Source organism: Channa argus, chromosome 10, assembly GCF_033026475.1.
Source record: "Channa argus isolate prfri chromosome 10, Channa argus male v1.0, whole genome shotgun sequence".
Classification (NCBI taxonomy): Eukaryota; Metazoa; Chordata; class Actinopteri; order Anabantiformes; family Channidae; genus Channa; species Channa argus.
The window spans coordinates 21,585,428-21,792,791 of NC_090206.1; the positions used below are offsets into that span (position 1 = coordinate 21,585,428).

Below are 207,364 nucleotides of genomic sequence, written 5' to 3' on the forward strand. Positions count from 1 at the left end.
AAGAACTCCTCCGTGCTTTGATGAATAACACTTAGCATGAGTGCGGGAAAGCTGATCGCAACCCAGTTCTGATTTAAAAAATGAAACTGTCAGTTGTTCAGCCCAAAAACTAAAGTCTTTGGAGATTATAATGCTGCGCATATTATAGTCGTCGGCACCTGTTTACATTTCCAGGTAGTTTATGCTTCATATTTTTTTAACTACAGTTTGCACAGTTTAGCTTCAAGTAGCTGACTTTAAAGTGATGCTGCATTTGTCTTCTTTGGCTTTGAAGTTTACAAGTTGTTTTTTGGGTTTTTCTTTTGGTAAATTTTGGATTTTTGCCACATATATAACTATGTGGACAGACTTCAGCATCAGTGAGGTGTAATTGTCTGAGCAACCCACCACTTATTGAAACGGTAACTTTTCATTAATATCCTTTTTATTAAGAAATATAATATTTAATGTGGGGGGGGGGCTGTGAAATCCTCTGGTGACTCATCAAACAGCAGAGGTAGCAGTGCAAAGATATCAGCTAATAAATTTTTTTTGAGTAAGGCTCACTTTTCTAACCAATCAGACATTTTGAATAATTTCAGCTTGATTAGTACATTTTGGAGTGAACTCATTGTAATTTTATAACATCGACTACCTGAAGTCCAGAAGAGAATATGGTGTAACGCAGCAGAGCAAAGCACAGCAGGGAGAAGCAGAGTGGATTGATCTCAAATCCCATGCGATATGCTAATTTAAGCTGCATATAGTTGCTTTTCTCAATTTTTATAATTATTTTCAAACCAACTAATGATTTCTGGAAGAAAAAAACTACAACTAAACAACTGTTCAATTCTTAAAAAAACAACACACCAAAAAGAACCTAGCATCATTTTTAATCCATGAGTGCATTTAACATTCAAAAAAAAAAAAAAAAGAAACAAAAAGTATACCTACCGAGAACATGGTTGTGATCTATATTTGGATCCACTGTAACCCTGTTTATGTGAGACAGGTTCATGAAATATTTGTGTTGATGAAATATTCATTGGACAGGAAGCCAGGTCAAAAGGCATTATGCCCAATAAACATTAAATTTAGTGGAAATAATAGTTGACTGCATGTTATAGATACATCACCACTTGTCACTACATGCACAGGTTTCTGTTAATTACTAAAACAGCATTGTGAAGTAGCCCCACATTAGCCATAGTAGGTGGAACATAACTTTAAAGAAGCAAAATCAGCTGGGCTTTATTTGTTATGTATAAACACAACATAAATTACTGTTAATGACTAGTACGGACATTTATTCAGTTTCTTTAAAAAAACGGCAAAAAACTCTTGCATAATTTACAAAACATGGTGTCCCGGTGCTATCCAAGACACAATTGTGTCCTTTTCTCCCCCGGCAGTCCTTAAAACCTTCGCTGTCCTTTTCTTCACAATGAATGTTGGATATTTAAACATGGAAACAGTTTTTTTTTTTCTGTTTAAAAGCATCTCGAAGAGAATAAGACATTTTGATGTTATTCATGTTTACAGTGCTAACTCTGGTATACATAGTGGTTGTTTGGTGCGGGTATCTCTTAGCATCAGAAGTCTCTGATTTAAAAAAAAAAAAAAAACCTGAACAAAAATGCTCAAGGACACCGTTTGCTCCAGGCGTGTGAACTCAAGAGCCCCGTACTTCAAGAGAAGTACAGATATGCATAATGTAAACATTTACTTTGCTCTCACAATACTTTGTTGAGCCAGACTTTTCTCGATGAAAACCAAAAAAACAAACATGAAAGACCTAAATTACCTCACTGTTTCCTCGAATACACCACTGTTCCTCTGTTGAGTCCAAAAGGTTTGTGCTACAGAGGAACTGACCTGTAATTGCCATGTTAAGGCTTGGTGTAGTTGTACATTTACTCTGTAGTCCCTAGGTCACAATGCACAGCATTGCTTTTGACGGCTTGTATTTTTATTTTTTATTACAAAAACACATGGACACTCAGGGTACATATCAGCAACCTTTGATTGTTGCTTGTCATTTTGTCCACTAGGATGCATCTACCAAAAGGTCTCTTTGGTAGAACATGGCCCTCGTATTGTTACCTTTTCCCAATTTCACTTTGCCGAAGAAAGTGGATATTATTAGCACTGTCAGCTAATTCTGGGTACTGCTCGATGGAAAGCACATAGTACCCATCATACCCCAAAACTTTTCCACTACTCAGAAGCTGCCTCTTCTCCCCCTCTGTCCATGGGCGGACCCCCTCCTCCCCATCTCGCACTCGCTGCTGTTCTCTCGCCCAAGCACCTGCCAGGGCGCGCTGACGGGCGAGCTCAACAACCCGTGCTTTCTCCTCATCCACAGTGGATCCATAGCGAATATGGAGAGCTAGAGCACCAGCACGTATCTCCACATCGGCGAAACGGCGAGTCCGACTATCCATGACCGTAGTGGACTGGGAAACGGTCACATTGACGCCATTCTCCAGAGTCTTGTGTCCACTAGTGAGGTGCAGTGCAGCGAGGTCAGCATCCGGCAGGCCTGGCTTAACAAAATAGTGCGTGTCGCGCCCTTCTATAGTAAAGTGAAGGTCTTCCAGATAGAAGGCATTGTTGAGGATTGTTGCAATCTTGATACAGTCCTCACTGGCCACGTTGAGTGTGTGAGTGTGGACGCTGCCCTTGTAGATGGCAAACATAACGGCTCTTCCGATGGGAGACATCGCTGCTGAGAACCACAGCCAAGTCTTTTCACCTCTGCGACCTCGACTGAGGTGGACCTGTGGCAGCCGCTCGAATGACAAGAGGGAGTGCGCTTGTCTAGTTACTTCCTGCTGGACCCCAGAGATAGACTGTAGGAAAAGTGCAGTGAAACGTTAATACCTGAACATGGCAGAACCTGACTCTTTAGGCCATTTAGAACCAGCTACTGCTCTGCTTCAGAGAGTTTTTCATCGCCGTCTAAGATAATGGTGTTTTCAAGCTGTGTTCTCAAGCCAAAAGTAGATAAATCCCCCGTGACAATTTTACAGCAACACTCTTTGTGTAAAGGCATTAGAGCAAAGAAGCCTAGCATAAATAGCTTCAAAAGAATTTTTTTTTTTAACAGTAGCAACACCAAAATATTACATATAAAGTTGAGCAGTGTAAAAATGTGCTCAGCTGGTAACTAAAGACAGAGGGAAACACACTTTGCTTATTATGTGTGTTAATATGCAAATATGTCCCAATTAAAAATGATTTTCTATGTTATACACAGCAGTCCAATTAGAAGATGGCAGGTTGAAAATACTAATGTAAAAAGAAAACATTAGGTTTATTTATTAATTTATTTTTGCTTCGTCTGAACTCTATGGGATGTTGGCCACGTTATAATAGCTGTTCTTTGGTAATAATTTCTTTGCATAGGAAATAGTCATTTCACTCACCGGCAGATCGTCCCAGAGCTGACTCTTGGTCAGCTCATAAGATGGCATGCTTAAGTCAAACTTTGGCACTGGAAACCCAGGAATTGTGTTGTGAAGATGAAAGCCAAAGGTTACGAGCCAGCTGTTCACATCTGTGTACAAAAATAAAATTTAAGGCCGAGAATTAGAGCTGCGATGGGGATACATTTGTGGCTTACGTTGATAAGTTTGATAAAAATGTTTACATTAGGCCAAAAACACAATTGAACACAAATGTTTTACATGGAAAAGCTTTCAAAGTTGACAATTAACTGCTTCAGAAACTAGAAATAAACTAAATTAAATTTACAAGGTGGGCAACTCACAAGTATAGCTGTTAATGTAAAAACTGAGAAAATAGCGGCACTTTTAACCACAATATCTTACCTGCAACATATTCTCTTACTTCGTGGACTTTACTGATGGGGTTGTTATTTCTGAACATGTATAAATTGAAAGGGGCGGGCTCTTTTCCAACTTTTTTCCAAGTGGAAATATCTGGAACAGTCCACCTTCCAGACATTATATCATAATCTTGCTCTCCGAAGTGCAGCAGTTTCGTCAGGGGGTCATACAGTCCTCCATGAAACCCGAGCACAAGCTGGAAATCTGGGTTGGAGTCGAAGTAGACCTCACCATATGCCGTGTACTGGAGCTGTTTGACCAAGAGTCCATTGCTGGTGAAGACAGCCAGAGGTGTGCCAGTGTTATCACAAGCAATGTAGAACTCTTCCCCACTGCTGATCTCCATAGCAAACACGTGGCCTTGGAGGTCATAGTAGAGAGAAGTGATCTCTGAACTGGAGTGGTTGTATAAATGTGTAATTCTGGCCGGGTAGCTCAGGTCTGCATAGAAGTACTGCAGGTGTTGACCCAAGCTGGTCTTGGTGGATACTCTGCGGCCGAGTCCATCATAGCGGTACTGAATTGTCCAGCCACTGCTCTTGCTATAAACCCGCACCAAGAGTCCTTTGGAGTTGTACTCAAAGATTTCTGCTCCCCTCTGACGAAGGAAGCCGTCTTCATCCATTCTGTATTGGATATCTCCGAGGCGGGTGATGCGGTCTCTCAAGTCATAGCGCAGAGGCAGAAGCCGTGCACTGTTTCCAGCGTTCAGCAGGTGCAAATTTCCATTCAGGTCATATGTGTAGCGCCACATCACTTTTTCATTCAAGTACACAGTCTGGAGCTGACCGTCCACATCATACTCATAGATGTACTTTGTGGTGTTGGCAAAGGGGCCAATCTTTATCTCCCGCTTGGTGACTCTGCCCACATCATCGTACTGGAAAGTGATCCAGTACATCAGTGATCGAAATATCTCATACTGGATCTCCTTGATGCGTCCGTGTGCATCGAAGTGCTTAGTGTAGGTCATGACTGCTGTGGAGATTATCTGATTTATATCGTAGTAGATGACCCCAAACTTTCCAAACTGCTCAACTTTTCCTGAGATGTCATCAAACTGGTATAAATCAATGGGTAGCGGCGTTTCATTGATGACACCTTGCACGCTGGTGACACGCAGACTGCTGTCATAGGTGTAATCAAAGCGTGCATTGACCATGCCATCCTCGCTGAAGCGGAAAATCTGCCGGTCTACAAGTGGCCCCACTTGGCGGTAACGAATTGAGCAGATGAAACCTTCATTCTGCAGGTTTACGGTCTTCAGCACACCTGCCGTCTCATCATAAGTGAAACTGACCCTTGTGCTGTCATACAGGATCTCCGACAGTTTATTCTGCCGCCGATACCTGTACAGGACTCTACGGCCTGTACCCAGGTGAGCGATTCTCAATAGGAGGCCGTCTTCGCTGTAGTCTACAGCTACTGAGGCGTTGCTCTCTGGAGGGTGATACAGGTTCCTGTAGTAACCCACTGAACGGATGGTCTGCATGGTGTACCGCGCCACACTTGGCATGGTGACAGCAGACAGCCGGTCCAGAGAGTCGAAATCAAATATGTACTGGCGTTGACTGTGGAGCAGGAGGACCATGGACTGGGGGGAAAAGATTAAAATAGCAAGTGTTTTCTTGAGTTCCATAATATTTATACATAATATATGTGTAATGTCAGGCTGGGTGAGCTGAAATTTGTTTGTGAAACGGGAGAAAGAAGATGCAAAATGCACTAGGTGGTATTAACTACCATGGTTGTCAGGCGTTAACTGCCAATTATGCTGCCCCTTGTCTGGTGTGTAATTGTTTCTCAGAACTTATTACCCCTAGAGACTAGTGTAATTAATTTACAGTATATGCAGTTTGAAGTGCGGTCTGTCTTCTAAGGGTTTGCCGCCCTTTCTGTTAAAATGTCAGGCCCAGTCATCCGTTATTACACTGAAGGTTCCCTGTGCTCCCTGAGCTTTCTGTGTTCCTTATGTCAGAGTGTTGACATGGCCCCTCCAGGTCACGCAATGAAAGGATGCAGACAGAAGTGCCTGAGAAAATCTCTGCAAGTTTTTCTTATGCTTTAGATGGTGTCTAAGGTTTATTTCTTTGAAGAAAGCGATACTGCAGAAGAGCAGCCTTCCACCGTTTAACATACAGAAAGAGAATCCGGTAATTTCCCATATTGTACCTTAAACCTTAAGACAGACCTGAAGACTGTCAGAAAGCTACAAAGACTGGACAAATCACACATCTGCTTCTCCCGAGCAGACAGGAGCACATATGTGTTTAACAAATGAATAAATATAGAGACAACACAATTGCCAATGGGCTATGATTAAAGTCGTGTCACTAGGCAACCAGTGAAATCCCAGAACCACAGTACCAATTTTGGTGTGATTTATACAGTAATGTAATAAGGTAGAGGGCGAGCTCTATCTCATGGATAGTGCAGTAGCTGCATCCATGTCTAAATTCAGCTCTATTCAACATTTTTCTATCTAAAGCTTGTAAATGATACTTTAATGTAAAACAATCACTAGCCAACATCTCCCATAATTATATGCATGGAGGTGGTAGTTCCTGGTAAATAAGCATCCTCAGGGTGATATGTCAAGGTCTGGATTCATGAAAATAACTAGCCTGGTCTACAAAATCTCTTACATATTGCTTTCTCTGGTCACGCTATTTTCTCACCTGCTCTAGGTAGGTATAACTCCATATCTTCCCATCTGCAAACACCCTGGACACCAGGCGGCCTTGGCCATCATACTCGAGTCTCTCAGTAGTGGGGCCTCTCTGCAGGGCACTGATCTGCCCGCTGCTTGTGCGGCTCACATTAACTGGCAGTAGCTTACTGCTGGGCACCCAGAGCACTGGGTGACCCGCTGTATCATATATAATCTTTAAGAGGAACTTCCTGTGGTCATCATAAATCTTCTCGGTCCTCAGGGTGCGATCATAATCGACAGAAAGAATGTTCCTTCCATTCACCTGTGGGAAGGATTTGATTTAAGATGGTATTAAGACAAAAAAAAACAGCAACCACCCCTGTTACTCCTACTACTACAGATTACATGTTTCTGTTAGGTAACATTTAAAAATAATCAACACAGCCCACGTACATCGCCTGCACAATAGTACAATAAGAAGAAATTCTTGGTTTTGATACCACTGTTATTTGCCTGGCAGGCTCTGCATACTGTATTCACACATTTTCACTACAGTTGTCGCAGAGATTAACACCCCTTTCACGAGGCCCATTAAACTGAGAGACACTCTGGCGATTGTTCAGGTACACTTATATCACAACTTCCTAAATTTAGTGAAGATATAAATTAACGTTAGGCAAAGTAAGAACACGTTAAGTTCACGGAGTACTGTAAATCATAAATCTGGATGTTAAGATGCTAAGAGGGGAAAATTCTGCTGGAAGAGGTGAACTTAAGCATAGTACTGCAATATCAAAGATCCATATCAGCAAGTAAATGTTAAACTGAGAATTTTCAATGGAAATGTTCCCAGATTTTAATAAAGACAATCACAGTAATCAAGTAAGATCTGTTATTTTTTTGACCACTCAGACTGATTGTCAACTAAACTGGATTGATTGTTAATTCTTCGGCTGAATCACTGTCATGCTCCATCTACCACTGAGCTAAACGAGGCCACAGGAAGTAACTCATTTTGTGTACGCACATCACTGATCATTCGCACGTGCATCAAAGTACAAGCAACAAATCAAATGTACCCTAAGTTTGCGTCCAAACACGATAACTTTCCCTCTGGCTTGTTCTTTGCGAAAGCGCCACTCAACCAAGTTTTGCCCACTCTCCCCTGGCAAGCTCATGTTGCGTCTGGCTACAGTTGGGTTGGCAGCACCTGCCAGGATGTGGGGCTCTGTCTGGTAGTGGGTGTCCATCCCGTTGGCATAGGTAATCCTCAGCGAGTTGTCAAAGCCCACTTGATAGCTACTTCTACATTGGTCTGTTGATAGGAAAGAAAAAACGTACAGAAAGTGCAATTTATAGTTAAAGTTACTAACTGTGTACTCATGCTTTAAGTCCTTATTTTATTTCAAATTAGACAAACTTCAGGGAAAAAGAATGATCATAAACAATGTGCTGAAAAAAACAAAGACCCATCTGGCTCCGGCATAGAGTAAAAATTATTTAGATACAAGGTTGATGTGTGTCCCTGACACCTAAACCCACACACTAGGAGAGAGTAATCATTTACACTGTTGTCTGTCGGACCATCTGAGCTGTAATGATACGCAACTTGAGCTTAGTCAACATTGCCACAATGACCCTTGAAACAATGACAAATAACCACTTACGAAATAGCTTCTCGACTTGCAGTGGCCTTACCCTGAGCCAGAGTGTAGAAGGCACGAATGGTTGAGGTATTCGTAGTGATGCTGATTTCCTCCTCTGTCATGGAGCTTTCGATGTCCACCGTCAAAGCGCTGTAGATGTCTGTGTACAAGTTATTCACCATTCCAGTTGGGAATGTCACATTCATTAGCCGTCCTTCACTGTCATAGCTGTTTGACAAAAAGAACATGAGATGACAAAGCATGAATACGAATGAGTTCTCTTGGTACCACGGTTCTTTGTATTGTAAGTTCAATTTTTTTTTTTTTTTACTTTGTTAAGTAAGGCCGTCAAGTTTATTGTAATTAAAATGTCACTTTTTTTTAGATGTTCAATTTCCAAAGTATAAATGAAGGGGCGTCAGTATCCACCCAAGGCACAAATCCAAATATTAGATATGGGAGAATGACACATCTCATCAGCTATCAGTTTTATGTATATATATAAAAATAAAATCCAGACTTGTAATGAATTCAACAATTTGAATGATGTGTCATTATAATCTCAAGTGAATGCTTTACTTTTTTAGTAATACTGGGGATATCATTCATGGCATAATGTGACATGACAGCAAATTACACAAGGGAGCAAAATTCAATCACGGAGAAACCATGCTAAAAAAAAAACAAAGGGTCATTGTGATATAGTCCAGGTGGCTTATTATAATAAAATTGAATCACGAGTTGGTCATTTTGTCCAGTTTTCCTTTTTGAAATGTGTGTACGTACACATTCTAACAAACACCTATCTTGCTCTTTTGTTACTCCAAATGGCAGCAGCAAAATAAGTACAGTAGCATACTTTATAAAGAAGTCTAACTGGGTTATTTTACAGATTTAAGGCACATTTTATAATTAGCTTCCAATTAAATGTGCACCCTTAAGCAGTTTGCAGGTAAGTACAGTTACCAATTATAAAGTAAATTCAACTGAGGTGTGAGGCTACGAAGGCGACATGCAGGGTTACACACATGCATGTACACAAATATTTATCACACGATTTGAGGGTTAGTTTAAACTTTTAAAAAACTCAACTCATAGATTTCTAATATTGCTTGTTCAATAGTAATAAGCAGTTTTTTTTCCTTATTATTCCTAAACTTTACATTGCCAGAATGCAAAGCCCATTTACTTATATAATTTGTATCAGTATGCAGAAAGTGGAAGTTGTTTAATTTGTACCATGGGCGGGTTCCAGGTGCCTAAATCAATTGAAACTCAGGCCAGGCGGATGTGATAAAAATGTGATAGACAAACAGAATGACCTTGCCAGTTTCTATTATACATACTCATAGAAAGTTGTCCACCCAATCTCGGATGTCTTTGTAGCCAGCAGACCGTTGTTACCATGGTAAGTCAGAAGCACCAGCTCCTGGCCCTGCGCCGTAAGAGTTTTCAGTCCACCATTGGTGCTCATGGTCAGCCAGATCACTTGGTTGTCGGGGGCGACGATACGCACCGGCATACGGTTAGGATCTCTACGGATTCTCAGGGTGTTACCACTGCTGTCAGTGACAGCTGTGATGTCATTCTCTGTGCTATAGCTGAAAGTATACTTCAAGTCACCAGTAAGCAGGCTCGCAGTGTGTTGATGAGTGCCGTTGCTGTCGAACACATACAGCTCCTGGACATCAGGGGAAGCCACCTCATATGTACTGGCACTGGAAGTCAAAGTTGGCCCATTGCGAGAAATGGCCCGGATACGGATGTTGCCCAAGTCTGCCACGTAGAGTGTTCCATCTGGAGCTGCCACTAAAGAAGATGGAGCATTGAGCCTTGCGTCTTTGGCATAGCCGTCCCCTGTCTGGTAACAGTCACAGTTGGCATCGTTCTTGCAATCACAATCAGAGGGAGCCCCGGCCAAATGCGTTATCTCGCCATCCACAGAAACCTTCCGGATCCTGCTCATCTTCCTCTCATCTGTCTCTGCTATGTAGATAGAACCGTGGTATGAAATGGCAATGGAAACGGCAGATTCTAGAGGGGTTAGTTGTGCCCTTTGACCACCAGCCACACCACGTTCCAGGCCAGCCAATGGGCAATGAATAGGTCGGCCAGCTGCAATGCTCACTTGACCGTTCTTTGTGATGCGCAACACGACATTGTTGTCCAGGACATACAGTGAGTTGTCCATCGGGCTCACTGCTAGGTCTGTGGGCCACTCCAGAATAACCTAAAATAGGGGACATTTTTAAATTCTTTTTTTTTTCTACATGACATTATGACATCGTTAGAAACTTGACATAAAATAATAGGAAAGCAGCTGCTTTAAATACAGTTTCCATATAAAATCAGCATTCGCTTTTTTTTTTGTACAACTTGCCTTAGATAATTTTTGTTCTCAAAGGTTACTTTTATCCATATTTCCTAATTTGAAAATATATCCAGTTGATGGTTACATTAAGACACTGGCATATGCGGGAATCAAACATGACATTTTAGTTGCTTGGGCAGTCTCTCTTTCCATTAGGGCAGTAAAACTTAGAATTTATCATTTCTATGGGCCAGGAGGGGAAAAATGTTATGATGGAACCTTTGGGTTATACGATTAGCATTTATCTCTGCAATTATATCCTTATATTTGTTTAACTTAATGTTAGTGCTGGTATTGTACATGAAATTAAAGGATAACTTTACCTCAGTGGCCCTTTTTCACGTTGGAAAGCTATGTTTGACTGTACTATTAGTGAGACTTCCAGTACTATAGTACAACTACAAAATAACTTTGTGCATGTATTTCGCACCTTCCTGCTCCATTTGTGCTTTACTAACTGCTGCAGCAATGTGATATTAAAAATTTATGTGGGGGTGTCCAGAACATAGCACCTTTTGATCAGCCGAATTTTAAGTACTGTAAGTGAGGAATGGTTTTAAAGTAAATACAAAATCTTAATTAATACTTGGTAACGTAATTAATAATTAATACTTGGCTTTACTGAAACCTCTTTCAGTAATTAGTTTTTAAATCTGCTGACAAATGTTTCTGTACACCTCTGAATTCATCCCGATGCCAACGTCAAGAGTTGTGAGACTGTTCCAGAAGGTTTGTTTTTCTTGGTCTCATCAGTCTGTAACACTTTGTTGCAGAAACTTTCTTTTCATATTTATTTTTTTTAAGCCAAATGTCTACAGTGTACAAAAAACACAAATGAATTGGCCTCGTCATTGGGGGGCTTTGTAGATATTACAATCCAATCCAAAGTCATAACCCTGGCTAACCATTACAGTCTGTCGCAAACGTGTTAGTGAATAACATGTTTATTTGTAAAAGCATAAATGACTGGTATGGCCTTCAAATCCAGTGCACATCTGTTATTAAAGCTGTCAAAACACTCCTGAATGGTGCTTTTCCATGGTGCCATTAATAAAAGAAACGCATTACTTAGAACGCTGCCACTAGTTCAGCTGCACTGGGCCAATTCTCCACAGTGGCTTCGATGCTGGAAGATCACACGGTCTCGCCAAAACCTTGTGTTTATTGGCTCAAACCAAATTGGTTGGTTAATTAGCAAAAAGCGACAAGTCTAATCCTTTGTCTTAATGTTCTCCTATGTTCTTCCCCCTTCATGTCCACCACCCACTCATGAATACACGCAGACACAAATCTCTTTGTCTTCTGTTTACATTGAAATGCTCCCACATTACCAGAATGTCCTCTAATTTTCTCTCTAGCTTTTATTTATGTGAAGGCACTTATCTAATTTCTCATTAATGTACTGTTAAGGGTATTTAGTTTTGACAGTTGTTCTGCTCTTATATGTATATGTCTTTTTTGTAAGCTGAGCTGTTTTATGACACAACAAATGTACTTAATGGTTACGATACAGGAGAATCCGATGCACTGGCAATTCTCAGCCATCCATGTAGATTATCTGGAAGTTGAGTTTTTTTTGTTATATTAAAGTGATTAATTATTCATCCAAGCAGCTTTGTCAATCTGAGGAAAGTTGGTTATGAAACCCCAAATTTATCGTTTTAGTTAGTTCTCACATGGCCACAAAAAGCTTGTCTTGTAGAAAGGTGTAAATCAGGGATGTTTTGTACAACCTCTCTTACCCATAGTGGTGTTAATCTTCTTTACAATGGATGAAAGAGCAGCACTGAAAATAAGAGACAGATTGTGTCTCAGACCCCCACTTCTGTTGAGAACAGGACTTTCCACTTGAACATTGATGGCTTCATTCACTCTTCTCTCAAGCCATCTTCTCTGTGCACATTATTTCCCTATGTACAATATTATACTGCACAAGGCCATCGCAGCCCAATGTGGGAAGTGTGTTCAGAGCTCTACATTGCAGAGACCAGCTGCCCTTTTATCCATCCCCAGGAAGATTAAGACAATTGCATAAATCCACTAGTGATGCCACACCTAACAACTCCGTTTTGGGGTTATGAGGGATTGTAGGAGTTCGCCGTTTGATCCCAACAACTCTCCCATACCCTGTCTTTCGATTGTTCACCTAACAAGGCCATTGCATCAGAGGATGAACAAAACCACCCTGGAGGATATATATGGGAAGACCTATGAAGTTTCCTCAGAGTGAAAAAAAAAAACTACGTGGACATGTAGTGAAATGTTTGAAAGAAACCCAGTTGCTATGACTCACTTTACTTTAACTTTTTACAGAAACCGAATATAGAGGATGCCGAGCAAACATTTGTATTTATATGGTAAAAGACTTTTTTCCATCTCAAATCAAATCTCAAAACACTAAACAGGTGAGATACAGAGAAATATTAACATCTGAGTGCAGGTCTAGACTCACCTATTTACCAAAAAAGTATTAAATTGTGTTGCTAATGCCAGCCATTGTCAGGTGCTGCAGAACAGTTTTCATTGTATTATATATAGTCCAAGTGTCCTCAATCCTTAGAATTTCTAGTTGAAGACAAAACCTCTTATAATTCAGCTGCAGTCACATCAAAACAACCCCACAAATGCAGTAATTATTCTTCCTTCCATATCATCTGCCAAAACCTGAAAACTCATCTCTTCAATGAACACTTCATGTCTAAATCACATTCTCCTCCTAGCACATATTTTCCCCCTTTCAGGGAAAATGCTCTGCTCGTCGAGAGCTAAAAAAAAAACAATAAAAGCAAAACCTTTCTGTTGTTCCCCTTGATAAGATCTCAGTCAGTAAAATGCTTGTTTTTTATTTAGCACTTATTTAACCAGGAGATCCTCATTGAGATAAAAAAAAAGTCTTCTTGGCTTGACCAAGAATGGTAGCAATAAGAACATCAAGCAGATAACCGAACACATCAGATTTAAAAGAAAAATTCCAATAAAATTAATGAGAAAGCCACTGAAGGTCCATTCAAAACTATACACGTGTGTGTGTGTGTGTGTGTGTGTGTGTGTGTGTGTGTGTGTGTGTGTATATATATATATATATATATATATATATATATATATAAATAAAATATATACACACACATATGTATGTGTGTGCGCGTGCCATCTTCTAAGCTGTGTATCAGATCCACATGTAAATACCTGCAAATAAAAGCTGAAATGTAGATCTCTTGTCTCAGTCATCTTTTGACGTCAAACCCAATTATTTTCAGTCTACAGCAAAAAATAAAGGAATTGGCCCCACTATTTCAATACTTTTGGAGGGGAGTGTACATATATGCCAACACACACACACACACTTATATATATATATATATATATATATATATATATATATACACACATATATATATATATATATATATATACATATACACATATTCCCCTGCATGTTTCGCTCTCTCTCAAATACCAGATGCCCTCTTATCATTCATGAAAAGATGGATACTGCATATGTAATTTATACACAGTTATATAACACTGCATATCAATGATGAGTCATGGGCGAGCCAACTGTAATAGGGTTACAGGGGTGGGAGCATGAGGTGTCTCTGTGACATGCTCCATATGAGCACACAGGGAGGGTTAGCAAAATGTGTGGAACTTGTGTGTACAAGTCACCTGATTAATGTCCATGCTGTTGTCACAGGTCAGAGGGCGAGCCGATGTCAAGTCATTAGAACCAAGGAAAGTGGAGATGATCCCGTTCTGGTCCACCTTTCGGATTGTGGTGCCATCAACAAAGTAAATCAGGCCATTCTTGTCTACAGCAATGCCTGTTGAAATCAGGTAAAAAGAGAAGGAAAAAAACAAGGAGACAGGATGGGAAAAGGGGGGAAAAATTGTGATAACAGGAAAACATGGTAGATATGCAGCATCTCTGCTTGCATGAGTCAGTGGACAGAACACGATGGATACATGTGTCAAGCTTGCCTTCCCATTATTCAGGTCACTGCAAAAAGCACATCCATCAATAATTCACAGGCTGCTTTTCTGGTATTAAATAATTTCTCAGGCAGGAGTGGGAAAGGTTGTATTCATACGGTATATATGCACTTGCCATTTGTTGTAACCCCCCCCTCTAAAAAAGAACCTCGCGAGGTGGGGGTGTCAATGAGAAGTGCGTTTGGAGATTTTTTTTGACATCGGCAATCATCAACAATCTGCACGCCATTTGAGAAATGAATGAGCGAGGGAGTGGAAATGACAGCTTCGGCCAATTTTAGATGAAAGGGGTGAAAGACAGGCAGTTGCCATGGTGACAACTGTGGACTAAACTGTCTCACTGATTGAGTGTCAGCTCAGAGTTGTAAGTTGCGGCCGAGCCAGCGTGGAGTTGCAATAACCATTTGTCCCAAACTGGGGAAATACATTAACAGGCCACACCAGCCTCCACATCAGTCTCCGTGTCACATTGCTACTTAATAGAGACCAGCACCTGTGGGAATTCAATCATACCTCACACACAGGGGGACTATTTTTCATTCTTCACATTGGTGTTAACACGTCGCTTTGGGTTTAATTCTACCGACTGAGCAGCTGACGTCAGGAACATGTATGTGTAGTGGAAGGTTGTTTGGTTTTGGGAGGGTTTCAAATGTTCTGAATCAGCTTTATCTTCAGTTTACCTCCACAGTATGATTTCTTTTTCAATGAAGTCTTTAAAAGCTTATATGGAAGGTGAGTGGTTTGGTTTGACCTGTGGCTAGGTCTGCACAAGATTGCTTTCTGCTGAAACATTGATGAGCCAAGGGAGCCAACGGTGAATCCTTGGGAGCTGGCTATTTGACAGTCTGAGATTCTCAGACAGATGAAAAGTGTCACATTTGAGCAGAGTTCACCAAATGTCTGAGAGAAGAAAAAAAGAGGGAGCCATCTGCTGTTTCTTCTCTGGTCTCGGCTTCCACCCACTCCATCATTAGAGTCACTCCCTCAGATTGCCTTCACTCAAGCCTTTATCACCCAGCCGAAGCTGAGCTATTGCAGTTGGCATTCAGAGCGGGTAACAACTAGCCCAAAACAATTCATCTTAGCCTTTTCATCCAGAAGAATTTATGAAAAATGAGCAATCCAAGAACAAATGGCACAAATGGCCATGTGTTATTTGAATGTGGACAACAGGTTGTGCAGAGTGGGTACTGACTTCTGGATAGCGAATGCTTTCAGCTTTAAAAGGAGTCTCTCAGGAGTGGTGCAATGAAAAGATGTCCTAACAATAATAATAATAATAATAATAATAATATCCTTAATATCCTCCCATAATAACCAAAATTCATCTAGGAGAATCAATAGGCCCGAGCAGTGTACACATAAATTTAAATCTAGCCAATGACATTTTCACCCCTCCATTTGAGTAGAACATCTTCATTAGGTTTAAACGATACCTTTGGGTCCGGTGAGAGAGGCCTCCGGTGCTTTGCCTCCATCACCACAGTGGTTCTCATCAAAGGGCAGACAGTGTTCTCCGGTTCCTGCCACCACCTCCATGTTTGACTGCAGGTCCTTTGTCCCAGTTAAGGTTTTTGGCCTGTAGATCCTCCGGGAGTTCGTGTCTGACACGTACAGCTGGCCAGTTACTGGGTCAGTTGCCAGGTAATACCGGTGTGCCGGGTTGTTACTGCATTTCAAGACAATTGCTCAGTTACAGACTGCAATTGTAGACACTGCATAGTTTGTCATTTAATGTCATTTTCTTAGATTTAAGCCAAATACTCATATTTTTAAACCATAAAATGTGAGCTAATGCAGTAATGTATCTAATAACAACATGACCAACTGAGCCCTTATGAAAATCACACATTTTCTCTACTGAATAGACCATTTGTCTAATCTCATCATGAGTAAAGTTTATTACATCTACCCACAGAGCAGACATTGTTTTCAATGTGCATTTAATAAAAAAAAAAAAGTATACACTGAAAATTCTCAGAACAAGAGAATATTTAAAGTGTAATTGCTAGTCCTGTGTACCATCGTAGATTACTTTGAGTGTACCAGAATTAAAGAATCCTTCTCCTACTTGACTCGGGTGAGTTGATGGTTATTTTCATACCATTTAAGATGTTATTCAGAATGCCACTTTTAAAACACACAAAAAACTTTAAAGCTTAAAATAACACTGTTATCAACTTAACATTAGTAGTTGTATCATCATGTACATGGACAGTGAAGTGAAGATGGAAATAAGGCCTATTTTTAACTCTGAATAATTTCGACAGCAGAAAAAAAAAAAAGGGCAGAACCTTTGAGATTGATAAAGTGGAAAACTCGAGGCTGAAATGATGGAAGTCAAACAGAATTTAACAGGATAACACTGCAGTGGGGGTTCAGTTTACAAAGCCGAAATGACAACTTGTGCGCCACATCATTTCATTTGTTATCATTACCCTGTGGGGAGAAGCCTTTGGAAATTTCAGAAATGACTCGCTTATGTTAACAAAGTGCAACAGCTAATGACACAAAATCTGTTCCTGGCATTTTGACGTTCTCATAATGAATCAAACCCCCTTTTGAGTTAGAGTGCAAATGCGTCCAGAATTAGGAATCAAAAGATTTTGCAAAACATGATGGACTGATTCGAAGAAAGCCAATTAAATCATCACTTTCTGGGATGGTCTCTTTAAATCAAAACACTTACAAACTATTGAATTAACCTTTTCTATTAAGAAGAGTTGATACATAGCAGGTGTTTAAGTGTCATTAAACAGCTAAAACAGAGGCAGTTAACATGAAAAATAGCTTGCTTTACAGTGCAGTCATAAACACGGCTTCTCTGGTTGTATTCACGCTTAATGGTACCTCAGTCGATATGGGCTGGCTGTGGAAGTGGGATGATGTGACGGCAAAATAAATGTGGCAATGAAACATCTTTGTAAAATGATGAAGATGGAGTCATAAAACTTGACAGCTATTATGAGTCAAAGTAAATGCCCCAAATAGGCGGCTGCTATCAAGTTCCTATAAAGTATTCAGCAAGCCGTACGTTAGTATCCCTTTCTTTTACAGTCAACCTGCAGGGGGCGGACACAATGAATGACACACCTGTATAACATTAGACAGTGCCAATAAAAAAGCCCTGCAAAAAAATAATGCCTCTGTGACGCTTCCAATCTCAGGACAGATGTAAGACCACAAGTTTTAAAGCATTTTTATGTATTTATTTTTTTTGAATACCCCTTAGGCTGACTATAGATGCTAGTCATTTCCATCACCCTGTCCTGGTTGCTGACCCTCCTCTGCAGACAATCAAACCCTCCAAGTTATCCACAATTCAACAGCCCTCATTTCAATCGGCTTAAGCTTTCACGTCACTGAAAGTATGTCACGCTCTCTTCGCTGGGTTCCTGTACTAGCTCACAATAGATTCTTGTTTTTAACCTACACGGCTAAGAGTGGATTATCAATGGACTCCAAGCAGCCCGCAGCTAAATCGAGCTCTGTAGCAACTTCTCTGCAGCTGGTTAACATTTCTGCAAAGACATACTTGGATATCATAAATGTCTCTAAGAACCCAGACAGAGGCAAATCACAGCCAGAGAATGAGCAAATCAAACAGGCAGAGACATTTCTTTTTTTGACATCTGTCTGCATGCTGCTGGGAGAAACACGTTTCGGCCTTCACAGGGTTTCTTCTGAAAATGCAGAGCCAAAAGGAATTTCACTTCCTGTTTTCTAAATTTCTAAAGTTCTGTTCATGTCTGCACTTTCTCTTTGTTCTATTTAGGGTTCACAAATACAAACTTAAAATGAACACAGAGCTATTGTGAGAACTTTAGATGAAGATCAAAACCGTTTATTAAGGCGACTGATAACCAGTCATGCTGCACTTCCCTCCACTGCTTTAGCTTTATTTATCCTCTCTGGTGGTCATGGAAAGATTGATCCAAACTACATTCCACCTGCGGCTTGAATTAGATGAATGGATTCTGTAGTAAAACTTAAGATGAATCAGGCAAATTATTGACGATATCATATGTATACTGCACATATCCATATCACATAATCCTGAAGCTTCACTGGAGGCATTACCTAGACAGTCAGCTTAAAACCATACCAGTTTACTCCATGTAGCACCTCTGGCAATTATGTTGCCCCAGTAATTAACGTGACCATAATTGGCACCAGTCTGTATCTTTAAATGATCTGTTGCTGAGTTGATGCTGTTGTCTCAATCATGAATACAAAACAGTTGTGTAATCCCCTGCGGATAAGAACATCTGCCCACAACACCGCTTGAAAATGTAATTATAAGCTTCACAGTGGTAATGTGTATTGCAGCATAGTTTTATTGGCTGGTGTTAAACTATATACGTAGGTGTTGATTGTATATATTTACATTATTTTTTCCTAATATTTTCAGTGTAGCCATGTAATCAGACGATAATCCAGACGATACACAGTTATTCTTGTTTAGATGTAATCAGGCTATAATTGGTTGTTCTAATTGCACATGGTAATCACTGGTGTTAAAGGCGACTGTAAAAGGAAGAGATACTCATACATTTATAGAGGGGATGATAAAGATGATGTGTAGATAATATGAAAACATCATGCACTAAGATAATACACCTACCTGTGTCTAAAGTCTTTATTTCTATGACAGGTAAGAGGAAGCAGGAAAAGAGGAAGAAAAGTCAAGACAGTGAAATTAGTAAATCTTAAAGAGATACTTTTTACTTATTATTTTCTAGGTTACTTGCCCATTCAGTTTTTTGTCACAGGAATGACATAAAAGCTTGACTTGATTTTTTAAAAAAAATGTGTGTTATTCTTCACTGAAGCCGTGAGAAATAAGCAAAACTAAGATTCTAAGTTTAGCTCAGACACAAAGTCTTTTTTTTTTTTTTGAATAAGCAGCTCAAAATCAGAAAGTCAAAGTATCCCCCTCAAGAATCAACACAGCCATTAGAGAAAGTCGCAGGCAATGACAGTTCATTTGGCAGAAAGTGGAGAGGTGAGATTGTGGCTGAGAGTTACAACCCACAGAGAGGAAAATATGTTCTCCTATCTCCATGCAGCCCCATCCTGCATTACCACGGCTTTTCTCAATTTGACCACTGCTATTGAAATATTGATTCTGCCACTTGTTACATTGGCCACTCTAGCCAGAGTCTAAATACAGACTTTACACTAACAGCAGTTGAAAAAAGGTTAAGGGAATCCCATATGGGGTATTTGGACTCATGCGGCAAGCATGCATCATGCATACCAAAGATTGAAACCACATTGGCCTAAATGTTTGGACAACATGAATACAAATACAAAATAAGTAAATATTATGCAAGCAGTGAGGATATGGTACATAACAGTATGTAAACAAACCTGCTTTTTAAAAAAAAAAATCTAGAGTGTATAAATGCCCCCTACTGTGAAGTAAAGTTTTCCTCGGTGTGTATTTTATGTTATACTAAATTTAATTTGGCAAACATAACAAGTCTTCATAGCAGTGTTGTGTGTTTCTCCCCTTTTAATGAGAGTAAAACAGCAGCTTGGGGACACAAATCTTTTCTTAAACCACTGTTTATCTATGAAAGTGTTGCTGAGCATGCATGCTACTTACTTTACAGCAGCACACTGCTTCCGATCCATACTACTACACACATTCCCACTTGGGAACTACCCTATAGTGGCTGATGACAACTGCTTTTTTCTGTTTTCCGTCCTAAACATCAACCACTGCAATCTTAACACTTACTTAAAAACCACATCATGTACAATTCTCCACCAATAGCGTGGTGACCTTTGTCCTTTTAAAGCAGTTTCCATATGTTTGTCATGTATGTAGCTAATGTAGGATGGTGGCCAAATGTACGTTTAATCAACATCTGCCACTTTGAAATAAGCCAAATGGCTGAATCAGAGTCATTGCTGAGAGAAGCCAACTTGGCATGAGGGAGTAAATCATCCCAATTACACACTGAAGACAGGATGTCTTTCCTAATTATAGAGATGGATAGGAAAAAGATTTCAAATTTCTGTGGGTAGAATAAGGATGTATATGACTGATGGTCTGTCTAACTTGCCATTTTGTCCACTCAAAACTAGGCCTAAATATAGAAAAATAAATATTATTTCATTATTAGGTAAATTGTTTCTTAGCATCCTTTGAAAGTTAGGGTACAATTATAACACTACACTTGTAGTAATTTAAAATTGTTATAAAGCTAAAATTTCTTCTTCACATGCAAACTTATACAACTTATACAGTACTTCAATTAAAACTAAGGATGGAAATGGCAATGGATTGAAGAACAGCTGAAGAACAAGTCAACAGGTGCCCCCCAAACATATTTGTAACTTTTTCCCCCAAAGCGTAACATACACACACACCTGAGCTCCATGATACTTGTCACATTGCCAGATGGGTAAATGCGGCGGATGTAGTTGAAATCTCCGACGTACAGGCTTCCATCAGTGCCCCATGCCAGAGCCACCGGTGCCAACAGCTTGTTGCCTTGGGCCTGTCCGTTACAGCTGGGGCAGGAAATGCTTCTGCGGCGCCCATTCCCCATGACGGTGGAGATCACTGGGGGCTGGAGAGAGATGAACTGGTTCTCCCCGCTGCCTTTGTAAAGAATGCCTGGGAAACAAAACAGCAGTTGCTTGCTGTTGTGGAAACATGACTAATGTTTGTAGCTAGTACCAGATAAATGGGCTCGTGATTTATCCTTTATCTTGCCAGGAAGTCACTTAAGATACATCTCTTATTAGAAAGGCCCAGCTAAAGTGGTAACAAAAAAAATGCAAATCCACACATTTAAATGAATAACAATGTACTGTACTGTAGAACATTAAATTAATGTATGCTGTATGCTTGATTAATTCCTTGCTGAGAGTTAGAAAAACCACTTGCATGCCTGTTGCGGTTAATAGAGCTGAGAGGTGATGAGCTTAGCTTTAAATAGAGACGGGAAGCAAGAGGAAACGGCTTCAAGCAAACGTTCAAGTCTCTTGCCAGTGTCTTGCTTGTTTAAGCTGCACACAAGATTAGAAAAATGACAAGTATAAGTTTTAGATTTATATGTTTTATTTTCTGCTTCTAGTGTTCATAATAGACCAACCACCTTCTGGCTCTAGCTCTGTACTTAACACACAGACATCACCGAGGTACTGACCTCATGTAACTCTTGGCAAAAAAAAAAGCAATTGGACATATTTTTCTAAAGTGTCAAAATAGTCCCTCAATAAAAAGACAAAGCGCAAAAAGACAAGAAGAAAATAATTCCCTCTCCTATTTGTGATTAATTATTCTATGAGAACATAACTAAAAAAAGCACCTCAATTTGGTTTATCATAAAAAAGAAATGTACAGTTTGTTTATTTCACAACTTGAGAGTTTAACTGTGCTCTTCCACAACTTTTACTGAAAATTACTAAAACGTACTGTAAATCCTTTTGTCCATCAAGCTATCAGTTGTGAAAGGCCTTTAAAAAAATGCCCCATGGAGACACCATTAATATTTTTTAAATTAAAAGGTATGAAATTATGGTTTTTGTGTTTTGAATAAAGATGGAACAATAATAAGATTTAAACAGTGCAGTGAATGGTTGACAGCACACAGGCAAGATATAACTGATACACTCCAATAATTCAGTCCCATGCATTATTATAGGATCGTTTCAGTGGGTTGTTGGAATCCCTCCACGAAGCTGAAGCGTATTTTAAGTAAAATAATATTCATCTTGGTTGACAGGGAGCTTATTTTCCCAGATAGGTGGTGAACATAAACATGGTGCAGTGTACCTTCTCTTAATGCCAGTGCATAGATTTCACTGAGCAATTACAGAATTTGGTGAGTCACTATAGATGAATATTTTAACAAGAAGTGGGGGGGGGCACTGATATAGTAGGACTCTCTTCAAAGAGGGGAAAAAACCACATCAAAGGAAAGAAGTACACGCTGGAAGCACTTAATTATTCCCATCAAGCAACTTGTTGGAATTCACACTGCCTCTGTCCTAATTACTGAATCTATGACACTGCTGAATCGCCACATAATGCTGTTCACCCACAGCATTACCCCGTAAGCTGTCGTAACCCTCAATGTATGTGAAATGAAGCGTGTGGTCGTGCTGCTTGTCCCTTCTCTGATTAGTTCCTTTCATTGATTTAATTGATTGAAGGGCAAATTCAAATGAAGGCACGGTCTGGTGAGACTCTTGACAGGACGATCTGACCAATCCGTCTTTTGTATCTGAGAGCATTATACATGAGCCTCTAACAAAGACAAATAGGACCGGGGGACGGCTTTATGTGTGACGCCATCAAACGCACGACCTTGGGACTCTAATTGAACTGTGATCCATGCGTCTGCTCACGGAATGAAACACAGTGCAATGAAAACACTCAGCGAGCCGAAAGGTTGACAACACCCAGAAACATAGTTACAAATAACAAATAAGCTATGTAATGTGACTAGAATTTTAATGTCTGTTTGTCTAATAGCTCCTTAACATTCTCTGGAATGACAAAGGCATTTCTAATATCCAGGAGTCTAATGCAGTGTGTAGGACATGGATCAGTTGCAGCCGTCGAGCAGTTTGGCTCATGATCAGCTCTAAAACAAGAGAGAGAGAGAGAAAAAAGACTCTTAATGCAAGGGTCATTTTGGCAAGCTGCCGTAGCCCTCTCTATTTACACTTCCATCACCATTTACTGTACACACACACACTTATGTCTTACCGTAGGCTATCTGATGGAATGGATTAAAAACACTAATCTATCATCAGCTACCCCCCCACAATCTGTCCACATTGATGCGCTATATATATATATATATATATATATATATATATATATATATATATATATATATATATATATATACATACATACACACACACACACACACACACACACACACACACACACACACACACAGACAAAACTATGGACAGTCTTATGTGCTTGAGCTTTAAGTGAGTGAGCAGATAAAGGTTCAGTTTTCTTCCCTCAAGGACACTTGGACATGACACATTACTGCTGATGACTGTTGCAAGGATCAAGCTTGTGACGTCTCAGCTGGAGAGCTGAACTGATGGGAATTTTTCTTCCGACTGTCTAGTGCCCCAGGCTGAAGATGGCAACTCAGTAACAGTATCCAGACTAAAATGACTACGCAGTCCCTAAACATGTATTTATAAATATTTTATACTTTTACTTCACCCCTCTCTGGGTTTGGATGTATTCTATAACACTGCAAACAAAACTTTCTCAAAAACAAGATGCAGCCACCGTTGTTATGCAAGACAAGCTGAATACAATTTATACACTTTGGCAAAGTTGTTTTCCTGCACAGACTGAAAGAAACTAGTTCTTCCTCAACAGATTTTGCAGAGGAGACTTCAAGTCAAAGTATAAGTATGGCAGCTGAATGGATCAACCATTAGGCATGTGTCTGCTCATTGATTAGTAAATGTATGTGTGGAGGCGTGTTTGAGTTTTGGATAGAAGTTGGTGAAAGAAAAAGCCGTTTCTCTTGGCATAGTGAGAAAAAGCCTTTTAGAAAGTCGGAGAATCTGTTCTCTCGTTCTCTATGATACTGCTCCATCTAACAATCACACAGCTCATAATGTAATGTAACTGCATGTCACGCAGCATTTACCACAATATTAAGCACTCAGACACAGTTAGACCCTGAAAGAAGAGTGGAATTTGCCAAATAATAACTGAAAGATATTGAAAACAATTCAAGTTATAACTGTGTATTAAAAATAAATGCCAGTGAATGTGACGATAAAAAACAAGGAGCAAACATGAAGGTCGTTTTCTATCATAGAAAATAGAGCGGAAAATAGAAAAGTAGGAGAGTAGTCCTTGCAGAAATATTTGAGCAAGGAGTGGAAATTGCTGTTACTCTGCCTTATTCACATACTCTGTCTACCTCCTGTTTTTGGAGGTGGTAATTCCTTATTACACTGTCCCAATCTACAAAGCCACCTTTCCACCTTCTCTGAATACGCGTATTCACTCATTGATGACCGTTTGTTGAATTGATTCCTTTCTTAGAATCATGACAGTAGGTAATAATTTCTTTGATAAAAGGCTAATTTGAGTCGTGTAGTGAAAAAAAAAAAATGTTTTAATGCCGACATCACAGCTCCCGAGATGATTAATGGGGCAAATTCAAGGCAGAGCTCTATACCTGATATAAAAAAAATAAAAAAAAAACTAGAGCGCCCTGAGCAATGTCACCTTGGTGACACAGAGTACAGAGATTGGTAGGGGAGGAGCGGGACTGTGTCTTAATTGCACCCTGTCCTTTTTTGCTCTCCTTTGCACTGTGTCATTCCCTAAGATACCACCCAGGCTCCCAATGATGCACTGTGATAGAGGCTAAAAGTGGGCAGGAAACCTCTCAATGCTTCAAATGCAGTGTGTGCGTGAGCTGTACAGTAAGTGCACTCTAACATACTGAGTTTCCGAGCTCGGGATGTGGCCAGTAAGAAATAGCTTTGTTACCCTAGATAGACACATGCTGCAGATTGAGGGGAAGGCATATCCACTTGCAAAGAAGAAAGGAGGACTAGAACAACATGATTAGAGCACAGACACCAGCAGTTTGCCTTATCTAGTTTGACAGGCTCTGGAGTGCAAGTAGGGAAAAGGAAGACTGCATTTGCTTGGGTCCTTTGCCATAAACGACGACAGGAACGGTCCTCAGATGTTTGAAGTGGTGCAAAAAATGAATGAAGGGTGCACAACAAAGAGTGATAAAGGTCTGGGGCTAAAACGCTTTTCAGCTGCAGAGGACCACCGTCTGCTAACATGTTGGGTGAGGACATTAGTCAAGGTTTACAGCATCGAAGAATCAATAGTGGAGCAGCAATGAAGGCAAACAGTGATATTTGGATTCATCTTCGTGCCGACCGAGGATATCGAACTGCATTTCTTGCCCAAAAACCCACGTGGCCCATAAATCTCAAATGTCAAAAAGTGGCTGAATGCAAGACTGAATAATTCAGTTTGGATTGAGAAAATTCAACAGCATAAATCTAGGAATCTACACCCAACCTCTGTAATAAAAATGAATATATATGTGAGGGCAAAGACAGATGGAATCATGATACTTTGATGTGAATGCTGTATAAACTAGCATAGCACAGTCTCTAACAAAAACATTTCAGAGTCTTACAGCGCTCTCTGTTTTGTCGGGTTGAGCTACTGTAAAAGGATTTATAGCATGAAACCCTTTTGGCCAATTGATTAAGCTCTTGTGAGACAGGAGTAAATGAGACAGAGCAACGCAAGTTTGCTAAACTATTTTTGAGTCTTAAATATAGTCAAGTGTCGTAATAGAACAAGTGAAAAGTGTGAAAAACCCTTGGGGAGGCTGCAGCATTTACTGCATGAAAAAAAACCCCGACACCATCTGGTTGTTGTTTTATTTCTGTCATCACCGTTTCCTTGTACAAGTGAAACCCCTCACATAATGATTTTTCATGCACAGTAACATTCAATTTTCTGATAAATTCAGATACACTGCACAGCTCAATCTAATAAAGGATGCAGCATGCATTAGCATATCACACATGCTGCACCTATCTGTTGATCACAAACCCATCTCCCAACAACTCCCAACTCCAACTGTGATGCTGCCACAGCGAAGGCTTTGGAGATGGGTGTGCTATACTTTGAGACAGGTGGGATGAAACGCAACACACCAGCAGCAGTCAAGCTGGAGGCATATTTCAGTGTTCTTTTGCAAGCTTCACAAACTTCATGTTCTGGATGGCTTGACAGATTGGGTTCTGCAATGGGCCCCATGTCTTTTCTTTTAATGTTCAACAAAGAATCAGGACAAGTGGCATCAAGGTTTGAACAAAGTCAAAGAAGACAAATGATTCTCAGAATCTGGTTCCCTGACATGTTTTCCACAACCTTACCTGACAAAAGACAGTTTGTGCAATATCTGGGATGTGAGAGGACCTTTATAATGTACATGTGGAATACACAGGTGTTATCACTGGGCAAACCCACTTGAGTATTGTGGGATGAACAGTGCTGCCCCTGCCAATTGTGGGTGTGCATGAACATGCTAAAAAAGACTATTCAAGAAGTAGGCAGAAGGTAGGTACACAGATATTCGCCCTTAAAACACACCTTCTCTGGTAGCCGAAATATCTGATGGAGATATTGGAATGAAAATAACTTGTAGGGTTTATTTAAAGCTCAGTGGACAAAGCCAAAAACGAAGTTCGTGGTTACAGCTAGAGTTATGAATTCATGTCAGCCAGTTGCAGGGACCTAGACAATGCATTACATGCTGCAACTCAAATTCACATGACATATGAAAGCGAGTCTATTTTTATGCACAATTAGCTACAATAACACTTTAATAGTGCTCTGGTTTAAACACCGAACCTCATTAACCTCATCAAACTCCTCACAGTGCCTTTAAACTACTACTATACATTTGCACGATGTGATGTGATAAATTCATACCACTCTTCACTATAATAACAAGTTGTGTCATTCTGAAACCAAGCCTTGGCAGAACACTGAACATCAGACATGCAAGTAAAAGAAAATACATTAGATTTCATTGGAAAGTGATTTATCCATCTATTTAAGAAAATATAAATTTACCAGTGACATAGTAATTACTAGCTGAAGCTCTTTCTATGCAGCGGATTCATAGTGTTGATAGCTCCTAATAGCCAACCTGTTGCCTCATAAAAGCTGACCCACGGCCGACTGTCACCGGCTTAATTCCAGCTCCAGCCAAGCACCACAAAAGGACGAGAATCAGAACAGTGTCATGCTCTTCCCTGATAGGTGAGTAGTGTGACCTCTGAATAAGTTAGTGTGCAAACTAAGGCAAACTAGGGAATGATAATGGCGCTTAGTAAGGATGTTAATGTTGACATTTCCAGGTCATATTGCCTCATCCTGCTGATCATGTAAAGGAATATTTCACGTTTAAATAGGATCGAGCAAAAAATGGTAGCGAATTTGATCCTTCTATCTGTACCTTTAAATGAAAAATGCATCTTCCTTAGACTGATGGAATCTCTTAGAAGGCAATGACATTTGAAAAATAATTTTGGACTTTATGGCTTAAAATGCTGAACCATTACCGAGAAACTATTTCAGGACAGTTCAATCTAAATGTTAAACATACCACATTATACATCCCAATGCCAAGCTGAATCGCACATTATCAACATACCTGACTGAACGCATTATTTGAATGTCTACAAGCATAACACTGATAGAGCGCAGATTGAAAATAACTGTTGCACTAGTACAAACGGCATCAGCTGTAACATTTGTACTGCTCCACATTTTCCGTCAGTAATGAAAATAAAGTTGCATCAGAAGAAAAATCAATCTAACCAAGCCCAGGTCCCAGGTCCTCAGCAGTGATGCTATCACTGAAGGGGACATCAAAGGAAGTCCCCAGACTCTGTGGCTCAAAGACACAAATTACTACTCCAGGTATAATTACCGGTTTCTCAGATGTATTTGTTGTTCACATACGCTCTAATATACAGTACCGTTAGTTGCCAGGGAAACAGAAGAAATACTATATTTATCTCTGTGTGCCGTTTGAAAGTTTGATTTGTATGCATCTGTCCATGTATTTAACCATCCATCCACGTCTTTTGTGAATGATTAAGCAAGTTCAGCCAAATGATGGTTAAAGCTATTTTTTTTAAAAACTCGGGAGACAAACGATTAATGCAAATCAAAACAATAAAAAATATCTAAATATCCAGCCACTAACTCCAATGTGGCAGTGTGGGACTAAGGACTGCTGAAGGCTGCTGAAGGCCACCACTGTAACCTCGACTATTTTCAAGATGAAAGGGACACAAATTGTGTTGGACAACTGGAACAACGTTTGTGAGCCAGAGTGGGTTTAATGTCAAAACAGCAGCCTGGCAAACTGACAATGCACACTGCCCTGAGGCCCACTTTTTATAATTGCTGTTGTATTACTGCCTGCAAGCTCCTAACATAGCAGTGAATTCTCCAGATTATAGCGTCTGACCTCCTGGTACTGTAAGCCAGCAGTGACTCAGCGCTGTATATATGTGGTAGTTACATTATGTATGTCTGAGTTTGTCATGCCTCCGCACCAGCACGACAAAGACAAACTCGTGTCCATTTATTGTACTTGGCGATTAAAGCGATTCTGATTGATGACAGAGCAAGACATTAATTTAGTTTATTGAATTAATGCGACATGACGCCTGTTCATCAAAAGCGTAAGCCTTCTCGAGCAGCCCAAAGGGCCGTCGTCTTCCTAAAATAGCTGAGCAGCGTGGAATCGCGGCGAGTCCTGCACCCTGGTGATTTACTCACTGATTTATTCTGCCATTACCGTGAATGATCAGCCCTTCAAAACTCTCTCCTATTATCTGCACACAGGATGACGAACCATATTTCATTTTGATTCAAGTATTTATTGCCGTGATTCAGGTTGAAGACCACCTGCCTGTAACCCGTAGATGCCACATATCTCTGCTCCAGACACACACACACACACGCGCGCTGCATATATGAGCATTTCTTACCGTTCTGAATGTCCAATATGTGGTGTTTGTCTAACATCCACCCTCCCATAGTGGAGGCATCCAATTCATAGCCTTGTAACACTGCTGTCCTCTTCTCCCAAAGCACCACATCAAGGCAGGACTCATATTCATATCCCACTGACACTGAAAGTAATGACAGCAGATTCCTATGGTGAGCAAGGTTGCAACCTCCTTACCTGACACTTACAGCACCAATGAGGCCTGTGCTCGATAAGACATTCAGCCCACGTTGTGGCTGTTTTCTGTATTTGCTGTTTCTGCTTTCTCTTTGACTATGTACTTTTCTCCAGCTGGGCTGATTTTAGCAGACCCATGGGGCTTCTGTCTCTCACCTGCACAGTTTACGTTTCATGTGCTCTCCTCTCATTTTTCTGTTTCATCTTGTGTAAATGCAAATAAACAATGACACAAAATTGTGTGTAAAGTGGCACGAATTGTTTAAACAGTGACGGCTCAGATGGAGCACATTACGGTAAATATCATAAATGCTTTGATGTGACTGCAGCCAAAAGCCATGTGCGACTCTTGTTAATTGTTGTTTCTTGATAACATACTGTACAGGCTTCTCAATAACTATTGACAAACTCTCTCAAGCTTTTTTCTTAATATTCTGCTAACTGTGAAGATGCAAAGTGCATGTGTGAGTAGTAAAAGGCAAAATGAACAATGCTTAAGATGACACTTTAATTATCATCTATTAAAAATCATTCTAGATTTTCTATTATGTATGATCCAGTCAAATGATTCTGTTATTATTTGCCATTATTTATCATTTTTATTGTGACTATTAACTCAATAGCATTTTTCAGGCCACTGCCTCATAGGCAATATTTTAGTCAGTGCACTGCTGCTGAAATATCATACATGCAAAACAAGTACGTCAGCAAAAGAGCAGTGGCCTTCAAAAACACAGCACTGAGGGATTTCTGGATTTTACACCAACTGCTACAGCTACAAAAGCAGTCTCTGCCTAAATAATCCTTAATTATAATAGATAAGAAAAAGTTCAACCGAAGTTCATTGCCTGAAGGTAGTGTGGGCATCTTGACTGCGAACATGCACTTATACAACATCTTCAGTCAGGAGCTTCGCAGCTTGAACTCACCCACAGCCTCTGCCAGGCCAAAGACCTTCTGATTGTAGGCGTCTGTTTTATCCCAGATGAAGGTGTAGGAGAGGTCAGGGAAGGCAGGGAAAGACTTCTGGAACTGACGGCCCATGACGGCCACCATCAGGTGCACCTTCATCAGACCAAAGGGGAGCCGGTCTTGGGTCAGGAGCACCTTGAGGATGGGCTTGTAGCCAGCTGCCCTGGAGCTCAGGTAAACCAGGTTAAGGTCACTGCCTGGTATGGCCACTTGCTCATGAAGGACCTAGGATTTTAATTAGCAGTCAGACTTGTGCTAAATACACAGCATGGAGACTAGACTTAAGTTAACAGGAGCAACAAAAGTTTGAATTTAATGCAGCAAACTAATTACACTGTAAAGTACACAGGTTTGTAAGCTATATATTATAGAATATTACAATGCAGTGCATTTCCTTGTTACTATTAGGGTTGAAACAAATCATCATCATTTAAGAGATTTCAGCATTTACGCAGACCTCTACAATCATGTAATTTTCTATAAACCACATTCAAAAATGACGGATTTGTGTTGAGCAGCCAAAACATTAAAAATAACTTCTTATTTATGCCAAACCACAGACTACATTAGTCCATATGCAAATTGAGGCAACTCCACAGGCAATAAATGAATTCTTCATTATTTGAGTCTGAGCAAAATGCTTGAACATCATAACTCTAATAACTTACAAGTCTTCCTCTTTCTCCTGAGACTGCCACTGTGCTCATGCTGAAACATGTCCAAGCAATTTGGATTTTTCTCCCGCCCCAAATGTAACACATCTATTTTTTTTCTAATCAGTTTAAACAGCAAAAGCTGCAGAATAACATTTTGCATTTAGGGATTTTCAATTCAGATTTGGGCCAAATGGATACAAACCAAATCCTGAGGCATGTAACCTCTATGCAATGTGGCCTCCGAATTTATCAGTGTTGCTGTGAGACAATTTATGGCTTAGTATTTGGGGAGATGGCTGAATTCAATCAAAGCTCAAAGGCAAACTCAAAGGCAAATCTGACTATGTTTGAAATAAGCAAGAGAAGCCATGGTAAAAGGAAGATTACAGCATTATCGTTACACTGCGCTTGTGTATTGTATATCAACCTTGCAGTGTTGGCATCCGACATTGGTCAAATTATTTAAGCCAGTCAAAACAATCAGATATAAGAACAAATTTGAAAATGACCATAAAAGCCTTGTAATGTGATGTCTCCGTGTCACCTCTATGACAGCGTTCTCACCTGGGTTTCAGGGATAATTGGACTGTCCTCCGGGGATGTTTTGTACAGAGTGGAGAGAGGTGTAGCCAGGATGAGGGGGTTGGGCCTGATCAGGCCGGTCAGATAGCAGCTGGGGATGTCATTCTCTTCCCGCTTCATCACCACTGTGTCCATCACGTGGTAAACGTTCCAGGGCAGCCACACAGTGCGGTGCAACGTGGGGAAGGGGGCACGTTCGTAACGCAGCGTCAAAGAAGCACCGCCATTGGCCAAGAGATCAAACCTTAAACACATTGTAATAAGAGGGAAACATGGGTGTGGCTTGTTAAAACAAAACAAAATAAAAAACATTTGGCCATTATCTCTATTGGTTATGATGATACTTCAGCAGATTTGGGAACATGACAACACCAAATTATCAAAAATCGACAGGGCGAGATCAGAAGCAAACAAAACATTTTTTTTAATGATAAGTGATCTCACCAAAAATAATGATAATGTTGACTGAAAGACTGGTGTGTGTACAGAACTTCTGCTAGCAAGAGTAGTTTAAAGTTAAATATAGAGGTTGGTTGTAATACTGTAGAGTGGTCATCCACCAGAGGTGGGGCTGGCTAATTGTGGGCTGCGCTGCCATTAGTGAGTGAGTGTGTGTGTAAATGTGTGAATGAGCGCTTTGGGTATCGATAATGTAGGAAAGTGGTTTTAGTTGCATCTATTTATCTCCAGAATGACGGTCAAAACTTAGGCTGTCACATATTGGAACGTCTAGTGGAAAGAAGTAAATATTTATTTCAGGACTAGCCTGATAATGTTTTTTTAGTGGAAGAGAAAATCTTTCCTTATCAAGTGTATTCCCTCGGTACAGCCTCCATATATTATCATTCACTGAATCTAATTTATGACTTTTGTTTAACCAGGCATGGTGTAAGAAGATATTTTCTGGCTGAATTTGGTTTGGAGTCTTGGGATTTTTCAGTGGTGAACTGCTTTTAATTAGTACAATATAACTCAGGGAAAAGTTACTGGTTTGGAAATGAAGGGCAAGTCTTTGAAGTGTTGCTCTATATATTCAGCGAGCTCCACTACCCAGGGGGTAAAGCATCTGTGTGGTGACATTGCATGCATTCACATGCACAAAGACACACACTCACAAATTTGAATGCTTATGCACGTCTCTCACGCACGCACTCACACCCAGAATGACACACGCGTGCCGACAGCCAAGCTGTGCAGCTGACCTAGAACAGCTTCCTTCTTGAGCTCTCTCCACTTTGGGCAGTGGGGAGCTCACAGCTGCAAGGGGCCAGGCTTTGATGCTGCCCCCCTTCTTGAGCGGATCTGTTGGCTAACCAAGTGTGATTATCCTCGACCATTTATCACGCTCCTTGTCAGAAGAGTTACAGGGCGGAATATCTGAAGAAATCAGCTAATCCTCAGCTATCTGGGGACCCAAGGATTGTGCTTCATAACAACAGCTGTACAATTTCCCTGCCACTCATAAGCCTTTTATTCCACACTGGCAACACATAAACACAACCTCTAAAGGCTGGATTTGAATGGCGGCCTAGTTCACAATCTCAGACGAACATCTGCAAAATCAAAACTACCTTTAACCCATCTGAAACGAACCCTTCCTATAAAATATGTGACATACATTTGTCTTGTATGTATTTGCACCGCCATTATTAAGGGCCTGTCTGTGGTAATAGCAGGAGAAGGTCAGACAGTAATCCCATGTTTTACTACACCACAGGCTGATTGATTCTATCCTTGCTGATTCAATGCATTTTAAACAGCTTGGTTCAAAATGGCCTCCACCACTGTGACATTTGCATGAGGAATTGTTTTAGGGCACAATATGCTGCTGTCTCGATTTGTTTTGAGCACTTTGGGGATATTCACTAGGGTGACTCTCCCACTGCTGGACAGCTTTTTCTACATTTTTCCATCCAAGTCTGGGGACAGAAGTGCACGGAACATTCAAATCATTGCAAGGGCAAAGGTTGAACCTAAAGGCCGAGCTGCAAGGAAGACAGTGTTATTCGGATATGAAAATCTGCGTTTATGAATACAGATGGATCATTGTGAGTTCCTGCATGATGCATGTGTGTGCAGAGACTGCCTTACATGCCATCTTGCCGTGTGATGGTGTATCCGTAATCGGGGTAGTGCAGAAAGGACACGTTGACTCCAATCAGCGGTGTCCCGTCTCCCGTGAGGACCTGACCCCGGATGACTGATGCCAGGCTGTGTGGGCAAACAAACACAGAAAGGGCTGAGTAAACAAACAATGCCAGCCGGCATCAACAAGCAGCTACGGCATCAGAGCTGCTAACAACAGTCATCCCTTTGCCAGCAGCATACGCAGGGAGGTATGATTTACTGACCGTTACAGAAACACACACGTCAGTGGTTGTTATTCATGAAAATGCCACCTTACAGAACAACTCTCGGTGCCTGTTAACAGCTTTTAAAAGCTCATAATTCAGTGGGATGTAGTGTTCGAGACACAGAGGACTGTCAAGATTTTTTATCATCTTGCACATGTATTACACCATTTATATTCTACCAACGCACACAAATAGATGCAGTTTCTCGTATGTTTAAGCCCCATTTTTATTGAAAGTATTATAATGTGGGGAGAAGATACAACGTACAAAGCCATGGCTCTTGCGGCAATTCAATTTGTGAGGCCAGCACAGAAAACAGAGTAAAATACACAGCACGTTATCTAACAAAGATCTTCTCACATTCGCAGCATTTTTATCACCCTAACCTCAACAAATTAGTTAGCTGAGCTTTATTTATTTCAGGAAATTTCGCTGAGATCGAGAGAGACCTTTGGAAAGAATAAAAAATAAATATATCACATGTAGACAATTGAGAACATAAATGTACAATTAATGATCTTTTACGGTCTGTAAACAAGACATCCTGCGTCCTTAGACCCTCAAACAATTAAGAATTCCTCCAAAACTGTATTTTCAAGAGGGTGTGATCCAAGTGTGATTATTCTTTGCAAGTATTTTTCTTCCAAAAAAAGTCTTTTGTCAGTGTCATACTCACGTCTTGTGCTCGCTAGTGTGATAAATGTCTGTGGTTATACTTGTGATGAAAGATAATATATCAACAAGAATTGTGTTAGAATGAGCTCTTCAACTTGGTTACAGATATCCTCTTGATGTGAGGAGTTGCAAAGCTCAGAGGCAGATGTGTCAAGAGGCACTTTATAGGAATTCAAAACAACAAAATGCAACGCTGGAGGCAAACTGTCACAAAGCACAATGAAAAGAGAGGCCTGAAAAAAGACGACGCACAATGCCACGATGCAAAAGAGAGTCGCCAAAGCAGTTTAGAAGGGTGAAGTCAGAAATAGCAGAGATGTGAAAAGAATACACAATTTGAATTCAGAAAATACTAATTGTTCAGCAGTGAAAGTCTAAATCTGAAGTGTTTTGTTACTTTGAAGCCTACTGATGAAAAAAAAAAAAAGTCCTCTTCAAAAAAATAAAAAATAAACTAAAATCAATAAATGTACAAGGCTCCTCTTGCCCACCAGAATTTTTATGTACATTCACACCTGGTAACCTCCCTCCTATTGCTGGGCAAAAAGCAGTGTCACTAGGGGTGGTGTGTGTGTGTGTGTGTGTGTGTGTGTGTGTGTGTGTGTGTGTGTGTGTGTGTGTGTGTGTGTGTGTTTGTGTGTGTGTGTGTGTGTGTGTGTGTGGGGTGGGGTAAACGCTTCGCTTAAGGGCACCACTATGCCAGTTAGTCCAGCATGTGAGAACATTACTCATTCACTTTCCCCACACCGATTTTTCTTGCTGGCAGAAGGATTTGCTTCTGGTCAAAAGACTTTCCACCTCCAGCATCCCCTCCCCAGTGTTCACGCAAAAAAAAAGTATTTTCTTTGGCATTTTTGCTTCATAAATCACAAACATGGAAGGTCCGTTTATGATTAAAGCCTCAGATATCCTCGGCGATTACTTAACACGACTGCATGCCCTCCAGGTAAAGCTTACCTCAACACGGTTTCTCTTTCACATATTGTTAAGTGTGAAGCAATTTGTTAAGTCAGTCCTTTGTTTCAAGGGAAGAGGGGGAGACAATGCTATATTTCTCTATCAACATTCAATCGTTCCCCAGTTCTCAACCACGGAGCAGAATTTTAAGTGTTCCCTCTGCATTTGTCACTGGTGGGCAAAAGATGTCTCATTTTGCCACTTTATCTCCAGGTCATTACGTATATGAGACAGGGATGATCAACAACCTCAGCCCCTGTTATTTTGCTCCCGCTCCATGCCAGGCACAACTCTCTCCCATCCTTTATTTACCGGCTCAGGGAACAAGGCCACTTAAGAGCCTCGGCGAAGGTTCACTCTTTCTTTCCTGTGTCTCTATTAATCTTTTGAGAGGCAGACGGATGCTACAAGAGCTGAACCCTCCTACAAACGCCAAGTCACACCACCTGCTGAGACCCTAGAAATGAATCATATAATTCATGCATTCTTATCTGTCATTGTCTCATGCAGGCTGTAGAAAAACAACATCTGAAAACCCACTGGGAGACTTGTGTGGGTACATGTGATACAGCTGGGGGACTAGAGAGGCAGGGGAAGGCGGCGGGAGGCAGCTAAACCACAACACATGTTTTATTCTCTATGCTATATGAGATACACTTTTACTGCCGAGTTCTGAAACTTGACCACACACTCAAAACTGTTTCCTCGCTTTTGGCTTACACAATAGCTTCTTAAAAAACAGGAGCGCGATGACCTCTAAGTGTTTTTCATCTCAGTGTTGTTAGATATCAGATACTGTCGGCTGTTGGAAGTCTTGATGTTCCGCCGGCATTGTTCCCATGTGTCAGGGACTTTTTTTATAATGTATACTCTGCAAAGGCTGTCAATAAATTATTCACCCTATAACCTCAAATGAATGTTTGAAAAATTTCGGTCTCCAAACAAACTCTGCTACTACTAAATTCTACTTCGTTATAGCACTCCTTCCAAAAATGATTGAATCTCTGCAGTGTTTGTGCTGATAAGATACAATAAAAAAAAAAAAGGTAATTAATTTTGTCAAATTAAGTTGTATGAGTGTTTGCTGAGCTTCTCAAATGCACCATGATGTTTTGACTATAAAACTTCTACAAGGAGATAAAAAAAAGCAAGTGAATAATTTGAGGAAGAGAGCTAATGCCACTGCCAGACACGAAATCGACAGTAAGCTGAAGACAATGAGGATGAGGATTACGAAGAACCCAGCTGGGTGGTGGTGGTGGTGGGGTATTGCCTCATTCTATATTTTCAGTAAAGCATGCTATTTACATAAGGATTACTTTAAACTATTGGATGAAATATTCCCAAAGCCTTTCGCACACAGTTGGCAATCATTTCCCTCTCCATCACTCACAAAACAAACTCTACTTATGAGTCGGAACAGATGTGGCAGAGCACTAAGGTTTTTGTGAAAAATATAACTGTCTCCTCATTTTGCACGTTGATGCATTGTGGTAGCTGTTTTATTGGATAAGGCCTTTTTTTCCCCACTTTATAGCAAAATATATCTTTACCTTGGAAAACATGATTAAACTTTTACTCTCCGAACAAGCTGAAGGAAAATGTGTAATCACATTGAAAGGTGTCATGAGTAAAAAGGCAAATCCAAACGTGGAAGGTCACAGATCTCATTCATGCTCATCAACGTTCAAATGTCTTTGAAGCACAATAACAAACTTCCACCCTCTAGGTAGCTACTGTTATCAGGGTTTCCAAATAAATATTCACAGGAAAACAAATTATACAACCAGATGTCTTGCAGAATATGAAGGAGATGATAAAAAGTACAGAGACTACCACGACATACTGCCATGACAGCTGCTTTCTGAGGGGTTAGCACAGCAGGGCTTGATAATGTTAGCATGCTAGCATAATACTAACATACTGATGTGAAGCTACTGTAGGGGCCTGTTCTTCGGATGTCGCCAAATAGATCAAATGAGTACTGCTGGATGTTTTAATCCTGGATAAAAATATCCAGCTTCATGAATTCTTCAAATAGAGAAGTAGATAAGAAAAGGTGGATTGTAGACTAGACCGTATATCAACAATGGAAACCATCAGGCGTTTCTCACTGATTCTCAGAGTGAAAAACAGAGCCAGAGAGAAAGAGCACATTTTTTGTACCAGCAGAACAAGAGACTCTTGTGGTTACCTTGCAAAAGTGCCAAAAAAAAAAAAAAGGAGGCAAAAAGTGCCAGAAATTAAGTGTGAATCCGTGCTGTGGCCACTATTGCACGTGTACTGACTGTCTCGACAATATTCAGAGCAGGTACAGCCAAGCGCATCGAAGAGCTGGGAACAGGTAAAAGTCAAAAGAATGTTTTCCAAACTGGCGCCTGTGTAGCCAACTTGTAGCCTCAACTGTGAAAACTTTATTGTGGATAAATTAACTTAAAGTAACACATTCTTTAATGAGCGAAAAGTGTAATCCTACGACTCGTCTGCACACACACACATACATTGGACTGTATTGGACTACATTAGAGTGTACAGGTGTACCTAATAAAGTGGCCAGTGAGTGTATATACAGTGGCCATGTTTAGACTTTCTGAATTATTAGCTCACATCCTATTATCGTCACTCGGATGATTAAATGGAAACAGTTTAAATGCAACATGTTCATTTACACTTACTAAACTTAATAAAGAATAATGAATAAGCCTGCTCTGGGTAGGTTTGAGTTGGCAGGTATGTTTGGAAAAATCAACACATGCTGGATCATGATAAATCGAACTTTGTAATAGATGTTTGAAAAAACAGGGCCCAGTGAGATTGTGCACTATGATAACTTGCTACTCAAGCGTTACCATGCCAACATGTGCTCATCAGGTAAGCACAGGTAAAGCTGACAGAGATGTCATTAATTAGGTATTTAGTCATAAAATACTTTGAGTAGTTTATTAGAGTTTTTCACCTGATGATGCCAGCGTTGATGAATCAACAAAGTGACTACATTTTATCCTGAGTGCTACACAATGTGATGGCAATCCATCCAGTAGCTCTTCCAGACATATTCAAGTCTGAACCAAAGTGATGGACCAACAAACATTACCATTACCATCCACAAAGAAAAGCAGAGAAAAGCACTTTGCAGCAATTTACTTTGCAACAAAACAGAAAACAGCACCTTTATAAGCTGTCAAACTAAAGAAAGAACTTGAAATTGTCCTAAATGGAAAATGCATCAAATTACATATTGCATAAGAGCAACAATAGGTGTGATTTCTATAGATTTTGAACCAAGTGACAACATACAAAACAAAAAAAAATTACATTTTCTCCTTTGATGTTATAGTGCAAAACAACATTAAGTTTTTGGCTCTTTGCAGACTCTCTGTGATGGGACTGATTTAATGTGGTTTTCTGTTGGAAAGGCAGTTTCTAGGAAGAAACCCTTTCTAGCTAATATCAAAGAGAAGTCTATTTAAGCGTGCTGTTCTCAGATATTGAAGTATACTGTGTGATCATGATTCCATTGATGATCAAAAAAAAAAGTAGTTTATGATAAGATATACATCCCTTTCCCATTAGGAAACCCACATGGCTCTGTTATCACGCTGAAAGAAACCTAATCTTCATGTTTTTACTGATGTAAGAACTGGTTTTAGCGATGCCTGAGTTCACCCGTAATCTTGGTTTGAGAAAAAGAAAACAAATATGCTTGTGGTAGCGACAACACTGTAAATACACTTGTCAGTGTGACTGCAAAGACAAAGAGATGTGAGATTCTTTGACGTTTTGGAGTGGCTGCACAAACAAGTCCCGCTCCCCAACTGGTAATTAGACAGCAAACAGCTAGCGTGATCCAAATAATGAAAGAGCTGTCAGTAATTCATTAAGCTGCTTACCTGCTGTTGAACGGGTTATCCCAGGGTATCACGTGACTGCCACTGGGACCAATCAAAAAGCTGACATGGTCATAAAAGCCCTTGGACGTGGGCTGCGCGGCTGAACTCTGGCCCTGGCCTGCGATGGCAGTGGGGTCAGGCGAGCCGCGACAGTAGGTCTGACCCTGGCAGGAGATTTGAGTGCAGCAGTCTGGGTCCATGCAGTCGACGAGCCCATCTGGAAAACAGGAGGGACAGCTAAGTCAAGGAGGGAAGCTTTGTTGACCTGGATGCGTTAGGGTTTGAGGAAGGAAATGAGTGAGCATCTCCATTACTAGGTTAAGCTCTGGAGCACACAGATGACTTCTAATGTGAACTAAGGTTCATTACGGTGACAGCAGAGATCCCGAGCTGACATGAAAGTCACCTAAGACAACTACTATCAACCTCAAAAGTTCTAGGCTTTGTTGATCAGGCTAAGCAGCAGTTTTCTAACAACTGTGTTTGTCGCCAATTAATATACAGCCTCAACTACTCTTAAAATTGATCTATAAAACATTTGAAATCATGCTGTTTGACAATCTGCTCTGCTACAGCATTTGCATATTATTGCCAGTAATGTTTTATGTATGATTGACTTGTTTTGTTTGCACTGTCACCGAGGAGCCACATCAAAGCCAATTTCTGTCTGGCACAATAAGAGATACAGTTTTTGCGATAGTTTTTGCAAAGCAAAAAGACTATTTGTACAAGCCTTTTACTTCTTCCTACCTCCCTCGTTATCCTTGCCATCTGAGCAGAGAGTTTCAGTCGCCACATCGCATCCCAGCCCTCTCCATCCTGACTGGCAGATGCAGTGCCAGACGTTCTGATCCAGGATGCATCTCCCGTTGTTGTTGCACAGCCCAGGGCAGCCGTCTGTCAACACATCATGTACGTGTCAAATAGCTGAGCAAGTCAGAGCAAGTAAATCAGGAGGACAAGGGGAGGGTGTGGGAGAAGACAAGAGCAAAGGGGGCCATTTAGAGTGGAGAGGGGAAGGAGGGACAAACATGGTATAGGACAGTATTGAGTGAACATACAGTATGTACACCTCTGACAGAACTGGGGATGTGGGTGAGGGTGTGAGGGGTTACAGTCGTTTCACATGAGCATCTGGACCGTGTTAAGGGAAATGTGTGAGACAACCAAAAAAAAAAAATAAATAAAAAAATGTGAAAATCTGCTGAGGTGTTTAAACTGTTATAGGCCAATGAAGACACAATGAACGCATGCCGGGTCAAATTGTCATTAAATCTTAAATTGTTCTGTATTTACAATAAAGTTTGACTTGCAGTGTGGTTGCATGAGTTTCCTCATGAAGAAAAGCTTGCCTCAGAGCCAAATTCAAACAATTTTTGGAGTTTTTTTGTAATTAAATCAAGATGTGAAGGAGTCCAAGTTCAAAGTTGCTCAAATCCCATTTAGGAGGCTGAAAAACAGCTCCTGTCTTGGAACTTTCATTGCTTTTGACTGAAAATAATTAAAGCTGAAGTAGCCCCACTGCTGATGTTAGAAACACTCATGTGAAGTAACAGCAACATCAAAGGGAAAGGGACGTATATATGTAAATAGGGGAAGAAGTGTGGGAAGAAGAGGGAGTCTCTACATTTACAGGAAACAGAGCACTTGCTGCCAGATCGCATTCCTTCTAGCGGAGGGTGAAGACAGGGAGCCGAAACATGACTAAACCACACCAGTTTGGGGCACTTATTCTGGCAGACACAGGGTATTAGACAGTGGGAGGGGGTGGAGGAGAGAAGGGACCGTGGAGTCTGGTGTGAAACTGGTTAAGACGGACAGGAGATGAGGGGACATATCGGGGGAGCAGGATCACAGCAGAAACATTATGATTGACTCGGACATAGAACAGGTGTATATACGCCGTGCTAGGAAAGACAGAGAGCAGGGAGGGATTGTTTGTGACAATCTCCCTTGGGGGGGTAGTGGTTCAATTTACCTTTATATCCTATCTTGACTGCTCCTATTACACAACCGAGGAAAGGGAAACATTTGGAAAAGAAAATTACTTATCTCTGTGGTGGCAGAGAACTAAAACTGACAAACACATTTACTTATTGTAACTTACAGGGAGCACAAAAAGTGGAAACGCTTGCTGGCATAAAGCTGATGTACCTGCCAACTTGGTTTATAGGTTTGGAAAAGAAGCTTTGCAGGTAGTTTCCCCGAAGATTATTGTTGCCTTTGCCACGTTTTAGCTTCTGCTCTAATTTCAGTCTCGCGACTGTGTATGTAAACAGTCGTTACGGTGATCGAGCTGAATAGCTAATACTAAGCATAATTGACAGGATATGGCTGATATTACTGAAAGAGAGGAAAGCTGCGAGTCTACCTTTTTCTTTTTTTTTAATCAGAGTTCACATTTTTATTAAAGCAAAATAAAGGTCTTTAGTTGGATCAGAAATCGTCATATGAATTGTATAATGCTTAAGCAAAGTGAAAAGTGTTTTTTACCTGATACTCTGGAATCCAAGGCTATACATGTAAGCCAAGAGGGAGTTGGGAAGATACAGATAGGTAGGCAGACAGGCATACAGACACAAAATAGAAAAGAGATTCGATATAAGTAGGAGTTAGGCAAATGACAAATGTGGAAAAAAAGAAAAAGTGGAAAATTGATTTGCGAGTGAGAGAGACAAAAGACACAGAAGCTGCAGATTTAGAAGAATAGATTAATAGTTTAGTTACAGTGAAGAAACATCCAGAATTTAACAAACCCAGAGTGTAGATGTTAATTAAAAACAGCAAGTGATTAATCAGAATTATAGATGGTCAAAATCTCTCTCTGCTGAAAACTCCTTGGATGCTGATTACTGTATATTTCAGTCCATGGGAAGCAACAAAAAAAATGCATTCAGCATCTTAAGTTCAGTAAAATATTCATTGTTAACACTCTCCATCTGTTTTGCTTTGCCAAACCCAGACAGGCTAGCACAAAGGAGAACACACTGTTTTTTGATATCTGAGTGTTGAAACATTCTTTGTTTTCAGAGTATATACAGCAGTTTCATTTGGGCCCGCTTTACTGTCTGTTTGTCAGGTGGGGTGTAGTCTGAACCTCACTCTAATATGAATCCATCATGAAGCAGAATGTTAAACTTTTCTTTTCTTCCTTTTGCAATTTTACTGTCATCTCCACTTCAGTGATTTCAACAACTGCACAGCAATGAAGCAGCAGTACACTAAGACGAATCAAAAACACCTTAGTGGTAAACTGCAGCGCTGAGAAAGCAGCAACAATGGGTTAAGCCTTGCATATAAAACAGGATCTAGATGCTTGTGACAAAAGAATGGCCGAGGAAGTCCTCTATTCAAGCTCTGGCCATGTAATGTGATTAAAAGGCGCTTTGTGCAAATGGCAGTTATTCAGGGTTTGAAAGACAAAATAAGCTCCCGGTTCTCCAAGAAAAGGTAACGCACTGCCTATTCATCCCCACTGCATCCAAAGCAAGGAGTTACTTTTCTGACAGGAGCCTTAAACAGGGGAGAAGAAAGAGAAAATGGATGGTGCACAGTTGGCCCTGAGAAGGAAAGATTAATACGATCAGGAATGTGACCCTGCGACAATTCCCTCACTGCAATCTTCTGTCCCCTCAGAGATGGATCAGCAATAGATGGAGCAGGGATTGGTGATGAGAGAACTTGTAAATACATAATTAGGGCTCAATAGTTTGGAGTGCCAGATCTTTTTATCCACAGGGAATATGTCATCATTGAGAGGTTGGAGATGACACTTGGGGGAATGCTGTTTGACGCGGCGTGTCAGGGTTTAACTACAAGACCTTTGACAGGGGGTAAGATGTCGAGGAAGTTTGAGCTGAAGGTCAATAGGAAGTGACATCTCAGAACTCATTATCCTCATTAATGCCAGGTGAAGCACTGCCATTTCAGAAAAATAATATTCCAAAGAGGCCTACCCGTGGCTTTTCGTCTCCCTAAATACCTGCCCTTGACTCGCTAATACATGAGCATCACTTCACCAGACTAAAAGGTGGAATATATAATGCATGATAGAGAAATTACAAAGTTGATGTGAAATGTTGCAAAAACAATGATTTTGAAAAGAGAAAAAAGTCAAGTACAGCTGGTCAAAGCCAAGGGTATACCACTTTTTCCTTTTCATTTCACTGGGAGAGCTGCCTTTTGGTTTAATAGAAGATATATTTTGCAACATTTTGAACTGAAAATTAATTTTGGATTAAACTCTGTCTATTGCCATAATTGAATATGGGTTTTAACACATAACCATTTGAATGAAACAGCTTCATTTACCGCATCTTTTGAAGTTATGGGGGCAAAGAAAAACTGGAGCACAACCAACAGATAAATCAGCAAGTAACAGAAAATTAAATAAGTAAATCAACATGCCAAGTAATAGAAGTGTGTAAAGCTTTGACTTATGTAAAAGGAGTAACATTACAATGTAACTATACTCTATTACAAATAAAAGACCTGAAAATAAAAAGGAAATTTAATTACCGAACACACACTGTATACTTCATATCATTCATATCATAAGAGTGTTCATTTAAATAACTTGAATCAGCATTAATACTTTATGTTTATGTTGTTACACATTGTTGGTCAATGTTGGTAATTTAAAAAATTGTACATTGATTCTGGAAAAATGCAATATATGAAAAAAAGGGTTTATTGAAATTAATACTTGTAATCTAAAATTTGAATGTGTGTGTGTGTGTGTGTGTGTATACACACACACACACACACACACACACACACACACACACACACACACACACACACACACACACACACACACACACACACACACACACACCCAATACCTGGAGATACTTCAATACTTCCAGTAAATACAGTATTTCAGTAAATGTGAACTGATCAACATATATTGAAGAAAAAAAAATTTCAGGATTAAGATACAAGTGAAGATATTTGGTGGAAAACTGAACTGCAAGAACCAGCAGTTTCCTTCTAACAACTGCAAATATCACCAGAAAGTACTTAAGGCTACATTATCGTATAAATGTGATTGTTGGAGAAGGTAGCTATGATCTGCGTCCTTCCAACAGATGCTTGAAGCTGCACTGAAAGTTCTGACATTTACACTCCAAAGTTGCCCTTTTAAGCCTACCTATAAATGTAATGTCTCTGTAGTTCGTGCCCTTCTGTCAAGTGTGTGTAGGTGTAGAGTGCTGCATGTGTCATCGTGGCTCACCGATGGTGCAGTGTTCACCGGTCCAGCCCTGGTGGCAGTCACACTTGCCCTCTCGGCAGACTCCGTGGTCGATGCAGCGTGGGTGACAGTCCCTCTGCTCACATTCTGGTCCTGTCCAGCCTTCCTCGCAGTGACACACACCGCTGATGCACGAGCCGTGGGGGCCGCAGTCCACCACACACACCTCTGTCACAAAAACAAAAAGCCATAGGGACATGTAGCTTCTGTTCTCTAAAAAGGCTATTTCTTTCCTTCTGTGGTGATGAATTTTGTATTCCGTGTACGTAGGTGCATCTGCCACTACTGAAAAACTCTCTGCTTTTTGCTGAGAACTGGTGGATCCCTCGACTAAAGTGGGCCAATAAGTTTATCTGTGAACGTTTCATTGCTCTTCCTCAGCACTGTGTTTAGGCAGCTACCGCAACGGTTGGTAGCATTTCATCAGAAGAGACTCAAAATAACTGCGAAGGACGTTTAAAACGCATCATTTTACATGGAAAATGTCACTCCTTTGCTGCTTTCTCTTGCTTTATGGATCTCAATAGACTAGTTGTACACAATTAATTTTTTTTAAATGAATGTAAAGTCAGTTGACATACGAGATTTCAAGGCATTGAAACTCTACAGAAATAGAATAATGAATCAACTTTTATTGCCACTGAAACTTAACCAAAGTATACAATTGATGGTTTGGAAAAAAAGAGGATATCTGTTCTTTTAAAATATTAATCTTTATTCATAGTGTTATTACTTCCATGGGTTAAGGCAGTAATGAAGTCCCTTAAATTCTCTGCACTTGACATTTAATCTGTGTTTTCTATAATATAGCACAACAATGCAGTGCCCCCAGATTGCATTAAAAGTAATTCAAATGTAATGAGTGTGTTTTGAAGAGATAAAACTTTAAAGAGAACATCAAAAAGAAACACATTGCGCTCTGATATGTGTTCTTATAATAGTAAACGGGTGATATTTATGCATCAGTTTAAATCCATTTTATGTAAACTCTACTCAGCAACAAGTTATGGATGACTTTAATTCGCTTATCGGCAAACGGTGCAATCCGTGTAACAGCCACTTTTTACCATCTGAAATGACATCAAAGCTTATCACAAAATGCAAGTATATTCTGAATAATTACCCAAGAATAAAAGACAATGCTCTTTTCTTCCACGTACACACACAAGCAATACAGGTTATTATCGTCATTCTTGTTTCTGCAGCCACTTTTAAGTCTTCTTTATCTGAATAATTTTATAGGCCACTTTATTTTCTCATGAGTACAGAGGCCCGGAAATTAAACAAAACCTGTCATCACTTAAAAAAATCTAAATTCAGAGCACAAGAACAATACGGCGCAGCAATTACAGTTTGAAAAAAAATTAATAAATAAAAAGCTTGAAAAACAACCACTTTTTTTCAGGTTTTAAATATTCTGAAGGCTCATTTGCATGAAATTTTGGCAGACTGAGAAGACGGATATAGATGTAGGAAGATTATCATGTCCTGACTCAGAGATGTTAGATTAACATGTTTTCCTTAAAAGACTGAGAAGCTGTTATGAATTTGTCTGAATTTCATTTGAAATATTACAAAAGTTAAATTCAAGAGATTGAATCCATGGCCGGTGAATAAATCACTCCGTATCAGGCTAATATTAAATGAGCTATGGCTGTTATGGCTGTTTAAGTAGAAATAATGTTTATTTACTGGAACCAAGAGCTTCTATTGAAGCTTCTGAACAGAAGATCCATAAAAGCTCTCTGCTGTGACAATAGCCGTCAGTGTGCTAGAGGAGAGGAACTCAAGTATGACCTCAAATTTTAAGTGACTAGATGTTACTAGGAAATATATATAGCCCCATAACCAAAAAGTTTGTGTCTTGTCTGGACCAACTTGGTATATAGCCCTCAGGGAGAGCAAAATACCCGAGGGACATCATTCCACTGCCCAAACTGTAACGAGAAATGGATAAAATATCTAGTCTTTTTTTTTTTTTTTTTTAAGCCACTGCCTTACCCATACTCATCTCCTTTACTCAGGCTCTTTTAACTGTCTGTTTCCAGCTCCCTAAATAGAGTTTTTCTTCGATTGAGAGACCTTGGATGGTTCTGATTAAGTCAAGCAGACACTGTAGAATATTAAGCATGCCTCTGGAGGGGAGTCATTCGATTCTATGGGGATACCTCCTTGCCATAGAATCTATGCAATCAATTTTTCATTAGTGCAAAAGTGTTTATCTGCCTTTAACATGCCCCTGACTTGAGCTGGGTAGGGGTTGTGTGCAGTCGATCCATGCTACGCTATTTGTTAATTAAAGTTTATTTAATTGAAGAAGAACCACGGCATTAATTAAGAAGGAATCCTACACCCACCCAGGTGGCTAAACTCTCTAACTCTCGGACTGTGCCGAGGCCAGCCTCATCAGGCCCGCTATCGATGGGCGGCGAGAAATCTTGCTGAGTGAGAGGATTGTGTCTGGAATTTCTAAAGCTTTAACTGAATAACAAATGACCTCCCTTTAAAAAAAGGAAATAAAATAAGACACAAAGAAAAAAAAAAGCCTTGTTCGACTAAACAATCATTCTTCCGTCTTGGGAACAGACCAAACAGGCTTCATGCAGCTTCAAAAGGTCTGCACACACATCTATCATCTCAAACTTACCATCAGACTCCTTGTGCTTTAATTTACTATTGAATTTAAACCAAGAGAAATATATTCAACAGCCTTTTACTCTGACAGAAACAAAGTGCAACTTCTACTTCTAATTGTTTGACTCAGTATAGCCATTGTGTTTCTCTCACGGTTTAACACAGAGAATGAGTCTCTTCTGCAGGGGGGAAACAGAGCATAAATCACCAGCATCTCAGGCACAGATAACAGATGGGAGGGGCCAGCCTTTGAACTAACATGTCACCTACCTGTGTTGAAAGGCAAACCTGCTGAATACAAAGCTGGTACCAAATGAAGAAGTACTGCTGTGAGCAGATGGGAATACGTGATTGTCTCTGCTCGAAAGAAAAAACTGAAGCTGCTCCAACTGGGAGCTTTACAAAATGAACAAATCTATAAGTCTATTTAAACACAACACACATTCGTGTCACATTCCAAAAAGAGCATTTGCTGGATTGCACAAGAGCAATGTGTGGAGTCAAAGCCTTGTTAACATATGTTCACTTTCAAACTAACTCTTGCTACAAGTGTTGATTACCAAACTTAAAGGGTGTGATCACACTCACAGTTTGATTTATTTAGTCCCAAACATAATGGAGCAGTTGGATTTGTTTTTAATTTATTTTATTTTGTTTGGGTTCTAACTAAAAGCAAAACAAAACTTGTAATTCTCACAGGGATTTGCATGTTTCTATCTGTTCTTGTAATTGGATGTAGGCAAAAATCACCGACCTATTGTACTACTTTACTGTAGTAAAAAGTGCAAAATGCAGGGATTAAATACGACGCGCAGCCCAGACTGAGGTTTGTCCTCAGTCATTTCTTTTGTTATACAAGTCTTTTTAAGCATGAGTGACTCCTGGCTACCAGATGTCAACATCTGTCTCTTCGTAGCTGTGAAAGCTTTTGTTTTGAGTTTGTTTCCTGCTGTCAGTTCAGATTACTTTCTTTCTCCTGCTTGGAAAATGTTAGACCTTTCAAGGCGCCTTAGTGTGTTCATGTTGTGTCAACATTTCATGTTGCCGTCATGTGGAAAATTACTAAAAAACAAAGTTTGTACTGACTCTTCTAAACGCGCTTCTTAACAGCACATCCTCATTATCAAAAATTGTCATTGTAGGTTTCTTGTGTTGCTGAAATTCTATATGCTCTATAAACGTAAAACTGAAAAGTAAAACTGAATGTTATACAGCAGCGATGTTAAAACACAGGGCTGGCAGTACTGTTACAGTGCATAGCTGCTGAGATGAAAAGTCTGGCTCCCATTTATCAGTTCTGGTGCACACCCAGGCTATAAATCAGTAGGACATCACAAATTAATAATTTTGTTTACTTCATGCGTTCCTATTGGAGACTGACTGATGTGACTCACCCAACTTTTGGTACGTTTAACTGTGCAGTGATGGATGGCTGTATATAGAACCAAAACAGTTTAAGTCAGGAATGGTAAAATATATAAACATATTTTTTTTTTTAAATCAAATGTTCTCCAATGTTTGCTAAATTATATTTTAAAAAGTGTGTTGGCTTACTTGAAATTGTGATTTTTACTTTGAAAATAGAAAGAACATAGAAATAGAAAGGATTAAAGCATATGTTGGATCACATTTAAAGTTTTATTTCTATTATACAGTTAAATAATTGTCTTAATAAGACACCCACATGTAGACACACTGTGTCTCTATAATACAGATCTATCATTTCCAACTACACCCCGTTAATAAAGGCTGTATGTTGAAAGACTGTACATTTGCTTCAGTGGACACCGGGTGTCGGCAGTGTCTGTGCACAGCAAGGGAGAAGTGTATTTGGAATAAATACAGGACATATTGGTGCCAATTAAAACTTAAACTACACCCACAAAAAAGTACCAAAAAAAAAAAAGAGGAAACATTACAAAACTGGCTGCACTGCTGCAAAGATTTGTTGGTGTGGTACAAATAAAATGGCACTAATAGTTCACATAAATGAATGAATGCCATGACCTTACAGATTACAAGTTTATGTAGCTTAATATGCCCTTTAACAAACTGCATAGCCTTCCACAAAGATGGAAAAAAGTTCCATCTTTGGCGGCCTCCGGGGTATTAAAGAAGATAAAAACACACTGTCACATTTTTCTATTATCAAAAGCATCAGAATAAGTTGTAAAATAATTACTGAACAAAAAGAAAACTACTAATCAAACTATTTTGACAATCAAGCAGTTGTTGAATATTTTTTCTAGATAAAAATTCCTTGCTTTCATATTTCAGCTTTTTTTGTTATTCTTTATCATATCAACAGCTTTTGGCTTGTCCCTTCAGGGGCCACCACAGCGGACGCTTTCCGCCCGTTGATTTTGCATGAGTTTTTATGCCGGATGCCCTTCTTGCTGCAACCCTCCCATTTTTATCCAGGCTGTTGGGGTGGGATTCAAACACGTGGCCTTCTGCATCCTAACCCAATGCTCTGCCACAGATTCACCATGCCCCTATTATTATTATTTGTCATATGTGCTGGTTAATTTAATATATTTGTTTTTGGCTCAAAACAAGCAATTCAGAGAAAGGTGATGGGTACATATTTATTTATTTATCTGAATTGTTTGATCAAATAAATATTTGAGAAAGCAAATGGCAATGACCATTGATTGTTGGTTGCACCCTGAGATATTATTAAAACTCTGTACAAAAAAGCTACTGTTATGTCGATGCCGAAGTTCCGTGATGTGAGGTGACAAAAGTATAAGAAATTACCCCCCAAAAATTCTTGTGTGTCCATGAACCCACCCTGCCACATTAATCCACACTTCACCTCTCTGCTTGGCCCACCGGTACACTTCAAACACGCTAGCAAATGAGAGCAGAGAGGAGGGCCTTAAATATAAAGCAATTAAAACAAACTAGCACTTAAGAAGAGGTACCGCATCAAGGCCCATTATAAAAAAAATATTTTTTTAGAAGTCCGCAAAATAATTTCAGTAAAACCCCAGAATCAAAATAGCAAATATCAACAGCTTTTGGGTTGTGCCTTCAGGAGTTGCCACAGTAGAACGTGTTCTGAACGCCGGATGCCCTGCCTGCCACAACCCTCCCATTTTGACCGGGCTGGGGACCGGCACCAAGGTGCTCCTGGGTGGCTGAGTGGGACCACACCTGGTAGGGTGGGATCCGAACCCGTTGCCTTCTGCATCCTAACCCAATCCTCTAGCATTCTAGCACCAAAATGAATAATAAGCCCTATATGGGGCTGATTAAAGAAAGTGATAAAAAAGAAAGTGAAACATGACCTGACCTATGGAGCAGTCGGCCCCTGTCCAGTTGGCCTCACAAACGCAGGTTCCCGAGTCGGTGTTGAAGGTGCCGTGACTGGAGCACTGCTCTGGACAAGTGCTCTTCAAGATCTCACAGTTGATCCCACCCCAGCCTGGGTTACAGTGGCACTCACCATGATGACAGGCTCCGTGACCGGAGCACATCGGGTCCACACAGTCCACTGAGGACACACAGCAAGGATGGCAGTGATGTCAGTTTACCACTTCAAAACAGGACTTTAAACCTATGTACTGTATTCACCCCACCTACTTTAACTCAGCTAAAAATCTTCTGTAGAGTAGACGGGTTTCAGTGTAAGATGAGGGCTGGTGAACCACAGCTGAAATAGTTGCGGTGTTTAGTGATGGCTGGTTGTAATTTTCGAGCCTCTGTTCAACTAGCTCCTCTACAGTATATTATAGGGTACTTCCAGTATACTGACAGCATAATTATATTCCATTATAGGCAGTAGGAAAAGCAGCACAATTAGCGTCTAGACAGATATAATCAATTACTATTAACAATTTGCAGATCAACTTTGCTGATCTAGGTTAATAATTGGCAATTATGACCAAAATAATTAACCCATTACTAACAAGGGATAATTTGCAACAGCTTCATTGCGTTTCCTCTGGAGTTCCCTCATTGTTTGGTGCATTTCCATATCTGCTTGGACACCAATATTGATTATTTACCTTAGCCAGTTCATCACATTGTACAAATTTAACTTCATCCTGTTTCCTTCCCAGATGGCTTCACTTCAAAGAAAACCACAATATATCAATTTAGTGAACTCAATACCTTTTTACATGTAAGGTCAGAGACCCATGCATGTAAATCTGAGCTAATAATTGCCTTTTGTCTGTGGAGAGATCAATGAAGTTAAATGCACTGAAGTAAAGGGAGGGAGCTGGAAGAGAGAAAAAGCGCTTCCTAAATAAGCCGAGGAACAGATGTCATTGACGGATCGATTTTAACAGGTGTCTTCAACTGTGGAGCGTTCCAATAGGTGACTGCATCAATGGGCACTGCGCAATCTGTTACAGCTTGTGCCCTCATGTCGTCTGAACAGTAAGAGGGACTTAATTTATACACAGCGTATCGATAACAACATCCAAAGCATTATCCGCTCTGTGGAGTTGAAAACACAGATTGTTTCACCAATGGACTGTGTTGATCCCCCCTGAGCTTCATACAGGACTATGTTGCATCTAGCTGCTTTGAATCCAATGGGAGGGAGCTTTTTTCCCCAGCATTTACCTTGCTCACAGTTGGTCCCTTTGTGGCCGGTGTTGCACACACAGCTGCCCGCCACACAGTGTCCGTGTCCCCCGCACTGGGGATCGATACACTGGGAGGAAGGAACGTCACACTCTGTGCCCTTCCAGCCACTGTAGCACTGACATCGCCCCCTGGTGTATTGGCCATTTCCGCTGCACAGGACTGGACAGGCGGCTAAGGAGACACAGGTGTGAGGAGTCCATCCACAAAATGTTTAAACTATAAATGGTCGCATCAGGAATGTCCCAAAATGCAAAATACAGAGCTTAATAATTACCTCTGGAGCAGTACGGCCCTATGAATCCCGGGAAGCAGTGACACGATCCCGCCACACACTCTCCGTTCCCGTAGCAGTTGTGTGTGCACTCTGTGACGGATTCTGTGGGTACAGCAGTTTGCAAGTCCAACTATTAATAACCCATCAGATGGACATATTACAGCAAATGTGAAATTCCTCTGTAACACAACATTTGACAACTGAGCATTTTAGGAAGTGCTGTGATACATCCAAGATACCGACTCTCTGCCTGCATGAATATAGGCTTTCTAAGCGTCCTTGAGATGCAGTGCTTGTATCCGGCATGGCATACATTTACAGCTATTTGTCCATGTCCCACTAAGGTCTAAGCCTCCATAGCATGTATGCTGGACCCTGACTGCTCCATCTAAGCCTTATAAAAGAAAAGCCACACTGGCATTTTAAATTACACCAAATAATTCCATTTCCTTCATACATTTTCTTTCCCACTTGTTTCCTCTGCTGCTTCATCCACTCCCGCTCGCCAAACCCCTTGAATGACTGATCATGCCCACACAAGCCATGCAATCTCCTAAGTGTTTACATCTCAAATCCTCTCTGAGTTGAAGTTAATCTGACATATCCTGGAGACAGCTCTTGTGTTCATTCAACAGACCATCGCTCATAAAGGACACCCCCAAAAGACCGGGGCCCTCATTTTGATCGGCGTTAAGAGGGCAAACTTTTTTGTTATTACTTTAGCTTGTATTGGATGTTCATTGTGCCCGTGTCGGACCCAGGCAATTTTGACCTCACACATCGATACCTTCATATTTGTACGGCTGGATCAATGGAATTCCCAGAAGGAAACAGAACCTTAGTGTTTTTCTACCTCAAAACCCACAAGGAAATTTTACAGACTTTAGAAAACTGAAGAGGTTGTTAGGAAGTAAGGATCGATGTTGTGTATGGTCCTCTTATTATGGTGTTCAGCACAATAATCCACTCTCCTCCACTGCAAACTAGTTCTGCCTCTTAGGTGGCTCAAAGTTTGAAAAAGCTTGGCTTGTTTGTACTTGTTAGCAAGAATTTCCAACAACCTCACTGCTTCTGCTCACAGATGCAGCTGTTTAAGGAAATTAAAGTCTTCCAAACATGTCATTACACATCATTCCAATCACACTCATTAGCCATCCGAGCAGATGTGTCCTCATACCCTGGATGATGGTGTTAAAGGACACCGTTTCCACGTTGCGCCCATCATTGTAAAACGCCAGGTGCCACACCCCTGAGTCCAGGTACTGGATGAATCCGGCTTGGTGGACGGTGACTGGATGGTCCAGGCGGGCCCTAGTCTCCGGTTCAGCTGGGGTTCGATGCTCTTTGGCAATGAGCCGGCTGCCATCCAATAGTTCCACAAAGTCATACTGCAAAACAACAAATCCCAGCAGATGCAGATGATTGTTATTTAAATGTTGGCCCAATTAAATCACGAAGTGAGGAAGCAACATAGTTCAAAAAGTTTATATTTTCTTCTATTGGATGCTTTGTATGCAGCTCAGTCCAAGAGGAACTCTTCAAAGTCGTAATGCAAGACGCAACCAGAACAGGTTTGTTTACACAGCAAATAGTCGAGTATAATAAATGTTGATTTTTCACTGACAGTTATTTGGAGTTGATAGATGTTGTTTGGAGAGTTGTTTGTATACTGATAGAGCTGATATGGCTCTGAGGCAAATGCTCAGAAGTATTTCAAAAATATATTAACTCTTATGGGAGTGCACTTACAGACAGTCCGTTAAATGAACATTGATAATGAGCTGAGTGGATGCATATACTTAAAAGTCTATGTTCTTCGCTGCTGTTGCACCTACTCAAAATACAAATAAAAAGGAAAGGTTTTTGATTCTTTTTTCCACTGGTCAACAAACTCTTACCAGTGTTTGTTTTTAATATACCGTGTGTGGCCTCAGTACAGATACTATGGGGAATGCCTGGAAAAATAAAGTAAACTGAATTAAATATATCATATCTACAGTTAATTCAAAGCAAATATATCCTCGTCGGTGAGGCCACAATTCCACTAGAGAACGGTGGATGTAAAGTGCACACATACATACAGTGTATGTAAAAATGATTATACTAGATGTCTCTGACTTTTTTTTTTTTATCTTCTATCATATTTGCTGAAAATGCAGCAGTCTATATTTCTTTTCAAACAAGATTCATAGGGTAAACAAAGAGTAACAAGTCATTCTGCCAAGTGAAATGAGTAAAGTGGTGCATCTGCTCTCAACGCACCTGCTCAACACCTGAACCTTTGACTGAAGCTGTAGGGTACGGAGCAGTGCAGCAGAAAACTGTGCAACACATACAAACAATCCTACCCTGTGAAGAGGAGCACAACAGATGCAAGCAGATCCCCTGGCTAATGCAGTTGTTAGCTACACAGATGTACTGAGCCTATAGTGAAGACTCAGCCTGAAAAGAGTCTGTGGGCTGCTTGGGAGTGTGATGCATACAGATTACAGGCACTATAGCAGGTTTTTACAAGAGCCTGGGTTTAAATCTAATGATGAAAGTGTTTGCAGAGGGCTTTAATGAACTCTTTAGCCATTGATTTTTGACTGACACACTGCTTTTTTCCCATTTTAATTCCATATTCCAGAGTTTCTAAAGAAATAAATCATTTTACTTAAAAATAAATCAGAAAAATACATAGGAAATACCATATTACTTTAGGCTAAGAAGGAGTGACCTAACTGTACCTAAATGTAATGTTCCTTGACGTAATTTCTTTTTTATGTTTCCCACAGTTGACAATAAACTGTGCGCCCTCAAGGGAAGATCACCTCTAAACATTGTTCCAGTAATAAGAAAGTGAGGAAAACAATTACAAATTACAATTTGTTGCTGAATTTTACATAAAATTATGAGTCCTATAAATGAGAAATAAAGCTATGAACAATTTACCATTTTAAACACTGAATTTAACAGCTGCATGTAATTTTTACATTTTTCCCTAAATTCCAGTTTTATCCCAAGTGTTTATATCAATTAAGCTTTTAAGCCTCTTTTAAATGCTTTTATGGCCTAAACATGAAACAGCAGCAAAGGAAATGCTATGCACTTTACAGAACTTGGCATTACTGGCAACTACTGTTTGATGTGTAACTTACCAAGTTTTAATAACACGTACTAAGCAGGTTAAATCATTCAACAAAAAAATGCATTAATACATGAAAAGCAGGATTTATTGCTCAGGAATGAACTCAACACAGACCAAAGCAACTGTTCAGTTGACCTGCAAACAACAGCAAAAAGATCATTAAACCAAGGCCAGGTGAAGTCAACACTGTGATTTAAACCTGTTTGAGCAGAGCAGGGGGGCCGGGGACGGATATTAACCTGGCGGAAGCTGGCTTCTTTGTGTTGTTGGCTTGAGGGGGAAGTAATAAAACAGTTCATCCCTCAAGCCCTAAATCTCCTGGCAAAGTGCATACATCTCGATTAGCCACTGTGAAAGCCGTCCCCACCCCCCCCACCCCCAACTCATCTCAATTCAACAATACCTGTGAATAGGCAAGAGACAAAGCGTGGAGAGACTGCTAAAAGCCCCATAGGCAGAAGAGCAATGCTCAGGGCTTGCAAAATCTTCAGTCTTTAGATTAAGTAAACTTGGTTTGGCACATCTGAATACAAATTGCTGAGGGGGAAAAGAAAAAAAAACTACAAAACTTTGTTTTTTCAAACTTGTTTGGTTTGTGCCAGTACAGACAGACACTCAATAGGAGATGGAGGAAGTCTATATTTGAGAAAGGTGGAAAGGCTGTTGCACTTAAATGTAGTCTTGTCTTCTGAGCTGTGAATACGACGCACAGTCAATATCTCTCATTGGGGTCTTTCATGCTCAGTTAAGTAAATGCATTGATTTGTGCCCCCGGTACCTGAACAGAATGTAATTTAGAGGTGGTCACAATGGGCACAGTGTCCAGCATTGACAAGCTTGAGTGTCTGTGCTACAATTGCTGTAGAGACATAAAAGTAGTGTCTTGTTAATTAGTACCCTTTGGTCTTTGATTTTGTTGGGCTTCCTTTTTTCACCTTGAAAGTGCAATCCAGCTCACCTGTTGTCACTCGAGACAGACTTTCTTCCATCAAAGAGCGGCCCCAACTGTCTACACTTGAGTGAAGCCCATCTTTACTAAGAGAGAATGTCAAGAAGGTGAAGCTAAGAGCTTTTGCAGTGAAGTGTGGTGGAAAATAGCCATTGTCTGAGTGCTTCCATCACCATCGCCAGCCATCGGACATTCGGATACCCAGAAATGTCATTCAAGTGACACATCAGACATTTTGGAAACACTTCAATTTGCAAATGGCAGACATTTAGTGCAAGTGAAAGATGTGCATGTCCACACACGGGCAAATCGAAGCTGAGAAGAGAAAACCGAAACTAAACTAGTGTTCAGTTGCGATTTGCAGTGAATATATGCCCAGAGGGATATATATATAAGGGATATCATAATAAATATATTAAATGACCTATAAAATATCATTTTTTCAATGTACATTTTCGATGACACCTAGAAACAAGCAAGACAGTGATGTGATATGATAAATATTCATAATATTATGTCAGTCCTGTTGAAAGATCATCTTGAAGTGTAAGGTGTACACAAAGGGTTTTTAAGCCATTGGACTGACTTTAAGAGCTAATGTGCTCCTTAGAAAGCTGCGGCTTTTCAACTTTGCTAACATTATCCACCCAAAGGTTCTGATCATATCAGACCAAGCGAGACTGAGGCTGCAAAACTGCAGATGGAAATGAAATGAAATCTATATTGCTTACATATTTGACATTCCTAGGAGAAAGAAGACATGTTTGATCAAAAGGTTAGTTTTAAACTCGTGAAATATTATTCGGAAAAAGATTTACCTGAGTGTGAGATGGCGCTAGACCCTTTCGTCCATACACTCCAATCAGTCCATTCTTCTGTACAGAGATGTTGAACTTAAGGTATCGAGGTTGCTCCATACTTAGTTGAGAGCGCCAGAACACGCCTGGTGGGACACTCTGACCAACCCTCTTTCCTATGTCAACCTGTCCAGTATCGATCGAGTTATTCTCCTGATGGAGCACACTACCCCTTCCTATAAGACAGAAACACCCCATCAATTACTTGAAAGTCTTCCAGAATCCAAAACAGCACAGTTGAGGGGACACGGTGCATTTGCAAAGCTACAACCCGAAACCTTAACACTCGCATCTAAAATGCAGTCTTGGTTTTTGTCAGTATTTTATCAGTAAGTGCTGGAGAACATCTTTGTGCTCTCCAATATTATTTTATTACTTTATTAAGATAGTCATATTGTTTCCAAATGAGCAGACACCCAGCAAGGCAGGATTAAAAGTAATGGTTCCCTGTGGTCCATGGTGCACTGCTCGCTGAAAAAAAATGACCACATATAATTGGCTCTAACAGGCCACATCTCCCATCTTTTCTCTGGTCCTGGTGACTCAGAGTAAGGTTTCATATGAGATAAGGTCTAAATGGAGTGTCCGATATACTGAGTGCTACCTTGCCAGAGCAATAACAGCAAATCAAAACTATTTGGCGAATGATGTCCTCAAACTGTGTCCTTATAGTGCCAGAGATGGAGATGGCCAGTTTAAAATGAGTCATGCTCACATGAAAAACTGTCATTTGCAAGGTGAAATTACAAGAACAGAATTCATCATTAAGAAATAAATCAGAAGAACCATCACTGTGTGAAGCTGCAGCTGTGCTCTTTAATTTACTACGGCAATGACTTTCAACCCTGTTACGTAGTTTTTGCAGAGTTGTCAGAAACATAATAACAACGGAACCTTTGCTCTTCCGTTTCTTATGCAGCATTTCAGCACGTGGAGCCATGTGTAGTGTAACTGTGAGTGTATCTGTTGTGCCAGAGCTCCATCATTTGCATGCTTCGGTGAGGCCACTGCCTGTCACTTTAGCTTCAGTCAAAGTGAAGCCTGGAAGCCAAGTTTACCTCTGGGGAAAATAATAGCTATTGATTGCCCTTAAACAGTCCAAAATCTGCTTCATGCTATCTTAATTAGCAGTACTTATGAGGATTTAAATTTAGCCAAGTTTAAACAATCGAGCTTTTGCCTAGCCTACTCAACTCAATTAATGTTTTCGTGGCCATGCATTCTAAATACCACAGTGTGCTCAGAGATTAATTTGGTGGCTGTTGCTGTAAAGGTGAACTTAGATGGCTGGACTGCTCCTTTTTTGAATACACAATGGTCCAAAGTTATGATTAGCTAGTACAAAGCTGTCTGTAATCAGCCAATTAATATTCAGAAGGTGAAGGAATAAACTCAAAAAGCTGACTGTGCATCGATCATTGAACAGTTTACTCTGTCATTTAGGGGGCCAAACAGTCTCTGTTTCAATCTGACCATTAATTGGTATTTTCGTGCATCAAAACCTTTTTTTTTTTTTAAAGTTAACATTTAATTGCTACAGGCAGCCTTATTTTCATATTTAACTCTTTTCTTTGATCAATTCTTTATTATCGCCAGAAAAGCTCAAGTAATAAATCAAATACAACAGACAAGATAAATGAGAAATTTTATCCATACTTATGACTTACACGGATGCAGATATCTGAAAGAATTAGACGTACATGGTTTAGTTTAGGTCTTAACCCCACTTTGGTTAAGCAACCAATTAAGTTGTTGACCTTATTATTTTCATTTTGAAAAGAAAGGCTTAACCCTGGTAGTCAATACAACTACAGTGAAGCCAACAGAAGAATAAAAAGCATGAATCCTTTTGCATTCAGAGCTTATTTGAAAGTTAAATTGTGATTTATTCAGATATCGGTCTTTCATTTCCTCACCGTCAGCAGCCAGAGCCGTCACTATGCTGGACTGAGTGGGCCCAGTCTTCCCAACTCCTCCGTTTTCAAAAGCCGGCTGGTTGTCCAACTCTTGGAGCTGCCAATTGAGGCCAAAAAGATGCATTGCTGTGAAACACACACACACACAAACACAAAAAAAAAAGCTGCGTGGGCTTGTAGAAATTGATAAACAAATAAGCAAACTGTCGCACAAGAACAATCAAGCCATTTAGGCACAAAAGACCCGTAGGAGTGCACAATAGATGGGTCTAATGCAGCCAGTAAAACAAGAGTTTAACTTCCAGCATTTGAGTTCACAATTAGTTTTTTTGTTTTTTGGGGTTTTGTTTTTGCAGCTACTCTGCCATGGGTGGCTTTTGTGTAAGCTTAGCACTGACAGAGGCCAAACAAAGTCATTTCAATCAATACCCAGGAACCCTGTTGCTCTAGCATGTTTCCTTGGAGAGCGCTGTTCATTAACGTGCAAGAGTGTCTGCACATAAACAGCTACTGTATCAAAGACACCAGCAGGCAGAATTTCTATTTTAACTCAAACCTTTTACTTCAGTCAAACAAACGAGATGCACTGGAAAAGTCTAATACAAAAACAGAAGGACACTGTGTCTGAAAGAGTGAAATGGAAGAAGTGAGGCACTTTTAAGAAAGTGTTAGTGTGTTGAGACAGACAATCGCAGCAGGAGGGGGAAGTGAGAGGGTAAGATGCTGCAACACTCTTCTAGTTATCTTACATAACTAAACTGTGTCTGGCTTTCATTCATCCAACCTACTTTATTGTCACAGCACTGGATCCAATCAAACTGTGTTCTTCTTGTTTTGGGAAACTGAGGTGCTTCTGTGAGCGCAGTGAGAGGGCCAATCTCCTTCAAAGTCACCAGCAAAGAAACATGCTGAGGAAGCCTCTTGATTTCCGACCATTTGATCTGCGGGAGGAACTTTTCTCCAACACCCGTCGCTCGCTGGGAAGATAGATATTGACTGCAGCAAATAACTTGAGGTGCATGAGCGGCCAAAGAGAATATCAAATGTGAAGGAGACCAAAAGAGAGATGGGAAAATTATATGGACAGTGTATCAATCGGTACTTTGTTAAGAAAGAGGGTGTGAGGTTTATTTGAAGCCTGCTGACAAAACTACTTGGCTTCACTTTAGTGAGAATACACACACCACTGTCCTTAGAGGTGCTTTGTGGCCTTGAATGCCAATCAAATAATGCACATTTAACACTGACTGATAATGTTTGCTTACCCACTACAATCAGCCAGCATGACCCTTAGTGTCAGAATCCATTTTCCTTGCCGGTGAAGCTCTCTAGAAAAAGAAATGAGTGCTGACTGGTCCATCGATATTTTTGACGTGGCTGACTTTTCAAAGCCCTCTGACATTACCACCCAACGTGAAAGATATGTGTATTTTTGTTTTGTTTTTCGTCTTTTCCAGATCAATGTGGTTTCCTGTTGTTATTGATAATTTGGTTTGAAAATGCTCTGAATCTCTCCATCTTCATCAGAGACAGATAATTCTCAGTAAATAAAAAAAAAAAAAAGAAAAAAGTACTAACGCACTTGAAGGAACACAGGCAGACACAGACAGACTGCAAAATTTGCCAAGTAACAAGCCGTTCTCCAAAAACATTTTCATTTGTCCTATACACTGAATCCTACCATACAGTACATTCTCCTTTGGCTAGTTAAACTGTTAAACCCCATACTTTTTAAAATCAACTTTTTCAAACAGTGAACTGTGTAAACATTTTTGGCTGCAAGTCTGAACATGTTGGTGGATTTTAAGTGAGCACAGCCTCCGGTCTTCTGAGAAAACACTGCCTGCTGAGCTGATTCCTAAACCGCAAGAATCAACTGGAGACATGGAGCATTAACCCCAAGTGAAACACCCTCTGCACACAGTGATTGACAGCATGAAAACTAAGCAGATTGAGGTATCACTTCCAGAATAAAAGGCGCCATTATCTTTCACTTGACAAAACCACTATTTACAAAATTAGTGCTAAGGGCTTTCCAAAAAGGAACCCTTTCACGGCTAAGAAAAAAATCTGTCACGACAATGACGGGCAGAAGACAGGACAGCATGTATTTCAAAGAAGACATTCAGTAACACACAGCGCTCTCAAACACTCGGTTGCCGATTGTACATCTCAAGATGCAATAAGGCTTTAAGATTTTAGAATCTAAAATCTTTGAACTTGAAGCAAGCAGGAGCATACTGGCATGATCTTTGTGACACTTGGAACATGCTACTTTTTAAGGTCATTTTTACCATAGTCAGCATCATAGTTTAGGCTGCAAGTAAGCTAATATTTGATAATATCCCAGCAGAGATAAAGGGGAGTGGGGATGTTCAGATTCGACATTTGGTCTTAAAACAAAGGGATAGAGATAAAGGGTAATAGTATCATTACATTATTTGAATTTATCCACTGCAGACCATAAGTATTTGTTGCAAATTTTATGGCAATCAATTTTTTGTTGTGACATTTTGCTTTGACAAATGTCAACTTGCTGGTGGTGTGCAGGAAAAAGCCATAGTATCACCAAAGTTATAAGAATTTATCCTCTGGGGTGGATGTTTGTACTAAATATGCTATAAAACTATGTGACACTCTATAGCTAAATGTATAAGAAAAGACAGACCAGGTAAACTAGAGACTATCCACAGCTAAACACTGTCCTAGTCTGTCTTCAGTAATACCCACAACAGAAAAATAGTGGTGGTGGGCTCTCATGTATCAAGCACATACACACACCACAGAACAACCAAGAGCGTATCCCTCTTCACTGCTCTTAGTACACAGAGGCCTGAATCCCTACTTACCTCATCAACAAATTGCTTTGAGGTGAACAGCCCTCAATTTATGCATTTGCATATGTTATGCCTGCAGCGTAGGCCAGTTCAATTAATATTTATGGGCAATAAGCAACACTCCACTTGGGCAGGAGGTTGGAAAAGCTAGCTTCTAATTTCTGATATAAATATCTGCCCTGTGGAACACCTCCACCGACAATGAAAGGGGGGTGGGGGTGGGCTGGATGTGTAAGTTCACAACAAGTTTGTCTGAGCTCTGACATTTAGTGTACAGAAGCACAAACACTTCAGCGCTGGGGGGAAAGAAAATGTAGCAGGAGCCCCATAAAATCCTCCCGGCTGTGCTCACAGCAAATTCCCCAATCTTGTTTACATCATTCTTGGTCATGTTACCTGCTAAACACACAGCTAATTATGCTACAGATGAAAGTGGTATATCTCCTGTATATGAAAAATTATTTAAGCTGAGCAATGTCTGTCGATAAAAAAATAAACAGTTACTAAACTTCTAAAAGCATTTTCTGTTGAAATATGCAGATGACATTACTCAGATGGCTATCGTCACAAAGAATAATTAGTCCATTTACCAGAGAGAGAGGTGGCCCATCTGGAGGCGCAGTGTGCCAACTACAACTTGGAGCGCTACAGCCTCAAAATTATTGAGATAAACATTGTTTTATGCTGGAACCTGCCTGCACATCTCTCCAGAAATGTCCCCAGGGGTAGAAATAAGCTGCACAGCTCAGAGGATGACTGAGATGGTCCTGTTCTCTGGGACAGTGTCTTCAGCTATCTCAAACAGAATGACAAACGACCAACCAAGACAGCGTTTGTTTATCTGGTCTTGTGACAACTGATGCAAGCTCCCTTTTGTTGGTCACTGTGGGATTTCTAAATTTGTTTAGTATCAGGTATCAGTATAATGTTTTTTTTCACCAATACCCTGCCCATCCTGGGTGAGCGGCGCCAACTAGGGCCTACTTTAAACCAAAAGACCCCGGCATGTCTACAATGTCACGAGAATCACAATTTTAATCAACTGACTTTCACTGCAATAATAAGAATAACCTACAATTGATTTTTTTTCTGTGCCTGATAAATTAAGTGGTATTAAATTAAGATATCAGGGAATTCAACATCGTAAATTAAAAATCTGTGAGATGCACTTCTACAAAGCAACAGATGACATGAAATAATTAATGCCTTATTTAAAGACATTTTTGATTAATATATTCTTTATATTTGCATTAAAAAGCAATGTCAGGCAAAGGACGTCTATCGCCTCCACAAACTTAATGATCAAGCACGTTCAGTGAGGAAATTTATTCACATTCAGTTTTGTTTGTGCAGTCCAATTTAAAATGCATTTCTGAAAATCCACATGCTGTTTCTGCATCCAGTCAGATCATCAAAGTTGGACTCGGGCCTGATTGGCCTCCCTGTATCGGAACAATCGCTGAAATCCTTCCAATCAGACCAGTTTGCAGAACTGGAACTGGAAAGCATCACCTCAGCAGGTTTACCTCATTTGAAATACAGGAGCTGCTTTTTGTCAGCCAGGGTCTAATTTTATGACTGTTCTGTGTGTTAGTCCTGAAATCAATTCGATGATAAACATTTTATCAGAACAATGTGTTTCAAATCATGATGAGGTGTATTAGTCTTAATGTAAGCTACAGAACAACAATACAAACAAAAAAAGCAAGAGGAAAGACTGAGCGTTGGACAGTCTAATTTTATCACGTAATAGGTGCAGGTGTGCCTGTGTTTGTCTTTGAATTTGTCTTTATACTAATGGGACTGTGTGAGCTGACACTAGAAAAGTATTAAAGTATGAGTGCACATTGTAGCTATTTGAGTCATTGCACCTGGCAGGTGAATTGGCGGCAGATAAAAGGGAGAGGAAGTGGTGGAAACACTCTCAGACACCTGAGAGGCAAGTAGCAGAGAGCTGCATCTGCTTAACAAACACACACACACACACCAGGAGAGTGGAAGCACCAGGCACACACTTTGGAATTAGGCCAAAAATACAATTCCCAAACATCTGACAGGTCTACAATTAAACACGTTTGTGACTGTTGGGATGAAAATGTTGTAAATGAATCCAGTCTGCTCGAACTGTTAGTGACAACAGCTGAACAAATGACTGTTTCTGCTCGTTTTCTCTTTGTAAACTGAGCAAATCTGTTATAAGCAGAACCACAAATAAAAAATAGCAACTGATTCCTACACACAGAGGAGCTGTTGATGTACAATATTTTATATATATATATATATATATATATATATATATATATATATATATATATATATACACACACACACACACATATATATACACATATATACATATATATACACATATATACATATATATATATACATATATATACACATATATACATATATATACATATACATATATATATATACATATACATATATATATACATATACATATATATATATACATATACATATATATATACATATACATATATATATACATATATACATACATACATACATATATACATACATACATACATATATATATATATATATATATATATATATATATATATACATACACACACACACACACACACACACACACACACACACTAATTTTATGATGATCATGAATGAGAAACAGTTAAGTCAATAAAGTTGTTGTGAATATTGATATAGCGCATTTATGAGTCCTCCTCCAAGAGAGCACTCCCCTCTCTGTTCACCAATAAAACACTGGTTATAGGATCTTCCCCAAAACACCATATTTCTCCTTATACAACTGTGTCGCATTTCCCCTGCCTCAAAGCTGGACGAATACTTCGATATATCTGCTCAGGGAGAAAGGCACAGTGTAAAGATTAAGGGCTTGGATGACAAAGGAGGGCATGAGCAGTGATGAATCTGTAACGGGTTTAGTGCTGTGGTCAAGATTCTAAAGGTTAGGAAGAAGTCAGATTTGACACACGCTGTAAAAAATGTTGCAAAGCCGTCTCAGTGGAAATAATTCCCAAAAGACAGGGGAGAGGATGAACATTAGTTTATCTTCCTGAGCGAGATAAAAGGTATTTCCTGTTTGACAGAATGAACAAGTTTTGCTTCTAGTACAACAAAGGCTTTGTGAACCAAGGTCTTCTTTAAAGTTCAAGTGTTCAGAACATTTCCTTTGTTTTAACAGCAGAACTGCTCAACTTGTGTTCCATTTTGACGTGGCCATCTGTGCTGGCCATTTCAACGTACCCTGCTTGTGTTCTAACAGCAACCCCGAGGACACGAACAGTCTGTCATTCTGTGAACTGGGGATCACAAGTGTGGGGATGATGCACAGCCCCTTGTCAAAAAGAAACCGACAGGAATGTCTTGTAGGGAACTGTACTGGGGCCATGTCTGCATATCTGACTGAGAGCTTAGTCAGATGGAGACGCTACTGAATCATATCGGGACATCTGTAATTTCTGCAAAAAGGAAAAGGCAGTGAAATAGAAATACTCCTGGCAGAGATCAAACATCACAAAGATTAAGAGGTATACCAGCTCCATTCACTCCAGGCAGCTTGTCTATCATTTGTTCCGTTTGACCGAATGACATGTCTAAAGATTGTCTAATGCCACTGCAGATAATGGAGTCATGCTTTTTTCTCCCTAAAACTGAAAGAAATATGTCGCTTCTGGCACACAAAGTACTCGTTTTCATGTACTTGGGTGACAGCTTGTTCTTTACCACTTTGTCAGGCAATAACAAGTATTCAGTGGCAATATTTATGCTAAAGCATCAGTGTACAGTGTAGTTAATATTGTCTGGCGAGGTGGTTATTTCAATTTTTCCATTATTTCATTTTTTTAATTTAAAATGACAATTAAGGTGAATTAATGTAATGTAATTAAGTCTTATCATGTAATATAATATAATGTGAATGTCACACCCTTGTCATTACACACAAATATATGAACATAAGCCTTTTCCTAAAATCGATCTAAAAAGTCTGTACAGCCAAGAGTCTGTAGAGATGTCCAGGATAGAATATCTGGTAATGTTTAGCTATTTAGAGACAAGATTTTCACCTCCTGAAGTGCTTTCAGTCACAATCAGGGATTGAACCTTCTAAGTGGACTAAAGTGAGGAGGAAAAGAGAGAACTTTTAAAACTGCTATCATGGGGGTGGTGTAGCGAAACAAGTCTGAGGATAGCTGGAGGTAAAAGCCCAGTAGCAGTGTGGCTTTGAACTGCTGAGGCAAACGCATGTTCAACTGCACAGATGAAGAGTTGGCGAGGTTGTGTCGGTAAGATCTAGAAAGCAAAAGATAAAAAGAGAACCCTGGTGTGTGCCTTTGGTCAGAAGGGAAAAGAGAGGCACCAATGGCTATTTATAAGTCTTTCTGTGTAGGTCTAAAATAAAGGCTCAACCCCTTGACAGCAAGTCCGACTTAAATCACAAGTCTTAATAATCAAATTGCCAGTCAAGATCAAAGACTTTCAGGTATGAAGGTTAAAGTAAATCGAAGGTATGTTGTAGCTGGAATTGCAATATTAAAATATAATCCAGGAAAAACATGAGCCTTAAATGCTTTCCGGTTTCAAGTGTAAAGTCAAGACTTCTGGGTGTATCAAGTCATCACGTCCAAGTCATGCGTGTTTAAAAGAGACAAAACTAGCCGTCGCATGGCTCGTATTAATATGACTAATCAGATTTTGAAATCTAGCAAACTTCAAAAGCTCCAACAGTGAGATCACAGCCTTACCTATGCAGTAGCAGAGAATGATGGACAGCACCACAGCGATCCCCACAGCGATCAAGGCGGTGCACTTCCAGGAGCAATGTTTAGGGGACTTCTTGAACTTGAAAGCCCCCCTGGACAGAGTGTTTCTGGGCAGTGGGCGTGCGGGTGTGGAGTAAACCGTCCCTGTCGCCATGGTGTAACCAGGGGCTGCCGCACCAAAGAAAGGTGTTGTTCCAGTGCCCGTTTTAAAAAGGAAGTGCCTGTGGAGGGGCAAAAAAGCATTAAGATGACATGATTTCATGAATGACTGATAGGTCCTAAAGAAACGCAAGAGTCAGTGGTCTAATTTATGAAACTGGCAATGTGTTCATCTTTTTCAAAAGTTCTCTAGGTCACAACAAGTCCCACACAATATAGTGCTGCTGAACAATACTGTAACTCCCATGTGTCTCAGACTGCAAGTGGAACTGGGTTATATTCTAATATCCAGTAAAATCCTGACATTGGAAGAGGTGAACAAAATGTACCTCATAAAAAACAATCATCTCCCACTTGCCCTTTTACAACTGGGCCTTTGCTAATAGCCCATTATACCTGGGGTAATTAAGAGGGTTTAATCAAATGCACTACGGAGTGATCGTCCTATTAACTTTTAAACCCCACATGAAAAGCTCTTAAGTAAATGAATTAAGCCTTGTTGCCACTGCTTAGAGATTAATACCCAATTGCCTCCAGGCTTATGGGGATGGCCAGGAAAATTGGACAGACTGACCATGCATTGCAAATGCTACTTAAATCTAGAACTGTCGAATTTCATTTCCAACGCTGTATCCATTTGGTGGAAAAAAATTAAAAAATAATAAAAAAAAAAAAGACAACAAACTGTTGCAAACACAATATTTTCTTTTTTGTTGATTATGGGAAGACATTTTGTGCACGTCTGTTTTGAGCAAATACTCGCTAAGCGTGTAACAAATTCATTAAAACTGGAACAAACAATTTGCCTTGCTCAAGAGCACTTGAACAACGTAAACAAAACGGGGCAAGTGCTACAAACTCACTTCCTTGTCCAGGTTTACTCTGCAATGATCTGCACATTAAAACAGCTTTACAATCTTTAGGAGGTGGATTAAAAATCCACCAATAAAACTACCAATGCATAACCAAACAAATTTCTTAAAAGGGTTAAACTTGTATAAATACAACTTTTAAATAGACAAATGTGTACAAAATCTTGAAAGAGTTAAAGGGTAAAAGAAGCACAAACCTCCTTATTTTGCTCCATTCCCTACTTTCTGCTAGAAGTTACACATTTTCCATGTCGTGTTTTATGTGTTCTATAGATCCCAGGAGGAACGGGTTGCCATGGTAACTGCAAATTTAAATACACCGATAAACTTATAAAGCACTGTTTGCTCATCAATTATTTGTACGGCATCTGTGAAGTCTGTGTAAGTTTTGTAAAGGCTTTTTTTTTTTTTTTTTTTTTTAAATCCAGACTGTGATTCCGTGCTGAGGAACTCGAGAACAGCTAATTGTGCTGAATTTAAAGCCAAGTAGTTAAAGACTGAAAATCCATTTAGTGACACTTGCTAATCAGATTTCCCCTCATTTGTTGATGGAAATGGTGGGTCAACATGCTTTAGGGAAGCTGTAAATGCACCTCAGTTTCATTAACTAGAATATCTTTTTATTCAGACTAAATGTTATGTGCTGATTGATATTATCATGTATAAGTGGGATAAGCATATGTGGAGGGGGACACAACATAAACCTACGCTATAACATATTGTCATATTTCAACCGTCGTGCTGATATTTCAACTACCTCCCATCTCCTGTGAGGATTTATTTGAGCTGAGACCTGTGCTGATCAATTCATGACTAAAAGAACAAATGTCAGATTTGGATCGTCTGGCTCCTCGATGCCCCGATTGACACATCCTGTCGTGGACAGACAGGGATTCCATTTAAAGGTTACGGCGTGTCACTGCTGGAATGACAATGCTTCATGTGTCTGGAACCAGCAGAAGTTCTGATTCCTCAACCTGGAACAAACTGTACCAGAGTTGCAGCACACACTGTAATATGCAGTTGGGTATGAATTGAGGTCAAAACTTGCACAACACTGAAGATGGCAGACGTGTAGTCAGACACACAGGCAAATAGACACCACTATCTGGGGAGTTAAGTGTAAGTGGATGCAATCTGATGAGATAGACTGGATGGGATGTGAGCGTGTGTCTATGTGTGGGGAGGGGTATGCACTCCATTTGAAAAAGGTGAATACCCATTTTAAAGTTGCAGAGATGATCCGGCGACAGTTTTGAGTGTAAATAAGTCTCTACGAACTACCTGGACTTTTATTTACGCCAAGACACGAGTACATAATACTCCTGCCACCTGAACTAAGAGCCCCAAAGGCAGAAGTGTTTTACTGTAGGGCTACCAAACAGTTTGTGATGCTTTAAGAATGTTACAAATAATGTTAAAAAAAATAATCAAATAGAAATATATGCAAAAACATAATAAAGTAGCATTTTACATCGTTGTCTGAACAATCCAAATGCTTGTACAATAACAGAACTTATGGTATTCTGTGGGTGGGTTAAAACTAGAAGGTCAGCTATATTTCAGTAATTTGTTTTGTGCGTGAGAATGTGTGTGAGAGTGTCAAAATCTGTGAGTACCACACAAAAGTGCAGTATATCACTAATTCTTACACAGAGTAATTCCTACACTGGGCATCTCTTGCACAAAGCATTTAGAGTATTTCTGGTACTAATGTTTTTCGTGTTGCCCTCTCTCCTCCTTTTTTTTTACCCCCCCGCCCCTTCTAAAGAGCATATTGAAGGGGTCTAGAGATGAAATGCTGTTGGACATGATTAACAAACAGCGGATTGGTGTAAATGTCTGCAGCTATACACACTGGGTGACCGGCTGTAATTGATTACAGCCAGTGTGATGCAGCAAGGCACATTACTATGCTAATCCAGACAGCCCTAGTGATAGCAATGTGGTGTGAGTAAAAGAGAGAGGAAGAAGGGGAAAGAGACAATCAAGAGAGTGCGAGACGGAGAGGGAAAGAGAGCAAATGAATGGCGGTGCGTCAGTGTGATCGGATAGAGCGTTTGTGTGCGCAAGGCCCGTCTGTCCCATTGAGAAGTCTGCAACACAAAAGCAGCAGCCAGCCTCGTCTCCTCTGCTCTTACAACACTGCTTGTCATCAGAATGACATTTGAAAACATCCTCACAGAGGACAAAAGACTAAACAGTGAGTGGGTGGATTTGTCTACAGCTAAGCCCCAGCTGGAGGGGTGAGAGAGCACACTAGAAACAATGTGAATCGAAGCCCTCAGAATATGTAATCTGCCTATTAGCCGCTGTTCTGTGTTAGCGTTAGCATTTCAAGGTGAGAGCTGGAATAATCAGGACACTTTAATCTACGATCAAAAAAAAAAAAAAAAAAAAAAGGTCTACAGATGTGATGCAGCATCGCAGTGACATGTTTTCTCACAGACCATCTACGAGCTGGAGCTATTCTGGTAGAGGTACCCCTGCACCGGCGTGATGGTATTTAAGGGCAGCCACGCTCTTCTGTGCCATCCTGCCCACAGGGATCAGTGTGGTGCCATCTTGAGTCACTCCCTGTGAGTGCTCAGACTGTTTGCTCATGGAATTCATTATATTTAATGAGTTTGATTAGGTTCACATAAGAACAGCTCAGCTCTTATGTACATAGATTTAAGACATCTCTGGACCCCAACTAGCCCTCAGTGTTACTCTTTAGCTTGATCTTGAGGAGCAACTCTGATGAGGTCATGTTTCACTATTGTCGCTGCCGGAGGTTAAACTTGCAATGTGTGACAACTTTTTCCATGACTGACTATTTAGATTGTTCTTCACCATCTATCCTGTTTCATGAAAGCTTTTCCATTTGCTGGAAAAAAATCATCTGGAACAGATGCACTTCATATTGCCAGCGGCAGCATCAGTACCAGTTTTACAGTAGACTAAAATATTGCTGAATTCTGTGATGTTGTCATCACAGAAATGTGTGCCTGGCACTAAATATGTTGGCAAAATAAACAAAAAGGAAAACACACACGAGAAAAAGAAAAAAAAAAAAAAAAAAAAACGTTTCGAGGATTACCACTTTGTGTACACCACCATCCACTTTGGCAGGTAACCAGCCATCACTGCAAGCTCCTTTCTATTTCCAAAGGCTAGCTGGCTGATATCTTACACATGACTAATCAGTCCTGGTGCAACACTGTAGCTAGTGTACAAAGAAAGTTCATTTTTCCTCCTCTGAAGTGAAGCGTGACACACACACACACACACACACACTCTCACACAACAAATCCTACTTGGATTACTTCTGCTACCCTTAATTCAACCCCAAGAAAAATCCTAACACATTTTCCATCAGGAAAATGTACTGTCTGTGGGACACTGTACCATATGATGATTTTAGAGCTGAGACATAATTTCATTTCACCAAAGGACTCCCTCGACATATGAATCCAATGAGGATTGACAGGACATTTATAACTGCAACGTGTGGCTGGGCAGGCCTTCAAAAGACTGCTTCTGAAATGTCAGAAGGACTGTCCTAGCTGAACCTCATTGAATTTGAGCAAAAAAATAAAAAAATGCTGAAGTGGGCTCCAAAGGACATACATATGTAAGACCAAACCTACCTGCATCTCATCCAGGGGAGCACTTACAGAGCCTATAGCTTGTACCATTAAGACTTCAAAAAGTTCACACATACCAATATAGTCCACTATTGAATCCTCCTCAAGAATAATTACTGTATATGTGCACTGGTGTGTTAAGAGACACGGTGATTCATTTTATAATTAAATTCAATGGAATATTTCTAATTGAAAATACAATAAAAAAACTACTGCAGTGGAGCCAAATGGTTAGTAAGGGAAACCCAAGGGGTTTATTAAAAGTACGCCACACACTTTAAAGATCTCAATGTGTCCCCTGCACTTGAGAACAGCCACGAATGGCAAGCAGTATCACTGTGGGTTCCAGTTAATTGAGCCATTTAAATGGAGTGGTCTTAGCATACAGCAGAACAAAAGCTGAAGTAGAATCACACCTTCACTGATACTGAACTTGCTTCTTTTGGTTCTAGTTTGAGTAGTACATGTAAATGAATCTCATTAAAATTCCCTATGACTTTTCCACATTAAAACATCTGCAGTACATCTAAGTGGGAATTTAAAAAAAAAAAAAAAAAAAACACCTCCTCCAGATGACATCACTCTGAGGAAACCTCAGTTCAGATTATGTCATCTTGTTGCTCATATTATGGGGCTTCTAATCATGGTCAACCTGCTTTTCTATACCTCATTCAGATTTAGATCATCTGAACTCCTAATGATAAAAACTCCTCTAAGAGATGTCATCTGGAGTCAGAGGGACATTTAAAAACATTAACGTAAATTTACATCGTAAACTAAAGGCATTCAAAGCAAGATAAAGAAATGGACATTGATTGCACATTGATTTGGCATGTGTTTTTTTTTACGCCGGATGCCCTTCTTGCCGCAACCCTCCCATTTTATCCGTGGACTGGCACCAAGACTGTGGCTGGGTGGGGCCACACCTGATGATGTAGGATTAGAACCTGCGGCCTTCTGTATCCCAACCCAATGCCCTACCAGAGATCCTCCAGGCCTCAAAGTTGCCATTTAGGGGAAAACCTGCATTTCTCAAAGTGCCAGAAAAACTGCTCAGTAGACAACTGCTCCTGTTGGTCACGGGATTAGTGGCTTCCAAACTTTTCCAGGTCAACCCCCCTTAAATAGCATTAGCTTCTGGATTGGGTCCCCCTCTTAAAAACCTCACTGATTTTCCACACTGATCTTCCCTCATCTTTCTAATAGCAGGCAATTAGAAAGATGAGCAAAGCAAATAAGATTTTGCTCTAACTATATTTAATAATAATATTCATTAGTTATAGTTTCATTTCTTGCCCTTTCCCTCAGCTTTTTCCAAATAGCTGAGAGTATATTTTTTTTAATCCAACAATACATTGTTAAGTCTGACTTGCAATGCACATTGACACTTGTTTCATTTTTTCCTGAGCTGTTAACAAAGGCTTAATTTGTCTGATGCATATGTTTGATCTTTTTTTCTTTTTTTCACTGCAGGAATAAATGACCCGAAATCAAACTTTGTGTCTTAACAAAGCTTTGACAGTGAGATCACAGTCGGATCAGTGACTTTACTCATTCACCATATGATAATGAGCAACTGTTACAGTGGTAGTTACTGAGTGCAGCACTTCACTCATTTAAAAGAACACTGAAAGCTATTCACTGTGAAAGCCAGTTGGTATTGAGTCAAATTAGCACACTTGTGCTTTGAAGACCGGCGCTGTTATAGGAAGTTACACACACACACACACACACACACACACACACACACACACACACACACACACACACACACACACACACACACCATTAATTGCTGTAAAAGTAGCAAAAACTGTCAAATGAGTGTTTTATTTCAAGGAGGTCATGTCACAGGAAATATTTTAAATATGATCATAACCTTGTAATTTATATTGGACACCTTTTTAATCAACTGCCTTGTTAATTCACAGTGTTCAAACGTGATCACATCTACTGTGCTGCACAGGAAATAAAATGCATGTTGATGTTGAGGATTCAAAAGAGCTTCATGCCACCTGCGAACGCTGTGTGCCAGGTTTTTGCAGGCCCTAAACCCCCTGAAGACAGCTTAATAAATACTTTGTGAAGCTTCTGTTTACATTTCCCAACCTGGTGGTTTACTTGACATTTGCAATTATGTCTTGAACCAGGTCTTCCCTTTTGGCCTCATTGGTTCGTAGCAGCCCTCTGTTCCCACCCACTGACAAGCACTTGATTTAGAGTCCACTGTGGTGATAGTGATTTATGCCTTGGTTGATGATAGGTGTGCACATATTGTTTTGTCGATACAGCTAAGACAGCTCAAGGTCATTGCGTGGTTAGTATTCAATCACTGCATCTTCCTGAGAAAGTGAAACTGTCGCCACATATCCCAATTGATTCAGTCAGCTCAAAAGAGGTAGTTACTTCATGCTGCCACAGACCAAATTCAAAGTTTACGCTCATCTGAATCTCACACATTGCCAGAGAAATATTGGGCGAGAGTGCAATCATCTACTTGAGACCACATCTAAGTCACAGCGCAATGTACTACACTTCATTAGCCAGGATATTTTGAGCTTACTGATTAAGAAATATGTAAGTGAAGTTTCAGGGAGAACTTTTGGCAGAAGCTTCTATGACAAAGTTGTATCTTGCACAGCAAATTCTGATATAACAGACAATCTGCTTACCAAGTTCCTTGTAAAGTTATAGCCTCTCTGATTTGAACTGGCAAACTCTCTCTGATATTCACATAGTTCACTCCAATCAGGCCCTCTCCTTGAGTGTAGGTCTGTGTAATTTAGTAATCAGCCCTTAATCTTAGGCGCCTGCAAGAAGCAAAGAAAATCTATGAACACTTGACAACATTATTCTCAACTGAGGAGAAACTCCAGCTGTATTTATCAAACTCAGCGGTAACCATATTATGCCATGCACAATTTGTGGCATGATAATTTAACTTGATGAGGTGTAGTCCTTAAAATAGGCTTAAGAGTGAGACACCCTTAAATATTTAAAACCCTGGAGTGAATTATCATTTTATTACCAACCCATGTTTCGGGGAGCAGCACTAAAACCATTAATAAAACCATCAGGCGTCAAAAATTATTGATGCTGTTCTATGATCCCAGTTGTTGGTAATCTCTCCATTATCTTATGAAAAAACTTTAAAGCCATCATTGAACACTTATATATATTTATTTATTTTTTAAAATATATAATAATATATTTTTTTAAATATATTTTATTCTTCTAGTTCCTCAGAATTTTATTATATATATTTTTTTAAATATATATTAAACCCATTCCCCTGTTGGGGAGCACTGGGCAGCCACAGGCAGCACCCAGGGAGTTAGCACAGTCTCGCTCAAGGACAGACACACCTACTGTAAGTGCTGGGATTTGAACTAAGAGACTGCATCCAGGAGCACAGTGGTAGAGTGGTTGGTGCTCGCGCCTCACAGCTAGAAGGTCCCCGTTTCACGCCAGCGCCCAAAGACAGCTTAATAAATGTGTTCTTTCTGTGTGGAGTTAGCATTTTCTCCCTGTGCTCACGTAGGTTTTCTCGGGGTACTACGCTTCCCTCCCACAGTCCAAAGACATGCATGTTAAGTGAACTGGTGACTCTAAACTGCTTGTAGCTGTGAATGGTTGCCTGTCTGTGTTGGCCCTGAGATACATTCGCGACCTGTCCAGGGTGGACCGAACCTCTAGCCCAGTGACAGCTGGCACAGGCTCCATCTCCCTTGCGACCCTATACAGGATAAGCGGTTGAAGATAATTAATGGATGGACTTCTGCATCCCAGCCTGATGTCCTACCTATTTAGCTGCCGCCTTGAGAAAGGTGTATAGTACTATTTGTTAACATAAAGTCCCCACAACTTTCTTGTACTTACATACCCGGGTGATACTGTGCATTTTCCTAAAACCCTTAGCAGGTCATTTAAATGCTCCAAATGTGTAGTGGAGGCATAAAAGAACACTGTTAATGAAATGCTTTTTTTTTTTTTAAAGAAAAACAGCCTAATGTTTCAGTTATGACCGAGTGAGTCACGGTTAGCCCCGACTGTGAGTTTAACAAATGTGGACCCATATCTGAGGACTCAAAAACACATCAAACATGACAACAAAGAAATCGGACAGGTCAATAGATTTGGAGAATAAATGCTGAGCAAGTTAAGCTAAAGTAAAAGTTTTATACATGATTTTATTACTTTTTTTTTTTTAATTAACTCCTGGACCTGAATTTCCCCTTTCTATTGTGGGTCACTCACCTGCTCTCCAGGGCGACATTGCTGCCCAGGACCCAGCTGTCCTGCAGCTGGACGCATTCCGCCGTACTTTGCAAGTCAGCCGCCAGGCCGGCTGTGGGTGGGGGGCTCGGGCTCCTCTGATTGGCCAGTGAGCTGCGGGTCAGGGACGTGATGGATGGATGCTGCTTGTGCGGAGGCGGGGCTGGTGGGAGAGGTGGAGGGCCTTGTTGAGCAGACAGGTGATCACCTGTAGATCGGCAGAAGCAAAGAGACATCTGAAAATGAGTTGGAGCATTCTCAATAGTGGCAAAAGAGAAATGTGGTAATTTATTATGCCAAGTTAAAATTACACCCAAACATAAGAATCTGGAGTGCGAATAGACAGCAGATGGATAAGATTATGCATCTGCCTTGTATGCAAGATATGGCAGCATATAGCCACCTAACAGACCCAGAAAAGTAAATACAACCAAGAGCAAGACATTAAAATGAGATGCAACCACTGCAAAAAGAATAGAAATAGGAGTGGCTTTTATGGCGATACACATAATAATTGTCGCAAAACGCCACACGGCTGACAGTTGGGTTCTCTTAAACAGAAGGTCACTTAGAGAGGCAGCTGTTCTTTTATGGGCGCTTAACGCAATGTTTCACATTTGATTACAGCCAGAGAAGACTCTCAAATAACTAATGACCAGAACATCCATTAGAGCTCCAAGAGAACAGGTTTTCCAATTTCACACAAAGCTGTGTAATTGGCCCCCAGAATGGCATGTGGTGATTATCTATCCATCTTCCCTCTTTAAAAAGGTAAAAACCCACAGTGCTGACAATTCTGATTTGCTCCAATGAGCCCCAAATGGGTATCGTCTTTCTTGCCTTACAGAGGCTGGGAGAAGATTGAGAAAGCAGGGACTTGTGTCTTTTAGGAGCTACATGTATTGTTTTTGCAATGACAGCATGAATTTCTACAAAGCCTAAAGGAGTTACATTTGGAGCATATGGAAGGTGGTCCTTGTCCACGATTTAATCTTCGCCGCATAAAGACCTTGTGGACTATAAGCCACGGATCAAAAGCTGCTCTGTGCTTTTGGCTAGTCATAACAATTTCATTAAAAGCATAGTAGTCATTGTTTTGTAGAGAGCCTTTAATGACCATGCAATTTTTGTCCTTGTCTGGGCTTTAGCCTTTCACTGTGTCCTTCTATGCCTAAACAAGCCATTCAATACAGACAAACGCGGCTCCTGTTCGGTTCACAGTCCTAGGATGACAAACATATGGCCTTCAGAGCTAGGAAATCGTTTTCACAGCTACAGTACAAGGTAAAAACCTTTAGATTACTGTACATGGAGGCTACTGGTACACAGGAACATTATTTCTCTCATATTAAAAGTAGAAATCCAGCGGAAGATTGCATGAGAATGATTGCAGAGAGTAAAACGGCTCTCCCCGAGGTAACGTAATTGCAGGGACAGTGGCAGTTGTAATAAAGTTTTAGAAGAAGCAGGTTGTACCAATCATTTTTGTGACTGATTATTTGCATGATACTTTTTTTACAACTGAACATTTAAAGAACATCTGTTACATCTGTATAAAAGACAGACAGACAATTAGACAAGACAAATGTACTGTATACAAACCCCGTTTCCAGAAAGGTTGGGACGCTGTGTAAATGTGATTTAACAGAATGCAAGGATTTGCGGATCGTTTTAAATATATTTTTATTGTAAATAGTGCATCATTCCCCGCAGACTGGACTAATGTAATGCTCTCCTCTCTATTCTACCCGAATAAACCAGGTACAATTGTTTTTAAAAAAAATCTGCTGCCCCAGTCCTGACAAGAACCAGAAGCAGAGAACACATAGCACCTGTTTTAAAGTCCATACACTGGTTGCCTTTCAGCTTCTGTATTGATTTTAATATTATTTTACTTACTTTAAAGCACTGTATGGTCGTGCACCAGTCTACCTGTCTGACATGGTTCCTTTGTATGAACCAGTCTGTGCCTTCAGATCCTCTGGCACGTGTCTTTTAGTTGTTCCAAAGGGCAGGACAGAAGTTTTTGTGAGGCAGCTTGTAGTCAGCCAGAGGATCTCAAAACAACAGAAAGTGTTTATGACAAACTTAGCTCCGGCTTTTGATTAAAATGCTTTACGTGCACTATTCATTTATTATATGTATTTTCTTTTATGCCCTGTGTATATATTTTTCTACTTTTACTTTGATTTAGTCTCTTAATTTTTCTCTTATGTTATGTTTATTTTAATCTAAATTTAATTAGTGTGGATTTTTCTTTAATATTTCCACTGATTCTGATCTTTATTCTAATTATTATCCTTTTATTTTTGTACTTTAGTCTCATTGTCTTATAGTCTCATTGTGTTTTCTTATGGTCTGTCTTTTTTAAATTCCTTCCATTTGCAAAACCCTCATTGTTTTGATAGTCTTTATGTTTATTGCCCTGGTTAAATTTGGCTTTTCATCAGCTTTTCAATTATCTGTAAAACACTTCAACACTGCATTAACTTGTGGGAAGGCAAATATATAAATAAAGTAGGATTCAATGTTTCAAAAAAAATACGCAAAGGACCATGTTTACCACCGTGTTGCATCACTCGATTGTCACCCTGAAATAAACAACGCCTTACCTGAAGACATTGTCTGGGTGGCAGCATATGTTTCTCTAAAATCTGTACACTGTATGTTGTTCAGCAAGTCGTTGTTCACTCTCCTCTTTAGTGTGGAGGATTGGGTATCCATGATTTCCAATATGAATTTCAAATTTTGACTTGGCAGACCACAGGAGAGCTTTCCAGATCATCTTTGTCAGAGAAGGTGGCATCATGTCATGTGGATCTCATTTTTTTGTTTAACTCACATTTGTGGATGCAGTGACAAACCGGTTACCAATAATGGTTTTCTGACGTATTCCTGAGCCAATGCAGTGACTCAACAGTCATCACAGAAATGTGTTTGTCTTTTATGTAGTGTCGACTGGTTGTTCAAAGAACACAGTCATTCAACTATGACTTTTGGCCTTTTTACATACATTTATTCTTGTGGTTCCTCAGAATTTTTAATGATACAACCATATACGATGAAACTCCCAAAGTCTTTGCACTTCTACATTGAGAAACTTTATTCTAAAGTTATTGAACACGTCCCCCCCACAGTGTGAACCTCGTCCCATCTTTACTTCTAAAGGACTCAGCCTCCCTGGGAGCCTCTTCTTATACCCAACCATTATGCTGACCTGTTGCCAATTAACCTCATTAGTTGTCAGATGTTCCACCAAGAGTTTTTTCTCTTTCTTTTGTTGCTTCTGTTCCAACTTTTTTGAGACGGATTTTTTGCATCAATTGTATCTACTTTTTCAATAAATCTTAATCTCTCAGTTTCAATACTTGACATCTTTATGCTATGCTATTGTCTTTACAAATTTACAAAAAAAAGATTTTAAACGCTTTACAAATCATTGCATTTTTTTTATATTTTACACAATCTTCATTCCTGGCAATGGGCACCGTACATTGATAGATGTATTGTTGACATAAGTAGTGAATGTTGTGGAGCAGAATCAGGAGTGACATGTGTGTCCCAGTGCTGTGCAGTGCAGAAGGCCAATCTAACATTAATTAATTCCCAAACATAATTACACAGCAACAGCATGTGGCTATAAATACCATAAAAGCAAAATCATCAGAAGCAGATGAAGGTTATTTTTTGCTTCTCCTTGTGGACTGTGATTAGAGTTTGATCAAAGCCAATCAAAAGTGATCCCCTCGTCCCCCCAGATCACCTTGTTCAAAGTCAATTGTGAGTCCTAACACATGAATTACCTGAGATCAGCTGCAATATTGGCATTTAAAAAAATCTAAGGTCACTATTGCTCTAAGTGATAATGAACACAACACATCCCACTCATCTCCTGGGTTAGACAGTGAGCCCTTTTGGAAAAATGCTAAGTAGGCTAATAGAAATGTGGATTATCCATCAACACTGGCTGGTTTAACTTCACCTCTGGGCCTTATTCAACTGTACAAGCCCACGGCAGCCACAAGCTCCACTTCACATTCCAGAAGGAGCATTTTTCATATAATCAGCACACACTTACATAACGGTACCATCAGCGAAGCAGAGGGTACAATCCGGCAGGTTCTGAAAGAACAGACGTATGTTGATACTTCTTAAAATAATTATTTTTCCAAAGTGCTTGTGCAAAATAATTACAGTAACTTGATTGTAGAGTAATTAAATTAAATAGGATTTCACTTGAAATAAGCACATGCCCTTATTACACAAAATAAACAAAGTGCACAAAACTATATTTGTTTCTCCTGTTCTGCTGTGCAACCATAATCTTGTTATAAACACTGGCATATGAAAGTCCCTGTAAACTATCTGCCCTCCCATTACACATTACAAATAGAGATGCGTGACAGATATTGCACAAATCTCTTTTCATTTATTTTCATGTCTACATATTGATCTAGTGGCATACAGTGATAGTCCACATCTTGATTTCCCTTGTTAAGTTTGCCGCTGCTGTATCGCTCACACTGAGAGTTAGAAATACATCACAGACTAACTTCAAACCAATAAAAAATATATGTGTTAGATAATGTACAGTAGTGCAGTAAAATTAGGACTGAGGACAAAGACAGTGCCAGCACAGCAAACTCACAGATGTCTAAACATTCTTAAAAACACAAGTTTACAGTCAACCTTCAATCAACTTCTGATGAATCAACGCATCAGAAGTCATGTCCGAACGGTGACGTGATATAAACCACATTTTTAGGTGAAAGCACATGCTGAACATAATGTTCTCAAAAACTCAAAATCCCAAAACGCTTCAAAAAGGAGTGGGATTTGACATGAAGCAAATCTGACTGCATAATCCCACAATGGACTAACAGAACATAAAACCCTATCTAGTGAATTAAACCTATATGCATGGCTATATGTAAACTGAAAAAAGTGCAAAAGCTTCTTAAAAATTCTTTTAAAAAAGGCATTTCAAAATGTGAGTTTGCTGTAAAATGATGAACTAAAAGAATAAATCTGTTGTGTTTAAAAAAAAAAACTTGAAGAAGTAAAGAGAAGTCTGAGAAAAACAGAGACATTGTCTAAATAAAGTGGACAGAACCAGATTAACATCGCATTTTTTCGTCTTCACAGACTTTGAGATGCAGTGTTTCAAAGACTAAAAGCTGCTATACTTAAATGACACTAATCAATCATTGTTTGATTTACTGAGTATTAATCCCATATAAAACCAAAGCTTAGCATTTGGACTAGATTCACCATATCATACTGAGGGAAAAGCAACAGCTGTGATAACAAACTGCAAAATGGCTTCTCCATCACTTTAACTGATCAACAAATATACCCACGCAAGCCTAACATACCAGCAAAACATATAAAGATTTTATGCTGAAGTTATGCCCTTTTTGTACATGTGAAACATGACTTTGAGTGATTTATTATGCAAAAGATTTTCTCAGCTGAAGGATTTTCTCTTCCCCTTAATCTTGATCGTTGTTAGGTCAAGATCAAATGCTGTAATAATTGCTCTTTTAAAAGGAGAATTGTTTACACAATTTTATGCAACAAGAAACCAAGTAAATATTGACTTCACATATAACATTTTAATTACATTGACTGCAATGTTTAAATTCAGCTCACTTTAACAGACTGCATTGTATGACAGTCATTTTGAGTATAAACCTACACGACATGTTTTTTTTATTTTTGTCATGTACTCAATTTCCCTGCACACAGTGGGTGGCATATGTCTGAGTGGTGTAGGGCACCGCTGGTTATTGGTCTCCAATTTGAAGTGTGGGTTAGAATCCAATTTCTTACACAACATTTTTACACTTAAGATTTGGTTTCTCTCTATGATGAAAACCTATAAGTGATAACCTCAATGTGATTCTATGTAACTCAATGAGCAAAACACAGCACTAGCAGTGCAGCAGATCATTGTGCATTCTCTGTGTACTTGAGTTGAGGTTTGAAAAGCCACTAGGGCACACCATGCTAAAATATAGACTTTTGGCGCTGTAACACTTTGAATTAGATTACCCAGTCCCTCGCAAATGTTGGATTTTGTTTGTGTGTGTGTGTGTGTGTGTGTGTGTGTGTGTGTGTGTGTGTGTGTGTGTGTGTGTGTTTTCTAAAAGAGCACACTAAACAATGAGCCTTTAAGAAAGCTTGGCACTGTCTTCCAGAAAGACACACAGGGAATTAAACTGGCCTTTAAAGTGCAGGCTCACTGACTGGGTAGGAAGATGAAACAGCTGTGTGGTTTATGGGGCTTTGCTTTAAAATCTGATCAAGACCGATGCATAATTCTTTGAATAATTCCTCAACATCAGCTTGTCATCATCTCCATCAGCAACATGCTTAAGAAGGAGTGTACTGATTAATACTGCATGCATTGTAATATCAAATTAAGCTTTATGGAGCTTTAGGAATAATTTTATTTTATTTTTTTAAACACAAACACACCCTGGAGTAGATGTTTGTTTTAGTTGCTCCCAAAGCTGCTTCCACTGCGTTTTGACAAAAGACGACTGCATTGGTTTAGTGAACCATACATGTCAATGAGCAAGGACAATACTCAGTTATATGTGGTTTTCTTGGAAACCACCATTCTGAAAGCAGTTGGGCTTTGCCCATTCATTGGGTTTAATCAGTTTTAACTAAGTAAACTATTTCAGAGATCACTGTCTGCATGTTACGTTCAAATATCAACACATTGTTCTTGAACTTTTTGATCCCACTTCTTGATACTCGGATGTTGATGCCTATTAGAGTTCTATGATGTTCGCTTCTTTGAAAATATGATTTTTTGATTAAAGCATTGACAAGCCTTGAATGCTGCGCATAATGTTCCAACACTAAGTCAGGACACAATTAAAAGCCGCTTTGCACTCACTAAGCTTGGCAAGCTCTGTGAAAGCCTTTTCATATTCATTGTGTAAGTACAGGAAAAGGTCTTGTGCCATTTTACTCTCCATTAAGAGACTGATGCAACTGCTAATGGAATTCAAAGGGCATTTGCTTTGACTGACTTGCCCTTCACCAATAGGAAAATTGCAGTGTGTGTGCATCACAGGGATTCCATCAAAACAGATCACAGAACTTATAGAGGCCACAGCTTTTCAATTACAGCTTCCAGTATTTAGTTTTTACAAAGGAATTTAACGTGTCAACATATCCACCCTGCATAGTTCAAATTTCTGAAAACATAGTAAAGTAGAAGACAGGTCTTCCTATTCGATTTTATATGGAATGAATAATGGATGAATTCCATGATAAAACATGCCATTTGGACCAGATAGGATGTTTATATATGTCAAATCAATAAATTCATTTTCATCAGCGCCTGGTTTTCTATTCAGCTTAGCACAGCTCTGGCGCCTGGTTGGCAGTAGCAGCATTCTTTAGCAGAAAAAGAGACAGCAGCTTCTCACTGAGAAGCCTCAAAGGTGGGGTGTGTGAGGGGGTGGTGGATTGTGTGCCTGTGTGTGTGTAAGGGGGGGGGGGTACCCGGTGGAATTCAGGACCATTAGAACAACCTTGCCCTAGGTGAGTTTTGGGGATTTACTCTGCAAAGAGAGTTGGCAATTTTCAGGGGCTTGGGGTTTTGAGAAAAAATAAATAAATAAAAGAATGAAGAAGCCGGGTGAATTCCATCATATTTCCTGCCAGAGTACCTTTACTGTTCTCACAGCCTTGCCCACTCTTCTCCTAACTTTCTATCTGATGAAAGACAGAAATTTCTTTTAAGCTATTTCTCTGCAGGGGAACCAGGATGTAAGTAATATTTCAAGGATTACATAATTATTGCATTATAGAAAGGAAGACATCTTTTCACTTACCCCATACATAATGTGCTCCCACACATTCATATGGCTAGCATTCATCAACGCACATTTGATGCAAATCCCAGACTGCCATTCATTTAAAATGTATGATTTGTAAACACAAAAAAGTTGAATCCACTGAAAAGATGCACTATGAATATAAGCAGCTCCACATCACCGTTTGTGCATCTCTCTCACCCTCTCTTTCTCACCCAGACATGGCTACAGATGGCAGATCATCATACAGATGATGACTGCTTAGCAGTTCTTTCTGACAGCTCTCCGATTACATAGCAATTACACTCCTTCTCAAAAGCTGCTTTGACAATTAGCCTGCTGACAAAACACTTGGTTGTATTTATTCATGTGTGGACAGCTTTGGCTTCTTGTTTGTCCAGAGAGATTGTGTTCACACCTAGGTAAAATGCTTCAATTTCTAACTTCGACAAGGCGGCACAGTTTCTACAATTCAGTACCAACAATACATGTTTTACTGTCTTTTCTTACACCTGCAGAGCAGAAAACCTGGCACAATCCACAGGGAAGTGTGCCAGTTCTCACTTTTTAGAAACGCATTTGTGCTTGATTTGCACTCACACAGCCATTAACTTCATCAACCACTCGCCATAAGTTAATTTTCAGGAGAGCTCAGCAAGCAACTGATATCAAACATGCAATTAGAGTATTGATTTTCATCGTCAAGAAAATGTCATTATTTTGCAAAAGCCCACTCAAATCTTTTGGCCACAAGATGTGACAACAAAGACACACACAAAATGCCAAGCAGCATTTAACATAGCTGGAAAATCAGTGAGTCATCAACTCAGATGATAGAAGAGCTTTCAAAAAAGACCAGTTATAAATACATATAAACAATGAGATAATCCTTTTTAAAATAGCAGAGGGACATTTGATATGGGTGGAGGACAGTTTAATATTTTCACCACTGTGGCACTAGGCAGAGCTTTTCGAAAAAATGAGGTTTCAATCAGAGTAACTTAATGAGTATATGACGATAAGAAACAAAAGAGAAGTTGTGAAAACATATCAATAAATTGTTCCAAGTTTATCCAAGTCATAATATCTTAGGGGATAAACATGCTCTTTCTCTTACTACAGCATTATTAAAACCTGTGTTTGTGCTCAGACCCATAGCACTCGTTACAGTTAAGGAAAGACAAGTTATCATGACAAGTTCTTGTCGCAAATGTTTTGCCTATATACAGATTCAACAGACAAAAAAAAAAAAAAAAAAAACAGCAGACAGCAGAAGTATTCACTTATCTTTTGTGAGATGACAGAAATGGACGTTACGTCCTGCACTGTCCTATATTGTTCACCACTCTGCTGTTTGGTGCTGGGCAGGTGGAGGACTGTAAAGTGGAGTTTTTTTTTTTTTTTTTTTTTTTTTTTTTTTGTGGTTTAAAACAGCTGCTGGCATCCAAAAAGACAAAGCAAAAACAGTTAAGTTATAGACTGCCAAATAATGAGCTGAAAAGATGCTAAATAAAGTGTTAGTGGAGCAACTGTATAGTCATGTGCTAATTCTCTGTTGGTTCAACACCACAGATAACCCACATCACATGACTACACTGATTAGAGCATTTTTAGCGTATACTGGAGTGCCTGTCAACTAATTACATTTCTCAGCATATTTAGAAACTAATGAATCTCCACAGTCTCTATTCTATGTATAATTTTGCAATGCACCCTGCAGTCTCCAGTGCAACATGTTTCTGCAAATTCTTGAGATCCTAGTTTGTTTGCACATTTGATGCGCTGTTATAATCATAATAACAGCAGCAACCTGCCACTTCCTGCCACTGCAACATCCAGTTTTTTCCGGGAACAACGCAATAGGACACAATGTCTCCAACTGTATAATATAAACAAAGCACCAACATGGAAGTAGGAAATGGAGACACGGGGGAGACATGCGCTCATCCAAATGTGTCTCTGCTCTGCACTTTGTTGCGAGTCTGTTTTGAAAGGTTGTTTTGGCATTTGTGTTAAAAGAAGCTGCCTGTTTCAATCTTTCTCCTGTGCGTTTTAGAACTGAACTGGCCTTGAGAGTCGTCACTCACCCAGTCGGAGCTGCTGTGATGGTTTGAATGGATTGTGCCTTCAGTAACAGCCAGTAGTTGTGTGATTGGCTGATTGAGCCAACATAAAACCTTGGTTAAGTTGGTCCTGGCCACCTCCGTGAAGCTTTTGAACATTCAGAGCCTTGCTAAAGGTTTTTAAGCAATTTATTTCCAACTGCACCAAGCCTCAGAGTGTCAGGAACAACAACAAAACACCGGTTCTGCTAAAGTGCGAGTCATTTCTCTGTGTAAAGCACTATAGGTTTGAATTAGTAATTCCACAAAAAATGTTGCCTACATCATCTTAGGGGTCATAGAAATGTGACATGTGTACTCGGGGGAACTATTCATGTGCCTCCCCATTCGTTTACAGCTCGCTTCCCCAATCACTTGAGAAAATGGCTGCAGGAAAAAAACAAACCACTCATGGTTGTAGTGGCACAGTCTTTTCCAATGGCTGCTATAATTGCATTTCCTGTGCAAATCGTTCAGTTTGTCGGGGAACCAGACAAAGGAAGCAGAATCCATCTAAAAATGGGAAAGCCTATCTTTTCCTTATTAACTGTTGGCATATTGTTCTCAACTGGATGCACTCCACTTGCACAGATGACTAATTTTCACCTCCATTGTGAGACAATTTGAGGAGAAAAAGATTTATACAGTATATATCTTTCACACCACAGTGAATAAACAAATGCCACAATGAAATCTATGTGATATTATATAGGGCTTGATGTTTATATAGTCAGCTGGAACTTCTCATGGAAAAGTGGAAGAGTCCTCTATTGATTAACTAATCATATTCCCAGAGCTATTAAAATTCTACATCCTCTCAAGGGAGACAGAGATAAATAAAGTGCTGTCAAGAACCCGTTGTAAAAATGACACAAAATCCAATGAAATGTAAAAGGTATTAAGTTGAAATTAAGCATCAGTTGATTGATCTAACAAGTGCTTTGTCTTATAAATGTCAAAAAACTATTTTAAAAAGTGACTGCCTGATTTACGCTGAACAGAAAAGTAAATATTTGAATAGCCTGTTGTGTCTGACCAAACTCCAAGGTATTAAGTTTGGTGTGATAAGACAAACAAAAGCAGCAAAGCCTTACATTACATTACAAGCTGGAAGCGGGGAATCTTAACAAAAACGACTCAATTCATAGTTTGCACAAAAAGGTGCAGATTCATTTTACTCCATTTGACTAATCCATAGATCAACTGAATGTTTCCGTCTCAATGCAAAGTTGTTTACAAATGCAGAGTGTACCTAATTAGTAACTATAAATAATAATAATGATAATAATAATAAGGCTTTTGTTAGAATGCATCACACATTAACAATAAAAAATTGTTGAGTATATGTAGATAACACTGTACAATTATAGTACAAAGATGCCTTGTATTTATCACGGCTGATAAATACATGGTGCAACCTTATACTGTAGCCATTAGTTCGAGACTCATCATTTATTAATGCATTGTCATCCCAGTCTCTTATCTGAGGAAAAGCAGTCAACAAACAATACATACTGGTGCCCCTATACTTCCTCCTAACTGACTTCTGCAAACATTCCCACATATAGATCACTAAGCCAAAATTTCTTGCAGTGTCTAGCTCTAGAGTTGGAGCTACAGCACACAGGCTGAAAATCCCTTTGCTTTCCAAAGAGCTTTCCTGAGGCCAAGGCTATGAATTGATATCCCACAGTTGCATTACTCTTGGCCACAGAACAGAGCACGGGACGAGAATAATAATAGGACAGATCATTGCTGTTTACTGCTCACCAACTAGTGCATTACAGGGGGGTTGAGCTGGAGATGTCAATACCCTCAATGGGCCTAAGTAATAAACTTCATGTGTGCTAGCACATGTTCAGTTATAAAGTCCATTAGGAGTGCAAAGATGCTGATTGACATCGGAAAATCGAAACCAGAGTCAGAGATACTGTATGGCTGCACCAGTTGAAAACCACAGATTCCAAAATAAATTCTGTAGAAAATCAGTTACGCTAATTTCTGAGCTTGGCTAGCACAGTTATCCAACTCAAAACACTCGACGTATTTCAACACTCGACAAGAACAATGACGCAATTCTTGATAAAATGCCGGCAGTGTGAAATAGATGCCACATTAGCATCAGGTTTACTCACAGTAGTAAACCTCATTACTCACATAGGAAGGCAACAAAGGAAAAAAGTCACAGTAAAGTTATCAGCTGAAGGCAGGTAAGGTAACGTTAAACATGTTTTTACAGTGTCAGCGTTATCAGCTACTTTCAAAGCACCTTAGCTGATGACTTCACTGGTCGAAGGCAACATGCTATTCAGTGTTTGAAATGCAGCATTTATGATGTTGGCTCACAAACTGTCCTAAAGTTACACAACAACAACTCTGCAGCTTTTTAAGTAAAAATGACATAAAAACAAAAATACATTCCAGTACTGTGTTATATTGTTAAACAGCAGGTTGATATATTCATGGGTAGGAGTTTCCACTGTTTACTGTTGCTAAAAGTAAGATGGGCAGCAGTGGCTCAGTTGGTAAAGTGGCCTACCAACCATAGGGTCAGTTGCACAGTGCCAAGTACCGGTCCCAAGCCGGTAGAAATTGGGTAGGCTTGCATCAGGAAGGGCATCGTGCGTAAAATGTACCAAATCAACATGCGGACCAATAATCTGCTGTGGCGACCCTGAACTCATGGGATAAGCCAAAAGGGGGAAAAAACTAAAATAAATCACTGCTTATTACCTAATGAATAGTACAATAGTCCATTTTAGTGCACTATGGATGAAATAGGATTATAATTATTAATGCATTAATGTGTAAACATCAGTGCTGTGGCTGTGGAGCTGATTTAAGCTACTTTAGACACTGACAGGTGATTATTACATTAAATGATTAATCAGTATTAAAAAGGTGATTGTAAATCATGTTTTTGTATAGAAGCTGCATCTAAACAAGTAACTAAATCAGTCAGAGTAAAAAAGCTTAAATGGCACAGTAGTTCCATTACTGTAAATAAACATTTTCTATACTGTATAATGTATAGAATATTGAAAATTGAAAAGAATAATATCAGCTGAATCTAATTAATATTGATTCAACCCTGAACCTTAGTGCATTGTATTGTTACAAATTGAGTTGTATCATTTTTGTATCCAACTGTGGCCCATATATCGAGATACGTATTGAATTGCTGGAGAGGCAGAGATTCAGCCCCGACAGTCCACACATGTCCACACACACACACACACACTTTAACACTCCCTGAGAAAAGCCTCGCAGCACTACTGATGTTTTGGAATTTTCTGTGAGGACACCCTCTGCCGCAAGAAGAACTAAGATGCAACCTGCGTACCCTCTGAGGCTTGCTGCATGCTCAATCAGCAATATGATATGCCCACGGCCCTGTGCTGAGGTCACTGCTGGAGTCTTGAAGACTGATCATGCATGAGGTAGCAACACAGTGTTCCCCCACTAATGTGCCAAGCTAACCATGCTGCTTCTACAGCTACTATTCAGCTGCAAAGACTGAGCTTCACCCTGAGGAAACTGGGCTCTGCTTCAAACATCGAAATGAAAAGTGAAGACACATGTCAGGCAGTGAAACTGTAAGCAGTTCAGTCATCAAATAGAGAATTTTGGTCTTGCTATGAAACATAGACAATGGATGAGATCTGAGCACCAATCCACTCTAATCAAGATGACTTTACCGTGGTACAAATTCTGTTGGGGCCAAGTGGCTCGGCATCACAATTCATTTAGTGAAAGGGGTCTTTAAAGTTTAATCTGCTGTGCAGTCGTTCCTAATTTTGAACCACATTTCCCGCACTCCATTTTAGAATGGCTCTCACACGTGTCTACAGAATTTTAATCAATAATAAAAGTAGTCAGGGAAGTCAGATGTACTGTCCTTCAAAATCTCCTTAATGTTCCTTCTCTTGACAACAGCAGACGGTGCTGCCTGCGTTCCAGTCTTCATTCACCTTAGAAAATACCACCCTAAGCCTCATCTGTCATGTATCGGCTGCAGCCTAACATTTCACTTTGTTTGGCAGACATTGATTTTTACCTCCAAGGTGTTGTCAAGGAGGCATCCAACTCATACATACCTCCTCTGTTGTCTCTCCAGAGGCTGCTTTAGAAGAAATTGCAGGAACACACACACATGCCCACCGGAAATAAATAACAACTTTTGAAGGTAGCCTAAAATATTGCCAACTGTGTTGAATACAACACTGGTGGCAATGAAATGTACTGGAGATAACCTGGGTTTTATGAAAGCAGCATTTCTCACTGCCTATTTTTGTTGCGTTTTAAATGTGTGTGGTACTATATAAAGCTTGGCAGCATGTAATCCACATTCAAATATATATTGTAAATACAGATGGAAGCTGATGGAGCATCAGTGTGTATTTAAGTGTGCAGTTTAAGATGAGCACAAATGAGGAGGCATTTTGGTTTGCTGTGGGTGCTGTCCATGCAAGTTTGCTCAGCCAAAACACTCAGGACACTAGATGACAAAACATGTGGTCACTAAAACTGCTTCAGTCTTCTTCAGCAGATTGGTCCAATCCTCCATCCATATGTTATGGGGGTTTACCACCACGGCAAGTCAGATAACAACAATTTACAGTATCAAGCAACATCTTAGCACAACCTCACTCACACACACACACACACACACACACACACACACACACACACACACACACACACACACTCTCTACTGGAGCAATACTTTATATTCATTAACTGCCAAAAATGTTTTAGCCCATAGCTGGTTTAAAAGAGCAACAGTATATCTTACTTAAGATTTGGTTTGGCACCAAAGAGGCATGATCTATGGGGCACCCAAGCTACTTTCAAACTGAGGAGGGATGCTACAGCCTTGATAGTAATACAAACACTAATTATAATAAACTAGATTTTTGCTTAGCACTTTTTCAACAAGGTATGTTGATAAGGTCATCATTGGAGAGTGGGAACTTAAAATTACTACATCATAATGAAAAGCTGAGAATTAGAACTAATTTAAGGCTACAGCAGGTAACTTTTTGATTTTAAGATTTTTGCTGGCTCCATAACTTGTTTTGTTTTAATGTGGAGAAGGGCTGTCAAAGTCTGCAGTGAGGCTCACTCTTCTAACCAATTAGAGAAGATCAAACTCTATTCGTGACGAATAGAGTTTGGCTTTGACACAGTGTCCGTATCTGAAGAGTAGAGCCGGGTGATTTCTAAACTTGTGCTGCAGACGGATTCACAAAAGTGGCTTTAAGTTTAAATATTTGGTCATAAGTTTTGAACAAATAAATATTGTGGCCTGATGATAAAAATACTTTCAGAAGTATCTCAACCATCACAAATGAAGGTCTTTATACCCAAGGACAGACAAACAATTTCATAGTATAGTAATGACAACAATTTTCTGTAACAAACAAAAAACACTTCAGGAAGAAAAAAAAAAAACCTCTTGTATTCTCCTTTAATATAGTGCTTCAGTGATTTGCTGTTCTGAACAAGCCTTCGCACATTTCAATTCAGGTTTGATCTCAGTTCCGTGTTGATATTTTGTTGAGGAAAAAAAAAAAAGCACCAGTGACAACACAGTGTTGGCATCTTTTCTTTTCCGAATGGGCTCAAAAGTGACGGCGAAACAAAAAGGGGGCAAGGTTTGGCTGTGCATCTCTCAGGCCGCTTACTTCTTGCTAAGGGCAAGAATCATAAACCTGCTGTGTTTTTAAAAGCTAATTATAAATATCCTGAATATGTATGAAAATGAAGGAGACCAGCGAGGACAACTTCTCGCTGCAGAAGCACAGAAGACTGATAAGTTTCCTACACTTGGCTGCCTTATACATTTGAATTCCTCTCCAAGAAGGTCAAAAGTTCAGTTCTTTTCACTGTGCAAGATGCTGAATTGTTTTGTGCCTACAATATTTACTGTGTCTCAGTCTGGAAGAACATCGACTAAATGTTTCATATGCAAAATGTATTTTACTGCGCTAATAGCATAAGTAGCAAAAACTTCATTTAGGCTAATGGTTGTAAATGCAATCATTGCCATTTAATGGCTTTGATGAGTATATGTATAGTATACTAATAAACTACGTGAGGAAACTATTGTCTCCATAATGGATTGGAATCTGCATTTATCTCTACTACAACTTTGAAATATGCAATCGCTGTTAAAAATGTGTCTTTTCCCCCCAAGCAACAACTCTGTAGATATATTTAGATACATTACATTCAGTATATAATTGGCTTAGGTAAAAGTGGGTTTGCGTGTGTGACATTATGTGTAAGTCGGAAAATGGTGTTAACACGGTGGGAGCAACAGAATGGAAAGAAACACACAGCAGCCACATGTCGACAGCATCCATTATGCTTCTCTCCGCACATTCTTCATTTAGCCTCTTCGTATGACTCCACGGGGTTGTGCATATCTGCAGCCTGGTTGCTGCACTTGTAAACTATACAATTTGTGTTTCATGCCACAGCAGGCATCAATTAGCACCTCTCTCACGCCTCTACATCTGAACTGCATCAGATTTGGTTCTGTGCTGCTCAGAACACGATGTGAATTTGTCATGACTCGACTGAAAGGGAGGAAATGTTCAACACTCGGGGGCTCGCTTTTTGCTCACCTTGTGCTTTTAAATCCAGAATGAATATCGCATATTGTGCTTCATGATTACTGATTGAAAAGGTATTCATCCCTGTGGTTGTTTTATCAGCAAAAAGGTACTGTATGAGGGAAAGAAAAGAGATATTTGTCATGGATGCACCTGGATTTTTCAATTACACAACATCTGGGTTAAGCAAAGTCCCATTTGCACAGAATTGATGTGAATGAGTTATTCTTGAACCATTTTTTACATTTCTATTCACAAATATGCTAACGACAAAGACGCCCTAGATGAAAGGCCAATATTATAGAGTTTCAAACCTGAGGTAAACACAGCGACTGCACTGCAAGATTTTAATTTCGCTCATCAAATGTTGCATTTTATAATTCAGCATATTGAGGAAGTATGTGTACAATATGATTATATTGTAGCCCTTTATGTTTTACTACCAAATTTAGCACAAAGTAAAAAGTGGTGTGATGTTTTGGTAGATTTTTCGAGCAGACAAGGTGAGAGACACTGAAAATACGATTTTTTTAGGATTTTTATGATTTTAAAAGTTTGTTTTGCAGCCTTTCATTTAAAACTGCAGCTTGATGCTGTCGTCAAACTGTGCCGGTCCTGCTCTTAACAGCTCACGCAGCAGAACGTGAATGACTATGAAACGTCTCTGCAGTGAAAGACACTGATCATCTTTCAGATTAGGCTTAATCATGTTTGCTTTGCCCCAGTTAGATAAGGGAGTTACGTCATCAACACATAAGCTTTCTCATGTCTCCTCTCATGGTCCCTGTGCTTTTCCCTCCCGCTCACCAAATGGCAGCAGTAGGAGGCAAAGGATGGTCCACATTCACACCCGACTGAGTCATTTCACACTGGAACACATCCATCAGAATTAAGATCATAAAATGCCAAGACAAGACTGACAATGGAAACTGAGAAGTGAAATCTGAGAGAAAAGGCGGCAGCAGGCAGCATATGGCTTAGTGAAATCATAATTTGCCAGCTCATAAAAGGCAGCAGCTGGCTAAGTTTCCTGGTTGGGATTAATATTGGATGACCACGCTATATGTATTTTCTTTACTCTTGACCTGATTAAAAAGCACACAGATATATCGATACAGCGGCAAAACCACAGTTGGCACCACAGTCACAGTTGTTCCCAGCATCGTGTTACAGCCATACTGTCCAGGAGACTGTGACCATTTGCGTCTTGCTTTCTCGTGCACCTTGCTCAAGAGCTCCAGGGTGTTGAGGGAGCACTATTTTTTTTTTTTCATTTTTTTGTTTGCTGTAGCATAAGAACCCAGACCTAGAGGGAATAATAAACTTTAACACAACTAAAGCTTGAAAAAAGATGCTGAAGTTTGGAACAGCCTAAAAAAAAATAAATAAAACTAGATAACAAATTTCAATAACATGAAGCGCATGTATTCAAAAGATACACTTAGGTGTAATGCTGGACACAATCTGAGAGCACAGCTATCTCCCTTTCAGCACCAAAATTACATCAAGATCTTCATATAACAAGATGTGACATTGGTAATCATGTACTGATTCGCTACAAAGAAAAATAAAATAATTAAAGAAAAAAAAAACTCAACACAACAGAGATATACTCTGCTTGTTTTAAAACTTAACTTGCTCTGCACACTATGCAAACAAGCATAAGACAATTAATTTTGACCTCATCCTGATGTTTATTCAAGGCACTGTCAATAATGTAATCCCTATGATTTAGTTAGAAATCACATCTGCCACATTCAGGTGAAGGCCATTTGTCTCCTCCATATTCATAGGCAACAATATTGACTAAATGTCTTGTCTGGCTAAGGATACAATGGGCAGTGTGAAACTAGAGGATAAGTTGGTGTGAATATAAGCAGGGACGAAATGCATACAGGAGATTCTGGGATTAACTGTGGAAGTTATTATGCCGCGCAGTCTCCTCAGCCAGGTCCAGACACTGACTGACATCGAGGCATTACTATAGCAGACTTTTTGGCAGACAAGTTAACAGCAGTGTACAACCTCCTCAGGGTTAAAGGGTTAGAAAGACTTTAAAGTATCCCATGTCGTGAGTAGCTAGCGGTCAAAAACAACAGGCTCCGCTTTCAAAACTCAAAAACGCTGTAAATCATACCTGTAGCGAGCTAACCTGCGGCTACAGTAGCACTCGGAAACAGAGGTCAATAACTATGGTGAGACACATTTACGCAGAGTCTTTGTGTTTTTCAGAGTGACAATAGAATCTCATTGTCAGGTGTTTAGTTAGATAAGGTTGTACACCCGCAGGGATTAGCGTCTGCTTTTCATCAATGTAATGCTTTAAAAACAGGTTTAGCAAACGTACGGTGGATCAACCAATTTAAATGCTAAACCTCTTTCTCTCTGAAGATTGGGGCCAGGGGCTAAACACGTAAAGATAAACAAATCAACCTAGCTTTAAGGACTTGGAGCAAGGCAAAAAAAAAACAAAACTGAATGACCCTTACACCTTTATTTGTACAGCAAGTACTGGGGAAATGGTGATATAGCTTGCAAAGTGTTAAGGTGAGAGGCTGATTCCCTTGTTTGCTGCGATAATGTTTCCAGTGTCAGGTTCCTCTGTTAGAAAGAGCCATCCTGAGGCACTGGATTCAACTCTAAATATGCAAACAGGGTTTCAGGACTTTGAGATAACAGCAGGAGGACGCAATGAAGAAATGTCACTGGTTCTGGTTTAACATAACACAGTCGTAGCCACTTGTATGTACAGTAACAATATGCACCACCACTGCTCATATGTTACCCACAGCAGTAGCTGAATTAGAAGCTGGCTGGATCATGCTGAGAAGTGACATTACTCTTTGAGAGCAGCATAATGATCACTATCAATCTCTTCATTGTCGAGTCACATTAGTGAAATATCAGGGAGGAGTACTGGAAAGGGGAAGGAGACCGCCGAGAGACATCCTCCACCATGGCAGCATGGCAGTGCATTAATCACAGCGGCGGGACCCTCTCTGTGTCCAGGCTGAACACTGTCAGGGTAAACACTTCAACCGATCGAGATGCTACGGATACGCCAAGAGAAAATTCTTAGCTGGTATGCCACCACATTGGAAAAGAGTGCCAGCTTTCTCTTTGCAGCTCATAACTGTCACTGCTTTCTCATTTTAGATTCACATTTTCTCTTAGGCCATTTGAAACGTCGCCGCTGATAACTTCAGTCGTCTTTTTGAACAAATACAGAGTCAGCCAAGGAGACAAAACTGTCATTATTTCATAATCAGCCAGGCTCAACAAAGATTTCCTGCTGCAGATATTCAACTCAGTAATTCCGAATGTAATAACAAGCAGCAAAGATGCTGTATTTAAAGCTATAATACCACATCTGACATGCACCATAAAACAGCTGGATGAACGCTTCATGACTCTCAAAGCCTATACAGAGACAAATCTGCAACAATTTCATCCATTAACACCATCAATCTGAGTTTGCTCCATCAGTTTCAGTTAGTGTTGACTGCTCGACAGTCTCTGGCAGAGTTGCTACAAGTGCCCTTTTTCGCTAGGAGAAATTTTTCTCCTAGCGAAAAAGTGAAACTTTTTTTTTGTCTTTCCGTCTAGTGTTGCAGCACACATGTCATAGTCAAGTGGTTTCTTGAAACCACCCATTCCCCTACTCTGCTACTGCCATCTAAATAATGAATACTCTGCCACTTGCAGTAATCCTCCAGCAGCCATCCCCAGAAATAGAACAAAGTCAGAAGGAGCACTCGTTCTCTCTCCTTCACTTTCCAAAACAAATAATGCTGATTCCTGAAAAACCCATTCAAATACCTAAAACTTCAATCGTACGGCACATTAATGATGTGCAGCACTCGTGTTTGCAAACAAAAAAATTTGCAAAAAGTTGAGTTAATGCAGTGAATCTACATTCTTGGCCACAGCAAGGTTTTGACTTCAAAGTTTTGCTTAGTATCTATTTGAAGGCAACATCAAAGCATGGGTAAGCCAATGATTTCAAAAGGCATCCAGAGCTAACCAGAAAGGTACAGTAACTGCGAAGGGCACCTTTGGGCTTCATATGATGGATGATAAGGAGAAAAGACAGAAGGAGGGAGCGAGAGATGCAGGCGAGAGAGAGGTAGGGGAGACGGCCACAACGAGAATTATGTGAGGGAGAGGTGAGCTCCTATGAAAGGTATCCTTAATTAGATGAAATGTTTGCCCTCTTCCACACATTCCTTCATGTGGTGCCAGAAAAAAAGACCAAAGCTGATGAGTCTGGGGAGAACTATCTGCCTAAGTGGCCTTTTATTGGGGGATAAAAAGCTCCTCTTTGCCTCTGTTCCCATCCACTGCCCCTGATTATGGAAGATGTGAAGGCGGATGAAAGCAGGGGCCAAGGATTTCTGACGCTCCTATTGTATGCAGATGTGACGACAGGCCTGGCATTTGGCAGATGAAACCTATGAACTGCCTTCTGAGCTCTCAGCCAATTATGACAGGGAAAAGAAACTAAAAGGAGTAAGGCTCAAATATTGTAATGGTGTATGAGCCTAAGAATTTACCCCCAAAATGATGACACAATGCAACAAAACTATGCTGCAAATAAAGTTTTAGCAACTGTTTAACTCTCATAGTAAAAAAAAATGCATAAATAAATAAAAAATACACACACATCAGAAAACAATTGTGTGTCTGTAGAAAAACTCTCATTATAGCCACACAGTGATGCCAACTATGGACCATGCATATCTGAATAAATATTAAATGTCAATTAAAGCTGCACATGCAGGTTACCTGCAGACAACAATGATCATCCAAATAGGTTTCATGGTTACGTACTTTCATCTAAAAAGGCATCAAACTTTGGCACTTGCAGCAGTGTTGATTGATCAAGTGCCACACTAATGAAAGCTGTGAGACTAAGGGAGATTAGATGGTTGCTAAGCTTTGACCCTGAATGTGAAAACAGCAAGGCCCGGGGATTGCTATCATAAAGCTGCTAAATGGCTTATTTCACCTCCAGCCATGGTAGCCACCCACTGGCATCACAGTTTGGATAATGATACCGTAAATGTCCGCAGTAAACAGCTGAGGAACAGGGGTTCCGGCCCTACCCCATTACCATTACACGAGATGGGGATGATCATTACCTCGTGAATTCCAGTCACAATTTCAAAACAGCCACACACATATTCATAGGTTATGAATGCAATAACACAGAAATGGAGGGTCTAAAGTTCCACACAAAATGGCACATGGTGAGCAATTTTCATAATCCTGAGTTTTGAAGAAAGTGTTCTGTATAGGACGATGATAGTTAAAATGTATATGCAAGTATAGTAGCCTCGAGACAATGGTGACTTTTAAAATCAAAAAAGAATAATATAATACACATTAATAACCATAAAGGTCTTGCTCTCTTGTCAAACCACACAACTTTTCGCCAAAGTATAATCACAAGTCGGCCATTACGAGTTATTTTTGAGACAGCAAAGCGTTCACACTGGTCTGCAAAATATAATACGTGTCAGCGGTGGAAAATTACCTCATAGCAGGTGAGGATTTAGGATTCTTACAGATGTGGCTAAAAGCGCCTTAAAATGTGTTGGTGCCCATACACCTGATTGAAAAAATGGTCCATTTTAGTTCCGAAGTGTTGAAATGAAAAGCTCTTTTGTCATGAATACCTGCACACGTTTGGCTTGTCATAGAATGAAACAGAGTAGCTGTGAAAAGAGCTGAATTTAACCTGCGATAAATAAGAGGACTGTAGCGATATTTCAAGCAGACTGTTGTCTTTAATTAGTATCACAAGTGTCTTCAATCTTCCCGCCATTCATTGAGTCTATTTAAAATGGAGAAAAGTATTCAATGTGATGTTTGGTGTCACTGTGGGCAGCATACTGAACATGGGCGAGAGAAAGAAAAGAAGAGAGTTGTCTGATGAGATAAAGAAGAAAATAACTGTCAAACATGGTTAAGGTAAAGGCTACAAGACCATCTCCAAGCAGCATGGTGCTCCTGTGACCACAGCTGCAAATACTATTAAGAGGTGTATGGTCCATGGGACTGTAGCCAATCTTCCTGGTTGCGACCACAAAAGGAAAATTTACCCCATTTAGAACAGAAGGGTGGTTTGGATGGTGGAAAAACAAACAACCAAATTCAAAACAGATACAGGCTAATTTGCAGAATAAAAGGAACAACAGTCCAGTTTTCGTCTTTAAAATGAAAGTGGGCTACATTACATGTAAGGAGACCCAGGGAGAACCCTCTTTTTTTTTTTTTCCCAAAATGAAATTACAAAAATGCATATTGACAGGACACAATGCCTCTGGAGGACTGACTTTTAGATAGATTAAACTAAATGAGAAACTTTTGGTCACATAGTAAAATCAGCACCACGTTCACAGTGTGAACTGTAAAACAAAAAAAAACAAAAAAAGAGGAGGCTCAAAGAATTCTTTAAATCTCATATAGTCCAGGGTGAGAAAGCACTGTCTCCGTTTAAGGTCATGACTCCTCTGGCAGGATAATGACCTACTGTAAAACATTATCCAGAGCCAAAACATTATCCATTTAAAAGCACCAAAAACAGATGAGAGTGGCCTGCTACACGAGTCCCGATTTTAATCCAATTGAACATCTAAGGACAGAGCTGAAACTCAGTTTCAGTTAAAAGGACCCCCCCCCACCCCCACCCCCCACCTGAAAACATGACGACAGGAGCTACAAAAGGCACTTGATTACAGTGTCTCAAAATGGGGCTCTACAAAATTCTAATTTAGGAACATTGTTTGCCACATCACTTTAATTTGTTGTATTATTTAAAATCATGTGCTGTACAAAAAAAAGTGAAAAGCAATGTGTCCATGTTAAATATGCATTAGAGTAAAGCAGTCTACTGTGGGGGAGGGTGTGGCCCTCACTGGACCTGCCTTCTCCTAGACAGCAACCTGAACTTTTAAAGGCCACAGGGGAAGGACACATCATATGGAGGACCTCACTAGCACTTCAAATGCATCATGAACCTGGTGGACAGTGGTGCCACAGTCTCAAATTTGGTCACCAATAAATCAAATCACAAGACACATCAGTTACAATATGAGTCTACGCCTTACTACACACATACATACAGATCCACATCAATATGATCCCCATGTAATCAGGTCTGGCAGGATATTTGTGTGTGTGTGTGTGTGTGTGTGTGTGTGTGTGTGTGTGTGTGTGTGTGTGTGTGTGTGTGTGTGTGTGTGTGTGTACTTTCCAGTTTTCTAATTCATTTTGAGCTGTGAATAGCTGCCCTTAAACTGTATTCCAACCTTGTGGTTGGACACACAAAGGGAAACCATCATTCAGCCTGAATTTAGTGAGTTTGACAAGGTGAGCAAAAGTCATTAACGAGCAAAGTTTGACAGGATTTTTGTTAAAAGGACACCCAACCACCAATCAATATCAATGATGTTTTAATCAAGCCGTTAAGTCATAATTAGAAATCGTGAACTTCATTCAATTGCAATCAACACTTTTATTATACAAAATAAGTCAACATAGTTGAACCTGCATTATTAATCTTTTTACCGGTAATTATGTTTCATATTTTAATTAACTTTTGCCAACAGACACTGGTTAAGGCTTTCAGGTGTGGAGATTTCTCATCCACACTGTTGACTGAGTTTTAATTTAAAACAAGGGTTCAGTGTCTCCCAGATGACACAACTACGTGGACAATTTCACACTCGCATGCTTTCCGAAAAACCTTAAAAAATTATTTCATGTGTGGATATTAGAGATGATATCATAAATAAAATATGTGAAAAAAGAAATGGAATGTGGAAGGGTACAGCCTTTCAACCAATAATGCAATCAACTACCTGTTAATTAGTAATGAGTGTATGTGTATTTAAATGAATGGTTTGTGCTTGCAATAAACACACACACAAAGAAAAATAAATCTTGAAAGTTTTTTTCCATCATGCTTTCTTGAAGCCACATTGTCTGAATCGTTGAGACAATAAAAGGATGGGTAACCCACTGATGGGTTTAAAGATTAAAAAGTATTCTGAATGACTTTTGGATAAAGCTTCTGCTTGCTTCATAACCGGATACGACTTGAACAGAACATACATTCAGAAGTCCACATGGACAGATCAAACTCGCCTAATAACAGATACAAACAGTCCTCATCCAGACATTACATAAATTAAACAACAGTTCATCCTCGCATTACATAAATTATGGAACAGTCCGTCCAGAAACCACATCGTAATGCACAAAAGCCTTTGCCGGCTAAGGGCTCGCTGGCCCTGAAGTCTTGACGTGTGTTTGCCAGTAAGAGGAGACTGCAAAAGCTGCGTGGTGAAATATGAGCTGAGAAAATTAAAACAAAAATTGGTCAGACCTTACTGTTAATGCGAATGCCGAGCAGCTTTATTCCACAGAGAAAACCAGGGATCTAAAGCGAGCCAATGTAACGGATTGATACTCAACCAGCCCATTACAAATGATTTTGAGGTTAATATTCCTTTTCTGATTGCACATACACTCGCTGCCAGCATTAAAACTTTCCCTCTGCTGCAACACTCAGCATGTATGGAAGCACATTTACTGCTTTCACTAGGGACACAAACCCACTTATTCAATGTAATTACCACTGACAAATATAAGGATGGCTGGATCACAATATACCCACCTCCTCAGCAGCATGCCCACCCCTTCAATTACCCCGACACATTGCTGCAAAAGCAAACGTGGCCGAAACCCAGCTATAGTAAAACTAATACCTCTATGAGACTACAGCTTTAACAATCACACAACTGATGGATGCTGAAATGAGCAAATAAATGTGCAAAGAAATTAATCTTTTCCCACTCTTTCAGGCAACTAAAAATACACCCGCCTTGCTCCACAACTCACCTTATGGCCTGGAGAATAATTCATTGTGATGCCTCATAAGATGCCGTGCCCGCCGAGGAAATTTACGTGCTCATATTTACCTGTCATCTATAAAATGTATGTGAGGCTGAAACTGTATGACCCTTTGCAGCACTCAGACTTATTCCTCCTTTGATGCATCTGCTCTTCTTACACTGGCCACCACTGGCTACACACCAATTACTTTTGGTCTTTGTAGCTATTGGTCTGCTAAGCACTTCAATCCATCTCAGTCTCCATGAGTCCATGACGTCAGCCAGAAATGATTAATCAAACACCAAAAGCAAGCACCTAGGATACACCCTGTTTGCATACATTACCCACAATACTTTGCTGCTGTCATGTTAAATATTGAATGCATGAGGAAGCATGAGCCAATTAATAAAGAGTATAATATCTTATTATGGTTCAGAAAGCTTAAGGCAACACACTCCAATATTGCATTTCAAACAAGATTAAAATCACCTGTATAATAGTTTCTGATCGTGTGGAAGAAACCACAATCCTAAGTACTATAATAAAAATACTAAATACTAATAAAAATAATAGTAAAATGAATAATTTTAATTCACCGAATTTCACCACAAACATTTCACCTAAAAACATTTCCAAATGAACACAAAGCAACTTGCTAAAGACCACAATATGCTTTAAGTTATTGCTTATTATAAATACCATGTGGGCATGAATTTGGGGTAAGTGCAAGGCACTGTACTATCAATTAACAAGTGTTAGACTGCAGTACCATTTTAAACACAATACACACCACCCCCTCATAAGAAGAAGCAGAAAAAACACAGGGGGATTGAAAGGAATACAATAGACTGTAGCTTTCCGCAGTAACAATAGGCCCAGGCCGTCAGAAGAGGTACTGGTACGCAGACCTTGTAATGCATTAAACATTATTTCGCCACATCCAAGTTGTTGACAGATGCAATGAATGCTCAACTCCAAATCTGTCAGCACAGACGTCCAGCACGAAAGGACACAAGCAAACCACAGCACAATCAAAAGCTGAAGATGGAGTGCAGATTAGAATTTTGGTTAATTGGTTTTACTCTTATTATAAAAGGATTACTGAGAAGTTGATGTGTTACCTTAAAGAAAGCCTGTGGCAATTCCCCACTGAGGCTTTACTGTATCAAGGTCCTCTTCTCAGGCTGCGATGCTGCTTTGTATTGGATTTACAAGCACTCCAGATCTCCTCCTTGTCTTCCTACTGCTGCTACGCGAGCCACACGCTGCACGAGAACACTATTGCACTGACACATGGATGGCACTCAAGCGATGTCAAAAGGGTTAAAACCTAGTGGACTGGAAAGTCACACCAGCATCGTTCTAGTTGCCAGCCACCGCTGCCGCACTCTTCAGCAGGCAGCTCTCCACCTCTCCCTCTTTCCTTTTTTTCCCCCTTTTCTTTTTCTTTTTTTTTTTTTTTTAAACTCAACCTATCTCATGGGCTTCTCCCCCCTCCTTGTGTGAGATGGTAGGCGAGAGCGCTAGGCGATTTGCACCACTCTATCATGGATCGTGTTACGCTGTCTGGCTGTAGCGGCGGTCACAGATGATAGGCTGAGGAGCTTTGCGTGTGTGTTTACCCCTCAAAAGATGTAGCGGGAGAAGAGAAGAGGGAGGGAGAGGTGAGCTGCCTACCTTAAAACACAAAAACCTGGAACGGTTTTCCAGAAAACATAATCCAGCTCGGTGACAGAGTACAAAACCTTAATTTGAATTTATAAGACAGAGAGCGTCACTGAGTTACTGCGTGTAGACATTTATGTGCTACTTTTAAATAGATCTCGGTCAGTCTGACATCATTTGATTAATCACATTCAGTTGTTTTCGTTTTGCTGACATTTGCAATTGATATCAAATGTATGCCATATTAATTTAATATGACACGATATCTTAAGCGCATTAGAACACACAGGTGCGTGGTACATACCGCTGCAGTTAGAAACTTGCAAAAGCAATAGCTCCATTCACAATCACAAATCTCAACAATACATGAGCCGATACTTTAAACACTGATGACTCTGAACATCAGAACAATGAGAACACTGAAAATAATTAATTACCACCACACTTTTACACCGTCTGTGTCAGTGCCGAGGATGAGAACTGCAGCTATTGCAGCCTTGTTTTGATCCCATCTTGTTAGCTACGGTGTCAGGGATGTTTGTTTAATTTTGACAGCATTTTAAAAAGAAGGCAAAATATTTGACTGTAAAGACACTTTCACAAACTGTGGGTCCCAAATCAAACAAAGATTGTTTATTTCACATGGTCCTCTGTGAACTGGATATGTCTTCGTCCTCATTAGCTCCATAAAAAGGAATGCTGGATATTTTTTTTGGGACGTAGCCCAAATAAAGGGGACATATGAATATTAGTAAACAGCTACACTATGTCGCTCTGATAGGTGGAGCTACTATATCTTATCATTGGCTGCTTTCATACTACTGAGCACTTTTATGAACTACAATTTAAAAAACAGCTATCAGGAATCTTTTTGTATTTCTCAGTTTCCCTGATTTTAACTGCATGACATTATTTGTGCCAAATTCCTATAGAGATATTCATTAGTAGCAGATCAGCTATTGATGTGTCCGTGACATTTTTATTGTTCAAATGAAACTGATGAGATAATGCTTTTGATTTCTAGTGGAAGCGGTGATCTAACCATCTTCCATCTATGCACTCGTCAAACTCTGCCCTCTATTAGTGATTCAGACAACTGTCTAGACTTTGTTTATCTGTGCATAGTGAGATGAGCTGGAAGCAAGTAAATTTCTCAGTTATATGCTTTAGGCATAAGTGAACTTAAAGCAGAAATGAAAACATTACATTTTTGTACAAAATATATTTAGATAAGAATAAAGACACTAGACTGACTTTAATTGACAGAGCTACTTCAGGACCATCACCTAGCTACTCCCAACTGTATTTCACATTTCTATAAAGTTGCTGGAGTCAGAAAAGCACTCAGGGACATCCTGACTTGAGTCGCTCAAACAGATAAACCTCCAAAAAGATAGGATGCTACAGTAGACCCTATCTGCCTTCTAAACTCTTCACCCCTAGTGTGAAACCCAGACTCTCTGTTAGAAATGTAACCTGAAGCCCCAAGGATGTTATGTCCTGGAGCATTATCAGGGTTATTTTTCAAAATCTCTCTAGAGCCAGAGATGCAGCTGTTCCCACAGACTGAGTAGTGATCAAGACAAGAACTTCATGCATAAAATCACTGAGTCAGCAGATATACTCATTTTTTACTCAGTAAAAATGGTAAATAAGAGTGCTCTAAAGCACCGATGGAAATCTGTTAATTATGAAACACTACGAATACCAATACTTTATCATAATGTGAAAATAAAGGTTGTATCAAATCTATTACATAAATGTGAATTAGGAAACAATACAGGAACTAACAAATTTAAACAAACAAAGTTTTAATTTGTTTATATGTCTATATAAAGAGTCTTAGGGGGTCATACATACTGAGTTTGTCTACCTTAACTCTTCCCCTATAGGTGTGGACAGTTTTATGCTTTAGGTGCCAGAACATTAAACTTAAAGCAGAACTAAAGATTCAAATTCTATATTTTTCTACCATATTACGGGTGCATCTACCCATCTGTTTATTTAGAATATATTTGAAAATCTTTGAAAACACCTGTCCAACTATGTAATACAACATCACGGACTGCATATGTAAAATTGTTGACTTAAATTTTCCCCACGCAGTAAACTTCTTATCTCCCAGAGACGTCCAGTAATTCACACAGTGCCACAGTGCATCATATCTTATTGCAAAATCAATTGGGCATTTCATTTTTTAAATTATCATGTGGGCGCAGGAGTCTAATACTCTGCTTTCATTAATGACCAACAACTAAAACAGCAAATGACTGATAAAAGTCCTTTGAAGGTGGACATCAAAAGTAGTGCCTCTGGGGTTGAGAACAAGGGAGTGCTTCTTTGACATTTTCCCAGTGCAACCACACATTGACTCAAAGACTTTGGTCACGCCTGTAGGCTCAAGTGGGGAAATATGTTACGAGTTGGAACCGCACTCCTTGTAATCCAGGAGTGTCCCAGTTCCATACGGCTTGAGTGAAATTCATATTGAGTGGCCCAAATTATTATATTCATTCATCCATCCTGAAGAAAAGGTATTTGAAACCTGGTGTAGGACAGGCTATTTTAAGATGGAAGCATTTCTACATTAGTCACTTTAGAACACCTTGGAGATGATGTTGATTTCAATTCTTTTGGGAATAACAAACAGCCGCTTTTTAATTCCCACAGGGGGTGCCTCAGAGAAGGACGGAACTAAAACTAGATGCCATCACGTGGGCAACTTAATGCTTTGTTCACCATATCCTATTACAAGACAAATTTATCAGAATTCAAAGCCATGTTTCATGATAACCTACCTGAGGTGAAATACAATGTAATATGATGAAACTTAGTATTTGTACATGTACTGTTTGTAATGGACAGCAGGGCACAATGGGAATATGGTGTATGTGTACAGAGAAGGAAAACTGTAATTGGGGTTGGAAGAGTAAACAACGGCAGATGGAGAGGTAGTGGGTTTGGGTTTGGTCTGTTCAGGGAATAAATATCAATCTGCTGAAATACCTGCATTTGACAGTCGCCCGTCTACGTTTATCCATCCATCCTGTCAAAGCAGGATTACCCCCAAAAGCCCCCTTGGATACCGAACCACCTACAGACAAGTAGCTCATTTTCACTACAGCACCATGTGCAAACAAAGAGGGCGAGAGAAGGAAGGGAAAAAAATAAAAGTATCTGCACTGGCAAAGATGCTGCAGTAAATTTCACCCGCGTAAACAATGTGGGAAATGGGCCAGGATCTTCTTCACATAATATGCTTAATTTTTCAGCTAAATGGGGAAAATGGATTCTTATTTTCAATAAAGAGCTGTTGCTAAATAACAGCTATTCAGCTCAGTTTCATTTTTGACATGCCAAACTTGTCGGAGGTACTCAGTTACTGCGAGTGGGATGTGGGCGGGGGTGATAGGTCTCTTTGCTCTCCTTGTGCTCCATGGTCTCAGTCCAGCTGGCCTTTAGAATATGGATTATGTGGTGCCGCAGCCAGGCTCTCGCTCCATGGGGGGCTGAACTGGGTGCCCAGCTTCAGCGGACTCCCCACAGAGACCCCTGGGTGAGAGGACGCCGATAGCCCCCTCGGTTCTCAAGGCTTGATCATTGAGAGCGCAGTGGATGCTCCCCACACCAGCACCATACGTCAGTATGTGAAAGAAAACTAGCGAAATTAGAAGAAAAAAAAAAAAGAAAAGAAAAAAAAACAGTGAAGGGGGATGGTGGGTGAATCAGGGTGTGCAACATCGAGGAAGAAGCAGAAGCAACAACTGTGATTGTGGCAGCACTGCGACACTGCATCACTGCCAATCACAATGCACGCTCTGTCAGGGAAAGAGAAAGGGATAAAAAAATAGAGCAAGAACCCTGGGAGTGCAGCTGTGCAGCAGATTTACCTTTCAAAAAGTCTGGGTTGATAATAAGTATCCGAATGACAGCTCTGTGCCGCTGCATCCCTCACTAAAGTTAACCAGAGGTCCTAATGTCGAGTGCCAGCAGCAGACAAAAAGGTCCTAACAGTGGGGCGCCGAGGCAGCTAGCACAGCATGGCTAAATGGGGCAGGTGATTTCCCATCTCCTCCACTGCCCTCAAGGCACAGCCAATCACTGCTGGGGAAAAGTGGCGCCCCAGCCTGCAAGCCAGGCAGCCAGTGAGTGGAAGGGCTAGCAAGCAAGCTGGAGTCTATCTGGGACCATGCATTATTCACATGCACTGCTACGGCACTAAGACCTCCACAAAGGAAAGGCCTCAGGTTCCATCAGTGCCGACTTGTTTCCAATCTATTATTGATGGCAACACTACACCCTATACTTTTCCCTGATTTACTGGATTCTAGCATTGTTTCTATAATAAAGGCTATTTCCAGTAAAGTCAGAGCAAATGAGTGGAATATTTCCAAGCACACAGTTTCTCTCAATGGAATCTTTTAAAATAGGGTTTAATTACACAAATTGTGCATGCTGCAACTGAAGATGAAGATATTAAAGATATTTTTGCCGTGTAATGGTTCAAGTGTGTGCTAATCCTTTTACTCAATGCAAAACCTGAAACTTTTTCGGTGCATCATCAGTGATGTCAGAGGTAGGTATCCATGCAAAATTAATTCTAGCGTAGAGACCTCCAGTTAGACCTAACTGAAATAAATGAGCTATCCAATTACCACATTATTATCACATGTAGCCCCTGAAGAAAAAAAAAAAAAGAAAAAAAAAAGACACACACTGAAAACATTTCCCTGCAAGCAGCTCCCCAGCACCTAATGGTGACTCTATGCTAATGTTTAGAATAATCAACTTCTCAATAAAAATGTTTTTTAAAGTCAGAGGCTGTTCGAGAGCCTTGCGTGTTGCCATCAGTTTTGTTTTATGGGACAAGAGACAAAGACTGAATCCTCACCACGCAGACAAAGGGAAAATATTATTGCAATTTTTTGTGATACTAGAGCCATTGTAAAAATGTGCACTTCCCATGTGGTGTGAAATGGGCCAAAAACTTTTAAAGGACTAATGTGATGTAGAGGTAAAGTGAGGCTGGTCATCAGATATGAAACGATGCGCTATGTAAATTTATAGCCTTGCGTCGTATCACAAAGCTAATTTATCTTTTTATGTTCTTAAATCTGAATATCTTATAAAGCACCAGTTCTTGAACTCACTGGCAGTTGCTTTGCATTGCATGGCACTGTCTGCAATATTACCACGCACACTTAAAATACAGTATGTCCCCTAAACCTCTACAGGAAACACAATCAATCTGCTCAGTATGCACAGCTGGGACAGGGGGCCATCTCTCCTTTGAGGATGTCGAAGCATTTGACCGATGTGCAGTCGATCCCCCAGATTGTGGCTAATCATCATTACTGGCTGCTGAAACAATGACTTTCCTTCAGCACGCTCGGCTTCAAGAAGGACACAAGGGATCTTCCAGGTTTTCTTATGGTGGCTTAACATTTAAGTCTGGATTTGAGGAATTAAGACGGACTTGGACATGACAAAATGTGCACTCTGATCATCCATCCAAGTCATCAACTAAGGCCCGGCTCAAACTGTAAAGCTGTCTGAATGAATTACACAAAAATCAGCAGTAGGTATTTTTGGGGAAAGCATGGTAGAGCTATAGTTTCAGCTGAGGGAATTTAATTTTATAGTGTACATTTATAGCCTAGAAACAAATGATGACTGCTGTGCATCTCTAAAAGGAAATAAAGAAAGTATCAAACAATAAGAGGGAAATGAGGACGGATGCATAGAAGGGAGCAGTTGGGGAATTCTCTAAAATGGACAGCGGATTATGAAAAACGACTTCTTCCTTACAGTGCTTAAAGGTTAGGTCTCTATTACATAGAGAGCAAAATGTCAGCAGTATCCCCTGAAAGAGTGGACTGTGATATTAATGGAGAGTCCAGGGAATGGGCTTCCCCTGACTGAGTTTCCCTTCTACCAGACACATTACTCATTTAGTTGTCAGCCAGCACCTGGTGCATGTAGCGCAAACATCTACAAACTAAATGATGGAGAGAATATGGCCCACCCTGGTAGTCAGTCAGCAGCAAAAGTACTACTACTAGATGATCCAAGAGCTCTTTGATAACGTTATCGCCAAGGATGTATTAGCATATTGTTCAAGTTTCAAGCCAATATTGTACTCACATTTGGCTCTTCGCTGCCCCAGACACTGTAAGGAAGAGGGAAACTAACCACAGGAGCCCTTAGTGATACTGCCATCAAGAAGTGCAGAAAGAGAAGCTATACCGCCTTCATTTTACAGCAGTGTACGTGAAATTCTTTTAGCCCTTACAATGGAAAAAGTCTCAGTCTACATCTCCAGTGGTTCCTGCAACAGATGGGAAACTGACTCACCACCCAAAATAAAGTGGCCCATGAAAAATTGAAGGACACGTTATCTCGTTTGAACTGGTGTAGGTACTGCTTTTATATTTAGCCCTGACCACAGATGGCCTCATCGAATTCTTTAAAGCAATCAACAAAGCGTTTTTCCATGTAATCTATCCATGCAACATCACTTATATGAATGACAAAGAATGTTGTGTTCTTTGGAAATGTGATAAACCCAGACAGGATGACAAGATGATTTAATATGTTGTGGAGCAAGTCATCAGTTGCATAGCCGCCACTTTATCTAAGATGCAAAATGGCTTTTGCGTGAGGCAGACTGTGGCGGTGGATTATTTGTGAGTAATATTCTTTTGCTGTGGTAAATATATTGTGTCATGCAGCAGAGGGTGGAAGAAAAATTCTCTCTCAAGCTGTTTTAATGAAGTCCCAAATGTCATCCTCATACTTCTTTCAAGAGCAAACTTCAACTAACTCCTCTAGAAGCCAGACTGTCCCTTTGTGTGTCTTCATGTGATTGGAAAACAAGCAGAGTCGCAATAATAAGGGGGAAAAAAAGGCAACTCAATGGAAACGGATCAGAGTTGGGCAATAAACAGGTGGTTTAGACCATTAAAGTCTATATTTATTGGAGATGTTCAATGAATTGTTGAGGCAGCAGTGAGCTTTGATTAGGGCTGGGCCAGGCATCTCTTTCATCCTGAAAGAGTAGTAAAGTTAAAAAAAAAAAAAAAAAAAAAAAGGATTTTGCCAGCCCTATGCCAAAAATTACTCTAATTATCACCATCTTATAATTCATTTGAAATTACCCCTTATTCCTACATCTTTACAAAAAGGCTAATAGAAAGAAGTTTCAGAGTAACACTATTATAGTGAGAAATGTCAATGTAATTCAGTGTTTTTGGTAAGTGTAGCAAAGAGCATCAGAGCCTGAGCTTAAATTAGAGCCAACACATTTTCTCTCAACAATAGTGGGGGGGGGGGGGGGGCAGAAGGTTGTGCATCCAATTACTGGAGTACTGTGTGTGTCATCTTGACAGCACGTTTGGGTTTCTACAACAATATATTAAATATACCAGAAGTAAAGGCTGCACCGCAGTAATGATTGAAAGACTCAAACTTAATGTTGTAGCTATTAAAGGGGGCAAATCAGTGAGCAGTTTCATATAAACAACTCCACACTGTCAATATGTCTATTTTGCCAACTTATGTCACCATGCATTTAGTCACGGTTTTCAATCATGGAGAAAAAATAAGCAAATGCAAAAGTGGTACTTCCTCTTTGTTCCACTGTGATTCTATTAGAGTCAAGTAACTATTTCTTAAAACAGCGAGAGCAATCAATCACAGTCCTTTTATTCTACAGTTGGAGGTAGTTATGATAGATTAGAAACCAGTGACTGTGACTTACGTGGCTGTTTAGCTCGGCGTAAATCTGCACCGGGCAACTTTGCACGTTGGCAGTACCAAATGGCAGTGAATGGAAGATTCAACACCCAGAAAGCATGTAACGTGACATAATCAAACTGCAGGCAGCAAGCTCATGTTTGCCCAGCCGGCGTGTCACATCACTTTAAACCAAATGATACCAGAGAGATGAATGAGGCATCACATTAAATTCTGGAGAGTCCAGTTCTATCTGGATGGAGGTCCATTGAGTTTCTCGATAAAGGTGAAAATGCCTGTACAGGAAATGTAGGCGTTAAGTCTTTATTTTAAAGTATATACACACAGGAAAATTACATTGGTTGATTAGGTCATAAAAAAGATGATGTTTTTGTGCAAACCTAAATACTGCTGAGGAATAAAGGTAATCTTAATGATTAACTGATTAGATCACTCAAATCGGTTTGAGAATAATGGCTTTTTGTATAGCTGGTTTGGCATTATGTTGCTACTGCTGCACATATATTTGATATGAGCAAATGTGAAAGTTTTTTATTTTTTATTTATAATTTTTATTATGTTTTAACATACTATCTACGCTTCACGACAAGACAAGTTTGCCTAAGGGGACAATTAGGTTCAAGCTGAAATTCAAATGTGAGAAATGCAAAGCAAAGCTTAAAAAGAAAGAGTGGAATCGGTGCACTTCATTTAAAATATTTCTTCTAGGTGAAAAAACACCTTTGAGGCTGAGAATACAGTGGCATATTGGGTTTGACAAACAGTGAACATATGGAACACGACTGTTTTGCTGTATTTGATTTCTTCAGAGGCATTCTTCAGATAATCACGTAGCCTGTACCCATCTATAGTGAATCTCTTGCCAAGGCCTCCAACCTTTAGAGCTGCCATGCAAAACTCTGCAGACAGCTCCTTTGGGTAATGCAGAAAAAGACAATAGGTGGAAACTGCTCTAACCTGTTTGCCAAATGGTCTGTCATCTAATGCCCTCGTGCTTCACTATTGTCTAATCCTCCTGCCGAGGTCTCTAAAAGGATACATCAGCCTAATAAGATGAATGGGTTTTGACCCTGGAGCTGCTAAAAGCCAACCTGGCCAATTTATCTGAGTGACCTCTACTCTTTGCAGAGATAGCCCTCACCTCTGTTAGAAGCCTTTAGGCAGGATCAATACAGCAGAGGCAGAGCAATCCAAAACAAGGAGTGTCTGGAAGTTAGGATTCAACAGCTTGTTGTCTTTGTTTGACCTTGGATTATGTACCTAGCAAGGATGCATTTTTTCCCTTTTTGTTTTCAATATGCTTTATTTACGTGGTATTTATTAAGTTCGAGAAATGACACCCAAGAACTGCAAGTGATATCTAAACCGCGGTTAAAATGTGCATAATGCGATTTGTGATTAAAGTGAGTTTGACTTCACATGAAAATATTTACATTACAGTTTGGCTGTTGAATCAGCCCTAATCAAATCATGTATTCTCAAATCACAAATGGCTAATGTAAAGCAAGATGAGCAGAGTAAATAAATATGCAATCTCCATACTGATTCAACGGTAATTTCATTATGCAAACCGCAATCATGGCTATTCCAGGGCAGGTATTGTAATGTCGAGGAGTGCATTTTGAGGGAAAATAAGATTTTGTCGACTGAATTAAGGATTCTGTTTCATGTTCTGTTTGTTAGTGTTGGGTTGTGTTCAACCAAGATAAAAGGCCCGGCTCGGATAGGTCGAGGCAGGATGCGAAGAAGACACCCTTTTACAAGGGAATATGTTTTCTTTCTTTGAGCATGATTCAGTTTACATGGTATACAATATCAATCGTTGGCCTCAAATCTATATCTGCAAAGTGCTTAGGTTTGCATTGGTGATTAGATGAATTGAACTGAGAACAGTCTGTTACTTGATCATCCCTTCATAGCCCGGATACCTAATGCCTTCCCCCAGCTTCTGAAGTGACCACAGTTTCAGGATGCTTTGCTCTGGGCACTTGGCCAGAGAGCTTTATGTATTCTGATACCATTCATTTTTAATCAGGACCAGAATATCCTTCCAAACCTCTTGTGAAGCCGCCTTTGGCTACAAGACTCCAATCTTGTTATATTTTAATTGATTTGGCAAGTTTTCCTCATTGTTAACTGTGTATGTTGACTGTTGATACTGCTATTGTTCCAAGTGAAAAGTGCTGCACTTCTCATTTAAATGCGTCTTCTTTCTGTATTTTCAGCTGTTCTTCTGGTGCTGCAGAATTATGCATTTTCCCACTGTAGCATATACTATAGTGACTGAAAACGTTGTGTGCATTCAGCACATTTCACTCGGCTTTCCACTTCAACATGCCCAACTCGTCTCTCCCTGCAGTGGAAGGGTATCTTCACATGTCTGCTGGGGAGAAAGGACGTGAGAGCAGGGGAGGGGAATCTTCTTCTGTGGTATAATGAGTTTGACAATGAAAGTGACACTGCGTCCTCCGTGGACCTTGCTGTGTGATTAATCATAACAATGGCTCACCATTTCCTCCTCTGGATACTGACCTTTCTCCCTTAAGGAAAGGAAGTGTGTCCAGGTATTGAAGTGTGTGTGTGTGTGTGTGTGTGTGTGTGTGTGTGTGTGTGTGTGTGTGTGTGTGTGTGTGTGTGTGTGTGTGTGTGTGTTCCTCTAGATTTCATTGTGCCATCACCTTTTTTTCCAATCAGCCCTTGAAGTCCTTCTGTACAGCCATTAGAGTGTCCTTTAGCAGCGGGCTTCTTTTATTCCCCGAAAAGCAAAATTGTCCTGAAAAAATACCCCACTGGGGGAATACTGATCTATTTTATTCTGTTGTATAAACTATTTTAAGCTTGGATAACATACTTAGACTTTTTTTGGTGGTGGGAGTGACATTAGGCTTGTTAAAATCCCATCACCTGAACAGCTTACAAGGTGATTTGATGTTGCTACTCCAGTGAGGAGTACTGCCAAGACTTCACGCAAATACTGAGGGAGATTATTTTAGGCTGTCTCTAGTTCACTTCACATAACTAAAGAGTGACAGAAACTGGAGTGACATGTGGGGAAAGCTGTGAGCATAAAGTGATCCTACAGGGTTTTAGCTGACCCAACCTCATGCCCTTGTCTCCCAGATGAGCCTTGAGGACATCCCATCAGCAGCCTACTTACTGCTTTTTTTGGGGGTGCTGTGAGTGGATTTTGTATCTGTAGTCATTCTGCTAGACTGCTTAAATAACTCATTTAAAAAAAAAATGTAAAAAATATCTCAAAACACAAAGTCATCTTAATTTGCTTCAGCAACAAATGTCCCATGTGGGAAATAAGGCATCTAGACCAGATTTTATAATCATTTTATGCTGGTTTTAAATGTTGTTTAATCTCCACAATAGACAGACAGACAGAAAGACAGACACAATCACAAACGAAATCTACTGACCATACTTTCACTTGGGTTACTGAAGAATATTTCTCACAAAGTGCACAAATCTTCAAGAAAAGTGGTAAAGTGTAAATATATAATGGTTCTTTTTGTTTACGAGACAGCAATACTAAGAAGTAAAAGCAACACAGGAATAAAGGAAAGTGTTAATAAATACTGTTTTAGATTCTTCCCAGTATTCACTTTTTGCTTTGATAACAGCTTTGCAATCTTGATATTTTTACTCCTCTTAGGATAACATTAATAATTCAATATACAATGAAAATACAGATAACAAAATATGCATACAAGGTGGGAGTTGTTTATTTATGCCCTGGGTAGTGTCTGCAAGAATTCTCAGCTTCCATGCAATCTATAGTGACAAACATCGAGAGCAAAAAAAAGTCTAAACATGTTCTCTGCTGCTGTGAGCTTACGGTAATAATAGATGGGCATATCAACATTTTTATCACTGCTCTGTTCCTCTCTGGGCAGTAGTAAGAGGACACTGCTCAAAAAGATTTTAGGGAAAAAAAAAATGTCAACCCCAAACTACAAAGTAAGAGGGACATAAATATGATTTTGAAATATGAAAATTATGGTCCCACTGACAATTATTGCCTTGATATTTCATATTTAAAACTCCTCCGTGCACAGAAAATGGCACACTGCAGGCTACCCGTTGTGTACAAGCCTCCACTGACATCCTTCGCCTTATTAACTCAGGCAAATATTACACACTGTTTGATCGAGCACAAGTAAATTGAGATCGAAACCCTTTGATTTGTGGTATTGTTTAAGCCAGATGAAACATTTACATGATGAAAACTCGCTGAAATCCTAACTCGACTGAAAGGCCTTTTAATTTGTATAAATGACTCAAACACGTTTCCACAGCCAATGAACTCATTTGCAGTTAAAATTTGCTTTTGTTTATGTTAAAAAGGGAAAATTAGAGCTACCTAACACAATTAACACAACCACAAAATTAATACATTTTTAACAAATTGCACTCATTAAACTATTCACCAGTGTTTAGTTTTGATAAAAGTGGTTACATTAATCTCATTTAATCTCAGTTAACACCACTGAAGCCCAAGGCTTAAAAGACCTGCTACATCAACTACAAAGACATGCATGACATGAAATGATCTCACCCGTATGATGACAAGCAATGCATAGATGTTATTTTTCACATTTAGATGAGACAGCAAAAGAATCACCTTGACTTCCAACTTTTTGATTGCCAACATCCAATACTGAGGAGCACAAAGGTCAAAAACGCAGCACCATGACAATAGCTATAACAAATATTCCTCCGTCCCAAGATAGGAGAGAGAAAGGAGGTCGTAAAGGAAAGAAGACATGAAACCAAATAGATTGTTGGGTTGGTGTTAGTCTGGGGACAACGTATGAACACCCGGTGGTGCCCCAGGAAGAAAAAGAAAAATCTATTTTAGCCAATATGAAATGAAAAAAGACCCACATATCCTGACTGCCCCGAACCCTAGTCTGTCTTTGCAGAGTTAAAAATTATTTACTTTGCTTTTACTCACTAACACATAGGGTTTGACGTGCTTACAATATGTGGAAAATGTAAGCTCCTTAAGTTTTTTGATCACCCACTTTGAAAGCGATCAGTGCAACACATGTTTTCCGTATAGGTGCGTGATTTTATTTCCCCACATCTCAGAAGATTAGGAGTGTATATACCAGCAATGCATGTTACAATGAACAACACAAATGGACCATCATGCTTATCCCCGTTACTCAAATTGATATTCATAGAGTATAAAATGGCTTCCTGACCATTTCCTTTTTGCACGGTAATGCAATCACTCAATTAGGCTGTGTGATGAAATGAAATGAGCCATTTTCTCTTGAGGTTGGTAAATAGTGCCACTCGTAATTGACAACTGCAGAGTGATTCCTAATCGTAATAACACGTCCAGCAGTCGGGCACCGACAAGTGATTAGACCAAGCCGAATATGGGCCAAGACACAGCTGTCGGTGATGTCCCGCAAAACTGGATGAAACTTAAGATAGAGGCCAATGTTGATATTTAATGATTAGGTGACAACAAGTGGATTTGTTGGACGGAGTTAATTGGGTTTTATGGTGCAGCTCCATCTCTCCCTTGGACTAAAGCTGAAACAGCCGGTTTATAGCATTGTCAATCAAATATCTTTTGGTCACAAAAACATTTAGACCTGAGGCAACAAGGAATTGGCATATTTTACCATTCGGTAACATTTCAAAGGCCTTATGTTAAACTATAAACATAGTCCATTTAATTTAATACAGTCAATCAGTAATTGTTAAAAAAAATAATTAGTTGCAGACATTTCTAACTTTTCAAATAAAGACTAAAAAGTTTTAAAAGAAAGTCATCACTATTACTACTTGTTAAAGACAATATAAATAATTTATTATTATAATTAGCCAACATTTCTACAAAAACATAAATGGTGATCATGATGTTAGAAGGAACATCTTTCAAGTACTAAAAGGGACGTAGTAGCTTCAAGAAAATCTGTTTTCCCTTATTAATATGCTAATTTATACAGCAAGACACTCCAAAGTCTAATCAGATCATCCACTCGGTAGGGGGTAGCTGTGGTGTGAGTGGAAAGTTTTTCACCATGTGTTGCCTTTGTGTTAATGTGCAAGAATATGTACACACTTACACATACAAACACACTCACACACATGCACACTCCAGCAAAAAGACAACTGAAACACGCAATATGCCACAGTGTTTAGACAAAGTAAACACGATACATCTAAATTCCCACATTGGTGGCAATTTTGTCATATGCTTTGACGAAGATTCAAATGTCACAAACCTTTGCTCCCCACAGACACAGGGCAGTGACCTTCTCCAGGCTTTCCAAATTACTCCAAAATAGAAATCTTTCCACTAGACTGATGAGTGCAACATTGGTTATGACATCTCAGCACATCACTGCCGCATCCCATATTCCCCTGTCAGCGCGAGCACTAACAATATGAGCACTTAACTGGTAGAAGCACCAGCATGCAGGAAGTGATGACAATAAATGATGGCAATCAAAGTGTGCCTCTCCTTTTCTGACGAGGCATGAGATAAAGCTCAGACACCTTCCCAGCTCCCATTAATAAAAATGATAACGCTGTTTTCTTTGCCAGATTTAGAGTGTTCTTCTAAAACGTCACAGATGACCCGCCCTTTCCGACCAAGAAAAGAACCCTCTGATGTTGTTTATTCTTTTTGTGGTCTGCTTGTGCCATATTGAATTATGAAAGTGGTGAGGGAGGATTTCTGCCTGCCACGATCAATAGACCGATTCCACTGTCACAATTCGAGGCACAGATCTGAGGCAGCAGTTTGACAGATGGCATGTCACCTTCGTCAGCGTGATGTCCCGCACGCTCCTGTGTTTTTGCACGTGTAAATGTCTGCACTTTGTTCGATTCTTCTAATCTTTGGGAGATAAAGTGTGAGAAACAAAGTGGGATATGGAAGTGTGCGTGCACGCGCATGCATACGTGAAGCAGGAGAGAGGCGCCGGCGCAATGTGAGAGAACATGAATACAGGCACACGGCGAAGCATGTTCGAGGGTGTCTGATACGCTTTCATACACCCACCCAAAAAGCCTTTGGTGCTTGCTGTGCAACAGCATACTTTGCTGTGACTCCACTACTGATTTAATTAACCTTTTACTGGCACTGCTCACACAATAAATCCAAGAGCTATACTCAACTGTAAAATCTGTATGACTGCAACTTAGACCAATTGAAATTGCTTTCTGATACGTCCCCTTATAAACAGTCCAGGGCATGAACATAGCACTTAAGGCAAATGCATCAAACATTAAACCGATGCTCTTTTTACTTCGAAAAATTGAAAAGAAGGTGCAGGCCAGAACAAGTGATCATTTCCAACCAAAGATTGCCCTCTCTCTTAACAAGGGGTCAGCAGGCATCAAGCCCCTCCCACCAATGATAAACCCTGTGTGTGACAGTTTATACAGCCAAGGAGAACTGTCACAAGGTACTGCAGTGCTGTAGCTGCAGCACGGAACAAGTCTGTGCAAGCTTTTTCACACTCTATTAGGAATACAACTCAACTGGGCCATGCTATGTTTCTGTTTCGTGCAGTCATTCATGTTTTATGAGGGGTATAATATTGATTCTGAAGCCGGCACAGTCAACATTAAGGTAGGAATAAAAAAATAAATAAAAAAATAAATAACCACACCTATTTCCATGGCTGTTCATATGAACACAGCACCTACACATTGAAGGACTGAAATATGAATCTTCATATCACAGCAATACATGGTCCTAAACTACAGCAAATGAAATTTTTTAAAATCTAAAAGCATTGCAACAAAGTACTATTAGTGGCACGTGTTGACGTTTGACCTGTGACTGGATTCTTTTTCAACGCAACTTACATTTTTTAAATCTAAAAAAAAAAAAAAAAAACTCAAGCTGCATTTGTGATCCTACAGTTTTAATTAAAGGCATTTTAATTTATTGTGTGCTAAAAAGAATTGCGTGCCATGTAAAATAACAGTTTGACTTGAAAGGTGTAAGTGCATACATACTTGCATTATCTATTTTCCAAAGATATAAAAAATAAATAAATAAAACCCACACATTTCACTGACAGCTGCTTGGCTGTGCAGGACTCAAATACCCAGGGACATCAAGTGACCCATATTCTAACCCATGCATATCTGCTGTTTTTAAATGTAGAAATTCTTGCACAAAGAATGCTTAAGTAAACACAAAGGTCACCTTATAAAACTAAGTCTACGTTTTCATATTTCTACCTGTAATTAGGTTTTGAAAAATATTTATTGGTATTCTTCTGCATGTCTATCCTCCCTTATGAAAAAAAAAAAAAACATACAAATATGGGGCTATTTAACACAAAGTATATTTTATAAGTTATTTAGTTAGAAATTATGTAAGATTGACCTTAAATGTAACTGGGACAAGAACAAGAAGACATTTTTTCTCCTTGTAAAATGCATTACTTTTCAATATACCGAATGCAATTAATTAGAGAGTTTCTATACATTGCTGTTTCTGTAGAGATGAGGTTTTACTGAGATACAATTTTTCACATTCTAACGTTAGCAGTTAACAAGCCTTAAAAAAATTCTGAGCAGAACTTCAAGAGTTTATCTGACAGTAAAAATGTTAAAGCTCCATTTTATCTCACTGGGTGGAAGCATTTCTATTTGAATCAGGAGGCCATTTGCAGCCAAGTTATGCTCCCTACAGACACGAACTTCTTACACTTTACAGGTAGTGCATGTCACAGAGCTAATATAACATGAGACGCTACGTGAGCTTATGAACTGTATGCGTGTACATGCGCTGCAAAGCACTGGTTTGTGTTTGGGTACAGAAAGCCATCGCTGTGAGGTAAAAGCAGCGAAAATAAGCTATTTCTGCACGAGGCAAAGCAGCGGCGATGTGTTTACTTTTTTATATGCACAAATGCATCAATTTATGGATGAAGTTACTTTATACAATAATAAACAGTGTGTGTAATTTTTTTTAATAATAAAATGCATGTGTTTTTGCCCTTATGAAATTATAAACATCACGTACTTCACAGCTTATAAAAATTGTGATAAATAAATCAATATCTTTCAAAGGCATAGCTTTGTCTCTTCGGCAAGCAAGTAATGATATACTGTTGATGTAGTGGATACTGTGTACAAACAAGATAGTGTCATCTACTAGGCAAAGACTGTTTAGAGTCACATGGCCCTTCCTACAACTAGGAAACCAATAAAACGGATTCTTTAAGATCAATCAATTTTGTTTTCCAGAGCTTCCAACACTGGCTGGGGATCAGCTTCAGTGCAAAATCAATAAAAGCTGCTAAACAGACTTCTTCTTTTTTAATACTTTGTCATAAAACTAATCGCACATAAATTACTTGTTAAGAGTTATTGGTTATATAGCAGTGTATAATGTAATTAGAGGGTTGGGTTTAAAAAGAAATCGATAATTATTGTAACACAAAACTAATAAAAATGTAACTACCAAACGAAACATGATAATACGACTCGACTGATAGTTCTTTAAATGGCTGTGCCCTCTCTTTTCAATATTATACTTGACTTAACAGTATTTGCAAAAAGGCAAATACATCACTCCAGAAAACAACCCCTTTCATTCAATCTGTGAACTATGGCCCCAAGTGGGTCATCCAGGACCTTGAACCAACTTGGCGACCACTATGGTTTCATATGTAAAAGCTGGAGCTCTTTCTCTTGGATCATGGAGGTTAACATTTGCAGATGCCACACTCTGCAACTGTGCTGAGGCTTTGGTACTTGACTGTGTCGAACACTCTATAGAACAGAGCAAATTAGAATGAAATATTGAGTTCATTTATGAATAAGTGGGGCTGAACAGCCCCTTGTTGGAGATTCTGCATGCATATTCAGTTGATGGAAACCTTTGGATGGGTCATTTCTCTTAGCTGCTTCATTAAATAGTGAAAGTCAAAAGTGCAATGCCTCCTGACAAAAAAAAGAAAAAAAAAAATAGAAAAAGAAAGACCAAGATCTATAGAGGTGGAACAGTGGCAAGGTTTTTTTTTTGCTCTGGCTCGAAATCTAACTGATGAAAAAGGACTATGGCTCTCAAAATAGTTTAACACGCAGAAAAAAAAAAAACTAGAATTTTAAATTACACCACGACTCACATTGTTCTCTCTGCAGCACAGTTTCAGTATATTAAAATGATGAGCAGCTAAAAGAACAGAAACCTATTAACACACACTTAAATAAATTAGTTCTTAGTTTTTTTTTTTACTTTTTGTATTATTAAAAGTAATGACACCTGGGATTAAGATCTAGCACACATTGTTTATTTTCTCTGTAATAAAACTAATTGAGACAATGAAGTTGGATAAAGTCTCATTGGTTCCTAACTAAAGCCAATCAGCAGCAGCTTCTTAAGAGGTTTCCAGAACAATAAAAAAAAAAAAAATAGTCCACAGGAGATACGCCTGTGTGTGCTCGTGCAGTTGAAGTGGTTGGGGGCAGGTGTAATCAAAGCTCAATGCAGAACCCACTGAAGTCAGACACTGCAGAATGAAGCAGTGACTGGTGATATGTTTCCGTGCTTAGCATGTTCAGCAACAAATATAACTGGAGCTGGGCGCTAAGGAGGTGAGGGTTGTGTTTACCAGCACCTCTGTGGTTAGGTTGAGCCCTTGGTGACTCATAAATGTATACAGTGCATTGGGCCAAGGCAAAGGCCAGACACTGGAACAAATACATGTGTTTGAATTCTGATGGCATTTTGAAAAGGTAACAGACTTAGTCAGCTCCCCTCCCCACCCCCCCACCCCCCTCCTGGAGACAAGCTCACTATGATGAATATTGCCATTAAGAAAATGACTTGTCGCAAATGTCAGACTGTAGCCAGTGTTTTCAGAATAAAAATTGATAGCACATGAACACAAGACATTTTCCTTTTTACCCTCTCTTTAATGTTCTTGCCAGGAAAGTGTAATCAACCCTAATTATTTTAACTGCCTGCCACTCTTTGAGATCATCAGTTTCTTAAAATAATTAGAGCTTTACAGTGGATGTGTTATAATGGTCGTGGCTCACACTATGATGATGATGATAAATGATGTACAATGTCAGGAGCACTCAACGTTAGAGAATACATTTTAGAGCTTTAAAGCAAACTATGCGCAGCTGAGAGAATAAATGCAATAATGGAAAGAAAATATTACTCATGTAAAGCTAAAAAGATGCAGTGCACTTAAGTAAAGAGTGTTTGGGGAAATAAGCACTGCTGGAAAGCAGCAACAAATGCCGCCATAAAGTAGAGCAGAGATACAAATGATTTTCCAAACTGCAACCTTTCAGGAAATAAACACGAGAGCCTTAAAGAAAAATCATTAAAACTGTGTAAATTTAACGACAAAGTAGATGCGCGGCTGTCTCATACGCATTGCCTCCATTTGACGCAACAAAGATTTGCCCTCTTCAAACAGAAAAGCTCAATCCTCCATCTCAGGTTTCCAACATGATCAAATTTGCACTTCAAACCATTGTACCCATTTAATCAGCCATTGTGCATGCCCAGTCAACCACTGCTGAATTTCTAAGCTAAATCTCAGACTGAGGCACACAAAGCTATCTTTGATTATACGCTAGCCCATTGGGAAACTTTATCAAACTCCTCTGCTTCCTGTGGAGATGGACCAGGTGACTAGCAACTGCTCAATCGGAAGGCCAAATTCTTTTCTGCATGCAGCGAGGAATCACGCCTTTGATCCAAAGAAAGGCAGCTGCAAATGCCTCTCCAGATACCAGCCCCACCAATCGCGCTTCCACTTTCTTCCACCAATCAGGGCCTTGTCTCCAGCCCCAACCATAATCCAACCTACTGCTGTTTTTTTCTGCTTAGTGATTTCCCCCCTTTGAAAAGCAATGAAAGCATGAGCGGCAAACAAATAAGCTTTTTAAGACAGAAGAATGATAAGTGTGCCCTACTCACCCATCTCATTGTCCGATTTATTGTCCATTTCTGTGTCAGTGAGTGTGAGCGCCGAGTTAGAGCGGCTGGAGAGGCATGAATTCTGCCCAGACTTTGCCCCCGTTCCCCAAAGAGTCATGGTACGTTCCGGTGATACAGGTTCATGGTTTTCAGTGGTGACTGGTCCTCTGGAATAGCTGCTGAGTGGGTGGGAGAGGCCCGTCTCAGGGCACAGAGCCAACCCTCTATGAACCGATGGCTCACAAATCCCCAGTTGCCTCAGTGAAAATGTCTGCCCTGTGAATGACAGAAGTTGTAAAGTTAACAAACCAAGCAACAACGCGGTTAATGGCCAAGAGCAGAGCTACTTTAAAAAAAAAAAAAACACTTAACCTAAGAGCATGGTGAGAGGGGAGGGGAGGGGGTAATTGTTAAATTAAAGCCTTAACAGCATCCTCCCAAGCTACTTAACACTCATCAACTTATCAGGATGCTCAAAAGCATTTTATTTAGCTGTCATAACAGGGCAGCTCTTTAGGAATAAAAGAAGATTTTTTTAAAAAGATTATGCTGATTATTTAGACATTTAATTCCAATACAAAATCGTTGAATATCAAGGGTCTTGGGTTCATCTAGACACATGAAAAATCCCTGGTTTATTATTTATAGCTTTCAGGAACTGTCACAGACACAGCCTGCATTACAATTAATCATTAACACAAATCTGTTATATCTTCATTTCTAATTACTTTGGCTTCTGGCTCGGACTAAAAATATATAATACTCTATAATGCTTTCACAGACATGCAGCACCTGAAGAGAAATAAATAAAGAGGTCTCCTTTCTAGTGGTATTACTTACTGTTTCACCTAATCCATATATTTTCACCAAAATGCCACAGCCAATTAAAATTATTTAAGGTGCATCTCTGTCAACCCTTCCTCATTAATTTATTTATGTAATTTGTATTTATCTGAAATGTAAATGATATCAGGCAAACTCATTTAAAAATAAATAAACAATTAAAAAATGTATATATTTAGCACTTAGTAAGCAGAAATCAGTGGAACTGCATTTTATTTATCTGCAATAAATTTTGGATTTCAAGGTCAGAGGTGACAGTGCTGTAATACAAAATTATAGTTGTAAAATAAGAAATACAAATACAAATAAATACATAACAAATACCAGTAAATATGCTTGTTATGATCTGTGAATGTTACAATTTACCTTCATGCCCAATTTAGCTTCTTAAAGTGAGTAAGAAATTTATAACATCCCATTTATTGCTCCTTTGTAAAATGATTTCTATTTACTAGGAAATAGTGTAGAAGTGAGCAACATTTGAAAATAGAAATGTCAAATGCTACAGAAGATGGATTTCTTAATGTAAAAAAAAAAAAATCTGTTTAAATTGATTATTTAATGTAGATATTTTCATACACTATCACACAGCCCAGTGAGCAGATACAGTTTCTACACTCATCTATAGAAAATATGTTCTCTCTCCAGATGAATAACATTAAATCTAACATTACTGTTAATGATGTAAGAAATAGTCATTAACATTAAATGCTCAGATTTGAAAAAGAAATGAAGAAAACTAGCATTCTTCCCACAACTTCATCATAATCCCATTAATTCTAAAATGGGCACCAATTAGCACCAAGAAAATGTAAGGGAGTAATGGATAGATTTTCTAATTGCAATCTTACGAGGCAAAAGAGTGCCATAAAACAAAATAAATGGCTCGAACTTTTTAATTACAGATATTAAAGCACTTTCTAACAGCCAATGAAAGGAGAGTGTTATTTACTGAGTTGTTTTTTTTTAATACATATTATTTTAACAGTCCGGCAGGGTATGAGCGTTTTATAAGGTCAGAGTGGCCCACTTTCAGAGGAAACTCACCCAGTGTTTCTGAAAAATGAAACTAAACTGTGCCTCTGTTTGATATTTTTTAATTGTGTTTACCGCTGTCTAACATAATGGCGTCGTACTGTTATTTATTGTCAAACTTGCAGAGATTCGGCAGAAGACAGAAGTGGTGGTTTAGCTAAAACAAACATACAACAAAATGCACCCATTTACTAATGATGTCCCATATTACACACACGAAAATTAACACTGATGTAAAGACTCTCAAATTTATTAGCAGAACTGACTCTTCAGAATTAGAAAAATAAGAAGCTCAAATGCATTTAGTACCCAATACTGAGATGTTTTTAAACCACAAATCCTCCTTTTTGTAGGTCAAGGTCAGCAAACTGACATAAGTTGATAATACAGACCTTCAAGTGTCTTCTACTTATCTGCAGCAGGCTCCATAAGAACCCCAGTTAGCCTGTATTATGGAGATTCATCTGACAAACATTGACAGATCCTTCAGTTGGACAACTTCAGTAAACATTTGCTCTTGCTAACCTGGCCTGCTGTACTCTGCACTTTCCTTGTGGACCATCTCCTTGACTCTGCCTCCAAACAGCATTCGTGAAGGGTCATGGTCAAATGCCTGGAGCGTCTCGCTGGAGCTGTAGGATTTCTGAGTGGGTACGCGACAGGCACCCTCCTCCCGGTCGGCCGAAGAGGCAGTGTAACGGCGCTCCCGATCTTTGTCTCTCTCGCAGTCTCTCTCTCTGTCTCTCTGGCTCTTGGACAGCGAGCAGAAAGGCCGCTGCTCCCTCACCCGTTCCATGCTGCCTGCATGCTGGGCATCCAACTCCCTCCCCTTCACCACCGACACTCTCCTTAAGACACTTGCCACTGGATTATTTCACTCGTTTCTCTCCCTGTTCTGGTTGTGATTGTTGTCCTGTACAGATTTTCCCCTCCCCACTTCGGAACCTCCGTCGGTCACTTCTTCTACCTGGAGAAAGAGAGAAGAGGAAAGGAAGCAAGGAGCTCAGATAATACTAATCCATCTGCTTCATCTTCAAAAGCACACACACTTATCCCCTTCTCACTGCCCCACCCCCACTGCTACCTCCCCACCCCTGAAACCTCACCCGTGAACTCTTGCCACACACGACTTCCCCCTCTTAAGAGAAGATCACCTTCTTATTCCGCCTGTTTTAGCCTTTAAAACCTCAAACATCTGAATTGACATCAAGCGAAGACTGTTTGAAAAAACCTACCGACAGTTTTACACAATATTACCACTTCTTAAGAGTCAAACATTCATGTTTCTGGGAGGAAATACACAGAGATTTTCCCATGACAATAATCCAAAATTAATGTCCACCAAGTCTGAAATGTTGGTGAAATAAAGCACAAGTCAAACTGGAGTTTTTTATTCTAAGTATAACTCAAACAAAATTATGTAATGACATGACATACATGGTAAAGTGTGTGTGTGTGTGTGTGTGTGTGTGTGTGTGTGTGTGTGTTTATTTAATTATTTTTATTTTATTTTAAATAAAGGGCTGGTTGCCTAAATCCTGTGTTACTTCTAGTATTTAGCCATGCAAGCCTGAATGAAAATGGAACTTATTCTGAGGTGCTCAAAACACAATATAAATGCATTTCCAAAAAAAAAAAAAAAAAAAAAAAAAAAAAAAAAAATGTACCCAAGAATTTTTCTCTAGACAGCCTACAGAAGATTCAGTCAACAGCTTTCATTAGGAATATTTTTCCTGTATGAAGTTGTCCCAATTAAAAGTGTTTACAGTGAGGTCTGTGGATTGTCAATTAGTGTAAAAAAAAAAATAATAGTAGATGTGTCTGCAGTGAAATCCTTAATTTGTACAAAATTCAAAAAAAGATCCTCTCACAGGTGAAGGCAGTGCTTTAAAATGTGGACAAGGGGAATGAGAATGTGACTAATCCACAAAAAACCCTTGAGTGGAATGTGGATGGGAGCCCCAGTGTGTCACAGAAGTGTTTATTACCAGCCATTTTCCCCTGCCTCCTGACACAGACACACACACACACACTTTCATTTCTCTCTTGGCTGAGCTGTAAGACTGGAGTATCAGACTCCTTCTTTCCCCAAATGAGATCTACTTCGTTTCACATCAAGCATCAAAACCTTCCAGTGAAGCCAGGACACCGTACTGTCGCACTGCAAGATAGCACCAGCCCCGGAGAGAATTCCCAAAAACTGAGGAAGTCACGGGTGGAGTACAGGATGCAGGGATAATGAAAATTGTGAGATGTTCTAGGCCTCTTCAACTTTTTTTTTTTGGCTTCCTCTCAGAGTTGCTGGATATCATTGTGTTCCCCGATGGGCTGAGATGCAATCAGCGGCACACTCTCTTGTAACCCTGACACTCAACTCTAAACACCACCCCCACACACTTGTTTTACAATGCCACAGGACATCTCACTCACATCTCATCACTTTCAGGAAATTGTACACACCCATCAAGATTGGCAGATTAATGTATAGGTTGAGCACAAGCAGACACGCCCAGAAGCCTCCCTGATTACGATCCCCGTCTTCTTTATGGTCTTGTAAAGAGATTCCCTGTCTGATAAACAGCTAAGGCTGTAAGTCCTACTCACTGAGCTGCTACCCCCAGTATAGGAGGAATTAGATTTGTGTCCTAATCAGCTACAAGCTCTTGAGTGACCACACATCCCCCTATAAAACATTCTTGCATGACTCGGAGGACCCAAAGATGCAATCTTTTTCACAACGCAGTGTATCCTGCTTGAACATAGGCTGGCACAGGGGGACACAACAGATACGAGAGACATTTGTGGCACTTTAAAATGTCACAGAGGCTTTAGGGGGAATTCTATTTGGTGTCAGAGGTTTTAACCACAGTTTGAAATAGACTACTTTAAGCAGAGAAGAATAAAAGTCAAGAGTATGTCTCTGGTTGAAATAAATTAAATATAATTTAGTAGAAAAAACAAAATGAAAAAAAAAAAAGCCTCATTTTAAAATTTGTGTTGAAACCAAGCCTACATGATTGGCACTGAGGATTAAAGCTATTTTCCCATAGTGGCCAACATACTGCAACATAATGCGCTACGCATCACAAGAGGCACAGTAGCCCAATGTGTTTCCCCCCCATAGATAATCATTGCAAATGTAGCGGCTACAAGATAGTGTTTGAACTGATTGATCCATCCAATTTCAGCTCCAAAGTGAAAAGCTGCCAAATTACTTAATTTTATCCCCATCCCTGTGTGCAGTAAGCAGAGAGGTGCACCTGGAGAAAGACATCAGTGTTCGTGCTGAATGGGCCCAGAAACACAGAAACGTGAGGATCGTCCTGGTAATTTCTGTGTCTAACATCTGTAGAATGAGGCCGTTTCTCGGGTGTATGTGCCACCAAGTAACTTTCACAGAATACATCCCTGGTTAAAACTGTGCCTGTCGTGACCTCACACTCATTGACATATTAGTTACTCTATGTTTGTCCTAAAGCTAAATTAGCTGCCAGCTACATCTGAAAAATATTTGTTTGGACAGCATATGAGAGTATGTATTATTAATAAGGCTATGTTCCCGTTGGCTGGAGGTGAATGGGGAGGCCACACCTTCAGCCAGTCAGAGTAGGTACTCGTGAATAAGGCAAGTTTTATTTTAAGAATTTCCAAACAGGAGGACACAGGAAAACTTGAGCTATCGGTAAAGATCGATTTAGAGATGTCTGGAAGAACTTTGGGTGAGTCAAATGTCAGTTGATGGTTTAGGAATACACAACATTATAGTATAGAACAGTTGTGCTTTTACATTTCCAGTATCACTCACTTCTACATTTCCTTTTTACCTCTGATCATACAGTTGAATCAGGACAGTCAGTCACCCGTGACCGCTCGGTGGAATAGTCGACACTGCAAAATTAGTGTCACACAAAGGTCCTCTGGCGAGTCACTGAGGCAGGAAAAAAGGCAGTTCATGATCTAGGCAGTGCGGTCCCACACACATTCCAACGACTCCCATGTCAGTTGAATACAGTCCCCCTGACACCCAGTACTGTCCTACACCTTGGCACTTTGTTGAAGCATAAACCATAAACCATCTGTATAATTTGGTGTGAAGAAATGTGTTCAAGTCAACTGGCTCTTCAGGGCTGTTGGAGAGGCTTCAAGGAGCCAAGTGAGATTTACTTGTTTCATGTCTGATTAATAGTATGTTATTCATCAAAGATAAGTGTGGCTATGTTTTAAGTTTCCAACATGGGGACTTGGAAGGGAGGACCAAAGGAAAGCGTAACCTTTTTAAGATGACTTGGAACCAATACGATGTATTATACAAACTTAATTGAATATTAAATCACATTCAATACGTTATTCATCAAAAACGCAAAAGGAAAGGATTTGTTGACGCTTTAAGCAACAAGACCAACTTTCCAAGCTGTGCTAAATTGATTAGCCGAGTGATTAGTGCAAGAAAAAATAAATAATCAATCAGTCAATGAACATAAAATTAATCCTACTGTAAAGGAAACGTTTGAGTCATTGATCAAGGAACAAAATGAATTCATTAATTCTCTTGTTCCAGCTTGCCCACTGGGGGATTTTGCTTCATCAGAACTGTTCATTGAATGTCTTTGGGTTTTAGACTACTGGTTGCCTAGAAATAAGACCTTTAAAAACACTACATTGAGTTTGGGGTAGTTGTGATTGGTATTGTTTTGTACTGTATTTCTAACATGTTATCAACTAATAAATGATGACTAATTAAAAGAAAAAAAAGCATTAAAATAATGCAAATAATTGTTAGTTGCCATCCTACAGCAGTTTGCAGACCCCTCATCCACACGCTCACCCTCACACACACACAGACAAAGTCTCTTATGTGAAATACAGAAAACAGTTTTACTAGAACACGTTGTTTTGTTTTTTTTACTTTAAAAATTGTAATAATAATCCCTTCATAAAGAAGATGAACTGACCAATATAAATAAATGTATATTTTCTGCATCTGGGTGTAAATGGTCACCTGTTTGTCTACAGTAATAAGGTCACAAAGCTGACAGATATATGGCTAAAACAAAGAGTGGAAAAAAAGGCATGTGTGAACATAGGTTATTGGAATAAAAAAAAAAAAAAAACACTGAGCTACGTGTAATACTGCATGAACAGCAGGGCAAAAGTCATTTCAATCACACATGACCTGTCCCAACAATACCCACCAAACCATTTTCCCCCACTTGAGAAGTTATTGTTACCATCCCTCCATCTTAGAATTTCTTTTTCATCGAGGGTTTTAAATGTATATATGAATTATTTATTTCAATAGCCTACATGAAAACTATATATCTCACTGCCTTCCACAGAGCTTGCACACACACTCCTGACATCAGCACACAAAGTGTTTTGCAAAACAGGAGTAGCCACCGCTGACCAGAATGCTGAAATGGCAACTCTTCACCAAGGCTTTGTTCGGTAATTATATTTCCGCAGGGCCGCTGTACATATCAGCTCAGATCTCCCTGTCGGTGACCTCTGTAAATAATGGTAATAAAGAGCATACTTGTCGGCGCTGGTGTGTCCCTCCAAGACAATCCACCTGTCACCAAGTGCCCTGGCTCGTCCCCCTACCTCCCCCCTCCGCATCTTGTTGTTGGCCATTTGCCGGAGCACAGATCAGACGGCTCTCAGCCATGGGGAGTGTGAGTGGTTGATGGAGTATGGTTGGTGGAGATCAGGGCTGGCTCCCTTTAACACAGCCAGCACCTCCAACAATAGCCGCCTCTGACAGCTTTGCATAATTCATCTTGTTGAGTCTCTCTCTCCCTTTCCTTCTTGACGGGCTTCTCTCCCTCTCCTCTTTCAGTTCCTCTTCTTTCTCTGCCCTCCCTCTTTTTTTTTTGTGCCTCCCAGCACTTGGAGAAGAGGAGAGGGAGAACCAGGGCAGTGTTCCATCAGATGCTGCCTGTTTCCCCCTGACACCAGTGATTCTGGAGACACAGAAGTGTTTGTCTGCAGCACGTTGCCCAGACTCTGAATTCTGGATGCCATCTGAACCAGATTGTGTTCGTTCTTTATCGAGGCTCAGTGCCTAAATCCTCTGCTGCAACATGAATTGTGGAACTATTACCTAAAAATACATGACAATCAGAGACAAGATGATCAATGTTTCGATTAGCTCATCCTTCTGTATGCAATCTGGTCAAAGATGTTAGCGTAATTAAGTTTTATGTTCCTGTACCATGAAAAGGTACATTTGTTGCAGATTAGTAAAATGCGCGAATTCTTTATCTCACATCCCCAATCACTGAGCGTGTAAGAGAGGATCAGAAACACAGACAAAGAGAGAAGGTGAGGGAGAGGGAAAAAGAGCAAACACAATCATGACAGCGTTTACCAGCAATTAAATTCCAGTGGCAGCTACCTCCTTAGCATACTTGGTGACGGATGAGCTTACTACACTCAGTGAGACGCAGGAAAGCTGATGAAATCCTGCCCCCGTGCTAAGTCTCTTGTCTCTGTGTATGATGCAGAATATTCACAAGTGGAATAAAATGATGCAAATCTCTGATAGAGACACTTCACATTATTCCACACATTGAGCTTGAAGCTTCATCCCTCGTTGTTTCAGGGAAAAAAAAGATAAACAAAGCTGCAATGACCATGGAAAACAAAAATCAACCAAAACCTCAACTAAACTCAACTCAGCGAGTTGTTTTGTTTTACTTTTCTTGTCCGTCACTAGTAAATTGTAGCGGTCAACATCTAATCCTAGCCATTTTATTGTTTGCGCTTTTGCCTGTGTGAATTAAATAATTTAAAAAAAAGGCATCTGCCAGTGCCAGGAAACAACATAATAAGCTGAGCAGAGATGTTTACAAATCCCCCAAATAACCCTTCACCAGTGACAGTATATATATTCATTGAATCTTTAGTGGGAAAATGCAAGCACAGCCAAAAAGATTTTTCTTTTTCTTTTTTTTTAATATGTAATTGCTAGGTTTGGGCAATTGCAATATAAAAGAAAAAAAAGTATTTTATAATGTTTCTTCCGCACTCTCTTCCTTTTTCTCAAATGGTAATAAAAGGTTTTTCAGTGCATTCATACATACAGTCTCCAGTGTTTGTCTATATCCAAGGCTACTAGTATTGAACCCAGCTCTTATCAAAATAGGCTCTCCCTTCCATATCACACACCCAATTACACCAGACAGTCTTAATTCAATGGGCCACAGTTTGATAGTCTTTCAAATTGGTATCACTGCAGTGTTATTTCACACAGGGGATCTAAGGAAGTAATGATGTTCATGTACATTCGCTTAATTGAGAATCTTGCTACATGGTGTCAACAACTGTCTTCTAATGCTTACTCATAATGAATTGACTCCAAGGTGTGCAAAAATAAAATCACCGCCACAGACCTGTGGCAATTCACGGACAAATCCACGATCGACCCATTGTTACGGAAATAAATTAAATTGCGGTGATGCCGCAGCTGCATTGTAATGAAGCTACAGAGCAATCACAACACCACGGAGGGTGATCGAAAAAATGAAATTCACATCATATCTGTCCACAACAAACAAAAGCAAATGGGCAAGAGTGTTCCTGAGAAAAATGATTATTGTCCGTGTCTTATTTATTTAGATCAACAGGGGGGAATTTTTAATTAGAAATTCTCAATCAAATATCAGCCTTGCTTGGCGGCCTAATCTAGACATCTGGAGGCATTATTGTAGCATTTCTGTAGCTTGTCAATAGAGCCCTCAGAAAGGGGCTGAAAATCATTACTCAAACTACATTTGAAACGCTGGGAGCATACAAACCTGGCAACCAGATAGCCGCACATTCAAACGCAGAGATATATCTAAAATGCTGACATTGGGTGTCATTTAAATGCATCTCACATGATTGTAACAACAAACTAAACCTCCCTATTTTTGCAAGCGCAGGACCAGATGGAATATACACAGCAATCATATAATAGTGGCAGACAACTGAAGAGTACGAGGGAGTGCTTCAATGCTGCAACGGGAATGCAATACGCCACTGCTACTGCAACTGCTGAAAATTTGAAATCTGACCAAATAGACTTTTACCCGCTGCTGTAGCCGCACATCTGCATAAGTGTTACAAAAAGAATCAAAATATGCACTTCAATAAGTCGAAATTAGAAGAAGCACTAATTTTGTGCAGGCAATGGATACAACTATTGCACTTTACAGAGAATATTATATCGACTCTGTTTTCTCTTCAGGCATGTGGTGCCACAAACCACACAATACATAAAGAAATCGGGGGGTTTTATTCTCCAGTTGTCAGCGTTTTAAGGAGTATGTAGGTCACGATGGTACACTATCAGAATACTGAGAGAATGCAGGCCTTATTAAAGAAACATCAATCTGAAAATTCACCCACATGAAATCAGGGGTGAAACTTTGAGAGTCTGCTCTGTAGCAACCAACTTCTGAATGCACACCGCTCTCCAGTGGAAGTCAAAGATTGCTGACCTGTATACCATTACACTGAGTCTGAGGCACCAGTTTTACACTCTTCAATAGTCTGACATTCAATATTTTTTTCCTTCTTAACCCTGCTGACAATAAAAAGACAGAGGAAGTGTTGCCAACTGCCTCCCCACACAAACTAGCGCCTCCGCCCTGTCCCATCATCACTCCTCGTCACCCACCAGACCTCTGCAGCTTTCAACAACAGAGTTCACCTGTCAACTAAATTATTGAGGCCGTCAAGCGGTTCAATCGACAAGCATAGCTGACGCCCAACTTCCCACTGGGCTGTCCAGGAGCCACAAAAGACCAGACATAAGGTCCTTGGCAGTTTGAAGCCATTTTGGAAACCTCCTATGGTGCCAACATTGCTTTGTGCAATAATAGCACATCAACAAAAGAAACCCCTATTAATAATTTTGGCAAGTTAAAGTGTCGAGTAAGGTAAAAACTGTTTTTACCTTGAGAACTTGTCTACATCAAAATTTTTAATCAGAGCTTCACAATATGTTTCAGAGGCTTTTAAGTCAAATCTATTCATGTGTAGCAGCTACAGTAATGACAGAAAGGATTTGTCACGTAATGTCCTTTAAATATGTATCGTTTCCAGTGTTGGAATATAATGTCTGTATTTCACAAAGGCTGAGCCTAGAAACCGCACCGCTATTCACTGAGGGCAAGCAGAGCGCACAATGCATTTCTATTTTATTCTCCCTATGACAGAACCAAGCACATTTCTGTTTGGCTCTTCCCGCCAGGCTCAGCCCCAAGCACACTGGGAGAGTTGTACTGTTACAAAGTCAGGCCCACTCTTCAATCTTGCCACTTGGTCTTGACCCAGAAAGTCCACCAGAGCATGCTGAGCCATAAATGTTAATCTGTAGGTTACAACAGTGTGAAGCGGTGCCACTCCCAGAGCTGGACCAGCAGGACAGCATCCTGTGGCTAATCACAGGTGGCTTTCATCTCAGCCCGCTCTGGCCAGAGAGCAGCAGTAAATGTTTGAAACAAAACCAAGAGCTGTCAAGCTTGAATATTTCTCTTTTTCCTCCCTCTCTTCATTTAAAGTAAACCCTTTCCCAGCTAAAGTATGGCTTCCACTTCAGCATAAACACTTATTGCCTGAGCAGTTTTTTTTCCCAGGAACACCTACACATGTAAATTACCACCAACACATTTGCATGTTTACTTGCAATAAGATGCAGGAATCAATTTATGTTATGCACAACACGTTAGGTCATGAAGTGAGTCTCCAGTAGCCATGAGGCAGGTACCACGGCTGCTCCCCTAAGAACAGCCCTGTCTCTCCCCTGTCTAATTTAAATGCAATGAGAGGTACCACATTATACTCAACAGAGGTTTTCACTGGACAACACTACATCACGTTCATCTTTGGGTTAACAGATATTAGTAGCTGCTAATTAAGCTCTTAAAGGCGTTCCTTTATTAATGAAACAAAATTGGTCTTTAAATTGGGAAAAAAAAAATACAGATATCATTAAAGCCTTTTGGAAACATGGTGGCACGGCGTCAGAGATAGGACAAAGCATATACAGTCCTAGAAGTGCTCACATGCATACCATGTTTTTTTTCTCCTGTGCTGCATAAAATGTAGTTAAGGACCACAGTGGTAATGCATCAAGTGCTGTCACTAAATATCCCCACACTAAGCACATTTCAAGAGCATCCTAGGTGACTTTTAACAATAATTTGGAAACTTGCGGGGATTATTTATTCAATTATTTATTTATTTGTGGTGAGGTAAAGTTTGTCATGTTACATTGCTGTGCCAAACCACATAATCCTCTGACCTCGGGTCAATAACAGCAAATATTCCCGTCTGTCTGTGAATGGATGATTTACCATTCCAAAGCCTGGTTTCTTGAGATTTCTAAAGACCCTAAATGCACCATACTCATGCTTTACTTTCACGCAACTATTTATCACGATGTCGGCTAATCCCGTGGGATGAAAGAGAAAACAGGTAAAAGAAAGTGAAGTGAGGCTGTGTGTTAATAGTAACAGATTAGAGGGCAGCAATTATGTAAAGTAAATATGACATGGAACCGATCCGTCGAGCCAAGGGAGCTGTGGGTAGTTTGACAAGGCTGCATTAACCTTCACGTGTTTGTTCTGATGTGTTGAAACAGGCGACTCAGCCATGCTGTTTGCCATATCAAATGTTTTAATTCATAAGGTCATCTCCTGAGCCACCGTTGGCATCCACAAGTAATAAGGTGAGATATTACAGGCACGGTTCCGTACATAGACTCTCCCTCCACAACTACTGTTCACTTTTTTTACTACTTTTTCCCCACTGAGGGAGAGGAGTCATCTTGATTGCCCCTTAACAATCTATAAAACTGTTTAGGGCCACTATTCAAGCTGGCATTATCCCTTAAGGAGACAGTTCTCATCACACAGAATATTAAATTCTCCACAGGAATAATGAAAGGGAAAATTACTTAAGGATATGAATGTGCTGTAGCAGTGTTGTGTACACGGTTCTTCTACTATTTCTGAATAAGTGTGATGATTTCGAGCTCCGACCGTAGTAAAATAAATAAATAAATACAATCCTCACCTCGAGAATTTCATGCTCTCGTCCTCATCACAAATTGTAGTCAACTGCTTTGATTAATGGGATTAAAGGGCAATATAGTTTGAAGCCGTGGCATTAGGCTAAAGCTTCAATAAGGGGTCAGAGCAGACAGCTTAAATGTCTCAGTGTATCATTACGGCGCAGTCTCGCTGAGATATTAGGTTTCCCATGTAGAACTGTGCAAAATGTGTCGACTGCCTCATATTCACTAGGGCAGCATCTCACTCCAGGTGTGTGTTTCTGAGAAGTGTAAATGCAATACAAGTCATTCATCAGGGCTTTGTTGCAGGTACCGAGACAGCACTATGATGTCAAATTCAGGAATGTGAACTTAAATGATAAACGCTACTGTTAAAAAAAAATAAAATATATATATATATTTTTTTTCTTCCCAAGTTGTTCTCATGCTCTTGATGCCTATAGTACAAAACCAAATGTATAATATCACTGGAGACTGTCACTGTAATGCTTCTACAAGCTGGCAAAAAGATAGAAGACCGCTTGTCTTGTAGTCTGCAGGTTTTTTGTTTGTCTTATGTGGCCCATGAAACAGCCAAAGGCTAAAGATTTTGATGAGAGTATCGATCACTTTACAACAAATTTTGCACATTACACCTGCCACTTTAAACCTAACAAAGCCCGAATGCTGCAATAAAAGAAGTATATGTTATGATTTGCAGGCAGGCCAACAAGCCCTTTGGCTGACATTACTCAACACTAAGGCCTGAAGTGCTGAAAATCTGTATTACTTTACGATTGCAGTACTTGTTAGAGGAGTAGCACGAAACAGAAAACAGCCTCAACTGCCGCAGTTCCTCAACAGCACTCAGGACAATAGCCATAAATCAATTTAGCTGGACAGATATGCGTGTCCTTCTAGGCCATCATGTGGACTCAGATGTGCGTAACTGCAGTTTGCGTTTAGCGTAATACACACCACGATGAAATCAGATCAACATCCCCCTCTCATACCAAGTACTGACACAAGTCACCAGGTTGTAGCTGAGACAACAAAAGGAGGAAATAAATCCAGCCCATGTCTAAACTGTTTCCTTTAGCCCCTCAAGTTCTAAGAACAGTATAACAAACAAAATCAAGTCACACGTACATTTATTGGTTGTCAGGCAAATGATCTCTCTCCTGATGTAGAAAATAAAACCCTAAAATGTGACGCTTCTGTGGGCAAATGTCCCACCAAAGAGGCTTTGACTCCTAACAGAAACTTCCTACAGGCCTCCTTCAAATTTAGAGGCTTTGATGAAGTTTCTCCACCTCCTGCACCTGAGGCTGAAACCCCAGATTCGGTACAGTTGAGTGTGTGCAAGCTCACCAGCACTCAAATCATTAGTGGACTTCTACATTTTACCTGCTGTAGGTGACTTACAGAGCTCCAGAGGCACTCTGGGTTTTAAATTGCATTTTATGTGCAGATAAATTATCTTATTTGGATCAAAGCCATCTCAGTGGGTCAGTTTTAGGTCCAAGGTCCTGAGGAGGACACTGAGGTGAGAGGTGATGGAGACTGAGAGGAGGATTATGTTCTGATTGTCACCACTGATAAAAAAAGTGACCTGCAAATCTTTAATTTTTTTAATTGCTATGCCCTTTTCAAACAGGATCTATTACCTTGTTAAAAGTGCACATCTAGTGTATTTCAGATGTTATTTTGTTCAACAAAATACGTGACTTCTTATAAACTCCATCTTTTAGAAGGCTGAACTTGATATTGTGATGCATTTTCAAAAGATTCAGCGGTTCAGACATGCATACATAACGCTCAACACTTGTACTGATTAAAGCAGCAATCCTGCTGAAAGATTCACGGGGTATGAATCAAAGTTAGTTAATTTCTAGTCTAGGTAATTTTATCACGATCCTGGCGGGAAGCAGGGGTTTGAATCCCGCTAGGTTTCGGTTCCACATCTTGCCAGGGGATATTTCTACAGAGAGTACGGACAAATTAGACACCAGCGTTGAACAAGGAGCACCGATTCTGCCATTTCGTAAAATCGCGCAGGTGACATCTGAGCAGAGCCAATGCAAAAGAGAAAATCCTGACAGCTCACTGACCTGCGTGAAGCTTCAGCCCGAGGCAGCGGCACGTAAACTTCCAGCGGTGCGCTTTAGTCCAAACTTGCAGGCAGCAGTGGGCAAGAGTGCGTCGTGGGGTCTTTCTCACAATATAGCCTCGAGTGTAATTTGCCACAGTTGTGATTCTTCTCAGAAGCCCGTATGAAATTTCCAGTGAAATGACCTCGGCTTGGTTTCCCACGTTAAAAAGCTATCGCCCCCGCTTCTGAAGAGGAGCGCGTTGTGCTGCGTTGTGGTGTCAGGAGCAGAGAGCTTCAGCTGGCAGCTCCGTGTGAAACGTGTCTCTGCTAAGAACGCTTCCCTGTCCTCCCCGTGGCTCGGCGCAGCCAATACTTCCAACAATGCAGTTGTCCCTCTTCGGGGGGTAACGCGGTTATATGTTTCCTGTCGCCCAGCAGCGGTGCAGGATGTTTGAAGGGGGGGAAAAGAGAGAGAGAGAGGGAAAACTCACTCGGTAATGATGCGGAGCTTCAGCTCAGCTGCTCTTTTGTCCGATATGCACTTGTCAGCTGATAAACTGCGCATCCCGTCGCTTTTCCTCAGCGTCGCGTCTGCTCTGCGCATCAGCACCGGGGCAGCGGTGAAGGGCCGTGAATGGCGAGGTGGGTCAACTATGACCTGCAGCACGTGGGCACAAAAGTAGGTCCATTATATAAAAACAAAAATACACAATTTGTCTTTACCTCACAGGACTGCATCCGCGTGCAGCACCTAAAGCAACACAAGTTTGTAGTTTGCTGCAGACTCGAAATTAACCTCCACACACTGACTGTGAAACAGCGGTGGCCTCACTGTGAGCCACACCAGCCTCTCATCCCACCTGCCTGCTTCCCCTCAGCTGCTCCCTCCTCTCCTCTTTTGGAGCCTATTGAGAAGCTGCTCATTAAAGCTTACCTATGGTCGCGCGCGCTGCCGTATAATTGGCTAACGCTCAAATCTCCAATTTCTCACTTTCAAACTGACAAAAGGAAGGAAAAGGGGGAAACGGCAGGCTGATGTAAATAAATGTGCCATTTCTCACCGAACACTAGCAGCTAAGGGTTATTCAAGCTGTTAATTAAAGTGTTAGATAAACAAGAAAGGCCTAAACGACTTGGTGTTCGAATTAAAATGCGGCTTCTAGACTGGCAGTCAAATAAAGCCTGATTCATATTGTTTAGCTCCATTCACCATCTGCAGTTGAACTGATCATTAGCAGCAGGGCTTTGCAATAACTATGGCCAATTTAAGTGATATCAACCCAAACCACTGAGAAAGGTTTTTTTTTTTTAAGATTACATCCCCATGTCTGTCACATTTGCGCACAATAGAAGACCAGACCGCTTTGAGGGGGTTGATAGGTCTTTAGTTGCTGATTTCATAGGCGGACCTGAAGTTCTTCAGCATTTGTAAGTGTGAAAACTCCATCTTGATGAGCTCCGGTTACAGAGATAAGTATACTTGCCTCCTGGCCATTTTCCATCTTGGTCTTAAAAACCAAAACCACACTTACTTTGAATCAGCTTTATGATTGAAGAAAACGTACGAGACCCTATCTGATAGGCTTCAAATGATAGCATTTAGAGGATAGACAGTGGAAAGCAGAGTTTCATTAATTACAAAAGCAAGAGCTCACTAATCCCACTAGAAAGGCATTTTCAAACCGAATCATTTTGGTTCTGAGGGAGAGAGAGAAGAGAGAAAGACCAACAATACCAATGCTAGATCACAGACCTTCAAGCTATGGTCTGCGGGCCCCATTGCTCAATAGGGGGCCAACTACTGCAGCTCTGACTGGGCAATTTTTTTTTTAATCCCCTTCCTGAATTTACCCCACGTCCGACCACATGCAGTGATGAAGTTATCACTGAGGACAGCTTTTCTCCAAGCAAAATCAGCCCCGGCCTTCGACGCTTGATTCTTCTATTATAGCCGGAGAACATCAAAAACATGCCTCCATCAAATGGCATTATCTGCATGAAAGGCAACTGCTCTACGATCTATCTCCAACTCTGCCATTCAATCTTCAGTCAAGGGCATGCAAAAAAAAAAAAGAAAGGAAAAAAGAAAGGACATAAAAAAAGGAAAGGAATTCTTGTAAGGGCCGCTGAAGGTAATATGCCTCCTGCCTCCAGCCCTCCCTCTTTCCTCTACTTTAAGACAAACTACTTTTTCCTTTTTCTGTAATATTAATGGGGGCTTTTCAGAGAAACTATATGTGGAAGTTAGTTACTAAGCAACATATTCACACATTTCATCCACATGGAGGTTCTTTTAAGTTTCTTACACCAGAGGTTTAATGATAGATTAACAGTCCTTCACTTTCTTGTACCAAAGAAAATAGCTCATTCTGTTCCACAAAAATGTTCTACAGACTACAACGCGTCTTTAGTTTCCATCCCTGATATAGATTTCCCTTTTTTGTTAGACCTCTGGCAAGGTTTTAGTTTCCCACATCCACACAGCACACAGAGCGTGTCCACGCAGTCAACTGTGCCCTCTATTGGAGGCCACTCACTTTCAACAACCAAATTCAAAGACCACAGCACATAAGTGTGCATACAGTAAATGGCTGTGTTTTACATCCCGAAAAGAGCATTAAGGGATTATGAATGAGATGGAAGGATTCAATAGAAAATGTGCTTATGTCAAACCAAAGGCCCAAAGACAATTTTTAGATTGATGACAGTTTCACCAGGATCCAGTTTTATCTGTATAAACATGCAGCGCTTGATCCATGCGTCCTGTGGTGCAGCGCCTTTATTAGACCCGTGGATGAAAGTCCAAACAGTCACTGAAATTAAATGCGGAAACATCCTACCCCATTATGTGCTGCATTTGCTTCCCGGGCTACGTACGGCTTGCAGGAAACCTACCTGAATACACAAAACGTGAACCAGAAACTTCACCATTGAAGCCCAGGAGCATCGCATATATTAAGGAATAAAAGAGCATCTCTCTTCCCAGCTCTGTATGTTTTACACGTGTATAGTATCAGCAGAGAAAACAGATGGGCCACACCACAGGGACAGAGAGACCTGTGGACATTATAAAAAAGCAACATTGACAAATTATGCGTACACTCCCTTACGCTACCTATCTATGCAGGAATTTGTCCCCAAGGGGTCAGACAGATAGTCTGACGTGTTCAAAACTGTGTCTTGTCTTGTCCGATGTCTGTTAAAAAGCAAGAGTAACAATAGATGTGTAATCTATATATATGCAGAGCATTATATTCGCACTATAAAGGCTATTGCCTTTTGTTAGTCTAGTATTGTGTTGTACAAACTAAATGGACATGTATAAAGGGATTGGACAGAACTTCTCTTTTCATGTGGAAATGAATCCCTTCCAAAGGGACAAAACAGCTTTCAACCTTGGTTATACAGTGAGGATTTTAGGCAAGCACCATTTTTTTCCGCTTTTCATTTGAAGGAAATGAAAAAGGGCAGAAAGCAAACATTTAATGCACAAATGCAAGCCTGTGTCAGGCAATATCAACCTTTCTAAAATGGATACGGTTTTGGTAAATTAAAAAAAAAAAAAGCATTAAAATTAAAATAAATAAAGAAATAAAAAGTAGCGTTAGCTTTTGCAAGTGTACCTCAGAGTTATTGAGAGGACCAGAATCTTTCACAGTTGCCCACAGTAAGGGAGGACAGAGATGGATGCCTCAGTGCCAAGCTTTCAAATCTCAGAGGACACTTTGATGTGGGGTGGGAGGCCCTCGGTTTCCTTCAGAGGCCATTCGCTGAACATTTCTATTGATTGCAGTGGGTCGCTATAGCACCAGTCAGTCGAAAACCCGAGAAACCAGACAGATAGAAAACAATTTCCAGGCCAATAAAAGGTAATTAAAACAATACTCCATCAACATTTTGCTCAGTCATTACCTCAATACCTTACAATTACTTCCAACAAATATGTTCATCTCTAACAACTAGCTGTTTTTGCCTGATCACGACCTCAGATGTTTGGGTGACAAACTTTAATTAAACTATATTCTGAATTTATTTTGAATTTGGTGTTAGTAAAAGACAACCCGCAGTTCGGTAAAGTTCAAGCTGACAGGAACGGAGCGTGGCTTTTTCAATATGTTGCTAAAAGGGGGCCTAAAGTAAAGCAAAGCACTTTTTGAAATAACAGACAAGCTCCGTGTCATACTGCATTTTTCAGACGGACAGCCTCAAAGAGGAGAGACCTGTGTCAAATCAAAGCTAGTGGAGAGAGACCTCATGAACTACAGTCAGTTAGTTTGAAAAGTTTAACTGGTAAGCAAAGAGGGCAGCGTCCACAGATGAAGCGCGCCTTTTCTGAATATGAGGAGCACACACAAGGGGGCCATTTTATTCCCTCTTTTCAGTTACTAACAAGTCAGTTTCAATACAGTGATACATATGGCATAGTGGGGACACAGGGGTTCCTTCTCATCAAGCAGCTTTCACCTTAATAAATCACATTTTGTCGTGATTTTAATTATTTATTTTATTTTATTTCATTTTTCTGAGGAGGCATTTGGCAGATGGTCCTCAAGGTAAGAAAGGGAGTCATGAGTGATTACATCTTCCACAATAGTGATCATTAATAGCAAAATGAGCCTTTATTTGTATCTTCAGTATATTACCCTAAAGGCTTCATGGCTAAATGCAGAACAGTTTTTCCAACAGTAAATTACTGGTAAAAAAAAAAAAAAAAAAAAAAAAAAAACGGATATGATATGATTTGTTTTTAATTAAATGTGCCACAGCATGACACAGAAAGCCAATTTACTGATGTACAGTAGAGTGTCTCATTGCTGTGCACACAGAAAGAGATGGAAACTATTTAGGTGTAACTCATTCTGGTTTAGTATTCGACGGAATCGCAAGCATGAAGTATTTTTAGATCCCTTTTTTTCTCTGCATTTTTATGAGGTGATCTAAAGTACGATCAATGAGTACGACAACACTCAAAGTGCGAGATCACCTAGTTTGAAGTCTGAAGTATTGTCCTGGTCAATTGCTCACATGCTTCTCCTGTCAGTCTGTAAATAACACAGCCTTTTTAAGTAGAGTGTGAGACACTGAACAGCTGCTGTTGTCTGTCAAGAATGGTATTGCTACCACTACCACGCTACTCTACTGATGAAGTTTGACTTTCTGTAGGTGGCCCACTTTTTTTTTTTGGTCTGTTCATGCTGGCAAAGAAACGTGTTTGTATTTAATATTTTTATTTGAACCAAATGGCTATTTCTGAAATGGAAATGCAAAGTGGAGAAGAACTAGTGCCCATCTCAGTGTCCTTGCACCCAGGAGAGTTTTAGAAATTGTTTTTATTTATTTTTTTAGAATACATCTTCTTTGCTATGTATCTGAGTAATACTAATTATTATCAGCTGCTGAAGTAGATCATTTATATTTCTTTAAGAGCACTTGACACTGTCTAAAAATCCAGTAATATAATAAGTATCTTGATATTATTGGCGCCCTGACATTTGGCATGCAGTTAGTTGCATGAAAATTATTAGAAAACATAATGCGCAAGACACCAGGCTAATAAAGGTGATAACATCTTACAATGACTTGTAATGCTCTTCACTATAAAACCAAAATAAAACCACATTTGTTATGGATTTTAATATCACACACCAATCTTATCTCCACCTCGTTTACTCTTTCAACACAACCACAGTACACTCATTCTTAAACTTTCAAGAATAGTAATAATAATAATAATAATTAGTATCACCCATGCCATTGGACACTGTGTAGTACCTATTTCTACTAGTCATCAATGTCCTCATGTGCACTGTGTTGGTGCTTCGTAAACTTCCATCTCCTTGTTGAACTGGAGCTGAGGCTTCATCAAGCACATGTGAGTCAAAGTCAATTTTAAGACTAAAGACCCTTGGCTGGGTCCTATTTGATGCTGAAAAAGGCAATAAGGTGAACAAAATGTCTGTTCCATTGCAACATACTGCTTGGGGTCACACTGAAGTGAGAAATTACTTTTTGGCATTTTTTTCCCCCCCATTTCATATTGGACAGCCATTTGTTGAACACAGACGAGCATACAAAAGTTCACCAATGATTTTGTGTTTATCCTTGAACACTAAATTATTAATAGTCACAATCACAGATGTTTAAACATCCACACCACAAGCAGTTTAGCAAGCTTGTATTACTACAATGTCTGGGGTTTTTCTGGCCAGTTTTCTTAGGAGTGAAACTGCTCTGATCTGAAACAATTCCGTTTCAAAATGAAGGATTTTATTTCTCTTTGTGATTTTCAATCAGTTAATTTAAGAGTAATTGTTAACCAATTACTTTATTTTTATTTATTTACTTATCTAGAAAAACTGAAGTTTTTGCAATATTTAAGGGACAACCTCAACAAGTTTGTCTTATATTGTTCATGTATCTATATGAATGTTACTAAACCTTTGCTCTGCTTCCATCTTAAAAACTTCTCCAGATCACATTCATTTAATGCCGTTTTTCTGTTCGGTTGACACCACCTGGTTGCACATATTTTGGAGGTTGTAGTCCTTGTCAACGTATTCCTCCACAACTCTCACAAATCTCCTTGATGATGATCATCTGAAAGAAATTTTTAGCTAGCAGCAGGGGGATATATAAATATTCAGTAGGTAAAGGTAAAGGGGAGTTCAGCATGATTCATGTACTTGTACTCTTTAAAACTACAACCATCAAAAGATGAAAATCAGTGAAGTTGCCCATAATTGTTTGTTATTACATTAAAAATGTAAGGATGCATGTTCTTTTCCACATCCATCAATTAAACTTTTCAAACCTATAAGAATTTTGTGTACAGATCAGTATGGCATAATTCCTAGTGTTAAGTTTGGCTCCAATGACCCATTTCAGCCAGGGGTCAATGGTGCTGCCTTCAACCAGACACCGAATGTCTGGTTGAGTGCAGCACCATAACCATCTGGTTAGTAAAGAAAGTAGAGGAAGCAGAGGCAAAGATATTTCTAAAACCCTATCAGCAAAAGGGTTGAAGTTTAATGTAAAAACGCCACTTGATTCCTCACTTAATTCTGAAGTGTTTTGCTTCTTTCCAATCTGTGCCCAGAAATATCTCGCTGCCAAACTAAATGCACATAGCCACACCTCTTTCTCATGCTCATATAAGCTTTTAGGAATTCTTTGCAGGAAATGTTGATTAACAAGGCCTTGTGGAACCGGAGGCTGCATTTTAATTGGTTCAGACACTTAAAACACTCGCCTGGATCCGACTCTGGTTTGTTTCCCATCTGCACAGAAACACCTCATCTTTGTTAGGTTTCCTAAGGTAATTATAAATCAGATAGCAGCTCATAATTCCATTGTGTGTTTAAAGCAGTAAAAGGTTTGATTTATCTGATGAAAACCGTGTGATCCATAGCACCTGTACAAAAATTAATGATGTGGGGCGGGTGGGGGGGGCTGAACATGTTCCACATACCTTAGTGAGCTTAAGGTGGAGGTAGGCTTACGGGGAGATTATCCTGTAACTTTCATACTGTAGAGCAAATGTGTTGCAAATGAGACACACAGGTGAGGGGCAGAAACACATTACATCTTTGTGCATTTTTTTCGGCTTTAGGTATGATGATAATATTCCAGCTTCTCTGTTGGAATATTCCCATCCTTCATGAATTAGAGATGTCAGATGAGAGTTATTTGACTGGGATTATAACATCCAACAAATCCCTTAGTGGCACTGCTTTGAACTAATCAGTACATAAGATGATATACAGTACAAAATCCCTGAGATAATTTGTATTGTAGAGAAAACAACATAACTCAAGCTTAAACAAATGCTAGACCACCTTGGAATAAAATTCAGCTTTATCTAAACAGCAGCAGCACTACCAAAACTCTTGCACTGTGCAAGTAAAAGTGATTCTGATCTAATGTTGGCTAAGTACACCATTATGCTCTCCCTAGCAGGTTATTGCACATAGAGCAATAAGCAATAACATCCGCTCCGAGAGGACTTGGTTAAACGTAGGCAACTTTTGTGTGCTAAAAGTGCCAGGGTAAGAAAACAGCACTGCGTTTATCAAAGGCTGAGTGAACGTTACTGTACTCTACCACAGGGCTAATGAAGAGATATGTCCTCCATTACGGGGCCATATTCCTGCTGCAGCGATTAGAAAACTCTCCAGAGGGGCTCCATCACAGGCTTTCATTGAGTCTGGACCTTTGCAAATCTTCATATCCTGCACAATTTTCATAAATTGAAGTCTAATGAGCGCAGTTGACATAACTATGATTTATTGTCTCAGTGGCTTACCAATTTCACCACTGCACTGCAAATCATGAATGTCAAGGGTTTAATCATATTCATATATAGTCTCAACAAGGGGAATTTGATGTGTCACGTGAGTAAAAGGGCTTAAATGTCTCCCTCATTTTATTGTAGGTGTGTTATCATAATACTTGCAAACATGCAGAGCACTAACAAGCTCCCTGAGGTGGCCTGATATTGTTGACGGGGAGCACAGAGCAATATCTTTGAAGGAATCTCTCTGGGACACACTTCAGCGTGCTGTGGTGTGCTGCTATTTTACGGTTGCAGTGCCTTCACAGACATAATCACCATAACAACTTTGTTAATGTAATGTGCATAATTTGTACTTTAGAAATGTAAATTGGTGATTGATTTTTAATTTTTCTATGTATTGTAGGTGGAACAGTTTATATTATTAGCAGTTTAATGGGGAGTTGTAAACAGAATCCCCTCTTTTGCTGTTAAAAAAAAAAATACTGAGCTGCTTTTATGGCACTAGACAGATTATTTTTAGACCTCATTTCATTTCCTCTTTGAGTTAATGGAGCTGTTTTAATTCAGAATTGACAGTAGTGAGGAGGTTTGTTAGATTGAACTTTTGAAAGCTGAAATCAACACAGACGTCTTGGCTCCCAGCTTTACATCTTCTTCCCAATGTGTGACCACTCTACAACCAAGACCGGTCAATTTTTCAATTAGCTTCCCCTTTCACCTTACCACCTATCAAAGGAGGTCCACTGTTGGGCCCTGAATTACGATGGATGGCTTACAACAGACCTACAGGGCTTGGCCATTGTGAGAGCAAAGCAAGCATTGATAACGGCCCGTGGAACTATTGACATGATAACATTTCAGTCGGCTAGGCCACAGTGGCACTGAGCCGCAATAAATTGAGACGAATGATCAGTCGATGACAATTTCCATAATCGTTATACCTTCCGTAATTCATCAAGGTAATGATACCCGCGTCCCTAATGTCACATTTATTCCATTTTGTGCACAGCGGCAGGCATAGAACGACCCCCTACCCCACCCCTTCCTCATTCCCTCTCCAAAAGGATTGATTACACACCAACTGCTTTTTTGCTTCGGCTTGTGAGTGGAAAAGCAATGTGTTATTTGACCAAAAATAACAATGAAGGGGATGGGAAATGCAATCTAATTCCACTCGTTCAACTTCCTCTCTCTCCTCCAGTGACAGGCAAACAGGAGGCCATTACAGTTCAGCGTTGGCACCGTTTCTGAACCAGGAGGAAAAAACCGATCTCTGCTTCCTGGCTCTCTGGAACATATCAAGATTCATCATTAACACATCCCCGACTCCTTTTTCTCCCCCTCCGCTCATTAATGACATAGTTTCTCTTTGACAATTATTCGCTTTTATTGGCAAATAATAGCAGTGTGACTGAGCGTTGTGATTCAATTCAATCACAGATGCAGTCATTCAAGATTTCTTCCCGGTCCCCGTGCATTTCATATCGCTGCAGACATGCATAGACACACCTTGACAGAAACAACATCTCTGTCCAGAAAGATAGTTTCCGAGGGCTGAAATTTTTTTTCAAAATTGTTTAAATTCTACTCATTTGAGAGCATACTCCTGTATGTAATAAATTTTGTTTAAGTCCAATTTTAAAATGACAGTGTGGCAGCAGAGCTGGTTTGACAAACTGGGTGTCTGTGGCACAGGAGGTAGAGAAGCATGTCCAGTGTCAGTGGTTCGAACTCTGGCTCATGTACACCACATGTTGCAGTGTCCTTGAGAGAGACACTGTGTATGTGCTTGCAAGTCACTTTGGATAAAAAAGTTTAATGACAGCGAGGAAGTGGTTTCATTCAAATGGGTTTTCATGAAAGTAAGACACAGATAAAACAAACAAACAAAAAAAAAACCTCAAAACCACTGCTGTTATTTTCTATTAAGCCTGTACAGGCTACAGCCATGTTAAAATCATCAAGGCTGATGCAATGAAATCTTTTAATTTCAGCATGGAAGAATAATCTGGTTACATTTGTAGTCACATTATAAGAAACCTAATTGAAATGCCCTGAGACTAATTGAGCTAATGTGACATGTAAGCATCTCACTCATTTTACTTTGATTTCTCGGGACTAGTACAGAATTGAGTGGGCACATTTCGATGAGAAGAAATAGCAGGGCAGTTGAAGAGGGCAGCATGCTTTCATTTGCCCTCATTTTATGTTTCCACAGTAGGAAAAATCCTGCTTTCATGGCAGCGGGTTACTCCAGAGCACAACATTAAGAATCATAGGGCTGGCCGGTCATTCAGTAATGGGGGAATTGGAATTATATTGTGTTAATAAGATCATATCATGTTATCAATTTTCCAACCACATCATTAACCTATGTTTATCTGTTCATGAGTGATTTGCATACATTTGCCATACTATCCACCTACTGGACCGAATCCCATATGGATATTTGAGTGTAAATCAATGATGTTATACTTCATTAGCCATTGAGTTTCTGAAATATGAACAGATACAGCATTTGAAAACGGTTATTTCTTCTGAGTCCAACTTTTAGTAAATGCCTCTTCTGACAGACATATCTGTAGGAAAATACTATCTGATGATTTAAACTGGCAGAGCAGATCTGATCAGCGCTGTAATGCCGATATCGAGATGGTTTTCTTACTAATATTGTTTAATGAACAATGTCAGCCCTTATGGTAAATGGAGCGTGTAGGATTATTTTTATTATTGATTAATCTTCTATTTAATCACAGGCCACATGTGCACACATCCCATGCAGCTCTTTAAAATGCAACTCCACATCAGAGCCCACACAGCATACAAAAATAAGACTGGCTGACAGATCAGTAAGACTATTCTATTTCAATTTTTTTTTCTCAGTTCCAGCAGACTGCTACTTTGACACATCACTTATTATGTTCTACACCCTGTTTGTATACAGTAACACAAAAATGATCTTGTACTTTTAGGGTTCAAGAAAAATGTCTGTTTATGCTGTGCACTAGGAACTAGGATGATTTGTAAAGAAAGTAACATAGCAGCTACTGTATAACCATATTCTCTTGGCTTGGTTTAAATGTAATTCATTGACCTTTAATATTACCACCTCCTATATCACAATTTACACGTAGAGGTGTAAATTCCCTACACACCTTAGAATTTAAAACTATAATATGTCACAGAGGCATTAAACTATTCCTAGCCCATATAGGAGGCATTTTGAATGAGTATGCAATATGCACTGAGTGGGCATGTGTGTGTGTTATATCTTCCCCTAAGGCTGAAGCATTCATACCAACACTTGACTGACATGGTATTGACTTTCCTCCAAATCCCAAGACAAACTGTCAATACCAAATGTCTCAGGAATGTCAAGAAGGGATCAATTTTGGTAGTGATGTACACGTTTTGGAAAATTGTGGGAAATGGAGCAGATACAATCAACATTCTAATTTCAAATAACAGTGTGGCTGGAACTTAACTTTACTATTAAGAAACATAATTATCTCAACATCTGTCAAACATGAGAAGAGCCTAGCATTGCCTTGGTTGAGGACTACAGAGGGCACAAGCAGCAGGGAGTGGATATAATTGGGCTGAAATTGGTCTCCCATGGCAATGATACTTTGTTCAATCTAATGCTCTGCTGTGATTGGACAATCAGCTCTCTCGTTCCTACTCTTGAAAAGAGGTTGAAAAGAGGCCCATCTCTTAGGTTGCCTACCATTACATTTTTGATAGAAGACATAATTCTTGCCTTAAGGGATAACAAGATGTTTTTATCGGCTAAACACAGACCAGACCTTAGTGCTTTGAATATTATCTGATAAAGCCATGTCTAACAAGTCTTCACAGATTTCCAAACTGACCACTTTGAATTTTGCTCTAACATTTAGTTCATATGCATGTTACTTAAGAACACATACAAATGGATGGAGTTTTAGATAAAAATATTGAGGAAAGCATACAATACGGACTAAAAATGTGTTTTTTGTTCTGTAAACTGCACCGTATGCTACATATAAGCAAGCTTAATGCTCTTATGAGAAGCAGAAAATCAAATATGTTTATATTTTTTGACTTGAACCATTTGAATAGAATAATCGATTTCTCACGCATCTCTTTTGGATCAATATTTACATGTGGGTGAGAAGAAAGTGGAGCTTGCAGGGTTTCCAGTGGTGCCTCCAAAGATACAGAGACATTTAAAAGAGAGAGGAGGTGAGGATTCTAAATAAAGGTCCTGATCTCTTTTTGGTTTTTTTTTCCTGTATTAAAGTAATGTTGTAGGTTTGGCCAACAAATGTGACTGTTAAACCCGGAGATAAGCTCCTCAACAGCCTTTCAATATCAATATCATGCACTGGCATATAGTTTTACTTACTATTCATCAACACTGAAAGGATTTCAACAGATCTGTATCCAATAAAATTAAAAATACAGCGATATTCCAATGACACAAGCTGGTTTCAGGCACTGTAGGAAGGTTAAATGTAAATCTACGTGACATATACAGTAGTGTCCCAAACAGAGCCATCATCATGGTGACACATTTTATAATCTGGATTTAAAGGATTAATTGGACCCCTATAGAAAGTGCCACATTGTCATATTTAGTCCATTATGACTAACACACTGTGGGAGTTACTTTGTGATGATATGCTTATGTAATACATCAGGTGTAATTATAATAATATGTTCATGTTGAGATGCTTTTGTGTTTTTGTGCACATGTAAACTCTTAAAGGAAGAACAAGTTGAATTTGAATTATATCCAATTTAGGGATGAATTGCAAAGTTTGTCAAGATTAGTTATTATTCACATCAAGGTAATGTGTTGTTGCCATTACCTATAATTTCCATAAAGAGTTAGAATAACAATTTAATTTAGAGCTCTTTTACATAATTGTAATTAAAAAAGTAATGGCTGTTTTTTTAAATAAATGGTTAAGCCACCACTGGCAGCAAGATCCTCAATCAGGTACTTTCTGTAGCCGTGGAGTTTTGAGTTTTCTTAAGATAAATCCCCTGGGGGCTTTTCTGTTTGCCACCCCACCAGGAACTCCCCACCCCCCCATCTGCTTTAGATACATTTATTAATGTTAAATACATTCTAATTTGATGATCACTTATATCTAAAATATGATTTCTGATGTGAGAGTATCCAATTCTCACCCATTGCCCTCAGCTCCACACAGCTTTTTGGCATCTTACATTTACTAATTGTTTTGATTTATCGGTGTGAAACTTTATTGTTATTATTCGCTTTGACCAGTGTCATTTTCAGCAGCAGCAGGCGACAGTTTTCTAAGAAAAGCTCTTAAAACCACGGCACAACGGCACTACCTGCCGTGCACAGACAGTTAGCTATTAGTGGGTGAACATAATGGAGCATTTAGCAGTAAACTCTGCTCTCTCTCCGGAGCCATTTAATCTATAACTCCTACATTCATTTGTAATATGACTTTTATATTAAATTATAAATTAATTATAACTAAGATATTTTAAGATATATTAGCCGCTATATATATTCTCTAACCACTACCTTGATATACAAAACCCCTGAAGCAGTGTCAGTGCACTATTTACAAACAGCATCAGTTAATGTGAGTCATGCTTCGTGCAAACAAAAAAAAAAGATCATAGAAGACCTATGATCAAGAGTTATTGATTTGCATGTAGCTGAAAAAGGGTTACAGAGAAATCTCAAAGACTTTAGATATTCTTTATTCCACAGATGGGCATTCTGTCTCTAAATAGAGACTGTTTGGTACTGTGAACACGCTTCATACTGTAGAAGTGGGCACCCAGCCATGATAATTCCACAATCTAAAATTTTCAATGAGGTAGGAAAAAAAAAACACTATAATAATAACAACAACAACTAAAGGCTTGAAGGATTCATTAACGTCTCTGTTCATGAATCAACTAAAACATTGCAAAGCATTGAACAGGTACAGTTTGGCATCCATATCAGGATATCACAGAGGAAGCCATTGCTCTCTAAAAAATATGCCTCCACAATACTACTGGGAACATGTTTTGTGGACAGATGACACAAAGGTAGAACTGTTTGAGGAATTCACAGCACTACGCATGATATAAATAGAGAACCACATACCAACATGAAAACAGGTGAAGGGAGCATCAGGATTGAGGACTGTTTTGCTGCCTCTGCACCTGGACCACTTGCCATTATGGAGGGCATATTAAATTCCCAAGTTTATCAAGGTATCCTAAAGGAAAATGACAGGGTGGCTTTTCCACAAGCTGAAGCTCAGGAGAATCTGGGTGACAAAGAATGACAATGAGCCTAAACAAGTAAATCCACTATCCACTAAATTGGGAACTTCTTGCAAAGTTTAAAGTGCCAATATCAGATCCTATGCCATATTTTGTTTGTGTAGGCGACCTACAACAATTAAGTAGGTAAATAGGTTCTTATCATTTCCGTGTTGCGTGGACCTTCCACATTTAGGTTTCCACAAACGTGGCTAGGTTCAGGTACAAAAATGTCAGGGTTCGTTTTGGAGAAAGATTGTAATTTGATTTGCCCCAAGCACCAACCTCCTACTTAAGCAACAGAGAACACAACCCATAACATTAAATGAATGGCTGATAACTGATAATGCCCCATTAAATGGTGTAATACAAGTCAAAGTCCCTGCCAAAATACTGTTTAAAGTTAAAAGTTTATTTGAGGAATGAATAGTATTTTGTGTTTTTTTTTTTTTTTGTTGTTCCTCATTTTATAGTAAATTCAGAAATGTGATTAACTAAATATTTCTGCTACGAAGCCTTTTTTCTGGATGTTTTATGGTTGCGTTGTGTGTGATGAATGACACAAAAGTGACTTTGTGATCCAAATAGAATATAAAGCAGTCGGTAAAAAGTGCCAACTATGCTGCTGAGACTCCCGCTCAAGTGACTGACATCTCTCATGATAAATTCATGGCAGTGACAAGGCTGAGTGACTCTCGTGGCGTGGGCTAATTTGTCAGGAGGCCTACTGAGCAATGAGTGGTGGCACAATGACAAAGCAAAATGTCACCATTTCGTTGTGGGAGAGACAGAAATAGGGCGTGAAATGGCTGACTCTTTTGGCCTGGTATACATGATACCAGAGATATGCCATGTTCACCTAGCCAAGTCTTCAACAGTGGGAGTTCGGGGTCACCTAAATCTATTTTCAGCTAAAATCATTGTTGACCTCCTCTGATCAATGGTGTGTGTGTGCCAGCACTGAAGAAGAACTTCTTGCTCCCACTGTGCCTTCTGCTAAACCTGAACATTTTACAGCAATTGACAATGGGGTACAATCACACCTCCTGATGTATTGTAATTACAGTACAAGTCCAAGGTACGTGCACTTAAGTTAAGCATTTCTATTCTATGTAACGTTATACATTTATTCCCCCATATTTTTGCAATTCCTCCTCCTAAGCTGTGGAACGGTTTACCCCTCCATATGAGAGCTAAGCCCACATTGGCAAACTTTAAATAATGTCTCAAAGCCCATTTTCTTTCTCTGTGGCTATTAAATCTGGTGGAGATATAATATTTCCACTCTTTGTTAAATGTGTCCATTTTTTTTATTTTTTTTTATTTCAGCATTACTTTGTTGTTGTGACTATTGTTGTTTTTAAATGTGCTTATACGTAAACTAATTTATCTGAGTGTACTTCTTGACTTGGTTAAGGTGAAGGAAAGACTGGTCTGGCACGAAGGAAAACATTTTAACAATAACTTCACACATAACATAAATCTTTGTCCAACCTTAATCAAAATGGTCTTCAGGCCTAAAAATAACCACAAATCAGAGTCGCCAGTGATTACACGTTCTACAAAGACATAGTTATGTTTTAAGTTTGGCTATATGGGAATGTAGTTTGGGAGACAGGGTTGTGATTCATTGATGAAGACCGATATATCTTTTGCATCCCTAATCATAATGCAGGACTCTTAACCTTTTAAACTGACATTTTCATACTCGCATACATTCCTACCCAAACAAATGTAGCCTTGTTTTTCCCACCACTTGCCATTAAAAAGTTTTTGTCACGCACTCATTGGGAAGCAAAAGGAACTTGAGCATCATTAGGTCTTGACACAGTGATACATTAATACATGAGCAGTTCTGCTGATGAAGGCAAACCTGCACAGCTATGACCATTATGTAATTAATTAGTCTTATTCTGTTAAGTTTAAATTAACAGATCTTGTTGTCAATATACTTGTCTTTACATGTGTAAAGGATAAAACTCCCAGTTAGTGATATTACCTGCTACAGCATTACCTGCTCTACAAGTGAATTACGAGCAAAGAACTATACTTTCTGTTGACTACGTTTATTTTCAACATTTCCCCCACATTTAGTTGCTTGGCAACTAGAAGTGCATAACATACTATGTAATGCTACTTGTACCGGATGAGCTGTCTCTGTTTCTAGCAACCCTCAGACATGAGCCGTGCTTTTGAACAGGAAAAAAATAATAAAAAGAAACATGTTTTGTATGATAATGACATTAACTTGACAAAGTATGACTGTAACATGTATATTGTTGGCTTTCTTCAGCTCCATCGGGGCCTGTCAAAAACCAAACGTTTTGAGGAGAGCAACTACTAAATTGAACATCAAGAGATGAGTCACAGTCCAAAAAGCATCTTGGCCAGAAGACCACTTTGAGGTCTCCTGCTTTTTCTCAATTAGCCATCCCCAGCCATAGCCACAGACATCAGGTTGGCCGCCTTGTTCAAGCTGCCCACACACCCACCACTGTCCCATGCTCCCGTTACTATATGTCAGGTGTTGTATCTCCACTCACACTTAAGAGCACACTCCTTGGACAAAGGCTTAAGCCAAAATGCTGTCCGACCACGGAATAGCCTCTGAGAGGAATGTGTTGGACAGATAAGACAGTGGTCTCCAAGCCTTTAAGAGTTTGATGAAAAGGAAAACCTCCTGACCACACCGTTAACAGCATTTGACTGTTGAACGGCAGTGAACCATGTGATTGGTCAGCCAATGTACTGTATTTATGCATTTCACCTGGCTATTGATCACTATCGCAAACAGTATGAGCTTATTATAGAGTATGTTTTGCATGCTCTGCAACTTTGCAACTGATAAATGTATTAGTGGAGGAATGACAATATTTCCTTCTGAAATGTTGGGGAAATGAAGCATGTTCTCATGCAAAAAAAAAACAACCCAAGTACTTTTACAGTAAATTTTACTCAAGTACCAGACTATTAGCTGAATTGAAAGGGACTTAAGTAAATGTACGGTGTAAGGTCCCTATTAAGAACTGTTCATGAGTTATTTTGCCTTTTTGTCAACATAGGCAGAATGCACTGCAACATTATCTCCACTATGCTATGCATATCATAGTTGTAGACATATTGCTTATGACTACAGGAGGAGGCGGAGCAGGAGGAGTTGAAAGTTTGCCAACTCTATGTGCATTAATTAGGCAATGTGATCATGGACGTGTTAACATAGGATTGCCTTGTTCAGGGACACTCGCACTGAGGAAATCTGAAATAAAGGCCTGAAATGCAAAAGTTATAATTCATTAGTAATGAAGTTCCAGAGGCAGAAAGACCCACGGTTGTTTCAAGCTTAGACTGGATAAATGTAAGGTTCCCACGTGCGAATGCCTTACATCCTCACACTGAAACATTTTTTTGTGTGTCATTTTCAGGCTTTTTCATTTAATTACTTATCAAATGAAGCCTGGAGGCCTAACAGTGTTCATTAGTTCAAAAAGGAGGGATCAAAAGAACAATTAGACATGATAAAAGATTTCCAGATTAGATTACATGAGATTTCGTGTTCCATTAATTATCCTCAGGCCCCAAGGACCTAGTCACCTTTCAGTCCCCTCGCAGCTTCCAACCTTACACTTCACAGCTCCTGCCTGAAATGCTGCCCAGTCTGCTGACTGTGGGTTACTGTAACAGATGAGCCACCTGTACAATGAGTTGCATAAAACACTCAGCAAAGAAGTATCACTTGTCTCCCACACACAGATTCTCACCCAAACAACTTTTTTGGGCGCTAGTTAATCCAAATGTTGACATTTCTTTAAAAATCTTGTGGCCTTTTTGTCATTTCAGCTTTGTAGATTCCTGCATGTGTTTTTTTTTTTTTTTTACCTCCAGCAATGAAGAAAAATGTAAAAATGTGCAACCACATATCATTCCTAACACACTGTGTCTTGACTAGTGTGTAAGGATGGTTGATTTATTTGATCCACTTTTTTAATTATCAATTAAGCAAGAGGGGTTGTGTCAGGGTTATTAAATAGATTTAATGAGTGACATGGAAAAGAAACTATAAAAAGGGCACTTATGGAGAGTCTTAGCACCTACAAAGTGTAATACATAAAAGGTGGTGCTTTTAAGGAGACCTGCCAACAAACGGCATCTTTATTTATAAAGAACTGAATATCACCCGTTTCTGAGCTTCTTTTAATACAATGGGAAGCTATATTCTCCAAATGCATTCAAAACCTAGGGCACATTTAATGTACCCACAGCTCACCTTCACTTTTAAGCCTATAATAGAGTATAATAGGGGACAGACATAGTAACATGATCCTGTGTTCTCTTCTTACTTACTTAAACTTACATGCGAGGGTGTTGTTGCATATGATATGCATACGAATTCTTATTTGATATTGAACGATGTTAAAGAAAAAAAAAAAGAAGCTCTTTCAATCCAGCCACTATTATACTCCTCCTACACATGCACAGACATTGATTATGATTATATAGTGATTATGCATTCTGCATGCCAGCCACGCAGCAGAAGAGTGGAGGGGAGCATTAAGGGGCTTGGTGACTGTGGGGCCCCCTGCTGAGATGAGAGAGGAGGTAAGAGCCAAGGAGAGGGGAGTGTGGAGAAGGCTAACCAATCGTCTGTGTGCTGGGAACGGGACCAATCAGGGATACTACTCAGGGCTCTGTTGCTCCCTCTTTCCCTGTAATTCTTCAATTTTTCTTACAGCTGTCTTATTTATTCGCTATTTCAAATCGCTCTCTCCCCAACTCTTACTCCTTTTTACTGCTGTCTGCTTCCTGATATATTGCTATCGGGCCTCACACTCTTTTAGTCTTGCCCCAACCTCAGTCCTCTAATTCCCCCCATGGATGGACTTTAGGCTTTAGCTTTCTCCACCTAACAGTCTCCTCCCCTTGGTTTTTATTCACCGGCCACCGTGTTTCACACAGTCTACTCCCCTACCACAGATTATTATTCTGTCTGCAGTCACTAAGGAGATGCACACACCATCCATCACAATGTACAAATTCTCAGTACGCAGATTCGGTTGGGCCCTAATTAAAAAGCCTTTCTGGTCGTTTTCTTGAGAGATAATTAGACTTTCATCTCACCAGGATGCCAACTCCAGAGATCTATTCTCTTCTGCCAGGAAACCTATAGAAAAAAATTAAATAAATTAAATAAAACCAGGGGTCTTTAACCACTCTCCTTTAGGGCACCAGTCAATAATTAAAGACATTGTTACAAAGAGTCAGCTTTAAATGAAAAACGGAAAAAAAGACCAATATCTTCAACTAAAACAAAATTTGTTAAATTGAATAAAAACTATGGGAAACCCGAAAATAAAGGTCGGGGTTACACTGTGCAGCAATATAGCAGTTCTCTGAGTTTAAGACATTGAATTTTAAGTGACAACACTGATGCAAGGGTCCATTATATTGGTCCATTGCAGTGCCTGAGTATAACTCCGATGTGAGCTTGGAGGCAGTGGAGCTTTGGGCCTGATATGAGACAGCTGGAAGGATTGAATTATTGAAGAGCATGGACCAGCTCTGAAACACGGGCCATGTCCTCCCAGCTGCTCCGTGTGCTGAAGCTGACACTTCAGCAGTCGTCAGACGTGTGCAGTTAACAGGGTCCATCTGTTATTGAGGCGTAATGAACACAGTCAGACCCACGGAGAAATGAATCACTGGCACTTTATTAGCGTACGACAATGGCAATGATTGTGCAATGCGAACAGTCAAAATGGTAATAATTATGATATTTTTGATTGTAATGATGATTGGAATGCAGATGATGGGAGTGGAGATGATGATAATGAAGGTGATGTGTGTCTGCTATGATGATGACAGCGCAAAAAAAAATAAAAAAAAATAAATAAATAAATAAATAAAAACAAGGGCTGGAAAAATCAACATGGTGACAACATTCACATTTACACTCATTATGTATGCATGAAGCAATTTGCATATCTGCACTGGACGGGAGGACCTGAAGGACCCGAGAAAAATAACAAAACATTAAAATCATTGTAGCGACAATTGTTGACAGTTTTGTGTAAACACCTGCCAAATTGAAAACTCATCATTCTAATGTAAAACAGCCCAGTGATGAAAGGCATGCAGAGTGTAACCTCCAAAATCAATATCCAGCCTGTCTTTCATTACATAAGTGAAATTTGTATTCATCTCAGAGATATATATTTATCCCACTTATACCTTTGGCTCAGGAGCAAATTCATTTAGTAATGATTACCTGACTCAGGTAAAACCAATTTCCATTCACTTGTTACCTCAAGTCAGTGACAAGGGCACAGCCAGGGTCACGTTTCAGCAGTTTTTTGGTAACAGGTGCACCATCAGCACTTGATGTCATGGACTGAGAGTGTGTGTGTGTGTTTTAGAGAGAGAGACCGAGGGCATCGATTCACTCAAAAGTAGGTAAGACCGTCAAAAGTAGGTACGTTGCAATGACACAAACGGAGGTAGTGCATCTTGGCTTCAGTGCCGTTGCTTAGTTTGAAAGCTGTCAGAGAGGCAGTGTGGGTGTTCAGCAGTCTCACTCCCCTCGAGAAATGCATTCAGATAAAAATACTCAAACCACTCAAGATGCCGCAGGGGTTGTGGCGTAAACACGCACATGAACACTCACGAACGAACACACCATGTTCCGACATAAAACTTGGATAAATGTTTAAAAGTCTCTTTTTCTTAAAGAGGAAAAAGTACTTGATTTACGAGTACACATTAATTCCACAGCCAACATGAGCTCAAGTTATTTCTGTCAACATGAAATCTTCACTTCAAAAGCTAGACATTGTCACTTTGTAATGTTATACCTAACTAGGAACCACTTCGTGCCCCCCAAAAAAAATAAAAAATAAAAAACCAGACTATTTGACATGTGAAGACTCCTAGTCAAAAATCATGCAATTGTGCTGTGGGTTGTTCCACAGCAATACACTTGTCAAACTACCAAACACTACTAACTATGCATTTTGGCTTTGACCTCAACTTTCTATCAATACAGATGCTGCGGTTTGCTAAATTGTGATGTTTTTTCTTCCTTTGTGTTTGTGTACGTCAGTGAAGTCGTGATGCAATCACCAGCCCAGCTCTTACATATAAATGTAGTTCTTGGCTGAAATGTGTACATTATTCTAGCATGGTCAAATTTGACATGCACAACCTTTTAGAATAATGTTTGACTTTTATAAATAATGAAACTTGCCTTCCTCTAGGCTTTTGAGATCAGACGCAATTCAATCTGACAAATGCAGAACAGAACACGAATGTACAATAATCAGCAAATTACATAAAGTAACTCATTGGCATCACTGCCTGCTGAATAATGTAGGTCTCACTGCTGTGACTCAGGTCTCAGGATTTATAATGCTTGATTATAAATTTAACCCACAGTAGAAAATAACCACACGGAAATACATTAGATAATAGATTATACATGTTTTTGTTTTCATAAAAACAATACAAATCTAAACAAAGGACAAAACCACTGCAAATGGTTGCAGCCAGGCACAGCACCAGCCTTAAGAAATTGGACCCCGGGAATTTTCTTTTCCAATTTATCCAAACATATTCTCCAGCTATTCAAAGAGAAGTGAAATGGGCCAAGGGATAAACACATTTTATTATAGATTCTGGGTTGTTTTATTTTAACTAAGGCGCTGATTTTATGATAGGAGAATGTGTGTGGGGAGAAACTTTCAGCCGTATTCAGCTCTAGTAGAAGTAAAAAAGGCTTAATGAAGTTTATTTAACTCCTCAGGCTTATCAAGATAAAAACTGTTAGCAGCTGCACCCCACGAGGCTACATTTTAAATTTCACAGATCATAAGGTTGTTTCGTAGTTTCATTTACACAGCTATTCAATTTGTTTCTCTCCATTACAAAACATGGCGATAACTACTGTATATCTGACACCATAAGCCCTCATTTGGTCCATCATGAGGATGCAGGTTTGCGACATGAGATCATATAACACGTTTAGTTCCAGGTGTCAAACAGTTTGCACAACATCTTGTGCACTTAGAGTTAGAGGAGATCTAGACCCTTCTGTGCCTTTTCAAGTGTCTACAAGTGTAAACCAAACTCCTTTGAGGATTTGCTGCTACAATAGAAGTTCTCATTACTGTTTTAGTAGAAGCAGTTCGGCATTTCATTCTTGATCTCTATCAGTTTACCTTTATTAGCAGTTTTGTCACACACACACACAGACACGCACTTTGGCTCACACATGCATTTATTTGATTTGCATTTGTGGAAATTCTTCTAAGTGCATATTGTTTGCACGTCCAATGAAAGCAAATACAATTGCTGTTTTTTTTTCATTAACTACCTATGGTAATGGTATTGGTTCTCTCCAAGCTTAGTTCCTCTTTCTAATTAGCTGCTGTGAGCATCTGACAAGAACAACAACATCTTTGTTGCTCTGTGGGGGGTAGCAGAGGGTCAGACAGCACGGAGCTGAAAACAGCACAACAGCAACACGCTCCAGCTTAACAGCTAAATTTAGCTTTACTGCTAAATTCATGGAAATTTGGAGGACTCCAGTTGTAAAGTGACACACCATGTTTGTAATACTCTAAAAGTGAACATGTAGCTCACAGTTAGGAAAACCATAGGAACCGCCTGTTGCCATGTCAGACACACACCTAAGCTAACAAGGATTTGTTATGAATAATAAACAGATTGAGACTATTTTGGATCTGGAACACTGTGGTGCATAAGGCGCATTAGCCTTTGCTTTTGATTCCTGTCCTGCTTTAGGGAAAGATGTTCAAAGCTCTTCCACGGCAAAATGCCGCCTGTTTTCAAAGACCCCCTGCTGTGTGTGTCAGAGCACCAGTTCTCTCTGTACTCCATAAATTAAAGTTATCCCAAATGTCTTGTGGCATAAATGGAGGTTTCAATCCTTTGCACGCATTAATTAGGACTAACACAACCTTGCTATATCCTCATAAATAGTGAATTTGTAACAATTCAGTGCCCTCTACAAATAAATAAATAAATAAAACGTATTAACTTTAGTTGATGTGTGGAATAAGAGCAAATGTGCTGGTTATCATGCAGTTCTTCAACCCATCATATTAAATACCAGTCCACGTTATTGTTTATAATTATGTTGCTCTGTGTTAAAAAATTGGAGTGTAATCCAAATAACTATCTGAATATGAGATCTCCTTTAAGGTCTGGACAAGACTCCAGTTTTGTTGTTCTCTTGAACTGTTATAACTAAAATTTAAGATAACACACAAATTCTTTGTTGAAAATAATTCGGACAAAAATCCAGTCCCTTGGGAATATACATTATTCCATATTCCCACAAGAAAAACCCCAGAGGTAAGAGGATTGATTACATTTTCCTGTCTTCTCTTGCTCTAATTAAAGATGTAAGGGACAGCCCCTCATGGGAAGACTAATTCAACTCATCTGTATACCACACCATCCAGGTTAATACCAAAATGATAACTCACCTCCTTTACCTATGAACATACATTATGCTGAAGATTATTTATACAAGAGTGTTTTTACCACAAATAGGTTTTACATTTGGCAGGTGGAAGGGAGAGCACACGGACTGTGTGTATGCAAAAAGAAAAAAAAGCATACTGGAAAATTCAAAAATCTATGATTTTCTATGCTCTCCACAGCCTGACATTATGCATTATTTCATCTGTGTGGAGAGCTGGAAATGACATAGCTTCACACTACAAACTATGCTCATTTAAGCTCCAGAGACAATCATAAAAATGACAGAGGAAAGGGAATTATCATAGCTTCGTCTCGCACATTGAAAAGCCCATACTGCATGACAGCAAAACAGATGGCGAGGCATAAATGTTAGTCAATTCCAGCTATTCAGCGACAGGTGCCAATCAAAGTGCTGCTGCTGATGACTTCGATGATGACGGAACACGGAGTTAATATGCTTCATTATGCTTCCTCATTGTCTGGAGTGACGCACACCAGCAAGTTTCGACAAATGGACCTCTCACCTCACAACAGCTTTAATTGAATCCAAATCAATAATTCTCCCTCCAACCTGAGAAAAAACAACGATCAAAACTGGGACTACAATGCTCTCAGCACTCCAGAGGACCTTTTCATTTGCTTGGCAAGAAATTGCCCTTAAATTGAATTTGGAAATCAGCATGGCTAAAAAAAAATCTTTACTAAGCAAATGCATGTACATTGTCTTTTGGTATCTGCAAGGAGAGGAGAGGTGTCCAACCTTGATTGGAAGCTCTATTGCCAGCAAAACAATTCAATTGTTGTACACACATTGGTTATTTGTCTCAGTCGTCCTTATAATTCCTCCTACATTCAGCCTAATTACCTTCAATTGAATGGGTTGTGTTCTAAGAGTGGTCAGTGCTCAAAAGATACTGAGGCTGATTTGAAATTAAATTACATTCAATTTTCCATCCCAAGTACACTTAAAAACCCATGAAGTGAAAAATGACTTTGAAACACAGTTTGAACCATTATTTTATATATGCAGACAATGAAAAGGCCAGAAATACCCCTTAAAGGCTAGATTCACAAGGTTTGTGTTTAAGGACGTTTTTCTTCCTTTCATCTCTTTGTCATGGTCGAATGCCATTTGATTGATAGCAAGAAACACTTTCAGGAACTGTAGTAGCCTATGAACACTTAAAATTTCAATATTCAATCAATATTTCATTTAAAGCAACAGTTTGTGACCTACAGTATCAGTTGGCCTTGAAGAGCCACTTTTATATTGTATATACATTATATACCTGGCAGCAAATATTGGCTATTTTTATGAAATCTCCAAGTTAATCATTTAGTTAATTGTATCTTAAAGTCAATTTAAAGAACACTGACTTTTCAGCCAATTTGACTGTAATCAGACTAATCAATGGGGGATTATCAAGTGCTTTTCTACCCATAACAGTATAGTTTGTAGCCTTTTAGCTTCTAAACAAGTGAGGTGGGAGGTGCCGTTCACTGGATTGAGTCTTTATGATATACAACAAGAAATCTACTTAGAGAGGAGGTCAGGCTAAAAGCACAGGATTCTCAAACAGGCCAAAGTGGTTTGCTTCTCACCTGCATCTGATGTTTAAACCTCAGTATTTGATAATGTCTCTCTGTTGTATGGGATATTAAGAACCTACTGAACCTTTTTAGTGGATTTCACTGTGGCTTAATATAATCCTACTATGGGATAGAAGGTTGCCTACTGAGCCATAATTATGGGTTGATGGGAACTGATAGGTGCTTTTTCTGAGTCAGAACTAACTTTCTCTTTTTGTAAAATAAACAGTAATGGTATAAAACGACTACAAAAATTGTCCGCAGCAAAAAGTATTCACATTTACACTATGTCACACAAGGTTTTATCTACTACATAGTTTAGCTGTATCTCCAATAAAAACAATTTTCTCCCAGAGGAGAAATCTTACTACACGGCCATCACTCAATATCACATCCACATAATCAGCCCTTAACGACACCTCAGGAATTCAATCTTTAACATTAGAGCTTGACTCAGTACCACCTGTCTGTGTTGCAAAGCTCTGACTGACACTTGCATTCCACTAATGCAGAGTTTCTAGTCTAAGTTGCCAGGAGTCTCGACAAATTTATTTTTAACCAGGCAGCCAAAAAACAGCTGTTGTCATAGGTGTTATGTATCAAAACAAGAGGATCAGAAATGTCCTCAGACGGCCTGCTAACAACTCTCCTGATAAATTATCACTAACTGAATACATTTAAATTTGCTCGAAGAGACTGTCAGGCAAAGCTGATTGATTTGTAGTTCATCACAAAAACAAACAAACAAAAAAACCTAAAAACGAGACATAGAACTAATCATTCAATCATGAATGGCCACTACTCACCAAGCAAAAGGTTCTTCACAATAAGTCACCAAGGTTGTTTTTTTATTCAGTTCCATGTGATAGTTTGACCCTGTAGACTGAAAAACTCTTACTTTATCAAAGTGCAGAGCACTGTGATTTCTGTCATTGTATGTATAAAATTCATAAATAGATGTTCTTTCAGTGAAATTAACAATCTGGTCACTTCGAAATGAAGTGACAACCGAACACAAGGTAAGTGAACAACTGAAAGGAACCCTTATGCTTAATTTATCTGTTTGTACAAGTTCAAAAAAGATATTTAAATTGGACATACTTTTCCAATTATTTGATAGCAATCCCTTGTCAAAATGTCTTTCGACAATTCAAAAAATCCTTGAGGAATCAAATCGGAATTTATCTTATTTTGGAACCAATCCTCTAAGATTTATAGCTCAAAGAGGAATCTTTGGGCCATATTTTTCTCTGCTCCAAATTCATTTTGGCACTCCGAGGGTTCAACAGTAATTTTGAGATAATATTAATAAAAGACATGATGACATAAGACCTAAGAAGCAATTATTTACTCATTAAATGGGTTAGCAGGTTGGCCTAAAGCTGCAATGGCTAATTAATAAGGTAGTTGGCCCAATCCCTAACGGCAGGCTCTATTCCCTCTGTGATCCAGTGACTGAGGGTATCTGAGTGTTGCTTCTTTGGTACAGAAATACACTGATAGAAAGTCACTGACAAAGGCCCTTGACCCCCAAACTCATGAGGCGGAAAGTTTTTAAAGGCAACAAAATGGACAATGTGCTGATTAAGTCACCGCAAAAGCATTACACGGAGGACTGCAAACAGTAGTTTAATGTCAGAATATCATAATGGGGAATAACAATAATAATAATAATATGCAGTCGGTGAATACGTATATACTTTTCACTTAAATCAGGCACGCAAAATGTATTTAACTAGTAATTAAATTGAAGTTCCTCATTTACTACCAATATCTGAGAACAACACGTAAAGGTGCAGTTGGTGCAAGCTTCTCCAACATATCATAAACAAAAGATGTTGATTGTCATCTGACATTCAATAGGATTTAAAAAAAAAATGTAAAAAAAAGGTGGTGGGATAAAATGTGGCATTTTAGAAAGCCATAAGACAGTATGGCTTATATATAAGGATACTTATAAGGATATATTCTATATTTTACTTGTTTGGAAGAAACACCAAAGCCAACAACTGATTAACCCAACAAATTAACTTCTGTCACCAAAGCTTATTCTTCTGTACCACAGCCCCATGTTGCCCAAACACTCCAATGGCACACTGTTGTACTTAGGAAGCGGTTTGATCATTACTAAAAACATGGCCACATACAGTGCCCCACTGCCATAAACTAGTACAATAAATGAGCCAGTGAAAATAGACCCCCAACAAATGCACTTAATGCACTTTAATCATTGCTAAAAATTACTTTTCAGTTCAGCTGTTTTGTTAGGTTACTGAGCCTTTACAAAAAAAAAAAGTGTATATAATTGTGACTAATGGAAACCAGCAGGAACTAGTGGGTTTGGGGCTGAATGCCACAGGGGGAGGACATAAAGTATTACAAAGTGGACGAACAAATTGTTTTTTTTTTTATTTTATGGGCTTTGCAGATAGCAAGAAAAATACCAAATATTGCCAAATGCTTAAATGTGATTAAAACCTTGCAGTAAAGTAATTTTACATGCTGAAACTTTACTTTAAGGTCTAAAAATGGCATCTCATGCCAGTCACATGTTCTGGTCAAAGAATACAACTTTGATATCACTCACTAGGCCAGAACCGAGGTTCTGAATGCATCTAGAAAAACAGCTGTTGATTTTAAAGTGTTGAGGCAAAATATATCGGAAAAAAAGGGCCTTATTTGAGTGAAATGTCATAATAAACAAATTCGATCTATTGATGGCCCATATATTCACTTGCAAACTAGTTTTCTGACTGCAATTCTCACATATGTTTAAATGAATAAATTCGTGTGGATTTACTGCAACTGGAATATATTCTCAGTATAGCGCTGCCACTACAGCCCAGAGAATGGCCCTAAAGTAGCTCTAAGAGAAAATTACATGTCTGCCAGTAATTCAATGACAGAAATAATTTAATCCATCACACACAGTGGCTTGGTAGAAAAACTGGCAAATGGCACCACTGTCACCACTTCATAGGCTAGTGCCCCATATAAACACCTGGGAGTTAAAAAAAATAATAATACAAAATAAAAATCAGTCACTCCATCAAACAATTTGAATCCCACCTCAGCATGCTGGGGTTACTTCTCCCCAGATACTTGTGTGTCTTATCGGAACTGCTCAGGCAGCAGGGAATAGCATGAGAAAAAGAAAAGACAGACGTGCCCCTGCCAATGCTGAAAAACTGCCTCTTCTTGCTCTCTTATGCGTGAAGACGAATTTAAATCTCAAGAGTAATACCTGTGGTTTTGTGATACATTTACCAAGACATTTTTTTTCTCTAAAGACATCTCAACTCCCTCTTAAAACATCCTTGGAAGATGTTTAGGGATCAGGTTTTTGCAGTATTTGGCTCCAGCGTAATGGCAGAATCATGGAGTTTTCCATGTGGCAAAACTGTATTTTCAGGAGAGTAATCCAACATCCATCTCATTTTCCTTGTGCGTTACCATTTTATAGAAGCTCTGACACATCAGCAGGTTGTCAACCAGGGCTTAGCCACTTGCAAATGTGATTTTAAGTATAGTGGTCTTGATGCGAGTTGGAATTCAATTTACATTCAGCCTCGTCATGCGAGTACTGACTGCAGCTTAATCATTAGAAACACTGTGTCATAAACAGAATAGCAGAACAGCACTGTGTGGTTAATGCTTCAGCCCCATCCTCTGGATCAGACACAAAATTACATTGTGATTGACTATAGCTGGATCACTAAAGCTACTGATGAGCAGTTCGGTCACTTCCCTACGTCTAAACAGTATTTTCCTCTCCAAGCTGAGTGACTGTAACAGACTCGCAGTATGTGGATTGCATGTAAATCCATTGCAAAGAGGTTGAAATTCATCACCTGTGACAACAAAAAGAGCCGTGAAGAGTGAGTTCGATAAGTGAAAAGAGCACCACTGAAATGCACTTAATAGAATTAAGGAGCTCTGTCCCAGATGTAATGTTGCAAGGGACTTTTAATGTATTTTTCCCTAACTTAATCCCCAAGTTCAATTTTTTTCATTGATGTGCTTGGGGGCCTTCTTTGCTCAACTTTATTCAAATTGATTCATGAGAGATGAATCTCCTTTAAGTGAACGGAAAAATAAATAAGAGTAATGCTTAATTTCCTGTAGCCATTTTTCACATCTTCAGCAAACAAGCTGCAAAACACTGTATCATTTATCATGAAAGTACAGCATACAGAAGAGTACATTATACCTTATAACATATAATAGAGAGTAGTGTAAAACGGGCCTTGACACTGTCTATGCTGACATTATAAATGTTCTTACATCTCAACACTGAAACTATATACGCTGTATTAGGGAAAACAAAATTGTAAGTTGGCATGTTTTGCACACAAGCATCATTGAAAAAAAAATATTGGACTGTAGGCTGCTTAAATAGTGTTTCATTATCAATGACATAATGCATAATACATCATACTGTACTGTATAATGCAAAAAAGAATGGGATTCAATGTTTGCAGTTAAGAAAAGGAGGAAAAGAAAGGTTTTAAATATTTATACTGCAATAACATTCAATCAAACTCAAAAGAAGTACACACACTGCACGGAAAAAAGAAACAGTTCTGTAAAAAGCACCTGGAAAATTGTGCTACAAGACAGAATGAACAGTGGGCCTGAAAGTTTCTCGCAAGCATTCATCCAGCCACAGACAGCACTGGGTCGTCATCACAACAAACCACTATGTGGTTCACAGTGTACAGTATTCTCCTCGATGAAACTGCAGCACATTGTAAATGACATCCAACTGGGCAGTGTCGTCCTACCATTAGAAGTCTGACTGTTAGTTAGAAGTGCATGCATGGATTTAGCTTTAATCCGGCATGTCTGACAGTCTGTTCAGCAAGCTTCAACTAAATGAAAAAGCAAACATTCAATGGGCTCAAATCCTAGTTTGCAGGAGACTCAAACATTCAATCACAAAGAAATACAACTGTATCTAAGCTGCAGAAGCCTAAGTAGATGGCTGACTGACTATGCAGACTTGCTAACTGGATATTAAGAGTTGGCATGACAATATAATATGATATAAAGAGTTGACAGGAAATGGCAATTGAATGACTTCCATTTTTAACATATCTATATAGTTTCTAAACCTGTACAGGGAGATGTACTCTCAAAAATGACTTTACATATATAGTCACTTGTCTGGCTTTTTTTCCCCAAGCTGCCTAAAAACATTAACATAATGAAAAGGCAGGCCCAGCTCTACTGACTAAGAGCCAGGGGGCGCCTTGTTTTTCCTTCATGTTTGAGCAGTTTCTGACTTAACGATTGTTTGCTGATGTTTGCAATTCAAAATGACTTTGACAGAAATAAAATTAATCACTTCCTTTTTACTTAGAATTTGCTTAAATTTGAGATTTAGTGGCTGCAAAAACTTTTAGACTTATGTTAATGTGCAAGAATATCTAACACAAGACAAAGCTCCTTATAAAACACGTTATATAAATGCTTTCTGCTTAAAATGTAAGTTAGAGCACCTAAAAATATAAAATAAAAACGTCAAACTCATAAAAGGTGTGTTTGACAGTGGGGTTTATATTACAGCTGCAATTCTGTACAGTATAGCAATTAGCAAACTTTTTAAGTACAATACCAATCCTCCAAACCATTATTTAATAAGTGAGCAGTAAAAAAACAGGGTTGGTTACTAAACTTGATAGATGTGTAAAACAGCTTAGCAATTAGCTAGGTAATTGGGATTTCTTGGCTATGCTTTAGAAGGAAAATTTAATTAATTTTTCCAGTACATATATTTTTTGCAACTTCATGAAAACACTGACCTAGTGAGAACCCTTTAGTACCTGCCGTTTGATAAATTTGGGTTATGTTTTCTCTGAAAATAGATCTTTTCAGTGAAATACTTTTTCCTGTGCCAGCCATCGACTGAGATTATTTTCTTGTTCTTGTGTCCGACAGCTTACCTAGTTGGCATTTTACTCCATTCATTGCTTTTGAAAGTTGAAAGTCAACTCATATTTCAATAGACCTGTCACTGCTATCATGTGCATGTTTCCATTTGCAACTGTGCCACAAAGGCAAGTCTCTGGACGAACCTTCGTACCATCTGTTTTGGACACCATGAAACAATGAAAAAAATAATAATAAATGAAAATGCTAATTGACTTAGCTGGCAATCAGGATAATTAGAAATACTCTTGGGATCTTTTCTTTTATTCTACCTATGGTGGTGGTATTTTCTTAAATAAACTAAATCATTTACCCTTCTTTCTAAAGCACAAGTGTGAGTTGAACATCAACATGTATACTCATTTACAGAGATTGAGTTTTTTGTTAAGTGCTTATTTACAGAAGTCCCCTATGCCAAGTATATAATGCTGGCATTGTGTGTCCAAATTGTTCAAAAAAACCCAGTAATTTGTGTGTGTGTGTGTGTTTGTGTGTTTGTGTGTTGGGGGGGGGGGGGGGGGTTAAACGCAAATAGCCTGTTTTATGTAAAGTCATACAAAATAAGCTACTTCCCATTATTTATATTCTTAAAATGGCCACATTTCAGAGATAGCAATTGTTTTTAGAAGATGGCCAGTATTATGTATCCCACTGAGCTTTACCCAATGGAGCAGATGGAGCACAGATAGCAAAATATATCTTTTTTCAAAGCAGATGGTTATAACACAGCCATTTACTCAGTTTCTACTGACTGCATTCCATCATGTCTGGTTGACTTTGTTTGTTTTGGCTGCAATCAATGAAACAAACCGAAAGGAGCAAAGAGCTGCTTTGGGATTCCGAAAATTTACAAGATTAATTCCTGATTTCTAAAGCACATAAATTATGAGTAGGGTGAGGCTAGGCAACTAAAACTGCTTATTGTTAAGATCAGGGTTTGAAAAGCCGACTCACAGGTCGTTTGTACCAGCAGCAGAAAAAGACTAAAACAAAGTTATTATATTTAGGCGACATCTGGCGCCTGTTCTGCACAAAACAAGGCAACGCATCACAGCAGACAAAGCAGAGGATTTATCTCAAAGGAGACTAGAAATTAAGTCCAGTGTAAAACGGCTTTGTGTTGTTGCCATTGTGACGTGGATGATAATGTTTATGTCATGGCTGACGTATGTGTCACTACAAAAGTATTTAATCCCTGACAGTTTTCCTAAACCTAACCAACTTTTTTGTGCCTAACCCATATGTTTTTGTGTATACATCTAACCACATCTATGATGCACAATTGTAATCCAGTATTTTGAGCGTTTAAATCACAAAATAGTGTTGCTAGCTGCCTTTTGGTGCCTGGCACCAAAGAGTTGCAATTTCAAAATATCCCTGCTGGCCTGGGGGCAGCTCTTTGGGTTGTACAAGAGAACAGGGATAAACAATGTAATGTGTATGGAAGTTGAGGTTGGAGGACTTGGTCTTCCTAGGATTCTATCATTAGTGATTCAATCATTGTTCCCAAGACTACGTACTACTACTACTTTTTTTTTTACATTCACAAACATGTCAGGAAGAAAAGAATGAGATGACTGGAAAGAGTTGCTGGGACAAGAGAAGGTGGTTAACAACAGCAATTGAAAAATGAATGACAGGCCAGTCCCAACTCCTTTCTTAAAACAGGACATTACAGAACCCCACCACTTTTAAGGGTCAGTGTTCAATCAGATTGAAATCTGAACGATGAAACTGCATCACAACCAGATGTTAAAACATTTCTTGCGCCATTTCTACACATGAATGAAAGTTCACCTCTTGCATCACATGGTATGGTTTATTCAGCAAAAATTCAGCTTTACGTCTGACTTCTCTGTTGTGGTCTGTAAAACACTGAACATTTTCCCCCCTACTGTTTGTGAATGCCTTCTGAAACGGTTATGAGGGGCACTATGAAACAACTTGAAAGGGCATAGGTGATTGATGAAGTTATTATTGGAAAGCTATTCTTTTAGCTGATGTTCTTTAATTTCGATCAATAACACAGGTGAAAGTAATAATACTTTTTTCTCTCTCATTCATTTCCCTCCATCAGATACCCCTGTCAAAAATCACACCAGGACTTCCCATTGTTTAAGGAAAAAAACCAATGAATAAAATATACGCGAAAATTGTATTTTTCATATGAATAATGTAGAAGGAGGAAACACTGTTGGCGTCCACATCTCAAGGTTAGACTATAGCTTCCCCACCCGGCCCATGCTTTGTTCTTGTTTAGTACAAAATGACAGGCTCCAATTCAATCAAGTTTTCTGTTCTGAGGGACACTTTGCCTCCTATGCTGGGATACTATATGATTCCAGGAAAAAATTCCTAAACCCACATGGAGTATTTGGTGTCGGGCAGTGCCATATGGTAGAATTTGGAGAGTATGCCAAAACTTTCACCACAGCTTGTTCTCGTCACTCTGTCACAAACAACTGCTTCCTGCTAGGTGGCAAACTGGGGATGAGGGTTGGACTGATGAAACACTGGGATAGATTTAGAAGCTTAAATAATCACAGATGACACTTAACTGATGACTTCATACAAAAACTGTCCTCCAAGGAAATTTCAGTTTGATATGTTATTTGCAATCAAAATCCAAACCATTAATTGTGAAGGTTTACATCCATCACTTGTACCTTCTTTGATAGCCCAATAATCTGTCCATTGAACAGCAGGTATGAGTGAGCTGTGTTAGACAGTCATGTAATTTATTTTTATGAACAGGACCCAGCAGGGAAAATAAGGAGTGAATCACACTTTTGCACTGAACTGCCACTGAATGATACATGCTTAGCAACAAAAGAAAGGAAAAAAATGAGAAAACTTTGAGCCTGTTAAGACTTTTCTGGGCTTCTGTATTGATTGTATGCTCTGTATTTATAGCATACACACAAATAAAGTAATAAATCATGATACATTTGGGCTGTAGTATATTCCATTGCAAAAGGGAGACATTCTCTTTCCCAATGTTTTTTTTTTATAAGAAACAACTTAGATAGATCTATCTATAGATAGATCTATCTATCTATCAGAAATTACATTTCTTCTTTTTTTCAATCCAGATGATTTATATTTCCCTGAAGCATAATCTAAAATTTGACTTGAAGGATGTCACACACTTGGCAGTTGGAAAATAGGAAGCATTCTCTGCACTATGCTAAACAGTGTGTCATTATTTTATGTGCCAAATAAATTGAAAATCTTTGACTCTACAAATAGACATGATAGAGAAGCAGGGACTCTAGCTATGAAATCATCTAAAAGCAGATGTGTAAGAGACTCAAACACCTGAAATTAAAATCTACAACCAATGTGTCTATAAGCAGTGAAAGACGGCAGGTTATAAAGGCCACAGTGCAGAAATGTATGAATGATTGGATGTTACCTGTCCAGGTATTTTATGTTACAATATTTCCAATAGCAAACATTCTACCTAGGTGAAATTCACTTTGTTTATGATGGTTCACTTCCAGCAATGCTACACTTTGGCATCCATATTTAGCATGTTTGCTCGAATGCGCGCAATGAGCCGCAATGTTACTGAGAATTATAGACTAACAGAAATGCTAGTGAGGTTTAATTCTAATCGTTTATAGATGGAGGCTTTCTAAACTTTATTAACTTTGTCTTTATAGTGCAATTACACCTTTTCACCTGTATTTGCTAGCTCAGCCTTTCTACCGACAGGGGACGGCCTACAAAATAATAGCCTAACAAATATGTTTTAATAGTTGCTTTCCTACCGTTTTACTACGTTTCCACGACGACAAACGTCCTGAAACGGTTACTGCCAAATATCTGGCACAGGTCACTGGTGTACATTTCATTTTAGGTTAATTCCCACTTAAATAAAATGTAAAAGTAAAACGCCACACCACAAATGACGTCAGATTTCCCGCTGCGCCCGCATATTTGTACTGTCCCTTTAATGAACGGCCCGCCCACTCATCATGTGACACAACAAGGAAGTTTAATTGTAGCGTAAAACCTTGTATTACTTACAGCAAATTCTCTTGGGAAACTTCGTAAAGTGTAATATCGTGACATATCAAGAAACTGCTTTGTTGCGGGACCCGAATTGTTCGTGGTGTGAAACAGCAATAAATAGGAGAAAATCCTGTATTGTTATGTGCATGTAACATTTTGTCAGGACACAATGTATATGTCGCTTGTCATTTACGCTTTAACGCTCCCGTTTCCACTCGGCCATGCTTCGCTACCTGTCGTTATCAATACGTGGCCGTTCAAAAACGCAACTGCTGCAGGTAGGTCACACTCTTATGCGTTCACACGGATTTGCTTCCAAAGTTTCTGTCATGAAAAAGTCATGTGGCATTGTCGCCACTACAGAAAAAACTAATATGGCACCTAACACATACCGATCAGAAATATTAATATTAATTAAATATTTTTGTTGATCTACTGTACGATGGCAATATTATTTGGTTTGTTTTAAACACCAGCATGTTGTGTATTGCCAGATTAGTCACAGTGTGTTCTGCAATACACTGTACTTTGCACCATAGTGTACCCACCGTACTGTATGTTTGGAAACAGTTTTTGTATCCAGATAAAGCTCTGTGTTTCTGCAAGAATATTTTCTGCCTTTAATGTTCTTAACATGAAGAGGTTTGAAAGGAAGACATTTGTGTGGGGCAATTCTCACAAAGTTGGTCCACGAGTGTCAGTCTGAAAAGTATACTGTAAAAACTATTCTGGTAAAGTACCAAACAGGCCTAAAGGTATATAGGTTTTTAGAGCCATTAAAACAGATGTTCGATTTCATCCGCGCTCCAGTCTGACATGAGATGTTATTGTAGGTTATCAGTGACGTGGGCATTGAATATGCATCTATACTTTAGATTCCTAAATGACAACTAGCAAGTCTGTAAACAGTCTTGTTAGTTGCAGAGCAGAACTCATTTACTGTAATGAAGATTTTTAATTGAATATATTAAAATTATTGCCATACTAATGAAATGTTTAAATCCTGTTCTAGTGGGACCGAAGTAGGAATAATTTAACTCTGATTGATAAATAATTGAAATATTATTTACAGCCCTAGAAATTTTATTTCTAGGGCTTATTTTAATATTAAGTTTATTCAATAGGGAACCTTTCACCAACGTCAGTGTTTACATGAGTGTTGTACTCTATACTGCAAATGCATTTCCTTGACAGGCTCCATAACATAACACATCTATACTATTTTCAGGTCTTCCCCTTCACTTTTTTTATTTTTTTGCTGTGAATCAACTGCAGCTTAATGATAGATGTATGCAAGACCATCAGAGTCTTAGATGGGGATAGGAAACAGGCAGAACCCAATAGGCTTTACAACTGCTCTTCCCTTGCTATTTTCGATTTACTTCAGGATGATACATTGGACAAGTTGAAATTGAAACTGAAAATATTTCAGCATTTCTTGTGATTTATCTGTCAAGTGGGTTTCCACCAGGTGCACAGCTCAACACACACATACACTCACAAAGAATGATAGAAACAGTGTTTAAAACATCCTGAGCAACAGATCAAACCTGTAGGTGATTAAAGTTAACTTTAAAAAAATCTCCCCATTTGATAGATGGATACCCTTTAATTTATAAGATGTACATCACTTCATTCCCCAGAGGTAGCTAAGAAATGAAAAATGTACCCAGCCCTCTGTTTTGCAGGTACATATTTAAAAGTCTAGTCTGTAAGCCACTAGTATTGATCCACCCATGCAGATCCCTTTATCCTTTGGGGTCTTACAGAAGAGGCTGACAAAAGCTGGCTGGTCTACTCTTTTCCTCTTTTACAGGTAAAAATGATTGTAATGCTGAATTTGATATAATGCATGAAAAAAACAATTATATCCTGAGAAAAGATCACTTACCAAAGATGGAGGACAAACACAATTTATAGAATGGTAAATCACAAATGCTCAGAGGAGGAATTTGTGGTAGTATCCTGCTGAACACAGAGTGATGATCTGAGAATTTAGTGGCAAGCTGGTGACCGTGCTACCAGTTGGTATTTTGATCCCCCATGGGCTCTTAGGGGATCAGTGACCAAATGCTTTTCAGCTCCATGATTAATAGGAATCCATTGTACTGGTCATCTTTTGTATCATCTGAACCTTTAAGTCCTCTGCCAGAGTCCTACATTTGGCAAATAGTTGTTTTTATTATGTACTCTACATATTTACCATAATTCAAAGTACAAAGTCACAATTCAGAAAGGATGTGTGAATAGCCACATTGCTATCGTTCAGTATTTATATAAATTCTGATGCGATTTTATTGCAGATTTATTGCAGATTACAAAATGTGTTTCTCACAACTGTAGCATGGAGTGTCCTGCAGTCTGGTGGCTCAGTGCTGGACGCGGTGGAGCAGGGCTGTGCCTGCTGTGAAATCGAGCAGTGTGATGGCAGTGTAGGCTACGGGGGGAGCCCAGATGAATCTGGAGAGACCACGCTGGATGCCATGATCATGAATGGGTAAACTACGGACATCTTATTAACATTTAAAAGTCAGATTTTTAATTTTCACAAGTCTCATTTGTTATTTCAGCACTTCCCGTTTAACGTCTGAGTGCGGTCATTATGAAAAATACACGAAAACAAATGTTTTTAAATATTGTAATCAGACATTACCTGCATTTGACCTAGATCTTGTCCAGTGCCTGCAGTTGAGAAAATGCATTAGAATTTGTGCTGGTGCTCCCTATGCATCTTTAACCTTTACAGGATTAACTGGCTGACCTTTTTCAGCGATGCTTTCTACAATAAAACATTAAGAGTCTCATTAGGACTTGAGAGTTTGCTAATTATTCAGTGCTCACTGTACATAAAAACCTTTACACACTAATTATTATGGTGGACAAAAGATAACCAGCAAGGTGTCTGTTAATACACTCTGAAATATTGTTTATTCCATTGTGCAGGAAAACTGACTTTCTTTGGGTTATATACAGGTCATGAATACACTGTGGGGGGAGGATATTCTCCCACACTCTATCCAGTCTAGCTGCATATGAAATACTGTCAACAATCACCAGCACACATATTGTACATTGATTGAAACCGAGAATGGAAAGCCTGTACAATCTCCTGCAATCCAATAGAACATGCCTGAGAAATATTCCATCTCTACAAACCTTGCTGAACTGTCTTAATTTCTTTTATTTTATCCGGTGTGGGAGGAGTTGGCCTAACTCCATGGCAATGCTAGAGATTTTACTTTCCTGTTGTGGATAAATATTAGAAGCCCACGTCACTACCACTATAACCTACTGCCTCCAAAAGCAACATTACAAATATGAGTGAACAGTTCTTTATTTCTATATTTCTATATCTTTATTTAGAATCAGACCCAGACAGTGGGTGCTGCAGTATTAGAGTGAGCAGAAATTATGGACCTGAGTATTTGTAATTACTAGAAAGTACTAACTACAGAATGTAAGAGATCTAAGTATCCAGATTGTGTAAATGCTGGCTCTTACTCTGCAATGCTACCTAATTAATGGAGAGAAAAAAACAGATTATAGTGGTGGGGTCAGTATCAGAGACATGTAGCAAGGGCTAGGTTATGTGGAAACAAATTATATAAGTTCAGCCTCAGTCTCCACCTAATGTTGGTAGTGTTTGTGTTTACAGTGGTGAAACAAATCAAATCTTATTTCCACCACTTGCTGGATCGGGTTTCTGACACAACTCACAGCCCAAAGATGTTTGAACTGATTAGCTGGTAAACTGTTTCTAAATGATGGAAATAGTTGCAGAATTAATTCTTCCTCAAACTCTTCCAAGGTGTCAGCTCGGCCTCCCACCACACCTGTTCCGATTGCTTGCTCATGTGCGATGTCCATGTTAATATGCTAGAATGTAATAATGAACAATATAGAACAATATATTCAGCGTCATGATATTTATAATATACAATATGATGACACAGTATGGCACAGTCCTAAGATGCAGCTCTATCCAATGCTGTTTTTAAAGATCATGGATAGATTCTTGTATACAAGCACGTATGTTTTTTTTTTTTTTTTAATGTTCTCTGTGAGCAGCAATACCATGGAGGTGGGTGCAGTTGCAGATTTAAGAAGAATAAAGAATGCCATTGGAGTTGCACGAGCTGTGATGGACTTCACTGACCAAACACTGCTAGTGGGAGAGTCAGGTATGTGTGGATTTATGAGCACAAAGGTATAAGTAAGTCATGGTTAGTGTTGGAAGGCACAATCTTAATGCTTAGAAATAAAGTCACTTATTTAAACAGCATGTAACAGACCAAATTAGTTTGCTGCCAAACAGAGATCAAGATTTTATTTAATGCAGCTGAGTCAAGCCATGTTGGACCAGTTTGACATTAAACAAATGAGTTTTAAAGAAACACCTCAATACTAGAATACGCTTTGATTACCTTTTATCAAACAGGGCCAAATCCATTTAGGCACTTACGCAATGTACAGATTTTACAATGCTTGTCACAGCTCACCGAGCTGAGGATTTGCTGAACATAAATAGAACAACTGTATAATTGAATAGGTCCCTGGTAAAGAAACATTTACATGACCTCACTTTTTCAAAGCCGAATACTGAAGCATTTGATTTGATCTGAAATTATAAGAATAACCTATTTCATTTTAAAATGATGAAATTCAATTCATTTGGCTTTATTCGTCTAACCTGAAACAACATTCTTACGGGAACACTAAGGTCACTGCTGCTCGAAACAGCTGCAACACAAGACTTCCTCTCTCACATGGTAGCGCCACAATCCGGCACAAGCCTAAATGAGTTGAGATTGCCTCCAGTTCTGTCTTTGTTTGTGACCCTTTGCTTTCTTATACCCAAAGTCTGTGTGGACCAGAATGTGTAACTTGACCTGAAAGTATTACTTCTCTCTTTATAGCTTCTGTGTTTGCTGAAAACATGGGCTTCATTGCAGAAGACCTGACTACCAACAAATCTGCGAATATTTTCTCACAGTGGCTGAAGGGCAACTGCCAACCTAATTATCGAAAGGTACGTGCGTGTGTATTAGATTGTGTGTGTGTTTCTCACTTGTGTTGGCTACAGGCCTGCTCCTTCTAAAAGATTGATATTAAGCTGGTAATTGACAGGCATACTAAAATGGTTATAAAAAGTCAGCTTTTGTGTTAGAGGTGATGCCCCACGGCGCTGAGTTCTTGCTATTCTTTATAACTCCCCTGTTCACTTCCTAAATAGCTTCCCAAAATCTCCGGGAGGGGATTTTTTTGTCGCTTTTAAGTCAGCAATTATAGTTCCAGAGAGAGCATGTAGTGTCCTATTGATCACATTTACACCATTTACAGTCGGCTCTGCCCAGCACAAGGTATCTCGACAGCAGTTGATCACTTCTACTATGAATCTTTTGTCAATTTTTTTCAATAGATTTATCCAAACATGGTATAAGGTTCTTGCAGAGGCATATTTATGTAACAGTGAAGAAACTGTGGTCCACATCCACGGAATGGTTTCCGTACTGACAAAAATTATATAATCCATGTATGTTGAGAATTAATAAAGATATTGGCAGTGATAGTTGTTTTTACAGTCATGTTTAGGTGCTGTTGAGTCCACAACTTTACCAGCTTGAATCTGCAATTTGCCTTTTTTCCTTTGTAAACAAATTGCTCCTTTGACAGGCTTTTTGGAGAAATTTCATATTCTTGCAGAGGTCACTAGAGAGCACCTATACTTGTATTATTTATAACTAAAGAGACTGTTTTCAAGGGTTTAGCCTTCACCTTCATGAAATGGAATATAACAGACTTTGCTTTATGAATAATGCACAGGCACTCTCATAAAACAGACTAGTTGAGCCCAACATTGGCTTACTGATGGCATGATAAAAGCCTTAAAAAAACCAGTAATGTAGGCACAGATTTCCTATACGAAAACAACCCCATTTTAACATTTACATTTTACCTTTCATGGCTTCAAGTCAGGGTTTTGTAACTCTTCACCTGAACTCAAAATTTAGACATTTCTAATCAGAATTCCACTTACCCATAACATCAAAGGAGCCAGAAGACACTGAATGAACTTTTCACACCTCCCTGCAGGTCAGGCTGGTACACCCAGTCATTCATAAGAGGAGAGGATGCCTTGAGCTAGAGAGACAGGGACGCAGCTTGTCAAACTACACTACAATGTTAAAGATATTCACAGCTTGTGCTCTGTGCTGACAGTATATCCACTGCACCTCTGAACGAATGAGCAGGTACAGCAGGCAAACTGGCTCTCAATAAAAGATAGAGTTTGACTGCTGAAGGACACATTTTGGTAGCAGTGGGAATTCAAACTGGGCTGTTTTGTTGGTGTAATGGTCCAGTCGCTGGGCCACTGGGAACACCGTTTTCTGTGTGCTTGCAAACCAAACAGCAGACTGCTTATTATTAAGTGCCAAATCACTTGGTGACAATAGTGCTGATCGTTGAATCAAAGCATATGCCTGCAGTTCAGCATGTCTTGCTTGTGTGCTATTAAAATAATTAGATCCCAGGATAACGGCATTGTGAGAGCAGTGATGAGGTGTTTTTGTCTGTCAAAAGAATGTGTTTCCAGATCCTTCAAAGTCCTGTGGACCCTACAAGCCCAGAGTGACATTGGAACAGAAAAAGAGGGCACGGCAGGGTAATACGCAGTCTCATGACACCATAGGTAGGGTTTATCCGTTTATGCCAGCTCTTTATTATTTAGTATTTAAGTACTTAATTCGAACGAGACAGAAACAAGGTTTCCCAGCATAACATACCATAGAATACTGACAGACCTGCCAAAGAAGTGGGTACTACCCACAATTCAGTTTTAAGGTGTTTCCAAAACATGAATTCTCTTTTTACCTTCTCCTTTTTTTAAAATGCCATCTCAATAGGTATAAAGTAAGCCCACATGGATGAGCCTCATTTCCAATCCCAAAATTTTCCATTAATGCGAAATAAAAACATCCTTAAACCTTAGTTGGCATATTGAGGCTTGTCCCTGCTCCAGTGCCATTTGGACCTGCGTTTACATGCAGGTAAAGGACACCCTCACTGATTTGGAACGGGCTTCTTTTGGTGTCCATCCAAATCCATTAAACTTCCCTTTGACTTTCCTATTTCAAAATATCTCTGTACTTCTACCTGATAAATGCCTCCAGATGGCATCACTGGAACCTTCAGGAACCTTCAGTTCAGATGATGTTGTCTCATTGCTCTTACTATAAAGTTTGTAATGATGGGCCATTTGCTTTTCCGGAGCTCCTCCAGATGACATTATATGAACTAAAGATGAAAAACTCCTCCGTGTGATGTCATTTAGAGGGGTTTTTCAGCTAGAAGCAGAGAAATATTTTAATATAGTGTTATCACAGGGAAGATTAGAAGCACGTACATTTACACACTAAACTTGGCGCAATAGAAAGCAAGTTGAAAATTGGTGAAGTCGTCCTTTAAGTAACCTGGTTCCTGGAAATCCGCGTATACACCTAATTTATTCTCCACCTCTCAATTATTTCGGAACAAAATGGCGAACAGATTTATAGACCTTTTTTATTGTGTGTTCGTATCACAGCAAAGGGGGAGAGACAGAGGAAAAAAGGGGGGAGATCACTTTGATATCTCTGCATTAAACATTTTCTGTGCATAAGCATTGTTTATCCATATGAACCTAATTGGAATTTAGTGCTTTTGCTTACACAACCTTGATGGCTGACGTTTCTTCAACACGTTGTTGTTTTGCACCAGGAATGATTGCTCTTGATCAAGATGGGCATATAGCTGCTGGTACATCAACCAATGGACTAACACACAAAGTTCCAGGGTATGTAACTTATCTTTTCTTGTGTAAGAAATGAGCAAACAGTGTATTAGTAATGTTGAGTGAGGAAGTTGATTCTTGGCCTTCGGGACCATGTTTAACAAAATAATTGGAGCGAAACACTAGCTTATTTCATGCATGTTTTCAGATTTTGAAAATTCTAGTTTAGACAGAAAAGGTGTTGGGTATTTTTTAAATGACAAAAATAAGGTTTAACATTTTTTTCTTCTTTTTTCATATTAAGGATGTGTGTATTGGGATAAGTCATTGTAGTTGCATAATTATACAACTAAAGAAAGTCAAATTATATTTTGACACACACGGTGCATGGGCAGGCAGGAGATATTGTACATATGTCAGCGAGAGACTCAGCAAAATGAAGCAAAGTGTGGCCTTATTTTACTCAGTCGAGTTCAAAATTGAGTGCTCAGTATACGGGATAAGCCCATCATTCATGGTTCGTGATTATTTGGTCTCAAAAGAATAATTCTAACACCCATCCCCATTTCATTTATGTTGCACTGTTCTGTTTTTACACCCTGTCTATTTCCCATCGTGCAGTCGTGTTGGGGACGCTCCTATTGTTGGAGCAGGGGCTTATGCAGATAGCTCAGCTGGTGCTGCTGCTGCTACTGGAGATGGAGATGTCATGATGCGCTTTCTACCAAGGTACTTCAGCCGTCATTCTTTCATATCACAAATTCTTTTAAAATTAAAAATGTCTTTCCTACGTTGCACTGTTACATGGAAGAAAATTGAAGTCTCAAAACTATCAAATAGGACATTTAAGAGGGGAAGGGGAAGAATCCACTAATTTGAAAGAGAGATGGTTTGGTGTTTGTATTTTTTTTTTTATATATATCATTAGGTAGTGAAACAAAGAGTGACATTTCAAGCCAAGTACCATAACGCTACAACATTGAAAACACTTAACAAATGTACGCTCCTCAGTTCAGAAACTGTTTCCTATAGTGGCCTCTGCTCCAAGGATGCTGAACAGGATAAACGGTAAAGATAATGGATGTAAACTGAATCCTAACTTCTTCATGCACCTAACCAGGGTTTACTTCTCACCCATTTTTTTTTTTTAAATAATAGTTACAATACATGGCTTTTTTCTTGACAGGATAATTAGGTTTCAGCAGACATTGACATTTATGACACATGCAGCTTTTTAAAAGTGCCAATTTCTGGCGTGAATCTCTTGCTGCAAGTGTAACAATAGTATTATAAAGAGTGGAGGTGTGACCACATTGCCCCAAAACTGTCATTTAGACATTCCACAGAAGAGGCGAGATTTCACTAAAGCTCCTGTTTGTTTCCAGGCTGTGAGAAGATGTCAGTCCCAGAAGGTTCTTTTTAAGCTTTATTTATCCAGGATAGTTTGGTGAGCATGCATACTGTTCTTTAAGGTTTCAGTCAGCTTTACATTCCTAGTCTGACACAAGGTAAAACACCTAAGGGCTGCCGATTTCAATCACTTTTCTGAGTCACCACCCGAAGCTATTGGAGGTTGCTTTTAAAAGAGCTCTTCATAGGTAAACTGAATAGTATTGATTATTCACAGTCTATGACCAAACTGTTTCAAAGGAGACCAAGTATTTTACTTATTGAATGTGGTTACAAGCTTACCTTGGGGTGTTTACTCCACCTCTGTGCAAATGTAGTAGTAAGACATCATCACAGGCAATGGACTGTTGTAAAACTGCATATCAAGTATGCACGACAAGAATGGAGTTAGTAGCAACCTCAGTGTCTGTTGCAAAGCAGTTAATTGCAGTGCAGTAATGGTCCTCATTTGCTGTCTTTGTAACACTTGTGAACACCTGCATACCATGAAGAGCAGCTGCAATTTATGCTTTTTAAAACAAATCACGTTTAAAGTGTTTCTTGACATGGTCTTTGTTTGCATCAGATTCAACCCACTCCATAATTGCAAGCACATCTCTCTCATCACCCTGGTTGGTGGCCTTGACAGCACTTGTTAGTTTGCCTCATGTGTACTCCATGTAATCCTGCCAACAGTTATTTGGCTGTGGAGCTGATGAGGGCTGGGGCAGATCCCTCGGCAGCCTGTAAGACGGCCATTTCCAGAATCAAGAGGCATTACTCTGAATTCTTTGGAGCCATAATCTGTGCTAACACAACAGGCCATTATGGTGAGTGTTTGGGTTTACAAATACAGACTGCACCGTGCTGTTTTTTACCAAAGGTATACACACGTTTTTTTGTTTTTTTTTTTAAATTGCTTTTTAATTGATTTGAATTTCTACTACTATGTCTTCAAATGTATGTAAACCATCCTGAGGCCTATGCAGGCAGGGGAATTTTAATAGTATGATAAACAGAAGCAAACACATTTATTTATTCAGTATGCCATGATAAATTCTTCAAAAAGAAAAAAAAAAGACATTCAAGTCCAGAGAAGCTGGTCTTGAATAGATAATATCTACTGTGTATGAAAAATAAAACATGTCAATGCCATGTCAAAACATTTTTGGCCACCTTTTTAAAAAAAAGATAATGCAGTTAGTGCTAAGTTCATCCATGTAAAAAGAAAACCTTCACAGTTGCAATAAAAATTATTTAACCCTGATAGCAAATCAAGTGTATTGGGAAACTTTAAAAATTCTCAGCTGTTTGCAATGAACTAATCAGCTCAACACAACTAATGTAACTGGTGGTTCCTCCACAGTCAACACAAAATGCACATTTTAATGCAGTCTCAAACTGATTCAACCCCTTTATGGCAAGAGTACAGAGTAGATCACATGAGGAGTGTGGCCTATGGTTCACTAATATTCTGAGGTTTGTGTGCTGCAACTGCCTTCTTCAAATCCCATTAGGATTTCTATAATGTTCAAGTCAGGTAACTGTGATGGCCACTCTAGAATCTTCATGGACTTCGTCTGCAACCAAGCCTTGGGGACTTTCTCCTAGGATGTCCTGTCGCTCTTGCTTTCCACAAGCTGCAGGTTTTCAGTGACAGAGTAAGCGAAGCAGCCCAAGGGCATCGCTGAGCTGCCACCATGCTTCACTGTAGGCAGGGTGTTCCTCCAGACAGATCCCTGATTCATTGGGCAGAAAAGTTCGTTTTGTTTCATCACTCCACAGAACAGAATTCTAAAACTTCTGTGGCTTATTTATATGATTTTGAGCATAGTGGAGCCAACTTTCCTTGTGCCTTTGGGTCAGTAGTACTACATTACATCTGGTATGGAAACCTTCAGTGTTTACTATGAGTCTTACCATACAGACTGAAACCTCAGTCCCTGTTGCCATTTTTACCCATGTTTGTGAAAGGCAAAGAATCTTAACTTTCTGAAATAGTTTTTCAGAAAGTACTCCAAAACGCCTTACTCAATGTCAAGAGCACCTGGTGCAACAACTGTATTTAAAACAATAAGTAATTTTATGTATATGTGCTCCTCTATGAGGGCTTTTATTCAGGGGGGTGAAAATTGTTTTGAGACTGCAGTAGTCATCAAAAGTTGTACTTTGTATTGACTTTGGGGGAACCACTTTTAACATTAATTGAGTTGAGCTATTTAAATTGAGGTGGCTCTGCTCTGTCTGTCCATGTCATTGCTGTCTGTCTGTTTTGCCAGACACTCAACAGCATCTTTTGAGTCATGCTTCCAAAATTGGTAGAGTAGAAGTCGGAATACTCACATACCACAGATATGCGTGGATTTACAGTAACCAGCTTACTTAAGAGATCTGTGTAATAAGTGCAGCAGATAAAGTGCCACGCCTCATTTGGAGGCGAGTTTTAGGTTTGTTCAACAATTTAGCTACTTTTTCTTCACCCACAATAAGTGTTGCCACCTGCACATATACTAAACACACGACTTGACACTATGAGATCAGAATGTAATGATAACGAACACGTTAATTGCTAAAGCGGTGGTGTTAGAATTAAGGTAGAACTGACATGACTTGCGAGGATTCCAGTCTGCCCAGAATTTATTGTTTTAACTTTCATCTCCTCAGGTGCAGCCTGTAACAAAGCCCCTGGTCTCACACAGTTTCACTACATGGTGTCAAACTCAGAGTCAGACACACCACTCCTCAAATCTGTGGACTGCTTTTAAATGATTTATGACTATAAGCACCTCTTTTATATACACTTGAATTCACTTCATACTTCTTCATATTTTCTTTAGTACAAATTGTTTTGTTTTAATTTGTAAATAAACCTGTAATTAGTAGTTTAACAAATGAATTGAAATTCAATTGTAATTGAGATAAATTGTCAATTAAAATTGTACTTGTCGCCTTCACTTATGTGCACACTTTATTGGATTAAATCAATTTTCTTTTGAAATGTGTGAAAGATACATAGGCTATAATACAAACTTAACAGCCACGCAATTTTGTACAAGCACGTTGTTGGATATGACTTGAAGTTCATATGTTTGATGAATATTGTTAGACAAAGCTGTTCAACTGTCACAAGGATAATGATGAGCTGTCTCTTTCTTTATCCATTTATTTATTTGAAAATATAGGCCTCTGGGCTTTATTTTGAAATAATGTATGACTAACGCACATTAACAGCCGGGGAGGATGGATGTGCCTGGTCCGTTCTTTGCCCACTGAAAAAAGTCACACTGTTTACCCTTTTGAAAGCTGCAGGTGTAGAAATTCCTGCCATTGTTGGGTCCTAGTTTCAGCACTGTCCTCATTAAGCAACGTTTCCCATGGTGACAAAAAGGGAAGTGCAAGTCTGCCCACTGCAACAGAAAAAAAAAATTGTGTTTGTTAACTTAGCTGTAAAGTTTTATTTCAGTCATTTAGATTTGATGCAAACATGTCACAATGTTTGTGTCTTGACTAATTCTGAAGACGCCAATTTAAAGTTATGGAGTTTCCAGGCTACAACATACAAATTAGTTGCCTTCCATTTTCACCTCAAAGAAGTTGCATTTGGTCTCTCTGGGAAGTGAGCAGGCATAGAACTGCCGTCCCTTATTCTCTCCCTCCTTGTGGACCACTCTGAGTATAGATGGACGCCGATGGGATGCACAACAAGGGACGCTGGGACTGGGAGAAATGGAGGAACCACTGCTTGTCGCTTCTGTTTTGCAAGTACTGACAGGAGCGAAGAAACAGTCTTATTAGTTTGAAATAAATTGAATGTAAAAAACACAGGAATACCTGTCACATCAACCCTCATTAGGGAACAAACAACCTCCCTTCAACCATGTGTGATGTGATGTGTTGATAATAATTGTGTTTGCATTGTATCCTACCATAGCTATTCATCAAGTCGCACTGCTTTAACAATGTTGTATTAAAAATTCCACAGTCAGATGGTTTTTTTATCCCACTTATCTCCCCGAAGTTGCAAGGAACTTCTCTTATTATAAACTTATTCATGAATAGCCAAGTGAGATTTACTCACTCTGAGTTGGGGGTTCCATTTCGAGCATTGTTACTGGGAAAGGGACTGTGATCAATTCTCATTTTCTTGGATGGGTGACTGTAGGAGGCCAGTGATTCCCCGTTGGAGAACTCAGCACTTTGCTTCTGCCAGCCACCAGAGGCATAATTGGGACTTGTTGTCCCTTGGCAGATGCTGTATTTATATAAACCTCGCTCTGCCGCCAAGGAATTCAAATGACTGCCGGCAGGGGAGAGCGGGGAGTTTACAGGCTTTGGCTTCTTGCTCAAGTCAGAGAAAACAAGGGTGGAAGTCCCAAAAGCAGACCTCCAGTTGACTTTGAGCTCCTCTTGTGGCTTCTTGAAGGAAATGCAGGGGTACTTGATCAAATCCGTGGCAAAGGGTGATGGTTCAGTGCTAACGTCATCTTGGTAAACTGTGGAGGTGGAACCAGAGTGAGTAAGTCATTTCATGTTCAGAAGCTACTGTTTATTCTGATGCACTGGCTGCTCTTGTAAAATACAGACTATTGTTACCTTGACATTGAACTTAGCAGTAAGCAGCCAGAAAAATAATCTGCTGGGCTGATGATTCCCCGATGCAAAACTCTGTATGCCCATATAATAAAGCTTTAAACATAACTACATATTTTCTAGTAACTGTGAACTTAAATACCAGACATCAGATACTAACAGGGAGCTGTGAAGTATCACTAGACATCCACCATTAATGTGCCCTTAAGCAAGGCACTTAACCCCCAACTGTTTTACAAGCACTGCACTGTGAACAATAGTAACTGATGAAAATGTATAATAACTGTACAAATGTAGGGCCTTACTAAACATATATGTCTGTTATTCATTTCCAGATTTTAAAAGAAATTGCAACAATTCTGTACAGAACTCAAAAGTCACTTATCATTTTTAACTCCTGAGGGCAACTGGGGCTAAGTACACTGGCTTCACCCACATTTGGAAGATCTCATTGTTAGTGGCATAGAACACTAATAAAACACTACTGAAATTAAAAAAAAAAAAGTTTCTGTCTTAGTAATGTAGGAGAAAAAGTGAAAGATAAGTGGTAATAATTAATGTCATTATAAAATCCAAAAGAATTTTACACACAAAAAAACAGTGCAGGCGCCTCAAAATGCAGATTTCTGTTCTGTCTAAAGTGTCAAAATGAAAGGCTGACACACAGTATGGAACTCTGCAAATTACCCAGCATAAATAAATGAGCTATGAGAAAACTTTAATCTGAAGTGATTTTCATACAGATATTTAGTTGCTAAATGAATTCTCATGTTTAAATATTTAATGTGAAATTCGACAGTATAATCCTCAACACCAAAAACATACAACATAATTTGACTATCTTGTGCTGTGGGTAACAGAAAATACATTTATTTCAAACACTAGTCAACTCCTGCCATTATACATCTCAGGATAATCAGACAAATGACCAACTGACAAACTGATGCCCATTATTTCAGCATTCACAGAGACACGCAATTACAAAGATGTTAGCCTGCTTGACTACAGTGTCACTTTAAAAGTTTGGAGCAAGGCACCGAATATCACCAAAATACTTTTGCCTCAAGGACAAAATGTGTTTCTGAAGACACAACATTTCACTCACCCTCAGGTCTCGGTGTGAGGCAGGCATCGCAGGCCTTTGCTGTTGGCTGGTTGATAAGCGTGCAGAGCTGACAGGCCCAGTCCTCTTCGTCCTTTTTAGCCACGTTATCATTCGCTCTGTCATTGTATGCCCAGCCAATGAGACTGTTCCTAACGGGTAACTTACTGTGAAAATAAAACACGAGAGAGACAATGGTGATTCTAATCACCCTTTGTTATATACTCAATGAAACCCATTCACTGAGTAACTTGGGTTACCTTTGAGTTATAACAACTTGACACATAACCATAACCTAGCAATCAGGAGACACCAAATATTTTGAATTTGTGTACATTTTCCTAAATAATACTCACTGTACTTGTATTTAGTTCGCCTACACTGGTACAACAAACATATCTCGGTATAATACAGTTTTATTCAACAGCAGCACAACCTAAAAGCCGCCGTAATAATAGCCGTAAATTAGCAACGGAGTGTATTCGCATTTTTCAAATGACTGTTCCATACAAGGAAATATGACGCGAGTGACTAATTGCACTGCTTTAAAGTTATTTACAATGTGCACAAAAGATACATTTCTTTTGATTTTCCTTATTACCAGCAATTAGTCACAGACTATATATGCAAAATGAAGAAGGCATATGAATTATTCAAAAACCATTACTTTAAGCTAATGGTAGAAAATAGAGCCAAAGTGAAAACTTAAACTAGACAAACATTTGCAGCAAAGGCAATGTGTTTCATGTAATTGCTCTGAGCATACGTTAGTCCTCTGACAAGAAGCTTGACTATGTTTAACAAGAAGGCAAATCTGCAATGCCAACAGCCATGGAGGAGGAAAGTAGCTGTGGCTTTCAGGAAACTTTCCTCACAGATTGCTTTATCAGCTGTGTAATGCATTGTAGAGGCTTTAGGCTCTAACCCCTCTCTAAGCTTTGCTCAAACACAGCCCAGGAGGTGTTGAGCCTGTGCCCTGTCTGGCAAACACAGCCTTATATGCGCATTAATTTCACCCCCCCCACCCAATAACACTTCCCACACCCTGCCAAGCCCATCTGCCTGCAAAGATGGCCTCTCTGCATTTAAACGTATCATCTAAAAGGGTTCAGAACTTTCTCCAAAAAATGATTTTCAGAAATGGCACCTAACTGTACAATGTTTTTTGTACTGGAATGGTTTTACTTTTTTAGCACTAAATGAATGAAGAATTTGATAAAAGGCAACAAATGGTACAAATTATTTTAGGCTTTATTATTTGTTATAATACATTTGTTGCATTAGGCACATATATATCTATAGATATATCTATATATCTAGATCTAAAAAAAAAATTACTGGTCATAAACATTCTAAATATAAAAGTACGTCAAAAAAAAAATCAGGCTACTGAACTATAACAAAAAAAGAAAAAAAAAGACATTTACATTGCTGAAAGGAATCAAGGTCCAAACATTATTGAAACAACACCTGAAACAACCTTCAGTGCAACTGCTCTTACAAGAATGCAAGACAATACCTTTTCAGTCAAGGTGCCAAAAGCCTATAAGGATTTGTACCTGATGTCAACTCTGCCGGGATCTGCCTTCTGACAGCGCTCACAGAAGTAAGTCATCCTTCCAGCGTCTCCAAGACGACAGACTGTGATGACATGAAAGCATTGGCTGCACTGGGGACGCTTGTAGACTTTGTAATGTTTGTACAGAGGAGAGCCAGTTTTGCGACACTAATAGAGATGAGGGCAGGCAGGAATGAATACTAAGACCAGGAAAAGGCAGGATAAGGAGCACAAGAAAAAACATTCACCTTTTCTTACTTGTCTACGACACATTGAGGAAAATAATTTTTTGAGCTATTCTTTAGGCAGGGGAGCTTTGACTTCTGCATTCATTCCTCAGAAAATCAGGTTTAAAAGTTATAAATATAACATAATACATATAAATATAATAAGTTATAAATACACAGAGCACAAGGTCTATATCCTCTGATGTGCACATGTCTGACCTTATAAAACAGAAGGGTAAAATCACGTGTCATCTTCACCAAGTGGTGGATCTGCTCATCTGTCAGCTGCTGAACCTGAGATTGAAGCAGCTCAGTTAGTTACAGTTCAGCCACAGAGTGAATAAATCATATTTGTATAGCCCTTCATTTCAAAAGAGACGAAAGTGCTTCACAGTCAGCAAATCAATAATACAGGCATATAAACAATAAAAACACCAGACTTCGGTGAAAACTGGATTTAAAATGATGCAACAGAGACAATTATATACAATGTACTCCCAAGACAGCAGGGACCTGACTCAGGCTCAGACAGCGAAAAAATAAAAAGAAACGCCACTTGTAGCTCTTTCAGGACACCTAGGGGCTCCATAATAGAGAAGCTCATAAAGATTCAGTGGTCCCAGAAGAAGAAGGGGCCAAAAGTCCTAGATTAATGTTTCGGTCCACTGTGCTATATTCTTGTACCCCATCTAATACCTTCTAAGGGGAGCAGAGCAGAGCCCCTGGTAATAGTTGAGTAATAGATGCTGCAAAGTGTCTCTTACTTGCAGTTATCAAAGTGACCAGAGAAACGTACATCAATGATCCCTGCGCACACACAGAAAAATAGAGGCCCAAAGAGGTCTGACAGAAGTAGACATATAAAGAGGCCCAAACTAGAGAGCCAAACTAAGCCTGGAAGAAATCCTGAGTGAGTATATACTCACTCCGAGTGTGTGTGTGTGTATATCTGTGTATATCTGTATAGACATAGACTTAGGAAAACAAGGAGGAAGGGATCACACAGAAATTTCACTGTAGAAGAACTGCAAATATACATCTGTTACATCAGGCCGCGTTTGCCCTGTTTTTGACGAGGAAGAAGAGAGAATGCCACTGAAAGGTTGAATTGAAAAATTGATTTTGCATTGTTAAAATAGTGTTTCTATGGGTAACGTTAATTGATATATCATTCATTGATCATGGAAATATATAAGGGTTTCTTTAATGTTATATTAGCCTGTCCCTCAAGGTAATACTACAGAGTATGTAGTTTTACCACATTACCTCCCTACCTCACATACATGCGCCAACAGTGAAGCATTTGGAAAATAAAAGTTATAAAGCAGAAGGAAACACCTGATGTAATTTTATAAAGGACATATACCTTTATAAAAAAAACCCTGAAAAACATTTCCATTTCCAATATGCACAGAGAGAAAGGCGCATCTGTGCCGTAATGCACTTGTCTTTTCCCTATTCTACCCTCTACACTGCAATGCATCACTCAGTATCACAAATTTTCTGTAAGTTCTTTTGCATTTTCACCCTTTTTCTGTTCCTCTGCTGAAAACAATCCATCATCTTTTCCATACCTTCACGGCTGGGTGGAGGCCTGAGTCAAACAGGGCTTCGTTTTTAATGATGTTGCCAACTCCTGGCATGACGGCCTGGTCTAGCAGAACGTCACAGAGCATCCTGCTCCTCTGGCTCCTCACTGCCTCCTCAGAACGGGAGAAGCTGAACTTAGAGGAGCACACATCCAGAGTTTCCATAGCCTTTACCCTTTGCTCGCAGTCCTCCGTCAACCTGCAAACCCACAGTTTTTTTTTTTAAATTACGGGAACACCTTTGAAAATGTATGGCAACTGTTGCTGCAAGTGTGCCATAAGGTCACTGGTACACATGCAAGGTGCACGTTTGAAAACGGTTTCTCTCATACATTTAGCTTGTGTTGTGTTTGTTATGAGGTCAGACAGCATAGGTGAAGTTTTCAGACAGTAGTAATAAATGTCCTTCTTCTACTGAACAGTACACTGGGAGCTTACGGTCAATGAACAGGACAAGTGTTGAGCCAAAAATGCTATGTTTTTCATTCAAGCATAGCCACGGTCTTCAGACACAGCTTACTGTAGGACGTACTCACTGAATGAGACTCATACACCAAGGTGAACGCATGTCACCTCCATATATCTAGGTTAGGCTTGTGTCCCGGTTACCTTATTTCCACAGTGCTGTCAAAGAAGCACACAATGTCCTTAGTTAGGTGTATTTCCAGCACTGGTCCAAAGCCCGTCCTATCCTTCTTCTCAGCAGGGTTTATACGGATTGACCCATTCATACCAAAGTGGACTCTAAAGAATGTGAGCAGGAAAGAAACAAAAGACAAGACAGCAAGTGTTGTTCAATACAAGATGTGACAACAGAAGGACAGACAGGTGGCCTGGTGGTGGAGACTCCACTGTGTAGTAGAAATGTCACAGGACCTATCCTAGAGGTGTGTACCCATCTACAGCCAAATTAACCACAGTACTGTAAGTACTCGCATGCATTTTACATCTAGTTGTAGCAGTCCACGGGCAGCTTTACAGAAATAATTTCTATACCATGCCATGATTATTGTTTCAATGTTATTACGACATATAGCCGGGACCAGGGAAGGATCGAACCTCCCTGGTTTTTGGTCAAGGCCAGCTCAGACCAGCTGCTCCACAACCCCAAATTGGATAAGTGATGTAGAAAATGAATAGATGGATGGTCTTTAATTAGCTGTATGTACCAAAAGCAGAAATTACTGTGGGGTTGACTTTACGTAAAATGGACTTTAACACCACATGTCATACATGTTATCGGGGTGACTTTGGCTCAGGAGGTAGAGCAGCTATCCAGCAATCCAAGGGTCATGGTTCAATTCCTAGCTTCTCCTATCGGTACCCAAAGCACTGCACACTCCATACATGTACAGAACATTTCCAGTTAGTTATATATTCTACTTGACTACTACCATCATGATATTGAATTGTTTCAATGGCATTGACCCCTTTCGCTTCATTATTCCATTAGTGGCTGATTATTCTTTTTACTGAACCATTAATCTTCACTAAGTAGTTGTTCTAGTTGACAAGTGTACTAAACATATTAGCCCATCAAAATAAAGGCCTTCATTAGACTTCGCTTAAACTGGACCACAAAGTCTCGGCCATGAATAAAAACAATGCGCGATGAACTTCCCTACTCAGGTTACAGAGTTTGATGCAAGTTAAAAAAAGTGTTTATCTGTGGGTAACGTTTTAAAAGTGTCATCCTTAACTTTGAAGCCGTTTTAACCCCGAGTAACGTTAGCGTTAGGCTAACTTAGAAAACCTCTGTCAGCCATTGCTTTAACGTTACCGTAGCGCTCTCGGCCCAAAGTAGACGAAGAGCTCCTTCCCCAGAGTCTCCACGCCAGTGTACTGGCAACCATGAAAACGTTGGAACGAACTTGTCTCGGGGTTGTTTTTCTGTAAAGAAACAAAGTCTAGTTAGCAAGGAGCAAGAGCAAAAGGAAACGAGTTAGCGCTAACGTTAGCTTGGTAATAAACACCACCACAAATGGGGACATGAGTAAACGTAACTTACGGTGGACGTAGTCAAACTGCCTCGGATCTCTTTCACTTTCTGTCCTTTTTGGACTTTAGAGCGGATTTTCTCCCCGTTCAGTGTGCAGCCGGGACCTTCGACCATCTTCACATTTAAAAACGAACTTTGTGTTAAAACTGCGCTTCGGCCAAAATGTTTGTTATTGTGCTGATTTCCCGCCACGAAATTTAACGTCGCGCCTGCGCACTACGGTTTGTATCCGGAAATAGGCGTTTCATCAACGTGACACATAAAGGTGCATTCACTCATTTAGCTCAGTTACTTAGCTCGCCTATATTTACTATGGAAAATGAAATATCACCGGTGGCTTACATTAATTATTATTTCATTATTCATCAAAGTGGGGAATACATTTTAAAGTTTATTTTTCCTAAACTTGTTTTGCTTGTATATTCTTAAAAAGTAAGTAGCCTAAACACTACATAGCCGAACACTACACGATATGAATGCAGTTTTAGAAATGAATGGACAATTATGTTGTCTGTGCATAGATTTTTGAAAATAATTCAATAATTCCATTTCACCCTGGTGTTCCGAGGTAATTTGCACTGCCCGTTGGGAATCCCGTCTGTACTTTATTACTTAATTCATTCATTCTTCGCTGACCTTTGGACGTTACAACAAACGCGTAATGCCATACAACAAAAAATACCTACACTGTCGTAACTTAATGCATTATATAGTCACCTAATCTTACAGAGGGGGAATTTCTCATAATCTCCAAATATAGTAATAGCTTCTCTATTTTCTTTCATTACACACACACAATCAAAATCTCTAGGTCATAGTAGTTTTATTAAAAGTCCACTTGAGGGCGATAAAGGACTGTTTCTGAGTCTGCATCACACACATACACCTGGGATGTCCGTAATATTTCCCTGAATATATTTGTGATTAAGATAGATAGGTAGTTAAATCAGAATGTCAATAAGTTGTCGTGTTTTCCTTTTATTTTATTTTTTTGTAATTTATTTAGATTTATCAATACTTAATTTCAACCCAAAACCTACACATTTACTTTACAAAGTTCCTAAAGTAAAGAGAGACAGAGAGAGAGAGAGAGAGAATAAAGAGTAAACATGGAGCAATAATATGAGTTTTATTTGTCATTAGATGGTGTTTTCAGACATGTCTCCCAAACTTTTTCTGTACTTAAACCATCCTCGCATATTGAATTTAATAACTACCCAATATGGGCCATATGGCAAAATCATACTACCTTTTACCTTACCCATGTTCATTTAAGGTGCACCATCTGGCTGAAAGGAACTTTAAAGGATTTAAAATTTGCATTATTCTCAAAAGATTTTCTGCATGGCTTGCTTGCATAATTGCAACAACTTGTTTGCGCTGCAATTTTGCCATCCAGAAACCCTTCTGTGGGCCAAGATAAAAATAGATAGACTCCATGTTCTCCAGCCAAGTGTACAGCCATGCCCTCCTTCAAAAAAAAAAAAAAAAAAGCAGCACTCAGCGATAACGAGTATTAAAAGCTGAAGCTGCTCTCTCACAGGGGCTCCAAAGGAAGCTGAGCACTTGAAGCTGGGTGTCACCCATGGAATTATAATGTAATTCAAACCAAGTTGCTAAAAGATGACTTGTGTCCTCTTGCAGTCCTCTTTCCTGCTACATGAGCAACAGTATCCTGGGATCAAAGCAAAAAATTAGTCTGACATTATACTGAGACGTAATCACTGAGTTTTGCTCCCTTCACAGAATATTATATAGAGATTAAATGAAGGTGAGTTCTTGCCATGGCTGCTTAAAAGTCTCTAATATAATCAGAATAGTTCTTTCTCAGCACAGTAGGCTAAAACCTGTGTATGCAGTCTTATTTATCCTCATTTCAAAATGTACAATATTCCACTAGTGGGAATTGAGAATTCAACAACATAACACTCAGTTTAAGTCGTACACTTCTATGACTCTGTCACAAAGAGATGAAAGACAGATCCACTTTTTTATATTAATTGTATTAAACCGTGGTGGATCAAATCTAGGATGAATTTAAAAGTTACTTAACAATAATCAGGGTAATGATAAGCCCACATGCCTGAATGTTGTACCAGGGCAGGCTGGTGTTAATATATTGCATTGTTTTAAACATATTTAATCTACTGTATTGTAATCGGTTGAGTTTACCCAAGCTACAGCCATCAACACACTGCCATGTTTTCCAAGCTTAAACAGTGCTCGATAGCTAATTTGCTCTGCGATATTTTTACTCCACCATCAACTGGGCGCCCTTCACTCCCCTTGCACCAAACATGTGTTGCTGTTTTCCCTGCTTCTCTTTGTGCACTGGTTTGAACTATGAATCTGTTTAGTTAGGGATGTGCCCCACCACTAGCCACCACCAAGAGAACTCCTTGTTGACTTTGTTTTGCTGCAAGATCAAGACAGTGAGCAAGACTACAAGCTGTAGGCTGTTAAACATCCTTAAAGGAATTTTTGCTCAATGAGAGCTCTCTCACAAAACTCAACCACGGGTTCAATGGAGTGTGCAACACTGGGGCTGTAGTGTTGTCAGCTGAAATATAAAAAGAGCAGCTACAGAAGTACATTGTTGCAGGATCTAGATGATCATCCAGGCATAACCCGCAAACTGATGAGCACCAGAGGGAAACGTGTGTCATGATAAATGGATCCTGCTCTGAGGTGTGTCCCATAAAAAAACAGCCATAGTTTATCTACAGAAGGTGGATTTGGACAATGTTGCACTGTGCATGTACAAGCAGCTGTGTGCTTATTTCACTCTACTCCCATGTTCTTTTTATGTTATACTGTAATTCTGTATAGTTTAGTTCTTCAACCAACATTTATTTCATTTGTTGTTAGCTTTACTACTACCAGAGCATTATGGATATATAAACATTCTGTGCCATTGACATTTCTTGTTTTGTAGGATTGGTTAATTGTCATGTTAACTTCAATAACAGATATAATATTCAGCTATTTTATTAGTAGTAAACACTTTGTGTTCTAAACATCTGTTAGGTATTAGATATTGGTATTATTTACTGTATTTCCACTGCTGGCAATAACTATTTTATTCTGGGAGCATTTTTTTATTTTATTTTTTCATATCCTACAACAGATACATGTAAGTCTTGGTTTGTTTACAACCATTACCGTTCATCCATTATCTGTAACGGCTTATTCTGTGTATTCTGTGTAGGGCCACCAATTTAGAGTCACCAATTAGCCTAACGGCCATGTCTTTGGACTGTAGCAGCAAACTAGTGGGCCTGAAGGAAATCCATTTAAGCATCCATGGAACATGCAGACTACACACAGAAAGGCTGCAGCCAGCAGGACGATTCAAAGCGTGGACCTTCCAGCTGTGAGGCAGTAGCTGTGAACCACTCCACCACTGTGCTTCTGTATATCAGTCATTGTTAGACCCAAAAACAAAATGCCTGATTTGAATTAATTGCATCTTTGATGATTTTGTAATACCAGAATAGTCAGAGCAAACAGGACATTGATGCTTTCCTACATGATGCCTTAACAAACTGGTGATTTTCTTCTTACAAATATTTTTAACTGTGGACTGTTTAAATAAAAAATGCCATTGGTGCATAATTATTCTTTGATAGGGCTGTTGGTTGATAGCTCAACGACTCACTGCTTGACACACGTTTTTGACTTGTTTTATGGTGACTTTTTTCTCGCTTGTGTTTTTCTTTTGAGTCCACTGCATGTGGGTGAATTTTTATAATTCTTTAGTGTTTGTAGACATTGGCTGTTTGTGGATGTGTTGAGGATGGCACAGACGTTAATGGACTGCAGTTCTGTATGTCTAAGTGGCTGTTTAATGAATACTTGAGGAGATCTACAGTGAAATAAGATTTAATTTATTAAATCATAATCAAGAGCCTATTCATCTGCGGGGAAATGGAGCATAAAGCAATGCCCTGGCTACTGCCTTGCAATGCACAATTAATTTCCATTAACACTATAAGAAATGTTATAACAACTATGTAATCTTCAGTGTCTTTGTCTCCTATTGCTGTGCTCAGAGAAAAATAATTTATATTCAATAATCATTCAGACCAAAACTTTTGCTAGTACAGACTTGATATCAATGCCTGTACAGAATTAGTGGTTGTTAAATGCTCGTAATATTTACTGAAAACATGCATGTGTTTCCAAACTAAAATTATATAGGCAAATGAAAATGACAAAATATTTTTAAGAGTGTGAAAAAGTAGGCTATACTCTTCAAACAGAATGCTGTTTATGTTTTTCTTCGTGAAAGTTTTATTGTATAAAACTGCCTGTGAAGCAAAAATGACATGAGTTGTTTCTTTGGTGGAGAGAAGCTTAACTGCAGATGGAAATGCGTTGCTATGCAACTGGGATTTCAAAGGTACTTGCAGCGCCAGGGTCACATTTCAATGTCTGTCTCCACCAGCTTGGCAGGAACTGATGACTGCTAATAATGCTATTTTTATAGCGTCTCATTTGCAAACCTCAAAAAGTGAATATTCTATAGCAGATGCAATGTAGCAAGACTGTGTACAGTCTCTGCAAAATAGTCTTCAAATATAACTTTTGCCTTTGCTCCCTGGTTCACATCTTCATCACTTCTCAAAAAACCCGGTGCACTGCACACATTCATTATAATCATTTTGGGATGCCAGTAACATTAGCATTCAGGGAATTTAAAGTTAATCAACTGTTTTCCCCATCAGTAGCAGAGGATAATAATAAAAATTGTCACTTTAATGAAAATGTATGGGATGAAGATGGAAAGATCGATGGCAGTGTGTGGCAGACATTTTCATCATGAAGAACCACTTCTATCACTGAGCTTTTTTATTTTCATAGGCCACAAGCGTAAGCTGCTACTACTCCCACATCATCAGAGTGCACCTCATACCTAAAGTCTCCCTTGTGTCTTCTTGCTAGTGAACAGTAGCTCGCTGACATTTGGAAAAGCAGCTAAACCACACTAACTTGAAAACATACAAACACTTAATGTCCTTTTGTAAGAAAGTTCCTCTTGTTTGAAACTCCCAGTTTGATCGATCTAACTGATAGAGGTCATGCTAACAACGGCATAAATACTTTATTTCTTCATTTCAAACAAGAAGTCTTTTTTGTTGCAAATGACATAGGCATTAAGAAATGACTGGTTGCTGTCGCAACCACACTGAGTAAAGTTCTGTTCACATCAATGTTATTTGGTTTATTTTGCAAATTGAAAAAAATGAAGTTTTTTCAACATCCTCCCCAAATAATAGATGTAAGTCTTTCAATAAATGTTGTTTTTTTTTTGTTTGGTTGCCACAACCCAGCACTCAACTCCCACACTGGACCTTTCAGACTTGGAGGCCTACTGGGAAAAAGTGGCCAAAGCCTCTGATGTCATGTGCTGAGTCAACCATGGAATTTTCTGGGAAAACAGAAAACAACTTATGCATTTTTTTTTTTTCATGTGAAATCAGTCACTCACTGCAAGCGAAGTCACAGAGGCGCCCATAAACACATGCCGGAGGCAGTCGAACGGGCAACATGTTGTCACAAATGTTAAAACATTGACACCCTGTCACCGTGAGCTCTGTCAAAAAAAAAAGACACAAAGCTAAGTTAGCGTGCAGCATTTGACATGTTAGTGATGATTTCATTCACTACAAAATGGCTGCAAGGAAAAGTAACGTTTTAGTGATAACGCACTTCGCCTCTAGGGGGCAGTGTTCCCTTCTCCATCACTGATGCTCTCTTCAGGGAGGAGTTGGTCAAAACCACTTGTTTCTTCCTCACCACTTTCACCAGGCTGCACCCAGGAGAACTGCCGTAACATCAGGCATCAAGATAATTGCATTACTTCAAATCAAGACATCCGGATCTTTGAGCTCATTCGAACACTGCAGCTGTCAGAAGGAAAATTTAATTGTCAACTGACATCATTAATGTGTTATAATCTATTACCTCCACATAGTGCACAGCCTACTGTTAGACTAATTTGATAATGGCACTTGTGATGGGATCTAAATGATGGTACTTGCAGTGATGGACATGAGCATATCTCAGTATTATTTCAGACTAGTGTATCATAGTTTGGAGCCAAACATCTGCCAACAAGCAACATTTGAGGCCCAGTCAAGGACTGTGGCCTTGAAAAGCCCAAAATGTATATAATAATTAAAATATACTGCATTTCCACATTATCCACTCATCTGGATAACAACCAGTATTATACCACTATTCGTTTTGAGCACAACAACACCATTTTCAATGTTGAATCCATTACTTGACATATTTTCCTTTTCTTTTGCAGAATACCTGCATTATTATACTCAGGGGTGGAGCCAGAGGGGGACCTAGGGTGGCACTGGCCACCTGCAAAATCTGAGTGAGCACCCAAGATGGTGGGCACCTGCTGTAGAACCCACCAAATCTGAAGATGAAATAGATTACTTTTATTAAAAATAGTTCAAATTTTAATAATATGCACCTTTCCTTTAATTTGTGACAACAGAACTTTTCAGCAGTTGCAGCCAGGCAGATTATCCCACCAAAGGATCAAATACTGGCCTATCTCAAAACCCTTTTCTCTCTTAGGACGTGGGAAAGGTAGCGTTTGCCCAAATGACAAGTGATAGGACTTTTAATTGGGTTTCAGTTGTGGTCACAGCAGAGAAACTGATTCTTGTAGTGAACAGGTAGAACGTTGTCTGTCTTGCAGTTTAAATTGAGGCATCCGAAACAAAATATCTCACATTTCAAAAGTCTAATCTCACAGCCAAAGGTGCATTTGCCTCACTGCTAAAAATGCACCTTTTTAAACAGGTTATTACTGTGTCTTTGTACATCGATATTTAAAGGCCTTACACACTAAAGCCATTATTGCAGCAACATATCAAATTGTTAAGAGTCTTTGTTTAGTTTTTTATTACATCTTATTTTGCACAGCTCCCCGTTTAAAAATTTCCTGATTAACCAGATGATGTTGCATGATAACTTAACCCTTCCCGTAAGGATGTAGAGGTGATTTTGCAAGTATAGAAATGGTTTTAAGCAATTTTTGTCGGAAATTTACAAGGGTAAAACATAGTTATCACCATGTGTGTCACCATGTAATTGTAATGTAAAAAACCCTCAGTAATTCCCTGCTCTGTGTGTATGTGTCATGTCTGCAATGTAACTTTGTAATTAAACATATCTTAACTGCTCTGCAACTGTGAGATAGATAGGAGTAGAGCCCTAAATCAATACTGCAAATTCTATTTATTGTACTCATCAAAGTTGGAATTGATTTATTTGAAAAGCTCAGACATGCACAGAAATGTGTCTTGGTAACGCTTGGACAGGAGTCTATTTACATGTTCCAAATGAAAGTACGGACATGCAAAAACACAAAACCGAAACTTAAGCCTCTATTTGTTCCTGGCTTACACCCGATCCCACTAGTTAAAATAACAAAAAAAACAAAACTCATGTTGCTTTGATTTCATCATAGACAGTATGAATATGTGCCTATTTGATGTTTTCCATGGTTATCAGCCATGCGCAGTTAATGAATCCATCTTCAATTTCATGAAGTTTGTGCTACCCACATACTCTTTTGAAGTGAATACTAGAAAAAGAATGTTTTAGAGGGTGTATATAGTGTGTATATTTCCAGGCACATTTTCTCTACTTTAACTCCGCTTTGAGTTTGACTGACATTTTCTTTCGTTACCCAACCTGAACCCATCTGAAGAGAAGCGCTGGATGGCAAAGACGTCTGAATTGCAGCTCTAGCTCATTCATAAGAACTAAAGTATTTAATCCAGGTACAATCCACAACTGCCTCTTTATAATTTGTTGTACAGTACTTTCCAGGATTAAGGCTAATGACTATTTATTGACTTTGTGTTCAGGTTGGTCTGAGATTTCAGGGGATAACAGCAGACTGTATGAGTCACCAGCTGTAAAAACCTCCCACCTGATGTTATCCTTATACTTTTTATGTTGTCATATTTCTCTGTTTAGCACAGGGGAACATTAGCATTGTTACATAAAAGGGGGAACTTTAAAAGTCTTTTTAGGTTTGTTAATCCCAATACTCCACCTTTCAAGTACGTGGATCAATATTTTGCATATGCACAGATTTTCACAACAATCTTTGATCTGAGGCCTTTGTTTTGATTATCATGAGACTCAGAAGGGAAGAACAGGCACATGAAAACAGACATCTTTTATTCTTTCAAATGTCTGGACACAACAGACAGGGAAAATAACGAGTCCTTTACAGTGTGAGTTTTAGCCTGTGGTATTGCTCTTATGTTTAATGCTTTGGATGAAATGAGATAATTCATCAGTGTTTGGCTTTAGTCATGAAATTGCTCTAATGCCACTGGTCAAAAAGGCTCCAAATAATGATCAAAAAACAAAAAACAAAATTTGGAACAGTTGGCAAACAGTTTGCAGGAATAGAGAGAAATGAATTATGTGCAACAAAAGTCCCTGGACACACTGTATCAAATATACTGCAGCTTCTCTAAACCTGGGGCTCCAGATGATTCATATTAATCAATACTTCAATATATGTTTGTAACAATTGCACTTGACCTAAGACACACTAATTTGTGCTACAGCCTAAATGTGTAAATTATAGTAGTTTTCTTTGAGTCTCAGCATCCACGTTTAAAGTTGTGGATAAGATCATAAATGGTTGACTGTCCACAGGAATTAGTCCTGCGATGGAAGCCGGGGGGACAGCGCGGGGGGACAGCCTGCCTCTGCCATCAAGTGGTAGGCTAGTCTGAAATCAAGGATAAATGGAAGAAAGTGCTTTCACTGTTAAAAGAAACCACCATTAACCTTAATTATGAGAGGGAAGCAAGTCGAATTAATGAGGTCAAATGCCATCGAACCTCTGCCTCAACCACCACACTCAAACGTCACTATGTTGCACCGAATATAAACGTGTAATAAACACACTGTAGCTTAAGCAAAAGACGCAGCACTTCGAGATGACATCCATTGAAACAGAAACAACGAAAATGAAGAGACAAGTGTAAATAAGTGGTCAGTTTGGGTGCACGTTGCAATGCAATTGCATCCAAATGAAATCGTTCTAGTAGTAGTAACGACTTTGTGCTGCAGTCCTGCTGTCGAAGACGAATGACGTGCTCCTCCTTATACCTTCATCAGTCACGTGTTTTCCCTCTGTGTGCAACTGGACCCGCAGTAGAGACAGTTAAATGTCCACTTTGAGCAAGAGATGGCGAAGGAGAGACAGAGGTGGGAACTTAGAGAAAAATAGTGCTCTAATTATCTAATTGGCCACTTGTGGTCCTCCCTTGTGGACACAGTCTTGTAATGGCTCTGTAATGGGCTCTGTTCTACACAGGTGCTTTCCCAGCTTGAATGCAGCCACCAACACAGTTAGAGGAACTTCATCTTAGTCTTCCTCCCATTGTCAGTTGCCATTCTTTTATTTTAGCCCTGTAATTTTGCAGTGCTGCCCCTCACTATGCTGCCATTGTCTTACTGGACTATGTAATTACATTTTTCCTTCTTTTCCTCTCATTTTAAACAAAAGGGTGAAAAAAAGGATGTAAAAAAAAAAAACCAGTGGCAAAAAAGCAACAACAAGAAACAAAGACAAGTGATTGTGATGAACTTCAAATATGTGCATTTACAGACTTAACCAGCTTGGTGTTCTTCATTCTTGTGTATGCAATGTCCATTTTGACATTTACATTTATTTTAAAAGGTCACTGGGTTTGCTAATTAACTTACCAGCATGGCACATTTTTAAACTTGAGTTTTCGGCCCATGTGAATATTTTAGTAACAAGTTTTGTAGCTGAAATTTGGAAACACTGCTTTTACTGAAATATTTCTCGCATTTATTTGAGGGCGCAATTAAATTAAATCCCTAAAAAAGCCTATAGGTCAGAACCTCTCAGCACAACAAATGACCACAGAGTGAAGCACTGAGAGCTCACTAAATGACCCGAGACACAAAATAGGCACAGAATGACCAAAAACAGACCAAAAACCATCCGTAAATAGGCTTAAACCAGCAAGACAAAGAGAAACTTTGTAACAAAGAGGGTCACAGAGAAATGATGGAGCAGTGTGATCCCATTTGAACCATCAATTTACTTCCATGCTGAAACCTCCGAGAGAGCATGATTACAAAGAGAGACGGAGGAAAACACAGAGTGGAGGAAGGTGTGGGTGGAATTCGTCTTCTGATCAGACAGCAGGTCTTTAACGAGACCTGAAATATCTCCAGGCAGTTCAATGACCAGATTTTCCTGGTCTCAACATGCACCCAGAGGCACAATAGTGCATAATGTCAGAGCCAAGCGCTAGAAAAATACCCTTCATATTATGACCTGAGTATGAAGCATTAGGCCATTATATCTTTGCTATGGGCTCATATCAAGAGTAAGAAAGTACTCAGATAAATTAAAAGAAAATTGCAAGTCACAGGCAGGGACCACATTCATTTGGCTACAGTGAAAACTAAAACAGACTATTTAGGGTTGCAGAATTACATGCACAACAGATGTACTGCTTTTCAGGCCTGGAGCTTGGATCACACCTACGAGGCAGCAAGAATTTTTTAATATAGTGCTTTAGTTCTGCATCTGCATTAGCTCCCAGGGGTGCTGGCTTGTTCAGTCCTAATGGGATGGAAATGTACACCTTATGTGTGGTTGATGACCCACTGAAAATGGTGGAATGCTCCTTAAATCATTTTCTATGGGACTTGAGTACCTCAAGCTCCTCCCAAGACACTTTGATTCCAAGACTGTGCAGCGCTGAAACATAATGCAATAAAGGGAGAGGGGTCAAAAGTTGAAAATATACATAATTTGCTGCACAGTGCTGTAGTTTGCTTATTTAAATGGTGTGTTTCCCAGACAGTTTGTGGGACTCGGTTCAATTCAATTCAATTTAATGCAAGATATTTATTTAACTCCATTTAACGCAGCAAGTCTGCAAACAATAAGTAATGTAACAAGTAGCAGACAATGTCAAATGATTTATTTGCGCTTGCTGCTGGACAGCTGTGTGTGCAGCGTGCGTTCAGGCTCAACCTTTGACAGACTTTTCACATCTATGAGTCATAAAAGGTCTCAGTGTAACTGCCGCCAAGAGCTAATTTGTTTGTATCGACACTTTTCTTTTCGTGGACTTTACATGAGTCGCTGTGTTTTTAAAATCTGCCTGGTGTTCAGTCTCATACTGCAGTACCTACTGTGAGTGTGATAACGAAATATCTTCTTTCCCTCTCACCCTGACCTTCTTTTAACCACACGTAATCAAACCAGCAGAGTAATATTTGTAGCCTTTGTCTATTTTGACAATCTCCACAATCTAATCTGAACCGAACCTTAGTCTGAAGTCACATTACTGTGTCCCTAATTGCATTTTAAGACTCCAGACTGACATCATGTTCATCTAAATCGTTTAAACACAAGCTCTCATTTTTTGGACCATCTCCTGTGCGGGGAGGTTTAGTTGAGGAGACTCGCAGTGTAGTTGCTTGGCAACCAGCTGTATAGTCTCAAACCAGGGCTGCAGTATCAAAAATACAAACCCACTCCTTTTTAATTACTAATGCGGGAGTTTCCTCACTGCTTTGCTGTGGCTGTGGAGTTGACCTGCTTCCACTGAACTCTTTACTGACATAAATGTAATATTCGTTCATAAGTGTGAGTCACTCATCTGATTGGCTGCTGGCAACAACTATGTTCTGTATACGTCTGGTTGATGTTTTCAATTCCTTCTCACTCTTCACACTCTTCTTCTGTGTTGTTTCCAGAAATAGCACTTCGTGACTTCGTGACACTTTTCAGCTTAATCTTGTTGTTTTATTTGTCAAAGGGTTACACATTTTTCTTCTTTTATACTTTTATACTGACAACTAAAAACCCACTACAGAGCAATTTTAATATTGTATAAAGTCTGATGTTATCTGACCATAAAATAGTTTGATGAAAAAGCACCAATAATAAGAATAGAAACACATTCTTGAAATTTGGGGACTGTCTTTGAAGGAAAATATTGTTAAAGGTCCCCTCAAGCATGTTTAACCATGGCCGGATAAAGACATCACATCTGACACCAAAGATCATCCTTGAGTAGAGACAGGGATTATAATCTGTGTCCCTGTGTACACTGGTTCACCTTGTCTAAATGTAATATTACTCAACATTATTTGCAAAGTTTTATGTTTATTGGCCTGTTTATTAATATTATATTAGCCTTTAGTAAGGAACAGAAAAGTAGAAATGTTCCATGTACTTCGTGCTTGTACGCATGGGAGAGTCGTGAGCAACAAATAGCTGGATTTCACCACCTGAACAATACATAACGGGATTTTGTGTTGTTGTCAACGGCAACGAATAATAATGATGATAACCTGCAAGAACTGATAAAATATTATCCCATGAGTTTTGATTCATAATGAATAATCTCAGTAATCAAAACATCATCTTTTTTTTAAAAGTGGAAATGACATGAAAGTGTTACACTCCCACTAGTTGATAAATGTCTTGTATGTGGAAACTATGCAATAAACTATCGCCTGACTTTCCCTGGTGTCCTCTCAGCTTCCTCAAATACCCCGGATACCTCAAAATGATTGTGTTCTGTTCAACTGTTTAGTCAAAGACACATCGAACAAATGCATCAGATATAACCACACGACACACAAACACAACTGCTTCATTTTTAAAACATATGCTTATGTATGTACAAAATGTATCCTTATCGTCTGTGAATTAACACATGCACCTCGACATACATGCATTACACGAGGTGCCAGCACATATTGCAATAAAACATACGAATAACTGGTAGAATATAGATCTACTAAAACCCCCACAGCTGGTTTAAAGAGATCTGTCATATTTCTCGTACCCAAAGGTGAACGTCATGCATGAGGAGCTGTGAGACCCGCTGATGACTCGAGGTATGTGCACTTGTTTGTCCTTGTGTTTTTACTTTATGCACAAAAAGCCATTTGCCATTTGTATATTTGTACAAATGATATTTTATGTGTGTGTGGACAATAGATGAAAGAATTCCCTACTCACTCATGTCAGTGATACACGAGTAAATCCAGCCATGTGTGATGGCATTAGGACCTTTTTTCAAACACTAGACCCTCGGGCAGCTTTTCACTCTCGTGTACATGTTGCCTTAGGGAGTTGTTTGCATATAGTGACTGTATACGGACAGACTCCTGCGTGCAAGTCAGGATGCCTATTACCATAGCAACACTATCTCCAAGAAAGCGTGAGTGAGGCATGCTATAGCACCATGCCTGCCTGTTGTATGCAACTGTGCATATCTAATCAAAGACTGACAGGCCCCTTTATTAAACAGCATAGTGTTGCCCCAAGGGAACGAGAACTAATGCAAAACATTTTCACAGCTTTGTCGGAATGAAAGCTTCTTGTCAAGATGTTTGAGGCACGTCTTTATTGCAGCGCAAAATTAGCCTTAAAAATATTTTTTAAATTGTACTTATGTTCAGTGATTCAGTTAAAAAATGTCATTTCCCCTAACAAATGCTGAAGGAAAATTCCAGTGGAAGAAGGAGAGAATTACAGATTTTCGTGCCCAGATTTCATGGTTTCACAATCTGGTCCAAATCATGACCCAACTATGTAAAAAAAAAATTCCACTTGATATGCAGAAGAAGTGTTTGTGATGCTCACTGGAAAAAGGATGTTTCCCATCCTGCCATGGCAGTAAATATGTCCGGAGTATATTATCTACTGTATTTTAGATAAAGTGGTGTAAGAATACAAGTCCGAAAACCTTCATATTCATTTTCTCACGATTAGGAGGTCTTCCATGTTTTTTCTTTCCTTTCAAACAAGCCCAGATGTGGACACAGAGTGGCCAGAGCTCCAGTGGTCAGGGGTGTGGCTGACAGCATGGAGGAGTTTGTTTTAATATGTCCACTTGGAAAATCCTCAAGGGAAATATCATAGATTCTGCTGCAGATGTTTCACTGCGTTTGCATGCTTGGAATTGGGGTTGGGCCCTTTGATCTAAATGAAAATGCACCACAGAGGTTTGCAGAGCGGGTGAGTTGAAGCTCCTATGCCGAGTGCAGATCAGAAACCCACCTCAGGTTTTTCCCAGGTCCCCCTGCAGAGTCTACCTTCTGTGATCAGAGACAT

General features: G+C 39.4%; 3 protein-coding genes across 11 annotated transcripts; 1 reads left to right on the forward strand and 2 right to left on the reverse strand.

Annotated features, from left to right (window-relative positions):
* Positions 1 to 1,584: 1,584 nt before the first annotated feature.
* si:dkey-237h12.3 (teneurin-3) lies at positions 1,585 to 138,157 on the reverse strand. 9 transcript variants are annotated; one of them, XM_067517760.1, is made up of 31 exons: positions 137,363 to 138,157; positions 124,739 to 125,180; positions 122,336 to 122,611; positions 75,496 to 75,721; positions 66,561 to 66,799; positions 58,967 to 59,092; positions 57,012 to 57,226; positions 53,292 to 53,502; positions 52,115 to 52,216; positions 51,817 to 52,011; positions 50,537 to 50,737; positions 44,587 to 44,772; positions 41,844 to 41,864; positions 41,329 to 41,352; positions 40,101 to 40,247; positions 39,351 to 39,567; positions 33,566 to 33,685; positions 31,457 to 31,718; positions 30,194 to 30,461; positions 29,068 to 29,211; positions 20,875 to 21,124; positions 19,118 to 19,138; positions 15,930 to 16,162; positions 14,167 to 14,321; positions 9,476 to 10,359; positions 8,182 to 8,357; positions 7,563 to 7,798; positions 6,509 to 6,805; positions 3,813 to 5,424; positions 3,408 to 3,538; positions 1,585 to 2,831 (listed from the first exon to the last, which is right to left on the reverse strand). In XM_067517760.1, exons 2-31 carry the CDS (start codon positions 125,007 to 125,009, stop codon positions 2,079 to 2,081), a joined length of 8,199 nt encoding a protein of 2,732 aa, XP_067373861.1. In that variant the 5' UTR covers positions 125,010 to 125,180; positions 137,363 to 138,157; the 3' UTR covers positions 1,585 to 2,078. The 9 variants fall into 9 exon arrangements, with proteins under 9 accessions (XP_067373861.1, XP_067373868.1, XP_067373863.1 ...); XM_067517767.1 differs by lacking the exon at positions 50,537 to 50,737; XM_067517762.1 differs by lacking the exon at positions 41,329 to 41,352.
* A 34,759-nt stretch (positions 138,158 to 172,916) lies between these two features.
* On the forward strand, positions 172,917 to 185,071 carry aga (aspartylglucosaminidase). The gene is made up of 9 exons (XM_067518926.1): positions 172,917 to 173,235; positions 175,301 to 175,454; positions 177,026 to 177,138; positions 177,874 to 177,986; positions 179,540 to 179,648; positions 180,716 to 180,791; positions 181,350 to 181,457; positions 182,814 to 182,947; positions 184,782 to 185,071. The coding sequence occupies exons 1-9, from the start codon at positions 173,127 to 173,129 to the stop codon at positions 184,880 to 184,882; spliced, it is 1,017 nt and encodes a 338-aa protein (XP_067375027.1). The 5' UTR covers positions 172,917 to 173,126; the 3' UTR covers positions 184,883 to 185,071.
* On the reverse strand, positions 183,309 to 193,383 carry neil3 (nei-like DNA glycosylase 3). The gene is made up of 10 exons (XM_067518925.1): positions 193,192 to 193,383; positions 192,964 to 193,073; positions 191,793 to 191,927; positions 191,169 to 191,382; positions 189,814 to 189,888; positions 189,369 to 189,535; positions 187,813 to 187,976; positions 186,196 to 186,610; positions 185,702 to 185,882; positions 183,309 to 185,524 (listed from the first exon to the last, which is right to left on the reverse strand). Exons 1-10 carry the CDS (start codon positions 193,294 to 193,296, stop codon positions 185,342 to 185,344), a joined length of 1,749 nt encoding a protein of 582 aa, XP_067375026.1. The 5' UTR covers positions 193,297 to 193,383; the 3' UTR covers positions 183,309 to 185,341.
* Between the last annotated feature and the right edge of the window lie 13,981 nt (positions 193,384 to 207,364).

Bases quoted from the DNA above. Each gene is read 5' to 3' on its own strand.
- si:dkey-237h12.3 (XM_067517760.1), bottom strand. From the start codon at position 125,009: ATGGAACGGGTGAGGGAGCAGCGGCCTTTCTGCTCGCTGTCCAAGAGC. The intron at 44,773-50,536 runs GTCAGGTCATGT...TTTTTGTGACAG, and splicing joins AGGGGCCGACTGCTCCATAG to AGGTGTGTGTGGTGGACTGC. The intron at 41,353-41,843 runs GTAAAAAACACT...GTTGTGTAATAG, and splicing joins CTTGGATTCCAGAGTATCAG to GAGCAGTCAAGATAGGATAT.
- aga (XM_067518926.1), top strand. From the start codon at position 173,127: ATGTATATGTCGCTTGTCATTTACGCTTTAACGCTCCCGTTTCCACTC. The intron at 175,455-177,025 runs GTAAACTACGGA...CTCTGTGAGCAG, and splicing joins GATGCCATGATCATGAATGG to CAATACCATGGAGGTGGGTG. The intron at 177,139-177,873 runs GTATGTGTGGAT...CTCTCTTTATAG, and splicing joins ACTGCTAGTGGGAGAGTCAG to CTTCTGTGTTTGCTGAAAAC.
- neil3 (XM_067518925.1), bottom strand. From the start codon at position 193,296: ATGGTCGAAGGTCCCGGCTGCACACTGAACGGGGAGAAAATCCGCTCT. The intron at 193,074-193,191 runs GTAAGTTACGTT...GTTTCTTTACAG, and splicing joins GCAGTTTGACTACGTCCACC to AAAAACAACCCCGAGACAAG. The intron at 189,889-191,168 runs GTATGGAAAAGA...CTTCAATCTCAG, and splicing joins GCCTCCACCCAGCCGTGAAG to GTTCAGCAGCTGACAGATGA.